Source organism: Syngnathus scovelli, chromosome 12 (genome assembly GCF_024217435.2).
Source record: "Syngnathus scovelli strain Florida chromosome 12, RoL_Ssco_1.2, whole genome shotgun sequence".
Lineage (NCBI taxonomy): Eukaryota > Metazoa > Chordata > Actinopteri > Syngnathiformes > Syngnathidae > Syngnathus > Syngnathus scovelli.
In genome coordinates this window covers 10,538,053-10,760,833 of record NC_090858.1, presented here as the reverse complement: position 1 = coordinate 10,760,833, position 222,781 = coordinate 10,538,053, and the positions used below count along the sequence as shown (strand labels likewise).

Genomic DNA, 222,781 nt, shown 5'->3' with positions numbered 1-222,781 from the left:
TGTCCCCTGTGCCCCCATCTCCTTCAAAAACAAGGTGACATCAGCAGGATTGGCCACGTAGACGATTTTCTACAATACAGTAAGCCCCGTCTCAAAATGATCATTTATTTATTTACTCATTTATTTATTTAATTCAGTGATGCATAAATGACAGGCAAAACTAAATGTTCCAGATGGCAGATAATACCTTTCAACAACAGGTCCATGATTGACAATAGATATTAGTGTAAATTCAAATAAAATGGGATTATTTCAGTATTGTTTTTGTGACATTTTTGTGTGGTTGCGTGCCCTAAGATTTGCAAAATGGAAATGTGACTTGGCTCTCTACTTTCAAGTATTCAGTATTTTGAAATGTGGGAGGAAACTGGCATTCCCAGAAAAGATCCACGTAAGCATGATGAGAATACACAAACCCCACACAGAGATTTTCCTTCAAAGATTCGAACCCATATCTCCTGACTGTGACATCATACCTTTCTCTGCTGAAATCACAAGGTTCTACTTGCTCATAGTGAGTTGCGTGATTTTGTCGTAAGTTACCAAGTATGTTTCCTGGCCTTATAAAGGAACAGGTATTGTGTAGATAGATAGCAATGGAAACAATGGAAGACACTGCCACACACACACAAAAGGATGCACAGTGTAGAAATCACCTTGATAAACATGGGGTGTTGTCACATGTGGGAAAAGGCCAGTGTGGCGGAATCGTGCAGTGAATCTCTTGTCTATTCTTGGCAAATGAAAAACAATCTTTTCATATTTAGGCATCACAGCGTATGACTTCAAAGTAAGCTAAATCTGATAGCATTGTAAGCGACTGATACCAAAAAGGAAGAAGATTTCCTATAATACTGTAAATCATGTGAGTTTTAAACACAGTATGTGTCATGTAAGGAATTCCCATGTGGGTTGTCTGATTGGCAGGATTTTGTGCAATCTAAGGATCGTTGACTTCTCACCTCTGACGACCAGGTTAAAAATTTGTTTAGATAAAAGGAACAACAAAAGTATGCACTTCTGTTATAACCTATGGAAAATTAACATTAACAGGTTAGATTTTGTCTCTTTGTTTTTGAGCAATTCCAAACTTACATCTGAGACTATTTTTCCATATGAGAAAATTTAGAGAAGCCTTTTTCACATAGCCTTTGTTCTGCTCCCATTCTGTCACTGTCCAAGTGACTTGGATTCTTACGTTCAGACAGTCACATCACAATCCAGCATGTCAGTTTTCTATTCTCTGTCTGTGGAGCAACTCCAAGATCTATCTCTTGATGAAATCTGAGATTAGCCGTTTAAATATGTGGGTTTCATCTTTGATTAGAAGTTGCTCATTCCCAAAAAGTTGAAGTTGTGTCTTTTTTTTGTACTTGACTTACTTTTCTCGGTTAAGTAGAGTTACTTAAAGATTCCACCCCAGTGGTCATAAAATAGGCTAATTTCAACACAACAGCTCATGTCGGTTGACATTATGCTTAAATTCTTTACATCTCTTTAAATTTCAGTCTTTTTAAAAGTAATTGTCTACACACAATTAATTTTACTACACACGTAGTATGTGGTGAACAACTCCTTTGTATCTCATAAAAAGCAGTTTCCAATATTTTTTTCCCATTGTTTTGCTACATGAGGGAGACAATTTTTTCTTTAAACAGTTCCCAGTATGACGTAAGGAAATTTCACACCGCTATAAACTAAAACGACAATGCTATATTATTTAAATAATGGCCATATGACTCAATTTGAAATAACGGCTGTTAATCAAGCGCTCACTGACTCCACATCTTTTAAATTGTAGATCAATTGGGAAAGATGTGGACTTGATCAGCAGTATATTTTATCAACTCGCATGCTGCTGGCTTTACGTTGACTCACTTTTAGAGTACCAAAAAAAAAAAAAAAAAAAACATACACATGAGAGAGACCTTTATGCTGTATGCTCACAAAATTATCTCCTCATCAAATTTTATTTGAGCTGAGCAAACTTCTGTTTATTCAGCAAGTGAGCGAGACTGGCTTCCATGCAGTGTAGCCCTGTAAATCATAAAGACATCGGTCTACATTAACATTGATTTAGCATTGCTTTACTACTTTAGAGTGTGTGCAGCGTTCAGCCAAGTTCCCGACGAGAAGCAAAAACAGTAAATGTTCCAAGGCTCTTGTGTGACAAGCAAGACAGCCCTTGTGGAAAATACACACACATATACAGTATATTATTTTTGCGAAAGCCCCAAAGTAGGTTGTCAAGAAGTGCACGCAACACAATCAAAATGAATGTAATGTTCATTTCCGGAATTATTATTATTTTTTATATTGTATGTTTGCTTCACCAACAGTGTTTATATAAAACACAGAGATAATTTTTATAGTGTGTTTATGAATTCATGTCTATATGGGCATGAGATGGAGAAAAACACACGACCTCATTTACCTACTTTACAGACTATATTTCAGGCATGGGTATAAAAATGTCCAAGTCATTGCAACGGACTCTTAGTCTCAAGTGGCTCATTATTTTTCATGTTTTTTTTTTTTTTCTAAATATGAGGAACACATTGGAGTCGGTATGATTTTCAAAAATCCTTCACTGACCTTAGCTCCTTTGCAGTTTTTCCAAATGAAGACAAAACCCAGTTTCACTGATCAAATACTCGAGAGCCACTTTATCCATTCATCTTTATAGACCTCAAAATATCATAGCTGTATCTTTAACTTTGCAGGCATGCAGTGTCATATTGAGCAGCGGGCTATTCCATAACATGGAGTTTGTTATTATAGCTCCGAAGGAGCTACTTTTAAACAATATGCCCAGGCAAAAAGTCTCAGCATGCACATACTATATTTCTTCTTTTGGCTGAAGACACAATTCATTGTGCAACTATATTTGAGTCTGCAGTTAGGAAACACAACTGTGGTTCAATGGGACGGCCCAAAGACATGTTTTGCACAAAGGACTTCTGTTTTGAGGAACGGATAATGTTTTCATGTCTACTTGTGGCATGCAATTTTCAGCAGTTAGCTCACTTGACTAAAATGGCTCATAAACTACAATTCCTGCCATGAAAATGTGCACAGATACTCTGTGCACAACTGATTAGCATGTTGTATCACCACAATCTTCCTGTTCTATTGTTTCACTTTGTCAGTGATGGTTAAAAATATTGCAATTTGTAATCTAAGCTGCTTCTTGCTTACTTTTAATTGTAGACATTTATCTGTCTTTCTATGTTTTTTTTCCGCCCCCATTTATAGAACTGTCCTATGAGTTTTCAATATCAACACGGTGCTGACTATCTGCACATAAGAGCCATCCATCATAGATAGAAACATACAACTGCCACATTCCCCCATTTTTTGCCTCTTTAAAAACAGAAGCTGTCAGCATATGTGCCATTTTCTCACCAGTAGCCGAACAAAAACAGCTTACTGCTCTCTCGGCTGCATATAAGAGGAACTAAAACCATTCATTAAACTGTATTTAAATGTTCATTCAAGTGGTGGTGGTGTGTGTGTGGGGGGGGGGGGGGGATGACCACATGGAAAACCTCAAAGTGACCCCTTAACACTTGCACCTGAACAGTTCAAGCTGTCCTCTGGTGTACTAATCCGCCTGAAGTCCTCCATGAGAGCTCATGTGGCCCAGAGGAGATGGACTGGAGGCAATGAGGCTGACAGCACCAACACAGCTGGCCTTTAAGGCTGAAAGTCTCCCCAACACACACACACACACACACACACACACACACACACACACACACACACACACACACACACGAAACCCCACCCATCACCCCCTTTTACAAATCTGATGCACAGAGGAGAAAAGCCCACTTGTCTTATTCAATGTCCACCATGTGCTCACCCCATGAAGAACCTCGCTTCCAGGTAGAGAGTGTTTGGTACTGAGGATATCATTTGTGTGCTCCTTTAGGACCACACAAGACTGTTGTGTACTTATTTCAATAAACATGAGAAACAACTATTGCCAGATTAATGCTTAATTTTGCCCAAACAAAACTCAGTTTGTATTCCAGATGCGAACGCTGACTGAAAAATATACACTGGAGACCAAATCATTTGTTTCTCATGCGATTTATGTCTGAGGTGAACTCACAAATAGACATTTTTGGACAATTTTCAAACCAAATTCAGTGCACTAACTGAAAACAAATGAAATGTATCTCTCCGTGAGGAGGAGCAATTATCTCAATTATGTTTCCCTCCTATCAGAAACCAAGTGTGTAGATTAGGAATGTTTGTCACAAGATAATATTGAGCAAATGTTTGCAAATTGCTCAACATCACTCCCCAGATATTTGAAGAATGAGAACTATAAACTCTCTGCTGAGGTCTTGTCTTATTCTGAGTGATCTTCTCCTTTGAGCAAGACACCTTATATAGAAGGAGCTGAAGGTCAAGCTTGGCGCCATTTATTAAATGTCAGTATAGTAAGTGGAGGCGGTGAGAACATTTCAGCCGTTTTCTGCTCCATGGGTTGAGTTTGCATGATGTTTATGGTCGGTGAGGTGGAAAAAAAAAATCAAGGCCATTCCAGTTTGACAGTGAGATCCGCAAGTGATGCTGGTTGATGTCATGTGCGGGGGCAGAGAGAGGTCTGCTGCCTTTATTGGTTATACATCTCTCCACTTGTCGTCTTTAAAGCACTTATGTAAATCCTTTGAGTATCAAGTATCAGCACAGGTATTTGAAAACATACAGCATATCGGCTTTTGGATTCAGTGTCTGATTCTTGAATTATTTATGCATATCTGTGTTTGGAGGGTAAATAATGTTTTGGATGCTGCGGCTGATGGGTGTATGTCTTGGACCCGAATGGGTGGTGAGCTGCCCGGCTTCTGGAGCCATAAGCACAGACGTGTGATAAGATAGGAACATTTCGGAGGCCTAAATAGAAAACTTGATCCCTGACATTTTCTCTCAGTGAAAAAGTTGCGAACTTCAGTGAAGGAGCAAAGGGCCAAGGTGCCATAATATAGTCCTTCTCTCCAAGGCCAGGTCTGACGCAGGGAGCCTGACGCTCAGCAGGCCGGCACAGAGCAAGTCTGTGTGGACAGCCAACAACAGAAACTCTGTCACCTTGCTATACTGCATGGAATCCCCTGTATGCTCAAGCGGACTTAGCCCATTGATGAAAACACATTGCATTTTGTTTTTTCAAGTATAAAACAAGCTAAACCTGCTCTTGATGATCAAACTGTCAATATTGTGATTATGATTTTGGATTTGATCAAGACAGATTTTGTGTTATACCATACGTATATATGAGAACATGCATTGAACTGTCTGAATCATTGTAGAAATCAATACCGTATTTTCCGCACTTTAAGGCGCACCTAAAAACCTTCAGTTTTATCAAAAGCCAACAGTGCGCCTTATAATCAGGTGTGCCTTATATTTGGACCAATATTGAGCCACTACAGCAGGAGTGTCCAAAGTCCGGCCCGCGGGCCAAATGTATATAGCTTATATATGGACAAAGTTTTATAATGGGCCATTCATTGAAAGTGCGACTTATAATCTGGTGCGCCTTATATATGGACAAAGTTTTAAAATGGGCCATTCATTGAAGGTGCGTCTTATTATCCGGTGTGCCTTATAGTGCGGAAAATACGGTAAATTCATTGCATTATTATCATCAAAATGATATTTTTTAAAACACCTGCCTAGGTCGCGGCACAGCTATATGAGCAACAACCGATAAGATTGTCCCACTATTTGTTTTGTTGAGTTGGTTACTCCTGTGAGGTCCAGCTCAAGTCAGATCCCAGATACCGGCATATACTGATTAGTTCCCGCCATTTTATGTTCCGGGGACGTGAGGAGCGAGAGGCCGTGGTATATATCTGCTAATCTGTGTCTAAACTCATCGATGTGGGTTATAGTGAAACAAACTGACTTTCCTGTTGTATTTTGAGGAGAGGATCGCACACAGACTCCTCTCACCCATACTAGCCGGCAGGATGAGTCAGTGATGTCATCATGCCATGATGCCATCATGGCTGCTCATCTCTATCAGAAGAAATAATACATTGTTTATATGATTTCAGGATTACGAACGGTCACGCTATCTTGAGAATCTACCTGTAATAATAAACAAGTACAAATTTCCAACTCATCAAGCTTAGACCGACAGAGCTTGTGAGTAAAGTGAGACATTCATTTCTCTTCACTTGTCTTGTGCTGGCTGTAAATACTGCAAATATGTCCAGCATAATTTACACATTCAAATTAATGAATAAACTGCCGTGTGGTTTAAACTCTCGCTATGTGTGTGTGTGTATTGAATGTTTGCCGAGTTGCTAAGAGAGGAGTTGTTGACTGTGTAGGACTGGCTTCACTCCAATTAAGGCACCAACTTGTTATACACGCTCTGAGGCCTGTGTCGCTGTGACATCATTACATCATTCAATTATTGATTGCACGCTAAAATATACACCACATACCGTATTTTCCGCACTATAAGGCGCACCTAAAAACCTCCAATTTTCTCAAAAGCCGACAGTGCGCCTTATAATCCGGTGCACCTTATATATGGACCAATATGGATTTGTGGATGAGGACTAACTTATTAAAGTAAACTTTACGTGTTTATTTTGTGTGTTGTGTGATATTAACGTTTGAGCAATGTTGAGTTATTGATATATTGTTATTGTTTTCACTATTTTGAGTGTTACTATATTGTGATTGCATTAACGTTTGAGCAACGTCGAGTTATTGATATATTGTTATTGTTTTCACTATTTAGAGTGTTACTATATTGTGATTGCATTAACATTTGAGCAATGTTGAGTTATTTATTTTTAGCGCCTTATAATCTGGTGCGCCTTATTTATGAACAAAGTTTTAAAATGGGCCATTCATTGAAGGTGCGCCTTATAATCCGGTGCGCTTTATAGTGCGGAAAATACGCTAATTGATTGAGTATTTAATCCAGGCACGTAACAACCAACCCCATTCAACATGTTTTGGGAAAAACTAGTAGATCAGAGTTTGTGACCCTTGTCCAACATTGGTTACTTTTGACTTCACAAATGTTCTTCTCGAACAATGGGGGAAAAATGCATCAGACATACTTGAAATTTATGTCAGAAGTCTTCCCGTGAGAACTTATGATTTTATGGTGGCAAAGATGTGACAAAATTAATATTTACAGTGGTGCCTTGAGATATGAGTGACATTGAAATCCTTATACAACTCGTTAGTGTGGCAAAACAGATAACGTGCTTGCCGACCCTCTCTCCGAGAAACTAATGAAAGAACTGTTTCCAAGATAGCACCTTTTATCTTAGATATAAACTTATCACTCTCCTCTGGCGCTGTACCTAGAGCTTGAAAGACCGCTGTTCTTCAACCTTTACTTAAAAGACCCAACTTCGACCCAGAGTAATTATAGGCTCTTGTCAAATCTCCCATTTATCTCGAAAATTTGTCAAAAAGTTGTAGCGTAACAACTTTATGATTGCATTGCTGCCGGCAATGTTTTTGAACTTTTTCAGTCTGGATTCAGGTCTGATTACTCAACTGAGACGGCCCTTGCAAAAGTGACTTATGATCTTTTACTAGCTAGGGTCTCCAACAACTCATCGATACTGTTATTACTCGATCCCAGTTCTGCCTTTGACACTGTTATACTATCAGGCCTCTTTGGAACACAATTAGATAGATGACCTTTCTCTTTGTACAGACTTACTTATCTACGGTACACCTGGCACACTTACGAGTTGAATCCAGTCAAAACCGTGGAGTCATGGGCTAGGGAAAGCTGCCCTCTGATGTGGGTGTGGCTAAAATAGTTATAAAACAAGCAAATAGTTTGGCTTGATTAGACCTTCTGCACCTGGCAGAAAAAAGCTCCTAAATCCTTGTAATATGACATACAAGGGCTAACTAATAGTATCGGCGTTGCAGTGTGAAACTGATATTCATTATTTTATTTACGTTCTTGTGCAAGGGCCGCGTACCTCAATACTACATCACGTTACACAATCAATACTCAATACCACAACTCTACGAGTACAGCTAGACTTGATTTCCTTCTTGCGCCTTTTCACTAGTTTTTCTTGGCAGTCCAAGGCAAGTTGCATCAAGCCATCAACTCCCCCTGCCAGCTGGGCGCCTCTCACTCCCCACTGTTAGTGATTGATGACCGTTGCATGAACATGACCACTGAGGAACACTCTCAACACTGCCCAACGCCAAACACTGCAGGATTTGTCTTGATAAGAAGAGACCTAATTGGACTCAATGCCCGATTGGTGAGCGATTCATAGAAGCTAAACTCACTCTTGTGAACTGAAGTTCGTAAAAACAGTTGATACTGTCAAGGCGTGTGTAGTTAAGAAACTACAGCAAAGCAAACTTCTGGCTGCTGCAGTTTTCTTTCACTTTCTAAAATCATTTACGTTAGGCTCATTAGCGGCTCTTTGTTCTATATTGAGGATACGTATTATAAATGGATGAATGGAGAAATATTTGTTTTGCTCAAATTTTGTGATTTTTTTCCTGTTCATCTCCAAATAAGATTTGTTTTCGGGAGGGTTCGAGAACATATTAATTGGTTTATCCTGGCCAGTCCACTAATATTATAAACCACTAGAATTGGTGATACTGGGTCACCAAAACGATGACATATATGTTATTCTACCTTTTAGAAGCCTGTTCATCATCCAAATGGTTTTTCAACTGTTATTGTAAGCTCAAACGTTGGACATAATAGTATGTTAAAAGATTAATTTTCCATGTGCAGCGTTCATCCCTAGCCTGGCTACAATTCAACTGTATTGCCAACTGTGGCCATTACATTTGATTTTATTGACCATAATGACAACATTACATTTATTGGATTTGGAGCAGTAAAAATATTGTTTCACTGGCTGAGCAAGTCTATGGTCCAAGGTTTTAAGAAAATACACTCACAAGTTTGTGTGTGAAAACGGTTTGCTTTCACAGCAAATATTGGTTTTAATAATGTTGGTAAATATGTTGTCATGCCGAATTATTTGCCCTGGAATTATTTGATGGAAATGCCTAAAGATGAAAAATAGAGACAGCTCCAGTGAGATAACAAAGAGGTATTGACTGTGGGAAGGTAAAACAGTGAGTGCAAGTTCGTGATGCCTGTCTGTCTGTAGACTTTTTGTATGGTGGTGGGAAACGGGGGAGATGGGGGGAATTGCAGCGCAGCATAATCTACATTGTTTGAAATCCTTCTTGGGTCTTAGCAGACGAGGCACAGGCCGGGGTGTCCATGTGGATGACTGCAAATGAAACATTCTGTCCCGGGTTCAGGACAAGGTTTGTCTTGACTCATCGTCCGTCATTGCATAAAACTCTCACTCTGCTGTGAAGCAGTCCATTCTGCTTTTTTACAGGGAGCAGCGCAGTCCACTTTCAGACTTGAAAACTCCCTCACCTCAAGTCTCCTCTTTTTCAAATCCACCTCTCGTAAATACGCACCAAGCCTTGCATGTGACTCATAAATGTGGCTAGAGTGTCTGTGTTCTCGCAGACGAACTCTTGATCGGTGGATTGCCTTGTTGGGTAATCTAAACTCCCACCTGCCTAAATCTTGCCGTTGATTTCAAATAGGCATCTTTGTGTTTTGCATGAATATGAATACATTTTGGGACACAATCTACATGTTCAGACTCCGACAAGTGGCTCTGTTTTACACAATTATTATTCCAAGGAAACGTGTTACTAAACTGCATGTTGATATTCAACGGGAGCTTGCATCACATTTGGCGTAACTAAACACATTCTCACCAGGGAATTGCGCAGTGTAAAAGCTGATGCATGCTGTGGAGCTGTGCTGTTGCCATTTTTTACTTACTGGAAATAATATCAAACACCAAATTAGGAAAAGAAAAATGAAGAAAATATCTTTACTTTTGTTCATTATGCTCTTTCCAGTCCGGTATTCATTTTAAGTGTGTAACCTTGCGCGATTCATTACATAAAAGGTCATCTTTCATATTTTCCCAATCAAAACAAAATAAAATAAAATAACTGTATGTGTGTCAGTACAATCACATAAAAAGTCTACACATCCTTGTTCAAATGCCAGGTTTTTGAGTTATAAAACAATGAGAGCAAAAGAAATAGAAATTAGCACCATTAGCGCGACTGAACCTCTTCAACACTCTGTGGATTTGAAAAATGATCTTAAACATATATAAAGTATTTAGAGACACAAGTATGTTTTGTTTTTATTAGGCTTTTTAAAAAATATTTTAATGATAAAGCCCAGTTAACAGAAAATAGAACACATTGCTATGAAGTTAAGCTGCACAGTACATACAGTATGCATGGGCTTACTATTTACATATCTGCCTGTCTTTTTCTATCCTTGGTGAAAGATGGGAAGCGAACTGCCCAAGGTCACACTTAGTACATCCGAAGGGCAACCAAATAGGAAAGCAAACAGTGATTATACGGCTTCAATTACAAGCGAAAGTGGAGTACTGCATGTTTGTGTATAAGGTGTGTGCATGTGTGTGCGTATGTGCATTGTGTTCCACAATCTGAGTCAACTTTTTTGAGAAAGTATTTTGCTGAAAGAAAGTCCTCCTTCACAAGGTGAAAGAAGATGACATGGTATCCTCAAATGAGCAAGGCCTAATTTTGAGCTGATCCACACGTTTTGCCTGGCCACAAAGGAGGAAAAAAAAAAATTGGATCATTTAAAGCAGGCCCAACATTTTCAGTATGACAAAAAGCGGTATTATATTGAGTCAGCAGAGCGGAATTAATTTGTCTCACCCCCTAAAAAGTCATTACATGCTTCACTGATTAGATAAACATTCCATTCAATATCAAATTTATTTGTTGAATATATATGCTAATAACGTACTTTTAAATATCTGCGAAGGCACCACAGCCTCATGCTGTGGTGCACCATATTCCCTCGGGGACTGAGGTTATCGCACAGAGGGGCTTTCTCTGCAGTACACGGGTCTCTTCAGCCAATGTTGATTTAGTAAATTATGTGGGATGTCAGGGCCCAACCACAATTTATCCTCAGGGGAGGAGACTTGAGGGGGACGCAGAGTGGCTTCAACTTTGAGAGCAAAAAATCATCCCAGTTAGCCATCATACAGATTTCAAATGATTTTAGAAATGAAAAATATTTGTTGTAATATACAATAAGACCAGACATGACTATTTTATGAATCAGATTATTAAGACTTTAGACAGACTCATCTTTAGAAAATAATTTAAACATTTCTCCCCTTTTCAAAGTCAAAGTCTGCTTTATTGTCAATTTCTTCACATGTCAAGACATACAAAGAGATCGAAATTGCGTTTCCTACTATCCCACGGTGGAGACAAGACATATTACACCCAATTGGTCCACAGACAAACAAAACGTTCAAGTAAACAATACAAAAAGTAAAAATAAGAAGGCACACACAACGATCAAAGTTAGCAAAAGAAACATTCTCAAATGACTGTGATATTATTTTGAGCAATTATGCTTAGCTGTGGGATGCGTTTTTACACGGAAACAGTAACAGGAGAACAATCGTAAATAAACCTGTTTAATTCGAAATTACGCCTTAGGGCAATTTGGATGTCTTGGTCATTTGCTGGAGGGTGTCATCAGATCATCAGAATGAATCTAGAATGTAAGTTTTAACAAGAAACAAATAAATGCTCATGAAAAAATTATTGACCCATGAACCTCATCCCTATGATGATGGTTCAGCTTCCTGCATGCCTCGCTGGAATAAAAATCAATCTAATGACTTATACACAGGAGGAAATTTCTTTTTGTCTGGGCTGAAATGATCCTGACCTAAAATCCGTAGAGATTAATGGAAAATGACCCCATGTGTTTTCTCTCCACGTGTTGTAACATGAGCAATTTGTAGCGTGTTAAACTAAAAAGAAAAGTTTTTTTTTTCAATGACTTGTCAGCGCTCCAGGTGGCTGGAGGAGGCCAGAGTCCTGCAGGGCAAGCGGCTGTATGGTATGCACGGCGGCTGCTTAAGGCTGTCTGTGCTGCAGCCTGTTCATAGGCAGGGGAGCAGACTGCACACCTGTGGCCCCTCTGCTTAGCTCTGTTTGCTTTGACACCTCACATGCTGTCTCCTTCAACAACAGATCTTTCAAGTACGCCATCACCTCCTCACCCCCTCGCCCAATACACCGCCCGCCACCTGTTAAGCAAACTCCTACTCCTACTCGACTTCCCCCTTTGTGTCTTTAAAACCCAGGGCAAAGTCCCAAACCTTCCCTGTCATTACTTTTTATTTTGCCTGGACCGGTTTGGCAAAGAAAACATAAGAACGTGCCTCAAAAGTATGTAACCTCAAGAAAACTGTGCTACACCCAGTTCTTGGACGCTGAGCTTGTTAAGGAGTGTGTTGAATTATGGATGACTCAGCTATTTGTTTGATTCAAACCAATAGCTCAGTTCTATCAGCGTTGTTCAAACAGAGTCATTCTCGCGCGCCAAAGAGTCTCAACAACATTTAATATGCATTTTTTTCTGAAATAAATTGTGCCTTAGCAATCCGCAAATCATTAAACCTTGACAGTGATGATAAGCTGTGGAAGCGATGGGCAGTGATCATTGATTTCAAATCTTTTCATAACCTCAGACTTCTGCATCACATTTATTTTGAACACCGATGGCCACTTGCACATATTATTATTGCAGTCTTGGTTGTAGTTTTTTGTAGAATGTGTTAGAAGGAGAGCCGTGTTTAATATTGCTGAATCCTCACATCTGGAAAACCAACACTTTTCTGGAAAACAATCAAACAAAAAACATATTTGTCGAGCCATTAACATTGCATCATCAAAGGCAGCAAACCATTTTCTTGAAACTGTTCACTATTTTGTAAAAATAACATAACAATTGCTCAAATTTGTAAGAATATTTAAATTATACAGGGCAAATAAAAATACGAGGACATTCCTTAAATCACTCTCAAGTCACACTCAACACATTCATATTGTTTTGAAAACTGTCAAAGCTTGTTTTGTTTTTGTTTGAAAGCACCTCCGCAGATCCCTGATGTTCCATCCACCTGGATTCTCCAGTGACCCTGGCATGTCACCTTCGACCTCTCATAGAGTGACTGAGCAGTGTGTTGTCCGCTGGTGTTAACCTGATGTTTAGATAGACTGCCTGCTTCTCAAAACAGGGAAAACATGACAGGGCAGGTCACCAAAGGGAGATGAAAACAAAGAGTCAGATTTCACAGAGCCTCTATCAATCAAACATCTTACAATCACACTCGCACGACCCACAGGAATCCTAGCGGCTTCAAAGACACACATGGGAGGGATTTTTCCAGCATTCACAAAATGGATTTGGTGTTTAGTGTCCTTTCTTGCTACTTGATACAACTCGAGGAGGTAACCAAGACTTTGGGGTATTAATCGTTATTGAAGTAATGCAGCAATGCAGGGGGCATTGTCTTCCTTTTCTGTAATATCATAAATCAAGCAAGGGCAGGTTCCAGGACATTCCCAGACATAAATCATGGGAAATTGATTTTGTTGAATGTAAAAGTGTCTGTAGACTGACACAGAAAGTAGGTCAGATCAGGGGTCACTAACTTTTTGGAACCTGAGAGTTCTTTCTGGGGTACTGAATAATGCCAAGTACTACCAATTTTTCACCGTTTCCTACCTTGTTAAATATTTGGTAAAAAATATTCAGCTGTAAATTTCTTCAACTGTTGACATGTTCACATATTGGTAATCATTTCTAGAATATTCCTAGGAAATCGCAATGTCCCATCTCTGATAAGATATTACTAGGACAGATCTATGGGCTACTCATGCGGTCCCTGGAGACTACCTGTCTCTTGGGCACCAGGAATTATTAGTATCATTCATCTTTTTAAAATATTTGAAGTTCGTACTTGTCTCTGATTTCATCAGCTTGTTGTGTAGGCTATACTGTAATAATATAAGGCGTTGACAGTCATAATGAAGGAAACTTTGACTATGATGTGGCCTGCAACAAAAATGAGTTTGACACCCCGGGACTAGTTCCTCAGAAAAATTGGAGATTATGACGTTAAGTTGTTTGTTGTGCAGCAAAAGTTCAACAATCCACAGTTCAAGTCTTAAATCAGCTTAGGAAGGTGTGTAAGTACTTTTAAAGCCTGGGCTGAATATTGTGAAATGGATAAAACTCTATAAGCAGTGTTCTGAATACCGCAATGTAATCATCTAACTTTTACATGGGACAACATGTTTGTATATTTGAACACCGATTGTGACAGAATTGGTTGACATGTATACGACTTTTAAGCAAATGTTCAATAGGGTTGTTTCTGGACGCAAAGGCCATTAAAGTTCAATATCACTGTCCTCAGTTGTGTTTTGCGTATTTGGAGGTTTTTCCTACTTTATAGTTATTTTACTTTGCGCAGCGCACCAGTATCACAGGAAAAAGAATGTCTGCATTTAAAAATCTTCTTACGAGCCACCATGGATCCGTTACCTATCCGTGGAGCCTTACCTCAGCTGTGCACCTGTTTCTAGCAGGCATCTGTGGGTGGGCGGGTCTTGGCTGCTAGCGAAACATTCCAGAGAAGAAGTCACCCCATTAATCCCTTGAGTTTAGACCCGACATTCATCTACCCCTCACCCTTCTTCTAGTATCTCCAATCTATCTCCTTGCTTCCCTCTCTCATCATGGCACCTTGTTCGCATCTTTCCTTTTCAGTTCCGGTCAGGCTTAGCTGGAATATTGCTAAATCCAAACTGGACATTGTGAGAAAGAGATTAAAGTATGTGACACCACGTGCACGCCTAACCTCCAGCGCAAAAGGACAGGATACTTTAATCTTCTCAAATATTCAACAATGACAGCAAATATTGTTAAGACTGAAGGCTCATTTTCAAAAAGCTAAAATCCATGAATCCATTTAATGAATGTGGTTTTCAGCATGAAGGCCATTTACACCTCACTCACTCTTAAGTTCATTGCATGTGATTTGAACCGAATCCTGATTTTTCTTCACTTTACTTTTCTTTACATTTTGTTTTAGTTTGTTCCAAAGGTGTCTAAAGGTGGTTCACATCAGAGCTCTTCCACACCAAACTCATCTAACCATGTCTTGTGGACTTTGTTTTGTGCACTGAGACACAATAAGGAGAGCAGTCAGGGATTTGGTATGCTTTTGAACCCATCACATCAATGCCAAAAATATTATTTTCTAGGGCCCCTGTCAGTCATGCGCTTTTAAAATCGACATCACTTTTCTCCCTCTTATGGTGCCCTAGGGTGCAGTCATGATGAAACAAAAATGGGTCTTCCCCAAACTGTTGCCACAAAAATGGAAGCAACATTCCCAAAAGGAGAAGAAAAATATCCCTAACGGCAGTGGTAATATGGTCCGAATTAAATAAACACAATTTTAGGGGTGCAGTAGGTGCACAGCACTTTGTGATCCCCTTCCCCTTCTTGCTTTATGTATTCTTCTAATCGAAAGAAGCCAGCTGTAAGATTCCTGACATCTCAACAGCCCAGAGAAAACTTTACAACCAAACAACTCTAAACCTTATGCCTGTAGTCATTTGACCATCTATGGATTGTTTTGTATTCACGCCAGCTCCCACTAGCACGAGAAAGTGTATGAATATGGTGGCCTTATAGGGTCAATAGCACTCCACACAAAAGTTGACACTTATTTAACACCATAAACATTTTATTGGAAGGAACAGTGCTAACCTGTTCGTTGCCTCTGTTAAAAATAGGCAAATATTGTAACACAAATCATGATGGTCACATTCAATCAAAATCACTCTCCACGCTGCTTTCTGTGATGTAATACAAGGATCCCTCGCTACTTCGCGTTTCGTTTATCGCGGCTTCACTACATCGCAGATTTTTTTTTTCCAAATTAAAAAAAACATTTAAAAGTCAAAATAAAACTTCTAAATTGAGGAAACATGTGTCTAACCTTTAGGACAATGTAGTATTGCTCCAAGTCCATTTTCGCGTGTTAGTACGATCGCAAATTAGCATCTTTCTGCTAACTCGTTAGCCTTCCCAGTACTTCTTGTTGGTGACCGTACTTCGCGGCTTTCACTTATTGCGGGTGGTTTTTGGAACCAATTATCCGCGATAAACGAGAGATTACTGTATTCTCGATTAATTTAACCCAAACACAATTTTGGTGAATTAAAGGCCAGCTATGCATAGAAGAGGATACATGACAAATGAGGACAAACTTCATAGAAAATGGATGACAGTCACTGACACTATTATTATCCACTAGAAAAACATCTTGGTGTGGTGCAATGAAACCGCATATTATTTATTATCTTTCTAACCTGCTTCAGCAAGTGCCAGTGTTCTATGACGCTTACTAGACCCCTGAATCACACCAGGTAGTCAATTTGGAGAGTAGTGAGTCCCAGGCTGTGTTGGACCACACTGTTTACCCACAGACCAGAGCCCCTCCGTGGGCCTGAGGGAATTAACAGTCAGGCCAGAGGCTATTAAAGTTCTGATGGCTTTTGACAGTAATTTCTTCATGAGTCCACAGCTCATGGGGCAGGCCAGTGGTGGGTTCGGGTGCCTGCTCTTGTCCATTAAAGCACATAAACTCTGCCCACAAATCCCACTCAATAGTATCTCTGTGCTCAGGGGGTCTGTTTGTGCTTGTGTGACGGAGAGAGGTGAGAAAAAAATGGGTCAAAGAGGTGGGGAGGGGGAGAGCTTGCCAATTGTGCGAGCCAAAAAGTATGGACAGTTTTCTTCAGGTCAGGCAAGAATCCAAGCCACATAACCATATTTTGACACCCTGCCAACTCGTAAAAGGTGTTTATGTGTATCTCAACCCAAACTGAGAAGAAATCATAAGTGACAAGACTTAAGCTTTGTGGACAAAGTAGAAGTTAACAAGAGGTTTGAGGAAAAGCTGCTGAGAGGTAATCATGAATAAACAATAAAATGGTGCAAGCACCCATAACCCAGTAACAAATGAAATGGGTGTTTGGGAAACGGCAATGTTCTGGGTATTGAGATTAACTACAAACAACATTCAAAAATATAATTGGGTTTGTCTTTTTGTGGCTGGTAAAAGTTCTAAAGAAGGCCATGGGTTATTTATAAGTAATCCCCAATCTCAAACCATTGAGTCAGATTATTTCATAGAAAGGAGACTAATTTGCTAATCATAAATTAGACGCTAAAGACGAATGAACAGGTCAGTCTGAGGTCATCGACTCACCTTCCTGTGTGAAAAGCCACGGTTTAGCACTTAGTAGCCTCACATAATCTGGCTGGAACAATGCACCACAGTGTAATATGTCATGACTGCTCCGAGCTGACTGTTATTCTCTAAGAAAGAGTCCATTCAACAACTTGCATGGAAGTAAATCTTATGAAAATACGCACATTCACACACACACACATGCTGGGTCATGCATCGTATTTTAAAATGACCAATTATTACTTTTCTGTGATTGGTGCATCCATCTAATCCTCAATTTGCATTCAAAACCTGCAGTGAGTACAGGAATGATGACCAGCCATTTGTTCCAGTTCTAAAATGTTGCCTTGGGGGGGAATTGGCAAGCTGTCGAAAAGTAGGATGATACACGACCGTTGCTATGTATGACTAACGCTTGGCTTCTTAAGACTGTCAACAAGGTGTTTTATTGAATAGAACACACATGGCAAGAAAAAAAAAACATAGCAATTATGTAACATACTACATATGTAAATAAGTCCAGAAGTCTAATTGAATTAGATTGACACAGCAACACACAAACATTACTCCATGTAATTAGCAATCAGCCAGACACACACAAAAACAAAATATGTATAAAACACTTCTTTATTTCTAATAAACAAGAATACATGGAAATCTGTAGCATGTTTCTCATGGTTAGTGTTTGAAACAAGCTGCCGTTAATGACACAGGAAAAGACACTTGGTTCCAAATGAATGGGTGTCATCTGCAAGGAAACTATCCAAACATCAGATTTATAGTCATCAACACAAGAAGAAAAAAAATCCACAAAGAAAGGGGAATGATATGAAACATCAAACAAGAAAACTTGTACAACTCAAGACACTCAAAGGACACATACATTGTATGTGTTAATAATTTTTGCTTGTCAGGACACACACAAAAAAGCTAACTACAACATTCACAGATTCAGCAGTCTGTTTAAATACCTTATTTCTACAAAGTGAATTTACATTTTCCTTAAAGTACAAAGTGCAAATACTATGGTTTTTGTTGTTGCCGAATGGTGAGGGCAGAATCTCACTTGCTGCTTTAGCCCTGTTTCTTCGAGGGGTGCTGAGGAAAGCAAACACAAGTCACATTAGTTTGACGCACACATTTTTTTGGAATAAGATATGTTTTTTTTTTCTCATCTGCCAACATATGATTGTTGTCCAATGAAAGGATTATACTGTTAATTTTAAAATGAAATACATACAAAAAACTGATTTTAGGTAAGCGCTTCCACATGATTGCAGTTAGTGAGTTAGTTAAAGAAAATTATTGTTTTTATCTAAAAAAAATAAAACCACATTCCTCACGGAAATAACATTATGGTTCTGAAGGGTAGAACATTCATCCAATCACAAGCATTTTCTTTTTTGCCTGCCCTCAGATGAATTCAAGCAATATGTAAGGACATTAAAAGAAAAAAGTATTGCAGAAGTATGTTTACAAAAATGTCTGGTGTTCATTTAGGATTGGGATTGGGGGCAAAAGCAATAGTTGACTTACAAGTCTACTGGGAGATAAGCCTTCTCCTGTTTTGGCCCCTGTAAAACAAAAAGTGATAGAACGTTTGTAAGGAGGAATTACATGGACTGAATTCACATTACAACTTCCGACAACACAAAATGCTAATTGACCCTTCACTAACCTCTAGTCCCCTTAGTTACTGTTGCTAGGCCTATAAGGCTTATCACAACAATTTGCACGGTGGTATTTCCCAGCTCACCTTCTTCCTTGGTAACCCCCAAACAGCCCATCAGCTCCTGCAGGGACAGCGCCTTGTCGTTGCTGATGTCACAATACTCCACAAACTTCTTGACACACTTCTTGGGTTTGGATTTCTTGCGCAGGAAGCGTTTGAATGGCTTGATCTCCTTCTTTCCAATGTCCCCGCTGGAGTTTTTATCCAGCTGACCAAAATACCAGTGAACCACCCTCTCCTCCAGTGTGTGGTTGGGGTCGGGCTCCACCACCCTAGAAGAGAAAATCATCAAACTGGTATACAGCATCCCTTCTCTGCCAGTCAGTTGTAATGCAGTATTTAATTATGGTGGAGAGGATTTTTATACAAATATTTACAGTCATGAATTTACCACCAAATTAGCATAGGTTAGTGATCAATTCTGGCATGTTCCCATGGACACAAATTCTGGTTACGTCACCTCCATAAGAAATTGAGGACCTTCAGGTAATAACAGTTTTAATTTTACCTTGCAAATAGAATAGTATTATTTATTTGGTAGGTTTGAAAATTAGTTGATTGGTGTCTCGGATCAGGCTGCTTTTCAACTCTTAGACCTTCCACTATTACCGTATTTTCCGGACTATAAGGCGCACCTAAAAACCTAAAGTTTTCTCAAAAGCCGGTGCGCCTTATATATGGACCAAATTCCTAAATTTAAACTGGCCCAAAGCATTGTGTCATGAAATCAATCATAAGTGGCCCGCTGAAGACTATGAATCATGAATAGAAAAGACTATGGATCATTATTTTGTGATTATAAAGTAATTTGTTGCGTCTGAAGTTGAAATGAAATGGAGAATGATTTGATTTGGATTAAAAATCTGACATGATGCATTAATGGTGTGCCTTATAGTCCGGTGCGCCTTATATATGGACAAAGTTTTAAAATGGGCCATTCATTGAAGGTGCGCCTTATAGTCCGGTGCGCCTTATGGTCCGGAAAATACGGTACTTATTTGGCTTGAGCACAAAATTATTTGGTGGTGGATTAAGACATCATACTTTCCGGCGGATGCTGGATCTGTGACAGCATGAACCATATCCGTCGACAGCGCATCAAGAACACTTGTCAGGAACTCTGTTTTCTTTGCACCAGGACAGCCTGGAAAACAAGGTCAATGGATTGAGTGTGCAAGTTTGGAAATTATGCAGTTGATATAGCTCTCTCAACTGATCCCCAACGTCAACAACATTCAAGTGTGGAATGCTGCCATCATTGGTGGCCTAATAAATGTTTGGGGTGGGACGTCACGTAACAGGCAGTGTGGTTTTAGCGTGTAAGAAGACAGCAGAAGGTAAAATAAACCCAAACATCTTTCACAGTTGTCTTTAAGTCCTCCTCATAAAGTGTCAGACCTCCCCTCATCTGGAAGAGGAATAGGATACCTGCCAATCATTTAGGAGGCCCTGAGTGGCTTTGACAGCTGGACACTGAAGATGTTCCTAAGCGTTCTATGTGTCGGTCCACCTCAGACCAAAAAGACGGACAGACTATGATGGAATCATGTCAAAATGCTAACCAACAAGGAAGTCACATACTGGCCTTCTATCAACAATAAAGACAATGCTAACTGGAGAAAAAAAAAAAAAAAACGTGAACAATTAAAATGGGCCTGAGGTGGAAAAACCTTAATGATAGTCATTATCTGCTCGGCCATACAAGAGCTGAAGGCTACAAAGGTCTGACAAATTCTTGGATTTTTCTTCTGCCTCTCTTTTTTTTTTTCTCACAGTCCGACTCTCCTCCGCTTTTCTTTGTTTTGCTACTCGTTTTACGGCTCAGGCCTGCGGGGCCAGATTCTCCCGCATTGGAGATAATAGTATGCTTTGGTCGTCTATAACAGGTGGCAACTCAGCAACACGCCTCCGCTCCACCTCTCCTAAATAGTGTGGATCCTTGGTCCGAAGTTGGATAATACACATGCCCAAACTTTTCCCTGCTCTGCTTTACACACCAAGCATATTTGCATTCAGGCTTTAGAGGAACTTCATGGGCTAAGCCCAGTATAATTTGTGACCCACCTGTTAGCCCTCCAAAATAGTGTTCTTGTAAATGAGTCTAGACACACACAATTGTACACTCAGAAAGTCATTGAAGAAGGTGAGATTTGTGGTTTGAGAGAACTTTATTCTGCATTGCTGCAGAAATAAAATGCAGATCATCATTTTGGCTCTGCCTGTATTGGCAGCAGATGCCTGGCTGCCATTACTTCAGCATCTGACTTTCAAATCAAATCTGTTTTTATGATTGTACCTTAATGCCCGTGTTTGACAGCTCAAGTCAAGAACACATCAAATTATGAGATTTCCTGCATGTGTTCCAATGCCTCCATTTATCAAGCTGCTGCGTGCTGCAAAAGGTTGGCCAATAAGTGCATTTGTGTACCCGTGTGTTGCTTTCAATGAGAAGCAATGTTATTTTATGAAACCACATGGGGCACAGCCCTGTCAGCACTCACATCAGCAGCTCCCAGTGCTTGCCTAAAAAGTATCTTATGATTCCCACTGTGGAGAGAAAGAAAGTCAAATGCACTACTTTCCACTCCAACCACTTTTGAAGCGAGTGGCTCCCTTTTCGCATCTCGCCCCATAAACCTTTCAACACTAGTGCTTTGACAGCAAGTGGACTGATGTGAAGGCGGCATTTGTAATTATGCCTGGTTTATACACTAACTGGGTTTACAGCCCTTGACGCAATAGCTCATAAAGAAAATAAAATGCAGTTTTTTTTTTTTTTTTTTTACACTACCCAGGTGTATTTTCAAATGGGATTTTGGTGCAGGTTGACTGTAGAGCAGCACAAAGTGTGTTTGTTTCATCCGACACAAATATATTATTTTATGTCCTGTTTCTCACAGTTTGGCTCATTGGGCAAACATCAACAAAGATGAGTAATAATTGCTGACATAGGCTGTGTTCATCTATGACAGCCCCGTAACACTTTGTGGTATTACAAGTCATGTGTGAGCAGAGCCAGAGTTGCTCTGCTGCTAAAATGCAGCACCTGTGACCAATGTGCCTGTCTGGAACACGGCTGCAAAAACACTTGGACTGGAGAAGAACAGTACAACCTCTGTGCATTTGCTTCTGGATTATTAACATGTTTACCAAACTATCAAAAAAAAATAGAAACCTCCCCTAAACTATAATTTGCTTGTGCGCACCTGAAATCTATACGTGCTGTACTTTGTTTATAATTTGTTATATGGTGTCTTGGAGGATACAATTAAATGTAACAAAATGCATTCCAATTTATGGGAAGGGTAGTGGAAACTGGCCAAACATGACAAATAACAATTGCAAGTGGTTAAGTGATAAAGTTATGCACACGTCCATCAGTGAGAATGGAACTAAATCCCAGCAGCACACACCTACTACGTTTTAAACGCTCTCTCTTTAGTTAAACTCTTTAGGTGAGTTTCATTCATTCATTCATTCATTCATTCATTCATTCATTCATTCATTCATTCATTCATTCATTCATTCATTTATGTATGTATGTAGTATGTATGTATTATTTATTTATTTATTTATTTATTTATTTATCCATTTATGTACTGTCTGTTTGCTTATTTATTTACATATTTACTTATCAACTATTGTATTTAAATAAAGCTAAAAGAGAGGAGGACCATTCAAGTCTACGGGTAAGGTTCATTGTAATGGGTTTTCTATTTTGCACAGTTTTTATATTCAGACTGCAAGTAAGCCACCCTGATAACTGATAAACTCTGTACACACCTTTAATTAGGTTATCTATGCTGTTGTCAAGCGGTATATCACTGCCTATTCCTTCCATTTCATGATCTATTACCTCCAACTCTGTCCCCTGCTGCTTCTCCTCATCTCCTATCTATCCTCATCCTGCTATCCTCCATCTCCACATGTCAGTGTGGATGAATCCCCACCAATCTGTCTCTGTCTCCTGGATAGCTGACCATGGAAGGGCAGTATCTGGCAATGCTCAAGCCTTTATCAAGACCTTCCTAATGATATCAGTAAACACACACACACATGGACACACACTTCCATTGTTATCACAACCTTGGAAGGGTGGCAGCAGTTGGAGGCCAATGACTGAAGAACTTCCCCTCTGAGCAAAGAAGAATAACAGAAACTGAGTCCAACTACCCGTGAGACGTACCTTGTAAATGTCTGCTTCTGTAATGGTCCTTTGGTTTTGTTGGATGGGCCCTCGCATTGCCATCACACTTTGGCTGCTCATACCTTGGGAAATACAGGAAGAAGTTAATCACGTGTCATGTCACTCAGTGTGAACTGGACCGCAAAGACAGTTTTCAACAGAGACATTTTCTATAAATCTATGAGATTAAAATACTTGTGGAAAAGCGGAGGCCTTGACACACATCCAAAATGGGGGAAATGATTTGGAGTCTGGTACGAGGACAGCAAGGGTGACAAGGAGAAATTTAGAGTGAGAAAGGCAGAAAGGGAGCGTGGGACACAAGGAAGTGTTCGGAGAGCCAGAGCCCCACTCAGGGTGCTCTGCGAGTTGGCCATAAGCCGGCCTGGGACAAGTCAAGAGAAGTGTCACAATCCATACTTTGGTGTGTGCTAATGTGCTCGCTGGCTCTTTGCCTGGATCCTTGTTAATCTGATAGCAAGCCATGGGTACTGGTACCAAATGCACATTGCCAGTCTGAATGATCTCTGTCTCAGAGATGTTACATCAACCCAGCTCAAGACAGGTTTGTTTTGTTTTCATCACTGTTGGTTTGGGTCTAAATAAGTTTGCAGGATGATGCAAACTACACAATCACAATACTTTGCGGAGGGATGTAGAAAGAACTTTTACTATTCTTAAGTCACTACGCCACCTCAGGGTCAAAATGATACAGTCCTAGTGATGAGTGGAAATTGCCTATTTACGTATGTCTTCAAAGTTCTAGCAAAAGAATTGTAGCAAGATGCCCAAGGCAAGTCCTACCTAGTGGAGGTACCAGGTATGGGCCGACCAGTGTCCACCAGAACACACCAGCAGTAACCAGTCGACGGATGGCACTGGACTGGCTTGTACAATCCGCCTTGGCCACAATCGGGAACAAACACAGCATCGTTCTTGTGTTGCTTTGCTTCTTCTTGAGCAGACTGTTGTTCCTGGTCACACGATGAGGCTGGAGAGAGCGACATCACAGAGGCATTATTGTCACACAAACACTTTTTCGTGTAATTGCAGGTTCACTTGGACGCTAAAGCATGAATTTAGTCTTACGCCTAGCCACATCTGGTTGACATAATTTTAAACATAATGTAGGAAAGTCAAACATAGAGTAGATAGCTTTCTCACTGCTACTATTGGCGGGGAGAGTCTGTGGAAGTTGAGGCGACGACTCCTCAGAGACAGAGTGCGCAGACTTCTATATCAGCCCCCTGTGGCACTGTTTACGGACATTAATGGGCTAATGACACACAAGCACGGCACCCCATGCCACAAGTTAAGTAAATATTTAAAAAGTCAGCCATCCTCCATGGATGTATATGACAGAGAGGGAAACAGACAAGACAAATACTAAAACCTTGGTCCGTTGGGCCTTCGTCTTCACACACCCACACATATTGACACCCTACTGCAGTGTTCCGTAGGAATCTTTATCTACATCAGGGGTGTCAAACTATTTTTTTTGGCGGGCCGCATTGTAGTGATAGCTTCTTTCGGAGGGCCATTATGACTGTCAACCTAAATAAATCTGAGCACCTCATATTATATACAGTAAAAGCCACAAAACAAACTGACAAATAACTCGTTTTCAAATCAGACGAGTAAAAACTGGTCAAATATTTAAAAAAAAAAAGACATTATTAAAAGTGAAGACAATTTGCAATTCTAGTAATGACACATGAATTTGATGCACTATTTGTCTTTGCGGGCCACATAAAATGATGTGGCGGGCCGTAGCTGGCCCCCGGGCCATATGTTTGACACATGTGATTTACATGAACACAATTCCAAGAGAAAATGGAGTGCCTCACTGTGTTTTATTCTCTCCTACAGAAAAGTCTGATGGGCTTCTTGCAAAGCCCCAGCAGGATCTAATCTGTTGTGGAGATATCCAAGAGATGTGTAGCATTAAACTCAGGGATGCAAGCTGATCGCCTCTGGCTAAGAAAGCTTTATTTTTTATTTTTGTTGCTAATTCTTTCAAGGATCGGAAACAACCGCAGGATTATGGATATCCCTTTTCTTTGTTTATTTTAAGAAATCTTTGAGCACACAAAAGCGACTGAATGAAACGCCTCTCTGCTTTTCTTAACGGACTCTCTTCGCTCCACTACCTCCATATGGGCTCTCTTGGTTGGGCTGTTTTTTCTTCATTCCCCACTCAATACCCCAAAGAGTACATGTTAATCAAAACCATCATTCCAGCATTTTCCATGCTTTTTTTTTTTTATTAGTTTTAAATTATGATAATGGAAGTCATGCACAAATGTACTCATGCACGCTGGCTTTTCAGCCTAGATGAATGTTTTATGCAGGAAGAAACACAAATCCCCAAAGAGACCAAAGGGTAACTGATCTGTGTGTTGAGATCAACGTGCAACGTGAGTCAAAGAAAAGCACGGATCAAGCCAAAAGAATAGAAGATCCTGTGTTTGTGCCATGTGCTGATAATTACGAATAGCTTGCAACAAAAAGAACCACAGTGAAGCGTGGTGTACTCCCAACACCAAGATGTACTGGCTTCACCAACCCCCCACCCCCTCATCTGTACTGAAGAGCAGCCACAAACTATGATTGCTCTCTAAAGTCTGCAGGAAAACACAAAGTCTGCTTTCAGTTGAGGTCTGCAAACACCCAATCATTATGAAAAAAAAGGTTCAAACTCACATGGTGCTCTTGTTCTATTGTTCTGCCGGCTGCGGACCTGCTCCGTCCACAGAGTGGGGTACTGGGAAATGATGTCTGAAAGAAATCACCATGACAGCTTTATTAGCATCAATTGAAAACGCAGTCGTATATCATCTGAGCCAAATGTAGGCCTTCCAAAACTCACAGACTGTAAAAATCACATCAAGGTTGTCAGATATCAAATACCCAAAAAGTCAACTGCATTTGACAGATATGGCTGGGAAATGGGAAAATCTGAGGTAGGTAAACTATTGACTGCTGCCTGAGAGTGTCATTAAGCTATTAGATGATTACATCATTCAAAAGTGATACTTTCTTTTGACTATGAAAAAAAAAATCAAATATAATGTTGGGACTGCAGAGATTAAAGCACAGTAGTTCCTCTGCTACTGTTTTATTTTTTTTTTATTGCTGGATTTGGAATTTCCCATTTTCAGCAATACAAATAATTCCATTTACTGTCATAATGTTGATGACATTTGCATAAGCATTTGCTATATAATGATACTAAGTATCAATGTATTGAGCCAAACACTAGTTGTTGTACATCTATAGTCATGAATAATATTAAAGGCATGTAGTGACTACCAATCACATAATGATGGACCAATGGATGGATAGAGACTTACCTTCTTCATCTGCAGGGGGTTGTGGATCCACCACTAAGCCAGTTTCATCTGCATTCAGAATGGAGAATATTTGCAAAGAGACTACAATTACAAGCGTAAACTAGATCAAAATGATACATAACTTGATGAGATTTGCACGTTGCCCGGTCAAGAAAGTTGGAGGCAGAAATAGAGGTGAAAGAGAAAAAGTTAGGGAGGAAAAGAAGATAGTGGTCATATCGTCCCATGGGGAATCGTTGTTCTGAGGTACACACCAACTGTGATGAAGTAACATCACGTGTCCAGTTGTCCTTCCTGTGCTTCTTATTCCAAGCATAAATAAAGGACACAAATGTTAAAGAATGCAATGGCCAGGTCCGAGACGAAACAAAGAACTGTGAGAGAATTCAGCTCAGTATTTGTTTGGTGTGTTTGTTTGATTTGTGGTAAGAAGAGGACGGGGACAGAGGTTTGGAGTCTCTCGGGGTGAAGCCAAGGCCGTAGGTGTGGTTAACCTCACTGCGGGTCACTTCTTCTCCAAAAGTAAAGCAGGAGTGAGGACAAATCAAAACGAGTATTAAAGGTCAATTGCTAGCACTTCCATTGAATGTAATTTTGAACACCAGCCACCCATCTTCTTGATTGGAGGATAAAACTACATTGTGAGCTGCAGCTTGTAGTCAGGGGCTGAAATAAAAATTGTTATTTATGATTTGGATTTATAACAAACCACTAATGACCTATTTTTATTTTGCGGCGTTTGACATGACTGCAACACCTCTTATTGCATCTGCCAGGAAACCCCTGAGCAATTTGTGGTCTTACAGCATTAGATTTATTGCTGTTTGCCAGTCATAAGCCGCACATATTTCCAGCATGTGAATGAGTTTGTCAAATTAAGCACCAGAGAAGAGTTTATGGTGAAGCATTTTGTGTCTTAATGATGCTTCGATGCCTTGACAATTAAAGTGCTTCATGGAATATTTCGGTACCGATGGACTTCTGCGGGATGAAACTATTACTGCCATTACTGCTATTTCCAATGGACACACACCAAATGTAGTTTACTCAGATTTTTTGACACTCACTCCCCACCCCACTTTTCTCCCAGCATCACTTGCTTTCTCAAATATTGCATTCACACTTGATATAAATTTAATTACTGGAGCAAGCTTAGATGAACACAGTACCCAAGAGACAATCGCAACAGAGACTTGTTCAATCAAGCGTGCAAACACAAACGTGCACTGACACAAACAATAAAATTGTGAATCAATTGCAAACCCTCAAATTACACTTTTTTTTTTTATCATTCAGATCATCTGTCAGACAGATGAACTTTTGAAAGTGATGAGAAAAATGTTTTGAAAGAGAACTGGAAGGGAGACTTGTGGTTGCTGGAGAGTGCTTGATGTTGAAAATTTAATTATGGTGAAGAATAAAGTGTTAACATTTTTTTTGTATGTGAATCATTCAATGAGGCAGAGTGGTACAAAGTATTTATAAATCATCAATTAGGGCTGTTGAGATGATCAACATCATGTTTGAACATAGTCATAAAAAAATCATCATTAACCTTATCTCAAAACATCTCTGCTTAAACGTTTCTCTCAGTTAACAGACTTATTTCATAACAGCCTTCAGGCCCCCTCAGCTTGATAAAGTAGCAGCAAGCCTTTACAGGCCTTCCAACCTGCACGCCACAGATACAGGTGAACAGACACATGCACAAACATGTTTTGAAGGCTGCACACATGCACATTGAGCACATAGACAGTGTACAGTCAAATGTATTCTATTTAGTGCACAAATTACACATGTGCTGCAATCACCACTGTGCATGTCTCAGCCTGATGGTGGCAGTAGCGTAACACAGAATTTAGTGACGATGTTAAGAAGAAGTCAGCAAACCAAACAAGCTACTACAACAAAACCCATTTCGAACTCATCCTATATTTCCCATTAAAGTAAAATGTACCTGAGATGGCCTGAAAGATTCTCTGTAACTTCCACTAACATCCCAGGCTAAACTTAGCTCCTCCCCCTCACAAAATGATCTTACTCTCTCAGTTGACCTACCGCATTTTCCGCACTATAAGGCGCACCGGATTATAAGGCGCACCTTCAATGAATGGCCCATTTTAAAACTTTGTCCATATATAAGGCGCACCGGATTATAAGTCGCACCTTCAATGAATGGCCCAGTTTAAAACTTTGTCCATATATAAGATATATACATTTGGCCCACGGGTCGGATTTTGGACACGCCTGCTGTAGTGGCTCAATATTGGGCCATATATAACGCACACCTGATTATAAGGCGCACTGTCGGCTTTTGAGAAAATTTTTTTTAGGTGCGCCTTATAGTGCGGAAAGTACGGTATATAATTTTTTTACACCAATAATACTTTGCTACCAGCCAGGGGCTTTTCACCATCTTGTGTTACCTAGAGTATTAGAGAAAGGTGAGATTTTCAGCAAACAGCAGAAGGTCATATAAAGAAAACATTTCTATAATTTTACCCCTCCAACACATTTTGGAAATTATAAACATTATAAACAGCCCTGAACACACATTTCTTTACAAACAATCTGAAGAAAATTATTCTCACACATGTCTATTGCCCTGTTGGTGTGTCATGTCGTGTGACTGTTTGCATGAGCTGAGGTCCGGGGGAGGCTGAGTGTGTTTATATGTTTTACACATCTCCCGCTGTTAAATAGCTGAAAAGTGCAATGATGGCTGTGGCTTTCTGTTCCCACATGTGAGGGCATTACAGGAAGTACTGAAAAATTCCTCAAAGGGCGATCACTTAAACGCATTGTAGTAGACGAACACACTTGTTGAATTTGTGAAAAGCGAACTGCCACTAAGTGTATGCTTCTGAGTATTGATGGGTGTTGTTTTATGTGTTACTTTATACTAAAGTTGCAGTTGTGATGATGATGTTTAAAATGATCGATAATATGTTGGCCTGTCTATGGCATTTCCCATTGTATACTAGCTTTAAGATAGCAGACCTATGTCAGACAATTGGAAATAGCAGTCAAGTGAAAACACAGCGAGTGACAAAAATTGACTTCTCACCTTTTCCAGGCTCTCTTGTGGTCGCTCGCTCTTGTTTTGACCCTAAAAAGCAGAATTCACATTTAATCAAATACCTCAAAACACTCTTCATAATGTCATCAATTATGACTTATACACTAGATCCACTTTTGATTCGATTGGAATAATTTGTGATGGAAGGAGACGTCTACTAGCACTGAACCACAGTAAATGATCAATAATGAAATAACAGTAGTGTCTTGTAATTGGATGTAAATGAAGAGAAGAAAGTTGCCTAAAGATTCACAAAAAAAAAACAAAAGAATAAACAAGTAGAGGAGGTGGTGGTTGAAATTAATAAGTATTTAAAAGATGCAGCGACTCCTTTACAGTATTTGACCCAGAATTGGCTGGCCATCTCTTTTTTTTTTTGGGGGGGGGGGGGGGGGGGGGTCAGGGGGGTTTGCCCACCTTGGCATCGAGGCTTTTTATTGGCTACAGCTGATCCACTGATCGGTCGGCCATTGGGAGTGACGCACCAACAGTATCCGGTGTAGCTGTGACATTGAACCTGTGAAGCAAGTTTTAGCAGTGGTATTGGAGTGATACTATATACTACATATAGTATATACACAATTCTACTGGATTTAATAAAAATGCTGAAAATGAATAAAAGCTGCATAGCATCCATCCTTCACAGCCCAAAATTAACATTTATTTAGTTACCTCACTGTATGTGCCATCGGGGTTGCATACTGGCACAAAGACCTGAGGAAAAAGCTTCTTGGCCTGCTGCTCAGTGTACTTCTTCTCTGCTACGCATCTGGACGTATCTGAGGAAAACCGCAAATCACCACAATCACGACACATCACAGAGAGCCATGATACGAGCCACAGCTCGATTACTTTCTTATGCCGCGCAGCTGCAGGCCCTGAATTGCATGCATGATGATGAAACAAAAGAACGAAATGTAAGGGTTTGGAAGAAGGGGAACTAATAATTCAAGTCATTTCGGAAGCAGCGTATCAGATGCTTGTGTGGCTGGGAATAGAACCAACACTCCTTTTAGTCTTATTAGCAGAACGCCAGGCTGGTCTGCGTGGTGCCTGATGGTAAAGCCATTACGGAAGGAGACGACTTGTGCTGCTTCTGCAGAGCATTCCAGTCAATGAAAAAAAGGGCTGACGATGCACAAGGCAAAGCTAAACCTTCCTCAGTCTGCCTCTCACCATCATCATTGTACCCAAACCAAGGACTGTAAATACCAGTAGAAATGTACATCTGTGAGCATTCACTGGTGTCTTTCACCCCAACAATATCAATATCAATATTGAAGAAACAATGATCTTATAATGATGTAGTTTTGGTTAAATGAGCTGGTTAACTTAAAAGTTAATGTCTTGCAATGTGATGACTATACAAAGAAATTTCATTCAAAGAAATGAATGTCAAATTTCAATTCCTGCCCTATAAGGGAGTTAAAGCACAAAATCTGAATAATTTATGATGCTACCTGCGATCGGCTAGTGACTAGTCCAGTTTGTGCTCAGTCAACAAGGATAGGCTCAGCTGACCCGCGACCATAATAAGAATAAGCACTAGAGAATATGGATGGATCATGCCTCCTGCATATTCAATACAAACCTTTTCCTTTATACCCAACATATCTTAGCAAACACATAGCTCAGAAAGCTAACCATGGCTTGTATATATCATTTGCAATAGGGTTGTGAGTGAGTGGGAGTTTATATCAGGTGACAAAGTGCGAGAGGTAGGCTAACCTGGACGGTTAGTCGTTCTCGCTCACATTCACATCTCATGATCGGGGTGTCAAACTCATTTGCGTCGAGGGGCCGCATCGTAGTCATAGTTTCCTTCGGAGGGCCGTTATGAGTCTCAACGCCTTATATTATATACAGTATACACTACACAAACTACACGAACTGATAAATAACTAGTTGCATTTTTTTAAATCAGAGAATAGTAAAAACTGTTAAAATATTTTCAAAAGATGAATGGTAAAAAAAAGGCCTGCAATACCTCTATTTTTAAAAGTAAAGACAATTTGTAATTTTAATATTGACACATGAAGTCGAAGCACAATTTGTCTTCACGGGCCACATAAAATGATGTGGTGGGCCATATCTGGCCCAAGGGCCTTGAGTTTGACACCGATGCTTATGACGGACAAACTCCACACAGCAAAGCCAGAAAGCGATGAGGCAGATATGCTACCCACTCAACCACCGTGCAGCCGTTTTCCAATAAACATCTGAGAATGATTGGTTGACACAGGTACAAAATGAAAGGTTTCAAATAATGAATTTAGAACAGCTATGAATTCAACTCATCTTGATGGCCAATTACACCATCTGTTTAAACTTTCAGCTACGCCTCAATGGTAACTTGCAGTGACACACAGTGCCCGTCTGTCTGGCAGGTTCATAGCTCATCAAAACAATGACTCACGCAACGCTTGAAAAATGGACCCATTTGGTCACACGACTGCAAGTTATTGAAATGAAATATGGATCATCCAATTGACGCACAAAGTAGAGTGTGCTAGTTTATCTTTCGTGTCTGCATGTGTGTCACTGCCACTGTTGAGGAAGGGCAAGGTGATGTGGGGGAAAACGGGGAATTAAGGACCTCTCTAAAGTTAGATTTACTGGAAAATCCCAAAACCATCCTCTTTCTCCGAGGGGGCTTTAACCTAAAAGGGCTGAATGGAAAAAATGACAGGACACTTGATTCATTCCAGCTCAGTTATAGAAAACAAATGTAAAAGCGTTTTCACCATCTTTGTGCTTTTAGAGCAGATGAGCCCTCTGTCTCATTTGGACTTTGATTATGAATGCAGCTCCTGCTCCTTTCACCCCTGACATCCAGCAGCAGAGGGGGGTCCAAACTCTTATAGACCCCATGTTTTTGACACATACAATACGACTTTCATGGACTTTCGGCCCTTTCAGCTTCTTAGCTGGAATCCTCTATTCTGTTTGCCGGCGCGGCCGTCTACATCCAGATGTCTGCTAAGAGATGTTGCCATAGAGACCCAGCAAGGGCATACAATTGTGCAAAATGCTTCTCTATCAAACAAGACCTTTCTTTATCTCAACAAACACTTTCACTCAAAGTCTCTCATGGTAAATGCGTTAGAAGTAAAATGCAATTAACTGTCAGGATAGTAAGGGCGACATCGTGGAGCTCCGATTCCATCCTAGCAACAATGAAGGTTTGTGTGATGCTTCCCGAGCCCACTCGTTCTCGGACTCCTTTTGTTCAGGCTCACCAGTTCTATTCATTACATCCTCAACAGTAAGACTCATACGCTTTAGAAGCTAAAAATATAAATACAGACACACGTCTTAAACTGTATTCCGCCTCCAACAAGGCTCTCACGTCTCTTCCTATTAAATTCAGGTCCAGCCTATACAGTGATGAACTGAATGATTTTAAAATGAGTGTCTGACATATCTGATATTGTTAACGTGAAATGCTTAACCCACACATGTAGGTACTCTACGTTAAATCACACAGCCAAATAATCATGTCAACATTTCTGCACTGCCAACGTGGGCGTCTGAAAGCAGGCCGTAAAGCCTCCCACACACTCTCAGCATGTCAGCCCCACTTGTCCTCCCAGCACTCAAAAAATCAATTATGCTGAAATGAATTTAACCCAGAAGTTTCTCCTGTGACCCCCTCCGCGCATTTGAGATCATCAGGCGGCGATGAAGCGTGACTCATGACCTGACCTTTGCATGGCCCTCGGATGACCTCCAGTTGGGGGTCGCGGCACTTGGCTCGAAGGAACTCGCAGCGAGATGTGAAGGTCCTGCCGTCTGAGGCGCACAAGGGTTTGCGAGGAGCTCTGCTACATTCCATGTTACACTCCTTATCCTGATCCACTCGCAGGAACTGTCGCAAGGAGAGAAAAAATACGAGACAGCATGAGGAAACAGTTGCAAGAGTTCTTATTTCTGGGAATCAGCAAACTTTACATCTAATCTTTTCCAAACTGTGAAATAAAACTTTGAAAGGATTTTAGATGTGGGCGCTTTTACAAACCGTTTAAAGTTGGATTTGTGGTTAACTTGATATATTTGGGAAATCATTACATAATTCATCTGAGCTGTCAGACAGGGGGGTTAGCTGACAGTGTATGCACCGCATTTTGCCATTCCTTTGCAAAAAAACTAATGGCTTTAATTTAAAACGAGTTGTGTTTGCTTATTTCTCCAAGCCAGGAAATATTTTATATTTATCTAAAATGGATATAAATATTCAAACCATGAAAAAGCAAGAGGAAAACACTTTGTATTTTACGTCAACGTTTGTGACATGGCGGCGTGGCGGCCAAGTGGTTAGCACGTCTCAGAGGTCGTGGGTTCAAAACCGGGCTACTGCCTTAGCATCTTCTCCCTATGGCTGCGTTTGTGTGCTGCGGGTACTCCAGTTTTCTTCCAAGTTCCAAAAACATGCATAGTAATTTAGTAGGATTGTCATCTACTGTATCTTTCTGAATTTCTGGGGGGTCACTCCCACTTTCGGATATCGAAAATACTTTTTTGATCCATAGTAAAAAGACACAAATCATCTGCTGCAATGTCAACTCTTGGAGAAAATGTAATTCCATGTCTTTGCCAACACCTGCACCTGGAGTCGCTCCCGTGGATGAGAAACATAACAACGCAGACTCTTGGCTGAACGCATCGGATCACCTGTGTCAATGCCACCATTGTATCAACCACCATGGTATGAAATCCCCTGGCCAAGCCACACAATAGGGCGGCGGTGGCGAAGGGGGTGGCAACCAACTGTGACTGCTACAATGACTGAAAAGACAGTAGATGATGGAGTGCTTCAGTCAAATACATGTCAGAGTCTTTGTGTTGCTACAGTGCGGGAGTTGGGTTTTCATAAAGTTTATGTGATTCATCTTCTCCAATGACGTGAGTTAAGGCAGGGATAAATAGCATGCAGGTGCTAGTTTCAGGCATAATACTAGCTAGATGTCTGCTTATATAAAGAAAATATTTGAGTACTATTTGATTAGTGTTTGAAATGAAAGCTGTGCGACTTGTCATTGCACAAAAAGAGGCTTTCTCATGCCTTGGATTTGTTGTGAATTTACAAAAGAGAAGGCATGGCACGCCACGGAGCTAGAGCAAATGTCACGCACACCCTGAAGAAGTGGGATGAGCAGCAATAAAACAAATTTGTTGCGTCTGACGTCTTATAAATCAAGCGAGGGATGGTGTTTGGTGGCAGCCTCCTATGTTCAGACGAGCAAGGCTGCAGGGCTGCGCTGCACCTGGAAGGGGGTTGGCAGAAAGGGAGGGGGGCAATGTCGCCTCGGGCTGGGGGTGTGGGGGATGCAGATGGGGGATGAGCCCAGCCTGTCAGCCTGGCTCATAAATCCTCCCAGAGCCAAGAGGCCCGTAGACACACATCGGAAGTAGAGTTGTTCTTGAAGTGATTTAATTATTTTTTTCTTTTTTTGGAGCCCTTCAAAAATATGATGTTTTTTCAAAGCAGCAAATTATCAAGAGGAGGAGACGATATGAGTGCTAATGAAAAAGAGCTGGGGAGCCATTTGCCTTATGAGAACTTACGCCTCAGCACTCATCTGTCATCACGCAACCAATACGAAGAGAACTAGCTTGACTTCCTTGTTAGCAATAACTTAAAAAAAGTCACCACTCTATTTCAACGGCTGAATAGAACCAACTGTGTTTTCTAATGTAAAACATATGCCTTAGTTTATTAAATATTTACACACATTTCTAATGAATTCAAATACGAGAGCTGTATCAATGACTTTGTCCTTAGCATCATCTGGATCGTTGATGTTTTATCTACACGAGTAAATAAGGAAACCAAAATAATAAATCACTTCTCACTTCCCACATTACTGAACCTACAGCAACAGCAACAACAACAATAACAACAATAAGCACATTGTTCAATGACTGTGACAATAACTATGGCAGTATACTCATCTTGAAGAAGTATTTAACCCTTGCTGTCCTTAAATATGAAAAGTAATTATGTGATAATGAAGTGAGAATCGCAATATTGCTCGCTATAGTTTAACAGAATTTCACCTTCAATACACCAATTTTTCAACTGATGCATACCTTTTTTGTGTGTGTGTGTTTAAACAGGTGATCAAACATTGCACTGCTCCACTCTCCTGACACTCACAAATACTAACAATTATTATCTGTTTGGTAGTCCACATTCATCTTGACCAACAGATAAGCCAGACAGGTTAAAAAAGAAAACCCTTCCACTCAGTCACCCCCCTCCCCCGCCCCCACCCCAAACAGAATGTTAGTTTCCAGCCCTGCAATGATGGTGGGCTACAAGCCTTTCCACAACTCCCGCTGGACACCCCATTGCCTGTACAACACCACTATTGTCATTATCTCCCCATGCCAGCCAACAGCCTGACAACCCAAACAGATTCATTCATCAAAACAGGATCCTCCTCAAGGGCCACGGAGTAGCACCCAGCAAAGCGCCAAGTGTCTGTGAGTTTATGATGAAGCTCCAAGAAAACAGCAATAAGAACCAAATGAGGCATGAAATCATTCACCCACCCAGAATGACCATCACTGTTTAAAACACTGAGATAAATATGCTCCAGAGACATTTTCCTCCAGTATAAGCTTTTCATCAAGTGGCTTTTGGATGCAAATGTTTGTGCATTTGGCCAGCGATGACGGATGGGTGAGGCAGAGCTATGCGGTTGGCTGGTTACTCATTCCATCACCTCATGCATCAATATGAGAGAGTGAAAGATCTTCTTGAAGTTAGGCAGCACAGCTTCTCATGATTCACAAGCAAATCATTAATGACATTACTTTCGTTAATTGGGATTCAACAAAGTGTGTCTAACCAATTTAGGATATTGCACAAATGATTTTCTTGTCCACATTCGTATTGATTCTTAGGTTTCGCACCAACTTGCTAGCCTCACATTTATTTTCATGATCCGTCTTACAAGTTGCCTTTTGTATTCGCTACAATAGTACCAACAGATGGTAGAATATCAAGCGAGTCAAGAAAGAGCGAGACAGGTGGAGTGTTCAAGACCAACCGGCATAAAAATCAAATCCAATTATCTCCCCCGAGGCTCCGCAGCATTGTGGTCTTGAATGGCGTACGGAGGAGGCGAGACTCCAGCAGTGAGCACATTGTAGGCCCAGAAGGGCCTTTTGGGCTCAGGGGCCCCTACTTCCAACGCCCTGCGAGGCCCCTCACACCACCGCCTCACAAGGTCAATGGGGTCCCCAGCTGAGTTTCGAGGTAAACGTGTTAAATGGCCTTGGCGGGAGTTTCCTGCGTAATCGGTTGGATGCTACGGGCATCATTAGTTTCAAGCCTAGTGGAAAGGGATGAAAGTGACAGCCTTTAACCAAGCTACTAACTCAATCAAAGGAAAAGGCTTTTAATTGCTGTGAAAGATTCTCAAAAGAAAGAGAGATGGTGAAGGAAGGCCTCTGTTCGTCACATGATTGTAAAAAAAAAGTCTCTTGGAGCAGGCCCACAATTTAATGAAATCATGGGGACCAATGGAGCCTATATGTTTGAGAACCATTTAGTTTGAAACGAGAAGAGCAGTGTTAATGTGTCCACATCCCCTCACACACCATTTCATGCCATCAACCATGGAAAATATTGTTGTCGTGAAAACCCCAGTCAAATATCCCATTGGTCTACCCTCTTGTTTGACCTCAAATATGCTGAGGGTAGCACATTGGAAACCAACCAGCCTCTCGTGTGTCATTCAAACAATCCACCATTAATTACTTGCAAAGAACAAATCCAAATGGCCATGTGCTGTTCTAATAAAAAGCAAGTGAAAACCCACAATGGGGAAGTTTGACGCAGAGCTGTCATAAAATATGTTTTAATCACATAGCAGAGCCTGGTACTCATGATAAACGATCCAACATGAACAAAATAAATAAAATTAGGAAGCGCATCTGCTCATGCAACACTTCCTCCCACATTCCACAGCTCCACTGTGTCATTGGACGAGAGGATCTCCGACTTTTCACCTACAGGTTAACAACTTGTGGTCATTTGTTTCCAACTGGCTATTAAGGCATTTTGGTGCGGAAAATAAATAATGATGCCTGGGGAGGCAACTGTTGCATCAACCTGTAAATCAGGAACGCCCCTGACTGAGCACATTCCACTCTGCTCCTGTATGTGCACTTGATAATAACCAGGATTTTTATTTCACTCTAATTGCACATAATAGAAATATAATACAACAGTAAAACAGTTTCAGGAAAAACGACCAGTGGTTTTGCTGCCCTGCTGCACATGGCTTCAAACTTTTCCAAAACGACATGAACGTCAAATTGATAAAAAAAAAGAAAATACAAGGCAAATGAGGAAATTAATTGGAATTGGTCAAGACAGATTCACAGATTAAACAGATTAATCGATTAAATAATATCGTTTTTCTTAAAACAACACACACGCATATAAAGTTTTGGAAAACAGCTCTCTAAATGGAGCAAAGGTGGTTATTGAAAATGAAAACACCATTTAGATGGTGCGTGGCAGGCAGAAAAATCTACATAGTCCAAGCAATTAAAGAGGCTGCCCGTTCTGAGATTTTACAATTTCTCCACCTCTTTATGCCATTAAAACGTATGTTGGGTTCATAAGGATTAGAGCATTAGTTCTTATGTCTATAAAACATAGAACAAATGGGTTTAATCCTGTGTTTCAGATTCCTTCAACAACCCCAAAAAGCATCAAAATTGCCTTTGGGTTAAACAGTTATTTGATATGTGCATCAATTCTGCATTAGTCGGACAAGTAAATGCATCATATGAGGTGGATTTCAAACAGGCAGTTGTTCCTACCGTGAGAGCGGAGAACTTTTGAGCGTGTGCTGCGCTCAGCAGACAGAGGAAGACCAGCAGAGGACAGACGCGCATCCTGGCGCAATGTGGCAACGCCGTTCAAATTACGCTCAGTCAAAAACACACCTGTGCAATACCAAATGAAAAAATAAAATGAAACAAAAATGAAAAAGAAACCAGCCGCTGGTTTATTATACTTGTCACCAAAGCTTCTTAATTTTCTCTGCGCCACCGTTTGTGCAAGCAACTCTCCTATAATTTCACTCGGTGTGAGACAGGTCCGTGTCCCTGACCGGTTTTTCTCCCTCAGCGTGTCTTCCACTTCTCCTTCCTCTCCTATCCGATTTTCTTTCCTCCGTGCACCCCCTCCTTCTACACGCAGCACCTCCAGTTGGGAAGGGGAACGTGGGAGGGTGGGAGAGATCAACTCTGGAGTATAGACGTCATAATTTTGCACTTCTCGTCTTGCCATTACCCTTCAAAATTAATTCAAATCAAATAAATATTTGTCATTATGAAGCATATTGGAGGATATATTTCGTGATGGAGCTTACTGACATAAGAACCTAGTGAAAACATAACTTTGTGGTGGTAAGTGTAACACATGGATACAAACTCCATTAATCGCAAAATTCTAATGATGATAGTTGTCCTATAAGAGCTGATAATACTTCCAAACCTAACCGAGAGTGACGTGAGAGTCGACACTTATTTTTGGGAACAGGTCTAGCCGTGGTTTTTGTAGTTCACAAAAAGTAAATTGTTGCAATTGCGCCACCAAGTGGCAGACCTACTAGTTCTTTACCATTTTATAAGCACATATTTTGCATTGTAAAGAGAATAAAATTTAAGTGTGGTAAATGGTACAAGAAAAGCTTTTAATTTGGCCAACTACTGGTAGCGAATTGCTTTTGTTTCTTATGTAATAAGTAATAAAATTAGTTGGGTTAAAAAAAAAAGACTTTTGATAAGATTAAATCCCCATATGCAATAACATAATTAAAGGTATTAATTAGGGCATTTGTTGTTGGATTGATGGGAATGTTGACGAATATGGGTGTTATACTGTACTTACTTATACTACGTATATAATAACGAATGCCAAAATAATACCAATGATTGATATGACAGAGAAGAGAAAACGAACTTCATTGTTTTATTTTTTGCGATAGCGGTCCGGACTACATTTCCCATAAAGCAATAAATTATATTCTCGCGAGAGTTCAATTGTACGTCATAATTTTCTTTCCGCTTCCTGCCATCAGGCAACCAGCATCTGCGTGGTTTAGCAGGGATAGCTAGCTGACCATATTTAGCAAAATTACCACCAGTAAAGAAAACATATCCATTGGATTACTTCTGGAATCATGTCGTACCACGAGGAAGAGGAAGTTAGTATACTTATTTTTTTGTGTGTGAACTTTTTTTCTTGTCAACAGATGGTAGAAACTATACCCGGTTAACTGGAGCTAGCTGTCGTACGACGAGATCATTCACCGATCCCAATAATATGTTTTGACCACAATCAACAGCTATCTGATAATTGTGTACTTTTACTGATTTCGTAACACCTGTATTAGCAGGATATCTTTATTTAAATTGATACATATTCAACGTTTATCGTAGCTGGCGTATGCATTTGCTGACATTGTTGATTGTTGCTAATGTTTTTTCTCCATTCTTTTAGTACGAAGCAATTGCGACTGAGCCGGACCTTCACACTGGTTTGTGAACATTGTTCTCATTCATTTCACCGGCATAAAGACATTTTATGTGCATGTTCCTCCAGCCTTGCGCTAGAGTCTTAGACGAGCAATTTGTTTCTCTTCGCAGGTGACCCGAAAGCCGACATGGCCTATGAGCGGCGGTATGAGCGTCAGTATGATCAGCAATATGATCAGCAGTATGATCAGCAGTATGAGCAGCAGACCTACCACGTTATCCCAGAGGTCATCAAGAATTTCCTGCAATACTTCCATAAAACGATCTCTGATTTAATTGACCAGAAGGTCTACGAGCTGCAATCCAACCGGGTGTCCAGCGAGAGTATTGAACAGAAGATCTATGAGATCCAAGATGTCTATGAAAACAGGTAACAGTGCTCCTCCAAACTTCATCTCCCGTTGACCCTTTCCAAGTGTCTTACCTGTTTTGTGATGCATTTGTTTTCAAGTTGGAACAAGCTGACTGATCGCTTTTTCAAGACATCTCCTTGGCCAGAGGTCAAGTCTATTTCATCACTTGTTGGCAACGGTGAGTGGGTTGTTCAAGGTCTTTATGAAGATAATACCAAAGAAGTGCCTTGGACGGCGGGAAATTACCAGTCATTTTCTTTGGCACTCCTGCTTCATCTCATGTTACAAAAACATGCAATTTATTGTCTATATGTGTCCTGTCATTGACTGTTGACCAGCCCATTGTGAACGCCACTCATTACAAAAAAATCAGATGGGGTCGGGTTCAGGTGACTTGCCACTCATTATGAGGAGGACAACCACCATTGAAAATGACTGGATGGATAATTCTTATGAATTGCTTAGCAACAAATGTTCTGTCTAAAGTTATTTTAGTTGACAATATATACTAACGATTGTGTAATTAAAACCCTGCCATTATATATTGAACTAAAATCAAGTAATGTAATATCACCTTTTCTCCCGGATTAAGTTAGAGTATTTGGTCAAATGCAGGGCAGACATCTATTTTATTTGTTTACATTGGATGGAGTGATGTCCATGCTTTCTGATTCTCCAGCAATCTAGAATTCAGCATTATGCCGCTCATTTTAACCTGTAATCTTTTGCCTCTGACAGATGCCGTCTTCCTCATTCTCTATAAAGAGCTCTACTACAGACACATCTACGCTAAAGTCAGCGTAAGTCACCACCACTTTGGAATCATACATTTCTTTCATGGGAACGTTAACTCACAGGGGAAACATTTCAGAGTTGCACTTTGTAAATTTAACTCATCCTTATAATGCTGTTTAGGGGGGACCCACCTTACACCAGCGGTTTGAGTCCTACTACAATTACTGCAACCTCTTCAACTACATTCTGAGTAAGTTTCAAGAATGTTTGTCTTCCTTCAGACATTGCTGGAATGCCAATAATTTGTAACTTTTTTGTTTTTTGTTTTATTATAAACAGATGCTGATGGTCCTGCTCCCTTGGAGCTACCAAACCAATGGCTGTGGGACATAATTGATGAATTTATCTATCAGGTATATTGTTCATGAGAGGTGCCAAGAAATAATATGCTGCATGATGAAGACTTAACATATTTGCAGGTAACACAATAACTTTTGACTCCTCTTCCTTTTCAGTTTCAGTCGTTCAGTCAGTACCGCTGTAAGATAGACAAGAAGCCGGAGGCCGAGATTGTGTCCCTGCAAAACAACCCAAAGATCTGGAATGTTCACAGTGTTCTAAATGTGCTCCACTCCCTTGTTGATAAAAGTAACATAAATCGCCAGCTTGAAGTCTACACTAGCGGAGGTATGAAAATCATCTTAAAATTGTGAGTGGACAACATTTACATTAACCATTCACAAGATCAACAGGAGCTACTGGTGTTTTAATATTCTGCTGGTCAAAGTGAAAATAGATTTCTCCTTTATGTTGCAGGGGACCCTGAGAGTGTGGCGGGGGAATATGGGCGCCACTCCCTTTACAAGATGTTGGGTTACTTCAGCTTGGTGGGGCTGCTGAGACTGCACTCTCTGCTTGGAGACTACTACCAGGCCATTAAAGTGTTGGAGAACATTGAGCTCAACAAAAAGGTAAAAACCTAGCAAGCCCCCGTGAAGCATTTTTATCTCAATCTGTAACTCTTTTTATTTCCCTGCAGAGCATGTACTCCCGTGTGCCTGAGTGTCAGATCACCACCTATTACTATGTAGGCTTCGCCTATCTAATGATGAGGCGTTACCAGGACGCTATTCGAGTGTTTGCAAACATCCTGCTCTACATCCAGAGGACGAGAAACATGTTCCAGAGGTCAACATATAAATATGAGATGGTAAATCCTGCTTAAGGCTTAATACAGGCGTGATATAGTGTCTAGATCAGTTCAGTGCTTAAGAAGTGCAGTTCGAATGTTGACATAATATTTTTTTCACAAAACAAAATAACGCAACAGATGTGCTTGTGCTTGCAGATCAACAAACAAAACGAGCAGATGCACGGTCTGCTGGCCATCGCGCTCACCATGTACCCGATGCGCATCGATGAGAGCATCCACACCCAGCTGAGGGACAAGTACGGAGACAAGATGCTGCGCATGCAGAAAGGGTATTTGTTTTTTATTGGTTATGACAAAGGAGTCACAAATCAAAGCCATTGTGTGTCATGTGGCTCACAAAAGGTCGCTGCATTTTACAAAACAATATTTGGGTCCCGTTGTAGAGCATATTAGGTCTGGGATGAGTCTTACAGCTTTGCGCTCCTGCCACATGGCTTATTTGTAAACAAATAGTGCACCATAAAAAAAAGAACTAAACCGTACAAACAAAACTTCCAACAACCAAAGGGAATATATTTGTATGTGTTCATAGATGCCACAAGATGGCACCACAGCATATTTATTTTTTAATAGGCAGGGTTTTTCAATTTGTGTCATCTATTTTAGGGCATTTTAGAAAGAACACAAGATAGTGAATACATGATTTTATTTTAAACAAATAACAAAACAGGATGAAACAAAATCCTTGATTTGGTGAGTTTGCGAATAGCCAATTGCTATAGCACATTTGTGGTTTCATCACAACTGATGCTATTGAGAGCAACCATATACTATAAAAAATAAGATGTTGAACATTTCTGGATTATGATCTGGATGGTATTAGTGAAGTTTACAATGCAGTGACAATGTTGTTAATCAAAGAATTTTGATTTTTATACTTCAGCGACTTGCAGGTGTTTGAGGAACTGTTCAGCTTCGCCCGCCCCAAGTTCTTGTCTCCAGTGGTGCCCAACTATGACAATGTCCCCGACAACTACCATAAGGAACCCTACGAGCAACAGCTCAAGGTCTTCATTGAGGAAGTGAAGCAGCAAGCTCAGCTCTCCACCATTCGCAGGTGCCACTGAATCACTGACTTTGCAGTGGACGCCGAACGTACACTTCAGCAGTTACCTTGCTTCGATGTCGTAAACTTAATTTCTGACTGGCTTTGTTTCATTCCAGTTTCTTAAAGCTGTACACCACAATGCCAGTGGCCAAGCTGGCAGGATTCCTTGACATGACTGAGCAGGACTTCCGGATTCAGCTGCTTGTCTTCAAGCACAAGATGAAGAACTTGGTGTGGACCAGCGGCATCTCAGCTCTGGATGGAGAATTCCAGTCAGCTTCCGAGGTCGACTTTTACATTGATAAGGTACAGTCCTAAAAGATGGAATGCTCTTAATATAAAAACGAAATGAGGTCAGTTACGAAGAGGAGGATGTGATTGTGAATTGCTTTTGAGTAATGATTTGTATTTTTCATGTTTTGTTTTTATCATCCTTGTATTAGCACATTCCAAGCATTGTTGTCCTCTTGTATAAACAGTGCTTAGCAAATTTGATAGAACACCGTTTAATGTTTTTATGCCACAACTGCTTTCAATGGACAGCAATCAGAATACCCAAAAGCTATCATGTTGCTTCAGTAGCATTTCTGTTCCTAATTTTAAAATGTTGACCTTACTCACAATGAAACTGCATTGTTCTCTGAAAAAAAAGAGTAGTGGTGGTGTAATACATTTCATAAGCACTGAAGATAAAAATGAGTTTGTGAGTCAAGTTGCTTCTCCTTTCATCTCCCCAGGACATGATCCACATAGCAGACACGAAAGTGGCTCGCCGATATGGAGACTTTTTCATCCGACAGATTCACAAGTTTGAGGAGGTGAATTTGAGCTATCCTAGTTTTGCCATTTGCTTTGTAACTGTCTTCATGAATTTCTGTCTTAAATAACTGAAAATCTGCTTTCTGTCCCCACAGTTAAATCGAACACTGAAGAAGACGCCGGCAAGTAGCACCACAACCACATCTGGGAGCGCCACAAGTCGATGAATAAGAACCTGAACAAAGAAAAGCATTGATTCCTTTACCTGTCGCTTTCAGGTCTTGAAATTTGTTCATGATTTTTTTATGTAATTTGGAAACAATAAATCCACCGATTCATGGGCTTACAACCTCATTTTGGGTTTATTGCCTTTGACCACTAGATGCCAGCATTTTCTAGCCTGTGCTGCAGCTGTCCAATTTTCCATCACTTATGTAACATAAGAATGTGACAGATGGTTGCATATTTTATTTATTATCACAGATCTCAGGGCTCGTGACAGTAACGACAAAGAAATAAAAACATACAAAAATGCACATATAAAAATTAACTGAAAACACACCACTCGAAAACAGCGTCATAGAAAAGAAAAGAAAAACACTATTGCACAGTTCACACGAATGCCCACAGACATCCAAATAAACCTACCTGTAAACAGGTATTTCTCTTTAAAAATATTATAATTCATATACTTATCTTGAAATAAAAAAATAAAGTAAACATGGCTCCATTTGAGCATGACTCTAACCCCTCATGTGGCAGTGTAAGTCTTGGGCAATTTGCCGTCTTCATATATCAATAAAATACAACATATATATATATATATAATATATTACACAAGGAGCACTAACTGTTAAAACCACCTCAATTGACTGAAAATTCTCAATTTTTGCTCCAACATCAACCTTGAGCAATTGAGGTGGTTTTAACAGTTAGTGCTCCTTGTGTAAATCACAAGCTCAGAACACGCTTAAGTCAGGGAGGTGGACCAGCATGTTCCAGCTTGGCCTGGAGTTCTGGGTGCTATTTATTTTTGATCCAACAATTTCCACTGTGCTGATGGAAAGTTTAATTCTTCAAGCATCAAGAGGTTTTTTGAGGCATTCCGGTCACACTGCATCATTACTTTTCCATAATAAGTAAAATTAAGATCCTCATTTTCCATCTTCACTGACACACTGGTTTTACACTTGCAAATGAACTCAAAGTATGAAAAGGAGTTGGAATATTCAGTCTCCCATTGAAGGCCATTCGCTGGTCTGAGTGTGTGGAGCTGTGTGTGGAGTGTGCATTTGTGCCAGTGGATGCAGGCCTTTAGCAAAAAACAAGTGAGGATGCAGAACCCTCCACTTTTGTCTCTTCCATAGTAAAGCTCCTTCGTTCTTTGGATGAAACTTGATGACACCTAAAATTTTGGTCCTTGCTGCGCCCTACTGCTCATTTTCCTTTTTTGATTTTCAGAAAAAAAAACTTCTCTAAGCAAGTTCGCCATCCACTTAAAGTTGTGAGTTTGGCCCAAGTGGGCTGTGGACTAGCACACTCGTACTCTGGTCCTTCTCGGATCTTTCCCGTACCTTCCCAACAGAGTCAGGGTGGTGGTGTGGAGACACAAGCACACGCACACACGTGAGTCATGGTTGGGCTCAGACCAGCGAGGCCTCGGCTAGTCATAACTCAGTGATTTCCAAGGGGCTCTCCGGTACCTCGCCGTCCTTGTGACGGTGCATTGGAGTCGACTTGGCCGACTCGGTGCGGGCGTTGCGCTCGGAGTAAATCCCCCCATCAGCGTTTAGAGCCTCGAGAGAACGTGCCAGTGCCCGCTGGTCATCTTCTGGCAGACTGCTGAGGTCGGAGGTGAGTAGGGTGCCTGTGCTGCCGTGCACCACGTGCACGCCCTCTGGCCCTTTCAGCTCCATGGGAAGCTTGTGTTTGAAACGCAGAGTGCCGCGACCTCCACCCATGCTCCTACGCTCTTCCTCGTCATCATCCAAATCACTCTGGATCAGCTGAGGTCAAACAGATGCAGAAAAGTGACAGGAACAATAATTAAGGCTGATGCCTACAAACAAATCCATACAAGTGAAGAGATACAGAGGAACTGAAATTTAGGAAAGAACCAGTTGTCATGAATAAACATGAAAGGAGATCATGAAAAAAAAAAAGGTATTCAATCACGAACTCAGGTGTTGCTCTTAATTCCCCTCAATATTTCACTTCTGACCGAGACCATAATGCACTACCGCCTGTATCCTATGTTGAAAAGTTGGAATAACCTGGATGAATGTGACAATTCACAGCTAAACTTCCTATTACCAATTCACATACCGTATTTTCCGCACTATAAGGCGCACCGGATTATAAGGCGCACCTTCAATGAATGGCCCATTTTAAAACTTTGTTTATATATAAGGCGCACCGGATTATAAGGCGCGTAGAATAAATAACTCAACGTTGCTCAAACGTTAATGCAATCACAATATAGTAACACTCGAAATAGTGAAAACAATAACAATATATCAATAACTCAACGTTGCTCAAACGTTAATATTCACAACACACAAAATAAACACGTAAAGCTTACTTTAATAAATTAGTCCTCATCCACAAATCCATATTGGTCCATATATAAGGCGCACCGGATTATAAGGCGCACTGTCGGCTTTTGAGAAAATTAGGTGCGCCTTATAGTGCAGAAAATACAGTAGTTATTGTTTGTGTATTCCAATGATGTAAGTACAGCTAGAATCTAGCTTAGTGGGGACGACTGCAGCGGCTATGGATGGACAACTTCAAATTGGCCATTTTATAGTATTCGTAAACAACAGATGCTTGTATACTTTAATGTGGCAAAAAAAGGGACTGACGAGACCGCTGACCTGAAGTGAACCAAATGAGGTTGTGCTACCATGTATACTCCAAAAATCAAAATCAATCCTGTGGAACCTGTGGATGAGGTGTGTAAATGTCAAATATCTGCACAGTGAAGACCACAAGACTCTCTGAAATAAATAAATAAATATTATTCAAAGCATTTAGTCTTTAGTTTATTCTCAATTGCTCTGTCTTGGTCACATTGGAAGTGTCATCGGAGAACACTAAGGTGAACTGTCCCGTAGCGATGTAATAGAGAGAGCAACACTTTTCTCCCAAGTCACCAAGATGTAAGAAAAAGCCACATCAGATGGAAAGTCAAAGGAGGCGGCGTTGTCATAAGGCAGCAGCAGCACACAGCAGTCAACCGAGCCCACCTCAGTGACTGATGAATTTTCTCCCTGGCTGGTGGAAACAGTGACGAGTCTGGCTGCAAAAAGTTTTTTCAGTCTCAGGTAGTCGTCCAGGACCACTGTGAGCAAGGAACCCTGACGGGATGGCAGTCAGGATCAAACTTACAGCACATGTATGGCCAGAGATGTTGAAAAGGAATTATTCAGGGCTGTGATGAATCAGCTGCCCAGATATTTTGCTTGCTTTCCTGTTTTCATTTCAGAACTTGCTGGAGGAGATTTTAGTTTCCACTTAAAAGGCAAATGATTTGACTCTGCATGGAAACGCATTTCAGTGTGTGTCAAACATTTCATGTCTCACCTTGATGGGCCCTTCCCTCATGATCTGGCCAAGTTTAGCAATATTGTCGTACTCCTGAATCGCTGCTCTCAAATAACGATCATCATCAGGCTTCGCTTGAGGCTCACGGCCGAATGTCCCCTGTGATAATACCAAAAATATATCAACTGCCAACTTAGAGGATGTCATCGCTTAGAACCAAAACCACAGCGTGTCCACAAATTCTACAATACATACAAAAAATGACTAAATTGATGTGATTCGTACTCAGTAGTTATCAAAATTATTTATATCTAGAAAAAGCATGTTTGTCATGATTTAATAAAACCAAATCATCCACTGCCCCAACAACAACAACAACACAATTTAACAGATTTTTCCAAATGTGTCTATTCATTTGATTATGTAATAAGTAAGCGACATTCTAAAGAGACTTTCCGAACACAATACATGATAAATGAAATCTTGCTGGTGCTAACATGAGTGCGCGCAGGGCTGTTCCACAGGTCCGTTATCTCGCTGAGGTTCTCAGGCAGGTCATCCTCATGGTCTGCTTGAGCGGCCAGCTCCAGATTGTGACAGAATGGATCCAGCCACACTGGATTAGCTCTGCAGAGAGATTTTATATGTAAAATGTAAATATTATAATTTTACCACTAAGAGTATTTTTAATCTTTATGCAGGAATTGGCCTTCTGAAATGTAGACGTACTGTTAAAGTGAATTACTGAAATCAATTGAAAATGAAAATCTCACCCCTCAAAGGAGTACTTGTTGGTGTTGGGCATGTCCAGAATATCCATTAAGCCTTGGTTCCCTGGATGATGGAGGAAATATTACGTCTACAGGAACTTGCTACTTTCGAACTGCATGCAGCTAGACAGGGACGATCACAAACCTGATGATCCCGCAACGATAGCTTTGAGCTTCCTCTGATGCCTGCAACAGTAACACAAATGTCATTATTCTGACAATCTGTAGCCACATGTTTTAAAACATGAACAAGCAGACACATAAATTCCATGAATGAGTGACATGGTGAAACACTCTTACACTCTGCGATAATGCCAGTTCATTGAGACAAACAATATTCCTGCCAGGCACAGCAGCACAGCCAGAATAATGATGACCAGCTGTGACAGATAGACAAAATAGAAATTTAACACCACAGAAGCGTAGAAGAGTTTTCTTTTTACTGGTCGAGCTGACCTGCAGGGTGGTGATGTCGTCAGGCAGTTTGTCAGTGACGGCGGGCTGAACATCCACCACGTTGTACTTTCTAAACAAATTTCTCAACTGTTCCTTGTTTTCATCAATCATCTGGATGACTCTGCAGATGAGAGTGAGCGCAAGGGAGCCATATAGGTAATAGAACATAACATTTTTATTATCATTGTATGGTGCAGATGAATTGAGAGGCAACTCTAAGTTTGTGTTTTGAAAATAAATAAATAAATACATACCGTATTTTCTGGACTATAAAATGCACCGGATTACAAGGCGCACCTTCAATGAATGGCCCATTTTAAAACTTTGTCCTTATATAAGGCACACCGGACTATAAATCGCACCATTAATGCATCATGTCAGATTTTTAATCCAAATCAAATCATTCTCCATTTTACCTTTTTTATTTCAACTTCAGATGCAACAAATTTCTTTATGATCACAAAATAATGATCCATAGTCTTTTTGATTCATGATTCATAGTCTTCAGCGGGCCACTTATGATTGATTTCATGACACAATGCTTCGGGCCAGTTTAAATTTAGAAATTTGGTCCATATATAAAGTGCACCGGACTATAAGGCGCACTGTCGGCTTTTGAGAAAATTTTAGGTTTTTAGGTGCGCCTTGGAATTTTTGGAATTCATACGATACCTTTCAACATCTTGAATGGTGTTGCTTTGATTGTTGACCATGTGTACCAGCATGTCCGTCTGAGCATAATTCACCCGGCCCTTTTTGTCAACGTGAAACTGGGCCAAAGCAAACAAAGGTCATAAGACTCTCAGATAACAGATTACACACAAATAAACAATATTTGACTTAACTGAGTCAAAATAAAAGCTCACCTGTATGTCATCCAGGTTTACGACAGCACCAGTGATGTTGGAGAGCAAGTTAATGAATTCATCTTGATTTTCACGGACCAAATCAGGGATCTCATTGAAGACTATCTTGACCCTCTGGTCATCCCGCAGGATGTAGATATTGACATTAGTGGTGGTGCTATGTCCTGCCAGGTCGCATGCCAAAATTTCTAGCTGAAAATATCCAGGACTGTAAGCAGTGAAGAGGTCATAGGTGCGGATGATACCATCAGTCAAACCTGTGGACGTCACAAAGCATCTTAATTCAGTCTCATATTATATTTTTACTTAGTATATTGTAAATCTTTCAGTAGCAGAATCAAAGCACAAATTCTAACTTAACTATAACTACATCTTTAATATAATACAGTACTGTCAATCAAAATTTAATGTATTGGAGATACTGTAACCTTTTTTAAATAGCTCATTAGATTAGGTTGTACTTGTGTATATGACGCTGTGGTCAATGAGTGCATGTTCACTAGAGCTGTCAAAATCGATCGATTAATCGACAAATAATTATCAAAATAACCATTTCAATAATCGAGTAAATGTCATTTTTAAACTTCTCTGAAAAAAATCTTCTGAGTTCAACCTCCCATCAGTAATGACCATGCCTTATTGTGATTGTGTTTTATTAAAATAAAACCTTTGTAAACATCCTTGACTTTGGCAAACAATGGGACTGAAGTAGTTTCAAGAAGTTTTGTGAGTACATCAGTCCCTCTCAAGTGTTGTTTATTTGTTTTTCACAATTTTATAGTTCTAAATTAACACCTATAATTGGTTAATAAACAGGAATTAGGAATACATGTTTCATAATACACAAAATACGGCAAGAAAAAAAAGTTCCTCCTATTAATCAATGGAATAATCAATAGAATAATTAATTCTAAGTCATGTTACATCAGCGTGTATAAAGATATGTCAAAGATGAATAATTTTACTCATGTGGGTCAAAGCTTACCAATAATGAAAATGCTCCCAACGTCCTCGCTGCCGTTGCTCTGAGATGGAAAGTAACGAATGGTAACAATGTGATACTGCACCAAGCTGTTGTTGCCGATGTCATTATCAATTGCCACCAGTTTAATGAGCTCTGAGCCCACTTTGGCATTAGCAGCCACTCCTGCCACCAAGAATAGAAAGATTTTGGACATGTTGACCGCAGACCATCAGATGCATCCAAAAAGAACGGATGAAAATTACCCGCAGTGTACTCTGCCTTGGCAAACCGCGGTTTTTGGTCATTGATGTCTTCTAATTCAATCCGCACCTCCAGCAAGCTGGGGTCTCGGGCAGGGTCCAAAGCTTTGGCCTGTGAAGCCCTTTGACCCCTGGAAGGACTCCAACTCTTGTTACTGGAGGCCTTGATGATGATGGAATAGACTGGGATCTCCTCACGATCCAGTTCCCTGTACAACTTTAGCTCTCCGTCTAGACTCAAGCCAAAGTTTCCATCGCTGTTTCCCCCTTCAGGAGGACATGGAAAGAATTGCAGTGTGATTTGTGTGTCATTTTGCATTCGACAGAAGAGAAAGAGAGGAGCTGGATCACCTGCAATAAAGTAGTAAACAATGGCATTGGGGCCTTCATCGGCGTCTACAGCCCTGGTCACATTCCCCACCACAGTCCCAGGAGGGGAGTGTTCCGGTACGGAAAGCTTCTGGTAAGGCAAGCTGCCACGCTGAGGTGCATGGCACAAAAATACAGAGCAACTCTCAACTGTGCACATGACCTCATTCAGACGAGTGCCATTCATTCCTTTAAGGCAGAGGTGTCAAACTCATTTTTGTCACAAGCCACATCGTAGTCATAGTTTCACTCGAAGGGCCAATATGATTGTCAACGTTTACTATATACAGCACAGGTGTCAAACTCAAGGCCCGGGGGCCAGATACGGCCCGCCACATCATTTTGTGTGGCCCGTGAAGACGAATTGTGCATCAAATTCGTGTCGTTACTAGATTTGCAAATTGTCTTCACTTTAAAAATAAATAAATATTTTTTTAAATATTTGACCAGTTTTTACTCGTCTGATTTGAAAACGAGTTATTTGTCAGTTTGTTTTGTAGCTTATACTATATATATTATGAGGTGCTCATACATTTATTTGGGTTGACAGTCATAATGGGCCTCCAAAAGAAGCTATGACTACAATGCGGCCTGCGAAAAAAATGAGTTTGACACCCCTAATATACAGCATAGGCTACAAAACAAACTGATGAATAAGTAGTTTTGAAATCAGAGACTTTAAGTAAAGACACAAAGTCGATGCAACATTTCGCGGGCCTCATAAAATGATATGACGGGCCGTATCTGGCCCCCGGGCCTCGGGTTTGACACCTATGCTTTAAGACGCACCAACATTGCAGTAACTCTAGCCTCATACTCACTGGTGGTTTGAGAAAGACTGGCTCATTGTCGTCAATATCCAACAGCGCCACCTGCAGAGGTTGTGTGGTTTCATAAGGCACTGGCTGGCCCATGTCACGGGCCACAATGATAAGCTGTTCGAAAAAGCATGGGAACGCAGTTAGAAACCTTAACCTGAAGTTCAGTAGGAAATTTTCACTCACACTGTGTAAGGACTGTTTCTCTCTGTCCAATTTGACTGTCGTTGTAATGACTCCGGATGTAGCATCAATATGGAAGTTTTCCCAGTCTCTGTTGCCTCCTCCAGTCTGCAGGAAGCCATAGCGCACTTCTCCGTTGACACCCTCGTCCGAGTCTGTTGCATAGACTTCATACACCGGCAGGCCTGGAGGCTGCTCCTACATCGACGCAAAAAAAAACCCAATCTTGAATGTAGAAAGAGCAAACCTTGAATATACGTCAGACATTGTATGAATATTCAATGGCTTACTATTTAAGTGATAATACAATTATGTCCTAATATCCATGTATAATTTGAGCTGTAACCATTCACCACTGGAAACAAGCTGTAATTGCTCACAAACATTACGGCTGCTATGTAGTGTGTGTAGAAGTGTGATTAAAGAGCGACACATTTTTATATCCATAAACGCTGTTTGGAGCATTTGTAATCATTTGCACCAAATGTTTAATTTGATATTGTCTGTAATTGGTGTAAGCAAAATCACTGTCTCTGTAATTGACTGCATTATTAGCATTATTTTTTTGTCACACTATTCATTGGTGTTATCTATTATGCAATAGCAATGCATTCAGAAAGATTGAATGCTATTAGGGTGTTTCAGTTCCCTTCTATTAACACACTTTTGAATTCCCCTCACAGCTGGAACAACCGGGCAACAAAACAAGAAGTAAAAATTGTAATGACAATTCTGCTATGAAAACACCTGCTGGCAGCGTTTGTGTATCAAAGTAGAACAATACAACTGACCAAGTGCTACAGTAAAAATAGCTTTAGATATAAAATAAGAAAAATAGCTATTAGAGCACAGGTGTCAAACTTAAGGCCCGGAGGCCAGATACGGCCCGCCACATCATTTTATGTGGCCTGCAAAGACAAATTGTGCCTCAAATTCATGTGTCATTACTAGAATTGCAAATTGTCTTCACTTTTAATAAGATCTTTATAATATTTTTGACCAGTTTTTACTCGTCTGATTTGAAAACGAGTTATTTGTCAGTTTTTTTTGTAGCTTTTACTGTACATAATATGAGGTGCTCATACATTTATTTGGGTTGACAGTCATAATGGCCCTCCGAAAGAAGCTATGACTACAATGCTCCCGCGAAAAAAATGAGTTTGACACCCCTGTATTAGAGGCTCAATGCAAGCAAAAAAAGGAACATGAACACTGTCATGCAGAATTATCATGAAGCTACCTCTGAGATATGGATGGTGGTTCCGTTGGTCGGTCTGACAAACACAGGCCGGTTGTCATTGACATCTATGACTGTGATGATGAGGTCAGCGGTTGTCCACAAGGGGGGACGCCCCTGGTCTGTGGCCACCACAGTCAGGTTGAAACTCTCAGACGACTGAAGCAGACGGCGAGAACGCACAAGTCCTGTGTTGGGATCCAGAGAGAAGGCATCTGGAAAGGAAGAAGCAGTTTGCTTAGGAATGGTTCATTATTTTCTTTTCAAACAGCCTTTTAAATTTCGTTTCTTGGTCAAGTCAAATATATATCAAATTCAAACCTGAATGGGGTCCCAATAGGCTGTAGAGGACTGCCCCATTCTCGCCTTCATCCAGGTCAGAAGCCTTCACTGTGATCACTGATGTTCCACTGGGCTCGTTCTCAAACACGCTGGTGGTGAATACTCTCTCAGAGAAACGTGGACGATAATCGTTGACGTCGAGAATTGTCACGAGGACCTAATGATCACCAATAAGCAGACCGATTCATTCCCTCACAGAAAATACTTCATTACAGTTCTGAATTGAAACCATACACCTGCCAACGAATGTGATATTTTGAGTTTGTGGCATCATATAAAAGAAATAAAACTCCAACAGTTTAAGGCAATGGCATTTGGCTTCATCGTTTTACTGTTTATTAGTATATACCTGGACAGAGTTCTCTCGCCTGTTATTTGAGCTCCCACCAGGGTTGTCTCGGGCAACAGCAGTTAGAGTGTAGTGGTCCTTTGTTTCTCTATCCAAGGGAGAGAGAATGTATATTTCTCCCTAAAACAGATGTGGAAGGATGACTGGGGAAGAAACTGGGAATCTGTTTCATACTTTTTGTGGATGTGGAACACAAAATTCACATACAGAATTGTCTTCATTGAATTCATTCCAAATGGATTGCACATTATATAAAATATAAACTAGAGAACTCAACTCAGACTCTCGTAAGTGTCAGGAACATATCTAAGTAAGTAAGTAGTAAACTCACAGTTTTTGGTTTGATGCCAAACTTGCCCTCTCCGTCTACTAAGCTGTACTCAACAACAGCAAAGAGACCTGAATCGGCATCTGTTGCACTGACACGAACTATGGTTGTGCCAAGGTTCACGTTTTCAAAAACAGGCTCCTATTAACAAAGATAAATAAACTTCAGAAATGAATCCTCATCAGCATTACATAATACTTTCATATATTTTGTTTTATTTCACAACCGTACAAGCCATGATCATTTCAGTACCTGATATGACGGTTGTAGAAAAACCGGGTTGTTGTCATTGACATCTACTATACGTAGAAAAACAGGCAGTTCGGCAATCCGAGGAGGACTTCCATGGTCCCTTGCGCGAATCGTAAAGTTCAGCCATTGCACTTGTTCAAAATCCACTGTCTGGTTGGCCACAATCTTACCTGAAACATTTACAAGAAACTGGCTGTCACCATCAAAAACTGGGCTAAAATTATGCCATACTTCCAATATTCTAATTCAGGGATGGGCAACTGTGGGCCGCCCACACTCAGAGTGGCCCTGAATGAATTTTTGAAACTGAAAATGATTAATGCAGTTGAACAGTTTTAGGACGTAAAAGCAGTGTTCACCACTAGATGGCAGACATCCGCTCAAGAGTCCCACTAACCACAAGATCGTGCATCTGCATTCTAGAGGAAGATTCAGTATTGATTCAATAAAAAAGACATTCTGTTCTCATTTAAAGCGGCATTTGTGTCGTAAAGCCTGTTAGGAAGTGAGTTTGGCCTTCTCCAACGTTTAAGTTGCCCATCACTGGTCTAACTGAACAGTACTAACTGAGAGAAACAGCGAGTGTGCTTTCATAGACAACATATTGACTGACAAGAATTAAAATCACCGATCAATGAACGTGTCCTCAAATACATTGCACCATATGCTGAATACAATATTAGTCTAAAGAACATTACTGTATCGTAAAATAGTTTTATTTTTTATCATAAGAGTGGGCTGTGATGTTCACCATATATCAGAATGTAAATGCTCATTTGAGTGTGGTGCTTGTTATACCGGTGGAGGGGTCTTCCAGTCTGACATAACCTCCTCGTGGTAAGTGGAGCAGCTGATAGATGACCTGGCCATTGGGGCCTTTGTCCGGGTCCACAGCTGAAACAGAGAGAAGTGTTGTGCCTGGCTGCGCTCCCTCCAAAATCTTCTCGGTGAAATTTGTCACTCCAAAGGGCCGGAAACGAGGAGCGTTGTCATTCACATCCAAAATGTTGATGGTTAGTCTTGCTAAGATGGATGAGAATGAATAAGAAATGAATTACTCCAAGGATATATTTATCTTGGCCTATAAGTGAAAATGGGCCTTACCGTTTGGGACACTGCCAGACTTGTCAATAACCTCACTGGCATTGTCATGGACAGACACGATAATCTCAAAAGTAGCTACCTGTTCTCTGTTGAGTGGGTTGCGTACAAACACTGCACCTAAAATTTCAGCAAAACACATTTCATTTGTTACAAAAATTATATGCACGTGTTCAACATAATGATATGAAACAGACTGACTGACCAGTGTGCAAATCAATCCCAAAGGACTCCTGCAGGCCATCTACAGGATTGTTCCCATCATCTTTTGCTTCCACTGATATGATATAATACTCCAGTCGTGGATGCAGGTCCGGGTCCTCAGCTGTTAACGTGGCGACCACCACCCCGGGCGGCGTGGACTCGTTGACGTTAATCATTGTCAGAGGCTCTATAAAACGCGGTCGCGAATCATTGACATCATCAAGGATGACAGTTAGCGTGGCTGTGCCGGACATGGGTGGTGTGCCGCGGTCGGTTGCCATGACAACCAGGCGATAAGACCCACGCTCTTCCCTATCCAGGGTGCTGTTGCCGACTAGAACGGCACCGGAGATCGCGTCAACCACAAAGCGATCCTGAGCGCCGCTTACTAAGCGGTACGTGAGCCAGCCGTTTGAACCGGAGTCAGCATCCATGGCGGAAAGTTGGGTCACCACGACACCTGGAGGAGACATTCAAGTGAAACAATAATATTCCTTCCCGTCACATTCATTGGGATGCTCCACAAAGCACACGCACCGGTGGGACTATTCTCGGGGAGTCGCACACTGAAACTAGAAGGGTTGAAAACGGGAGGGTTGTCATTCTGATCCAGGATTGTCACTGTGAAAGGAACACTGCTGTTTAATCCCCCGATGTCCTCCCCAACTAGGATCAACTCGATCCGAGGCTCCTGAAACGCCTCACGATCCAACTTGGCTCCCCGTTGCACACGAATAACTCCTACAAAGAGAGACCAAGACCGACCATTAAAAAATTGTCCAGGCATCATCTGTAATGCGTTGCTCAAATTTACCAGTGTCAGCATCCACAGTGAAAAGGTCCACCCTTGCTCCAAACAGACGATACTTGACGACGGCATTGCGTCCAATATCTTTATCTACGGCCAGAACGGGCCCATTCAACACTGTTACATTACTGCCTGAAGGATGGACAGAAAGCAAGGTTGGAAGTTTGAAATTTGCCATTTAAAATGTGTACATTTTTGTTTGAAAAGGGTCTAGAAGAGAGTTTCACATTCACACAGTTAGTATGATAATGCTTATATTCATAATTAAACTTGCTCAGATTAAGTAATGTGGTGTACTTGGTTGTAGGAAAATATATTCTGTAATTCTTAAAGCAGGGGTGTCAAACTCATTTTTATCGAAGGCTGTATCATAGTCATTTTTTCCTTCTGAGGGCCATTATGACTGCCTCCCATACGCATTATAGGCTACATAACAAACTAATGAAAAACTAGTTTCGGAGTCAGAGACCAGAAAGAACTGTTCAGATATTTTAAAAACTTGAATGGAAATAAAAATCGGAGAAAAGACAATTTGTAATTATAGTATTGACACATGAAGTTGAGCCACAATTTGTCTTTGCGGGCCACATTAAATGATGTGGCAGGCCGTATCTGGCCCCCGGGCCTTGTGTTTGACACCTATGTCTTAAAGTGATGCAAAGTTCAGACTTGTTTCTTTTTCACAACTTCACATATTCAACTAAAACTCGTAAAAAAAACAGGAAGTGGTGCAGAGGTGGTTCACAGGTTTTTCAGCAAGAAGCTCTCAGTATATAGCCACACAAACAGGCAAAAGACACACACACACACACATGCAGGTGCTACCTGCTGCAGAGTTCTCTGTGATCTCAGCTCTATAACTATTTCTGGTAAAGATAGGTCTGTTGTCATTCTCATCAAGTATAGTTATAACCAGGAGGTCTGAATCCTGGTGGTGTGCAACAGAAGAAAAACAGTCAATGAAGTGTATTTTTGATTACTTTGCAAATCTGCAGCACCCTAATACACATGCAAAATGTAAAATTACCCGGCGAGCAATGCGAGGGTTCTCAGGATTATCTTTGACAGTGATGGTGAGTCTGTACTCAGCCACTCGCTCTCTGTCTAGTGGCCTGTTCACTTGCACCACACCTGACTGGGAGATAAAGAAAAGATGGGTGAGAATTTCTCTTTTAGAAATGCAAAAACTTAGCCTAGCAATTGACATGCAAATGGGTAAGCTTCATTTTCCCTTGCTGTTTAAATTGTAGAAATGTAAGGGATGTGAAGGTCTCATTGTACTGTGTCTCAAGTCATGATAAGATATTTCATTGGTAAAATCTAAAGTGATTCACTTACTGTGTCATTAATGTAGAAGGCTCCATCTTGGTTGCCAGCAGTGATGTTATAGGTGAGCAACGCATTGAGTCCGCTATCCGCATCTTTCGCTCGGACTCGTGCCACAGATGTATGGATAGAGGCGCCCTCACTCACACTGGTGTTGTGAGGCAGGTTGAGGAGGATGGGGTCGTTGTCGTTGATGTCTCGAACTTGGACCCCAACTACAACCTGAGGAAAACACAAGTCCAGAGAAACCTCGGAATAAGTCTGTTGTCAGCAAAAAGGTTCTTTCTCCCTGCCACATTTGAAAAACGATATTTTTTTTTATTGCTTGCTTTGTTAGGCTGGTTACTATTTTCACACTCTGCGGTTGATGACATCTGATAACATGCATGGATGGAATGGAATGTGACAATATGCTTGCGTCATGTGCACTCACCGAGCTATTGCGTGAAGGTGTGCCCAGGTCTCGGGCTGTGACAGTGATGTTGTAAAAGGTAGTGGTCTCTCGATCCAACTCAACATCCTTTCTCACTCGAAGTTCCCCCTCCACGGGAGATATCATGAACTCATCTTGTAAAACAAGACAGAAGGTTGCTCAGTCATGCTGATAAAAACTTGAGCAACAAAGAGCACATCAACACTGTACTGCTGATTAATAACTGAGCAACACCAACTTTGATTATTTCCACCAGTGATGCTGTACTCCACTTTGCCATTCAGCCCAGAGTCTTCATCAGTGGCTTTGAGTGTCCAGACCCGAGGACCCGGCTGGCCCTCGGTCACCTCAAAGGGTCCCTCATAGGGTCTCGGGAAAGTGGGAGTCACATCATTCACATCCAGTACGTTGACCAGCACCTTGGATAGAAATGAGATTTGAAAATTTGCCAGTCAATGCAAAGTCTAAAAGAAGATGTTGAGTTGAAGTTGTAATACATTTCTCAGAACATGTGAGAGGAAAAAGGAGTCTCATTACCGTTGTGCTAGATGTCAAGCGATGAGCAGGATTTGGACTTTGATCCGTCGCTGTGACCACCAGAGCATAGTGTCCATGACTGATCTCATAGTCAAGCTCCTTCACAGCTGTGATCCTCCCCTAAACACAAATAATCATAAATATTTTTTTTTGTCAACCCACAAGGTGACACTATAATTTTCATTCCTTAAACTCACAGTATTGCTGTTGATATGAAAAGTTTGGACAAGGTTGCCATGAGTGATGGCATATCGCAAAGTGCCATTCAGATCCTCATCCGGATCAATGGCCGTTACTATAGCGATGGTGGCGCCCACTGTGTCAGGGCCCTCACTCAGCACTGTAACATACTCCTCCTCTGGAAATTCAGGGGCGTTGTCATTTTCATCCACAATGCGAACGTTGATGGTGGTGGAAGTCTGCATGAGAAAAACAACAGCAAAGCTGTTTTATTATAATTAACCTTATGCAAATTAATGTTTTTGTATTCATCGCAACAGGAAATTATTGATTGATAATATGGATTGATAGTGATTTAGCATATCAAATATGAAACACAAATCTGAAATAGGAAATATTCTATTCCTAATAGAAACACTCAAGAAAATGTATCCTTTTTAGTCTGCCCAAGTTGTTGTTTATTTTCCCCATATTTTTCAATTCTGTGGGACAGGGAAAGAAAGCAAGTACAGAGCAAACATAATTGCATGTTTTTTTCCATTGCATTTTATTTTATTGTGCACATCACAATAAACATTTTGAATCTTATTTCGGAAGAATGGATGTAAACAACATTCTTCTACACAAACATTAAGCCCAGAAAGTAAGGAGGATCAAAACATTCCACCGAAAGACTCTGGTATGTAAGTCACAAAGATCCTTATATAGAACTGAGAATAAAAGCAGCGCTTGCCATGAGAGCCATTTTCCTGAACATTTTCCTTGGGCATTGTGCTGAATGCTTTTCATGAATCACTCAATGGAAATGGTGAACATGTCCTAATAAACTAGCCAACATAATCAAACTTTGCTTAACATGAGGCAGGGGGTCTTGTGAGTGACGCAAATGATGACAAAAACTCAGCAGTGCACTCATTATCATTTGAACCTTTCTTTTAGGACAATGTAAGCAAGAATTCACATTTGGTGACTTAAGCGAATGCTCAAAGTAAGGACTCTTAAAATAGACATGCAATCATAAAAGGAAAAAAAAAACTAATAAAAAATATAAATATCCATCCTGCCACCCATCTACAGTGCTTGTTCTTTTGAGTGTGCAGCAATTTGTGGGGCACATTTCACTAGAAAATGCAAACCCAGAGTCTTAAAACAAGGCCTTCTTGACTGTGATGATAAAAATTGAAACAAGTTTTATTAGCTCAAGTCAACACCTAAGAAACAATTACATGGTAGTATTCCCAAACTACAATAACGTAACTCGATCTTTCACATTCTTATGTTCAGAATAATACATGATAAAATATAGAAAATATTTTGGATAAAGTAGTGTTAGAGTTTCGTTTGAGTCCTCATCTGTCTGGAGTGGGTGGGTCCAACGAAACCGCAGCATCACGTCACGTGACATGAGCGCAACAAACTTTCCAACCTCAGAAGCTTCACTCGCAAGAGTTGGAGCGACAACGATCAGTCAATCCTCTAATGCTAATTAGAGTGAAACTACAAGTAAATTCCACGTGAAAATAGTTTGAAAGTGTCCAGACAAGCATGGAGTCCGAACTACTTTGGAGTAAAACGATGTTGTTTTGGTGCTGTTGGCTTGTGCTGTCCTCAAGTGGAGGTGAGTTGATGGCTTTGTGACTGAGCGGGCGTGTGGCAGCTTGCGGACACTTTGCCCTTTGTCACGGCAATTTTTTACCCCCGACGTAAAATATCTATGTGCGTCTTTTTAGTGATTGGAATATGCGCGTGAGGATGTAACGTCAGAAAGGTATCATTATGTTGGCCTAATTCCTAAAATGAAATGTGTGTCTTTGTCAAGGACTTTTATCATTGCAAGTTTAGGCAGCTGACTGTTATAGAGATGAGACAGCTGTTGCCTTCAGGCGCTGGGTGCCGACACCTCACTGACCATTTTGCGCCCTAAGCATTATGCCATTAACATACTATTTAGCATATTATTTAAATGATATGATTTAGATATGAGAAGATAGTTATTATGTATGCCTACTGACTGTTGAAACTGTTGAGGCTAATTTAGAAAATGTCTCCAGGGTTGCCCTCCTCTTGTTATGTCTTACTTGTCAGGAGATTTTCCTTCCTTTAAGCCCAAACAGCTGTTTATGCTACTGTCAGTAATGGCCTTTTCCGTAAACCATGGGCTGAGACAAACAATAATCAGTGTCTCCAAGTCAAGATAAACACTTTGCTGTCTGTGCAGCACTGTGACAGTCGAGATGAGCTCCGCACAGGATGTTGACCGAGCAATCTCGTAGACCCCCACCCCCCTCCTGTTTAGCACCGCGCATGTAATGTATTGATCCTAAATAAGTCAATATTAGGGGGCGGTGATTGAAAATGGTTTCCTGGGTCAGTCTCATCAACAGGATGTGGCCTCAGGGAGTTGTTCTCCTCTGTAAGACAGGATGTCAGTTTTTTGAGTAGATGCCCTTTGTTGTTGTTTTTAGGGTGTCATATTTGTTAATGGGAGTGAAAACAGGCATCAACACGTTTTGCACTGGTTATTTTCCTTCGTATCAAGGACACAACACTGACCACCATTGACAGAACCTTGACTGCTTCAATGACAACAACAGTGTTATGCGCAGTAAACCTCACACACCAAACAGAAGATGAAACTATTTTACGAGTCGCGGGCAACAATTTATTGATTAATCAGCAACTAATCAGCAAATGAATAAAAAAAATTTCATCTCAAAGTTCTCCAAATACTCAGAATTTCAACCGCTCAACAAAAGTAAATATTCACAGATTTCTGTAGCGCTCCTGATGTTCTCTTTGTTTAATGGTAATAAGACATTTGCAAACATCTACTCTGCATCTACTTTCATTTTGGAAAACCTCAGTCAAAGCCTTTGCCTATTTCAAGGCTCAAAATAGGTTTTCCTCCTTTTTGTCTCCTTTTTAACTGTTCAAACTGAGATGAAACTTGACAGTGTACAGCAATCCCTCGTTTATCGCGGATAATTGGTTCCAAAAACCACCCGCAATAAGTGAAATCCGCGAAGTACGGTCACCAACAAAAAGTACTGGGCAGGCTAACGAGTTAGCGGAAAGATGCTAATTCGTGATCGTGCTAACACGCGAAACGGACTTCTAAAGGAATGTAAATGAACATTTGGAGCAATACTACATTGTCCTAAAGATTAGACACGTTTCCTCAATTTAGAAGTTTTATTTTGACTTTTAAATGTTTTTTTAATTTGGAAAAAAAAAATCAGCGATGTAGTGAGGCCGTGATAAACGAAATGTGAAGTAGCGAGGGATCACTGTACTTGACTACCCAAGCACTTAATTCCCTTGTTGTTTATTAAGAGCTGAAACAAAAACGTTTTTTTATACTATTTATTGATTAAAAATAAAATAGTAACTTATCTATTATTAAAATAATAATTACTTGCAACCCTAGTTTATCTTCAAACTGCATGTGTAGGAAGCAGCCACCACATGTTTCAAAATGGTTGCTGCAGATGAAGAGATGTTGTAAAATGCTTGGTGGTTATACAAGAGGAAGCAAGAAACATACACTCGTCTTGTGACAAATCCTTCAAGCCAAGTTAATTGCACCTTCATCCCCAGATACTAATAACTGACCTACCACCTACATTTTGAGCCACAAAAACACTTTCTTTTGCTTTATCTTTGTCAAGTTTATTTATATAGCCCTTAATCCCAAAAATGTCTCTTTGTTTTTGCTTCTACTCGAGGCTTCATCTAAAACCGTGTGTTGAAGGGATATTCCGGAGTCCTCCTGCTGGTTTCATTAACTCCTAATAGTCTCTAATGCATTTGCATTTGTAGGAGGTGTGAAAAGGGGTGTGTTCTTGGGGAGCCACTTGAGCAAACACAGGTAGTGAATTCACATGAGTCAAATGATACCAGCTCTACCAGTTGGTCACTTGTCTTTTGCAGAAACTAAAATAAAAACACCCATGTCCTAAATAACCTTGGAGTGCTTCGTGAAAATAAATAAGAGTACATACCAAGGCTTTCTTGTCAAACGAGAGCTGTCAGAGGCACTGCGTTTTAAACAGGTGCCATTCAGGCATATGACAAAAGGAGGACTGTTTTTGCACCCCAAGGGTGTATCAGTGTCCTGAGACCAGGTCAACTAAGATTATAAACACAGGTTGATGTGAGTTTAAACAAAAAAGGCCTAACTCCAGTTTGAGAAATACTTGAGAAAACACCACACCTACAATTTGACATCCCATACTACAATGTAGTGTGGTCAAATCGAGTTCACTGCGATGATGATGATGATTCTAAAGTGTTTTCCTTCCAGTTCCAGTTATCGCAAACAGTCACAGTATGTACATATGTAAGAAAATAATTTTCAGGAAAGAAAGCACGGAAGAGATGCCAAAAGGCAGCCAAAGAGGAAGTCAGGGTGGGTGTGAATGTGAAACAAGAGTGGACAAGGGCTTCCCCTCTTATTGTCCCTCCACAGTGGCAGGAACAGCCATGGGGGCAAGATTCACTTTAATCAACCCTCCGTGGTCTTCCTATTGCCTCCAGCGCACAATGGACGATGCAGAGTTCACCACATTTGAACATACCTCATGCAAATGCACAGCTTAACAAAACAGTGCTTTGGAGTCTTGCAGAGTTAAAACCAATGGAAGACCCAACTCAAAACAAATAACACTTGTACACTTCCTCATTTTTGTTCTCGTTCACCCACAAATCCTTCTTGCAATTGGATAGCAGTGAGAAAGATTGTTTTGAAATATGCTGAAACTGCTTTTTAATTTAGATATTTTTCCAGTCCAGTGGCTACACCAATGTCCTCAAATGGCAGCATATGGAAAACACCTACAGCATCACCTTGGCTTGAGTGTGGGTTTGCATACAACCTATTCCCAAAGAAAACCCTGCAGCTGTATTTTTGTCTTATTTGTTCATGGCGAGAAGCCAGGCGGGAAGGAGCGGAGAAGTAGAGAGTCTTATTTGAATGGCAGGACAATCCAGAAAGGATGTCCACTCCTCAAATACTGACACGCCCGTTTCTAAAATATCCATAGCAATCCTTCAATAACCCAAACCAAGTATGCATAGTTACTGCTGTCCTTGCACATACTGTTATTCTAACAGCACACTGGGCGGGTGAAGATGCTGCTTTTTCAAATGAAAGGAAACCTATTTGCCAATACAGTAATCCCTCGTTTATCGTGGATAATTGGTTCCTAAAACCACCCGCGATAAGTGAAATCCGCGAAGTACGGTCACCAACAAGAAGTACTGGGCAGGCTAACGAGTTAGCGGAAAGATGCTAATTCACGATTGTGCTAACATGCAAAAACGGCCTTCTAAAGGAATATAAACGAACATTTGGAGCAATACTACATTGTCCTAAAGATTAGACACGTTTCCTCAATTTAGAAATTTTATTTTGACTTTTAAATGTTTTTTTTAATTTGGAAAAAAAATCCGCGATGTAGTGAACCTGCGATAAACGAAACGCGAAGTAGCGAGGGATCACTGCACATATTGACGTTGGCTTCTGAATCACCACTGTTCATTGACAGACGCTGAAAGGCTGTTTTTGTTTGGGGATGTGACCTGATGCATCTGTGTATGTGTAGTATATATGTATAGAAATACCAAAAATATTTTGACAAAGTAAAAATAAAGTAATGTTTTATTTTGTGAAAAAAAGTGTTGTTTAGGACAGCAAAGTGATGGAGTAGTTGGCATGTGTGTCTCACAGTTGACAGATTTTAGGTTTGAATCTCATCTAAGGTTTTCATGAGATCCGGTGCAAAGAAGAATCGTGTGTGTTTTGTTTTTGTTTCTGGAATACACACGCATGACAATCTCGGTATGCTTTTTCACCACAGTGATTGTTTACCACACTGCCATCGTCAGCGGTGGTTGTAGAATTCGATCCCGCCCAAGCTTTATTTCAGTCAAAAATAACCCTCCGTTTAGAAAATGGAAATACGCCTAAACCACACACACGGCACTGGTTAGAAGACTTAAGAGTAGATAAAATAGAGTCAAACTACTTCTCTTAAGTATAACCACATATGACACATTCGCATTCCACACTGAACACAACTGGCAGTAAAGAAACGCTTGCTTTGGATAACACAACTCAGTTTCGTCTCGTCAACACCGCCAGAGGTCAACCGCTAGCACTGCCAGATGTAAAACACAAGTTCTGTAAGAACCTCACACGCCACAAGGGAAAGAGCAACTCATTCTCGTGCATCCCCTAATACCAGACTCATGCCTCGGGTGTGAGGACAAAATAAATGATGGCAGTCAGCGTCTGCTCCAACTATGTCTTCAAACCGCAGCCTGTGTATAGATGACTCCTATTACTTTTGAGTTACACCCAAACTTCGGATTACCAGAGTTTTTGAGTCATGTGTGTCACTGATTAATTACATGCAGATTGACAGTCAACTTAATATTTCTATTTTTACCGGTCTGCAACCTTGCCAGTAATTACAGAATAGTTTTGGGAAAATTACTGCCACCTCTGTGACATTGAGTGGTAATTCAATTGGCATTAAGGTTAGCCGCTTCGTTCCTTTTAAAGCTCGTTCACCGTGATACATTTTCCTGCCATGCATGTACAGTGAGTAAGCAAAACTCGAATGCCTTACAAGATGGTTATATTCTTATTTGACATTTAGATCAAGAATAAAAGGGTAGAATGTCGAAGACAGCCCAGCGTGATTTCCAAACCAATCAGATTTTAGATTTCTTTGTGTATGTAAATATTTTGAGGACCTGGCAACTTGAATCCCCCAGATGTTTTGTATATTCCTTTAAAGTGCTCCAAACATTTAAGAAGAGGAAGCAGACTGTTCAGACCAAATAGTCACAAAAACCAGGAAGTTTGTAATGCACTGAAATAGGAGAAAGGATGTTGTTGTGGTTTGTAAGAAGTGTACCAAGGGACTGATAGTTGGTATTGTGTTTGCATGGTACCAATGTTGTAGCAATGTTGACTGATGGTGCTTTTTTAAAATGTAAGTTTTGCTGTATTTCAGGGGTGTTAAACTCATTTTTTTCACGGGCCGCATTGTCGTCATAGCTTCTTTCGGAGGGCCATTATGACTGTTAACCCAAATAAATGCATGAGCACCTCATATTATATACAGTAAAAGCTACAAAACAAACTGACAAACAACTCGTTTTCAAATCAGGCGAGTGAAAACTGGTCAAATATATAAAAAAAAAAGATATTATTAAAAGTGAAGATAATTTGCAATTCTAGTAATTACACACGAATTTGATGCACAATTTGTTTTCGCGGGCTACATAAAAAGATGTGGCGGGCTGTATCTGGCCTTGAGTTTGACACCTGTGCTGTATTTCATGTCATGCGAAAATCCTCCAAATTGAGTTGAACTGTTAATTCCATCCCAACAGGAACCATACTTGGAACTTAATTATACCCATTTTTGCATAGAAATAAGAAGATAGTTTTTTGTGGTTCATAATATATTAATGTATTTTATGTTTTTCTTCTTTATAGTTACTGGGAAGACATCCCATGCCCCTTCCACACTGAGCATTTCTACACCTCACGTTTTCTGGACCTGTCCGGAAGGGGCAACTTTCGCACCCGACTGCGCTCAGACAGGCGCCCCCTTGGCCCCCTCTGACGTCTTAAAACACGTCTGGCTTTTCACGCCACATAGCGACCAACACTGCTCGGGACGGTTAGGCCCGCGTCACATGACGTACGGTCGTCCACATGGAAACCACAGCTTGCCACCAGGGTTCAAATTTGGATATACGAAGAGCAACCTCTGGATGGCTCTGCAGAATGTGACCATGGTTGACCAGGGTCGGTACTGCTGCATGGTCCTGGACCTTCAGCAAGACCATAAACATCCTAACCTTGTGCAGAGTTCCCACAGTCATGTTATACTCCATGTGACACCACGTAAGTAAGACAAGGCAAAGTAGAAACATGATGAATGGAAGTTTTGCAAGGAATTCAACTGGATGTCACTATTTTATACACAATCTAAAAGCACTGTTGGTTAAAAAAAATATTCATAAATCAAACTAAAATGTGTTAAATATGACAACTACTGGTAACGCACACATAAATCACAAAGATTAATTTCCTTATAATTTCAATAATTAAAGGCCTTGCACCACACAATGCATTCTGGGAACTTAAAAGTTGATTGATTGATTGATTGATTTTTAAACAATATGTTTGCATTCGACCCTCGCTAATAGCGGGTGAAAGGGACCACGTTGGCCCACGAATAGCAAAACTCAGAATATAATTGATCCCTATTGAAATGCAATGGGATACATAATTTTTTAATCAATAGGCTGATCAATCTGTAATTTGTATTTGTTTTTGCCAAATATGAACACCTAAAAAAACATATCGGTCTGGCCCTATTAATTCATAAACTACAGTATCCTCACTACCCAATGCATAGCCCTACCTAAAATGATATATTATTTTTTATTCGGAGAAAAAACGCTCACAATTTGGAGATGTTCTTTTTTTCCACAACAACATACAGCAAAGTACCTTTGAATGAATATTTTTCGTTATGATTAACTGATCCTAAAATATTATTCATTTGAAACCCATATCATTCCTTTATAGGAAGAAATGGATCTCAAGAATGTACCGTCACAGAACCTGCATTACCTGGAGGTTTGTCATCACATTTAAGCCCATTGCGTAGCTTCTTAATTATTCTGTTTATGTGGCATTTACTCTAACTGACATCCTCTCTCCTCCATCTTCAGGGGCTGTGCCAGTGGCCCTGGCCATAGCGGCCTGCATCTTGGCTCTGCTTTCGCTGCCTGTTATTCTGCTTCTCGTCTTCAGGCAGAGACAGAACAGCCATTCGAACAGACGTATGTATTTCCCATATATTTCATTATGTATGTCCGTCTGCACAAAATAATGAGATTCAGTGAAAGACCTGTATCAAAAGAAATTATTTTCAAATCTATTGTTAAGTTTTTAAGGACAAATGGTGTTAAATTAGCAACACATACGTATGTTGTACATGCGGTGTACAACAGCATTACAGGACGTGCACTTAACATTTTACTTGTGAAAGAATTGAAAAGTAGGTCCAACTCCAGCCCAAATGAGGCTAAGTGAATAACAAACAGTTTCACATCAAACGTGAATTGCCCTCAATATTTCCCTCGCTTTGCTTTGTCTGAAAACACATTTCCTGTTTGAGAGTTGAATCAACTGTACACAGAGGGAAACCTGTTCGCACACTATATAGATGCTGCCATTCTGCTTTGTTTGGCTTTACTTACAATAACCTATTTCCTATTTCCTCTGTCCCAGGTGCACAAGAACTGGTGAGGATGGACAGGTATGTTTTCCCACATTCTGCTAGGCAGCTGTTCTTACAGGACGTGTTCTGTAACACATCTGGTCTTTTAAATATCTTCCACATGGATTATTTTTAAATACCCAAAGCACTGCTGCGTTTAGTTCATCTGTAGATTCTTTTGTAGTACAATAAAGAAGCACAGTTTAATATCAAGAAGACTTCTGAGCAGATAAACATATGTTGGCAATAACTTAACCATGACACAGATTGTGTCCTCCTGTTAACTGTGTGTCTGTTTTTCTTGTTGTCTTCAGTGAAGCTCAGGGCCATGAGAACCCAGTGTTTCTTAGGGAGTCACCACGAGCGAAGACCCGGACTGTTGCTCAAATTATGACAAGGCAGTCCTCGGGGACAGGCCACCATCTGTTATCTGAACCAGGAACCCCCATGACTCCTTCTGCACATGGGGATGTTTTCTTCCCACTAGAAGGTAAGACATTTATATTTAGACTATATATATCCTGGATTTTACTACAGTCAAAAGTTTAGGTTTGGAAAAAAAAACTTGAGTCTCCAATGCTGTTGGTTTGGAGGCCTTAGAGTACAGGTGTAAAACTCAAGGCCCGGGGGCCAGATACGGCCTGCCACATCATTTTATGTGGCCCGTGAAGATAAATTGTGCATCAAATTCGTGTCATTACTAGAATTGCAAATTGTCTTCACTTTTAATAATATCTTTTTTTTTTTTTTTTTTTTATATTTGACCAGTTTTTACTTGTCTGATTTGAAAATGAGTTATTTGTCAGTTTGTTTTGTAGCTTTTACTGTATATAATATGAGGTGCTCATACATTTATTTGGGTTGACAGTCATACCGGCCCTCCGAAAGAAGCTATGACTACAATGCGGCCCGCGAAAAAAAAGAGTTTGACACCCCTGCCTTAGAGGGACAAAAATGTGACTGCTTGATAGAGCTAGACAAGGAAACTATTCTGAACTGGAGAACCGATGTTTTCTGTCATCTCTCATCAATACTAAAACTAGCTCTGCACTGTGGAATCTTTGACTGTCCTGTAAATGTCAATAGTCAAATGATTGTATTTCTTATCTACTCTTAGAAGTAACTCTTATTGCAGAAATACACAACTAGTGTTTCAAAATTACAATGAAAAATGACTCTGACGCAAAAGAAGTGTAACCGTGGTCTGAGTGTTGCAATGTTCCACATTTGCTGGAAGTGTTGTGTAAAATTGCGTGTTTTAATCGGATGGCTTGCGACAGATGTAACTAAGAAGTCCAATCTTTCTGCCCCCACACAGTAACTGAGTACTCTGGTCTTTGCCTTTTTAAAAATTATTTCACAACTCAGCAGTCTTATCATCTATATCCTTTTTCTTCTGTTGATGACTCAATCTACTATCTGAGAAAATGACACGGCAAACTGTCATTTTAACAAAAGTAAATTCCTGGAAATTTTGTCAATTTCCTCTGCCAGTATTCTTCAGTTATTTACTAGATATGTGATGCAAATTAAACAACCCAATTTAATGCTATAGTTTTTGTGTCGTATGAATAAAAGCTACACTTCAGGTTTCTTCTTCATCTTTTTCGGCCTGCTGACCTTAAACTGAGAGGAACCTACCAGGCTGGTTCCGCTTACTGTAAGCATGTCGCAACTCAGACTTTTAAACTTTTTTTCAGGCATTTTAAAGGGCTTTTAAATAAATATATTTAACAATGTATTGAGCAGTAGTCCGTAGAATACACCAAAAAAATAGTACTATTATTTTTGTTTGTTCCACGAATAGTGTTCTCATTTTAGCACAGACATGACAGATGCATTTGTAGTGCTTGTGATGGCATTTCAACAACTCTATTTTGAAATTAAAATCCACACAAAACCTGTGAAGATAACCTGTTAGCATGCATCTGCTCTTATCGGCCTGCCTTTTTGTTTTCTCTATTACAGACACCATCCCTGAGTCTCCAGACAACCTCCTGCTTTAAAGAGGGAGGAAAGAGCTTTGCAACTTTTTTGTTTTCTCCAGTGTGTCCCCAGAGCAACGTTTCCCTCGGTCTCTCTCACAATTGCTGGGAATGTCGTCTACGCACTGTTTGGTCTGTATGAGGTAACGGACAGACTGCATCTTGATTTCCAACACTGCTTGCTGCACTTGCAAAAGCTGGAGGACATAGGTAAGCCGTGATTCGGAAACTCTTGCGTTGCGGCTAGGTCAAGGGTACGTGTGCGGGCATCGAACTGACTACTGCTGTGGCAGGGTTCTACTGTTTGAGACTGTGGAGTGTTGAGGGCTTTGTGAAAGGGTTCTATGTCAGAAGGATAACAAAATGTACAAAACAAAAAAAAAAAATATTATTATTATTTTTTAACTTGCCAATTTAGTCCATGCAGGACATGAACAGTTTTCAGCAGGGAACTTGTAGTACTGGTTGGCGGTCAGTTGCTGAGGAAGGTGATTGAGAATGAAGAGTTGGTGAGAACTGATCCCACACCAAATGCATGACAGTTGTTTTTTCAACTGCTACACCTCAATGCATGTCTAGACATCGCAAGCTTTTTTTTTTTTTTCCCAGATGGATAAAAATCACACCGTGACTTGAACATAGTATTCAATTATTGGTTCATACAAAGATCATTTTGAAAGATTACACTCAGGAAGAGTATTTCTTAACTGGGATGCCAGCCGGCCATAGTAAATCTGCTGTATTTATCTAATGAGTAATAACAAAATTCACCATGGGGAGTTTAGATTTTGTTTCCTTTGCTCCTGATCAGGTGAGCCAACCTGAAAACAACATGATGTCCTAAAGCGCTGCATGCTTCCTCACAGGTCTCACTTTCATTTCAGTCAACTTTGAGCTCTGCTCTAAAAATTTACATCCTTCTCAAGTCAAAATAGTCAGCAATTTGCAGTGGATAATATATTGTGATATATCCACATTCATTTCAGCACATCCAGACCTCAGTGTTCTATTTTTTTTTTTTAAATCATGTATATAACTAGCCCAGATTCCTTATTAAAAAAACAATGTAACGCATTTAATCACTGCTGTGTTTGTACAATTTGTCTTTGGTGGTGGATTTTATTTTTGTTTTTTTATGTTGGAATTTGAGCTTTGAGTTGTTTGAAAATAGCTTGACTGTGTGGTTAAACGACAGCGGAGAGGTAATGTACCTATCGGGGCCGTAAGAAAGAGTTGGTTTCTCGTTTTTAGTGGTCAGTGGCTATTTTGCTGCAAGTTTCCTAAAACAGGGTATTGTGTATATACTGTATTGTATGTGTGTACTTTATTTTCTTTCAAATGTATGTGGCCCAAGAAGATTTTTATGCAAATTTGCCTTAGTGTGAGTGAAAACCTATTGTTCTGTATATTGTCCTCAAATTATACAGATTAAAGCTTAACTAATAATAATAATAATAAAAATGGAGCTGTACTACCTTTACTTTATGGGTTTTTAATTTGCTTACATCGTAAAAAAAATGTTCATCACTGTGGTGGAGCCCCAGACCTTCGTCCACTGCATACAATGTAACAAGGTCAGACATCACATAACAGAAAAACAAAACAGTCTGCGCTCAATATTACACACGATTTTGAGCTTGGACAAGCAACATTTTTCTTCCCCTTTTTGAGAACAGTGCTTGTGGCTTTTTTTGCAAAGGTGTTTCCTGTGTTGTCAACAACTTCTCATTTGAGTCTACTATGAGGTGTATGTGCTCTAAATCAAATTGTGTATTTTATGCTGCATCTGTTGCTCTTGTCAGTACAGGGAATTGTGATTGTAAAACCAGAATTAGTCAAAAGAGGTGGCGTAATGTAATGAGACTTAAGGAGATATAATTCTAATGTACACATTGTCACATTATCACAATACTTTCAAAGCAAGGCTCATAAAGATTTGCAAACAAGATATGCCAGCAATTGTCAATTTAATGTCCTGATAATCAATTGTCTTCATTTTTTTACCCAGACCCAGTCGTATTTTTCAAATGAGAAAATATTCCAATAAAGTGCAAACATGAAGTTCAACGGGCTAAAAGTTACACTTGAATTGAATTAATTTTGCCATCAAACATGAATTGATGTCTGTCGCTCTATATTGTAATTAAAGATGACAGAAAAGCACATCACCCAATTTCAGCTTGAGTGACAAAGTGATGGTTTTGCTAGAGTCACGTCTGATGCTTCTTTCAAGTGATGATTAGTTGTTTTTTTTGTGATCCATTTTTTTGGGGGGCGGGCTTGCAATAACCCCAAATATCTTGTTGATTTAATTATATACTTGTGTGACAGTGCAAGAACCAAATGATGACAATTTGCAAACATTTATGCAAATAGGCAGCTAAAAAATATGCTTGGTTGTTTAATTTCACACCTGATGGGTGGGCAGGCACTACTGGGACCCAGCTATTTCTATTGAAGCAATTAAAAAATAAATTTCCATTATATGTAAGTGGTAAAGGTTTTATAATGGTGTGAATTTGGCCTCTAAAAGAAATTATTGAAATTATAATCGATCACATGGGGATTTTTGTTTTGCAAGTCAACAAAATCAAAGTTCTGCATTGCAGTGAAACTTCAAGGTGCCACTTCCTTTGTGTGTGTGTGTTCATTATTCTTACCGACAGAGGAGGCATGCCATCATCCTCCACAGTCACAATGAGTCTGTACTCCTGTTGACGCTCTCGATCAGGAGGGGCGGGCCGTGTCACCATTTCTCCTGTCATGCGGTCCATGCGGAAGGTCAGGTCTTGGTTTCCGGCCGTGATGTAATAAAACAGCATGGCGTTAGGACCCGTGTCCCAGTCTGTAGCCATCACACGCAGGACTGATGTCCCTCCGCCGACATTCTACATTTAACACCATAAAAATCAAACTTTGTAGTTGCTGACTAAAGATCAAGCATTTTGACTCCAAAAGTGCTCCCACCTCGCTTATGCTGACATTGTAGCCCCTTGGACTCTCAACAATAGGTGCATTGTCATTGACATCTAGAATATTGATGGTGAGGGAGTGGTCTGTGTGTCGTGGAGGTGACCCATTGTCTGCAGCGCGCACCTGCAACATTATAAACAAATGCATCGGAATCTGAGCCACCATTCATTTCGTGCTCGACTGTCAACTTTGGTGATTTGGTGAAAAAAGTATAATTTCCCTATGTCTTTAATAATAATAATAATAATAAAATAGCACTCTATATTATTCAAGACCATTCATTTCTGACCTTGAGCAGGTAGCGATCCACAGACTCTCTGTCCAGTGGAGCATTGACGAAGACCTCCCCATATGTGTGGTTCACCGTCTTGATCTTAAACACATCTTCCATATTGCCCGCGACTAAAGTAAAGTTGACCTATGATGGCATGAGATGCAATAAAGGGAGAGACAAATAGAAGGGATGAGAAAGAGAGATGACTGAAAATATCCCTCTGCTCATCTTATGTGCTATGAAACGGATGGCAATCAATCAAACCGGAAGGGATCACAACATTTTCTTTCTCTATCTTACCAGTCCATTCAGTCCTGTATCTCGATCTCTTCCCAGAACTACGGCCACTTTCTTTCCCATGGCGGTGTTTTCCAGAATGTCCACTGAAGTATCAGATGTGATGTCAAATTCTGGACTGTTGTCATTCTCATCAAGTATGGTGATGGTCACCTGTTGAGAGAGCAAGTCAGATGCCGTGTTGATACGAAATGATACTTGTTTAGAAAGGGGAAAAATGTGCAGCTGCTACGGATGACCACAAAAATCTTACCTTCTGTTGTTCCATTAAGAGATGCAAATAATACAAAAAGGATTGTTATTAAGTTTTCCATAGCAATAAATAACATAGGTTCATTTCACTATTCACAATATGGATAAAAGCACTATTACATACTGCATTACAATTGCATCAAAAATATATGAAAATGTTGGGCAATAGAGATTTGTTAACAGCTTCTACTTTTCTTGATGGCAAAACTAAGCTTTCTCCAAACAAAACCCATTCAAACACGTCTTCAGTGCATATGCTGGAACAGAAATCCACGCTTTCAGAACTGTTCCTAAAAAGTTAGAACACAATTGTTCAGAACTAAGCGCTCTATCTTTGATGAATGAAATCAACAATTTATCAATAGGCCTTAACACCTTTGTCAATCAAGTGGAGATCAATCCAGAAACAAATGCGCATACCACAGTTGAATCTTTTTTTGGTCCTCCATCATCAGCAACAACGGTCAGTGTGTACGTGTCCTCCTTCTCTCTGTCGAGCAGTCCTGTAACTGTGATCCGGCCCTGAAACATCACCACGACGTAATGTAGCTCACCCTTCATCCAGAACCACATTTTTTTTTCTCACCGTGACGCTGTCTATCTTGAAGAGGGCGAGGGCTGCAGGTGAAGTATCTGGATCGAATCTATAAGTCAGCTGGTTCAAGTTGTCAGCAGACTGGGCTTGTACCTGAACCACCTCCGTCCCCGTGGCAATATTCTCGCGTAGGGACGCCTCATAACCGGCTGAGAAGAAGGCCACCGCCTCATCCAGTTCATTGAGTAAAGTGACATAAACCGTGCAGAAGCCCTGGTGGAACGGTGGAGCCTGGTCAGTCGCTGAGATGTTCATCAGATAGGTGGTCTTGGTTTCATAGTCCAGGTAGTCCACGGTGGTGACCAGGCCGGTGCTGACGTCCACTTCAAATTTGTGATCCGAGCCGGACACAAGGGCATAAGCGACTGCTCCACCATCACCTGACCAGAAAGAAAAAGTGTGGTTGGAGTGGTAATAAATAAATAAATTAATAAAGTATACTGTAAGTGCTAACCCCTCAAGTAAAATTTCACAGGGCTGGAACTTCCCGGAAATGTCCCTAAATTCCTACCTCATTTAACCTGCATAAAGCAGAGCTTTGTAATTTATTTAATTTATTATTGCAAACCATTGAGTGTGAGAAGGAATCTAAAGACCATAGGTACAAAATAATTTTTACCGTATTTTCCGCACTATAAGGCGCACCGGATTATAATGCGCACCTTCAATGAATGGCCCATTTTAAAACTTTGTCCATATATAAGGCGCACCGGATTATAAGGCGCACCTTCAATGAATGGCCCATTTTAAAACTTTGTTCATATATAGTAAGTCCATATATTTGGACATGCCTGCCGTAGTGGCTCAATATTGGTCCATATATAAGTCGCACCGGATTGATTATAAGGCGCACTCCCGGCTTTTGAGAAAATTTGATGTTTTTAGGTGTGCCTTATAGTGCGGAAAATACGGTACCTATGTTGAAACTGAATTTAGAATAACAGACTAGAACTACTTAGTAAGAGCAAGTGAATGCAAACAATAAAGATGACTATTTAGCAACAAGCCTTGTGTTATAATGCTATTGACGCCAACCTCACTCAATGTAGTGGCTCAAGGGTAAGTGAACACAATCGAAGTACATTACAAAAGGGGAAATAAAAAAAAAAGGAAGCATGTGATGCAGTTCCAAATGTCAAATAAAAATTTTAATGTTTTTCATTTGATCTTTCAAAGTAAATATGATTTAAAAAAAAAACTATTCAGAGTCATCAGAATAAAACGCAAAATCAAATAAATATAAATAATATAAATAAAAAATAAAAAGTGGAGAGGAGGCAATTCAACCCCTTACAGGAATATTTTTCTTTTTTCACCAGCAGTACAAAACTAATAAAATCAAGGCATAAAACCAATAAGCTGCAGTTCCTTCACTCACTTCCTACTGAACTCACCCGTGTCAGGATCTGTGGCACGAACCACTATCACTGACGTGCCAACGCCAGCAGTCTCCCGAAGGCCAAGACGGTTGTATTGCTGCTGGGTAAACACTGGCACTTCATCATTGCTATCGTCCACATACACTATTACCTGCACGAGTTGAAACAAACAAAAAGTGTATATTTACCTTCACAAATATTCATGTCATATCTCCAAAAAATAAAGTTTTCTCTTCCAGCATGGTTAAGACAGAAGGCAAATCCCAGACGTCCCACAAAACAACATTTTTATTCAGAATGCGACTGTTCTGGTTTTAAGAAACACAAAAGTAAAAGAAAGGAAATTTCATGCCACACTATCTCTATAATGCTGTATCGAAGCACAAGAATCCATTTGACACTATGTGTCAGCTCACCCTCACAGAGCTCCTCATGCTTCCCTCGTCACTATTGTAGGCTTCCACTTCTAATAGATGAGAGCTGCTTGTCTCTCTGTCCAAAGCACGAAGGCCTCTGGTCAGCAGACCTGTTTGTTTGTCAATGCTGAACAGGTTGTGACTGTTACCTGTATTAAAGCACACATGCAGCATGCACACACTTAAAAAAATACTATTATTTCACAGAGTAAATACCCCCACACCCCCAAAAAACAAAAAGTAATTCTATGCGTTCACTTTCACCTAATTGAAATACACATATGATGGGGATGTGAAAATTCAGGTTTAGTGTTGCCTTTTCACAATATTCTTTAAATTATTTGAGCTATTTATTTGCTGATTTGATCACAGAATCTGGAATGAGGCACGATGCACATTTCTGAGTGATGTACCTTAGCAAAGTGTTTCCCAACCTTTATTTAGCTAAAACATCACATTTTGTATAATAGGTTTTAATTTTTTGTTATGCTTAATTTTTTATTTTTCAAGTCAGTTCATTTTGATTCATTCGTAGAGCACCTTTGAGAGTTTTAATTTTCTTTTTCTCAAATGCTTAATTTTCGTTTAAGTTTGCTCAATTTAGTATTAGTTTTAACTTTTTTAAAAAAAAAGCAGTATTTGCTGAGTGCAAGCTAGAAAACAACAACAGGTCTCTACGTATTGTGTGTAAAAGTAAACTTCACTGGCTATAATTAATTTTAGTTAGTCTTTGACTTAGATTTAAAAAAATATATATTTTTTTCTCACGGCATCTTGGTTAGGAATCACTGCATGATAATGGAAAATGCATGGAAGAAACAAAGTAACATTCATACCAGTGACAATCCTGTAGAGCACAAGGCCATTCTCCCCTTGGTCGGCATCCGTAGCTTGTACCTGATTGAAAATAAAAACTTAGAGCGAAATCCAAATATATAGATACACCTTTCTGCAAATGTATGAATGCATATCTGCGGCAATCAAATAAAATTGTTCGTAAAATAAAATAAAATGTCTTATGACTTGGTAGATGGGTTGTAGAATAGGTGTACGTATGGATGGTGAGAATTTGGATAAAGGTTTTCATATGGACGCGTAAATAAAGTTAACATTGATAAAGAAAACAGCATCTGTCTTTTTGAAGTTTTTGCCCATTCAACCATTGTCGCAAACGTTTGAGAAATAGTTGACATCTCCCTTTTGTATCGAACCGCTTGGTAACTCGCGTCCTGTTGCCACCACAACACAACACCCCAACACAGCTCGGCATCGAGAAAGCATCTCTCTGTGTCGCAGGCAGACGTCCAGAACCAGCGAGAAGCAAAGCACAGACAGCTTGGCTCCGTGGAGCATATGCTGATAAAAAGTGGCGTACGCTTGAATGGACCATGTCATGAGACTGACTTTTGAATCTAGAGATTTGCTGGCACTGGATGAGGCCGACTTCATGGCTCAGCGTGCTCCTCTGTGGATGTGTCAAAGCCTGCAGCGGTGCTCACAAACTGCATTTTAAATTGCATTACGACGCACACCCGCGCATATTTGTTCAGGTACTACGTATGCATGTGTGGGCACACACACATACAAACACCATCTTGCTCTCTCCCTTCCTCCCTCCCTCTCTCGCTGTCCCCCTTTGCGCTCTCTACTAGCACAGTGAAGAGGGGCCCAACTTGAGTCTCATTAGCTTTATAAAAAGATGTGGAGAAAGGGGAGGGTTGGAAAAGAGAAAAAAAGAGTCTGGGGGGTCAGACTGGTGGGTGATGAATAGGGTATTACACAGTGGACCGCACCACTTAAGCCATAAAAAGGGGTGCATCAACTTTGTGAGTATACTGAAGAGCCAGATGTTGGGAGGGTAAAGGACGTGTTGCATGTCAGCAAACAGTGGTTGTCCACCATGTCTCAGTGTGGCTCAGCTGGAGGAAGGGGACTCGCTTTGCTGGGAAGGAACCAAAAATGAGACATTGTTGCACCCCATTCCTTCACTGCACCCCTCCTCGTCTTCCCCACTATTTCCCCTCTTGTCTCTGGGAAAGGAACAGTTTTTAGAGGGGGAAAAACAAGTGTGGAGCCAAGGAACAGGTCTGACCTCTGTTACAGGAACCATAAAGTGGGGCTGTGAGTAGCATGTATTTTAAAATATGTTTTGTTTGATTATACTTAATGTAATGAATATTATGTGTATTATTAAGTTAAAAATCAAATGTTAAATTTTTTTTATACATGCAAAATATATTTGGGAGACAGTGATGTATAGATGGATGGATGGATGGATGGATGGATGGATGGATGGATGGATGGATGGATGGATGGATGGATGGATGGTAGGTAGGTAGATAGATAGATAGATAGATAGATAGATAGATAGATAGATAGATAGATAGATAGATAGATAGATAGATAGATAGATAGATAGATAGATAGATAGATAGATAGATAGATAGATAGATAGATAGATAGACGATGGAATGGTATCTAAAAAAAATCAATTGCCTAGAAGGTGAAACTATAACAATAGAAATCTGTAAGAGTTGCAGTGATTGACAAAAACTTTGATCCAGTGCATGCCAAAAACTTTGTAAACAGTAGTTGTGTGTGCATATAAAAAGTAAAGTATGCGTTTAAGTCACAGGCTAATGAAGGGACTCTTCAACAAGCCTCTTGCTCCACTGGCCTATCTCACAGCTTTCCTGGCATTTAGTTTTGAAAATAATTTCACATCCCAGCGTGTTTTCGTTAAACCGATAAGCTACGCTTTGTCTCCATTGCATTAAGGACGATGACATTTACAAATGTTACAACGCTGAAGATGGGGGCGCGGCGAAAGAAAGGGGGATAATTGGAGACCTGTGTAGAAGAGGTGGGCGACTTGCATTTTACAAGGGCCTTTTTAATAAAACCAATTTGTTTTGCATTGAAGACCACCTGTCAGGCAATGGCTGTTTTTTTAACCTTGATTTAATAGCCACATAATTGCTGCAAATGCCAAACACTTGGCGAATCTGCATATCTATGCAAGCTTTAATCTTTTATTTGTGCATGTGTGTGCATATGAAGGAAAACCCTTGAGTGCATGATCCCAATCCAATCAAAACACGCTCCTAAATAAACCAACTCAGCTTGGTTCACCGTAGTTGGTGAAGCAAAACATTGCATATCAAAGAGAGCTGACACTTCAAATATTCTGACATATTTTAACATTGTTGTTGAAAATCTTACTGTATTCTTTTTAACCAGGTCAACTGCAACATGAACACCAGTCATCTGGGAACCAACTTTAGCCTTGCCTCCACCAGGGAAAACATGGTGTTCAATATGTCAACCAGCACTATCACCCCCACCATCTCCTCACATTCTGTAGATAACCATGACCCAGAATTCACTATGATGGTGGTGCTGGGTTTATCGCTGCTGCTGGCAGGGTTGGCCATCTTCTTGGCAGTGTGCCGACGCTTTAGACGAGACGGGGAGTGTGAAGCGGGCTGTGGCTCAGGAGAGACTCTGAAACATGAAAGGAGCCAGTCTAGCGAACCGCAGCTCAAAGTGTGGAAGAGGCTGGGCTCCTATCGACGCTCCTACAATATGTCCTTCAGAAGACCTCCTCATCGAAGGCCACATGAGCACGGGAACACACGTGCTTCCCATTCTCCAGGCACACGGACAGTGCAGACGGGGGTCAACACGGAGCTGCACCTTACTACGCCTTGTCTGTTTGACTACGTCACTGAGATCTAGCAAGACCACGAGCCAAGGACTGACTGAAGGACAGATACTGCTAGTCATTAAAACCAAACATGAACGTTTTTAATTCGAAATCTTTGAACGTCTTAGAAATTTCAGAAATACTTCAGAGAGCATTTTCGTGCACATTCAGTAGTTTTGTAATGAGTGAAATGAGTGCGAAACAATTTGTACAATCTGTTTTTCCAACTTAATTACCGTATTTTCCGGACTATAAGGCGCACCTTCAATGAATGGCCCATTTTAAAACGTCCTTATATAAGGCGCACCGGACTATAAGGCGTACCATTAATGCATCATGTCAGATTTTTAATCCAAATCAAATCATTCTCCATTTTATCTTTTTTATTTCAACTTCAGACGCAACAAATTACTTTATAATCACAAAGTAATGATCCATAGTCTTTTTGATGCATGATTCATAGTCTTCAGCGGGCCACTTATGATTGATTTCATGACACAATGCTTCGGGCCAGTTTAAATTTAGGAATTTGGTCCATATATAAAGCGCACCGGACTATAAAGCGCACTGTCGGCTTTTGAGAAAATTTTAGGTTTCTAGGTGCACCTTATAGTCAAGAAAATACGGTAGGTCAAAAATATTCCTGATTCCACTCGAAATAGACATTAAGCAACACTGAAATCTCAAATGCAACTTAAACCCAGTGTTGTTTTTCTTTGGTGTTGCTACGATGGACAATAAAGTAATTTTTCCTTATGGAAGTTTGTTCAAATGTTTTCACCTGGAGGATGCTAGCCCCCTTGGCCACAGTCTCCAGGATGCTGGTCTCATAGCTGTTTTGGAGGAATATGGGTCTGTTGTCATTAACATCTTGAACTTCAACAAACACAGTGGCTGTGCCTGTCCTTCTGCTGCCCGCTGGACCATTGTCTGTGAGCACAAACAGAACCATTTACGGAAAGACTCGACAATTGATATCGTAACATCACTGTACACATAACGCACAAACACACCTATAGCTTCTACGATCATTGTATACGCTGCCTGGGTTTCTCTGTCCAGGCCAACCACTGTCCGAACAATACCATCTCTGAAGCCCACGCTGAATTTACCATCCTGATTACCACCTGCAAACACAAACATTCAAATTCTCTCCTTTACAATCAACAGCTGGGAAAAAAATCACATCATACTTTACCTGCACTCACTATAGTTTACGTAACAACGAAATTAGCTGCCATACTGATGCATAGAACTTAATAACCTCCTCCAGCGTGACTTCTAACCTGTGATGAAGTAGCTAAGCTCAGCATTGAGGCCAGCGTCGTTGTCCGAGCAGCTGAGGCGTGCTACAATGTGGTCTCTTGGGACACTCTCCTTCAGAGACACATTGTATACACGAGGGTTGAAGGTGGGTGTCTCATCATTTACATCTAGGACTGACACATACACAGAAATTAGTAGTTGTGATATCACAAGGCCTATTAAGACAACAGAGTTAATTTTTAATTATTAATATGTCAGTTTAACTGTGGACATTTAGTCAGTCATCATAATGTCACGTTTTAGAACGATCAGGCGCCACCAGCAGATGGTAGCATCTCTCTCGGTGGATTCCAAAGAAATGAGATTAAGAGGCGAACCCCCTAAAGACTGTGAGAATTTACTCATCAAATGCTTCAACAGTTTCATTTGCGGGATAATATCAGGAGAGTTTAGCAAATCAAGTGCGATTCTCATTATCAGACACATTTAGATACTCACCAGTGACAGTGAGAGTTGAAGTTGAAGTGCGAGGGAACTTTCCCGCATCGTATGCTATAATCCTCAAATGGTATTGTCCAATCTGCTCGCGATCAAGCATTGCAGATGACGTGAGAATGCCAGTGGAAGTGTTCAGGTAAAAGTCCAAGCGAGGCATACCCATCTGCAACGCCATGGTAATCAAACCGTTCTTATCCTGATCTGGGTCCTCCACCTGAACCTAAAAGAGGAAAGGTGGGATGGCCACATACTATTTAGAAGCAAATATATAATCAAACATTGCCATTAAAAGAGTTGACACAGTAATTAGGCGTCTTCCCCTTTTGCAGTAGTTGTGAAGGTGGGTTAAGTAAATTCTCTTGTCACTCCCAAAACGTTTATGCCCAAATAATACCTTAAACACAGATGAACCAATAGGGAGTCCCTCTGGTACTTCAGCCACAAATGGGAGGTTGACAAAAGCTGGGTCATTGTCATTGAGATCAAGCAGGTTGACAAATACTGTTGCGCTTGCTGATGCTCGCAGGGGAGGTTGACCACCTACAGAGGGCGCCAGAGAAACATAAAGAAACAACCCATGGAATTTATCGCGCACAATAAAACGTTTCATGGTCAACATAAAACTTAAGGACTAAGGCTTGAAAATAGACACTAATCACCCAGAATTGAAAGCACTCTACTCGGTGGTATAAAGTCACTGATGCTTGCTTTACAGATGAGTCAAACAAACTAACACCACTCACGGTCAACAACAGAGATGATGATGGTTCTCATGAGCATTGTGACCCTAGGGTCGGAGCTTTCCCTGTCCAGGGTGACCCCGCTGGTGCGGATTTTCCCAGTGTTGCTGTTTATGGTGTAGAATGGGTTTTCTGTGCTGATACTGTACACCACAGTCCCATTCTGACCATTGTCAGGGTCCAGCGCCAGCACCTGGACGGAAGGATACAAATATGCTTCATTCATTGGGATCCTTAACAACAGCTTATTCCACAGGTTTAATGGTGTGTCTTAATAAAAGGTGCTTAACAAGTGACAGTTAATAGGGAAGACGACAGAAACTGACAGATGACAGGAGAGGAGGAATGATAAGTGCACTGCATTCCCCACCTCACCTTCAGAGTAACGCACACATACACACACATTCTGACTGGCGACTGCTCTCTCGAAGCACTCGGTAATAAGAAAAATGGTGACGTCTCTTTCGGTGAGCTCGGTGATGAATGCCTTGGAAGGGGAGACCGGCTAAAACATTTGCTGGATTTTAAAGAGCTGATCAATTATTCAATGCCCTGACTAAAAATGCTGGAAAATGGTTAATTGGTCATTAGAGGAACAAAGGTTTTTCAGGTATTTAATTATTAAGGCAACATGGTAAGCGGGCAAATTGGAGGCCTATTGATAAGCAACTGCAAAGAAATGAAAGTGTTGTAAGAAGCGAGCAAGTCTGCAGTTGGGGGTCGGTTGAAGTAATTATTTCTGGCCTGACCCTAGAGCTCACTGAAAGATGTTCAACTAAGTGATGTGTGTTGATATTTGAGGAAGCTCACATTCTGTGGAGATGATTTGCTTCATTTTTTTTCACTTTGAATGAAAATACTTTTAATATTTAGGAGACATATCATGGAAGAACCACTTTTATAGCTTTAAAATACATTTTATTGCACACGGAGTCGCCAGGATTGTAGAAAAAAATAATCTAATCCCTCCAGGTGCTGCAAAGATATTTTTACAATATGTTTGGGGGATACTTTTTACTCCGTTCAATTTTCTCCATTTTCTATTACATATTTTTATCTATTACATCACAGTCTTTGAGGCGGCACTACCAAACAAGGTAATGGGTGTAGCCAAACGGTTTCCCAAATCCGCCATCTTTATTAGACCCAAGGATGCCGAAATGGAGAGATCAAAATAGACATATAGATGCAAATGAATCGCCTGTATAGGTCTATTCTCCTTTGGTGCAAAATAAGATAATATTCCGCCAAAGTGTAAAATATTTATTTCATATAATTTTTTTGAGTCCATGTATCCCTTTAAATTTTAATTTTTAAGAGCCATATTTACAATTAAAATGCAAATAATTAAAAAAAACACAATTTCTGGTTATATTGATTTAAAATGTCTCTAAATATAAATATGTATCATTGGAAATGGTGGTTCATTTTTGATGTAATTGATTGCGTGTCTCAAATACAGAATTCCACTTTGTCAGTCTGCAGTAGTTTTGCAACCCAAAAAAAAAAAAAAAAAATGTAATCATGGATGAAGGATCGTAACCTGTATATGCTACTCCTAAAAAAACACCTTGTTAGACTAAATTATGGCAAAACTAAACGGTATGAAAAATGAAAAAGAAAGAAAACAATCTTGTTAGTTATGTAAACCTTTTGGAGGGAACAAACACCACCCTATTAAGGTTACAAACTGTTTGGTTTACTTAAAAAGTGTATTTTTAAGGCTGTATTTTACAGCCCTAAATTACAAGGTAAAAAGTTGGAAGGATGAACATTTTATTAAGTCAATATTTGTGTCTTTCATCACCGTTTCACCATTGGTCTCTGTGCAAGACGAGCTCTCGTTTGCCTGCCTGGCATCTGAATAATTTGCCGAGTGTATGACTGCAGGCTACATTTTAATTAGCAATCGGACTCCCTTAATTACACTCAGCGACGCCTCTTTAATTAATGAATGATCAGGGCTTAATTTCCAACAGCACGGAGCCAAAGACACCAGCAGGACAATGAGAGAGTTTAGTAGCAATATTCAAGCATTTACTTTGTGATGACCTACACAGTGAGTGCAATTTGTCTATGTAGTCTAGTGGGCACGACTATGTGTAATATACGGACTGACTGTGCATTCAGATTAAAAGAAAACACCCTCGGTTCAAATCCCTACCTGTGCCACATAAAAGACAAATATGGTACTATAATAATTAAACATTATTATGTCAGTGCAAAATGGATTTTGCATTCAGCTGAATGACAACCATAAAATATTTAATATTACAGAAATATTGAAAACATAATATTTTCAGTGTATTAACTATTAGAATATATGTAATCTATAATCTAGTAGCCAGTGTTGTTAAATTGGATGTGGCAGACTCACAGAGATGACGTCTGTGTTGATTGGGCTCATCTCCACCACATTGGCGTGATATGGCTCATCTTTCCATTGGGGGGCATTGTCATTAATGTCCAAGATGGTAATGTTCACCTATGCAAGTGGGAGACAGTAACGTGGGGGGAAGTTAACTCAATCCAAATCAAGGTCGTGACCAAGATGAAAACGTATTTAAGTTGTTATGACACTGTGTTTCAGCCTTATTCTAATTTATTTTTCCCACATACAACACCCCATAATAATGCGCAGTGATTTTTATTTCAAATTTTGCATTTAGTTTTTTACAGACAAACAACTGCAAAATCAGATTGTCATGAAGCTTACAATTGAGACTAGGTGCATCTGATTTCCACCAGGACACCTCCGGTAGCTGCTTTCTTGTCGGAAGAGATTGAGCAGGTAAGAAGGGTCTTAATCAGGAGGGTTACCAAGAACCCGATGGTCTCGCTTGAGTTTACCCAAAGCCACCAGAAGGAGTCTCAGATGACTGAGAGACCAAATTCCCCGATGAGACAAAGCTTTCACTCGTGAATCTCAGATATCATGTCAAAATAAACCCAGACACTGCTCATCACCTGGCCAATATCATCCCTATAGTGACGCATGATTGTTTTTGCATCATGCTTTGCCCTTGTTTTTCAGTAGTGGAAGTGGGAAACTAGCCAGGTTTGAGGGAAAAAAGAATTCAGCAACGTACAGAGACATCCTGGACGAAAATCTACTCTAGAGCTCAATTGACCTCAAACAGTTCATCTTTCGGCAACCCGAAGCAAACAGCCAAAATATTAAAGGGGTGACTTCAGGGAAAACTATGGTTCTTTTATTTTGACAGACAAAGTTAGATAACTAAATGAAGAGTTTGTTTAAGTGAAATGGCTCCTGAACGTATTTACCGTGGCAATGCCCGTCTTTTGTTGTGGGCCAACACCTCCATCTACAGCTCTGACGATGAGGATGTACTCTGACTTCAGCTCTCGGTCCAGCAAGGCTGTGGTTGTGATTTCTCCTGAGCCACAAACACATTTATATACACAAATATATCAAGATGTCAACAACAATTGGGGGGAGTTGATAAAAAGCAAAGAGAAATATGGACAGCAGACATGTCTAAACAAGGAACAATGGCGTGTGATCTACTAGAGAATTCTTTCTGTTCTTCCTTTGGACTGTCTAGATTCAATTTTCCAATAAAAAGGATCCACTTTGTTATAACATATGCACACGTACCAGAACGTGAGTTAAGACGAAATTGGGAGGAGCCCTCCAGGGAGTAGATGAGTGAGCCCTGGCCAAACTCTCGAGAGGCATCCAAATCAGTGGCATTGACAACCAGCACTGTAGCCCCTGCAGAGAGTTGGCAGGAATACAAGCGGAACAAAATAAAATAAACAGGAGCAACCGTCAGTGAGATAATCACTGTATAAAATTAAATAAAAATTAGGGATTTTACAATTAAAAAGACAACTTTTCTATACGTTTTTGTCAGGCTCACCTAATGGCAGCACGTCTGCTTAGTAATTGTTTATTCTTAGCTATGCTAACGCTACTATTTGTTGAAGTTGGAAGCGTTCACTGTGACTATCACGACTAAGCACTTTCACATTTGAATGCCATTCAGAGTGGCCATGAGAATCATGCTTTTGCACATTAGGATGGATTGTGGCTTTGGTCAGACACTAGCATGGGATGACAGATTAGTAAAGTGAAAGAAAAGTGAAGCTCCATTCAGATCTCCATTTTTAACACTGCAAACTCCACTTTTAGTATTCTCCCAGAGCAAAAATATCACAACCCAGTTTTGACTGATACTGTCAGAGAGACATTTAACAATATACTCTTTTTAGCACTGTTGTGAAGCCAAATTGGGATGCATTTCATAGAGAAGAGTTTCCTACGAGTAAATGCACACTGAAAATCTTAAAAAAAAAAAAGGGAAAGTAACTACAAATGCCAAGCTAGATAAAACCCACATAAGTGGCATTCTTTGCCTTAATCCACATCGCAGTTGTATGACAGTCAGTGAGTTCATGGATTAGCAGGCTATCATCTTGTTTGGCATGGGTAACTGGTACACCCCTGATCAATAAAAAGAATCCAGGCTGGTCTGAGGAACCAGAACCATAGGTCCTCAGCTCAGACCCAAGGGCTTTAGCCATAGTCCTGTAAATCTCAGCGACGGCCCAATGTGTTCCTTCAAATCATCTCTGAGACACAAAAGAAGCCTCAGTGAGAGAGAGGGAGAGAGCGAGAGAGAGAGAGAGAGAGATAGAGAGAGAGAGAGGGGGGGCAGGCAAAATATCTCATTTCCCTCTAGCAAGTGGAAGCTAATCTAATGCCTGGGATAAAACTCATCTCTGAATGCATGCATGGAAATGAATATAGCAGCCAATGATGTAGCTTTGAATAGTCAATACCCAGCATTTGGACTATTTGAACGTACAAAATCTAAACAAATGAAACAGTATAGGCTTGAAGACAATGCAAAATAGGGAAGAAAAAAAAAGCAAACCCTAAAGCACAAACAGAGGCAAGATAATGTGATTTGTACACATATAATTGTGTGTGTGTTGTATAAGCCAGGAAGTGCTTTGAAGGCACTTAGTCTAAATGTAAAGGTTTACTCACCAGCATTAATGTTCTCTGGAATCTTGACAATATAGGATGGCTTACTGAACTCGGGTGGGTTGTCATTTTCATCCTGGAAGTGGTAGAAAATATAAACATCAACAGCTGTTCAGTGAGGGGAACAATAAGAGTCCATTTATGTTGGGGAAAAACAAGCTGTATACATTCAACAGCTTTGGTAAGAACATATTTCTCCTTCAGTGGCAATACACTGCAATTTAAAAAATAAAAATATTTGTGATTCATTAAAAAAAATGCACTCTCACAAGCAGCGTCTTAATTATGTAGATTAAAAGAATTGCTTGGATTAATTTCTGGTCACTGATTTGTGCAACCATTTTTGTAAGGTAGAAAGAAATACACTTGGGAAATTACCTGAAAAGCTATATTATATCATAAACGATCTCAGAAGTGTTGGCCATATGTACTAACCACTCATGTACTGCCCGATATATGTTGAGTCATACAGATTTATTTCCAATTAAATTGCTACACTGTTGGGTAAAATAACATGCTTTTTTTTTTTCCATCAGCGCAACATCTGGTGGACTCGGAAAGGCAAGGCTCCACTATTCCTATAAAATGCTCAATGGCACCCAATACCTTGAAAATTGAGAGTTATCAACATTTATATTGTGGATCCGCATCAACCTTCATATTCACTTCCCCCACAGTAGGACTGGATTGCATTTTGTCGCACCAACCCATCTCATTGTCTAGTTATTCGTAGTGAGATTTTCTTCTGTGTGAGCTGCAAAAAAAATTTAATACTTGAGCAACAGTAACTGGCGCTGTTATCTATGCAGTCTGTTAGGGTTTTCCAGGTTATCTTGATCCTATGATTATGTTGGAACGTAACCTGTAATAATTAAACTCGCCTGTCCTGTCTTAACAAAAGTAGTAGAACAAAGTGACTAGCTGCAGAGGAAGCAATCAAAGTTGTTTAGTTCACACAACATCGTGAAGGACCCCCTGCTGTGCTTTGATCAGCCAGGGGCTTCGGCCATTTGTCTACTCTGACCCCCACTCTCACCCCCACTCTGTTTCTCTTAATAAATATGCCCTTGCAGGAAGGAGACCTTTCAGACTTCATTCCTTCAACGAGTGAACTCTCCACCTGCAGGTGTCTAAAAGAACTTGCCTTGTTTTCCGTGTGGTTCTTGCAAAATAAGTTGGAGTGAGCAAATCTCTAACATTTTGGTGCCGAAACCCGGGACCCTCATACCCATCATCTGGCTGACGGAGGACGACGCGCTGTACACCGTCGACGGGCCAGCGTCCACTAGCCGGACCTGGTAAAGAAAGACCTGGGAAGGAAATTCTTCGCTGGGCCAGCATCTTAGGTCTGCCTTCGTCTGACAGAGGTGGATTGACGGGACCCGGCAGTGCAACGAACCAGGGGACAAGTAAGTTCTTGAAATTGTGTTGTGTTGTTAAACGCGTAACACATAGAGGTGCACGGGAGATAGCTTGGGTTCAAGTCCCAGTGGAAGAAACAGGCTAAGAAAGGCAGAGCTTCTTTTTCGTTCATCGAAGAAGTGTGTAGACTCTTCTTTGTCTGTTTTTCCGAGCTGAGGGATCTGGCTTGGGTTAAAGTCCCAGTGGAAGGAACGTGCTAAGAAACACGGAGCTTCTTTTTTGTTAATCAAAGAAGGGCGTAGATTTTTCTTTGTATGTTTTTCCAAGCCAAAGAATAGCTTGGGTTCAAGCCCCAGTGGAAGAAACGGGCTAAGAAAAACAGAGCTTCTTTTTCTTAATTGAAGGAGGGCGTAGATTTTTTCTTTTGTCCGTTTTTCCAAAGCTGTTTGGGAGGGTTTTACACCCATCCCTGGATAGGCCTAAAAAAAAAGCGCTGGAGTTTGTGTGATTGAGTGTGTGACTGGTAGGATAAGTTGACTAAGAAGCAGTTCTAGCATTGATCCACGGCAATAATACAGGCTAGTGATTTGTTGGAAGGTCAATTTAAACCTGCATTGAGGATCCTCAAAGAAAAAAAAAAAATTGTAAAACCTTAAGCTACTAAAATTAAGATGGGAAATAAAAACGGTAAATCTCTGCCTCTTGACGGAGATGAGAAGTACATGGCGAGTAGATTTCTTAATTGCATGCAATATATGCCGAAGTGGAAGAAAAAGTATGGAGTAGAAGGGAAGTTGAGAGTTGAAGTGTGGAAGATAGTTGTTGATGTTTTGGAAGAGAGTGTGGATAAAAAGAAAAATGGACTGCAAAAGAAAAGAAAAGAAAGAGAATTGGATTGTGCTAAAGTGTGGTTGAAAGCTTCACAAGAGCGAAAAGAACAAATCCAAAAGACAAAAGATAGAAAGATGAAAGGTGATGAGGCTGAGACTATGTTTGTCAGGCCGGAAGACAATGAGGCCGGAGTGCGCAGGCGCACTGCCGCGGCCACGGCTCCCGCCGACGCTGAAGGCGCAGCTCGAGCAGAGGAGCAAGAGGGGCCTTCCGCTCGCACACAAAACTTGTATCCAAGCTTAACAAACCTGCAGCCCCCCCCATATAACAACAAAAGAAGTCAGGGTCACATTACTAGAAGTCCTGTACAAACAAGAAGTTTGACCACTGCTGCTAGATTTTCTCAAAATTTGGACAAGGTTGATGTGTGCCCAATGATACAGGTGCCAAACCCTAATGTAGGGGAAGGCCAACTCCCACATACATATGTTTTCCGGCCATGGACTTTGGAAGAGGCAAGAAAAGCTGTTGAAGGGGTTACCCCTGTTGCTGAAGACCCAGCTATATGGGCAGAGGACATGGCTGGAATTATACATTCCTATAGACTGAATGGACATGAGGCAGGAGAAGCTGCAATGTCCTCCTTGGGAAAAGACTGGGCAAAGGTTAGGGGAAATTATACAGGTAGAAATAATCAAGGGCCTTTTCCCTATCCCGTTGAGGGAAATCAATTGGGAGGGGAGTATGCAGCACAATGGAATGGTCTTGTGCAAAGAGTGCGAACTATATTTCAAAGACGAGCGAATTATGGTCATTTGGCAGGAATAAAACAGAAGCTTGGCGAAGATACTGATGATTTTCGTTTGAGATTTGAAAAAGAATTCAGGGTGCATAGTGGCATCCCATTCAATGATACAGCTGAGAGTGCTTATCAACAACAGCTTAAAAATGCGCTCCTCACTAATTTCCGCCCTGAAATAGGCAACTGGGTGAGGAAACATTTGGTGGAAGTGGATGTTGCAAGTGTGACAACAACTATGCAATGGGCCAGACATGCTGAAAAAGTGATCAAAAAAGGCAAAAGTTCTGATGTATTTCATCTAGATAATGATGATGATGAACTAGATGAAGATACAACAGTCTTCTTCCAAGGGTCCCAGCTAGGCAGAGGGAGAGGTAGAGGCCAACAAGGTCGCAGGCCGCCATATAATTCGAAACCCCCACGAGATTCTGACAACTGTTGGAACTGTGGGAGACGAGGACACTTCGCACGAGAGTGTCGTTCTGCAAAACAATACCAATCAAAGGGTGCAGGGAGGGGCAGAGGAAAGGCCAAATTCTCAGCATGACTAGACCCCCCCCCTTTGACCCCTGGTGCTCCTATAGAGGAAGAAATAGTAGATGTCCATACAGCGTGGGACATTCTGAGTGCATTAAAAGAAAAACCATATGTTACTCTAAACATTGGAGGCAGTGATGTCGAGTTTTTGTGTGATACTGGGGCTTGTAAAACCGTGATAAAAACTAAAGTCCCAAATCTAAAGGCCTCCCAAAATACTATTTGGGTGAAATCTGCTGATGGGCAGGTACACAAGGAGAGTATCTCTAATCCAGTTGAAGTGAGAGATAAGGAAACTGGAAGCATGGCTTCAGTTTCGATTGTCCTATCCCCAAAATGTCCCATAAACCTGTTGGGACGAGATCTGATGACTCGGTTGGGAATTGCAATAATTCCAGTAAAGGATGGCATGCGAGCATGTAGAGTGAGAGATGTGGACTCATATGCTGCACAAGCAGGTGAACAGATTTGCTGCTCCTATGCCATCCCTCCTGAACGAAATCCTAAACTCCCAAGCAGATTGCTGGGTGAAGCTCGAAAACAATTGTCCCAACCTGAATCAGAAATGACTTGTACTGAATTACATGTCACCATGAATATTCTCACTGATCCACAAGATGACTATATTGGAAGTTTTCTCAGCGACACAGAAGTAACTTTAACAATCACTGCTCTGTACACTGATCGCAGGTCATTTGCAGCTGCCGCTGTACTTTTGCCTGCTCCTCAGAAAGATAGATACAAATTGTCGGCTGTACCCCACATCTCATTGTTTAAACCTCACAGTATAACGTGGGCAGATGTGGGTTCCCGAATTAAACTTGCTGGATCTGTGACTGATTATGAGGACAAAGGTGATGGGTGGAGCTACAGTACCAGTTGTGACGTGTGGAAGCAAACAGTGTGTGAAGTGGCTGTAGGCAGAGCAGGCGCTTGTGCGCTTCCCTGACTAGTTGACACTTGTTTGAATGAAAAGGAGGAGGGGGAATTGGCTGGGCTTCCTGAAAAACTGTGGACCAAGGGCCCATCTGATGTAGGACTTTTAAAATCCATTTCCCCAGTACAGATCAAACCAAGATCAGAGTGGCGTCCAAGAGTTAAACAATATCCTTTAAAACAGGAGGCAATGAACGGGATTGCCCCTGTTATAAATGATCTTTTGACAGGAGGAATCATTAGGGAGTGTTCGGATTCTCCTTGCAACACTCCCATTTTCCCAGTCCAAAAGGCCGACAAAATTAATTGGCGAATGATACAAGATTTACGAGCAGTGAATGATGCAGTGCAAACAAGAGCACCCAATGTGCCTGACCCACACACACTTCTGAACACTTTGAAACCTAATCAGAAGTATTTCACAGTAATTGATCTCAGCAATGCATTTTTCTCAGTGCCAATTCACCCAGACTCACAGTTTTGGTTCGCTTTTACCTTTAAAGGACAAAGCTATACATACACCAGATTGCCACAAGGATTTGCTGATAGTCCAACTATTTTCGTTCAAGCTATCATGTCCTGTTTGTGTGAAACATAATCCACAAGGAAACATGAGACCTAAGAGAGGCTCATTTCCAAAACCCTCTTATCCATTTCAAATCATGCATATGGATTTTATTGAACTCACACAAAGTGGACCTTACAAATACTGCCTAGTGATAATTGATGCATTTTCAAAGTGGGTGGAAGTAGTTCCATCTAAACGCGCAGATGCCTTAACAGTGGCAAAAGCTATCTGCAAAACCATCATACCAACTCATGGCATCCCCCAAACCATTTACAGTGACAATGGTCCACACTTTGTGAACCAAGTTGTGCAGAACATGGCTGTACACCTTGGAATAACGTTAAAAAACCACTGTGCTTGGCATCCTTCGAGCGCAGGCCTGGTTGAACGGGCAAACTTTACTATCAAAAGCAGGTTGAAAAAATGCATGGAAACAACAGGCAGACCTTGGCCAGAGTGCCTCGACTTAGTGAAGCTCTATATGAGAATTACTCCCACTTCAGAAGGACTAACACCTTTTGAAATCATACATGGGAGACCATATAGACTACCAGTGTTCCCTGCAGATTTGCAAAAAGCAGATGAAGAACAGACCTTGGCAGATTATCTAATCAGGACGCTCAAACTGAAAGATGTGTCAAATGCAAATTTACTGCCGCCTGATCTCTCCCCCTCACAGGTGGACAACCCCATCAATCCAGGAGACTGGGTCTACATCAAGGTCATCAAAAGAAAGAACTGGGCCAGCCCGCGGTGGGAGGGACCGTTCCAAGTTTTGCTTGCTACTCCCACGGCGGTAAAAATCTCTCAACGGCCCAGCTGGATTCACCTCAGCCACTGCAAGTTGCAGAGAGTGCTGGACCCCTAATTCGGAGTGGTGGGGAAGGCTGACTACAAAGGGGCCCTGTCGTTTAGGGCGAGGCGTCTCAATGTTGGTGAAGAATTCATCGATCCCCACTCCGCTAGGCGAGGGGATGCCCCAGTGTCTCTGCCATCCTAGTAGCAACGGGGCTCCATATGCCAGATGGATCCTCTGCTGCGTTGTGGTTGGAGCGTGCTATGGTCTATTGACTCATCTGAACAGACCAAATGACAATGTTGCCCGTGGTAAACGATGGTCACATGATGAGAACTTTGAAGACTGGTCATGGGACCCCACAAACCCATACGAAACCAACACTTGGTACCGATATGTCAGGTTCACTGTGAGAGCTCACACACAGGAGGGATGCTATGTGTGTTCGAAACTCCCCCCTTCCTCCACGCAAGTTCGCTTGGAGGCCAGAGCAATGAATGCCACTGAAGCAAAATGTATGGCATCCATGGGAGGAGTTGGATATCAGCACCGTGCCGTCACAGTCAAAGATGCTGACCCTTACCGCCCTGGACTTGCTGACGGTGCCTGTGATCAGCTGTTCTGGACAAATCTCAATGTGACTGTTAAAGGACGAACAATACCACAAGTGGCCTACACAGAGAGACCAGCTGGAGTGAATTACACATGTTACATCCAAGGTAACAAGACCCACGTCTGCATTAAGGACGACTGCTCTCCAGGAGGAAACTGGATGGGAGCTCTGGACATCACCGATGAGTGTCAAGATAAGAGAGCCATTTCAGGTGGGGAGGGCTCTCCAACCAACATGGCTACACCATCGAATGGAACATACTTCATACAGAATGGCTGGTGGCTTTGTGGTCACAAGGTTTATCCGATGCTGCCCGCCAACTGGACAGGAGTGTGTGCACCAGTGTGGGTGACAGACCACACCTACAGGATACGACACCATTTGTTGACAGGAGCACGTAACTCTACTGGACGTCGACGCAGAGCAGTTACAACCTTTGACCCTCATGACCCTGTCTGGGGTGTGAACGTTCCAGAGGACCATAAAGTATGGTCTGCCGGAGACAAAGTTGTCCTTGCGCTCTTCCCTCAGATTGGGGTTGGGAAACTATCGCTCTTCATCGAGACACTGAACTATCGTTTTCAATCCTTTGTGAATCTCTCGCTGCAAGTCAACGATGGACAAAATAGAGAGATTCAGGCTATCAGACTGATGGTCTTGCAAAACAGGATGGTTCTGGACTTGTTGACGGCAGCACAAGGTGGTGTGTGCCACATCATTGGGACTTCCTGTTGCACATACATACCAGGAGAAAATGACACCCACATCAACGACGCCATGAATTCACTGAAGAACTTACAGCAGGCCATGTCTAATGACAAGGTCCCACATCAGTTTGATTTCTTTTCGTGGTTTTTCTCTGGCAACTGGTGGCAACTGCTGTTGAAATTGCTGTCTCCTGTGCTTGTTGTGCTGATGGTGTTGTGCTTGTTTACGACCTGCGTTATCCCATGTTTGAAGTCTGCTGTGTCGAAGTTTGTGTCCTCTACTGTAGCCCAGGTTCATATACAACTCCTTAGAAATGACGGATGTGATGACGATGATGAAACATGGATTGCGTAGATGCTGTTCTGTTGAGCATGTTTTACAGAAACTTGATGATTTGACCATCGAAAATGCTTCGCAAGTGATGGATACAATGATGTACTGTTTCTGTGTTTTTCTTTTTATTTTTTGTTATTCATAGCATTCTGGCCGCCTGTGGCGACGGGGCCGTGTAAGAATTTTCCTGCTAATAACATCTGGCCAGCAGGTTTTTCGCTTACACAATAAGTTTGATCTGGGGTATTAAGGTAATGCCTCATCTTCACTGGAAAGTGTTGCTATCATTGTTTGTTGTTTTTATTTTTACTATTCTACTTTCTTCATTATACGTATATATGTTTTTTTTTTTCCTTTTCTTGCTTGTCTTTGTTGTTTGGGGTGACATAATCATATGATAAAACAGGAGGGAGATGTTAGGGTTTTCCAGGTTATCTTGATCCTATGATTATGTTGGAACGTAACCTGTAATAATTAAACTCACCTGTCCTGTCTTAACAAAAGTAGTAGAACAAAGTGACTAGCTGCAGAGGAAGCAATCAAAGTTGTTTAGTTCACACAACATCGTGAAGGACCCCCTGCTGTGCTTTGATCAGCCAGGGGCTTCGGCCATTTGTCTACTCTGACCCCCACTCTCACCCCCACTCTGTTTCTCTTAATAAATATGCCCTTGCAGGAAGGAGACCTTTCAGACTTCATTCCTTCAACGAGTGAACTCTCCACCTGCAGGTGTCTAAAAGAACTTGCCTTGTTTTCCGTGTGGTTCTTGCAAAATAAGTTGGAGTGAGCAAATCTCTAACACAGTCTCCATGTTACGCTTGGGCATTGTGTGTGATTTTGTCATCAGTTGATAAACCACTGTGGCATGAGTCACAACATTGTGGCAAACTGACGAGGGAAATAGGAAGCAAGAAAGATATGGGCGGAATACAAAATTATGATCATCTCTCCCCGATGCCTTTTGCATTGCGGTAAATATTTGCCCCAACATCATTGCTTCCTCATGTAGGGCACAAGAAAATGCCAGTTGAATAGCAACATGTATGTTTATTTTTGATGGTTAGAAACTCTCTAGGAAGCATCAATATTATTAAATAAAACACCATATGTTGTAGGTACATCATAATATTTATTATTTTTGATCAACCCTTTGGTCCTCAGTAATTGCAATCAATCAGTGATTGAAAAACAAATATGATTCCACCAGACATTAATTTGATTTTCAATGCAAACTTTGCGCACACACTATAATGATAAATTCCCAATTTTTTCATATCAAATGGTAAACTACAAATCTTTTCAAAAATATTAGCAGCCTTTATGAAATGATGGATGGTGAATTCGCTGTCAATGTTTTAGAGGAAAGGGAAAGTGTATTTTTGCAGGTAGAAGTTGTTATTGTAGGTGAAGAGCTCACAACTTCTGTATACCTTCTGCACCTTTATATTTAGTATCATATGCATAATAGCTGTTTGAGTACTTTTACTGTTTCAAGATTAATGCTAAACTGCAAAACAAACAGTCGAAGAGCTTGTCCAGAAAACCACTTTGTAGTGTTGATAGTACTTATACTAGCAAATGTGTTTTGAAAAGGTATCATACTGGAATTATTAAACGCAATTCAAACAATTTAATTCAATTTCCATAATAGTCCTACCTTTAGTTGCATCCTCCATCAATCCAATCCAGTTGGAGAGCTTCTCCAGAAAACCACTTTGTAGTGTTGATAGTACTTGTATTAGCAAATGTTTTTTTGAGGAGGTATCATACTGGAATTATCAAACGCAATTCAAACGATTTAATTAAATTTCCATAACAGTCCTACAGTTACTTATTTTTTTTAGTTGCATCCTCCATCAATCCACCACTTGTGCCGTTTCAGGTCACAGGTGCACTGGAGTCTTTTCCAGCTGACTTTAACAAAAACCCACGTTCACAATTACGGACAATCTACTCTTTAGTTGACCTAATTTACATCTTTACATACATACATATTTGTCCAAATGTGCCCGGAAATTGTCTAGCATGTTATTTGAATAACTGTTAATGTTACGTCAGGCCCGTTCTCAGCTCCTCGTTTGTGTTTGTCATGTTAGCATACCGTATTGTTTAGCCTGTTTTTGCTGGTTCATGTCTGTACTTGGTGTTGAATTTTGTCAAATAAATTACCCCCAAAATGCGACTTAAACTCCAGTGCGACTTATATATGTTTTTTCCTCTTTATGGCCATTTTATGGCTAATGTGACTTGTACCCCAGAACGACTTCTACTCCAGAAAATACGGTAGTTTAGGGTGTATACCACTTCTACAAAGTACGCATATTGTGTGTTTTTGTACGTGTGTATTTTGTAGGGCTCTACTTACAATAACCTCGACTGTGACAGCGACAGTACTGTTGAGTGCTGGGTTTCCTCCGTCTTTGGCCATGACCGTCAGATGGATTGTTCCACTGAGAATTTTTTCGTAGTCCAGAGGCCTGGTTACGCTGATCACTTATGAAGGGAGATTATAAGAGAAGGTAAGCCTTTCCATATTGTTGAAGACCTTCAAAGAGATTCTATCTATAGGGAAATGTCCATTGATCTGATTTTACATAAGAGGTCATGTCCTTCCATACCAAACTCATCCAAGTGTTCCTTTTTGGACCTTGATTTGCGCACTGAAGCAGAGTCATGTTAATCAGAAGAGTCTACTGCAAACCTGCTCTTACTAAGATGGTTAGCCTCGAATTGTCCTACATATTGGATGAATTCAGGTGTTTGGCAATTACAAAATATAGCACACACCAAAAATGCATTCTTATTTTTTCAATGCTAAACACACCTGCATATCCTTCCACCATGATGATACTGAAGTAGTGAGGGAAAGCCGAAGCTGAAATGATGGCATATGTGATGAAGTTGTTAGGAGGAGAATCCTCATCTGTTGCCTGCGGGCAAGAGAAGGTACAGAAGAAATCTAGAGTTATAGATTTTGAGTGAGTGAGTGCAAAGGGAAACAAAAACTCAACTAGTGCCAGCTTTTTACTGCCCACGTTTAAGCCGGTTCCAGCTATTAGCCTCAGGATATCTAAACACCAACTTAGTGAAAAACTGGCCAAAAAAAAACCCATTTCCAGGTAACCCACAATAATAACAATAATGATACCACTCTGTCATTATTTTGCTTTTGGCTGGAGTTGGTCATGACTCTTCCAGATGTTTTCAGTGTACTGGCATCATTCTCTTGGGCACGTTGTCAAATCTTCTGCTTACATGAGCCCACATTTTGATTTACCGTATTTGCCGGTGTACAGGTCGACTCGGTGTATAAGTCGACCCCCTAAAATTCGACGGAAATTTACGATTTTATGATATATCCTTTGTATAAGTCGAGCTCAATTGTTGCATTATATTAAACTTCAAAATTCAATATGCGAAATTTATTGACGAAATGTGTTCAAATTCCGGGAGGCCGTGCGCATGCGGCTGTTTATAAGCACCGCGGAGGAGATCGCGGCCGGCGAGCTCGCGCACGCTGCCCGGCACCAACGGGAGGCCGGAAATAGCTCCAAGCCGAGCGGATCGGCACTTTATAAGCACCGCGGAGGAGATCGCGGCGCCTCATTCGACTTCCAGCGGCCGGCGAGCTCACGCACCCGCCCGGCACATCCGGGAGGCCGTGCGCACGCGCCAAGTGGCCGAAAATAGCCCCCGCCGAGCGGATCGGCTGTTTATAAGCACCGCGGAGGAGATCGCGGCGCCTCATTCGACTTCCAGCGGCCGGCGAGCTCGCGCACCCGCCCGGCACATCCGGGAGGCCGTGCGCACGCGCCAAGTGGCCGAAAATAGCCCCCGCCGAGCGGATCGGCTGTTTATAAGCACCGCGGGGGAGATCGCGGCGCCTCATTCGACTTCCAGCGGCCGGCGAGCTCGCGCACGCCGCCCGGCACCAACGGGAGGCCGGAAATAGCTCCAAGCCGAGCGGATCGGCACTTTATAAGCACCGCGGAGGAGATCGCGGCGCCTCATTCGACTTCCAGCGGGCCGCGCACTCGCGCACGCCGCCCGGTTCAAATTTTCTAAGTGCAACGCACAATGAGATGCATGAGAAACGGCCTTGGTTACCATCACATTTGAAGCGATGAATACGAAGTTAAATTTTATGACTCGGTGTATAAGTCAAGGTCGATTTTTTTCGGTCGATTTTGGATCGAAAAAGGTCGACCAATACACCGGCAAATACGGTAAATCCATTTGAACAAAGACAACCATAGTAAATCAAATAATTCTTTGAAAACATCAGCAAAGTCTGTCACTGTAACACTTCTGTTTACATCTGGTATTTTATTACCAACCAATTTCAACAAAACTTTGTTGCCTGGCTCTTTATGCTTGTCTAGTGGGCCATGCCAAGTCTAGCGCACGGGGTCTGCTGACCCAGCATTTGGTGACATGTGGCTTCCTCGTTCCTCTAGGGCAGCTTATTAATATCAAAAGCGTTTAAGGTTATCGTAGACTCATCAAACACAGCGAGCCAGGCGTTGAACCAAGTAATCGCTTGGAGTCCTGCAGTGTAAACACAAGCTGCCACTGTGCACTGTGGAACGGAAAACCATGGCTGGACCCTCCGTTACAAGCCATGTAATAGGCTTTCTTGAGGGCACAATCAAAAGAAGTGCTGAGCCATTAGTTACCATTGTGCCCGTGCACCTCTGGCTTTTGTGTGGCAGTGACAAATAGCAAACACAACAGGTCAGTCTGATCTCCTTGGATACAGTGCACACAAGCACAGAACTACATGACTATACAGTACAACACAGAGGAGAACAAGGTACTAGATGAATGAAAATGTCAACTGAGTATACACAGTACGTGTATTTGTATGGAAATTCAGTAAAGTATGACCAACAATTTTTTAATATACCATATTTTCCGGACTATAAGACGCACCGGACTATAAGGCGCACTTTCAATGAATGGCCCATTTTAAAACTTTGTCCTCATATAAGGTGCACCGGACTATAAGGTGCACCATTTATGCATCATGTCAGATTTCTAATCCAAATCAAATCATTCTCCATTTCATATTTTTTATTTCAACTTTAGACGCAACAAATCACTTTATAATCATAAAATAATGATCCATAGTCCTTTTTGGTTCATAATTCATAGTCTTCAGCGAGCCACTTATGATTGATTTCATGACACAATGCTTCGGGCCAGTTTAAATTTAGGAATTTGGTCCATATATAAGGCGCACTGGACTATAAGGCACACTGTCGCCTTTTGAGAAAATTTTTGGTTTTTAGGTGCGCCTTATAGTCCGGAAAATACGGTGTGTATATATATATATATATATATATATATATATATTTTTTTTGTCCATTCTTGCAAGTTTTTATCCCCTCACCCTGATTCGGGCCACTGGCTGGACAGCCTGTTCGTTCTCTCTCAACGAGCCTACGTAAACCTCCTTCTGGAAGAGTGGGGTGTTGTCGTTTATGTCCAATACGTTGACTCTGACTCTCCCGGTGGTCTCCTCTCCACCGCCGTCCCTCGCCAACACAGTCAATGTGAAGCGACGCATTAACTCGTAATCCAAACTGGACCGCAGAGTCACCCAGCCTGTCTCAGCATCTAAGGAAAACCTGCAGTACAAGACAAATAATTGGCTTGATGGTCCTGCTTGTGGAGACATGTATCATCACAATAGGCTGGATTGATTGATTCATTCATTGACTGTTTAAAAGTGGATGTTAAATTGTATGTTCACTCCAAGAAATTACATGCGGCATTGGCGTTTTATGTGATCTAATCAGATTGCGATAAATTACTAAAATCTAAATTGTGTCTTCACTCACTCCAAGATATTGTACAAGGTGATGGCAACAAGTGTGGAGGCTGCTGAATGGTTTGTACCGTGCATTGTTTGGAAGGGCAAGTTTAAAGCACACATTTAAAGTGATGGCATTGCATTAGATATGGCTCCTCTCGTTTTCCATTTTCCTTTGCCAGAGAATATAGTATATATGATACAGTGAAGTGAATTTGTAAATGAATCTTACTGGTCTGGCTCATCGCTGAAGAAGTAATGCACTATACCAAATGTGCCAAGGTCCCCATCTGTAGCCTGGATAAAAAAAAATACAAGATTGTTATGGTGTAATACATTTCTTGGAGAAATGAGTGGATACAGATACTGAAAGTCAGTCTGGGTTTAGTATATTGTGTTCATGCTTAGTTCACGACTGGACATTTTTTTACTTCGGCACAAAGAATGTACCTGCAGAAGCTGTGTGGGCTCGAGCGCAATTGGGAGTCAACAAATGGCACAAACAAGGTGGATATGGTCTGGATATACTGCAGACATGTTTTATTTTGCCATAAGTTTGGAGCAAAAATGGATGGAGAACCTACTTCCCCTAGGCTAGAGTATATGTGGCCTGTGAGAGCATAAACAACAAATAAAACCTCAGAGGAACTTTTAAAAAAAATGGCCCAAAATATTCAACCCCCAATGGCTCATAATATGAAATAATGAACATTGAAATGTCATATCATTTTTGTAAAAAAAAAACAAAAAAACAACAACCTTGGTATAGTCTATGACACTCAGAGGGCTTTATAAAAAAAGAAGAAAGAGATTGACCCTGATAGTAAAAAGTTATTTTTTTTTTTTTAATCAGATATGACTGTATAGTACTCTATAATAATAAAAATCCATCCATTCATTCATCTTCTATATCCCCTCTATGGTTGCAAGTGTGCTTGAGCCTACATTACCTGACCTTTATTGAGAGGGAGGGCACACTTTGGACTGGATGCCAGCCGATTGCCGATAAAAATAAACTTAAATTTAAAATCACTGTTCCAAGCCTTAATAAGTGGGAAGTTTCCATCACAATGGACATCCAGCATAAAATATTAATCATGTGGACTTGCTGTAATGACCCCAGATGGGGTAAGGCAAAGAAGACTTCTCAATGACCCCTATAGTCTTGTGAAAAAAGTTGTGATTATGTATCACAATTCCACGCAGAGGGCTTTATAAAAAAAGAAGAAAGAGATTGACCCTGATAGTAAAAAGTTTTTTTTTTTTTTATCAGATATGACTGTATAGTACTGTATCATAATAAAATCCATCCATTCATTCATCTTCTATATCCCCTCTATGGTTGCAAGTGTGCTTGAGCCTACATTACCTGACCTTTATTGAGAGGGAGGGCACACTCTGGACTGGATGCCGGCCGATTGCCGATTAAAATAAACTTAAATTTAAAATCACTGTTCCAAGCCTTAATAAGTGGGAAGCTTCCATCACAATGGACATCCAGCATAAAATATTAATCATGTGGACTTGCTGTAATGACCCCAGATGGGGTAAGGCAAAGAAGACTTCTCAATGACCCCTATAGTCTTGTGAAAAAAGTTGTGATTATGTATAACAATTCCAGAGATAGTATAAAGGCTGCAGCTAAATGCTTTTTTCCCTTCTTATATAAAAAAAAAAAAAAAAAAAAACTCACAGAGACCATCCTCCACATCACTGTGGATAGTAAATCAATTTCTTTTTTTTTTTTTTTAATGTCCAAATCCCTTTGTTGTCAAATGCACTGAAGCACACGCTGCAAAGAGGGACACCAAATACATACAAAGTCGTTAGAACTCCAGTCAGATTCTTTTATTAACCTCTGAGGTTTCATCTGCTGTGTCTCAGAGCTCATCCTTAAACGCAACTCATCTTCTTCTCTTCCTCTTTATTTCTGAATTTCTATTCATTCGCACTTCTCCTTTATCTTCCACACATTCCTTCTGTTTTTACCCCCTCTTTCAGCATTGCATCCCCCCACTCCGCCTCTCTCTTCCCATGCACTACATATCTCCTGTGCACACTCTTTCTCCTTGATGCTTCTGTCTCTCTTTTGCTCCCTCTTTCCCAGGTGAGTGACAGGCCCATAAGTGCTCCAATGATAGCAGTGGGGGTGTTAGCGTGACAGCTATCGAGGCAGAGACAGAAGCTCCTCCGAGGAGCTATAGTGAAAGAGAGAGAGTGAGCACGCGCTCGAGAGAGAGAGAGAGAGAGAGAGAGAGAGAGAGAGAGAGAGAGAGAGAGAGAGAGAGAGAGAGAGAGAGAGAGAGAGAGAGAGAGAAATGGGTGCGAGGTTAAGAAGTCAAAGCGATAGCCATCTTTTCTTTCCCCCCCATCAGTCATTAACTCCCATCCTCTGAACAATCAGCATGACAGTGTGGACAAGTCACTTTGCCAACTGCAAGTCAAAGACGTTCAACTTTAGATGCAAACAAGCTCAAAGGATGTGAAATCTAAACTACAACTTTACCTAACAACTGGAACCATTTGGTATTATCATTATACTGTACATTAAGTTCTCTTTCAATAAGGATTCAAAATTGGACGGTGAATTAGCAACCAATATCATGAGATAATCACAACTGACAAATTTCAGTCATGCATAAATTCAAACAAAAAACGCATATGAGCAGTGATTTTGGTTTTCTCGCTTTGGGTGATTTTTAGGTTTGCGTCAGAATGAAAATCTTACTGTCTTCATATAAATTTTTGATGCATAGTATAAATAAAGCCCAAATTGTCTATGGGAGTTATTACAGGTATATATATTTTTTATTATATATGTTACATTTGTTCTTTTCCTTTAGCTACAATGCTAGAATTATGATAAACTGCAAAAACCAAATAATGAATAGTAAAATTCCAAATTAAGTTTTGATGACAGCAGTAATGATCCTGTGCTTAAATGTGACTGTACTGTGAAAGTTAAAGGGTTAAAATATCCACTGCACCTAACTATTATCGTCAGCATTCTTTTTCAAAAAAGTTGTTAAGGAGTTGGTGCACAAAAAGTCAGTGAGCTGCTGATTGCCAATATAAAGTCTAAAAACCCCCACAGGGCCTCAGGCACTAACTACAAAAGAGAAATTAGTTTTCAGTTGACCAGTTTGGTTAAATGATGTGTTTCTTTCCATCAGAGAGGGGAGGCCAGCAGGCAAACACACTTATCGTATGTGTGTATGGCTCACAATATGAGTACCTGCGTATGTGTGGCGCTCAGTAGGATCATGTACAGTGGTCAGTAGTTTGCGATAAACTCATCATTATTTCAGGACATGTACTTTTTGGTATATCTCTAGTTTGGTTAAAGATCATTTCCTAAACTGAGATGACAGAATATAGAAAACCAATTTTCACAACGCTTATAGACGTGCACATGGACCAGAGAATGGGGCCACTACGCTTTGGTGTAGATCAATAAATTTCATTTAGCATATACTATTTTATCCTAAAGGTGATGATAAGCCTGTTGGTACTTTGGGTAACAGAAAACAACACATGTAGTTTTAACCACACTTGGCTAAATTTCTGCTTTAATAAACATCAGATTTGACTGAGGCTCTCAGATTGTAATCAAATAATATGTTTACAATTCCTAATGTAGTCTGTCAGTGTTAAACTAGACGACATTATGCTATAAGATATTTGCCTGTGTGTTCACGTGACAGTGGCAGCAGCAAAATATCCACCATTAAGTTTAGGAATCTATAATTATTCTAAGCACATGTGAAGAGGTAAAAAATAGCCTTTAACGCAGAAAAGGAGAAAAGAGGTGCAAAGAAAAAGGTGGGGGACTGTATTGGATGCAAAAACTGTGGATCCTGTTTGAGCTGCCAGTGAAAAGGCTTAAATCAGCTGGCAGCTCCGTGTTGCTGAAAGGCCTTCATCCTCCCCCTCTCTTTCTGCCTCTGTCCTCGACGATGAAGGAATGAGATTAGAGAGTTGTGACGACACTGAAGACACACGCTGAATAAAAGGAACAAAGTGGTAGCAGCAGTATCGTCGAATGATGAGGGAGCAGACTCAAGACATGACATAGTCACAATAGACATGCTTAACATGCAGCCAAAACTAGGGCAGGGATGTTCTTTTCACGCAAATGTCCCATTTAGTGACATGACTAAACCGCACATCACCCCAATTTATTTGTAATGAAATGTGTTAATGCTTGATATCTTTTCATCCATCCATCCATCCATCCATTTTCTGAACCGCTTAGTCCCCACGGGGGTCGCGGGCGTGCTGGAGCCTATCCCAGCCGTCATCGGGCAGTAGGCGGGGGACACCCTGAACTGGTTGCCAGCCAATCGCAGGGCACACAGAGACAGACAACCAATCGCACTCACACTCACACCTAGGGACAATTTGGAGTCTTCAATCGGCCTACCAAGCATGTTTTTGGAATGTGGGAGGAAACCGGAGTGCCCGGAGAAAACCCACGCGGGCCCGGGGAGAACATGCAAACTCCACACAGGGAGGGCCGGAGGTGGAATCGAACCCGCACCCTCCTAACTGTGAGGCGGACGTGCTACCCAGTGCGCCACCGAGCCGCCGATATCTTTTCACGACAAATTAAATGCAGACTAATTCAACATGTTCTTAAACTCGTTTTTAAATGAATCCCTACATCAACTCATATCCTAATGTACTGTTTGATATGTCCTCATGCTATTACTATCACTATAGGAAACCAGTTTTGTCACTGGCAGGACTCAGGCATAGGGAATATCGCTCAACCGAGCAGCCAACCGAGCAGCCAACCGAGCAGTCAACTGAGCAGCCAACCAAACAGCCATTCGACCGACTAACCCACCGACCAACACAGTGACCAACCCACTGGCCAACCCACTGACCGACCGACCGAACGACCGACCGACCGACCGACCAACCAACCAACCAACCAACCAACCAACCAGACAGTGAGACAGTGAGACAGTGAGACAGTGAGACAGTGAGACAACCAACCAACCAACCAACCAACCAACCAACCAACCAACCAACCAACCAACCAACCAACCAACCAACCAACCAACCAACCAACCAACCAACCAACCAACCAACCAACCAACCAACCAACCAACCAACCAGACAGTGAGACAGTGAGACAGTGAGACAGTGAGACAGTGAGACAGTGAGACAGTGAGACAACCAACCAACCAACCAACCAACCAACCAACCAACCAACCAACCAACCAACCAACCAACCAACCAACCAACCAACCAACCAACCAACCAACCAACCAACCAACCAACCAGACAGTGAGACAGTGAGACAGTGAGACAGTGAGACAGTGAGACAGTGAGACAGTGAGACAACCAACCAACCAACCAACCAACCAACCAACCAACCAACCAACCAACCAACCAACCAACCAACCAACCAACCAACCAACCAACCAACCAACCAACCAACCAACCAACCAACCAACCAACCAACCAACCAACCAACCAACCAGACAGTGAGACAGTGAGACAGTGAGACAGTGAGACAGTGAGACAGTGAGACAGTGAGACAACCAACCAACCAACCAACCAACCAACCAACCAACCAACCAACCAACCAACCAACCAACCAACCAACCAACCAACCAACCAACCAACCAACCAACCAACCAACCAACCAACCAACCAACCAACCAACCAACCAACCAACCAACCAACCAACCAACCAGACAGTGAGACAGTGAGACAGTGAGACAGTGAGACAGTGAGACAGTGAGACAGTGAGACAACCAACCAACCAACCAACCAACCAACCAACCAACCAACCAACCAACCAACCAACCAACCAACCAACCAACCAACCAACCAACCAACCAACCAACCAACCAACCAACCAACCAACCAACCAACCAACCAACCAACCAACCAACCAAGCCCACCCACCCAATCAACCAACTGGAAACAATTTGGGCGAGTCCTTGTCTGTGCTAATATGATCGTGTCACAGTGCACTAATCAAAATCACTCGTCATACTTGGGGGAGTTTGGTGTGAAAGAAAATCAACAGCCAAAAAGCACTCACATTCTAATTGTAAACTAATTAAAATGATAGAGGAGAGATACTCTTTGTAACCTTCCACTGCAAAATCACGTTGATTTCTACTAACATTAGCAGCTGCTAATGTCTAGAGTCTTACGAGTAAAAAAAAAAAAAAAAAAAGACACAAAGAGATGAAGTGAGAGAGGAACGGATAGAGACAAAAGAGTAAATCACAATAAATATTTATACTGATAAGTAACACTGCAAAGCATAAATATTAAACAGCTGTGTTTGTGTGTGTACTTATGTGTTGGGCGTAAGTGTCCACGGGGATGCAGGAGTGGGCACTACCAAATGCATCAGCTCCCTCTGTACATCAGCTCTGATCAGATGAGCAATGAATATTAACCTAAAACAAGCCTTTCAGCAACATTATCAGATTGCTTGTTGGGCACTTTTGAGAAGAGCTGGCAACAACATGCATAATTCCAATTAGCATAGGTATAAAGCATTGTATAAACATTACCAAGACTCCACCCTCTCTCTCTCGCACTACGACAGCTACAGAAATGAGCACAGCACACACTACTTGACAATAATAATATTTATGGCAAGGTAAAAAAGAGGAATCACTTATGACATATGACACTCATTTTATGACTCTCTTTCAACATGAATGTGTAAATTATCTACTGAGGATACTTGATCAATAGTTCCAATTTTCATGTCAACTCAAAATTCAAGATGACTTTTTTTTTTTTTTTTTTTACCAATTCAATGTATTCTCAAGCACTACCGTTAGAGGACAGTTGTAAAGTGCTAAATTATGTTGCAGTAAAGTACATAATAACAAATAATGTGCATTTAAGCTATTTTGCATAGTCATGCACTAACAAGTAGAAAGGTCATTGAAAATCTGTCTGTCAAGACTCATAATGTAGTCTTTATTATTAATTAATTGCTTTGAGAATTTAAGTATGGCTTGAAGCAGAGAAAAAACTCTGTCTCACTCGCAAACAAACTCATTCAACTGCAGACATTACATCCACTTCAAGGATTATTGCAATAATAGGCAATTTAGTTTAGCAGTAAGTCATTGTATAGATATTATATGACTGGACATGCACGCCATTAAAATGAGAAAGCCATCATTGTTTTTTTGCAATAAAAATTATCTGGCAACCTTATTTTGCCTCTCGCAGACAATTGACACCTTTGGGTCTCTCAACACATTTAGAGAAGTTTAGAGAATGAAGCCTTGGAGAACAATGAATGGCACGTTATGAAGTTGGTGACAATATACTCGCACAAGAGGTTCATTTGAGAGTAGATGCAAGACTTGCAATAACAAGTCATCTAAATCTTTTTTTTTTTAAGATAGTAAATTGATTTACTAGTAATTACTTTTATATTTTCACATTTCTATAAAAAATATTTTGCTTTGCAAGGCCTTTTTTTCCAGTTTTTTTTTTCTTTTGGCAGTGGTGGCTGGTCCCAAAAATAGAATGAAAAATGAATCATAAAATATATTTAGAACTAATATGTATATGAACATCTTTACATGGGCAGAATTTAGCCATCCAAGTGAATAGATGGATGAAAAATCCTACCTCAACTTTAAATAACTCCTCGTGACCACCACAAAGACACTGAGCGTGAACTTGTTTCATCAGACAGCAGCACGAAAATAAACTACCCGCTGCATTCATTTCATCACAAACATTGTAACTCACTGTCTAAACTACTAATGAACTAAATTATGACAGACTCACACGGGTAAACAAATCTATGAAAACACATTACCGGACAAACACACAACGCTAGATTGGAATCATGTGGGCTCACTAATTGAGCAAAGCCTGCAATGACACTGATTTTAGCCATGTGTTGACTTTGAGGGAGTTGAAGGAGATGTGTTTGTGTGAATTACTTTATTTCCGTTTCGCTCTCTCGATGAACAGCTCGCCATAAGTGGGCAACATCTGTTTAATGTTTGCATAGTTTTGTGTATTTGAGACAATGGATACCGTCATCGAATGGTGACTATGTACAGACCTCAGTGTGAGCCTTCACATCTTTTTCTCTTGGGCTTCAAACAGTACTCCATATTCTCAGGCAGGCTGCACAAGACCAACATCAGCCAGACTTATCGGTATTAGATTGCCCTGCAATGTCCATTTCATGAGCACTGGTCTATAAACACTATTGATTTTCACACAGTGGGTTTTGCACTTGAATCAAGTGGAATGCAGGTGTAGCTGCTTGTGTTGCCTGGCAATGAATAATAACATATATATATTTTTTTTACAATAAGATGAATCCTGTTTTAGATTTTTTTTTAAATTATATGAATTATTTATTATGATATTACATACCATTTCAACACCTAGCCAATGGAGTTCTCCAATGCTGATCCCATGCTCAAGTAAGTGTCATAACAAGTACACAAGTTTATTGTATCTTTTGCCATTTAGTTGGTAAGTGGTCATTCATTAAGAATTTGCCATTCAGCATTCACTCTTTGAACACTCACCAGAATACGAAGCAGTGAGGTACCGCTGGGTGTATTTTCAGGGAGGCTGATGTTATAGAGAGATTTGCTGAAGATAGGTCTGTTATCATTCTCATTGATGAGGTCAATAAAAATACGAGCAAATCCCACATGATCAGACATGGACTCATTGGCGTAGAGCTGCAAAGAAAGAAATACACATTTATACCAATAATTTCAAGATTTACATTTTAACCAGACACAAACTGTTTCAAGGTCACAGAAGATGCACATCAAAATGTGCTTGAAAGAACTCAAAGAACTTTAATTTCGAAATTTTGGAGTTCAAAAAAAGTCTTCGTTGTTGTGGAGTGGGACTTCATACAAGTGTATCACTTTTCAAACTTTTCAATCGCTTTTATGTCCATCAAGGAAATTTGGAGTCTTTGTGTCATCAAGGAAATCTTTTACACTTAACATTGAATGTTTTTAGTAGTCCATTTTCCACACCTCTTCCTTGTTTCCTTTTCAAAATTGGACTCAAACCAGAGATCTGTTATTCTGGTTGACTTAGCACATGAGTTATTAACTTACAGAAAAACTGTAGCTGCGGATGCGCTCGTAGTCTAGTGGCATGGCAACCCTAATTCTGATGTCGGCACGGCCTTGTACGGCCGTGGGGGAGATGGTAAAGTATTCAGAGTTGTTCCCTGTCAAGAACACCTGGAACATGCTGTTCACCCCCTACCACAGGAAAGATAAGAGAGAAATAACAGAACGTTATTTAACCAACAACAAACTCATCTTTTTCTGAAAACAAACCAAGAGCAAACTGTGTTTTTAGCATTTCTATGATGCAAATTAGCCTAGCTACTTAAAGCAGAGACAGAACAACAGTAAATCAAGAAGCAGACAAGAAACTATTAGTGGAGTCTAAATATTAGAAAGAGTTGTAGTTAATCTACGAACGTTTACAGGTTTACACTTTTTTTTTTTAAAGTTCAAGCAACTTTTAAAACATTGGTAGAGAGAAGATCAATGCTGGCGGCTACTTTCTGATATCACTTTCTCTGTATGGACATTTTGTTTGGACAGTCTCCAAAGGGATTTTCCAGTAATTCTTTCTACATATATCAAAGTGTAGGACTCTATTTGTTTGAATACTTTTAAGAAGTGTTTTATGAGCAGAAAGAGATGTTATGATCGTTGATGACAAGCGTGTCTATCTAGCTAAATGCAGAAACGAACATCGGGGATTTGGTTCTGGCTCACAAAATGCTGCTGACTTTATGTTGGATGATGTTTTAGTTAAAAAAAGAGGGGGCACTAGAGTTGGAACTTTACGATTATCAACTATGCCGCGGAAACACTTTTTGATCCGACATGAAATTCCAAATAACCTCTAAAAAAAAAAAAAAAAAAAAAAAGGAGCAGCTCGTGTTTTAGTCTGTCTTTCAAACACAGATAATCCCTCAAGTACAAAAGCATGAATATAAATCAAGGTGGGGTCAAAATGACACCACGACCATGAGAAGTCCGTGGCTGCCAAGAAACTATCTCTGGAGCCCCCCCCCATCCTCTTGAAAGCTGCAGGGCAGCCGGTCACAGCACCACTGTGGCAGACAGAGGAAGATGAGTGCGCTGGTCGATTGGTATTTTGCTGGCAGCTCAAATAGCCCCCTTGTTTTTGTTTTTATCTGTGAGAACCATTGTGGCTGATGGCTCCTATTTAAAAGACCATCCGATATGCAGGGATGTCACCTCAAACTGCCCGTAAATATAATTGCTCGTCCATTTACTTCAGCCTTTAGAAGCCCCTGATAAAAGTACCCTGTCAAGAGTGACATCCACAAAGTTTGTTGACAGGTTCCAGTAGAAAAAAAAAAAGTTTTTATAAATGCCAGCCACGCGGAAGAACGGATGAAAGAACTAACAGCCAAACAGAGAGTGGGAGAGAGAGGTAACTACCGCTTGTGTCATAGTCTCAAAAATAAAACATCTGCCCATAATTTCCAGGACTGCAGGAATGTAAGATTCCTGTTCAGGTGTAGCCGAGTGTGAATGAGTGTGCACATCATTACTGACATGTGGGTTTTACCAGATCACAACTGCGAATCAAAACAAAAGCAAATTACCTCTATAACATGCACGTGCAGCTGAAACGAATGCATCAACCTCTGGCATGTCTGCTATCAACGTTACAATTATTATTGCAAGGACAAACGCTTTTGGGGTTGATTTTAATCCGTCTGTCTGTCTGTCTGTCTAATTTGACTATGACTCACAGCAAGTGGCTTGGAGCAGTGGAATACTTCTTGGGAGACAGTCCAAAATTTTCTCAAGACATAAGCGTTGTGATGCATGTAACTTTAGAATTTGTGTTTTTTTTTTTTTTTTATATTATAATGCATTTTGTCAAGTTTTTACTTCACAATATGTGCCGTGATAGAAATACACCAAATAACTAAAGTGATACTAAATCTTATGAGAACTAAACTAAAATGAAGCCTTTAAAAAAAACCTATAAATACTACAAATTTACAAACCCCCTCTGAATACTGAACTAACGAAATTGAAAAAAAAAAAAAAATAATAATAAAGAAACTAAATGAAAAATTTTAAAATCCCATACTATTTTAAGCAACCATTCTGGGAAATGTGGTAACTTAATTTTATATTATTATTATTATTATCATTATTATTATTTTCTTGCTAAAGCGTTCAAAGTATTCTTATGCAGCACGATGCATGTGCACAATCAATTGAGCAAGATATTAAACACACTCGGGGTCCCCGTTAGTTTACGTATTTTTACGACCTCTCTTCTCCTCTCTTGCTTCCCTCACCAGCCACTTGACTTGCAGTTATCTGACAAATTCCACCCTGACTGCTTCTATGCCTAAATCAATCAGAGTTGACTAGCTTTCTGCTTATCTGCACCCGTGTGATTGATTTTCCTCGTTAGGCATAATTTGATGCTCTGTCCCATCTCTTCCAGAGCAAATTAAATTGTAGCAAAGTCCAATGTGCAGGTGTCGGCTGTGTGCACAAGCATGTGCGCAGAATTTTAGAACGAGACAGATAGAGTGAAAGAAGAAAGCTTATAGTGTGTGCATGTGTTGTGACTGTCTGGAAAATAGATAAGGCTAATGGGAAGTGGCAGGAACATTACATGTGCTGTTTAAAAATGTCTTAACAATTACTGTTGACGGAGAACATTATCAAGTCAACATTATGCTTAGCAGTGGCAACCATCCACCCACCTCATCCTTGTCCTCGGCTTGAATGAAAAGGGGCAGCGCAAAGCCCACCTGGGCAAGCTCAGTGATGCGGACACGGTACTCAGAACTGTTGAACTTTGGGGCATTGTCATTCTTGTCGATCAGCAGGATGGTGAAGGTGGTCCTGACCGTAGCGTCTGACGGGCTGCGATCTTCTTTCAACTCGGTGGCCTTAAGGGGAGCCAGAAAGGAAGCGACCGTTGTGTGGAGGAGACGTATGACGAGACGAAGACAAAAGACACAATACGTCACATTAAATGTAATTTCTGACGGAGCTGTCAGCACACAATCTAGACAGCCATTTACAGCTTTTCATTTATCGAATCAAAAAGAGCACAGGATGAATCAAGGGGCTCAAAGTGAGGCCAAAGGAGACCCTTCACGTGTAGACCAATACACACACAGACACAATGAGATTTAAGAGAAAATAGTTCAATTGAGAAGACCTAATTACACAATTTCTCTCTCTGGCTGTCTGAGTATTGAAGCTTCTGCAAAGAGAAAAAAAAAGGGGAGGGGCGGCGGAGAAAGCTAGAAATGGGCTTGGGCTTTCTATGGTCTGATAGTTGATAGAGGAGTGCTACAAGCAGGAGAGCATACTGCTTGTGTCCAGAAAATAAAGAAAATCCAGCCTCAATCATCCCAGTCATTTTACCTTCATAATCTCAGCATTATCTAGTCTGAAGTTGAAAAATTAGTCATATTACTCTGCCTTGCAAAAAAATCAATAGCAGCATCACCAAGGAAGCATCAGCGGAGAGAAAGTGCAGGTAGGAGGGAAAAAAAAAAATCTATATCTTATAAATACATTTTGGGGTGACAGTATTTTCACTTATTCTTTTTTTCTTCTTTAAAATTATTGATTTCAATTAAAAAGACGAACTAAGATTGGAATATGTTTGCAAGTATCACTTTTTGCATTAGACCAGAAAGCGTGAGAGAGACTAGAGGTCTCCCATTCCAAAACACAATCACGTTTTGTATGAACATGAACAGCTACTGAATGTGCAAATAGGTGAATTTTAGGGAATCATATAGTAAGCACCATTATCGTGCAACTCAAGTGCAAATGATTTGACTCAACATAACATCGAACTTTACTCTTTAACATTGCAGTCACAAAAGCTCTGTGATTGTGTATCTTTCTACTTTCAGTGGCTATTCGACATCCATTTCACGCATCCTCTTGCACACTGCAAAGCACATTGTGCACAATGGTGGCTGAAAAGAAATTACTGGAGGGTGGGGGGGCAGAAAGCAGAGGTTGAAAGTTGAGAAGATAGAGGGTGTGCAAGGCAAGCGTGATACACTTTAGGCTCAGGGCAGGGACAGAGGAATTGAGAGACAGCATCTACTTCAAAAAAGGAGGACAAAGAAGAAAAGAGAGGGATCAGCCCTGCACATGAGCATGGGTACTAAATTCTATTCCTTTATCTTATGCTACTCAGTTCCACAAACCCTCTCTGGACAGACTGCAGGCTGTTTACTGCTCACCAAACTGCAAAAGGGACATTATCAAAGGATCAAACCACAAATGCCTTAGCACATTATCAGGATGAGAATTGTGCAAGAGCACATTATCTATCAGTCTACCCGTGTTAGATGAACTCTTGAACTTGAAAGTGAATTTCTGATTCACAATGAAAAGGGCAGTACTGTGCAAAGGTGCCTTGTTTTAGCAATGTCACAAGGATCATATTTGACAATAACACTAAGTCGAGCGTAGACCTCCACTTGGGCTGTATTAATATAAGCAAAAACAAATGATTGTATTTGGGTTTCTGGGAGGGGCCAAAATTATTCTCTGGGTTTGGTGGTTCCAATGACTCACATGATAAATAATAACGGTAATAATAATAATGCACCATTATTCAGATAATTACCAACATTTATTTGGTTGTTCTATGAAACTTTTCACGACCCAATTTTGTGCATGTTGGTTTTTTATTCATTTGTGTAAAAAATAGACCTTTGCACATGAATTAGTGTGTGTGTGTGTGTGTGTGTGTGGGGGGGGGCAGTGGTAGAGTGCTGCTCTTCCAACCCAGAGGGACCATATTATAAGGCGCACCTTCAATGAATGGCCCATTTTAAAACTTTGTCCATATATAAGGCGCACCGGATTATAAGGTGCACCTAAGTCCCTCATCAAAAGTCTACAGTTAGTACAAAATGCTGCTGCGAGGCTGCTCTCACGGACAAGAAAATTTGATCACATTACCCCAATATTAGCCAACTTACATTGGCTCCCGGTCCATTTCAGATGTGACTTCAAGGTTCTTCTACTAACCTATAAATCACTGCATGGCTTAGCGCCTTCATATATCGTCGACCTAGTCGTTCCTTATGTTCCGTCTTGTAACCTTCGTTCGCAAAACGCTAATCTTTTAGTTACACCGAGGGCCAAGAAAATGTCTGCAGGTTCTAGAGCATTCTCTATTCGGGCTCCAGAGCTTTGGAATGCCCTACCAATGGATATTAGAACTACTACCTCAGTAGAAACATTTAAGACACGTTTAAAGACACATTTCTATGAGATGGCCTTTAACTAACTTGTAATGGCCGATTCGGCCGGAGTTTGTTTTGTTCTCTCTGCCCACCCCCTCCCTGGCTGGGGAGAGGGTTAGGTGGCGCAAAAGCTGATAGCGGCTGGCTGGATTCTCGGGGACCAGTTCGGGATGGGGGAGCTGCAGCTCAACCTCCTTGAAGACACTGCCAGGACAATCGAGGGCACCTCCGACATCCATTTTTTCATTGATTTTCATATTATGTATTACTTGTGCCCTCTCTGCATCCATTACAACCTGGTGATCCTGAAAGGGGGATCCTTCCATCTGTGGTCCCTTCTCAAGGTTTCTCATTTTCCCCTGGCAGGTTTTTTTTGAGTTTTTCCTTGCCCTTTTGGGAGCTTAAGATCAGGGGATGCTTTGAGAATAATTGTCAATTTTTGTCTATGTGAAGCCCTTTGAGGCTGTTTGTGATTTAGGGCTGTACAAATAAACTTGACTTGACTTGACTTGACCTTCAATGAATGGCCCATTTTAAAACTTTGTCCATATATAAGATATATACATTTGGCCCGCGGGCTGGACTTTGGACACGCCTGCTCTAGTGGCTCAATATTAGTCCATATATAAGGCGCACCTGATTATAAGGCGCACTGTCGACTTTTGAGAAAATTTTAGGTTTTTAGGTGCGCCTTATACTGCGGAAAATACGGTACTAGGTTCGATTGCCCGGCCATTGAGACCATGTCCAAGTATCCTTGAACAATATACTGAACCCATAGTTGAGTAAATGAGTGGTGTCCAATAATCCATAAATATGTTGAATGTATCAACTCCAACCCTTCCGCCCTCGTTTCTCAACTCACCTTGACAGTAAGAGTGAATCCTGCTGAGTAGAGTGGGTTTTCTCTGTCCAGCTGGCCGTTCACTGTCAGCGCACCACTTATGTAGTCCAGGGAAAAAACACTGTTGGTGTTCCCTAGTTGGAAGTACAGAAGGATGGATGGAGAGTGAGCGAGAAAAAACCCGATAAGAACGCCAGAGAGCCAAACGAGACTGTCGTTGTGCTTAATTCAACAGAACCCCTGGGATGCAGCACAGAAGCCCCTGCAAGGGGAAGGTGGTGGACTAGCAATGTGGATTTCTCTTTCATGCAATATGGATGTATCTTCTGCTGCTCTTCCTTTCTTCATTCCACCTTAGGCTGACCCACCACTTCTAACCTGTTCACACTGCATCCACTTGTTTCATCCCTCACAGTCCGAGCCCCTTGCCTGCTGCACTTTCTTTGCCAGCTTTACTTTATATATGAGAAACGTGTCATGCTTATTGCTGTACAATAACATGCAAACATAAATGTAAACAAAGGATTGATAGCTACATGAAACAGCTAATTAGATTCCAGGGGGATTACTCGAGAAATGACAACACGCACACACACACACACGCACGCACGCACGCACGCACGCACGCACGCACGCACGCACGCACGCACGCACGCACGCACGCACGCACGCACACACACACACGCGCACACGCACGCACACACACATACACCATACTATACAGTATTATTCAGAAACATTAACTGCTCTCTTGCTTTTATTGTAATCCATTTTGAGAGGCCCAGTGTGTATTTGTCAGAGAGCTGGAGAGGCCCCCTATGCAATCTGTAGATGGACACAACCATACATGTGAATGTTATCGAAAAGATCTTCTCAATAAGAAGGCAAACAATAGCACGGACAGAGCTGAATGAAATAACCCTGAAAGTCAAGTCAAGTCCAACTGGAAGTAATTCACTTACGTCCTATGTCAATATATTCTGTCCTGACCAGCTGACAGCACACAAACTCTTCTATCTCTCCGCTACATTGTGTATACGAAACAGAAGACTGCAAACATGCTCAGCAAAAACTATTCATTCGCATATGAAAACGTGGCTCATGTACGATAAAGTCAGTATGCACGGTCTTGAGTGCGGGACAACAACTTGATGGGTTGAACTGCATCAGCACTGCTATGCATTTTTTACAAAGAAAATTACAATCAAAAGTATTTGACGCAGTGCATTGCGGAATAGTATAAAAAAATCCATACTATTTTTAATATCGCCATTTATTGTACATGCAGTCGGGGTCCAAAGTTTTGGTAGTCACTCAAACTTTGCGTTTATAACTTTTTTGTATTCTCTGCTGCTCAGTAGAAGACAGCACACATGCAAACACACACACACGCACACGCATGCACACACACATGCACACACACGCACACAGAACCTATTGCAGATTAGATTTTCATCAATCGAACTAAATCTCACTGTACTGTAAACACTGTAAACAACAAAAGTGCACCATCACAATCAAACAGAATCTAATGCGAGAGCTGTAAAGAATTAAAACGGGCATAGTTGGCCATGGGATAGAACTCTACTCCATATACAGAGATGTGTTTCAAATTTTTTTTTTTTTTTTTGCTAGGTAACCAAAACATGATAAGTATGCTTCCTCCTGACATCACATCACGACAGAGTCAAATTACATGCAAGGTAGGATGATTGAAAACTAAATCTTGAAATATTGAAGTCTATGTGTCAATCTTTTGACTGAAAGGTCATTTGAGGCCATGTAGACTTCAGCTGTCCATCCCCTCACCCACAGGGATATAGATTATTGAACACAGCACTCACTGCTTTGTGAATGTATGGACAAACAATGGAATTACTTTAGTTTGGTTCACATTCTAATAAAAAGTTGCATATTTTGGTTTTCTGTTCTTTGAAATGATGTTTGTTTTTATCATTGCTGTCTTTGCTTTTCAATAAAGTTCCTGTGTGTATGTTTTCTAAAACGCCTTCAGTTTTGATGATGTATCCAATGCACCTGCAAAGCTATCATTAATATTTAATTTCAAATGTCAGGTTAGTTGCTTGGCAGCGGTGGTCAGAAGAATAAAAATGAAATACGTATATTTTTATTTTAACAAAAAAATGTCATGTCTGGTCTACAAATACTATGAAGCGCATGTGCTTGCGCATAAATAATGTGTGCGATGAATTGCTTTCTCCAATGATTCAAAGGGTTTGATGCTCGTCGTTGTCACATTTATGAATGAAAAATTATGACATTCACCACACTTGTCCACAGAGCTCAGAAACTGTCCCCAAATTATCTTTTCAGAAGGACAGAATTAACTATTCCAGGGCTATTTCAGAGCAATTCCAAAATTACGCCCCTTTATTAGTCAGTCCACAGACTTGAATAAGAAAATAATGCTACCGTACTTTCCGGACTATAAGGCGCACCCAAAACCTAACATTTTCTCAAAAGCCGACAGCGCACCTTATAGTCCGGTGCGCCTTATATATGGACCGAATTCCTAAATTTAAACTGGCCCGAAGCATTGTGTCATGAAATCAATCATAAGTGGCCCGCTGAAGACTATGAATCATAAAGACTATGGATCATTATTTTGTGATTTTAAAGTAATTTGTTGCATCTGAAGTTGAAATAAAAAAGATAAAATGGAGAATGATTTGATTTGGATTAAAAATCATGATGCATTAATGGTGCGCCTTATAGTCCGGTGCGCCTTATATAAGGAGGTACTTATATGATTACAAATTCAGTTGCTCTGTCATATCTCTTACTAAAAATTGCTTCATACTTTGCTCTTCATTTCATGTGCATTCTTATAATGAATATGATCTCTACTCTGGGGGATTAGAAATCATTCTCTTCAAATAGTTTGTAGAGAAGAAATACAGTACGCCCAGATGCTAAGTCCAAAGTGCACAACAGCTAGGATCAACAGATTAACCCATGTCTGTGTTGCTCACTCCCCATTCGCCGCTCTATTATTGCCCTGTAAATCTGAAATTGAGGGGAGGGAAGCTTCAGAAGAAAGAGCACAGGGCAAGTGTGGGGACAAAAGAAGATAGCTCCATTTGAGCCCTGAGGTAATTAACCTCAATTGAGGCCAAAAGGTGTACCGAGGGAGGGGCAATGATATAAATGTGACACAGTATTATGTCAAGCTGAATTATGTGGAGAAAGGGAGAAGAGAAATGTCTGTTTGAATATGTTTATTTGCATGTACAGTATTTTATTGTCGTAATGGTTCTGCACTTTTTTTTTGTTCTGTCAGTTTGTGCTCATTTGCACTGGACATGGAAGTTATAGACACTCAAATACATATTGTATACATCTCAAGTATAAACTGTGACAATACTGTACATATGTACTAAATGTTGCCATAATTATGATGACAAAGTGAATTTTTGTCCTATTTCATTATCTGTTATAGCATAGCTTGGCAAGCTTATACTCTTTCTAAAATATGCTGCTATTTCGTTATTTCTGCAACAAGTCTATTCTACTCTATTTTAATTACAATCCATAGGTTGAAATAACAGAATTTAAAAAAATGCAATTAATGCATGGAATGGAATGAGTCCCATGTACTTTCCCAGACACTATCACTTCAGTTCCAAAGTATATGTATGTACAGTTTTATAAACCAATAACAGCTTGTCTAAAACTTTTACCTACATTTTCATGTTCGGCATAACAAGCTGGTGTCAATTGTGATGAACCTGAAAACATAACCGTGACATTTTCAAATTTTGTGGAAAGAGATGAGTGATCAGCTCTAAGAGGTAAAATGATAAAGACTGACTCATGGCTGCTCTTGCAATAAAAGATCCAACCCTGTCAGAGTGCTCTGACCAGTAGACAAATTGAACAGGACACTACGACCACATTCTCTCTTTTTGACCCTGCAAAATCCGAAATGCTTCATATTCATACAAGGTCGGTAGCACAAACGTGTACTAATCTGCTCTACAGTTTAGTATCCACGTGCATCATCAGTATTTACCTTGCCTTCGGCAAGAATGCACGAGAGCTGCTTCAAACAATGACTGTCAATAAATACACATAGTATGTACGTATGTGTATGGGCCAACACTGTAGTAATATTTCGACTAGAATTCTGCACCCTCTCACAAAGGGTAGAAAAGATATTCATGCAAGTGAAACTGCCTGGGGCAGTAGGCAGCCAAAGTGAACCGGCTGTATTCACAAGGTCCGTATGCCATTTAATGTCCAGGCTCCTCAGCCCACTAGAGTGACATCTGTTTTAAGAACTTTTCTTGCCAAGATCGTTCCCATAGCAACACCCGTAGTCACAAAAGTTGTGTGGATTTACACTGCAATATGGATGGATCGGAATAGAAAAATCTAGTCATCCAGATAAGCAAGATATTTCTCAAGTGGATAATAAGACAAATTGCAAGCCACATAAATGATCAATAGCTGCATTCATTTTATTCCACTTATCTGGCGTTGGGTTGTGGGGGCGGCAACTTTGGCAGGGAAACCCAGACTTACCGCTCCCCAGGTCTGACACGGCAGAAAGGCTGCCACTGTTATGCTATAGTTGATCTTGGTCAGGATATTAAATTTTTCTTATTTTTGTGGTAGCAATCGAGACAAAAAGCTCTATTCTGTTTGAGACCTATGTTGATCATGATTGGTGTGTGTGTGTGTGTGTGTGTGTGCGTGTGTGTGTGTGTGTTTGATGATAGAAGTGAAGACTCTCAGTGTGGGCATTGTGCCGCTAAATTGGAAATTGGTTTGTCAGCTTCATTGACCTGACTGGAATATGAATCTACAACAACCTTTCCTTATGCAGGTCATCGGTATAAGCACCTACGTCTGTAGACATGACACCTACACTTACCGTATTTTCCGCACTATAAGGCGCACCTAAAAACCTCCAATTTTCTCAAAAGTGCGCCTTATAATCCGGTGCACCTTATTTATGGACCAATATGGATTCGTGGATGAGGACTAATTTATTAAGTTATTGAGTTATTGATATATTGTTATATTGTTATTGTTTTCACTATTTTGAGTGTTACTATAATGTGATTGTATTAACGTTTGAGCAACGTTGAGTTATTTATTCTATGTGCCTTATAATCCGGTGCGCCTTACATATGGACAAAGTTTTAAAATGGGCCATTCATTGAAGGTGCACTTTATAATCCGGTGCGCCTTATAGTGCGGAAAATACGGTAAATGTGTCATATTATAAGCCAAAACATTCTGCAAACACGTATGCATAAAAATTTGTGACTTTAACATTGTCTCCACTCAGTTGAATTTGTTGAGAGAGGCAGGCTGAAATCACACGCAGCGACTCCCAGGGACCACCAAGAAAGAGAATATAATCATATTCTAATTGCTGATAGAGAATGTTCTCCAGTGATCTGGCTGAACACTACGATTAGACACCCGTGGGGGGGAGGTGGAGAACTGCAGCACACAGACACACACCAGCAGAAGAAATTACTTTTGGAATTTGGCATTCATACTTTCAGGCTGTAATTTTGTATTTCTTGTGGGTATTTAAATGTGTTCTCAATCAGATAATCCACAGCATGTCATGAACATATTTCACTTTTGTGAGACATGTTCAAAACTAATGTAAAAAGCATTTCAACTTTTTTAAGGATCAATCTGCTGTTTTTGCATTGAACATTTAAAAAAAAATCACAAATGAATAATTAGATTTCTCCTCAATAAAAGGAGTGGTTTAAAGACACAACTTTAAAATGTGAGGAGGGTCAAATTTTTGGATGTTTGTTCATGCTTACTTATTGCTTGCACATTGGCAGGGGCTGTCATGTCATGGAAAATAAACGATACAATCATACTGTGCTTAACTTTTGAAGCATTTCCTCATCATTGCTCTGAATAATCTAAGCCTTACCAAAGTATTACAAGTTGGGAGCAAATTGTTTGTGATTTATTTATAAGGATATTTTAATTCTGAGCAAGAGATGGCGCAGAACAGATTCCTAATTGTAATTATTCCTGTCCTACTTTGTAACTAAAAATCGGCAGGGGGAACAAAATAGGAAGAGAAAATAGCAATACTAAAACCCCAAAACAGGTGTGTGTTGTTTAAAAAAACAACAACATTCAAATATGATCACAGTTTCAATCACGTGACAAGTGCATGACAATAACTTTTTCAATACAAATCAACATTTGAGGAAAGCCAAACAAGTGTAATCACCATGACTAATCCAGTGACAACTGTTTTCTCTCGTTTGCGACAACACCACGGGGGAGCTGGGACGTTTTAGTAATGCGATATGGCACGCAGCCAAAGCTCTGTGTCTTGAGGCACAGATTTTGTATGCTTTGCGAAATGTACACACATTAGTGTCACTTTTAAGGATAACACCTGCAGGCAAATCAAACTGATAATAAGGTTTGGGCTATTGTTTTTCAAACCACGCCAACATCAAATTCGTAATACCCGGTACAAACACGTTCATCTGCATGTTAACATAAGACTTGTATGCAGTGCCACAGCGTACTTGCAAACCATGAATGGAATTTGTATCCGAATTGAGAAATGAGTTTCTTGCAATTTGATGCTAACCTGGAATAAACAAATGCTAGTTTAGATTAAGCTAGTGACTAAAGTTTTACCTCTGTCTTGGAAATCCTTTAATGACTTTTGGCAATTATTTTCTGGATACTGTCATTGATGTATTTGGTTGTATGCACTTTTACTGTCGGCATTACAAAGTACTGTGTTCAGTCCTGTGTTTAATTAATTACAGTGGAATCACCAACGTTGAACAAACTGTATTCCATGACACTGGTTCTCTTCCAAGGTGTTGTAATTTTAAAGTTGATTTTACAAAGAAAATAATGTACAGTGTATTGATTTATTCTGTCTGCATCATACATTGATTGTCCAAAAAAATGCCAGCACTGGTGTCACTCACCAGAAACGTATTGTAAAAATTAAAAAGTTTTCCACATCAAAGTAACCCCCTTGGAGTCAGACACTCTTTCTCAGCCTTCTCTGTTACACATTTATGCATTCCTGGTAAGATTATCACGGGATCCTCCGCAGCTCCGTAAATGTGGAGGATCCCGTAATAATCTTACCATCAAGATAGCAAAGGGCAATCACTTGTACAAACACCAGATCCACGTGGGAACTGATGAATAACATGATTTGTGGGTTTAAAATAAAAACTACCCAAATTTGTTTTCTGCCCAACAATAACGATATACAGTTTATATTGACTTGCATAATAAATCCATTAAATGATGAATACGTTGTTAAGAACTTACACATGATCAAAAATGACCAGTAAATGGCGTCTAAATTCATAAAAAGGTAAGGCAGAAACAAAAGAAAAAGACATATTTACTCATAGAGTGTCACTGTTTTCACTTCTGAAATTAGTCTTACTGAATCAACTGGAGGGGTTTTCTGATAAAATGATGCTAATTTGTTTTGCATTTCCGATGACTACTATTTAAAAAACTTAGCTTGATATTGTGCACTACACTACTGCAGACTGCAACCACAGTATTGAACAAATTGTAAATTTAATACTCTACCTTTCTGGCAGTGTCAATCAAAACAAATCATTATTTTGTTTGAAATGGTGGACTTTTTGATGCTGCTCATGTATCGGATCCTATTACAAAATTGATCAGCTGTTTGCAGGTATACCTGATGTTGTGAATGGACATTGCTATAATTCCTACGACTCATTAAAGCAGGGAAAAAAAAAATGACTCATGCCAATGAGATCTGCACCTCAATGATGAGTACCCCACTCCACTCGAAACTCAACTAGGTTTAGGATTGTGTGGTGATCAGTGTCCCGTAGACTGTCTGTCTTGTCCGAGAGATTACAAAGCAACAAGCTGTGGAGAGCCTCAGAGCGTCTAATTGAAAAGCAGAGAAATCGTAGCATCACAGCAGTCACAAAAAGAGCTCCCTCCAGAATAACAGGTATTAGCCTTGTCCATATTACAACTTGTCTGCTGATATAAGCCTCGGTCATCGCAGAATGGAGTCAAACCATCGGGGTGTAACAGGCCAGACGAATAAAGATACTTCCGAAGAAGAAGTTCGGGGGGGAAATAATCATGTTTACGAGAGTTTATCACAGCTGGGGGACAATTTTAATCAATGGCTTCCTATGTTATAACAATGTATCTTTACTATTAGTTGTGAGTTGAACTTACAAGGTATGATCTTTAGCCTGTCAAGGTAGTGGTAAAAAAATATTTTCCAGGTGTCTTAAGGTTGCTTCAGAACAAGGATGGATGTTCAATTCAATTACCGTAGTGGTGGGAAGTATAAATACTACTTTTGTCAACAGCGGCAACATGGAGGAATAAGAACCAAGGGACAGTAGCAACCATGCTGCAATAGAGCTGAAGAAGCAGATATTTCATAGTAACTCATGATGTATTTCATTAATTAGATAGATATACAGTAATCCCTCGTTCATCGCGGATAATTGGTTACAAAAACCACCCGCGATAAGTGAAATCCGCGGTCACCAACAAGAAGTACTGGGCAGGCTAACGAGTTAGCAGAAAGATGCTAATTCGTGATCATGCTAACACGCGAAAACAGACTTCTAAAGGAATGTAAAGGAATATCTGGAGCAATACTACATTGTCCTAAAGGTTAGACACATGTTTCCTCAATTTTTATTTTGACTTTTAAATGTTTTTTTTTTATTTGGAAAAAAAATCCGCGATGTAGTGAAGCCGCGATAAACGAAACGCGAAGTAGCGAGGGATCACTGTATTAGCTAATAACTAAATAAAACTTAACTTTATTTATAGAGCACTTTAAAACAACCACCACTGCATACGAGGTGCTGTACATGGAGCAAAACTTTGTCATGTATATACAGAGTGATTTTTTTTCGCCACCGCTGACCTTTGGTGTAATGACATGAAAATGAAAGCTATCATGCTGCATCTATTTGAACAATTACTCTGCCTGGATAATTTTAAGACAAAACCCCTTGAGGTGAGTATTTGCTGCTGTTGCTCAAACAGAACAGATGAAATCCGAGAGAAGGATTGTCCAAATGTAAAGGATGGAAAAAGACTTAAGATGGGATTAGTTGTGACAAAAGAGATGGAGGCACACAAAGATGAACAAGAGGGTGATATAAAAGGCTTCGGGGATGTCCTTTCATTTATGGGGGCGGCCGGCAGATTTTTTTCACTGCTTGTTCTTATGCTATCATTACAACACAGTGGTGAAGCTACACAAACTTTACACAATAGATTAACTCTTATCCTGGCAGACAGCAAGGTCTCATGTTGTAACTTACTGTAATATAAGTCACTGAGAATTTTACTGAGCGTTAAAGGAAGAATTTATTCTTCTGCAAGAGGGTAATGCTTTTCTCGTGTCCCGTCAAAAGATTTTATACTCTTTTGATTTTACATAATTTTTTAGAAATTCTTATCATACTGTAAAATTTTGGTTGCAGGCCACGCGTTGATAAGATAACAATAAAAAAAAAGGCAACTTCAAAGAATCAATGTTTGTCTGTGACAAATTTGTGATCGAGTGTTACTATAACGCTATGTTAACTAAGTTTTGTTAGAAATTGTTGCTCATCCCATATCTATTCTGAATTTTCTCTGTTGTTGGAGGTCCCTTCTTTCTGGTTCTGTTTGTTAGCCTTATGTCAGATTATTTGCAAATGAGGAATGGGCAATTTTCCGTGATTGACTGGCAACGAGTTTAGGGTGTCCCCGCCTACTGCCCAATGACAGCTGACCCTAACCCTATGGGGTCAAGCGGTACACATAATGGATGAGCTTTTTTGTTTTTTTTGGGAGTTGCATATTCTAACATCGCTTCAACAAAACTCCTTAAGTGTCTCTTGGTTGTTTTTCCTCGGAAGCGGTGGTTTCTTAATCATTTCAGTTATGCACTATACTGTTAGATCATACTGACAGCTTTGACGGCAAAAAGTGATTCTTAAGAAAACTGCAAATACCCTTTTAAAAATCAATATTTTATGTTTAATTTTAAGGACAGCCCAATTAATACATGCAGAATATGTCTATATGCGAATATGAAAGTGGCCATGGTGTCAGGATAAGGCCTTCGGTGCTTTGGTGTGTCTTTCATTCCTGTGGGTCATTGATGTCATTCAGACGAGGCGAAACTGTCTACTTGCTTGCCTCGTTGTCTTTGGAGGCTGTTTGAAGTGGATAATGAGTGACGTGGAATTCTTTCTACTGCAGAAAAAAAAAAATCTGATAATATGAGTAGAAAGAAATGAGAGTAGCTATTAAAGTGCCTCTTATAGGGTCATTTGTTTTTATGGAGTGTGCCGTTAAATGATCCCTACTGCCTAATGTTACAAATGGTCCAACCCTTCAAAGTAAGTGTATTGTCTATCCAACGTATTTCAAATTGACAGTCAGTCTTTGTGGTGTGATTTCATTAAAATAACCCATGGCCCTGTGTAAAACATATATAGAACATATTTTGCCTGCCCTTACTTTTTGTTTTTATGACCACTGGGATGAATGGATATTTCAGAACGTAATAATAGCAAAAACCGGCGTGTTGTCTTAAGATTTATTTTCAAGAAAGTTTTAATGAGATAAAGAATTAATTTTTAATTAATGTCGTTTCCAGCAACAGAATTGTCATTTTCTGTACATAAATAAATGTATCCAATCATGTACAGTATTTAAAAAAAAAAATGTGAGAGCTTGCAGCAAATACAAATAACTATCTTATTAAACAAACTACATTATGCTAAATCATCATGCATGACTTGAATTTGGATCAGCTAAAAGTGAGCCTAAGGCTACGTTTACACTGTAGGGCACAAAGCCCAATTCTGATTTTTTAAATAATTAGGGGAGATGAGGCGACGCTCCTGAATCTCATTTAATGGAGACATCTACTGAACACTCTGAGCTGAGCTGGTTGATGTCATCGAATCTAATGTCTAAAAATCTCTGCCAGTGTTTACACTTTTAAATTAACACTTCATAGACGTTCATAGAAAATAACACCGTCCCACAACTGATGAGATATTTTTAGAACATGCCACCATGTTGAAGACCTCTGAAATAGACTGATGTCTCCCAACACGATGAGATACAAAATTCAATCTCTAGCTAATTATTAACCTTTAACGTCTTTACTTATAGATTAAGACAATTACTGCTGAATTTCGGTTGAGGTTAGTTTTGACACACTGAAAAGAACTTTATGGAGCTCTGCATTGCCAAGCCTGGAATGTCTCAAATGTTTTGTTTTTATTCGTTGAAAAAAACAACAACAACAAGTTAGAGTATGAGACATGGGAAAGATAATTCATATCAGCCATCTAATATAAAAATGAGGTAAAAAGACAGCAGGACTTAAGAATATGACTAAGATCCAAATATGGAATGCGTGACATTTAAGTTGTCATTTGAATTTTTGCTAAAAAGAAGGTGGCCTATTTCTCAGAGTAGTGGACCTTTCCTCCCTTTCATGTGCTTCCCCTTCCACCATCTTCGCACAATCATAACAAACAACTGCATCATTGCAGGAGGAATCCTCTTGCGTTCATAAATTCCCAAATATAATTTCTGATTGGATGAGGCAAAGAAAATCCATATTTTAAGCCCTACAATAATTAACATAAATCGCAACTGCAATTAAGAGCCTTTTTATCTTAATTACTGAGCTAATGAGACGAGTCCCGCAGGAACAAGCAGATCTCTTTGAGGACACGCAGTGAGGAGCAACACAATGTTTTTTTTTCAGAGTCAAGTCAGTAATCATGCATGTAGTGGAATATGAGAGTCACGAGAGATGTAATAGATATGTTGTTGTTGTTTTTTTTTTACACGTACACGATCACTCTTGTACACTTCGTATTATTTTGACAACAAAGTGGAGACAGTGACACATCGTCATCCACTCTACCCTTGCCCTTCTGCCCTTTATATGCTGCCGCTGCATCACCCTTCCACTTTCATTATCTTTCAAACTTATAATGATTTTATCAAGCCCCATAGGAGCTTAGTGCAGGGCAATAACTTATTTTTAACTGAGTGGGAATACTTTGCAGCACGTAATTAATGTCTTTTTAATGCTCTTCTCCTCTGGAGCTTGACTCGTCCCTTCAACTTTGAAACAAATATTAAGAACAAGACATCTTGCTGTTTACACAGAATCACACCGAGGATGGGGATGCGCTCAACTTCAGTTTACAATAAATTGTAAAAGAAAAAAAATGGTTGCGCACTCAACAGGAAGAATCACATGCATGCAAAAATGAAAGAACACACGAGGGCCTTGCTCTCACGTGCCACCACTCCAAAAATAATGCATGACTACACATACGCTCAAGTTCCACACATGGAGTCAAATTCCTTCATCCCACTGTCGGGTCAAGTGGTGATCAAGCAGATGGTCTGACAATGACTATCTCTATCACCCCAATTTTCTGTGGTTTGCCAGGCTTATCAAGCAATGCCAGCCCCTTTCTAGCCAGCTGGCAAAACTGGTACCACTGGCGTCCTTGCATCTCGGCCATGCTGAGATTTGTCAGGGCACTCGTGTTTGTAAAATCCCTTCGGTGTTTGTTTCCACTACACAGACAATCAGACTCACAGAGACTTCTTTGTCTTACAGCACAGGTGTCAAACTCATTTTTTTCGCGGGCCACATTGTAGTCATAGTTTCTTTCGGAGGGCCATTATAACCGTCAACTCAAATAAATGTATGAGCACCTCATATTATATACACTATAAGCTACAAAACAAACTGACAAATAACTCGTTTTCAAATCAGACTAGTAAAAACTGGTCAAATATTAAAAATAAATAAATATATTTTTAAAGTGAAGACAATTAGCAATTCTAGTAATGACACAAATTTGATGCACAATTTGTCTTCGCGGGCCACGTAAAATGATGTGGTGGGCCGTATCTGGCCCCCGGGCCTTGAGTTTCACAACTGTGTCTTACAGGATTAAATGAAAAATGAACCATGGCAGGAATAGTACAGCAGGTTTAAGATGTGGACCACAAAGCAGCTGGAGTTTTAGTTTCTATTTGGCACATCTCATGGTGGTCAATAAGGTAACACATCTTATCAAGGTATGCAGGTGAAGCTAAAGCTTAACCCAATTACGCAAATGCAGTAATAGTTATGGTTAGACCATGCTTGAGAAAAGCTAAAAACATTCAAACACAGTTTGATTTCATGCTTCCAACAGTCATTAACATTTGCGTTGATTTATTTTGGCTCAAGTTACTATAGGGATTTAGAGTCTTTTTTGTATTTTTATGTTATCTTAAAGAAGGCTAGAAAAAGAAGATGTTGGGCCAGTCCATTAGTGAGAATCCCTGCCTTGGATCAACACCAAAATCTAATATGGGCCTCCTTGTCCCAAGGTTGATCTGTCGATCAATTTTCATGGAAATCCGTTTACAAGTTGACGAGATATCCTCCTGGCAGATAGACAGAGTAACTGGCAAGCAAAAAACATCACATCCTTGGCAGAGGAATATTCACTTCAGGAATATGTAAACAGCATCGCTGCTACAGCCTTATCAGCACCATGCAAACAGCAGCTTCAAATTCTGTCACATTTACAACCTTAAGATTTCATAATGATGGATTTTAACACTGACACTTCGGATTTACCCTAACTTTTTATGCCATATATCAAATAATATAATTGAAGCAGCTTAAGTTGACAGAAACAGACCAATGTAATCACAGCATTTGTTTTGCAAAAAAAAAAAAAAAAAAAAAGAAAGAAAACAGTTATGCCAGTTTGGTTGTCCACTGCCAGGTTGAATAACAAACACTCAATGACGCCTGACTTCCTCCCACCATTCTGATTAATAAACACTCGGAGGCAAGCTTATTCTGTCATTCTGAGATGCAGCTCCCCACTGTTATTGAATGTGTTTGATGAGACTAGTCTTTTTTTTCTGTGAGATTATGATAAGAGGTGATCGATTCCACTCTCTGTGCTTTGGATGTCAAATTGATTGTGTGACTCAAGCTCAGACCTGAGATGATGGTGTAGCCGATCCCCCTGGGTCGTCCCAAATCCTGATCGATGGCAGTTATTTTGCGCACTTCGTAACCCTGCAGAGACACATACACACACTTATTCTCAAAACATACCTTGACCTCCGTCTCAGTAGCATTATTTTTCATACATATACTGTATACACTTGAGGAGCACTCAATTTACACCAATAATGTTATGAAACATTTTAGTATCATAAATAAGCAATAACAGCCATTTTATCTTTTAGGGCATTTTTAAATCCATATGAAAACACACTTGTTGCCTCTCAAGTGCATCTTAGCTAATGAGAACACCGAAAAAGTGTTATCTACTGACATGGTCCCACATTCTGATGCATTCAGTCCTAGCTAAAATCAGTTGTACCGAACCCAACATAAATGAATTTTGACAAGCACTAAGCCATATTATATTAATACGTTTTGATTATTTTGAGGGCGGCACAGTGGAGCACTGGTAAGCCTCACAGTTCAGAGGTTGTGGTGTCGAATCCATCTCAGGCATTCCCTGTGTGGAGTTTGCATGTTCTCCCCGTGCCAGTGAGAATTTTCCACGGGTATTCCGATTTCCTCCCACATCCCAAAAACATGCTTGTATGGACGCTTGAGCCCTCCAAATTGCCCGTAGGTGTGAATGGGAATGTTTTTTTGTCTCTGTGTGCCCTGGCAACCAGTTCAGGGTGTCCCCTGCCTACTGCTGGGATAGGCTCAAGCACGCCCTCATGGGGCCAATCGGTGCAGATAATGGATGAATGGATCATTTTGAGAAAAAAGGTAATTTTCCACAGTCCTGCTAATTTTGCATGCACTGATTCTATTTTGTCGATTGGCTCATATCATGACATCGTAGCACAGATTGAAATTGCACAGGTTTGTCATGAACACATAAGTTCAGCTGAGTTTTTTGGAGCCCATGTTTCTGATTTGTGTGTTTTCGAGCACACAGGTGTTCGAGTTTTTTTTCCATACAAATCGAAGTTGGCATTCCTTTATTTGAGTAATCGGGCACAAGCTGTGCTGTAAAATAGGCTAGTCTAGTTCTTTCCGACGCTGTTCATACACGCTTGCAAACAATATTTTTCTAAAATGTACTGTGAAGATGAATCATTTATCTTACCTGCATACCATTTATTTAAAGGAAAAGTCAAGTTAACCATTTTCTTTACAAGTTCTATGCCTCCCACTAGTCTAAACATGCCATTCTGATTAATATTGCATTGGTGAAATATAAATTAAGAAGCAAAATCCAGCCATTTATCTTCATCTCAGGGGGCAGACATTTTGCAACTTGCAGTCGATGGAAAATGACGTCACAGCATTTAAAAGCTCAGGATCAACCTACTGGCAAATCATTGCAGACCTTTTCATTAGAGAGTGAATTATTTGTCATTCATTGGGATATATTTGTTGATTTTTTCTCATTTCATTGATGAAAACATAATATGACAGTTGTGGTGGTGGAAAAAAAAAACAAAGAGGAGGAAAAAGCTTTTCTAAAGTCTTTGATCCACTGAGTCTTCTCAGCCTCTGTGCTTCAATCAGACATGGTGGTGATACTTAAATATCCTCATGCTACGGTGTGAGATGGAGCGGCCCTCCCTACTCCACAATTGCAGTCCCTGTCCCATCCTCTCACTCACCACACATAAACTCGCTCTCTCCCATTGATCCTGCAAATTGTGTCTGAGGTGTGTTTATGCTCCATTTCTGCCAAAGCTGCTCCTGTCATTGACCAATTACAGCAGAATCAATTACAAGCCTTTTACAGACACTGATTCACAAGCGATTAAAGGCTGAGAGGAAAACACGTACTGTACACACTCACTTCCACACACATTTTTGGATGGGAAGGGCAATAACAGAATGTAAAACTGGGTTTGTTTTCAGGATGTTTCATCCTGGGATCATCTAAAAACTTAAATACTCAAAATACCTCTAAATGCTATTTAAGTGTTTTAAAGCTGCATCTTTAATCATATCTTAAGCGTATTTAGAGTATCTTAAGCATTTATTAGAGAAAAAAAACAGATATCAATTACATGGGTGACGACATCTGGTTAGATTATGCAAACATACTCAAATCTTCCCAGTAAGTGTTAATCCGTCTGAAATGAAAGATGACAGACCTCATATGTCTGAAAGTACTTGTTTCAGATGGGACCTCATTACTGTGGCCCAGCGCTATTCATTACTGCACACACTCAGAACTAAGTCACCTGTACTAAATGTCAGCATGCCAATCTTGGTAAATTCATTCTTTTCTGAAGATAGCTGGATTAGTTTTTAAATCTGTCATCAATTGAGTTTCATATTGTAAGATGTTTTGTTAGATAATTGTCTTGGCAAAAGTTTGTTGTAATACTAAATGAGTATAACATGACAGTATCAATTTTGTTGTCTGATCCTGTCTTTATATAGCTTTTGTAATTTACGTGTCCTCTGTGAACTATGTGAAAAATAAGATATGCTGCTCTGAGTGGATTATCGAGTGTTGTTGGGGTTTATTGGAACCATGTTCCCACAAAGCAGCCGACCAAGAAAAAATACTTTGAAGTGATGCCGAAATCATACCGGCAATATTATCAAGCTGTCCACATAAGTGGACTCTGTTCACTCATGTGACACAGATACAATTTGCATTCCTGCAAACACACAGACACCCGCACATTCACTGGACCATCTCCTTCATCCTTTCATTGCAGCTCTCCAGTGCATTAGCCCTCCAAAGCTCCTTCCTTTTTTCTCCACACTGATTTGACAGCCAAAGTGTGTTTGGCCTAAAAGGGGTTTAAACGTCACTCCACGCAGCATGGATTCACTTCTAACAGATAATAACCCTGCCCTGTGGTATTTTTTTTTTTTTCCAACCCTCCGGTTTCAAAGTATTCCACAGATGACAGGTGGTGGAAGAGCAAAGAGGCAGGCACTAAGAAACAAACTGAGTGGCTGGGAGGGTGCAGAAGACGTATGCACACAAACCTCTGAGAAATGGCTGTCGATAGGAATCCCAAGTGCCTTCACCTGTCTGTGTTCTGGCCTTGAGAAGAGTTGACACTTGGTCTGTCACGTTACGCCCTCGACTTAGCGCTGGCAAACATTGCTTGAAATGACATGCCTGATAGACTGCCTCCAGAGGGCATTAAAACATGTTACAGTAGCAAGCTGGTATTATCCTATATGTACTGTATCTATTGCGAGGGCAAAGGAGCTCAGTAATATCCTCACTCCGATGTCACAATAATAGGATTACAAGCTGCCCTCGATTGTTGGAGCCAATGTCTACAATCCCTCTAAATAGTGTTACCAAGGGTCTATCTTTTTAGGTTTAATTTGAATATTTTGTGCCTCATTATTCCATATTGAATAGCGTCAAAAGAAATACTAATGTGTATTGGGAGCCATTCTCATGTTCATTTGAAAGAGCCTGCACATGATTGTCAGTAACTAACTGTCTGAGACCGATTGTCAATTAGTCACTGACTGTAAAAGAAAAAGGAAAAAAATGCTCTACACCACAGGTGTCAAACTCAAGGCCCGGGGGTCAGATACGGGCCGCCACATCATTTTATGTGGCCCGCGAAGACAAATTGTGCATCAAATTCGTGTGTCATTACTAGAATTGCAAATTGTCTTCACTTTCAATATCTTTTTTTTAAATATTTGACCGATTTTTACTTGTCTGATTTGAAAACGATTTGTTTTGTAGCTTTTACTGTATATAATATGAGGTGCTCATACATTTATTTGGGTTGACAGTCATAATGACCGTCCAAAAGAAACAATGACTACAATGTGGCCTGAGAAAAAAACGAGTTTGACATCCCTGCTCTATACGGATGGAAAGTTGCTCTAAACGTTGTGTTTACATGCAAAAATAAAGAAATAAAAAAACAGAAATCAACTGTTTTTAACCTTAAAATCCAATCATTTGGAAACTTTTTTTTTTTTTTTAATGAAAGCATGAACCTATCAAACATCACTCAATCTGTAGCACTGAAAATTTCCGCACTCCTTTCACCGGTTTCCAACTATCAATTTAACCAATTGGCTTCATCTTTCAAGCCCCTCCAGATTCCCCTCATCCCTTCATTCACCCCCCTCCACTTGTGACCTTCGCGGTGACAGTTGATGAATCAGGGAGGTGGGGAGACACCGGGCGTCGACTCCGTCACGCCCCGTTAATATGCATGCAAATGTAGCACTTGACATTTCTACTACAGTGCATGCAGGCAGGGGACGAGAGACACGTGGATGGGAATGTAAGGTTGTGGTAAGGTAGGAAAGAAACGTCGAGAGAGTTCAAGCCAATGCTGCCAAAAACAGAGGGAGAGGTGAGAGCAAAAAGATTAGGAAGGGAAGTATGCCCATGTGTGTAATTCAATCTCGACTAGTGCAAACATCAATAGCTGGACCATTAGCCACCTGGGAACCCAGTTTAGATGCCTGAGCCAGAGGAGAAAACACACATGGCATGCGGTGAAACAGACAGCTAGTACATTAGATGTCCATTAAAACCATGTGATAAAGACAAAGGTGAGGTCAGGGTGAGACCCCACTGCTTGAAACTGTTTCAGTCCCTTTATAATGAACATAGCTGCATGCACAGCATGGTGAGATAAAATAGGCCCCTGTGACCTTTGTTGGAGGCTCCACATCGCCAAAGCACACTGTAAATCTCACTCTGTAATTACAGTGTACGGCATTCACATTGCAATATGGTGGGATGTGAGTTTAGTTATGTGAGGAAAAATAAGGGATGGTCTGAAAAAAGCTTTTTAAGCCACATTTCACATTGCAAAAGTAGTTTTGTTTTACTGACCAGTGGAACATCTTCTTCTATGTTGGTACTGTAAGGAAGATTGGTGAAAATAGGGTCCATGTCCTGGACGTCAGTAATGGTGATAGCCAGGTTAGCGAGCCGAGATAGGGGTCTCGTTTTATCTTGATCCTTGGTGAAAACAAAGAAACATTTATGTCGTACAACATTACAATAATACCATTAATGGAGGTGGGATTTTTTTGTGTGGGCTGACCGTAGCGTTGACAGTGAGCTGGTAGGCTGAGGTAACCTCAAAATCCAAAGGTTTGATGACAGTAACAGTGCCTCTGGCTCCATCAATGCTGAAGAAGGGAGAAGGTGGCTGGAAGGAGAAGAGCACACTGCCTCCGGTGCCCTGGTCTGGGTCTGTAGCGTTCACCATAAAAACTAGTTTGCCCACTTGTGTATTCTGAAAGCCACAATCAAGCAGACAGCCAAAGAGTGACATTAACTGATAAAATTGGGAGGTGAAGAACAGGCCAACAGCAAGGACATTCATCAGTCAATCGATATCATTTATAAATAATAACTGGTAACAATAATATCTATGAAATTGCATAAAAGGCAAATGCACCACTATTATTGTTTTATATTATTGTGAAATTATTGGTAATTATATTACCGTATTTACCCGAATATAAGATGAGTTTTTTTTCATTGAAATATAAGTTAAAAAGAGGCAGGGTTATTTTCAAACTTGAGTCTTGAAAAAGAGGGGGTCGTCTTATAATCGGGGTTGTCTTATATTCGGGCCAATACGGTATATTATATTATATTATATTGTATTATATTATATTATATTATAATATAGCGGGTCGGTGGCGCACTGGGTAGCATGTCCGCCTCACAGTTAGGAGGGTGCGGGTTCGATTCCACCTCCGGCCCTCCCTGTGTGGAGTTTGCATGTTCTCCCCGGGCCCGCATGGGTTTTCTCTGGGCACTCCGGTTTCCTCCCACATTCCAAAAACATGCTTGGTAGGCCGATTGAAGACTCCAAATTGTCCCTAGGTGTGAGTGTGAGTGTGATTGGTTGTCTGTCTCTGTGTGCCCTGCGATTGGCTGGCAACCAGTTCAGGTTGTCCCCCGCCTACTGCCCGATGACGGCTGGGATAGGCTCCCGCACGCCCACGACCCCCGTGGGGACTAAGCGGTTCAGAAAATGGATGGATATATTATATTATTTAATTTCTTGTGAATTTGGAATAACAAACAAAGTCAAAGTCAAAAAGTCAAAGTCTCCTTTATTGTCAATTCCTCCGCATGTCAAGACACACAAAGAGATCGAAATTACGTTTCTCACTATCCCAGGGTGACAAGACAGAGTTCACAACGCACATACAAGTAAACAACACAGGAAAAATAACATAAGAAGTCAACATCAATGAACAATAAGCGTGATAGCACGCTAGCCGCTCCCGATGCACAGCAGAGTCCGGTAAGATGACAGTCAACCAGGCCACTGTGAACACGAGCACACAGCAGGCACGCACTGTCCGGTTCGTGGATCCTATCAGGCGAACGCAACCCATCTTGTCGTCCCGCGAACGAACGTACGCCAGGAGAATGGAAGGCACGGATGGGCGAGCTGGGTTGGCCGCAAGCCTAGCCCGACGTCTCCGCGCTGGCCCCTCTTCCGCTGCCTCGCAGACCCGCTGCCGACGCATCCCAACAATGCTCCAGGACGGAGCAGTCCGAGCTCAGGACGCAGTCCAACCGGGGGAGGAAGAGCAGGCCAGTCCGGCGTCGCTCCATGACGAAGCAGTCCGAGCGCTAACACCAGCAGCAAATCTCTCCACACCAAAGTCCAGAACGCCATAAAACCCACTTCCGCCGATGTTGAGCAGAACATGCCCGCCGCACTAGTAGCACGACGTATCACACGAGACGAATACACACAAAACTGCCAGACAAACACTCAGTAAACACTCACAAAACACCGAACGGAACAGAGAGTGGCCGCTGCGTGTGCACGCGCCGCCATCTTGAACAGGACACATAGTTGTTTTTTGTAAGACACTTTTGAGCTTTCCTTCAATGGTAATTTTTATGCAAGAGTGCCATTTGCACTGGGAAAAAAAGTAGAGTTCAAGAAATGTTCAATGCTTGGGTAAGAAGCAGAAATAACTGTTTTACTGTTTGTCACATTAGTTGTACAAAAAACTAGCTTTTGAAAAGGTATTTTATATACATTGTAGTGAAGCAAAGTGGTTCCCAGAATGGATGGAAGGCGTGCAGTCCATTTAACATTAGTTCTTGGTGACAGACCTTTCTACAGTCCATATCTGACACCATAGTTCACAAGCAGCACGACTCTTTGTAGTGCGTGGGGGTGCTAATGACCATCAGACATGTCGTTTCACCTTTCGCCAGGGCTCAATGACCTCACCATTCAACCATTGATTGGAGTTTTCTGATAGAGTGAGCAGGTCAATAAGAGTGACAATGTAAAAAAAGCTTGACAATGTATACCTTTGTTTGCAATAGCCTAGGAGACTCTTCTAGCAGCTCTCACAATAAAGCCAAACAATAGAGCACGATCATCAATGAATGACTGGAACTCTTGCAACATTGTGAAACATATTGTGTATCGCACTGTCACTCACATCACAAGTACAAAACTTGTAAATTACTGTATGTAGTGTGCAGTAGCTGAGTTGATTGGTTTCCTTTGGGAAACATAGTGCTTAGCAGAGGGTCACGAGAAGATAGATGCTGTGACTTCCCTGCTGCTGTGACTTCTATAGCGATTACCCTCTTCTCTTATTGAAAGGTGTGACTTCACACAGGAAAACCACACATATATGCATATACGCTAGATGTGTCATGATAATCCGTGGCAATTATTACGAATAACTCTATCAGGGGTTAGGTGTTCGGTACATGATTAAATCCAAGGGAGTAACTAGGTACACGGCAAATCAAATACATGGTTCTGTATTTTGTCTTCCTGGTTAAACAAGCCAGATTTTACCCTTGATTTTTTTTTAGTTCGTCAACCAAACAGAGGTTTTTACTACTTGCCGAAAGGGAAGTCGAACCACAACACCCGCTTAAGTGTTATGTTATTTTTCCAACCTGATCCCTCCAATTTACAGCATCTTGTTAAGTCTATTTATGGCAACTCAATTCATTTTCTTGTTAATTTGAAGAGTATGGCATGAAACATCTTTATTGAAGTCTTAGACAAAGTCCACACTCAAGAGGATTTCTACCAGTAAGATGGAAAGGTCTTGGCTTAAAACAGTGACAGTGCAACATTGTTACCGTCATTGCTTGCCTCTCCCCGTACCTCTTTAATGTTTTTCAATCCACACAGCCATTATCTGAACCATTTATTCTCACGAGGGTCAGATGGATGGCGCGACAACAAAGTTGATGTGGTCAAAGTTATCGACTCAGCTGTGTAAAACTCATTTTTGATGCACACAAAATCGTAGCTATGGTTTCCCACGGAGGGTCATTAAAGACTGTAAAAATATTGGAATGTTTATTTCCCTCATCTTATTCTTACGTAACATGGTGTTGGGCCAAAACCTCATAAGTCACATTTTGGTGAATTTTCAATTTTTTCAAAAATCTAGTACAAATCAGGTGGTACAAATTGACCAATTGAAAAAGTTGAAAATGCCTCGCTCTTTTCCATGATGTGATTCTAATGGTTGAACAAACCTGACATTTTTTGTGATGTGATGATTTTGGAGAGACAAGGATACCGTCCGACACCAGAGATAAATTCTTAAAATTAGAAGGCAACGATTGCTGACTTAGAAAATACCTGCAGTAGGTCGCCGCTCAGTGGGGTACGGGCTTTAGGCTTGAGAATGAACATCACGGTACAGCCCAGCTCCTCTCAAGAATATTGAGAGATTACATACTGGACCTGTATGAAGTAGGTCATCTAGTCCCTTCATTCTGCATCATCTTTGTTATCTAAGGAATCCATTGTGGAATAATCGCCGCAATGTGCAATGGCAAAAGTGAACTTTTATAGTTGGAACATGGGCTACATGATGAAATCTGTGATTAATGTGAGACCTTTTCAAATATTATAAGTAATGTTAAAGATATGGTGATTTACACTGATCCGAGTCTTAGATGTCTGCTGTTAACAAAGGCAGAGCTCTAACTGTTCACTACAATAGAGCTGTGATTACGCCTACACTGCTTTACAAGGTATTTCATGCCCCTCCAACTGTATGCTCTGCTTCCAACCAAGTAGGCATCTGGTGATTTTACCAGCCCTACTCTCACCCCTTTAATTTCATGCCATTCACATCAGCCCCTCCACGACTGCCTCCCACCTGTGGTGCCGTTTCACACTTCCACTGACATTTTGTGAAGTACAGTAATCCCCCCTCCATTGCGATGGTTGCGTACCCACCCACCCCACAATAAGGGAACAGCAGCAAAATAGATATAGCCACTTCTCTCTCAAACAAACGAGGGAAAAAATTTACAAACTCTATTAGAAAATATATGTACGTATGTCTTAGTCTCGACCTCTAAAAGTATCGGTCTTGTCCTAGTCTCGATACTCTCGACTACTACTACTCTACTTCTCTCTCGCAATAATGTATTGTCACTAAAATTATGAATACTGAAATCATGACTATGATGTCTTAACTTACAAATTGACTTACTCAGTCTCTACTGAAGAAATGCTGACTTGGCTGACAGTTGTTCAACCCCCACCAAAAGCCAAGCAACAAACAACCTTAAAAAAAAAAAAAAAAAAAGAGGACTACAAAAAAGGTACTCTTAAATATTAACGTTTTTTTAAAGTCATTTACTCTGCATAACCACAGCCTTTTTGTATGTTTTGAACAGAAAGCTTTCAATATCTTCAGTCACATGGCCTTTGGGTTAGAAAGTTACATTTCATCTCAAGGTAGGTTACAATTTATCCAGACAATGGGGTTGATTGTAACATGTCACTATTGAGATGACATCATACATGTTCTCTGTGTTGTGCAGGCATTTTCCATTTGTAGACACTTAATGCACCGTAGGTCAAAAGAGCTCAAGGTTAGAGACACAAATGTCAAAAAAATAAGAATTATCTGCATGCCTGCAGCAGATTGGCTCATAAAAGGCCAAAGTGTGCACAGCAGAACAATATGGTAAACAATGCACACGTAACTGGGCAGTACAAAGCCAATTAGGGGCTAGTGTTCAATAAAAACTGAGGTCAGGATTTGACAGTATGCAGACCTGGCAGAAGGACGAAGCAAAAGAACTGCTTAAATTAAACATAGAGGTGACACAAAGAGCCACACTTCACCTTTAAAATAAGTCTATCAATAATTAACACACTGAAATGCAACCATTTCCTTATCTACGTAAATCCAACATTAAATGGGAAAAAAGAGATAAAAAAGTGATTTATACTGAGGATAACCGCGACGCTGAGAGCCAATGTGTAGTTTAATTAAATCGTGTAATATATTTGTGAACATTTTTACATTGAGGCAAGTAGTCATAAATATTACGGCATTTACTTCTAAATGGCTCTCAGGCAAAACAGTTCAGAGATGCCACATGGATTTGATGTAAAATCCAGCATATTGCGTTTATTGAAACATGTTATCTCAAGATAACAAATGCCCTGGCCCAGAGGAGACAGTAAAAACTTGAAATCATATGTCAGCACAGTTGCACCTGCAAGCTGATAGACAGCCCAGCTAATAAAAAAGATTTGGGCAACATTGCAATTCCACTCACAGAGAGGGACATTTGTGACAGGGCTTCCTTCAGAGACTCTGCGTTCCCAATGGTTTGTAGATGGAGCTGTGCTACTGAAATGCAATGCCAAGCACAGAATGTATATCGCAGAGCTCTTTAACCTAAACATGCCCGGGGGTAAAAGGGACTGACTGCGCAACAAGCTGAGCGGAGCTTAAATCCTTTCCCGCACATTTAAATTGGATTCTGTGATGAGTATGATGCATTTTCATTGCTTTTTTAAGCAGTAAATGAATTTTTAATTCTGAACAAATTATATACCGCTAATACCACAACTATTTTGTCAATGCTCAAGTCTGCGGCCTGAAGTTGAAGGCAGCAAAATTAGAAACTCAAATTTTAGTTATAGTTATGTCCAAGGAAAACAGATTTCAGCAGTCTTTTACATCAAAGTATTTTCTAAATTCTAACATTGTGGTAATACCGTATTTTCCGCACTATAAGGCGCACCGGATTATAAGGCGCACCTTCAATGAATGGCCCATTTTAAAACTGTGTTCATATATAAGGCACACTGGATTATAAGGCACATAGAATAAATAACTCAACGTTGCTCAAACGTTAATGTAATCACAATATAGTAACACTCGAAATAGTGAAAACAACTACGATATATCAATAACTCAACGTTGCTCAAATGTTAATATCACACAACACACAAAATAAACATGCAACACTTACTTTAATAAATTAGTCCTCATCCACAAATCCATATTGATCCATATATAAGGCGCACCGGATTATAAGGCGCACTTTTGAGAAAATTTGAGGTTTTTAGGTGCGCCTTATAGTGCAGAAAATACGGTAAGTGTAGGTGTCATGTCTACAGACGTAGGTGCTTATACCGACGAACTGCATAAGGAAGGGTTGTTGTAGATTCGTATTCCAGTCAGGTCAATGAAGCTGGCGCACTGTCAGCTTTTGAGAACATTTGAGGTTTTTAGGTGCGCCTTGTTGTGCGGAAAATACGATAAATATAATTACAAATTGTGCCCCTAAAAATGAAGGTAATCTACATAATAGGGTTGTAATACTCAATGGTAGATGGTCTGTTAAAGTTAAAAGCAGTTAAAAGTCAACATTTCAAATCCATTTACTCTGTGAGTAATGCCGTTGAAGTAAACAGAATGATAGTTGGTTAAAAAAGTGTTTTTATTTTCCTGGTGACAAAATAAATGTAAGGTCATTACGGTGCAGATGCACCGTTTTCCTTTGAACAGCTGAATATGATTCTTGTTTGGTGGCATTGCTCCTCAGACTCTCTGAGTCAGAATTGCTTTTCTGTTTCTCACTTCTCCACTGTCATGGAACCAACTTTCAGTCTGAAAAAGGCACTTATTTTCTCCAAACTGCAATTTTGCTTGTCTCAGTTTTTCTGTTCTGAGACGCCCTGAAGTAATTCAAGAAAGTAGAATAAACTCTTATATTAAACGGTTTCAAGTAATTTATCCCCCCTTTTTGAAAGGCTTTAACAAGTCATACTACGAATTAAACATCTGTGTTTGTGTGTTACAATGATTCTAGCATTTAGCATTGTTTTTTTTTAAATAAAAAAGTCTTTACAACTAAAATGTCAAAATAAATTTGGTGAGTTTGAGGTTTAAAGTGTTACGTGGGCACCGTGTTGGGTTAGGGTTCCCGTTAGTGTTTGTATGCATAGATGGCTCCTTCCGTCAATTGAGAAAAGAGACAACACCCTTATCTTCCGATTAGTCTTCTCCCTCAAGTGTCTGACCCCAACCTTCCTGTCACAGCTCATGGGCTCACTGCGTCCAAATAGCTAAGGCTGTTTGTTTAAATGTAAAGGTAATCAAGTCCAGTGTGACCCACAGAGACCGGAAAAAAGACAGAAGAGCGGCAGATGGGTCGATCCTATGGGATGGCTGCAAGGACAGGCCGCATCAGCAAGTCTTGCAATACCTGCCTGATTCTCATGGAAAGTTATCCATCTTGACAGAGAAAATAAACGTAAGGGTAAACTGTTTTGTATTTGTCCATACTACCTTCATTAAAGGTGACACTTGGAGCTCTGCTGCTTTGCTTTTCACTGCAAATTAGGCAGAGTTGTTCAGAATAATTGCTAGTGTAATTGAACCGGCGAACGAAACACATTTTATTTGTAGTGAAAAGAAAAAGATAACCATGTTTAAATGACACAGAGTCTTCTGGCAGCTTTAAAAAGTACACCCCAATCCAATGCGAATCAAAATTTTTGCTTTTATAAGTGAGAATGCTCCGTTTTGAACATTGCCGCGTAGTGATTTCATAATCATTGCATCAACACTATTGTGCAGGCAGTTTGCTTTGATATAGAAGCCCACAATCCTGAGGAATATTTTCACTAGTTGCATTCAGTTCATGTACTGGATCTCATTTGAATTGTCCAGTGAATGTACATTATCATATGCAACATCACTGCTGGAGGCCTATTTCAGAACCGCCAAAGCTTTCTGTCAAACCAATAGGATAGACACTGAAGAGTAGCCAATAGGTTAAGAAACCCCATTAAAAAAGATTAAATGACCCTATTGGGGAGGAAAAAAAGTCCATCATGATATCATAAAATATGTGCATTTTGAATTTTTGTTTCCAAAATAGTCCAAATTATTCAACCTTATATCAAATATCTTATGATGAAACAGTTTTACCTCATCGAATTTATTTCAAATATGCAAATGAGAGTTAATCTGATTTTCATATAAACGCACGTATCCTGAGCGGCAAGACTATCTGGCTTTATGTACTTATTTTTTTTGCCAGGTTTTTCCAATTTCTCCATACAAGGCCAGACCTATTTCACACTATAAAGACAGAAGGTAGCTTAATCATCTCGGCATGTTCATTAGCATTAATTGTACATATTTCAACTAGGACCAAAATACAAGTTTGTATTTTCTCAGCCTTTTGGCCTCGCCTTCAAGCACTCCTGGAAGGATTCTTCTGGAATACTCTGCAGTACAGTCATGATATCACATCTTCAAAATGGGTCCCTTTGATGATGACCCCTTCAAATTTGCATTTTCTTCATTAAGCGGACGGAAATCTGGACAGCATGTCAACAGCATATTAGTGCCTTAATGATTGATGTACAAACATGCTACTGCTGCTATCATCATAAGGTTTCAAAAAAAGGAATACCAAATATACAGCAACAACAACTTTCCTGACTTTGCGGCTTATTTTGAGACATTCCGTTTTTCTTGTTATTGTTTTTGTGTGTGGCTATCATTCATTACTGGCAGAAGTAATGATCACACATCCTGTCGAGGCCAGTGAAGTGTACTGCTCAAATAATGATATGACAGTTGGTCATTTTACTATCACTTCAATGTGCCTAAAATTTCACTTTTGCCATCTTTGCCCTTGAGTGCAGGGCACAAAAAAGTTTGGCGACTATACTGAATAAACACAACTTTAACCTTCACCATCATACTTTCTGCTCCATGATGCAGTCACTGTTAGAAGCTGATGACCACTACATAACTTTCTCAACTATGCCAAAGTTCCACCCTTTCACAGATACACCATAAGGGATTCAATACACAACTGACTTTTTTTTCAAATGATGCCCTGTGTCTCCCTCTCTCCTTGACTCACACTCTGCACTCCTTTTCAAGTGTTTGTGCATGAATGTGTGTGTGTGTGAGTGTGTGTTTTACACCACTGTGACCTCTGGACCCCTGAATCTCCCTGTTCTACAGCTTGCTGCTATAGGTACACTTCACTCTACAGTATATCCATGTCTCTTTCTATCTGTAGTGTGGGCAATGTAGTATTGTCAGGGTAGAAAAGGGCTCTATTCCCATGCAGCTTAATGCCTGAGGTGTTTCTCAGCAAAAGAAACCCAAGCTGTGTCATAAGCAAGGTTATTATTGTAGTTAACGAAAAGCAATGAAATGGTGAAAACCAAAACTGAAAAAAAAACATTTTCATTCATGAAATAAAATAAGTGAAATAACTAAAAGGACATTTTAAATTTAGAAAATTAACAAAAAACTACCATTAATGACACAGTTTAGTCTTTGTCCATTACTCTAATAGTACCGTATTTTCTGCACTATAAGGCGCACCGGATTATAAAGCGCACCTTCAATGAATGCCCCATTTTAAAACCTTGTCCATATATAAGGCGCACTGGATTATAAGGTGCACCTTCAATGAATGGCCAATTTTAAAACTTTGTCCATATATGAGATATATACATTTGGCCCGCGGGCCGGACTTTAGACACGCCTGCTGTAGTGGCTCAATATTGGTCCATATATAAGGCGCACCTGATTATAAGGCGCACTGTCGGCTTTTGGGGAAATTTGAGGTTTTTTAGGTGCGCCTTATAGTGCGGAAAATACGGTATCTATCTTTGCCAGTGGTTGCTAAGTGTGCATTTCTGTGCTTAATTCATACTTGGAGTTGATTTTGCCAACTAAAACAAATCTCAAATTAGGGTAACGCTCGACTCTCTTGATTTCAAATGTGTAAATGTAATGACTGTAGTTTTGAGAATTCTGAGTGCAAATCCTGTAAATGTCTCATTTCACACACCACACCTCAGCCAATAACAACACATTACTGTTTGCTGTTATTCTTTATCCACATAGCGAAAAACTGAGCCAATCTGGAAGGACCAATGCTTAAAGTGAGAGTCAAGCTGACACAGGGAAATGAACAGAGAAACAAAGTGTGCTGATAAACTGTGACACTACCATTTGTAATCACTACATGTAGCTCTGCAGCAGAAAAGAGAGAGGGATGTAAAATACAAGTACACAAGGAAAGTTCAGCATGTCCAGTCAAGAGTGACACCATTACAAATAAACTAAACTCACATTGTCTGCTTAATAAGGTTGAGTACAAAGCCTATGGTGTGATGACAAATCAGTATTAAAAAAAAAAATGCTGATATTACTGACACTAAACAATACTGATGAATCTTATTCACAAATGATTATCGCTGTGACACCTCTAAGTCTCAAAGTTGTTTCATCACTTACTGATCTCAGCACAGCAGGATAGGACAAACTTGTCACTCAGATAAGCACCCAATGAAAAATATTGAGAAAATATTATACACATGCATTCGTATTTTATTGCTTAACTTGATGGTTGCAGTTGTTATAGCGACAGTGCTGAAAACCCTCTCAACAATGTTGCGTAATTAACTGAACCCATATGGCTTATGCCTTTGTTCTTTTCTCCCTGTTCCCGTTGTTCTCAATGAGGTTTAATAAGGACATGGATCGAGAGGAGAAAAATGGAGGCCAACAGCGGCCGAGCACATAACTCAATTATACATCACAGCACTCGTGTGGGGGACACCACAAATTGCACCATCACGTGTCCATCAGAGACAATACCCCTCTATTGGAAGACCGGGGTGGTGGTCCACCTTTTTACGATGAAAATAAACTACAGGGTACTCTTAATTCTAAATCTATGTCCATATAGGTGTTGGATTTGTTACCAATGAGAACTGGACTCTGCCAAAGCTGTCTTTTGTTACAGATTATATCAACAACTTTTATAAACACAATTTCTAGGCGCTGCTGAGGTGTTTGTTTTTAGTAGGTGGAAGGAAAACAATGTATCTTGAAAAAAAACAAAAAAACAAGCAAGCCTAAGTAGAACAAGATACATATTCTGCATGAGTACATATTCAAACCAGAACCTATGACTTTGAGGTAACCACTTCTCAGAGTGGGGAGAAAAAAAAAAAAAAAAAAAGAATAAAGCATTATAATGAATGCCGCTTACCCTTCTTTGAATTGTGGGAGCATGTCTTCTTGAATAGGTTTGAAAAAAACTGCAAAGGCCATAATGTTCTATTATTTGAAATTCTGGACATGTCTGGCAATTTAATGATACTTTTGGCACACGATTGTTCCCACGGACTTAGTATGAAACACACAAATGTATAAAGAAGCCATGCATCTACAAAACAGAAGAGGCTAAAAGATGCACAACTATCATCTTGTTAGTAAAACCTTGTCAGAATTCTCACTTCTGCCAAGTGAGTGTCATTGCAAAGGAGAGAGCCGAAGGCATTGTGGGGGTTAGGATGGAGGGGAGGGTCCCCACACACTTGAAAGAAAAGGGACTGACAGGTTGATTTATTCAAAGACTGAGGAGTGGGTGAATCAAACTTTAATGGCTTTTGGGAATGCAAGCCGTTCTCTCTCTCCCTTCAATCTTGCCCCACTCATGCCGTCCTTTTTTTGTCTGCCCCCACACCCTCTCCATCTCTCTCTCTCTCTCTCTCTCTCTCTCTCTCTCTCTCTCTCTCTCCTCTCTCTCTCTCTCTCTCTGTCTCTCTCGCTCCTTTTTTGACAGATAAATATGCACTTATCACAACATAGCTTGTAAATCAAGGTGCTCTTCATGCTCAGTGAGCTAAATGACAGAAAAATAAATAGAGAAAGCGGAGGTGATTTAACATCACAAGTTACGTAGTCCATGTAATGCCTCTGTAGCATTTTTAGCGTTAACAGCTGACATGCAAAAGATGCGCGGGAAAGTTGTTCTACACGCCAAACAGTCCATCTACAGTATGTTGATCTTTGCCATAAAATAATTTAAAAATGTGATTCTATTTTTAGGTTCAACTACCTTTTGAGGCATCTCTAATGTTTAACAGAGTCAGTCAAGTGAATTTATGATTTCCGTGTAGGTGATTTCCATCCATCCATCCATCCATCCATCCATCCATCCATCCATCCATCCATCCATCCATCCATCCATCCATCCATCCATCCATCCATCCATCCATCCATCCATCCATCCATCCATCCATCCATCCATCCATCCATCCATCCATCCATCCATCATCCATCCATCCATCCATCCATCCATCCATCCATCCATCCATCCATCCATCCATCCGAGGCATCTCTAACATTTAACAAAGTCAGTCAAGTGAATTTATGATTTCTGTGAAGGTGATTTCCATCCATCCATCCATCCATCCATCCATCCATCCATCCATCCATCCATCCATCCATCCATCCATCCATCCATCCATCCATCCATCCATCCATCCATCCATCCATCCATCCATCCATCCATCCATCCATCCATCCATCCATCCATCCATCCATCCATCCATCCATCCATCCATCCATCCATCCATCCATCCATCCATCCATCCATCCATCCATCCATCCATCCATCCATCCATCCATCCATCCATCCATTTGAAGAGCTTATCCTCATTATGGTCGCAGGAGAGCTGGAGCTAATCCAAGCCAACTTTGGGCAAACACAAAACACATTTGATGCTTGCTGCATAAAGATGTCTTAGCACATTATAAACGTCCGTTTGTGCAACTTACAGTAAGAAGTATATATTGGTGGAAGTACAAAATAAACGGTCTCAGCAATGCCCGACTTCAGATCATACTTGAAACCATCCCAATATCTTTCTCACTCAATCGGCAACAAAATGAACTAGTGAAGAGAGCATAATATACAGTGCTTGAAAAACTATTCTATGCTTTATGGGCACAGTATGCCTACATTTAGATTGTAGTCAGTGAAGTATTATATCATGACTTCCATATAAAAAAAAAATCAGTGGTGCATTTCCTGCTGTGTGAGCGCATCATCCTTTCCTGTGCATGACTGAGCAGTGGACCTGAACAGTTTATCAGTGGATGTGTGCTCATATTTAATTTGAACAGAAATACTAGGTATCTATCATAGTTTGATGTTGCTTTTTTGTTGTTTAGCCCCAATAGTCATTATTTATTGTTTAACATTGTATTTATTGGAAATAATCTTACCAGTAAACCTGAAAAGTATGACTTTAAATTCACTGATGTGTGGGTGTGTCTGATTTTAATCAATTGTTTGAATTGCATGCAGTTATCAAAATACAAAAATAAAAGAGATATTCTCTTTAATTACTACTGTTTTTTTCTGTTATCAAATGTGAATAATGAAATAATGAAGGCTTCCAACAGAGAGTACTGTATATATGTTGATATAAAGCTATACACTTAGTACAAGCATAAGCACAATGCATGATGGCAGAAAAAGTGTACAGAATTATTTCTGTTTGAAATATATGTGCAAACAGCTGCTTTAACAGCGCGAGTCTGAAGAGAATGTTACCATATGTATTATACCAGCTTCAAATGAATGAGTGGGATTTGAAAAGACCAGATTAGTTTGTGGAGAGGCTCGTCGTGTTTACTGCAAGTTCCGATCAGAACTGGCAGGGATAAACAAAAGAGCAGATGGATAACTGTTGTGGGAGAACCAAAGATATTAACAGGAAGACAAGTTCAGGGTTTGTCTAATGTTAATGTATACAATTGTGGATTTTATGTCCAATTTATGCGGAAATCCGGGTAATTGGTTCACATGCTTTACTTTCAACAGTAATACTTGCTTGGCCAATGCCCCAGAACAGCAAAGATGTCTGTTCTGGACCACAAGACACAGAAAACGACCTTTATCAGGACAGGCTAATATGAACCATTTGTGATCTTCTTGAAGAAGCCTTTGGTTCAAAACAATCAGGTGTGACCATTGCCTAAAACAAATATTGGAAGTAGCCCATAGAATCAGTGCAGAAAGCGATATCCTTCCTCTCACATGCCAAAGCTTTTAGCCAGAAAGTGAACATTCTATCCACAGAATCACCCACCTCCTTCAGCTCTCCACTGAATAACATTACATTTCTTGTAGGCCATTTTATACAGTCATAATAGTCTGTGTTTAAAAAGCAGGGGTAAACAACACAAATGCAGACTATGGTACAAAAAGTTGAAATAAAATAAAGCAGGTCAATTGGAGTGTTATTGGAATAGCATGCAAAGGCAGGGTCTAAATTAAATCTGATTGTGATTTTAAAATATTGAGGGAAATAGTCTGGAGACATCTGGAGGTAAGCGAAAGAAGGGTATATATAATAGAATCCAACAAAAGACCAAAGTTATAAAGAGTTGCCAGTGACGGCTAAAATACTGAGTGCCTCATTTAATCTTTTTACTTCATATGCACCCCAGCCGTTCTCCTTAAATCCCACATCTCTCCCTATAGGGGCTCAGGGTGTTAGTGTCAGGCAGAATTCTCTTTGAGACCTGATCCAGTCAACCAGTAGCCACTCAACTCCGCAGCCACAACAATTTATTACAATACAGAAGAGACAGCGAGAGCAGACACGGAGCTATAATTGGGTTGGCTAAATCCCATTCATTGTTCATATCAAGTGTACTTCGTGTGTGTGTGTGTGTGCGTGTGCGTGTGTGTGTGTGTGTGTGTGTGCGTGCGTGCGTGCGTGTGTGTGTGTTCATTACATTATTGTTTGAACCTGTCTCTGAATCAATAATATAACAAATTGATTATTGAACACTATTGCGTTATAATATACACAATGTCACTGAAAATTAATCTGCATATTTTACTTCCAAATAACCAACATATCATCTAATAAGTGATTTAAAAAAGTATGTGCTTTATCACAAGGAGAATTATATTAATGGAAAGAGGCTGAAAAACAAAAGGACAAAAACGCATGAATAAGACCTAAAGGCAATCAACTCAGACATACTAATGTAACTATATTTAATGTAATTGTTAATGGCACTAGTCAGTAAAATAATAGTTATTTTATTAATGTTGATGATTTTTATGCAGCTTTTACAGTCATTTCATTTGCGTATGAAGAGAAGAAATAGAAAACAGATATAATATAAAACAGACCAATATGCATATTCCTGGACATGGCCTTGAATAAATTTTTAACAGCCCAAGACAGTTGGATTTCTGGGTCAATTGACTTATTTAGTATTTCATATATAGAATTAAGGCATAATATTCACCACAGTAACATTATTCTTGAGGATATTTGCAGTTGTGGCATCCAGACTCTGGCGACTGAGTGTCTGGTTTGGTCTTGCAGTTCATTAACACATACAGAGAAAACACTCGGAGCCCACCTGATTCCCTTCGCCGTTTTTTATGGCTCTACAAATTAAAATGACATTAAGACACACGGTCCCCAGGGCTGTTTGACTTGCTAAACACATTGCGCTGTACAATACAGTTGTTCTACTAAAATATTATGCATGATTTATATTAATGAGAGTACTGTGGTATGTTGCAGCATGATGGAATGGTGTCATGAAGTTAATGAGTCCATGTGAAGGAGCTTCCAAAATGTGCATAGACAGCAGTTAAGGTGGAGAAATCAGTATAACAAAGGCGACACGGTGAACTCGATTCCTAAAGCGGACAATTCAATTTGAACTGCCCCTTATTCTTAACGCGATTGAACTCTTTGGGTGTGTGCTATTAGACAAGACACATTGACAAATACGTTTGGATAAGTAATAAGAGTCTAACTTGAAAGAAGAGAGAAAACAATACCAGCGAGTGGCTCAGGCTAAACGGTCCTCTTTATTTGCTTGGCTTAAAGGATTGGAGAGAGAAAACCACAGCAACTTTAAAGATTTGGTGAAAACTCTGAAAATTACGGCTTCAATATAAACAGACAATGTGTTTGTGTGTTTTGTGCGTGTGTGTCTTTGTTTGTGGCTGTGTGGATTTAGCTCCCCATTTGAAGTCCTGCACTCCAGTCTGGCAATTACTTCATATCGTGGATTAGATGAGTAGGAGGGCAAAGAGGAGAAGGATGGTAGTGAGTAGTGAGGGACCAAATCCAATGAGAGGTCAGAGAAGCACAGAAACATGCTACGGCAAAAGGGCTTGAGGTCTTGAGGGAATATTTTCTTCCCTACAATGCAGGTTGTACAGTCCCTCAAAAAAATTGCTCAAAACAAATTCCACATATCTTGAGGAGATGGCCGATGCGGTAAAATTCAAACAAAGTGATCTTCATTGTTAGTTTGACATCTGTTAGCTAAAGTCGTTAACCCAGTTTTAATTACTTTTTTGTGATTACCGTATTTTCCGGACTATGAGGCCCACCTAAAAACCTAACATTTTCTCAAAAGCCGACAGTGCGCCTTGTAGTCCGGTGCGCCTTATTTATGGACCAAATTCCTAAATTTAAACTGGCCCGAAGCATTGTGTCATGAAATCAATCATATGGGCTCGCTGAAGACTATAAATCATGAATCAAAAAGACTATGGATCATTATTTTGTGATTATAAAGTAATTTGTTGCGTCTGAAGTTGAAATAAAAAAAGATAAAATGGAGAATGATTTGGATTCAAAATCTGACATGATGCATTAATGGTGCGCTTTATAGTCTGGTGTGCCTTATATAAGGACAAAGTTTTGAAATGGGCCATTCATTGAAGGTGCACCTTATAGTCCGGTACGCCTTATAGTCCGGAAAATACGGTTGTTTTACGGGTTCTGATTTCAGTTTTCATGTGATGTAATTTTCTTTCAGAATAGCATTGCAATGGTGAACCTGTTAAATAACAGTCTAACACCGGCCAGTGACATTTTCAAAATATTAGTTGCAGGAGTGAGTAAGTTAGTCTTTAATTTTTCTTTCAGCCTTACCTCTGGGATATGAACAGTGTAAGGCTGCCCATGAAAAATTGGCGCGTTATCATTCACATCTCCAATTTGGATGTTGACAGTGTCTTTGACCACCTGAGGATGAAATATTTAAGTAAAAATATGTTCGCCACTCACAACACGTAACCTTGATTCCAGAAAAGATGACAGAATGCGTAAAAATGACTTAAAAATTGTTGTTAAAAAAAATGTTAACTGTAGGTTAATATACAATACATACCTTTAGGCTAAAGAGAAGCACAAGCATTGTATCAAACGCAAATGGAGGTCAAAGGTCACATTTGTTTATTTGCCTACAAGACTTTCTATTGAATTTTTGTCGATATACTCTCTGTCTTATAGATTCTATGCAATTGTGCATTCTGTTGTACTGCTATAAATCTCTTTCAAGTTAGTTTTGATTTGAGTTAGGACATAACAGAGGACAAAATTTTGCTTTTACCTCTTGAATGTCGCTCACATAGAATTCAACCTGCATCTCTGACTTGGTCTGAAAAATACAAATAACACATCAGTGCAAACAATTACTTCTCATTCTTTTTATTCAAACATTTCCGGACCAAAACCAAAATGGAATAAGGACCGTCGGGTGCAAGAAATCACAGTTGTGAGTGGGCTTGTGTGATCTTACCTCACGATCAAGCTGTTGTCGAAGCCACACAACACCAGTGTCTTTGTTGACTGAAAAGTACCGCATTGCCTCCTCTCCTGAAACTCCATACATAAGCGGTTCTCCTTCAGGGTCAGTTGCTTTCAGTTGAGCCACTGAAGAACCTGAAAACACAGTTGGATTCGAGCACCATCATCCACAGGTATCAGAACGGTGGTGAATTTTCCATTTTTTAAATTTGTGACAACTTAAATGCAGATGAGCTGGTCAGATCATGTACATTGTACATCAACATAATCAGGTGTCTAAAAACTTGTTACAAATTCTCAGACTTGATGCAACTTTCTCGAGCAAATCATTATCGTCCATCTCGGCCCCAAAAATCTTCAGACTATATTTTGGTTGCACAATGGCCCCTAATTTGAAACTTTATGCGCCCGCAACAACACATTAGATAAAATGCAATGTTCATTCAGAATATGCAGTGTAATTACATTGAGTAAACAATTCACACAACCAATGAGTGTCCCAAATGAGACACGCTAATCATCACATCTTACTTGCAGGTACATTATCAGTCGACGAAACGCGAAACAATATCAATCCTGTCATTTGTGAACCAAACTGCTTCACACAACAACCAATTAGGCTTCACAATTACACCCCCTTCTTGTTATATTAATACACTCTATTTTGCTATAAAAGAGTGGCTAAAATGATTAATTAATATAAGGATTTATGAACCCCTCTCATTGCATCTAATGAGATTTATGCAAATTCCGCTACTTTCAATATAATTTATAATATGGTCGAAGACGGTGCAAATTAAGCATTCTACCTCATAGTCATCAATAACTTTCCCCCCCTCCTCTGTATACGCTATATGGCTAGGCATAGTTTCAAGTGACTAATAACAAATGGTCACTCAGGACTAATGGTATGTATGAAAGCCACTTATGGAACATTAACTCCAACTTTTGGAAAACAGTGTTGAACTATAGTCAGTCTACAGGGAATAATTGATTCTGTATACTTAATATAATGATTAGACGGATACATGCTGGGCCACAAATTGTATAGAAATATGTATTTTATTTTAGTGGCATTGATACAGTTAGAATGTGAACATTCATTTAACATCCACAGCGGAGTTTAATGAGAAGCTATCCTATCCTTATCTTTTACGTTGTGGCACTAAGCCACTTTGAATGACAAATTCAAGATTCAAAAATTTTTATTCGCCATGTTTGGGCATGCCAAACAAGGAATTTGACTTCGGTACATCACAGCCTCTGTTTAACATTTAGGTGACTAACAACACTCAGGACATGTGAAAAATGACAAATATTCTCAGACATCCCCTGATCTTAAACTCCCAGAAGGGCAAGGTAAAACTCAAAACTCCAGCTAGGGGAAATGAGAAACCTTGAGAAGAGACCACAGATGGGAGGGTCCCTCTTCCAGGATGACCAGGCTGCAATGGATGCACATAGTACAAATAGTGTAGACAATTCAAAAAGGGTGTGGGGAGCAGGATGTTATTGCACGGCAGTGACTCTGAGTCACTAAGTAAATGGGCCAATTTCGCAGAAAGTGATGACACCATTACTGTTATGAATGATCAGTTCACTTGAACAATACTCTTTTTGCAAATATACTACCACCAACACACATGACTGATTGAGGAATCACTAGTCTGCTCTACTACGGACACTGGTTCTTCAGATTTGCATCTACATTTTCTACAAGTTTACTCAGACTCAGCAATTTAATAAGACAAAAGGCTCAACTGGTCCTAAATCAGTCATTGGAGGCTATCATTCCATTCTAGATCAATAGAAGTCATGTTGTAGACATGGACAAGAGAGAGAGAGAGAGTGAGAGGAGAGCTGGAGGCTAAATCCCTGTTCATTATGTCAGTGGCATCTCTCGACCTGTCATTCATCTGAGCGCTGATTCAGTGGGACAAGCACTGTCAAGACTCCAATTGTATGCCTGTTGTGAATTATACTTGTGAATCTTATGTGCACAGTGGCCTAAGTGGTATAGGGGGCGATGTTCCCTATAGGACACCTGTCATAGCAGGGACAAACAAAAAGAAAGATACCTCCAGTGAAGAAAGCAGGGAGAGGAATTTGGATATTTATCTCATGATAAATACTTGATGAAAATTGAAAAGGCAGAGCCACTGAGCTTCAGGGATCAAGTCGTACAATCAGCAGTCTGATGAGTCAGAGGGCTGCCACTCATGTTACCACGGTGTCCATCTACAGACAAAAAGAACCTTCAAACACATCAGCCATGCCAAAGTGAAGCTTGGCTAAAGCCTCGCTGGCTCACATCAATCACCTCCATCATAAATTCAAACAGGCAAATACTGACCTCAGCTCACTGGCAGCATGAGCTCATTCATACAGGCATTTTGCTTACCTTATCTTAAAGTTACTTTATGGATTATCACATTTAAATAAATGAAACTGTATCAACATCTATGATGTAATATTGATCCCCATTAGGCGTTTAAGCATGCACTTAGAACACTTGAGATTTAGTCTCTGTCCCTTCACTGTCAAACATTGATGCCAAAATTACGATGAAATTGTTTATTTTTTAATGTTAAAGTTTTGAAGTCTATAAAACAACAATAGCACTGGTTGTCACATCCACCGCACACTGTGTGGAGTTTGCATGTTCTCCACGTGCGTGCTTGGGTTTTCTCCGGACACTCCGGTTTCCTCCCACTTCCCAAAAATATGCATTGTAGGCTGGTTGAGCACTCCAAATTGCCCCTAGGTGTGAGTGCGGATGGTTTTTCGTCTCTGCGTCCCATGCGATTGGCTGGCAACCGGTTCAGGGTGTCGCCCGCCTACTGCCCGATGAAGGCTGGGATAGGCTCCAGTACGCCCGCGACCCCCATGGGGTCAAACGGTACAGAAAATGGACGGATGGATGGATAAAACAAAGCACTTTTTAGGTCATTTGGAAGTCAGATTACATCATGGGATTCCAGTGCCAATTCTGACTCATCCTTGTAAGAGCTCTTTTGGGGGTTATCTGCACTTACTAGGACAGTTACCTCCAGTCAAAACCAAAATATATTGTGCTTTTGCTATTTTCACAGAAAACACAATGGAAATGAATTCATTTCTTTCCTTTGCCTTTTGTGGTGAAGTTAATGTTAGAAGAGTTTGGGTACCTTCAGGGAGGCAATGTCGATGAAGACATAAACTTAGCAGATCTAACTCAAATTATTATTGTGGGGTGGACAGAAATGTGCTTGGACCTCGATTTCCATAGATGTGTGTGTTTAGGGGCCATCATTAATAGAAGAGAGAAGCTTGTATGCAGGCAGTCCATTTCTCCGTTTGATAAGGACATCTATGGCGAGTAGTTTCCCCAGGGAGGTCAATTAGACAACGGGCAATAAAAAGGAGAGAACGAAAGAGTCAACCGAGCGTGTTTGCAGCCTTTATGTCGATAAAATAAAACTATCAACAACCCAACTGCTGAGGTTGAAAACAAATTAGAAATGAAAAGAAAAATATATACCTGATGTGGAATTGGGATATTTTCTTTGATTTTAATGATCTTTAAATTTCAGGACAACTTAAAACAAATACACAGTTTTTTTTCATTTTTTTTTTTTTTTCCTATTTCTTCGTCCTTTTCTGGTGTGTGATTGTGTGCGTAACATCAATAACTGCAAAGGCAATGAGCTTTGAAGACAAATAGTGTCAAGAGTCTGGCTTCAAGTCACTCCTGTGTATCACAACGCAAACCACTGGAGTCCTTGGGAGGCTGTGTATTAATCCAACAGATTTATGACTGAATCTGTCACGGATGGTCGGAGAATACCCTCAACCTTTCCGATCGTTCTCGTTTAGAGAAATGCACACTCCTAAACTGGACTGTACTTGAGATCAGACAAAGAGCAGATTCAAACGGTTGAGACACTTATTGATTGATTGTACTGATTTTTCAACAGTACAAGCTACAATAGACACAATTATTTGTTTTGTTTTTTTTAACTCTTCAGTTTCTATGTTTCTGAGTTTGATCATGTGACAATTACAATCCGTGCCGTGGCTGGATGATATGTGAGACCTGAGTACAAGTGATGTGAACTTCAGTTTGTCATGGCAATTTGAAATTTTGAAAGTTAGAGGATAAATAACTATGTTATCAATTTCATTAACTGCTGAAAAACGTCTAAATAAGTAAAGTATCCCTTTAAGCATACATAAAAAACATGCATATATTTTACGTCATTGCAAAAGCGAAACGATTCCAGCAGCTCAAACAGTAGTGAAGCTGTTGGCTAATAATACATTGCACTTACAACAGCACGTATTTATTTTCACAGAGCTGTAAGTAGCACTGGCGCTGCGAGATGAACCGAATGCTGTTCAGTCTCAGCAGTTGCTAAAACCGCTCAGTTTCAACCATATTGTAGCTTCTGACCAGACGTTAAAAGGAGAAGGAGGTGGTCCATCAACAATCTCTTTAATGCACACAAAAGGGGTCACTGTTGACAGTATCCGACAACAAACCTAGCTGTCTGCTTAACCTTCTGCTCTCTTCCATGTGCAACCAGGCTGTCTCCCGCACAGCTGTCCATCCCTTACCTCGAGCCCACTCTTTTGAAAGGTTTTCTCATCTGGCCTCTGGAACCCTTAAGACAGCGCATAACTTCAGGGTCCTACAGTCTTTTTTAACTTTCAAACTTATCCTGGAGTAAAACCCTAGTTTTGGATATATGTTGGACCATGCTATAAAGAAATCTGTGTAGTATTTACATTTAGACAAATGATAATTGATTTAACAGATATGAATTTTGATGACAAAGTTGTGCAAAATAGGGAGTTGAATTAGTAAATAAGTATAGTGTAGACCAGGGGTGTCAAACTCATTTTTTTCACGGGCCGCATTGTAGTCATAGCTTCTTTCGGAGGGCCATTATTACTGTCAACCCAAATAAATGTATGAGCACCTCATATCATATATAGTAAAAGCTACAAAACAAACTGACAAATAACTCGTTTTCAAATTAGATGAGTAAAAACTGGTCAAATATTAAAAAAAAAGATATTATTAAAAGTGAAGACAATTTGCAATTCCAGTAATGACACACAAATTTGATGCACAATTTGTCTTTGCGGGCCACAAAATGATGTGGCGGGCCGTATCTGGCTCCCAGGCCTTGAGTTTGACACCTGTGGTGTAGACTATATAGTGCAGTTGATTCTGATTTGAATAACTTTGTCACCCTTTATCCAATTGGACTGATTCATGTCAGCCGTGCACATAGGAAAAATTCTCTGCTCTTGTTTTTTTCTTTTTTTTTAATGCATTCAAATAGTGCAATGATGAAAACAGTAAGTGACAAGGATATGACTAACCAATCACTTTGGGAGTCAAGTTGGACAGTAAGGGACATTATCGGACAGTCATCCCACGCGGTGCTGAAGAGAGACAGACCTGCCACTACAAATTCACATGCAACTCTGGTCCCTCTCAAATCGCACAAGTAACATGCCCCTTGTTTCTATATTAGTATTCCCTTTCACGCTCTCTCTTGTTTTTCTCATCCTCTCATCAGCCTTCATTTTGCTTGCTGAGGCTAGACAGACGGACGCAAGTGACTGATTGGACTGGATAGGTGGGTGGGTATGTGGTTCCGAGGGTCCGAGAGTGACAGCCAAACCAGTCTGCTCAGTCACTGTCATTCGACATCCATCCAAAAGCACAGCACTCCAACAAATGTCCATCAACAGTGACACATTGTGATGCTAGTCCAGCCCTCCAACTACCGTGCTCTGTTCTCAACATTCAACTTTGCTGCTCAGTTTATTATAATGTGCTTATTTGTTATTTGCCTTTTTTTTTCACATGGCGTGCATTCCGATTCTCTTGAATTGGTCCTCGGGTGACTTTAGTTGAGCTGACTATTACTTGGGACTGAGCTAAATCTTGGTCAGGTAATGGAACATGTCACCTTCACTGTGAGGCCACACACAAACACAGTCACAATGAAACAAAAGGTGCTGTGTGCCTTTTTTTTCTCTCCTGTTTACATATCATTTGGTCTGTGTTAGTGATATTGGGCTGAGGGTGTAACTATGAAATGTCCAAGTTGGACAACCACTAAAATTCCTTAACACTACACACATTTAGATAAGGATTTTCTGCGTAAGTAGAACAGTAACAGTTTTTCAGTTGAAGCATCATTTGAATCAGGGAATTTCTTGTATCCATCCATTTTCATTATCCTCCTAACAAGAAACTGAAACCTATGCCAGCCAAACTTGGAGGAGTGGCAGGGCAAACCGTAGAGTGGTTGAGTATATTTTTGTATTTTTTATTTTATTTTATTATTATTCTATTAATAATAATATTATTATTTTTATTTATTTCTGTATTTATTTCTGTATTTCTGTATTTCTGTATTTATTTATTTATTTATTTATTTATTTATTTATTTATTTATACCAAAAGTAATGCCAAATTTACTTTCTTCTGAGAACAAGATGTCAGCACAATGGACAAGCGGTTATCACATCCATCTCACAGTTCAGAGGTTGGATATTCAAATCAAGGCTCAGACCTTTCAGTGTGGAGTTTGCATGTTCTCCCCATACTTGTGTGGGTATTCTCCAGATACCAATTCATTCCAAAAACACGCACGTATAAGCCGCCTCACATCAAGCGAAGCAATCAGATGTGATTGATCTGAACAACTGTGAACCAAACTAATGGCGATGTCTGGTGTTCTTATCTGGAAGCAACGTTTTAAGGTTGCTCGTGTACGTACTGTAGAGCATTATTTATTATGATTACAACATGGAACAATTGACAAGAAAGAAGCAGATTGCCCTGGACGCTGTAGGTAATAATACAAAGACAGCAAAGGTCCCTGAGGAAAGGAGAGAGTTTGGGTATTTGATTGGCTTTTGGTCAAGATAGCTCAATTGAGCACTGCGCACGGTTTACTTTTTTTTGTGCATGGGAAATTATAAGTAGAGTTAATTAAAGTGAATTAAAATTCTGAATTACTTATTGATGTCCCTCAGGGGGAAAGTCAACTCCAGTGTATACTTTGTGTTGCGCAACAAAAATAGAACCAGATCACATATATGTGGGTATGCAAGGAGTGATTACGGGTAAAAGCGGTTCACTAAGAGTGTTACACCACTAGAGAAGGTGTCTTGGGGATGCTGCCATGCTCGAAAGCACCAGTGGCAGAGAGCAGACTAGCACCTTTACAAAAACCACCGTATTTTCCGGACTATAAGGCGCACCGGATTATAAAGTGCACCTTCAATGAATGGCCCATTTTAAAACTTTGTCCATATATAAGGCGCACCGGATTACAAGGCGCATCTTCAATGAATGGCCCATTTTAAAACTTTGTCCAAATATAAGATATATACATTTGGCCCGTGGGCCGGATTTTGGACACGCCTGCTGTAGTGGCTCAATATTGGTCCATATATAAGACGCACCCGATTATAAGGCGCACTGTCGGCTTTTGAGAAAATTTGAGGTTTTTAGGTGCGCCTTATAGTGCGGAAAATACGGTAGTTGACTTTTGCACATTTTGGTTTGTTGTGGGATTCAAGCCCATCTGCTTTGATTTCAAAGCATGTGGCCAAGCAAGGATTGAGCTACTGCTCCCCATGTTGCTGCCATGTTTACAATTCACCTAAATAATGATATTTGTTGTTCACTTGAAATTCAAATTTTGAATCACAGCAATACTCGTTGTCAGCGGTTGGTTACTCATGAAAAGCATTTGCAGCTCAGTGGCCGCATCATTTGGTCGCATCACTTGATGCGTGACGGTCCTTAGGGGGGAGAAGACCAAAATGAGAAGAGATTCCAGTAATCTACAAGTGGAAATGTGTGATGCGTATATTTGTGTTTGGAATACAGTATGTTTGTGTGCCACAGGTCCATTGAATTTTGAAGTCTGGCTACACTATTGCAGTCATTTTTTTTTTTCATTCTGTAATATGCCACACTTGTTCTATGGATTATAAATGAAGTCATTACGTGCAGTGCTCATTAGCTGCAGGTCCCAATTAGCCAAAATTGATATTGTTGCCTGTTAGAAGACAATGGCACTGGTAAATTGGCAATTGACCTCTTGGTCAATCTGTAAAGGGAGACAACAGAAGAACATGAAGAATGTGAGAAAGATGATTGGACAGTGACAGCTGCTCTAGCTCCCTACCTTCAAAACAAACGTGTGGAACTAAAAAGTTTATATGTCTTGAAAAGTTAGCTGATAAGAGCACATTTCTAGAAACCAAAGGGTATTTTGCACATCTTTACGCATGTTTGTTTAGGTAAGAAAGAGAAGCTGGAATTCTGATTAAAAACATTTGTCATCACGTTTTCTTGATCAGGGTCAAAAGTGTTTAAAGTGGTCAAAACTTTGCTAGAATGCGAGGTTTGCAGAACTCTAAATTAAATGTCCCCTATATAAAAAAGCCATGATGTATTATGTAACAGATTTTATTACAACATCGAGTGAATCTGTCAAAAATGTACCCAATTAGACATTTCCCTCTCCGTTTTTATGTAACGTGTTAGTGATCCCAGGTTTTTCATTTTCCTGTGTGAATGGGAGGCGGCTGTGTTAATTTGGTGATATCGCTCTCACACTTTTCTTTATTCGCTGGATGTTCAGTATGGCACTTTCTGCCAAAGAGCTTTCTTTACATCTAAGTAAAAAAAAGCACACAATAAAAAATGGCCTGCTATAAGAACATTGCCAACGCCTTTGAATTGAGCTGCAGCATATTGGCGAAGACCATATGGAAGAAACGTTTCAATCAGAACAAACCTCTCCAGAGTTGACAAAGAAAGTTGAGTGCCCAATTTCCTCATGATGTAAAATCAACCTCTTCAAACCAAAAATACTGATTGGTTTTCATTTGTTTCTAATTTGAAATTGTAAAAATGCGACTTACATTTGCAGAAGAAATACTTGATGAAACCTTTTTAACAATCACATCGCAGCATAGCTTCACTTGAGTCATGATAGGTACACAAAAGATGAACTAGAGTATATCAGTCACACCAACTTGTATGCAACGCATTCCCTCCACTCACACCTATAGCTGGCCTGCAGTGGAGCAAAAAGGGGTGGTTGCTGATGTGAAACATCAATTTCCAGGTTAGCTGCTCAGTGTGGCTCAGGCTGGTATCAGCTGTGACCCAGCTGGGCCAGATAAGCAGCTGCAAAAAGCTGATCTGCCATCCAGCAATGCCCCTCTTTGTAATGGAGAACGTGGTAATGCCTACACACACATAAACATGCACGCACACATACATTCAAAACAGAAAACTTGAGAGAATTAATTTAAAAAAAAAATGCTGTGCTGTTTGAAATGTGTCCAAACAGTATATAGACAGCCATATAAATGACCGCCATGAAAAGGATGCAGGGCTAATAATTTTATCGGATCTACATAACGGTGTAAGACATTAAACGCAACGATGCACTTTGAAGTCCAACAAATGTTGCTGTGCCTTGAGCACAAAACATTTGGTTACCTTAAACTTCATTCATTTTCAACTGATTCTCCTGTTCAAGGTTGCAAGATGCAGCCTATCCCAGCTCACTTTGGGTGAGAGGTACGCTTTGAATTGGTCATGAGTACAAATGTCTGAGAGCTTGCACTCTGCTAGTATCACATTGATGCAAGTCAGCTCGGTGATTGGCTCACTGGCAACACTGCTCACCCTGGTATCGCGCTGCCTTCTCTCACACGATTTCAATTAACTTTTAACACCCACAATACTATTAGACACACAGCCAGTGGCTTTTTGGCTTGCTTCTGCAGTCAGAGAAACAAACGATGAGGTCATTATACAGAAAATGTGAAACCAGAAAAGAAGCAATATGTGTGTCCATTCGAGAGAGGGGGTAGATATCTCTACATTTTGTTGTCTCTTAAACATCTTAAACCATTTGCATTCAAATTTCCACGACATGTCACAAAAAGGAGGTCAAATGGTGAAATCGTTGCGAGACACTAATATAAAGGGTGACCTGTTATAATTTTAACTAACAGCACTTTGAAAATACAAATGCAAACCAATTGTGAGAGCCAGTTGAAAATGTAGGAGAGTCATGGCTGGTCACGGTCTGCCTTTTTTTTTGTTTTGCCTCTAATTCAAAACTGAAGCGGCACATGGGAGGCATCTTTATTACAGCCATCAACGCTTCTTCCATACACAAAATGCAAAATAACGCCTATTACTTACGGAGATGTACTATTTGCACTTTTAATCAATTTCTACACAAAACGTGTTTAATTCAGAAAGGCTCACGTGGACGGTCATAAAACAAGAACAATGACTGATGAGCAGAAATAGCGATAAACAAAAATCACTACATTGAGAAATTTACAGTCCTTTATAATTTCTTAGATTTGCTGTCATATTCCTGGATTCAAAGGGTATTTGAAAGGACATTTGCCATGATGCATCACTCTCCTTCTCTTACTCCAGATGTTATATATTCCTATATAGCAACTCTACAAATCACCACCTTGTTTCTCACTTTCCCGTGTCCCAACTACTGTACCTGGCCATTATTTTTACTTTTAGCTTTAAACGCATTGTGTAGGTGTCTGACTTCTTGGCGTGACAGAGGAAGGTGATCAGATATCCATAGCCACTCAAGTTGCTAGGCAGTTTGTTTGACTCCGTGATGAGGTAACAGCATAGGGTCTAAGTCACAGGTGTCAAACTCAAGGCCCGGGGGCCAGATACGGCCCACCACATCATTTATTTGGCCCGCAAAGACAAATTCTGCATCAAATTTGTGTGTCATTACTAGAATTGCAAATTGTCTTCACTTTTAATATCATTTTTTAAAATATTTTGCCAGTTTTTACTCATCTGATTTGAAAATGAGTTATTTGTCCGTTTGTTTTGTAGCTTTTACTGTATATGAGGTGTTCATACATTTATTTGGGTTAACAGTCATTGACAGTTATTGTAATATAGCCAATAAATAAAAAAAACTAGTTGCAGTAATATGAGCAGCAGTCTCCTTTACAGTATCATCCAGTTAATTTCAAATTCCTAAGCAAATTGTTCTAGTAGTGACACAAAACTCAATTACTTCAGCAGAGGTTTTAACTCCACTAAGATAAAGTTGCAAATTTAGAAACTAAGAACTAAATCAGTTGACAATCCAATAAGATCCCAAGTCCATCAGAGATCTAAATTATAGAGTGAAAAAGTAAGAAATACAGAGTAATAATAATTACAATGTGTAAAAGGAGTGTCTTCTACAGAGACCATTTTACAGTCCTGCAAACAATTGTTTACAACTAAGAAAAATCTAAGAAATGTGGTTTCTTAGTGGGATCTAGTTCAAGGTTATTTCGATGGGATTCCTCATGTCTACGTTATGAATATAAACAGATTATTTTGTTCAGACAATAAAAGTTTTTAGTTGTTACCTTGCTGACAGTTTTGACTGCTAAGACTGGCGTAGCAGTCGAAACTGTCAGCAAGGTAACAACTAAAAACTTTTATTGTCTGAATAAAATAATCTGTTTATAAGTTCAAGGTTAGCCTTGTTAAACTAAATAATTCCTAACTTTATAGTACAAAAGTTATTTGCTACATTGTTTTGCTGGGTATTGTGCTTAGCACAAGGGCCAACAGATTAATGTCGAAGCGGTTCAATCCTGCTCTCTGAAACGTGCCTTGCGATAACTTGTCTTGTGACCTGAATGGAATATGGAGAATGCTGAGCCTCGAGATGCTTCATTATGACACTAACGAATCACGTGCTGAGAAAATCGTGCACGATGCCTGATGGATGATGTGTTTGCAGACGCTGCTGAGCTATGCGCCCCATTATTCCTGGGAAAGGAATGAATGAGCAAGGTATGGGCTAGAGATAAGAGATGATTGACTAAACTAAAACAGAGGTCCCTCATCAGTGGCAGTCAGTTGACATTAAAGTGTGGAACAGCCAAGTGACAGTAGAAAGCTGTAACAGGAAGTAAGGAGATGAGAATCCTTTTAAGTGAGGTAGGCAAGAAAAAGCAGTAGTCATTAAGAATATATGCCCAATATGTTGGGACTAAATCTCCCGCAGAGATCAGGTAGTTCAAACCTCCACAGGAATGGGTACTTGCCTTCTGCAGGTGATAGATAGGATTTGCAAAGGTAAGAAAGAGGCAGCCACTGTAATTCTCATAGCTCATCCACCAACTCAAACTCACAAACGATGGCAGAGAGAGCTGAAGCTGGCAGAAAACGTGAGGACAGACACATCTCATGCCAATTGGACTAAATGAGAGCTGAATGTGGGAGCGTAAACAGACTCCTGCACTAGCCTGCGTAGTCAGTCATCAATATCTAGAGCATGGATAGATGGCCCTGGATACTGGCCAGAATCACAGAAAAAAGTGAATCCACTCAAAACAGAAGCTTTTGCCTTCTTCTCCCAACTCCTCCTCTTTACCTTGATTACCCTTTTATTTTATCATAGCTCATTCCGTTTTATCCGCCGCTTGGTTTTATATTCATTTGAGCTTTAAATTACCTGATCTATGGAAGCAGACGGGCGGAAAAGTCTTAGGTAAAGTCTGTCTTGGGCAAAACATGCTCTCTGAGTCATTTCATATTCACACTGATTTTGATTAAACACCACTCAACATCTCGAAGAATAGAGCCAACGGACATCTTAAAATAATATTGCTTAGCATTTACTGGATAAAAGATGACTTAACAGACCATCCATCTAAGTACTTATAACGAATGGTGGAAAATATTAAGAAACCAGAAACCCCATAATTACTTTTTTCAAATCAGTTAACGACTCCTGTTACTTATGCCGACGCATGACTGTATATATATCGTGAATATACGGGGAGATTGAGCCAAACATATGGACTGCTACTTTTGGGAAAATACAATAAGTAAGCATTCTAACCAGCGCACAGCTTCTAATGACAGACGGTTGCTATGGTGATTTGTTTTCAGTGCAGAAATGCTGCACAATCAATTTATATCGAAGGAGAAAGCTGAGGAAGACCATTGGAGAGTGTTGACAAGCAATAGTTAAAATGTAGTAGGCCTTCAATAGATGTCAGCAGGGGAGTTAGCTGCAGCAAGAACAGACACATGGTAAACATGTTCCTTCCTTGGGGCTACTTGCAACTCCTTAATCATTGCTGAATTAGGAATACCACCAAAATAATTTACAATCACAATTGCAGAGTTTGAAGGAGCGGATCTGTATGGGATGTTTGCATCTTGAAACAGATCATGCAAAAGAATCATTTGCACAAGGTGTAATCTCTTTGCTATCATTCCTCTTGGGCTTCATACTTCACAAGTGAATTTCACATTCTCTATGAATTTCGATTCACTGAATAAAAGGTTCCAATTGAATCTGATTAATTTAATCATTAGAAATTGAAGTGCAATAAATACTGACCTACCACTTCACTAGTGGATTGAAGTATCTCATTTCAAACAAATCTAGTCTTGTCTCTGAAAGTTACTATAATTACTATGCTCAAAAAAGAGCCTAATCTGCTTGATCATGGCAAAAGGCAGTTAGAGATGAGAGCATTTCATCAAAGTGTTCCTAACGTCTAATTATGGAATTCAACTCCTGACATGCTAAACTGTCATCAATCTGCCATTGTATACTAGCAGATGATCAAACTGCATACACTTAATAAACTACATACATATTTGGTGGCTCTTAGTAGTACTGACAGCCAATCATTGTTTCTAAATTGACAGCAAACCCCATTGATTGAAAGTGCTTGAAGATCAGCAAGAGTGCAATTATAAAGAAGTAAACCAGAACAACTATTTCAAAGATGATACACATTGTCAGCCTCTGTGAAGAAATAATTAATTAGCAGTGCATATACATATTTCATTGAAAAAACATGCATGGATTTGACCTACTATAACCAGAGAGGATACAAATGCTTACAAAATAAGTAAACACAGCATTGTCTTTCATTTATGATGTGCAATGCCACCAAATGTAATGGTCAAAGTCAAGTATTCCCCCACCTCTGCTTATTTGGTTTTGTTATTATTAATCGGGCATCTTTATATCTAATTCTATTCTTCCACTTAGCATGTGCCTACATTTCCAAATGGGCGAGCAACCCCTGCTATTGACCTTAGTTCATCCATTCATGGTACAGATGGGTTAAAAATGATGACTTCTGGCGTACAAAACTAAAATCAGATCAAGACAGTCTATCAGCATGTAAATTTAATGTTCTTGGGAAGGATATTTCGCAACTAAGTACAATTTAGTACAACTTAGTACAACAGGGGTGTCAAACTCATTTTTTTCACAGGCCGCATTGTAGTCATAGCTTCTTTCTGAGGGCCATTATAACTGTCAACCCAAATAAATGTATGAATACCTCATATTATAAACAGTAAAAGCTACAAAACAAACTAACAAATCACTCGTTTTCAAATCAGACGAGTAAAAACTGGTCAAATATAAAAAAAAAAAAGATATTAAAGTGAAAACAATTTGCAATTCTAGTAATGACACACGAATTTGATGCAGAATTTGTCTTTGCGGGCCAACTAAAATGATGTGGTGGGCCGTATCTGGCCCCCGGGCCTTGAGTTTGACACCTGTGACTTCGACCCTATGCTGTTACCTCATCACGGAGTCAAACAAACTGCCTAGCAACTTGAGTGGCTATGGATATCTGATCACCTTCCTCTGTCACGCCAAGAAGTCAGACACATACACAATGCGTTTAAAGCTAAAAGTAAAAATAATGGCCAGGTACAGTAGTTGGGACACGGCTATTAATTGAACCACCCCCACTGTGACCTCCAATCTTTTCACTCAACTAAAAAGTGTGTTAATCTCTTCAAATCAAGCAGGAGACCAACTCTAGCCCTGAAACAACTCTCAATGCTTCTGTATTAGTTGCTGGATAGTGACTTAGGACATAATACACCCACCGCTCACATAACACGTGAAAGCAGTTGCTTGTGTGTTTGTGCAGGACCTCATGTGTTTATGTATTAGAATGCCTACCGGACGAGGACATCTGCTGAGCTAATAAACAATAATCTTGACAAACAGTCACTGTCCAATCTCTCGGCCCACCCTCATCATCACACCGCTGAAGAATCTATCACTGGCTGGGCCAGGGACATGACTGACAGAGCTTTGGACCGCTGGATTGTACTGTCCTGGAGCACAGCCCAGCTGCTAGAGGACACAATGATTCATGGTCAGAGGGCAACCCAGACAGAGCAGCTCGGGAAATGAGCAGCACCCAACAACACAACCCGAGCCTTTATTGATACACAAGCTGGAAAAAATGATGGACCTCTGCCAAAACCTGACACCGCTTTTAGGGTTATGATGATGATGATGTACTGTTGCCTCACACTGTAACTATGCCCTTCCCCGGCTACAGCAGTGAAGAGACAACTAAGATGATAATGATAAACATGATGAGAGCAAAGGTGTCCAGATTGCTTGCAATAATAATGAAGACGTGACGTCCTTCACTCATGAGTAAAGAAAAAGTCCTTCAAGTTGTTAGTGAGCAGCATATAAACAACTCGGATGATTGAAATCTGAGAAAACAGGCCTTGAGGAGCCACCCCACTGTTTTTAGGAGTGCAGAAATGTCATGGCGCACACACACACACAGTAAAACAAGAACCAAAAAAAAACCAAATGCCCTTGAGATCAATCTAATAAAAAAGATTTCCTGGCTTTTGACAAATCAGCAGATGATGAGAATCCAGCATCATCAAATTGCTCTGTCAATCTCTCCAACCACCAGGAATGACATCAAATAAATGTTATAGAGGACTCTTAGTGATGGTTTACTTAGCTACGCCACAATACTTTCACTATACGAATACTATACTGTATTAAGATCATCACCAATATCTGTATCAGTCTGAAAAATCGGATTATAGCGCTGACAGTCAAAAGTGAAATCTATTCCTGTTCTCAGTAGGTACACATAAAAACATCCAGATAGAAGACAGCTGGTTGCGATCACTCTCCCATCTTATTTTCACACCCTTTGGCTTGTTTTCTTTCTCAGTTTATGTTCACAATACTCAGAGGAGAGATGACAAAGATAGTTTTTATGGTACTTTCTTCAATGTACAGTTGTACGAGATGTAGAGCACTGTGACAGCCCGCACTGACTCACCAACAGGCATATCTTCGTAGATCAGAAGGTACGTCGAGAAGAAGTAGTTCAGGAAACGTGGAGGCTGGTTGGATCCTGTGAGGCGGGAAAGAAAAAACAGGCATTCCTATTATAGCCTCAAAACTGTTGATGTTTTTTTTTTCAACATTTTACTGCACGTTTTAGGAGTCATATTAAGTATTAGCTAATGTTATCAGCAAAATAAGAAGAATGTGCTCGTGTGAAGTGAGAAAACTCCAAAGCACCTCACAATCATTGATCGGGAGTTTGCCATGCCATTGTTATAAGCGGTTCGAGACATACAGGTTATGGGAATATTATCAGAACCATTGCAAGGAACCAGAAAAACAGTTAACGCTTTGTAACTACATTTGTTTACTTTTACTTTGAATGAAATCCTACATTAAACATCCAAACATTGATTAATTTATTATCATTCAAAACATCAAATTGTCAAACACAATGTCCATTTTGCTTTTTTAACGCAAAATATGTAATGGATCAATCTAATGTTTGTTTGTTTTTTGTTATTTATTTTGATACTTCTTCACCTTTAAAGATCAATGTAAATATGTAAAGTAACAATAACAACAATACCTCAAGTCAACTTTAGGGTGTCTTAGGGTAATAGAGATTCTAATAAATAAAATGAGCTTCATAAATAAATTATAATTCTTTTCTCATTAAAATATACAATAAGATTTCCATTGCCATTTTGGCATGCAGAAGGTGCAGAATGTGAAGTTGTTCATTGATGTGAGAGAGAAATAAAATTGAAGTCTCCACTGAATGCACTGGCTTCGACCTGAAGCTTGAAAATAAAAAAACGTTTCTTAGTTTTCCAAAACCCATTACTTTATTTAGGTGAAGAATGACAGACATATGGGCCAGGAGATATCTATCTGTATCCCCACATTTTTCTATAATTGCATATGTATTGCTGTAACATCAATGACCAACTTTTTAGTCACTGGCCGTGCGTTGAATTCTCGTACATTGAACAAAGACTAATGGTAATGAAGTTATGCGTGGCAGTCACATTATTGCCACAACCTGACCAGCTACTTTATCCTGTTTAAATGTTCTCACTGAAAAAATGTCTGTCTGATTATTAATTAGCTCTCTACGATTGTTTATACCCTCCACAGTGCATCCTCTACTACAACTCTACAAATTTGTGAAAACGGGTTTCGTGAGACCAAATGTCATGCTTGCATCACGAAATGCAGATAAATTGTTGCTGGTAAATAATTACGGAAACGATCATCTATCTAGTTTAGCAGACGAGCGAGGGCAATGTGCTAATGGATTGGTAAAGACAAGAGAAAGGTGAAGGTGATGAGGAGACAGCAACGGGGAGAAAAATGATGTCTGAACAAAACCAGCATACAAACACAAGGTGTCAGATAAGAAACGGCACAAGGGTCCAGTTATTAAAACAAACAAAAAGAAACAACAACAGAAAATCAACTCATGGCGGTTGATGGAAACATGTTGTGGCAGTCACTTAATAACGTTCTCTACTGCTTCACCGCGGCGTGTGATTGGATGTGTCTCCTGCCTGTCACTGTGAGACGTTTAGCGTGACTTTCCACTGCACTAAAGCTCCTTCACTATGTCCGACTCAGACACTCATAGGGCACACTCAGCAAGAACACAAAAAACATTCAGAAGAAGTTTGTAGGACAATCGCAGACAAGGCACATAAGGAACAAGGAGAACAGAAAGAAGAAAGGCTGGCACAAATGATGAAATGTGAAAGCAACGGCACTGTCTGAAAGCAAAATGCATCCTAAAAGGTACAAGGTAGCTTTATTTGCTGTGGCGGAAGAGAATCCTCTCGGAGTAGTTATGAGAAATTGTCCAAAAAGATGATTGATGGTAAATTGTTACACTGAACAAAAGGTTTTTACAATTAAAATGTTTTATTTGTAACAACTACTATATCTGACACAGAGATGATTTATTAAATCTAATTCAGTGACAAATTATACACATCAGTAATTCTGAATCTCACCGATATCTTTCTGGCATTAGTGAACTAATTTACTAATCTAGTCAGATCATCCAGTGTGTCGTTTAAAGGGATTTATGGTGATTAAGTTATATAGCAAAATGGATACTGCGTCTTTAGAATAGAATCTATAGTCTTTGCTGAATTCAAAATGAATATTAATGGACAGAAGAGCTCACCTTCACATGAATGTAGAATAAGGAAAGGAAGAAGGAGCTTGGCAAATGTCATCCTGCTACCAATGCCCAGACTCAATGACATCACCTGCACCTGAAAAACACACACACACACACACACAAAAAAACATTTGGTCCTTGACTTTTTCATGTATTTCATAATTCACGATTCGATATTGGTAAAGATGTGTAAAACTTCATATTCTCATACGAGTGTTTATGTTCTTTGCATTGATTGATTACCATGTAGTGTAAAGCTAAGCTTTGCCCTGTCATCTCTCCACTGTTTTGTACTTTCACTTAGTTTCTTGTTTTTTTATTTTTTTTTTATTTTCCTTCCTAATTTTAGATCCTAATACCAGCTCCCTCGTTTATACCTCATTTTGAAATTGAAAGATATTCGAGGAGATCCACGCCTGTCTTGTCTTGCCCGTTTCCCTTCACTTGGATCCATTTGCCATTTTGCCTCCACCGTACCAGTTTTTGAGAGAATGACCGAGGCCCAGCGGGAAGCACACGCCCTCTGCCTGCTCGCTCACCGTCGGCCTTCTGACAAAGCCCCCTCAGACAATAAGTCCTCATGTTCGTTCCTACCTGTGCCTCTCATCTGCGTCCAGTGTTTTTTGAGCCTCCTATGATCATTTTCAGTCCTTCCCTCCCTCCATCCTTGACTTTCACACAATCAACCTTATTCCGATTTCAAAGAGTATGGCTTGAACTTTTTAATTGCCCTCCCGATTCTGACTTTGATATTCCTTTGTGCTTTGTCTAGCTTGTCGTCATTGTTTTCTTGATCTGTGCATGCCCTCACCTAGGTATTTCTTTTCCGTCTAACCTTTACCCGTTTGGCCATTTATAAAATATCACCTGCCCAAGTAAAGGTCATTGTTGTGTTCACCAGTTTGTCCGTCACCTGTTTTGTCATCACCTTGTTCCACGCCTCTCTTTTTCTAACCTCGTCCCAAGCCTGTCACTTCATGGTGCAAGTCTGTTTACCTGCTCCAGTGCCTGCACACTCTGCTGCCCTTGTTTCTGGTAACCTCCAATTTTATTTTAAATAGACCCCAACCTAGCCTGCTTCCCTCAGTCCACTCGTCTCTGGCATTATTATTATAATCAGTGGTTTAATTCTCAGTTCTATCTAATTCTGCCAGTCTCCTCAAGCAACTGAGTAAAAGTAAACTTTCAGTCTTGTTCAAATAGTTCATTGCTCACTTGAGACATATTTTTTCACTTTTAATAATTTAACCATAATGCAAGTCTGTGCTTCCTCAATTTGAAATGCTATTCCATGTGTTGCCTCTATTAAAATGATCATTATGGCACAAAGCAGGTTGTTCTTACTTAAAATACTTTGGATAGATGAATTTGAGACACTTCAGACAGATTTTGAAGGTCTGCGAACCCTTTCATAACATCTGTCTCCATCCCCACCCCCACAAACACTCATGTTGTTCATCTTACTCTTATTTTTTCCCTCTACAATTGACCAATGTCCTTGTGCAGCCTTGCAATACTGACCAATCTTAAATGTTGGCAATTTAATTTTGAAGGGTTATCTTTCTAAATTCCTCAATTCCCAAGTGCCCTCGGTGTTTCAGATGATGGTAGCTTTTGAATGCAAAGCACATACCTCTGTGTTTCCCTCTACTTATCTGACTATAAAATAGAAGAATACAGATATGCACTCAGTAAAATATAAAATGCACATGCTCCTTTATGTTGCCGCTTTCTGTCTATTCATAGTGGTGCTTTTAGAGGTACCACGTGGGATTAAATTCTGACAAAACAAAGATTTACAAAATAATATTAAGGAGATGAAATATATTGATTATAGCAAATGCCTCTGTATGTTTGCTTTCAATTGATTTTCTCTGTCTTATTGGATTGTTTTTTCACATACTGTAACAATGCATAGAAAATATTTGCATTTGTTTATTTAAAAAAAATGCAAAAAAAAAATTCTCCTATTTAATATGGGACAAAAACAAGTACCATATTTTCCGGACTATAAGGCGCACCTAAAAACCTAAAATTTTCTCAAAAGCCGACAGTGCGCCTTATAAGTCCGGTGCGCCTTATTTATGGACCAAATTCCTAAATTTAAACTGGCCTGAAGCATTGTGTCATGAAATCAATCATAAATTGCCCGCTGAAGACTATGAATCATCAATCAAACTATGGATCATTATTTTGTGATTATAAAGTAATTTGTTGCGTCTGAAGTTGAAATAAAAAAGATAAAATGGAGAATGATTTGATTTGGATTGAAAATCTGACATGATGCATTAATGGTGCGCCTTATAGTCCTGTGCGCCTTATATAAGGACAAAGTTTTAAAATGGGCCATTCATGGAAGGTGCGCCTTATAGTCCGGTGTGCCTTATAGTCCGGAAAATACGGTACATGATGTGTGCACTGATATTAGTTAAGGCTGGGTCAAGGCTTACTCACAGAAATTGCCGATATGCTAGCCACTGTGACATGCTGCCATCAGTCCATTTCATTTCCTTCAGTTATTTTATTGATAAAAAAAAAAAGTCAATTTGTTTCTACATTTCCAAGAATTCAAGTATTTGTATGTGTAACCATTCAGGGGGCATACTGGGCAAATACTACCATTTCACCTTTAAGTGGTCTTGTTTCTATTCATGTGTATGAGTATATGGCACATCTCAGCCAACTGAGCAGGGGTGAATCCAATTAAGTGAGGCATGCACACAGGTTAGCGATTGGTGTGAAAACACTATTAGGACATGCTGGGATGTTCCTCTCACTCACTTATGGATGCGGCAATTAAACTGTGTAGGACAGGACTAAGCAGCGGGGTGAATGCTGATGCAAGCTGTTCCCCACCGTGGTACTGTGCCACTCCGCTGACTATACTGTCACAATTTATTAAGTCTTCACTTCTCTGCCAGGGTCCGCGTTCATCTTATGCTCACCTCCTTTATCCATGACAGCTTCTCACGCCAGTCCCACACTGCCTTTTTTTGTCATTTGTTTTGATCGTCTGTCACTTTCTATGTCTACTTAGCCTTTGTTCATACAGCAGGTCAATTCAAATTCTTTTGCCGCTACAGAATCTATATTGGGTTGTTTTGGGCTGAGAAGACGTAATTTCATCTGCTGTTGGTCGCATCAAATGTGGATCAAACTTGGATGGAAGGGGTTTGGGGTCAGCTGGGAAAACTCTGTGATTGGCTGAGGACCAGTGTGAGAAGGCAACCAACCCAAAATGAATTGTGCTATACACCAAATCACCAAGTATCCCAATGAGGACAAGTGAAAATGGATAGATGGAACTATTTTGGATACCGTATTTTCCGCACTATAAGGTGCACCTAAAAACCTCCAATTTTCTCAAAAGCCGACGGTGCGCCTTATAATCAGGTGCGCCTTATATATGGACCAATATTGAGCCACTACAGCAGGCGTGTCCAAAGTCCGGCCCGCGGGCCAAATGTATATATCTTGTATATGGACAAAATTTTAAAATGGGCCATTCATTGACGGTGCGCCTTATAATCCGGTGCGCCTTATATATGGACAAAGTTTTAAAATGGGCCATTCATTGAATCCAGTATCTTGTAGGTAGCCCTGAACTAAATATAGACTATTGAGAACACATATGGCCCCCACTGAGCACAGTACATCTTAATCTAGCACCACGCCTACCTAATGAGTTCTACATTATATTTAAGGGTAATCTGTGATTAAGGCTGTACAAGGTGAGTAATATGCGGATATCACCAAAGAAATTGCGCTATTTGTTCAGAATTACAGCAAATTATTGATTTCATGGCCATTATTTCTGATTGGCCTTAACCTCAAAAGCTGTCCTATTACTTGAAAAAGTACACCTCAGTTGTGGATTATCCCAGCAAATCAATGATCTTTTTCAGTCTTTCTTCTGTGCTCATGAAAAAGCTGCCAGTCATTAGCACGGTGATCAGAAAGATTAACAGACATTCGGCTTTGTCAGTTGGGATGGCGGTGCAGTGCTGCTCTGATGAGCTTGCATAATGACTTCTGTCCTACCTTCCTGATCTCTTTATCTCAAACATGACATGACACTTAAAGGCTGACTCGGCAAAGCTCATTTGAATGACATGGTGACATTTTTGACAGCAGATCATGTAGTGCTTCATGAATAAAACGATATGGTCAAACACTGTAACGGTGACTACAAAAGCCAATGAAGTTGCGTAAAACAGAATACAATGATGTGTGAATCCTTTTCGATCATTCAAATGAACACACAACAAACCCAATGCAGTATATTTCTTTTTTCAAACTGTTGGTTATTCTATGTTGTTTGGGTCTAATATTCTTTTATTTTTTTATGCCTGAGAATGCTGAGACATGGCCAAACTGTTGGAATGCTGAAGTTGAGGAATGCTCTAAAACACCAGGTAGATGTAAACATGTATTACCTTGAGTGGGAATAAAAGGAGCAACCCTGAAAGGCTCAGCTGTTCATAAGCAAGGTTGGGTTCAATAAGTTGTGAACGACTGTGTGAGCAAACCTAGTCCTGGAGAACTATTTTCCTGCACGTTTTTGATGTCTCTCTTCTCCAACACACAGTACAGTGGCCTTCAAGGACCAGAGCAGGACAAACAGTCCAACAATTTAAGAAAAACAATCAATGCCCAATTGCAAAGATTTTAACAATTTCATCATCTACGGTCAATAATGTCAATACAAGGTAAAGAAATTGTGAAAAGATTTCTACATGTCAGCAGCAAGGCCAAAAGACAAAAAAACATGAAATGCTCTTGACCTTTGACCGCTCAAGCAACACTGCATTAAAATCTGCTACCATTGTGTCAAGAAAGACATTCAATAGTGTTCAGTGCTTGATTTTTTAGTCAATCGTTTGTGGTTGTTTATCAACTACAGTCTCTTGACCATCATATTTTGCAATCAGCTTATTTGCAGCAGAGGCCTGTGTGTACAGAAGACCACAAACACAAACAGACAGTGTCAGAGGGCAGACAATGGCCTGTAGAAACTCATTCATCTCCTTTTGTTTCTCTCGACATCGGCGTGGAGTCTGAGCGCCCTTGTGACAGCTGATGGTTTTTTATCTTGTGCTATAGTCAAAACACACCATTTAGGAGCTCGTCCTCAGCCCAGATGACCTTTGCCTCTAAGCACTTCACCTCCCTTCTGCCCCTTATATTTCACCCTCACTGTCTTGGTTCACCACCTACCATTGCAATCACATTTCTGGACAGCATTCCGTGAGTGAATATAAAAATGAGAATTTGTCACACACCACCGCCATTTAAGTTGCTGCTTGCTTGTTTTATGGCAGAATTTAGTTCCACAGAAGCGTACGTATGATTCATGAAATTATATGCTGTGGGCGTACAGAGATTAAATTGTGCACAATGAAATTAATCCATCGCTCACCTTCGGATGTCCAAATGATGAATCCATCCATCCATTTTGTTCACACTTCTAATTTGGATGACGCAAAGATGAAGCCAATCACAGCTGAATTTTGGTTAGAGGCTGGGCAGAACTTAAAAGTCATTAGAATAAATAGTTACTTGGAGTCAATGCCAGACATATTAAAAATATTTTAAGAGACTTCAAAAGTATTTAAACAATCACTGTGTTGTTGTTTTTTACTGTACAGAGCAGACCTAAACAGAAACACTATGCCGTGTGACTCATTATTGAACTCTACTGCAAACTTAAAAAATACTTGTTACATTTTTCCACTTTAAATTGTTACTTTTACATCTCTCATAATGCTCATCAAGAGCACAGTTAACTTTGCAGATAGAATTTTAACAGGCATTTTTAATTGTGCAAGTGCATCCAATGATATGTTCAATAACACTATTCAAATTTAAACGCATCTGCAAATCCATAACCAACCATTCAGATACATTACAGCAATAAAGATAAAGAACATATATTTTTGGGGCCATAGTCTGATTTAATCCAATACATAGTATATATGTAAAAAACAAGTTTATATTTAGAAGTCTTCAGACTCTGGCATTGAATGCTGAGCCATCCCCAAAGGACGCAAGCTCATCACAACTTCCACATGGCAACGCAACAAGAATTATTACAGGCACCATTCCAGCAACCACCACCACAAAATAAACAAGTTTCTCCACACCGTACATCTCCTTCTCTCCCTTTCCCCACTCGACACTTTTACGCCTCTTCCAATTTGATAACACTGAAGTCCTTCCTTGAGCTCACATTGCATTGCCTCCTCCCCGGGACCTCATAATGCACAGTCCTCTCTTCCTTATATTGTGTTTCATTTGAGTCTGTCAGTCAGCATGTCAGATATGGACTCTCCATTTGAGGGTTTTTTTTTCGTATTCTGAATGAATTTCATGAGTGTGACGCTCAATGAGAGTGACACTCAGAGAGACCAAGAGTCATACGCTCACTACATAACAAATAAGAAAAAAAGCTGTAGCTTGCAGCGTATCACACTCATAAAACCTGTATTTCTTCAATTAATAACGACAATAACAATATTTCTTTTACACATTTGTTTAGAATGTAAGTCTTTTCTATTCTTAGATTTAACAGGAGTGACAACCAGCAAATAAAACCAAGACAGGCTATGTCTAGCCAGTAAGTTTCATCAACAATAAACAGAGTAGAATAACTGTAAATTAAATATAAAAAATATATAGGTTTGATTTTTTTTAGCCCTTCGTATTCTTTTTACTTCTGCTTGTATGCCCTACTTAAATAAAATTGATATGATTCTGTCCAAAGATCTAATAGAGTCTGCTGTCATCTACTGCGTCATCATTTAAAAACATACATACATCATTTTTCCAATTTGCATCAAACACGTCTTCACTAATGTTGTATTAACTTTAATAAATACTTTGGACTCAATAAAAGGGAAGTGATCTGCAAATGAATGACCCAATGAAAACAAACAAAGTAACACCACGCTTTTATCATAAAATTGCATTTAAAATGAAAAACTGTGGAGCCATCACCGAATTAAACTAAAGTCGCATCGAGTTACAGATGCATAAATAAGTAAGTGCTCACCAGCAGGCACATCTAAAGTCACTGTGCAGCTACCTGAGATAATACTGTTCACCTGACACCTCTGACCACGCATGCGCCCTATCAACCATTTACTCGCCACTTAATTACGCCCGACTCTGCATAACAGAAGTTGTAGGAAAACTTCCAATGTAGTTTGTCATCACATTGAACTGTCATGTCACTTTAAAACAATTAATATGAAGGATAATTTATAAGTATAATAAAACAAATCCAAAGTGTTAAATAAACGTGGTTTAAATTGCGCAAGAAATGTGCTATTAAGTAAATGACCCCCCCAAAAACGCGCTCCAACGCAACAGTCAAGCCCACAGGGGAGTCAACTACATACTGCGCTGATGATGATGATGATGAAGATGGTGGTAATTAGGTTAAAGTCATTCTAATCCTACCTTCCTCGTCCGGGTCCGTCTTTGGCTGACAACCTCTAGATTGGATCTCTTGTCCCGCTGTGACGCCTCACCAAGAATGTGATCCCCTCTTTTCCTCGCTCTCTCCCTCCCTGCCTCTCTACACTATCTCTCCCGCTGCCTTGACTCGAGCACCGTGCACCTCGCCCTGGTCATCACCCAATGCACACTCGCCATGTTGCAAAGGAGCCACACACAAAGCTACAAAAGCATGTACGCACTGCAAAAGCGAGCAGCTCGTTATACAACTTGATGTAACAACTGATAACGCTTTGAAACAGGTGAGTGATTGTTTCTACTCAAAATTGTGGTAAAAAAAATATATAGATCAAAAACAGTAACATGAGCACAAAGTTTGTTCCTGTATTAGGTAGTTCAGTGCTTTTGTATAAGAGCAATTCAATTTTTGGTAAAATGCGTAACACAGTAGGGACTTAAGAAAAACCATGAAAACTTTCACAGAGGCAGACCCAACGTTTAGATTTCACTTGCAGTTTGATTACCTTGAGGTGGGTGTGTCTGACAAGTGGATAGAATTGGCTCTCAATTTGTCATTATTATTATATTATTGTCATCATTATTATTATTAGTATTTATATGATGATGATGATGATGATGATGATTATGTGTTGAAAGCAGTCTCTTTTGCCACAACAATAGCACCATCTAGTGTAGGGTTATTAAACTATTTCAAAATAAACTCGCTCTTATAGTAATGTCATACATAACCATTCATATTATAGCACTGCTGATGATCAGAGGAAAGTTATGGTTGTAGTGGTGGTGATGGTGGCGTAGTAAATTACTCATTATTGAGTTCAACATAAATGAGTCATTCAGCTTTAATGTAAAGACAAACTATATTATGATCAGGAAGTGATTTTTTTCACCTAAGTTGTGCTACCCTCTAGTGGAATTTTAATGTACTGCATGTGCTCCTATTTTCAGTCAGTGGTCTATGACTGTCTCGTCTTAACCTTGCATTTTGTGCATTTAATCAAATAAGACGCGTTTAAATCGATCTTCAATACATATTTTTCAGCTCACTTTACTTGAGTTATTGAATGGTCATTCGTAAAGTGTTATGCGCATCGAATCCTAACAGTAAATTAAAATACTACAATTAAGAGTGACCAAGTTGGATAGAATTAGAAATAAGACCATCAGAGGGACAGACAGCTGAACCTGGTTTTGCAGACAGATTGGAAAGAGTGAATAATCGAGTGTACTAGTAGAATGATGGTGGTCTGGAGGATGCAGCTGCCAAAGATGTTTTTAGCTCCAATGTAATCTTAGATTTAACCGAAGAAATAAAACCCATTGCTCACTGCTGTTCATATTATTGACATGTTACCCAACTTTCAACGCTGAGCAGCTGTGTGTTTATGCACCAAGTGAAAGCCAGCCTGAGCAGTGCAGTAGGGTGCTAATGACCAAGCAGCTGTCATGGTGCCTGAGGCTGAGGACATTTTGGCCTCCTAACACTGGCACAGCTTTTTTTTTTTTTTTTTTTAGACTTAATTGCTAATTGCGCGTCAAAACATTGAATTGTGAGAGTGGCTTGATCTTGCACAGTAGCCATCGATGGATGTGTCGCTGTCCTATGCTGGAAGATTGAGGCTTGATTCCCACTTCTGTTTATTGTTTCCCATCGGCATACTTTGGTTTATTATTGTTTGTCTAATCCATCTGCCACACAGATGTTTTAGAATGGCAGAAACATATCAGAGTTTTTATTTGGCACATGTTCACATTGTGCTTATCACAGTACTATAGGTCAAACATTTCTAGCATCTTCTTTCATCCATTGCTGTACGAATTTTTATTCATATTGACGTTAACCATTGCATGACATGAAGTATTAGGTGTCCACATTTTGACCCTCAGTGCAATTGATTATCTTCGTGGTGGCAGATGGCAGAGAATAATGAAAATGAAAATGTGCTTGCACCAAAAAACTAAATCTTCAGGGCTAGCTTTGCTGCCCGTTTGGTGCACGTACTTCTTAATCTCATACACGTATGTGTACAAATAATCATAGAGTCTAGACTCACCGGTAATTTGTTGCTGCAATGACAATATTATCTCAACCGAGATTTCCTTTGTGTATTATCATATAGACTGTATTTTTCTGGGTAGCCTAAATTAAATTGTGTGTTTTATAAGTGCGTACACTGACCGGTGTTGTGCGTAATTACTGAGACGCTGATTGCAATCAATATTTTTTCAAGTGTATATTCCAAACACATTTTTCACCTGGGATACAGTTCCGATTATGATTGCGCATTTGTTTTAGTGCTGCTTCATTTTCTCTTATTTATTTTTTTTCCCTCTAGGGCCACTAGTTTATTATACCCCATAAAACTGCTTCCACAAAAAGTAGCTCAGCAACTTGCATTGAAAGGTGAAGCGATGACATTATAGCAAAGCAAATGATAAAAGACACCCCCGCATTCACAGCCACAATGTTGTTGTGCTATTGCATTGATTACAAGGTGTCAATAGTGTCATAAAATTTACAATAATCAGCAGTTTCACTGATGGCCTTAACATTGATATTCGCTTACCGCAAGTGTAATATGCTTGTTGATGTTAAAAATAACAAGTCATTATTGATGACGTAAATCTCTAATTCCAAGCGAGGTCATTAAATAATATTTTCAACGGCAAAGTAATTCTTCTGCCAAATGAATCATCAGTGCAACGTCGATCACGTATTAAATCCCTCCTATAAAACTTGGGAAGCACACATAACTTGTAGAACAGCACACGCGTCGTTTAAAGTACCGTATTTTCCAGACTATAAGGCGCACCCGACTATAAGGCGGACCTTCAATGAATGGCCCATTTGAAAACGTTGTCCTTATATATGGCGCACCGGACTATAAGGCGCACCATTAATGCATCATGTCAGATTTTGAATCCACACCAAATCATTCTCCATTTTATCTTTTTTTATTTCAACTTCAAACGCAACAAATTACTTTATAATCACAAAATAATGATCCATAGTCTCATTGATTCATGATTCATAGTCTTCAGCGGGCCACTTATGATTGATTTCATGACACAATGCGTCGGGCTAGTTTAAATTTAGGAATTTGGTCCATATAGTATAAGGCGCACCGGACTATAAGGCGCACTGTCGGCTTTTGAGAAAATTTGAGGTTTTTAGGTACGCCTTATAGTCCAGAAAATACAGTACTATGCCGTCTTCTGATTCAACTTCAACTGATTCAGGCAAGTGAGATTTGGAAAATAATAAAACAAAACAAGAAACCAACAAATTCTGCCAATTTGAATTCATTGAAATAAAATCCCAGCTGTCCAAATCTTTATTTTTATCTAGATTTAAAAATTAAGCATGCTTAAGAAATTCTCTTCAGTAACTTGCCAATGTGTAATGAACAGAAGGAGCCAATTGAACAAATCTCTCTGCTGCATGATGAGTCACTTTGTCATAGAGGAGATCCTCAACATTGTGTCGTGCATGCTCCCTGATGTGAGGACTTTGATGTGCTGTGCTGAAATATTTAATAAGAGTTCCACTGTATATCTGACTTAAATTCTGGAAGGCATGAGAGGAAGGTGTGTGGCAGGGGGGGGGGGGGGGAGGGGGTACATAAAATGATGAGTGTGATTATGTAGGTTCATAAAAGCCTCTTAAGGTTTGCAAAGTCACTGTGGATGAATCATCAGAACCATTTGTAACTTAATTATATGAGGTAAAATGCACTTAAAGCGCGCAGAACACTTAAAAATGTTAATTTCCATTGGTGTTTTCCATCATTTTCATCGTCCAGTTGTATTGTGCTTTTCTGTTCTTGTTCACATAGAGCGCGAGAAAAATATTTCAGCTATAGATGTGCAAAGAGAAAAACTGCCATCGCTAATTCAGCACTCATTGAAATGCGTTTTTAAAAGTCTGCAAACATGAGTGGTTGTTCACGCCAATGTTGGCATGGGCGGCAGGAAAACAAGTTTTATGGAGCATCAAATATTCATGCATGTCCACAAAGCGTTGGCCGCAACTCATGGCCTGCAGGTAAACTAGCAGTATTCCTTCATCAAGGTCTGGCTTTGCTGACCCGAAGGTGATAAAACGTCGGCACAACAGGCAACAGGACACTTTTGAGGGGACTTTTTCGGCCACAGTAATGTAATGTCATGTTTTACAGTGTATATGAATAATAGAATGTTTAAATTCGATGACCCATTCACCTGTACCCAATCCGGAATGAAGGAAAATAGAAATATTCCTCATAATATCTTGAATAACTGTTTCAAGTTTCACTTGTTGTTATAGCTGAGGTTTTCTTTTCTTCTTCAAAATGAATGTCAATTTAATGTTCATCAATATTATTGCCCTATATAGAGATTTTTGTGCTACATTTCAGTAATTTCTTTTGCGTCAAATACTAAACAGTACTACAAAAAATGGAAAATGTATGAGAGAGCGAGAGAGCGAGAGAGCGAGAGAGCGAGAGAGCGAGAGCGAGAGCGAGAGCGAGAGAGAGAGAGAGAGAGAGAGAGAGAGAGAGAGAGAGAGAGAGAGAGAGAGAGAGAGAGAGAGAGAGAGAGAGAGAGAGAGAGAGAGAGAGAGAGAGAGAGAGAGAGAGAGAGAGAGAGAGAGAGAGAGAGAGAGAGAGAGAGAGAGAGAGACTTTTCACAGTCTCCTCAGTTTCACTCCTCCTTCGTGTTTGTTGGCTTCATCGACTGGAAGAAGAGGAGTTGAACTTGACAAAGTGGGGGCTGTCGCGATCACAGAAGCAATTAAAAGAATCCCTGGAGTGGACATAAAGGGAACTAGTGGGAGTCGGGGGGGTTAAGAGAACGAAGAAAGGCAAAGAAAGAAGGCTCCAGGTGTCGTGATGCAAGCGCGCAGCGTGTGATTGGGGGAGCTGCTTTTCTTTTCTTCACCCCCCCTCTCAAGCGGATTACAAAAGTAAACACTGAAACGTGGACCTAGAACTGCCTTTTGTCCGTCACACTTGACGAGGAGAGTCAGCTCCATGAACATGTCATCGCCAGACAGAAGGAAAACCGTGCGTGACCTGGCTTTGGAAATTGGAATCCGAGTTATGCTCTTTGGAGTTTTTGTGTAAGTAAAGTCGGCATATGTGTCCTGTTATTTGATGATGCTACGAATCGAAACGATTTCTGGTTTTACTCAAGTTGTTGAAGGCGTCAACGGCGTGCGTTTGACTCCCCTGTGCTGTATTGATACCGTTTTGCCAGCAGGGGCCGCTCTTTATCACATCAGGACCATGGACAGAGAACTGAAAGCCGTGTGAGAAGCAAACAGGTTGCAACATCAAATCCGATATTGTACAACATATTACGAGTCATTTTCATGTATATTATTCAATATTATCTCAAAGTAGATATTAGTTTTACGACAATCATTGTGAGGAGAAGTTTTATTAAAAAAAAAAAAAAAAAGCTTAGCACTTTTTAAAGAAAGCTGGCCATCAGGCACATGATGACCTCAAACGTTGATAATGTAAAACAGTCCAAAATAAGCTCCTCTGATATGGAATCTGTGTCTGCAGTGCCTAAATGACTTGGATATATTCTCATTAAATCGTGTCCTTGGGCTAGGTGATCTGTCTGTCTTGAGTAATGAAACATGTCAGAGAGAATTCATTCTGCTATTACACTCAAGTGTCGCAATGAGCCTGTTAGATGTTCCCTCTGTGGTTTGTGATGTGCTGTGGTGTATTGTGGTTCAAACCCATATGAGGACTACATGATTACAATCTTCAAGAAGAGCTACCTGAAATCTGCCTCAAGGGTGCAGCTAAGAACTTTGTGATTGCTGTAATGAATTGAGTTTTGCAGTTAACAGTCAGTGCAATTGCAGATGGTATTTTTGGGGGCTCCAGTTATTGTAGTATCTTTTTCTGAGCAGGTGGGAGTCTTTCATCATTTTTGGCAAGAACTGATTGAGGATATTGTGGAGGCTTTATTTTAATTATTTTGTCTCATCAAAAATACCCGCCAATTTGTTTTGTGGTTTTTAAGTGAGTCAGAATTTGCTTCAATGCATTTAATTTAATTGATTAATATTTACCGCATTGATAACATTTACTCATGAGAATAACATAAAGCTGTAAATCTAATCAGTGGCTGGTGAATTTGTATGTCCAAGGATATTTGCAAAGATCAGAACGGCCAATACATTTGAAGAAAATGGGATGAAAAACCGTTATTTTGTTATGCATAGAGATTTTTTTAAGAAGTGCAAAAGAATGCTCTGTCTCCTCCACGGTTTCAAATTTACTGGAAAATTTATTGTTTGGCGGCTCGGTGGCGCACTGGGTAGCACGTCCGCCTCACAGTTAGGAAGGTGGGGGTTCGTTTCCACCTCCGGCCCTCCCTGTGTGGAGTTTGCATGTTCTCCCCGGGCCCGTGTGGGTTTTCTCTGGGCACTCCGGTTTCCTTCCACATTCCAAAAACATGCTTGGTAGGCTGAAGACTCCAAATTGTCCCTAGGTGTGAGTGTGAGTGTGAATGGTTGTCTGTCTCTGTGTGCCCTGCGATTGGCTGGCAACCGGTTCAGGGTGTCCCCCGCCTACTGCCCGATGACGGCTGGGATAGGCTCCAGCACGCCCGCGACCCCCGTGGGGACTAAGCGGTTCAGAAAATGGATGAATGGATGTATTGTTTGGTTTTTCAATGTCCTTTAATAATTCTTTTTCATTCATGTTACTTTGTGTTTCACACCTGTGTGCCCTTTGTGCTCTTTTTCCATTGATTTAAAGTTATTTTTCCACTATTTATTTTTGGTTCTGCAGCCTAATAAGAAGCCTTAGCAGAAGGCACAGCTCAAGTTTCATGGTAGGGCCCGATGAAGACATTCAGCTGAGCTTGTGGCATTTTCCACACATCTGTCCAGCTGATAACTCAGCTTGAGGCATCCTCCCATGTCTTCCATGCTGGCCCTGTGCACCAGCCCTCATTTTATCTTCCTCCTGCCCTATCCTGGTGTCCCTCCTCTCCGTGGTCATTTTAGACACAGGCTCGGTTGGTCAGTCGCAACAACCGAGGACTGTCTGCCTTATTTAGATTCTTCCCACCCTCTGGGTGCTGCAATCTATGACCTGCCTTCTGCACTTTGTCTTCGGCCCTCCATTTCCTTCCAGTTGCCACTGTGGCTATATATCAATCATTGGACTGTCGGGGGAGTCCACTTAACCCCATCACCGCTCTGGCCTTGAAGTTAAGGATAATGGATTTCAGGGGCAGACGGAACAAATTTCCACTCAAAAGGCCATTGTCGCCATAGAGAAGCAATGTTGGCCCCCAGTCATTTTGTGGATGACAGCTTTTGAGTCCACGCTGATGAGGTAACTTTGGGCAACTTACATATGAGGTGAAGTTGAATACTTTGCTCTGGTTGATTTATTCAAGGCTTTCTGAAGGATTGGTTGTACCATTTACTTTCTGGAGAGACACATTCATTCTTTTCTCCTTTCTGCTATTAGACATATCTGGACATTTTGTTGGTGATAACATATAAATGCCAGAAGATGACAACTACGCACAATTCAATGTTTATTTATTTTGTCCTGACCTTATATTAACATACATATGTCCAAGACACCACCAGAAAAAGGAAAATTCACTAGCTAATAGGTGAGTTTTTATTTTTTTAAATGGCTGTTTTGTATTATTCTCTTCCCAGCTCTGGACATCTACATTCTGATAGCATTGATTTCTAACACATTATTTACATTCCAGTTTTGTTAGAAAGAATTTTCTGGTAGGGGAATATTTCATTTTATTTGTCCTTGCTTCAGCTCCTGTCTTCAGGCAATTGTCTGACCATGCGTGATGCCTGTTTGACCCTGTTCTACCAAACGATAAATGCGGTGCAGTCGTTACATTTTGCAAACCACCTCAGAAGTCAGAAACCTCTTTAGAGCAACATAAAGTCATTCCACCCAAATGGAGATCACTCTCCTATCTGAAAGATGTGTGTAAATACTATCTAATGCAGACAACTAGATTTTACTTTACTAGCAATCTGCAGGAAAAAAACAACAAGAGTTTATATATGTTGTTTAAAGTAGCTGTGTCTTTCACTTCATGATTGATAGTCTAATAATGAAAATGAGAGAAGTGTACTTACAGATGTGGCTTCTAATAAATACTTAAATTTAAAGACATGGCAGGGCACAGAGAGAAAAGAAATGGCACAGATAAAATAGAAGTAGTTTGGGCGATCTAAGGGATTTTATATTACATAGATTAAGACTTGGGAAATGACAGCAGAAAAAAAAGGGGTCTCAACTCGGTGCAATCTAAAAGCTACTACATAGAGCAATTGTCTGAAGAAGGGAGCTGCTGATTTGAGGAGAGGTGTTCACGTTAAAATAGAATCGATCCATCTTTGCGAAAGCTAACAACAAAGAATCTATTGCCTCTTATTGCAAAGATTACAAAGATGGAGCCAGACCTTTGTCACTTACATTATATTGCTCATATACCGTATTTTCCGGACTATAAGGCGCACCTAAATACCTCAAATTTTCTCAAAAGCCGACAGTGCACCTTATAGTCCAGTGCGCCTTATATACGGAGCAAATTCTAAATTTAAACTGGCCCAAAGCATTGTGTCATAAAATCAATCATAAGTGGCCTGCTGAAGACTATGAATCATGAATCAAAAAGACTATGGATCATTATTTTGTGATTATAAAGTAATTTGTTGCGTCTGAAGTTGAAATTAAAAAGATAAATTGGAGAATGATTTGATTTGGATTAAAAATCTGACATGATGCAACCTGGCCTGTTTACTGCAGTCACAAACACCAATATCACCCTTCTTATTCATATAACAATAACAACAATAAAACATTATTAACATTATTGATATATTGTTATTGTTTTCACTATTTCAAGTTATTATATTGTGATTGCATTAATGGCGCGCATTATAGTCCGGTGCGCCTTATATATGGACAAAGTTTTAAAATGGGCCATTCATTGAAGGTGCGCCTTATAGTCCGGAAAATACGGTAATGTTAATGTCCGGGTGATTTGAACATTGTCAGAGCAAAACTTACGTCTTACTTTTCTGCGATTACGGCAATAGATGAGCAACAAGTCAAAGACAAGACATTTGCATAAACACGACATAGCTTCAGTTCTCTAAAAATTTATAATCTATATTATTGTTCAAGAGACAGACTGGTGCACATTTTCCCCATGTCGCTCTCAGGTGCACATTACACTGCTACTTATATTATTTTATTGTTTTGTTATTCTGAAATCTGAGACCCTGAATTGGAGGTCATCCAATCTGTAGTCCTCATTAGTTTGGTGTGAACAAAACATATGAGACGGCCACAAACATAAATTGACAGCGGAAAATAATCTTCCCGCAGACGAGACCCCCAGGTGGGTTCACTTATTGAGCCTTGTGTAAAACACCTATTGGATTTATGATACTGTTACATAACCAATTTAATTAGTTCAGCCTGGAGAATACCACGGACAAGAAATACAACGTAGATTGTGCCACCAATTACAGTTTTAATTATGTCGCAATTTTTAACTTCTCAATGGTGTTTGTCATAGGGAAAAACAAGTGGGTGGAGCCAACACAGAAAATTTTAGTAGTTTCTTAATTATCCCAATTCATATTTCAATGTGGTGCTTTGCCCCTGGACATAAATACATGAGAAAAAAAAATGCTCATGAATAAGTAGAGTTCTATCGTCCGCAGACTAGGGTCAATTAGTAGCGCTCACAGTTCAAAGCAAACATGGTGCATTGGCATTTAGTTGTTATGCTGCACACAAATGGAATAAGCTTCCAACAGTTAGCCCAAAGCGTAAATACTTTTCAAACCTACACTTTGTGTATCTATGATTGAGGTCTTTTAGAGCATAAAGATTTTTTTCCCAAATCATGTTTCTGTTCTTTTATTAATTTTAGTGATCTACTTTTTATTTCTCTACTTTGCTTTTGTCTTAACTGCTTCTGTTATTTAAATGTTTTATATTCTTTGAAAAATAGATTTGCTTTTAGATGTTGTTTTGTAGCAATGTGAAACACTGAGTTATTGTGTGTATAAATTGCGCTATAATGTATAAATAAAGCTGTCTTGCCTCCACTCCTACGCTCAAAATAGTGATAGTCACAGCCTATTAAAAATGTATACCGCTCTAATTTTGTCAAGCAAAGGTTAACTACAAATCTTGATACAGCTCTTTTATTGGATCATATAGCTGGATCATAATTGGTGAGTGTAGATTTAATAATATTCTTGCATGATTTGAGATGCTCCTGGTATTTACATACTAAATTATTCATTCTCTTTTTTATGAGAGCTGTAGAGAATGAGAGAAAGTACAATTGCACAATTGGTTTAATTTTATGGCTTTTTCCCTAGAGTTGGATCACTTGCAAAACAATCTGCCTTTGAATATCTTTTGTCCATCTTCTTTTACCCCAGTAATATTATTGTCAGTAAAACAGGATATTTTTAAGTATTCATAGCTTTGTGAAAAACCACATTAGCATTAACACGATAATCTTGGTCAAATATATGACGAATCCAGTTGTGCTTACAGAACCCCCCCCCCCATATACTTGCGTATGCCCTCTTCTCATCCGAACTATAAAGACATTCATGTTCGTAGCGGCATACTTGAAAGATGCCTACTCGTTTCGTAATCCTCCAGGGAGACGTCCTTGAGGAACACGCACCGAGAGCCTGCTTTGTAATATACCCTCTGCATTGAACATATGAATGTAAGGGGAAGTAACTCAACAAGGTAACAATGGATGTGTGAGTCATAAGTAGAAATGTACATTTACCAAGTCCTGTACACTCGCATAACCTCTTATAATGAATTTCGATAATGCAGGACCCCACTGAAACAAAATAATCAAACTGACAGAAGAGACAGAAACGTACTGTGTGCTGAAATGTGCCGGCTAAAATCAAGGTACAACTGGTCGATATTTGAGAAGGGCATCGTGAAGATCTTGGAGGTGACACATTTCCTGTCAAGGTAGTCAGCCTCCTCACATCAACATCAAAAAAATCATTCTTATTCTCTCTCTCTATTTTTGCCTCCTATATGGATATACAGACACATACATACCAATTTCTTTTTCCATTAAATCGCTGTCATTCTTGTCTTCGTCTCGTATCCATCACCTTGCTCTATACTCTTATCTGTGGGGGTGCGGAAAGAGACACCCTCCAATTACGCATTATCTTGACTCACAGGTTTCTCTCTCTATAACAAGCAAGTCCAAATCTCTGTGGAAACCAATTTCTTGCCTCTGAACCTTCATACAATATGTGTCTGATAACATTCCTTATGTCATGGAAATGGAAATGTCAAAGTCCTTTGGCCCACTTCAGATCCTAATGATGAACGTTTAAATCAGGGGTGGCAACCTAATTTTTTTCGCGGGCCGCATTGTAGTCATAGCTTCTTTCGAAGGGCCATTATGACTGTCAACCCAAATAAATGTATGAGCAACTCATGTGATATACAGTAAAAGGTACAAAACAAGGGCGGCTCGGTGGCGCACTGGGTAGCACGTCCGCCTCACAGTTAGGAGGGTGCGGGTTCGATTCCACCTCCGGCCCTCCCTGTGTGGAGTTTGCATGTTCTCCCCGGGCCCGCGTGGGTTTTCTCCGGGCACTCCGGTTTCCTCCCACATTCCAAAAACATGCTTAGGCCGATTGAAGACTCCAAATTGTCCCTAGGTGTGAGTGTGAGTGCGATTGGTTGTCTGTCTCTGTGTGCCCTGCGATTGGCTGGCAACCAGTTCAGGGTGTGCCCCGCCTACTGCCCGATGACGGCTGGGATAGGCTCCAGCACGCCCGCGACCCCCGTGGGGACTAAGCGGTTCAGAAAATGGATGGATGGATGAGGTACAAAACAAACTGACAAATAACTCGTTTTCAAATCATACAAGTAAAAACTGGTCAAATATTTTAAAATTGTTATTATTAAAAGTGAAGACAGTTTGCAATTCTAGTAATGACACACAAATTTGATGCACAATTTGTCTTCGTGGGCCACATAAAATGATGTGGCGGGCCATATCTGGTCCCCGGGTCTTGAGTTTGACACCTGTGATTTAAATCATTGACCTTTAAAAACATCACAGCGACATTATTAATGTATGGATAGTTGTACTTTACAATATCTTTTACTGGAGAAAAAAAAAGTTAAGTCATTCATTGTGTCTTCTTAAACCCAGGAACTACTAAAACAAATGTGTGGCCAAATAAGGGAGCTGTGTAAACTTTCATTAATTATTTTGCTTGCATCACAAGTTCAGCCTTTTATAGTATGGAATTTAAGTTGTATATATGTCATACTATGCTGGCCAGTCAAAAAAATCTTCTGTAAAATCAAGATTTATTTATTTTTATTCACAACATTGAGTAGTGACGGTGCACTTTTTCCCCTGCTAAAATTACATTTTTATCCTTTACAATATGTTTATGACATCAACATTTATTGGGGACATCACTGGAGCCATAGTGATGTGATTTTTTATTTTATTTTTTTACTTAGGTTATAGTACATATTAGATAGTGGTTTATGGATGATAAAGATGCAAAAAGCTACCTTGCAAGTCATCCAGCCTATCACGTATTCCTTAGCATGACATTGTCGCAGTATGACAGTATGTCATACTAAGGAAAGCACAATTTAGACACTTCTCGTGAAAAGATCAGCAACCCGGTGGAAAAACAGATGGTCTCACGATGCGACAACAGCTGTTTCGCAACACAATTATTAAAAACTAACTAACATCGGGATCATTTTTGGCTTGATACAAACATAAGAAAAAGAAGAATAACTAGCAACTGGAGTCTATATAGCCCACTAAAATAATCCAGAATTAAAGTGATTAAAGATATCATGATTGACATTCATGCCATACTTGGAGTGTACTCATATTGAAGAAATATCTGAAGCTCATTTTCGAGTAAAGAGTCAAATTTAGTAAACATAGCAAATGCAGAGTTAGGCACAATACATATGTGCTGTGTGAATGTGGGAGAGAAAACATTTTTTCTCTTCTGAAGCTGTCATTTTCAATGCACGATCTGGGATTTGGACGATCCAATCCTTATTGAACAAAAAGGACACCTCCAGAATTTCTTTCATGTTGCTGTCGGTGTGCCAGAATGAACAATGAGCATGACAGAATTAATAAATGTCAGCTTGCTGTGTGTCACTCACATATCGGTTTCATTCCTAGGCTAGGGACGCGGATGCGCTATTTAATAATGTCGTGTTCCCTTGGTGGGATGAGCCAAAAGTCATGAAACATTTTTTGTTGGATGATGTAATGCCAGTTTGCCTCATTAAGCTTGGGGAACACACACTATATGAAGTATCTCTAAATCCAGATTAATTACTCTTGGACATTTTTAAAAACACACTTACATCCGATGTCACTACCAGAAATTACTAGATTTGAGATTTTGATTTATTTAGATTAGATTTTGGCTCATTTAGTTTATGGTTTGTACTTGTCTGTACAAAAGAACGCACTGTACCATCTAGCTTATTCAAGTCACATGAAATAGTTTTGTGAGTTTGGCACATGGTATTCCATATACGTACAGTCAATGATGCACTTTTGATGACGACGGTCACAAGCCTACCGTATTTTCCGCACTATAAGGCACACTTAAAAGCCTCCAATTTTCTCAAAAGCCGACAGTACTCTTTATAATCACGTGCGCCTTATATATGGCCCAATATTGAACCACTACAGCAGGCGTGTCCAAAGTCCGAATGTATATATCTTATATATGGACAAAGTTTTAAAATGGGCCATTCATTGAAGGTGCACCTTATATATGGACAAAGTTTTAAAATGGGCCATTCATTGAAGGTGCGCCTTATGATCCGGTGCGCCTTATAGTGCGGAAAATACGGTACATTAAGTTGTAAAACTAATTTTGTCATCCAACATTTTCACACAGTTCATCCAAGAAAACAGTTGGATGGGAGATGTGGGTTGATGTAATAATTGTCAGGGCTCTGAGAAAATAACATTTTCAATTTGCGGCAATGACCTGGAGGAGGCCAGAGCACCTGCATTTATATGATTGGGATTGTTCAGCCATGAAATCTGACAAAATGAACCAAAAGAAGTGATAACCAGGTTCACTTCTGGGTCCAGTGTTATCTCTAATTCGATTACCTTGGAAATCTCTTCAATCTCATCTCACCAGCTCTCTGCAGTCTGATGAAATGGCTGGATTTTTAAGTAGAGAGTGACAGGACGCAGAGAAAGGTGAAAAATATTTGCCAACCTCTGTTCCAGCGAGGAAAGTCATTTCCAACTCTGATGAAACAGATGGTCTGCTTTGTTAATTTGCTTCCCAAACAGATTTTCCACCATGCGGTGTAATCAAAAGTGTCATGTAACCACATTATTGTGAGTATATCAACAGAGTGTAACCAAGATTGAACGTTCAAAGGGTGAGACGTTTGCAAAACATCTAAAGCCTTCTCAAGTGACTTTTGAACCATTCATTGCAATAGCTTTATTTCGTTCCACCTGTTAATTAAGACGAGGTGATAGAATTTCAATAGGAGCTCGAGCCTCAGCTTGCTTTCAGACAAAATGCAATCTATTCTAACTAAAGCTTCTAATGCATTGTATTGAGAAGTGGTAAGTCTGTCTTTCTAAAGGTTGTACATGAAAAATAATGATTTAGCATATTTTTGTGTTTGTGATTTGCACTTCGGGGCCATCACAGTTAACCATCCCTTTAACCTTTGCAGATGTCTCTAAAAAATTCAGATAAACTTGATGAGTTAAATTGAACAAATGTGCATCGGCCGTTGGAAGGAATGGAGAGACATAATCCTCCTGTATTGTGATTGAGCCGAATCGAAAATGAGATAATGAGGATAAACTGACCTATTTGCAGGGCTGTAATGAAGATGAACAGAAAATCCTGGAATGTTTCTGGGTGTGAAAAGGTCAGATGAACTGATTCAGCCCGTTATGGAAATCAATTAAATTTCATGCTGCTATACAGCATGAGATAGGATATGTCGGCATAAATCCCGCTCATCAATTTCAGTTCCAAAATTACTTTTGTTCACTAGCTTGTGGTAAGAAGAAGGCATTTCTGTTGTTGCCATGGCAATATCTAGCAACTTTGAGGGTGTATAATAATGGTCAATCAGGCTGGAAACCTTGTGATCAGGGTAAGGGCCAGGGTGGCTGTTTTACATGATAGATGCTCACCCTATTAAATTACCAACATATTTTATACCTAATTGGTTTCTAAAATACATTAATTGGCTTAGCTTCTCTCTTCGATGCTTTTGCATATTTCGGGGTGTCAAATTTAATTTGTCAATTTGGAATCTTTTAGGTGATACACAAATAATTCCATACTGCTGGCCACAAAAACCTAAAAGTAATAGAAATAATCTGTTCTGAACTGTCACCAAAACCTTTATTAGCTGTAAAAATATTGTGACGCTGCCCCCCCCACCCCGGAGAAGAAAAAAAAAACAACAGCTAAATGTGAATGCTTACTGGTTTAAGGTCTATATTGTTTGTTGACATCTTTTGTGTAAAATCTTTTGTCACTTTCTGAATTGTAACAGTTCAGGGCCACTCCACTTCAATGCTTAAATTTGCTGACAAAAGCTTGCGTCTAAGTTCTTTCTTTCAAACTACAAGATCTATGATGTAATGGAGCCTGCAGACGCCATTAGGCTTTCCGTTGTACACAGAGCAAACAAAAGCAGATATAACAGGACAAAGTGCTCCCCAGGTAACCAGCAGGCGGAGATGACTTAAGACCTGTTGGTGTTTATGGCCATCTTGGGGGACCATCTCTCAACTTTGTGAGGATGCCGGGTATCAGTGTAGCACTGATTAGAGAGTATCTTTTTTTACTTTGTTGCTGGGCTACATTTCACCATTTCAGTCACTTTCTACAAGGCTGCTATATATATTTTTATTTCTTGTTATCGCTGTGTAGTTAAAGTTAGTTCTCAGCTGGCCAGGCTGGCAGACTATGCTTTACCAATTAAAAGCACCATCATTAACTTTATTAATGTGATCAAAGCTCACCTTCTGCCATATTGGAAATGATGTACACCCTTCTGCTTTCGAGGCAGCCTGTAAATTAGGTGAGTTAATTTCTAATAAGGATGAGCACATATAATGAGACGCAAGGGTGAAATTGGTGCAAAAAGTCATTAAAGTGCGTGTGAAGTGTATTCAAGTCTTTATTTTAAAGTTTCTAGTTAGAGAAGAGAAAATGAGTCATGATCTAAAATTGAATCTCCAGCCAAGGAAAATCCTCTGAGGCGAGTATGGATTTGTTAGAGGATATTGGGGACAAATTCTTAGAAAGAAGACTGGATATAATAACCTGCTCAAAACGCAATTTAATTTTGCACGAATTAAAATCATCTTCACCAAGCAGTCTACTGCGGTGAAATATGTGACTTGCAAACCACAGATATATAAATGCAGAAATTTACACCTCACTACAATGATACACTCACTGGCCACAGAATTAGTTTGGCACTAATAAGATTAAATGCAATAGCTACACTTGCCCACAAAATTATTGGAACACTTACGTTATTAAATATAAGTATTTAAAAATCAGGGTCTCAACAGATATGTACTGAAAATCAAAGTGTTGCTGTATTTGTGGAGGCTCATTTTTCCAGAGGTATACCACTCATATTATTCTTTAGTTGGTTTGATGCCTTCGGTCTTGAGAACCTAAATGTCCCAAGATTGAATTGGCCAATATAAAACCTTCCACTGCTTGCTTGCTTCATGATGAATTTATTTTTGCTTTGGCATTGTGATTTGTGCTATTGATGAGGGCTCTCCCAGTTTGTTTCCAACATTCTCTAAATTGGCAGACGAAACATCTCTGTCATCCACTTCTCAGTTAATTCTGCTACTAATGTCATGTTGTCTTTAATCAATGAAGATTAATGAGCCTATCCGAGAAGAAGCCATGCAAGTCCGAGCCATGGCATTGTCAATCAATCATTCTGAGTTTAATTATAGTAGTTTTCGTACCGAAAAATAAAACAACACTTTGAATTATTAAAAATAACCAAAATAAAGATAGACTTGTTAAAAATAATAATACGTTTTTATGTCTGGATATATCGACCATGGCCCATTACTACTTCCAGTATAGAGTGCTCCCTTTGGAGGAACTCTGAAAAAGAATAAAATAACAATTTTGCTTCTTCTCTATCTTACGCCCACAACAATTGTAAAGGTAAGTAATACCTTTGTTAGAGTCTCAATCAAAACTGAGGAGTGTCATCTTCTTAATGATTAAATTCTGTCTTCTGTCTCGATAGACATCAAGATTGGTGATTTTTTTTCCCCCTTTTGGTCTACTCATTTCTTCGCACTCTACTGTTATTTCCTGTGTTCAAACATGAAGCCAAGCAAAGAGGAGATTTTATATCTAGGTGCCTCGGGGGAGCCAGTCTCAAACTCATTAAGAAGCTACCTAGTGAATTTGAGATAAGCCTTATAGAATGACAGGTGGGCTGAAGTTGCTATTTAATAACTTGAAGGGTGTGTGTTTGTGTGTGTGTGTGTGTGTGGGGGGGGATTTTGTGCTTCGTATCTGTGTTTTTAATTCTTGCACCTAAACAGCATTGCCTCCCACTAACGTCTGAACAAAGGTGCTGTAGAGAGCGTAATTTTGAAAATACAAATAATTAATGAAGCATACTATCTGCCACTAATGGAGTGACGGAACAACATAACAACAACATATGGCTTGTGTTTACAGAAATAGATACCGCACTACTATTTGTACACTTTTTGATATGTCTAACTGGACGGCAGGTTAATTGGAAACTCTAAATTGTCATTAAGTGTGAATGCTTGTTTGTCTATGTGTGACCTGTGAATGACTGGCAACCGGTTTAGGGTGTAACCTGCCTACTGACCAAAGCCAGCTGGGATAGGCTCGCAACCCTCGTGAAGGTAAGCAGTTGGATGGATGGGATACCCCTCGAAAAAGTTGGACAAAGCACCTGTGGAAAAGCAGATCCGTGCTTCACCGTTTATGCTGCTCCCTCTGCAATCCTCCGAAGAAATTGTTGCCATTTTTCACAATCAAAATAATCAATAACATTTTATCGCAAGTCTTAAAAAAAAAAAAAAAAAAGCCAATAAAATATCAAATACATGCACTTCACCAAAGAGTAAAAAAAACATTGTTAAGAGAAAACCAGTCCAAAAAGATATATTTCAGGATGTGATTTATGTGGGACATTAATGGTTTTAAAGGAAGTAACATTTCTTCAAGCTCTACAATAAATTCAAGATCCATGGAAACAAAATGTCAATACAGTTGTCACTACCGTTAACACATTCATTTCACCGGTGACAAATATTCTTGCCTAAGCTCTGTGCTGCTGCATTTATGCTCTCATCATTCCTTTCTGTAGCTTCAGCGTTGTGAAAATTTTAAGATGGCCACACCTTACAACAAGTATATCATGCATCAAATGTCGAACAGAATAAACTAGTGACTTGTTTTGAATTTAGTTCACCTAAAAATGTACTAATTCGTCCCCGTCCTGCGAGAGGAGGAGTCAGCAGGGCATTGTAGTGAAGGTGATCTGTGATCAGTGTTGTCATTACTCTAGAGCAGGGGTGTCAAACTTATTTTTGTCGCGGGCCGCATCATAGTCATGGTTTCCTTCGAAGGGCCATTGAAATTGCCAACCCAAATAAATGTCTGAATGTCTCAAATTATTTATAGTGTACGGTACTCAACAAACTAGTGAATGACTAGATGAATAACTAATTTGCAAAACAGAGACTAAGAAAAACTGTTAACATATTTTAAAAATATGAATGGTAATAAAAATTGCTAGCAATAGAGCTATTTTTTAAAAGTGAAAACAATTAATAATTTTAATATTGACATGAATTTGATGCACAATTTGTCTTCGCGGGCCACATAAAATGATGTGGTGGGTCGTATCTGGCCCCTGGGCCTTGAGTTTGACACAAGTGCTCTAGAGCCAAGACCTCCTTTTAGCCACACCAAAACAATGAAAGCACATTTTATGCACAATATTCCAATTAAAATGTTTAATCTTTGCTACAGCTTTACCGAATTCCTGGAGCCCTTCGAACGAGTCATCCAACCAGAGGAGCTGTGGCTCTACAAGAATCCGCTGGTTGAGTCCGATCATATTCCCAAAAGAGTCATGTTCGTAAGTACCTACTGTATCATTATATGCATTCTCATTTATTGCCAACTTGATAGCAGCCATATAAATGGTGATTATTTCCATGTAGCTGAACCACTTTCTTTGTATAATCTATATGCATTTGCGCAGCAGTAGAATCCTTACTTTAGGATGATTAATAGTGTAGATTCTCATGTTTTTAGTGGTTTAGCTGATTACTATTGGAGGTGTGTTAGAGCCTGGGCTTAGATGACTGTAACTAATAATATTCACGCAATGTTGAGCACGTACCGTCACGTGGACTTAACGCATTGTGGAAGATTTGGTGACAACCATGGAATTTAATTTGGATTTAATTTCACAACCAGTTACTATTTTGAGACAATACTGCAGTTGTGTGTTGAAATAAAAGATGAGATTCATCTGTCAGAGTTTATTGTGGTCATTTACTGTAATTTCCGGACTACAAAACACATCTGATAAAAAGTGGCAACAGCTAAATTTAGCTGACCCTAACTCAAATACCGTGTAGTGCCCTGATTGATAAGCTTTTTCATTTCGTAAATAATATTTTGTTAACACAATAACCAAGTGTATATCTCAACTGAAACCTTTGGCGTATGTAATTTTAAAGACAATGCATTAAAATCCACAATATGGCTTTCCTGGTGGTTTAATCTGAGATAAATTGAATTACTATTGTTACTTTTATTACTTTGGTTTTTCAATTCTGCATATATAAATCCCGATCGAGAATGTATGTCATCATCATCGCCACTCTTCTTGGAGATTAGTTTCGAATCGAGAAAATACGCTAATTTATGAGCCTCTCGCCAGAGGCTTCCTTGATTGAAAGATCAAGTTGTGATGGTGGACTGGAAACTTGAAAGTAGGTACTTAACCCACCTCACCTGAAGACAGCAGAAGAACTTTCACAAAAATATAAAGAGAACTCCCTGGGGTAAATGAGGGCAAAAATAATTGATCAGCAGGAGATGGCACTTTTGAAGAATGGGAGGGAGTGACAGGAAGCAGCGCTTACACCTTTCACTGCTGTTGTGGCACTTCAGAATTTGGCACTCGGAATACTTTTCACACCTTTCGGTGCACCATAAAATGATTTCAAGAATTGCGAGTGAAATAAAGCAGGCAAGCCCCCTCCCCCATCATTCTTGATTGCACTCTTGGGGTGGTATATTAGTAGACAGAAAACTAAACTATTCAGATTTTCGTACCCGTCACACATCGGCACGTAGGATCTGAGTGGAAGGCGGTCTCCAAGTGCCCACTTAACAGAGCTGCAATTTCCCTGTCGACAACTTTATAGCATCCCCTTGCGGCGGTCTGCTGGCTGTTGCTTATTAATGGAATCTATGCACGTCAACCTGTAATCAGTGTCTTCTTTCACCATGTCAAGGACTATCGGCATGCTGCTGGCACGTGACATTTAACGGGAATGAGAGCAGCTGCTTTGATTTCTAATAAGTTTGGAACTGTTGTGGGCATAAACAAGTGTTTTTATGCCAACAGAAGTTCAAAATACCTTCTTTGTGCCTTGTGTTCCACACAGCACCGGTTTGCATGGATCTGGGAAAATAACAGCCTGCATCTGCATATCTTCACACTGTGCCTCACACCAGGCTTGCACTGGGCACTAAAATAGAGACCCTGGTGTCACCTGTACACAGCACTTGTCAGTTCTTCGATTGCATAGTAGAAGTAAAAATAACAAAAAAAAACAAAGACACATTTCCATGCAATCACTTTGAATTTGGTCACCTTTGATGCTGTAAGTAATCAACTGACGCTCTACGATACTTTGGCATCCTTTAAAAGCTTTATAATCTCTAATGCACTTTGTGGTGGATGCTACCACATCAGCCATTCAGCAAAGATTTTTCACACTGGACAGAAATGTGATGCATTAATAAAGGTCCCAAACCTTTCTGTCCGACAATGTGCTGAAGAATGTGAAGTGCATGGAAACATCTTGCACTTCAGTGGGCATTCTCCTTGTCTGTTATTTATCCTTTTTTAAATTTGGCGCTTGTATTCTTGCACTCTTGTACGCTGCTGTGATGAGTAAATTTCCCCGCTGTGGGATGAATAAAGTTCTATCATCATCATCATCTGGATAGCAAAGCGCTTCCACATGAGATTTCCTTCCCAAGCGGCATGCTTAGTCTCCAAACGTTAATTCACCAGAAGGCTCTCTCAGGGATCTGTCTGTGGCAACCTCTAGACTTTCACTCTTGCTATTATTAAAGCTTAAGCTGAGATGCCCCTTTAAAAGCTCAAGTTAATAGAAATCTAGTTGAGGTCAACCAGAAACATTCAACTTGCCAAAGCGTCAACAACATAGTGAGAGAACAGAAATCACACGAGAACATAACAGATAATTTTGCATCAAGGAAGACAAGAAGGCAACAATTACTAAGTAATTTACCAATCTAATCTCTAAATAAAACAAAGCAAGCATAATGGGAACAAAGCTAAATTGAGTGCACTAAGTTTGTTGCTGCATTTGTGATGTGTAAGATTTGTCTTTTTTTGTGCTTTTTTCCCGACATTCTAGTTTGTTTGTTAGGTGTGTTTTTGTCTACGTGTGTATGTTTGTGTGCATGTTTTCGTATGCGTGTGCATGTTCCTTGTGGGCGATGGGAGCAAAGGCTCACTCACAGTGCAATTCAAGCTAGGATCGATCAGCAGGTCAGCCTAAAAGTCATCAGTCATACACATCAGTCATCTCAAAATGTAAGAGGGCAAACTGCAATAGTCGGTGGTGTTGGGCACTGTCAATCATTTTACCCCCCCAACCAGTTGCAGGTTCAAGCATTACAGTGTGAACAAGGTGCTCGATAGCACAGAAACGGTTTCAGTGCAGCTAGATAATAAATAAATAAATACATAAATAAATAAATAAATAAACATTTCCTCTGTGGTCAATGTGTCGACTATGCACCAGTATGTGGTAGGTGGGTTTGACACCCTGAGACGCCCTTACTGCCTTTCCAGTAACCAAAATTTGACAGTTTTATTATATTCAGAAGTTTTTTTTCAACCATTACTTATTGACCGTTCACAGAAAAGTGTATTTGTTTTCAATTTAACATTGGTTCACTGCAAGACTATGAAATTACCAGACCAAGTCTGGCATCACCTGTAATGGAAGAATGAGACAATATTTGCAGGGCGTCGAGTTCACTCTCTTTTTATCAGGCAGAGAAACAGCCTGCCTGCGTGGTACTAATTATTATTTAAAGAATGATAAATAGGTCCATTATATTGTATTTTCCCTGTGCTCCGCAATGTCCTCCCCTCTTTGCATTTACACCTGTCTGACCAGTTTATCCTGCCATAAAGTGTGATCTCCTATCTGCTGCCTTCAAGATTATTTTCAAAATGATGACTGCGTATTTCGTAATAATAAAATCAATGTTACAATAGGATGGGCCTTCTTGTATTAGTAAATCTGAGTTGTTGTTGTTTTACATGGCTGTATTTGTCCACTACTTACGTGACAACAGCATATTGAAAGAGAACGATTACTTATGATTTTTTTTTCAAGTGGAAGTTATGGCTTTAACATTCCCCCGGTAAATAGTGCCTTCTGAAACGGAGGTGAGCACAGTTATGAAAATGCATATACATGCATTCATGGATGTTAGAAAAAAGATAAATTGTTACAATAAAATTGAGAAAGATAAAGAGCCTTATTTTCATTCCCAGAACAGGTCTGGCGTAAAGTGCAGTCTAATTGTGCTTGGGGGTTGAGTTTTCATTCTTTTGGTATTTTTGTAGACGGGCGCAGTTAGAAATTGATGCCTCATTTTAGGACGGAGCACACCTTACTTGGAGCAAAGTGGCTCCCGGAAGAATATTGGACTTGCTGGGGGATCATTATGGGTACCTTTCATAAGGAACTTGCGAATGATGTAAAATTGGCCACAGCAAAGTTACCACGTTAATAAGAATAACTCTGAGAAAGGACACAACAAAAACTTCTATTGTATGAGGAAGCTGAGTTACTCGGCAAGTTTTTCAACACTGTTATTATCCAAGAAATGTTTTTTTTTCTAGTCGAGGTTAAAGTTGCTGGGATTGTCATTTCCAAATCTGACACCTCGACAGCTGGCGAGACATGTTGGAGACCCAGTCGCTTGTCAGACCTGAAAACGCCTTTTGCACCCCCTTCGAAGAGACAAAGTAGCTCGGCACAGGGACATCTTGGCCTCCATGCTTAGGCTGTTGCCCCCCTAACTTGCAACAGATAAGTGGAAGAAGATGGATGGGTCTTTTTTTTTCTTGTAAAACTTCCTTCTCCCTTTGTCTTTCAATCATTTAACAAGACTTACTGCAGATAGATAAGAAAAAAATGACAAGATCCTTGACTTTTCTGTCAGCACTGTCGTTGTGTCCTTGATCAATTAACCTAACCAAAAGGACCTGATACATTAGTGTATCTCCTAAAAATGTATGTCTCTCTTTTCCTGCATGCCTGAATCCATCCCTGTCAAAGACAATCTATCCAAGACTACCTTACCATTCACATCAAGTCAGATGGGATAGATAGACCTCAGTATGACCCCACATATAATAAGTGAAATGAAAATAATAAAGTAAGAGGTGAAACTGCTGTAATGAAGCCATTAGTTGCCTGCAACTTTTTTTTTTTCCAGCTGGAGGAAAGCCCAAAATAATGCTGAAAGCTCAAAGTAATGGTCTGTTAAAACCCTCGTAACAATGAAACAGATTGTTTTTCTGACGTGTTGAAAATTAAGTAGGTCATTCCAAATGTAATTTCATATTGGCAATACGTGACCAATGCCATGATAATAACTGTACACTGTTCATCTTGATTTCTTTATAGGCAATCTCCTTTCTTACTCCTCTGGCGGTGATATTTGTGGTGAAGATAATTCAGAGGACAGACAAGACAGAAATCAAAGAAGCATGCTTAGGTAGGTGGAGCTAATTATTACAATTGATTTTTTTTGTGATATCAATGTAATGCTTTAAGAACATAATTTTCAAACAAGTCAAATTGAATTCTGTAGCTCCTAATCAAAAAAAAAAAATCTCAAAGGGGGGCCTGTGCAATTGTGTTTGGAGGCGCACACAGCAAGTTGATGACTGAAAAAAGTGGACTTGATTATCATTTCCTTCGCCTCCTCAACTACAACAAATCTAAAATCATTCCACCCTGTTATGTACAGCACTCTGTTGTCCAAAACTAATATAGCTAGGAGGGAATGTTTGAATTAAAATGTTTTTTGTTCATGGTACCAAACGTGAATAATGACCCCAAATGATCCGAGGGTGTTTGGCCAGCTATTATATAGTGCTATAAAAACAACTTCATTGATGCCAACATGAGCCTATGAAAAGTAGACTTGCACACTGCCTCATTGGGATACTGAGTACGTATGTACACACACATTACTATCCAAATGGCAATTTGCAAACTGGGCTCCATTTGAGACAATGCAGCAGGCAAGAGTCGATCCCCATATGGGAGATCTGCCATCTTCGCATTTGCAGTTTAAGGGCCCAATGGACACGTCATGCCCCATTTGTACAATTTTTCCAGATTAGCAAGTTGTTTAGAAATATTTAGACAGTGCTCCTCTTCACAGCATAAACAGATTTAATTTCATCACATTTCATTTTTATTTCATTCCTGGCAATGTAGGGTGAATTCGATTGGCTCACCAGTCACATAAATCTTCGCGGGATTGTACCCTGGCTAATGATTAAGACCCAAGGGATGCCTTGATAGCTAATTAGGTGGATGTCCAGTACTTGCAGTAAATATCAGCCAACAGCAGTCCTCCCATTACTCAATACCCAAGTTAAAAAGAAGCAGACATGTCTTCCCAGTGAGATTATTATGAAGTTGTTGCACCTACTGAATTGTTGCTATTCTTAGCACAATGAATGGGTTGTTCTGAGACAGTGTAATGGCCTTTTGTTGGTCAATCATAACTGATTATTTCATTTTTTTTTCCAAAGTAATTAGAGCAGGGGTGTCAAACTCATTTTTTTCGCGGGCCGCATTGTAGTCATAGTTTCTTTCGCAGGGCCATTATGACTGTCAACTCAAATAAATTCATGAGCAGCTCATATTATATACATTATAAGCTACAAAACAAACTAAAAAATAACTCATTTTCAAATCAGACTAGTAAAAACTGGCCAAATATAAAAAAAAAAAAAAAAGATATTTTTAAAAGTGAAGACAATTTGCAATTCTAGTAATGACACACGAATTTGATGCACAATTTGTCTTCGCGGGCCACGTAAAATGATGTGGCGGGCCGTATCTGGGCCTTGAGTTTGACACCTGTTAATTAGAGATACCCTCGCTACAGGTGGGTCAGCCTGTTATATATACTATGATTAAGTATTAATCATATTAAAAAAATCATACATTTCTTAACGTATTGAATACTGTATTGAACAACGTTAGGCCACATGGTCAATCATTCGCGTGTGCGCACAAAATGTCAGCAGCGTCGAAGGTCAGCGTACGAGACTCACAATAACAGTTCTTGCATGCTCAGAACGCAATTTTGTACTCGTAATTTCCTTTTAAGTGCTTGTAATTATAACACAAATAATTGCCATGAGAACTTATTTGACATCTTTTTTTTGTCTCAAGCTATCACTGGTAAAGGCAGTCATCGTGTTTATTTGATAAGTAATAAATAAATAAATAAATAAATAAATAAATAAATAAATAAAGACATGAATAAAAAAATAAATAAATAAATAAATAAATAAATAAATAAACACATGGATGAATAAATAAATAAATAACTCAATAAATAAATAAATAAATAAATAAATAAATAAATAAATGAATGAGGCTAGTATTGGTCTATTGGTACTCACCCGTCCCTTGTCGGTGGCAACCAGCCTTTTTCCTGGAGGCAGGCTGAACAAGACCGTTCCCTCAGAACAATTTACTGTAATTTCAGCAAGGCTTGAACAAGAGGTTGAAAAATGGTCTATAATGCTTCACACTTTTGACAGCATTTTTAAAGTCTTGTCAAGGACATGAACACCTGCCTTTAGGTTTTGAATTGAAAAGAAAGTCAATAACGCCTTTCTATATATATATATATATATATATATATATATATAAGATATATAGAAAAAGGGTAGCTACCATTAATCAAAACTCATGTCAAAGATATTGTAAATGTGCGCGGTCAACATTGAATGACTTCTAAACCTTCAGTGCTTCATTCATGCAGTGATATTGTTTGAATTCCAATTGATCATGTCTTTTTGGCAAGACGGCAGGGGGTGATTTAGAGGCTATCACATCTTATAAATTGTGAAGCGCTTCATCATGCTGTGGCCTCCAAGAAAAGCATCAAGTGTGTGTGTGGGAGGGGGGGGTTAGAATGTTTTGTATCTTAGAAATTGAAAACCTTTTTTAACTCCATTTGTCAGTGCAATATGTTTTACTCATACTTTAGCCAAGTGTTGTTGAAATAGTGTAGCAATCTATCTCAATAAGATGTATGTTTAACTATACTTCAAGTTTTCCCTCCTGCAGCAGTGTCACTGGCTCTCGCCCTGAATGGAGTTTTCACAAACACTATCAAGTTAATTGTTGGCAGGTAAGCAAAATGATATTATATATTTCAAAACAGGTTGTAAGAATGTCGTATGCTGTACAGCACAGGTGTCAAACTCAAGGCCCGGGGGCCACATATGGCCCGCCACATCATTTTATGTGGCCCGCGAAGACAAATTCTGCATCAAATTTGTGTGTCGTTACTAGAATTGCAAATTGTCTTCACTTTTAGTAATATCTTTTTTTTAATATTTGACCAGTTTTTACTCATCTGATTTGAAAACAACTTATTAGTCAGTTTGTTTTGTAGCTTTTACTGTTTATAATATGAGGTGCTCATACATTTATTTGGGTTGACAGTCATAATGGCCCTTCGAAAGAAGCTATGACTACAATGCGGCCCGCGAAAAAAATGACTTTGACACCCATGATGTACAGAATTTACAAACATTTTCAAACAGATGTGCTGTAAGACTACCAACACTAACAGAGCAGAATATTTGGAACAGCAATACAAATTGAGCATTTACAAGAAAATACATGACAAACAATTTGAATGATTTTTTTTTGTTTGTTTGTTTAATATTTGGGACATGATTCCAGATAACATGCACCCTTGAAAATAGCTAAAAACAAATCCCCAATTTATTAAAAATCAATCAATTGAATGCTTGTGATTGGTTTGGTTGGCTCCAGTTTACCCACAAACTTAATGAGGAAAAGCACCATAGATAGATAGATAGATAGATAGATAGATAGATAGATAGATAGATAGATAGATAGATAGATAGATAGATAGATAGATAGATAGATAGATAGATAGATAGATAGATAGATAGATAGATAGATAGATAGATAGATAGATAGATAGATAGATAGATAGATAGATAGATAGATAGATAGATAGATAGATAGATAGATAGATAGATAGATAGATAAAATCAAGAAACAATGCTCCTGCTTCAGCTGTAAGTCACAATATTAATTTGGAACCTTTCTCCTGAGGTACAAACAACAGTGGCAACGTTTGTAAAGTGTCGAGCTAGACACTCGGCAAATTTAGACTAACAGAGAATTGTGTCCTCAGTGTCATGAATACTCATAACAGAAGACTCAGTGCTCATTCACTCTCAGTTCAAATTAACATATAACCCAATTTGTTGGTTGTGTTTTACTCTCAGACCGAGGCCTGATTACTTCCAGCGGTGTTTCCCAGACGGCCAAGTGAACGCAAAGATGTTGTGTACCGGGGAGCCTCATTTGGTCTCGGAAGGTCGCAAGAGTTTTCCCAGCAGTCATTCCTCTTGTAAGTAGCAGACACATCTTTCCCATCTTATGAAACATAACAGAAGACAATACACCAGAATGTACTGTAGTATTCTAAAATATTTCCACAACTTTATGGCGTGCTCTAATGTCTCATGACAGCTTGTTTTGTAACATGGCCAACATATTTGGCCATAGTCTGCTGTGCATGTCCATTGTTACAAAATATCTTTTCATCCTCTTCCCAAGCTCTTATACTTCACAAGGGTGTTTAATAATTCAAGTGTTTTCCTGTTGTCCAGCTGATTAATGTAAAGAGGCTTGCAAGCGAGGAATCTTTGCTGCTGGCCACAGCAACCGCAATGTTATGCTGCATTTTGAGATCAATACAGATGGACTAATTACACCAAGGATTTCATTTAATATGTAGCATTGAGCCATGCCTAAAAAGTTCTTTACTCATTACTCACTTTATTCATGTTCTTGCTTTACTTAAAATTACACATGAATCCTTGAGAGAAGCCAAACTTTTACCAAGCAATTATTTCGAATGAATGCTTTAGGGGAAAATATATGGGTGTCAGATGGAGCCTAAGTGAATATATCTGTAATAAACTATGTGCCTCCACATCTAATTAAGAAAATGCAAATCCAAGAGCATGCTGCAGTATGTTTTTGCATATGTGCAGAGAAACCCTTGTGAATGCATTTAAATCCCATAAAACAGCCTTTACTTCCTTACACCTTAATGAAAGACTATGATTGATAAACAAGAAGCAGCAAGGATGTAAATATTTCCAACATGGGCTCGAATATCCTGTGCATAGCTCAGTCTATAAGGACTTGACTGTGCAGACTTGGCTCGAGGGTGAAAGCACAGTTGGTTTCAATCTGCCAGTGTCTTTTTCTGCAGAGTTCTTCTAATCTTGATCTTGCCAGCTTTTCTGGTTTCCTCACATATGCTTGATTACAAACAGGTACATAATGGTCAAATAATTGGCTGCTCTACTGAACAATATGTGTTTTCACTGCAGAGTGAATTTGAGGGTATTTATAGCCATAAATCAACAGTGCAGGAAAAAGTGGGAGGCACATTAGTAACTGTTGTAAAGTTCCTCTGAAAAGTGATGGGATGATTGGCTGCTCTGATGTTTCAAGGTCAGGTGGACATGTATGGCTGCCAATAGGACTGTTTCACTTGTATACTTTATTGATAATGTAGCAGTAGGGGGAATTCTGAAATGCTTCGAAATATATTACCTGCTCCTCCTCAGCCAAATGTTTCAGAATTCATTGGAGGGTGCTTCACAGTGCCGTGGTCAATAACCCAAAGCATACGACTAACCCAACTTGCTTTTTAAAGGCAATGAAGTGGAATGCTATACAATCGCCAAGTCAGTTCCCAGACCTGAATCCACTGGATGAAAACCAAACCAAATGGAAAATATCTCAAGAAGAAGCGGGGACGGAAGATGGTGTCAGTAAAAGCCTGGCAGCGAGTCACCATGGATTAAATTCAGGGTTACTTGTAGTCCTATAAAAAGTGGGCAAAGGCACAAAGCTTGCGTGCAGAAAAATTCCAATTAAAAATGAGACTTGTTCACACCGCCCCTTTTAAAGTGCATAAGTCCACCTGGGTTCTTTTATTCTAACGGCTATTAAATCGGTCTGGGAGTCTCAAGGACAGTTTACAGTTTAATAGAAACAGGAGTAGATAGAAACAGTTGCAATGCCAGCGCTAGGGAGAATATCGGCAGTCACAAGTCTAGTAACCTCAGAACATTCTCTCTGGGTACCTCCTACTTATATATTACTATCTTTGTCAATCTGGCACTGTCAGCATAAAAGCAGAAAGTACAGAAGGTATAAATCATAAAACTATGTGTTGGTATGTAACATAAAACTATGTGTTGTGTGTGTGCCGATAAGAAAACAGGAGGTTCGTAGAATGTGATGTCCTTGGAATGGACAGAACAAAACATGAACTTTGAAGTGGTGTTGAATGCCAAAATGATAAGGGTGTCCATGTCCCAAAACTATTTGGACCTTACTGTACAGTATGTTCGTTGAAAACTAAAACTTATGAGTGTGAATGGTTGTCTTTCTGTAATGTGTCAGCATTTATCAATACCAAGTCTAGTCAATTCTGTTTCCAAGTGAAAAAGAAGAGAAACAGCGATTTGGGCCATTCAACTTTAAAACATTTTCTTCTTGTTTCTAGCTAATGAAGTCAAAATGAATGAAGTCAATTCTTTACAATCCAAGGATTATTTGAAAGGAATGTTTTTGTTCAAAAAAATGAATCAGCTTCTCAGAATATTGGCAGACGTGTTCCAAAAGAAGTGACATAGAATTTACAGGCACTATGTGCAGAATTAATCACAGCAACACTAATAACCTTGTGTTTTTGCAGAGTATGAATATGTGCAATTGAGAGAACTCTGAGATGAAATTATGAGAAGCATTCATATTATATCACATCTGGAGTAATGGGAGAATCAGATCTAGCCTGTGTCCATTCTCGTCATAACTAAAAATATTTCAAAGCTTTTTGTGGGACAAATTGGCGACCATCCAGATTAGTGATAAGTATCTTCAAACTGAAGTGAAATCTGGATTCAACCAAGTATCATTTCTGGCTGGTTTGATATCTAAGAGGGGTGTTGATGGGCCTTTGTAGATATGAACTACACCAACAAAAATCCCTTTTAAATGCACTTTATCTGTAAGATGCTTATCATATGTAGTATTGAAGATTTTCTGTGATTAGATTTCCCTTAATAATTTGGTCAAAGAAAGATAAGTACAGATGCCAATAAACACAGTCATAATAAAAAAGAAAGCTGCTCTCCCTATTCATAATCCCCTTAAAAACTGTTAAACATCCATCGTAGAAATTTGGTGCTTACAGCAGGATAGAACTGATGGAGGAGCAATAATAAAGAGTCAGTTAAAATAGCATCAGTGTCAAAGTGGACAGTTAATATGTGCTGCTGTGGACTGATTTTCGAGGATAAAAGAGAGTTTTGTACAAATTTTGCTGTGGTGGACAATTCTCACACCAGCATCTTCACTCTCATTTTGCTTTTTTGTCTGTTTCCAAAATGACTGCCAACCAATATAATTGTTATTGTTGCGGGAGTGAGAGGGGACATACTACACTTTTAAATCCACCAGCTGCTCTCAATGGCTACTTTTGCACTGACAGCAGTATTTTGTTACGTGTCTCATAAAAGCAATACTCAGCATATGGCACTGGCAAAGGATGGCAATTCAAACTCTAAATAATATCAAATGTGAACACCCTGAGGGCTATAAACTCCAAATAGGCCAACATTTGGACTACTATGAGCATTGCAGGCTTGAGTCAGGTTTGAAGTTAGTCTTGAAGAAAGCAATTGTGGGCAAGAAAGGATATTTTAAAAGGCAAAGGTAGCCTTCCTCCTCCATTTGTCACACCAGGTGGCTACAGTGAAGAACTCCTAGCAAAACATCTCCTGGAATGAAACTCAGAATTTCATTACGAACCTGCAAATGTATTCTCCTTGAAAAGTTGTTTCTTTTTTTGAAAGATGACATTCCTCATCGCGGGTGTCAACCTTAGGATCCATCCCACCACATCCTTTCTAAACGATTTCTCTATTTTGAGCATTTAAAGTCAAAACATTTACCCTTTCTAACGTTTCTAAACTCTGACACCACTTCCATCTACACAACAGTCAAAGTTGCAAAATGTCCCAGTCTTCTTCACATCTTTAAAGAAACAACTTTCTCTTTGATGATCAATGGTTTTGTCCCAATGGATTTACTATCTACCAAGGCTTCTCAGAGGCATGAAGCAAATTCACTTCGGTAATGTTCCCTTTCGATCTCTCTAAGTCTTTCCATGGCCATCTGCTGCTGCCTCTTTGTTTCTGGTTATACCTACAAAATTCCCTTGTTTAACCTCTCTGCTCAGAATGAATAAACAAATTATTCTTGGCAGCAGGGAAACCCCTCCACAAATGTAATATGCATTTTTAAATTCACCAGATTCTAACTCCAGCCTATTTCACTCTTCAAGGTTTCAGCCCTGTTTTCTACACTCCGCCAGCTTTCCGGAGCTTAACGACAAAGCCCTTGATCGGAATCTAATGAGTCCTCTGTGTGAACTGTTTAAACAGAAAAGAGGAAAAGCTTCAATTCAGGTCTTCAATATGGGTTTATATCAACATTGTTCGTTTCACAGTAAGATAAAGATGACATTCCTTTACGTTGATTATTGTTGGTTTTTTGGTCGTGGGCTTCTCATGACACATCAAGAAACAAAACAACCATAAATGTTTACAAAATAACAGAAGTTTTGTCAAGCGTGTTCTCCAAAATACAAGCAAATCTTCAATGGGCAGAAAGTAGATGCAGTAAATAAAAATAAATCTTATTGTTTAGTTTAAATCGGATAGCTATAAAATGTTGCTGCTGCCCTCTGATCAACCTTTAAATCATCTGAAAATGGTCCAATAGAAAATGTGATTCAGTCACTGATAGGCTGTGAATGGGTAAATCATGCTTAAGCGTTTTTGTCAAAAATATGAGCAAACACATTTATCTTTTGCGCTATAATTTGTATACGAGTCAGGGCTGCAAAAAAATGTATTTTGTAGGTTATTGAAAAATATCTCTTTGACGGATATTGGGTTTTTCAAACAAGTGAGTAAGGTTCCAATGATAAGGACAGAAACAGTTTCCGAACAACAATACCTAATGGGCATATTTACTGCACAAAAAAAGGAAAATGATAAGTGTTGTTTGGAAAAAATGTCATAGCTGCCGGGTAAACTCTTTTCCAGTCTTTTCTGTTTTGGCAGTTATTTTCCTGAACTATTCCAGGATGTGATTAATTATTTAAAATTCTAGATGCTCCATTCGGACCAGTCCTTTTATAGAGTACCTATTAACTAAAAATAAGGACAAAAGAGCTCATCTGCAGTATTTTTCCTTAGATTAGAACTCCGATCAGTCTCTGGAATACTTTACAGTCCTTCACATGACCCTGAACAAATCAATGTCGTGTTCTGAGTAAAATCATATTTAATATAGATAACTGAGGTACATTTTGTTTGTCAGTCAAGTAAGAAAATCATGATGCTGCAGAAATAGAATAATCAATCTGTGTGTGGGTGGCCAACGCATGCATGTCAAGTGTTTTGACCACTCAACTCGTATGCCGACAGGGCTTCCTCGGTTTCTTCCACCAGTCCACACTGACCTGAACAGTTCACAGTGTATCACAAAGTAAAAAGTTCATATTTTTCTGGAGGCATCTAGAGGTTTCTCTATTGCATCGTAGTTAATGGTGTCCTTTGGAGGGTCACGAGACCTGAAACCTGTGCTCTATTGAGTCTGGAAGAATTGGCATTGACGTTGAAATTATATTCTATGTGGCTTAAAGATGAATAGAGAACTGTGATCTAATAACTTCAAAATTGCTCATCATTTATTTTTGGTCTATCTAATAAAGTTCTGGCTTCAGGTAAATCATGGTGTTTGATTATAAAATGAATTAAATTGCTTGTACACACAGTTCATTAAAATGGATTGTATTTTTTTGGGCAAAGATGAATCATTTGCAAAAGCTCAAACTAATAAAAAGTCAAATGTAGGAGAAAAATGTGCATATTTATATCCATCCCTCCATTTACAATACTATTTGTCTTTTTGCGGCGAAAGGCAGACTATTGATTTTCCGTCATTCGTAATGCGGATAAAGACAAACATTCAGAATTGCATTTGGGCCATCACGGTCGACCATTCCAGAAAAAAAAATTATATATATATATATATATATATATATATATATATATATATATATATATATATATATATATATATATATATATATAATCCATTTTCTATACCGCTTGTCCCCACAGGGGTCGTGAGCATACATTGAAAATGGTAAATATGCAAATACACGGATTGTAATAGTATCACCATTTACCTTTAGATGACAGATATGTCTGTTTGCAAACAAAGTGAATGTTAATTTTACATTTTTTTTCCACAAACATTTGTAAACCTCCACTCAGAAAGCTACCCACCGACACTTAAACTTGGTCTTATACATATTGCCAAATATATCAATGTGAGTTGGCCTAATATTCATTGTGGATTTATGGAATGATCTGCAGGACAAAAATAGTACCTCAATAATATTAAAATTTCATGAATTGTTTTTTGTTAACAAAATGTGTTTTTTCACTTAATGTTGGTTTCTTGTGCAGCATTTTTTTTTTGCCATCGTTTCTTAAGAGCAGTTTGTACTGAAAAAATACAGTATGTGTTTTTTGTTGTTGTTTGATTCAACCACTGTTCTTGGGATAGAATAGTGGATCTTTCATGTGTGCATTAAAAATGTATTATCAAAAATAAAATCAGGTCCTTCTTTAAGTTTTCTATGCAAAATGCCCTTCAAGCAGGTTTATTTTGCCATGTTCAAAATTCTGCAGACGGTAGGCGTCAAAGGTCGTCTTGGTTATTTTTCATCTCTGCCTGTTCTCCTGCTGTGTTTTTTTCAGTTGAAGGAGCTTTTAGAATAGCAGGACTATCTGCAATTTGTAAAAACAAACATGTATCACCATTTCCATGTTTTTATCCACTTTGGGAAAATAATGTAGTTCCTCCATACAAACATAAAACCGAGAAAAGGTGATAATGAGGAATTGAAATTTACCTAGGTTGGGATCAAGAAGTTCACTTTATTACGTGTTCCATAATTTATGCTGCAAAACAGAGAAAGTGATGAATGGTAATTGTTTTTCACTTATTTCTCCTCTGCCAATTTGATGTTGACTTCTTTAAACGTCATCTTTATTTTGAATATTTTCAAGTAGTTGACACTTACACTGATTGGTTATAATAGAAAATTGTGTGCAAGTACCGTAATTTCCGGACTATAAGCCGCGGCTTTTTTCCAAAATTTTGAACCCTGCGGCTTATAGTCAGGTGCGGCTTATATAAGATTTTTTTTGTGATTTTTGTGATGACTTGATCACTTTTATACACTCGTAAAAAGGCTGTGGACCACTGTTGTGCGGTATCTTGAAGAAAAAAACAACAAAAATACTATTTTAAAACACTACTATGGCTGCTGCTTATTCTGGCTGTGTTGTTTGTGACTATTATGAGCTTTAGTAGGAATGCACACTAGGTTACCTGCGTCAAAGGGCTCTAAACCCTTTCTCTTACTCTGCCATTGTATTGAAGCCCAATCAATCAGCATTTAAATTCAATTCTTCTGAAATTTTGTTCACCAAAAACAAGTTGTAATGAATGTGAACTTTTAATGCATTTCATTCAGAAGGTTACTTTGAACCCTGAGGCTTAAATGGCGGCGCGGCATATTTATGGATTTTTACGGCTTTCTGTGTACTGTCTTTCTTTGTAAAAAAACTCATGTGCACGTGCGGCTTATAGTCCGGTGCGGCTTATGTAAGAAAAAAACTAAAACATCCCTGAATTTTAGCTGGTGCGGCTTATAGTCCGGTGCGGCTTATAGTCCAGAAATTACGGTAATCTCTTTGTTCTTCCCTGTGACATTCTTTTCTCATTCCAGTTCAGCTCTACTAAGGCTTTTTAAACTATCATCATGCTGTGTCTCGACAGATCTGTGGTGTTAGACGACACACTCCTGACCCACCTTTTTGCTATTCTCATTCATACAGTTGCAATTCTGTCTCTGTTTCGCCATTAATAAAACATTACGTCTCATACAGAAGAGGAAGGAAACTGATGGAAAATTCATGACTTTTACTATTTGTGTGACATTTTGGGACTGAGAGATTTGAACGTTGGCCACTTTATTTTTGTGTTCTCTTAATTAGTTGCATTCTCTGGGCTTGGATTCACTTCCTTCTACCTGGCGGGCAAGCTGCAGTGCTTTACGGATCAAGGTCGAGGTCGTAGCTGGCGCCTCTGTGCCATGGTGCTGCCCCTCTACAGCGCAATGATGATCGCTTTGTCCAGAACCTGTGACTACAAGCACCATTGGCAAGGTCAGAACACTGTGATGTGTATTTTTGGTTATGTTCAGACTACAGCCACTCCATCCAAAATAAATTTTGTCCTGGATTAATCAAGCTCAGGAAAGGTGATCATCTATTCCAACCTTGCAATTCATCCCCTAACTTTCTTTCTTTCTCTCGTTCTCTCTTTTTCTCTGTCTTTCTTTCTTTCCTTCTTTAGGATTTTTTAGTCAGCAAAAATTGAATGAAGTGCCATATTTTTACTTTCGAGTGTGCCACCCTAAAAGCCAAGCTTAACGCATTTCTAATCAATGTGTACATCACAAACAGCAATAATGCCTTTCTGTCAAGATGATGCATAGTATTACAGGAATTAAAATGACATGAGGAAGAACCAAAATCTTCCAGACAGTTTTGTCATATTTATATGACTCCATGCATTTTTAACACAGCAGCATAGATAATTGCTTCAGAGTATGAGTAGGAATTTGATTTAGCACCCTTTGAAAATTTAATGTGACCTGCCTAGAAAGATGGGAAGATGGGAAGATTACATTCCATATATATGGGAGAGATAATGATGACAATTAATAATAAATATACTTTGTGTTGACAGCATTGTCATGTGGTATTTATCAGTTTTATTGAGCTACAATCATCTTGTGTTGATGAAAAATTTGAAGTCCGAGATTAGGGTTTCGCTTGAAAATATGACACAATCTATCAATTTTAAGCCATTCAGAATTTTATTGGCGCCACAACATGACATCAACATCTTCATTCGTTACGCACCCCTAACCCATGGACCGGGCTGCATTCAGCATTCTAGTATTAAAGTTTTTTTACCCTTGGGGTTTACCATATTTCTCGCTCTTCTTTTGCACTGCAGAAGTGAGCCACATAAGTCATGGGGGAAATAAAGAAACGACCCCCCCCCCCACACACACACACACACACCCCAATAAAAGGCCACTCTGAGCCCCGTCATCATTTGTTTGTTCTCCCCAAATGTTGTCCCCTTCCCCTCCCAGCAGAGTGTCAGCAAATGCAGCAATAGCACAGCCCATTAAACAACCTAAGGGGGCTCTCAGTGTAAACACAAGCTGGGAAACACCATTAGCCTGGCATTCAGTGGCGTTCTTGATAAATACTAATAGTCCCATCATCCCTCAGCACTTGGTCTTCTGTGGCTTAGCTTTGCATCCCAATCACTGTCACTGTGAGGCCGTCATACTAATTGATTGCATGAGGTCTCAGACTGTTAAATGTATTTGACAGGAGTCAATGAAACATTCATAGAGTAGGCTCATGCATTATACAATTCCTGAATGGTGGAAATTTGCGTTATATTCCATTTCAGGCAGAAGGAGAAAGAAATATAGATTTTAATAAGACCTAAGAGCATACACAAATTGTATAGTGTGGAAGTTTCAGAATGTGTAGCCAGAGGCTGAGGGCTAAGGTCTTTTTATATCCCCCAAGCTTGTATGATAGGATTTGGATGGATAGTTACAATATGTTGCAGAAGCCTTTTCGTATCCACTTGAGACCAATGCAGATTATTTGCTTTGCATTTCAGTTAATATTCATTAACCTTTACAGAATATACACACTGAGGCAGTATAACATTGGGTTTTACGAAATTAATTGTTGGATTCGTAGCAGTTGTTAGGCTAAAATTAACGATGGCGACATACTTGTAAATATATGCCCTTCTGTGACTATACAGATGCCTTTGTTGGAGGAGTGATCGGGCTATTGTTTGCCTACATCTGCTACCGCCAACACTACCCCCCCTTTCTGCACACGGACTGTCACCTTGCCTACGCCAGCCTGGCTGCCATTGCACACACATCCTTGCATCCTCAGGAGGATCAGCGGCCCACTGACAATGCTACTAACCTCCCCCTGGAAGGCTTGACTGAAGCACCACTATGACTAGTGGCCACCTCTGAGACGACGCTCAACACGCCCAGCCAGCCAATGAACACACCTCCACATTCCCACTGACGAAATGGCTCTTGGGTACATTCCAGTGGACAGCAAGCCACTCCCCTCCATTCTTTTATTTTCACGTTTCCATGACAACTACTTTTTCGTGTCTTTTATACTGTTTTTGCTTAGCAGCTGTGAAAGTCTAGATCAGGGGTGTCAAACTCATTTTTTTTCGCAGGCCGCATTGCAGTTCTAGCTTCTTTCGGAGGGCCATTATGACTGTCAACCCAAATAAATGTCACATTATATACAGTAAAAGCTACAAAACAAACTGACAAATAACTCGTTTTCAAATCAGACTAGTAAAAACTGGTTAAATATATCAATGAGTTGTTCTCAGACAGCGTAGTGGCCTTTTGCTCGTCAATCACAACTGATTGCTTCAATTTATTTTCAAAGTAATTAGAGCAGGGGTGTCAAACTCATTTTTTCGCAGGCCGCATTGTAGTCAGAGTTTCTTTCGGAGGGCCATTATGACTGTTTGTAATAAATGTATGAGCACCTCATATTATGTACATTACAAGCTACAAAACAAACGGAAAAATAACTCGTTTTCAAATATTAAAAAATAAGATATTTTTAAAAGTGAAGACAATTTGCAATTCCAGTAATGACACACGAATTTGATGCACAATTTGTCTTCGCGGGTCACATAAAATGATGTGGCGGGCCGTATCTGGCCCCCGGGCCTTGAGTTTGACACCTGTGGTCTAGCTGTTGATGTAATAGGAAGTTAAAAAACTAAAGCATGACTATTGCAAGGCGGAAACAAAAAAAAAAAAAAGATGAGAAAAGCTAAGGGAGTGGTCTGGGTAAAGGCGTCGAAATGGCTTGTTTTCAATGTCATTTGAAAGTGCTTATTCGGAAATGTATACGCCAAGAAGCAGTCGAGGGCATCTTAGCTGTACTTTGTAACTACTTGAGGGTGTTTTACATCACTTCACTTTTTGAAAAGCAGTAGCTCTGACTTGGGTGTATGCTTTTATTGTGTCCATGGTGTTGGATGTAACACATAAATCCCAAAGCAAGTAGCATCCCTTAAACAACGTTTTCCCCTAAAGGGAGCGTGATAAAAAGCTCCTAGACACTTTAGCACACAGGTGTCAAACTCAGATATAAGTTTGCCACTACTGTTTCTTGACTTGGCAATGATAACGGGTGTAATGGTAATTATATTGAAAATCTGATTTTTGGGTTAGGGGAAATATTAGGTAAGGGACATAAATTATAAGTTCCTTGCACCCCGACTACACAACTACTTTGGAAGAAGCTGGACGTCTGGCGTCATGACTACTGTTATGATTTTGGCAGTACTGTTTGAATGGAATCAGTACTCATTTGAATGGAATCAGTACATCATGAAAAAAAATAAGAGCAAATGGACTGAGAACTACTTAGTACTGTTCTTAAAAGATGTGAAAAAATAAGTAATGTGCGAACCAAAGTTATTTTTGCCACTAGAGATCATAGATTCACATAATTTTACAGATAAGCAACTGTGATGGCAAGTTTGACAGCCCTGCTTAGGATCCCAACCAGCTGCATTCATTTCAATGAACCCAAATTTCTCTGACACCACAACCCACACATTTCTTTTTATTTGAATGTCAAAGATGAGATTGTACAAACCGCTGTAGTGAAAGAGTGCTTTAGAAGTGGAGTGGATTTTAATTTTAACACTCACCCTTGATGGTGTTTCGAAAATTTGAGGGAATGTGTTGTATGGATAGCTACTCTGAACTCTCACGCGACAATATTGATGAAGTCACCATAGCAACACAAGGATGAATGTCGAACCAAATCTAACTTTGAGGGCAGTCTAGTCAACATATGACTCAAATCTACTAATCTGGCATATTGTCATTGTTCATTTTTGTACTGTTGTTGGTTGGCCCCTTTCGGCTTTCCCCCGAAGGGGTCGCCACAGCGAAACACCATTTTTTGTCCAGATGATTCACATAAGAATGTTTTGTGCATATGGTTCCCTGACCGGGAATCGAACCCAGGCGGTGAAAGCCCCGCATCCTAACCACTGGACCATCAGGGACATTTCTGTACTATTGTCATATTTAAAAATTGCAATCTTGTGTCTCACCTTATTTGCTGACTTCTTCCCACATTCCCTCAACTCCCATTCAGCCGTGTCTCATCATCCAACTTTATTTAGGATTCTTCATTTAACACGTCCCCAGTGGTTACACTAGTCCACACATGGTTGCTCAATAATAACTGAAATCAGTGAGGCACGGGTGGGAATGGCAAGCTGGAAGTTGGTCTTAAAAAAGGCACAAGCTGCTCCAGCATTAATCCTCATTAAGTTGGGGTCACTGCAACTGCTGCTTAATGAGGGCATCTCCAATAAAGTGTACAAGGAGTAGCTGAGAATTGCAAATCAGCATATAGACTTGAAGCACATGAATAAATATACAATCATAAGATAATATATCCCAAAACAGCTTCCATGGTACCTCAATAGAACCCAGAGAATGTTAAAATGTTACTTAGGAAATCACCTTCTTCACCTTCTGTCTCTGGCATTCTTCCTTGGGTGCAATGGTTTCTTCAAAAAAAGAATAAATTAAAAAAAAGTAACCCCCCCCCTCCTTTTAAAAGCGTGCTATACAAACCCATTTTCCATACCCAGCTATTGAAACTGTGTTAGCGCCGTATCATTCAAATTTCTTTCAAACATCATTTCGCCTTTACCTCAAACACCTTTTCTAAACCTGTGTGTGTGTACATGTGTATGCATGCGTGTGAGTGGTTATTAAACCTCACACAAGTGCAATAGCAAAAGAGCCTTGAAGAGGAATTCATTTATCATGTCGGTAACAGGATGGTTTGAGCCTTGAGAATGTTGATTTGTAACTGTGAACTTTAAAATAAGTAATTAAATTGCTTGATTTGGTGGCATGATATTTGTACATTGGCGATTTATTTTCTCAAGTGTGTTTGCATTGTTTAAAAAGAAAACATAACTTCATGTTTTAATTTGGTATCATACACATGATTATAGAAAATTACAGAAACGTCCATTTTTAAAACAATGCATGACAAAACGCCACTAGTTTTGTACAGAGAGGGATAACTTCTGTTCTTGAAATGTAATACTTATATACGACTTGTTCCCTGACCACTTCACTACCCAGTGGACTCAAGGGAAAAAGGAAGGTAATTAAAGTTCAATGAGTTGTGTTATATTGAAAAAAATGTCTGAAGAATAAATGTGTGTAATGATTTAGGAGTTGTCGTTCATGGCATGCTAGTTGCGTTTGTAAGAAGATACAAGTGTACATTTATTTTTAAAGAAAGCGTGTCTTAACATGACAGCTCCCTGAACTACGTATATAGACAATAAAAAATTGCAGGATTTGTGTAACATGTCTGCAATGGTGATTTTAATTGTTTTTACTACTAGCAGGAGAAAACAGGATGTGATGTTTCAGTATGTTTATGTAATGACAATAAAGTCGTATTATATTTATATTATCCATCTATCTGTCAATTTTCTATGAGCTCTGTTAGATGAAGTTCAAGTGTGCAGGGCTGTCTCAGAAAATTAGAATATCATGATAAAGTTCTTTATTTTCTGTAATGGAATTAAAAAGACAAAAATGAAATCAATAAAAGGCTTGCAATAGTTCAGCTGATTTGTAATGAATCCAGACTGTATGACATTTTTGTTATTTTTAATTGCATTACAGAAAATAAAAAACTTTATCACAATATTCTAATTTTCTGAGATAGTCCTGTATAACTATTGTTTCAAATGCATCTCTCTCTTGAGAAAAGGTGGAATATTTGCTGGGGGATTTAAACCCTGGTCAAATAAATAGGAAGCATCGTCAGATTGTCCCAATTAGGTGGCTGAACCGCTTCAAGGTGAGTCCCTTGATGTGAAAGTTGCTGAACTATTATAATATCCTCCCAAAGGCAGCCAACTTGTTGAGGCAAATATTCAGCACAACCTCATTTTCTCAGCCATTACCCAAAGCTCAGGACCATGGTAGAGCTGTAGTCTAAATTTACTGCTAAATTAAGAGATCAGTTTCTCCTCTGTAGCTGTTATTGTACTGATACCTCTCACCCAGGCTTTCTTTTTGTCACTTGGACGACAATTCCATAATTAATCCCATTCACAGTGAGTGACTCGGGATAGTCCGGGGTTTTGTCCACAATAAATGGAAGAATGGATGAAGACGTAATCACCACAAATCAACATTGATTGATTCACAGGCATTGACTTTTGTCATTTTCAAACGGTTTCCATGTGGAATTTTATTTGTAAAGATCTTTCTCTCAAAGTGAATTTTTCAAGGTCTTTTTAATACTGGATCTGATCATTTCATCAGACAGGAGACATATCAATACACTGGTATTTTTTTATGTTAATCAAATGTGTTACACTAATTTCGATCACTGAAGGGAAATTCCGTTTTGACTCTTGTTCTTGTTCCATTAACCCGCAGAATTTTTTTGGGGAAAAAATTACATTATATGTTGTTTTTATTAATGTTATGCACTCCATAAAAAATTGGAGGACTTATACACCTGGGATAATGCATCATTCTCTTCCAGTCTGTTTTAGAACCATTACAGTGGAAGATTCTAATAATAAATTCCTTCCGGCCAGCATTGTTTTTAATTAATAAACCAAGACTCTTTGGAAAGAAAAATTAGCGACCATAATGGATCATAATTAAAATAGCAGTCAATAAATGTATTAGATTTCTGCAGACTTGTTGCTAATACTTTAGAGTTAGTTAGTTAAAATTAGAGTTTGAAAGTGGATTGCCGAGATGGATAAGCTGTCCTCTGAATATGTCAGAATACATTACTCACCTTGCAGCAAACATGAAATTGTGTTATTAGCGGCTTTCATTCAAGCCGGTCTCAGCGAAAAGGTGGATTGGACCATAGAGAAGCATCTTTCCAAGATAATGTATGGGTCCCCCCCTCCCCCATGCCTCATTCAGATGTGGGGATAGTCGCTCATCTGTGAGGAATTGGGCTTTGGAACCAGAGGGCATTGCTTTGACTCCCGCTGTGGGAAAAACAATGTCACAATGGCATCTAGTTGTTAGAGTGAAGCAATTCTACAACCGAGAGCTCTTCTTGTTCTGTGTGGTGTGGAACATCAAATATATAGCAGAGGTAACGTTGAATTTTCCCTTGAGGAATTAGACGAGGAGTATGATAATTTCATATTAAATATTACATGCTCGGTTATTAGATCATATCCAAAGTCCCATGTTCATTTTTTTTTCTTTCTGTGACTTTACTGTCCACTTACAGCACAGTCACACTAGCCCGAGAGCCATGCCGAATCAAATCTCTTTGTTGAAAT

General features: G+C 39.8%; 7 protein-coding genes across 12 annotated transcripts; 4 read left to right on the top strand and 3 right to left on the bottom strand.

Moving 5' to 3' along the window:
* Positions 1–17,822: 17,822 nt before the first annotated feature.
* smoc2 (SPARC related modular calcium binding 2) lies at positions 17,823–38,794 on the bottom strand. 2 transcript variants are annotated; one of them, XM_049736344.2, is made up of 13 exons: positions 38,405–38,794; positions 33,269–33,431; positions 30,236–30,342; positions 29,981–30,080; positions 29,552–29,593; positions 26,485–26,565; positions 25,835–25,909; positions 23,936–24,122; positions 23,132–23,214; positions 19,990–20,089; positions 18,970–19,217; positions 18,750–18,787; positions 17,823–18,311 (listed from the first exon to the last, which is right to left on the bottom strand). In XM_049736344.2, exons 1-13 carry the CDS (start codon positions 38,477–38,479, stop codon positions 18,288–18,290), a joined length of 1,323 nt encoding a protein of 440 aa, XP_049592301.1. In that variant the 5' UTR covers positions 38,480–38,794; the 3' UTR covers positions 17,823–18,287. The 2 variants fall into 2 exon arrangements, with proteins under 2 accessions (XP_049592301.1, XP_049592302.1); XM_049736345.2 differs by having other exon boundaries at positions 26,485–26,532; positions 38,405–38,793.
* Positions 38,795–39,644: 850 nt separating this feature from the next.
* eif3s6ip (eukaryotic translation initiation factor 3, subunit 6 interacting protein) lies at positions 39,645–44,588 on the top strand. The gene is made up of 15 exons (XM_049736328.1): positions 39,645–39,795; positions 40,092–40,128; positions 40,238–40,496; positions 40,578–40,657; positions 41,218–41,279; positions 41,395–41,464; positions 41,554–41,627; positions 41,730–41,901; positions 42,031–42,185; positions 42,254–42,424; positions 42,563–42,696; positions 43,311–43,484; positions 43,592–43,781; positions 44,213–44,293; positions 44,390–44,588. Exons 1-15 carry the CDS (start codon positions 39,772–39,774, stop codon positions 44,459–44,461), a joined length of 1,755 nt encoding a protein of 584 aa, XP_049592285.1. The 5' UTR covers positions 39,645–39,771; the 3' UTR covers positions 44,462–44,588.
* Positions 44,589–44,682: 94 nt separating this feature from the next.
* On the bottom strand, positions 44,683–74,792 carry LOC125978697 (cadherin-23). 2 transcript variants are annotated; one of them, XM_049736272.1, is made up of 37 exons: positions 74,657–74,792; positions 74,407–74,556; positions 74,122–74,250; positions 73,827–73,955; positions 73,520–73,747; positions 59,581–59,802; positions 59,384–59,503; positions 59,085–59,265; positions 58,847–58,980; positions 58,426–58,635; positions 58,115–58,222; positions 57,913–58,015; positions 57,094–57,219; positions 56,817–57,020; positions 56,281–56,739; positions 56,079–56,195; positions 55,773–55,997; positions 54,975–55,144; positions 54,726–54,863; positions 54,395–54,514; positions 54,025–54,202; positions 53,707–53,918; positions 52,470–52,664; positions 52,287–52,400; positions 51,448–51,577; positions 51,100–51,363; positions 50,858–51,019; positions 49,873–50,129; positions 49,679–49,776; positions 49,007–49,127; positions 48,851–48,930; positions 48,696–48,736; positions 48,554–48,614; positions 48,278–48,407; positions 47,820–47,939; positions 47,483–47,593; positions 44,683–46,240 (listed from the first exon to the last, which is right to left on the bottom strand). In XM_049736272.1, the coding sequence occupies exons 1-37, from the start codon at positions 74,669–74,671 to the stop codon at positions 45,902–45,904; spliced, it is 5,901 nt and encodes a 1,966-aa protein (XP_049592229.1). In that variant the 5' UTR covers positions 74,672–74,792; the 3' UTR covers positions 44,683–45,901. The 2 variants fall into 2 exon arrangements, with proteins under 2 accessions (XP_049592229.1, XP_049592230.1); XM_049736273.1 differs by lacking the exon at positions 47,483–47,593.
* On the top strand, positions 60,979–72,339 carry vsir (V-set immunoregulatory receptor). Its single transcript, XM_049736347.2, has 7 exons — positions 60,979–61,181; positions 67,074–67,487; positions 68,178–68,228; positions 68,324–68,434; positions 68,886–68,913; positions 69,189–69,364; positions 70,843–72,339. The coding sequence occupies exons 1-7, from the start codon at positions 61,109–61,111 to the stop codon at positions 70,878–70,880; spliced, it is 891 nt and encodes a 296-aa protein (XP_049592304.1). The 5' UTR covers positions 60,979–61,108; the 3' UTR covers positions 70,881–72,339.
* Positions 74,793–74,811: 19 nt separating the features above from the next.
* Positions 74,812–179,590, bottom strand: LOC125978698 (cadherin-23-like). 4 transcript variants are annotated; one of them, XM_049736276.2, is made up of 33 exons: positions 179,333–179,585; positions 171,875–171,965; positions 169,682–169,756; positions 153,483–153,625; positions 153,294–153,341; positions 152,834–152,926; positions 135,830–136,024; positions 135,616–135,744; positions 130,775–130,853; positions 116,735–116,847; positions 113,344–113,532; positions 110,675–110,824; positions 110,123–110,281; positions 101,803–101,867; positions 101,148–101,385; positions 98,580–98,685; positions 98,121–98,248; positions 88,273–88,345; positions 86,875–86,991; positions 86,541–86,653; positions 85,633–85,740; positions 83,259–83,448; positions 82,910–83,055; positions 82,516–82,735; positions 82,038–82,190; positions 81,765–81,878; positions 81,533–81,681; positions 77,882–77,942; positions 77,046–77,194; positions 76,645–76,780; positions 75,242–75,630; positions 75,076–75,177; positions 74,812–74,945 (listed from the first exon to the last, which is right to left on the bottom strand). In XM_049736276.2, exons 2-33 carry the CDS (start codon positions 171,954–171,956, stop codon positions 74,934–74,936), a joined length of 4,224 nt encoding a protein of 1,407 aa, XP_049592233.1. In that variant the 5' UTR covers positions 171,957–171,965; positions 179,333–179,585; the 3' UTR covers positions 74,812–74,933. The 4 variants fall into 4 exon arrangements, 3 of the variants coding, with proteins under 3 accessions (XP_049592233.1, XP_049592231.1, XP_049592232.1); XM_049736274.2 differs by having other exon boundaries at positions 74,823–74,945; positions 75,031–75,177; XM_049736275.2 differs by lacking the exon at positions 74,812–74,945 and having other exon boundaries at positions 74,960–75,177.
* LOC125978733 (uncharacterized protein C10orf105-like) lies at positions 78,745–81,512 on the top strand. Its single transcript, XM_049736357.2, has 2 exons — positions 78,745–79,166; positions 80,286–81,512. Exon 2 carries the CDS (start codon positions 80,298–80,300, stop codon positions 80,781–80,783), a length of 486 nt encoding a protein of 161 aa, XP_049592314.1. The 5' UTR covers positions 78,745–79,166; positions 80,286–80,297; the 3' UTR covers positions 80,784–81,512.
* Positions 179,591–184,022: 4,432 nt separating the features above from the next.
* plpp4 (phospholipid phosphatase 4) lies at positions 184,023–220,918 on the top strand. The gene is made up of 7 exons (XM_049736348.2): positions 184,023–184,451; positions 198,498–198,606; positions 203,453–203,543; positions 206,150–206,213; positions 207,352–207,476; positions 215,299–215,469; positions 217,169–220,918. The coding sequence occupies exons 1-7, from the start codon at positions 184,363–184,365 to the stop codon at positions 217,375–217,377; spliced, it is 858 nt and encodes a 285-aa protein (XP_049592305.1). The 5' UTR covers positions 184,023–184,362; the 3' UTR covers positions 217,378–220,918.
* Positions 220,919–222,781: the final 1,863 nt, after the last annotated feature.

Excerpts from the sequence above, each read along its gene's own strand:
- smoc2 (XM_049736344.2), bottom strand. The coding sequence starts at position 38,479 with ATGCGCGTCTGTCCTCTGCTGGTCTTCCTCTGTCTGCTGAGCGCAGCA. Across the intron at positions 25,910-26,484 it reads ACCCCCTGCAGATGAAGAAG|ACATCATTTCCCAGTACCCC; the intron begins GTAAGTCTCTAT and ends GATTTCTTTCAG. Across the intron at positions 24,123-25,834 it reads CAATAGAACAAGAGCACCAT|CCTCATCGTGTGACCAGGAA; the intron begins GTGAGTTTGAAC and ends CGCTCTCTCCAG.
- eif3s6ip (XM_049736328.1), top strand. The coding sequence starts at position 39,772 with ATGTCGTACCACGAGGAAGAGGAA. Across the intron at positions 40,658-41,217 it reads TTCATCACTTGTTGGCAACG|ATGCCGTCTTCCTCATTCTC; the intron begins GTGAGTGGGTTG and ends TGCCTCTGACAG. Across the intron at positions 43,782-44,212 it reads TCGACTTTTACATTGATAAG|GACATGATCCACATAGCAGA; the intron begins GTACAGTCCTAA and ends TCATCTCCCCAG.
- vsir (XM_049736347.2), top strand. The coding sequence starts at position 61,109 with ATGGAGTCCGAACTACTTTGGAGTAAAACGATGTTGTTTTGGTGCTGT. Across the intron at positions 68,229-68,323 it reads AGAACCTGCATTACCTGGAG|GGGCTGTGCCAGTGGCCCTG; the intron begins GTTTGTCATCAC and ends CTCCATCTTCAG. Across the intron at positions 68,914-69,188 it reads GAACTGGTGAGGATGGACAG|TGAAGCTCAGGGCCATGAGA; the intron begins GTATGTTTTCCC and ends TGTTGTCTTCAG.
- LOC125978697 (XM_049736272.1), bottom strand. Across the intron at positions 48,615-48,695 it reads TATCGTTGCGGGATCATCAG|GGAACCAAGGCTTAATGGAT; the intron begins GTTTGTGATCGT and ends TCCATCATCCAG. Across the intron at positions 48,408-48,553 it reads AACAAGTACTCCTTTGAGGG|AGCTAATCCAGTGTGGCTGG; the intron begins GTGAGATTTTCA and ends ATCTCTCTGCAG.
- LOC125978733 (XM_049736357.2), top strand. The coding sequence starts at position 80,298 with ATGAACACCAGTCATCTGGGAACCAACTTTAGCCTTGCCTCCACCAGG.
- LOC125978698 (XM_049736274.2), bottom strand. The coding sequence starts at position 171,956 with ATGTCATTGAGTCTGGGCATTGGTAGCAGGATGACATTTGCCAAGCTC. Across the intron at positions 110,825-113,343 it reads AAGCCGAGGACAAGGATGAG|GGGGTGAACAGCATGTTCCA; the intron begins GTGGGTGGATGG and ends TTCCTGTGGTAG. Across the intron at positions 88,346-98,120 it reads CTGTCACAGTCGAGGTTATT|GATGAAAATGACAACCCACC; the intron begins GTAAGTAGAGCC and ends TACCACTTCCAG.
- plpp4 (XM_049736348.2), top strand. The coding sequence starts at position 184,363 with ATGAACATGTCATCGCCAGACAGAAGGAAAACCGTGCGTGACCTGGCT. Across the intron at positions 198,607-203,452 it reads TTCCCAAAAGAGTCATGTTC|GCAATCTCCTTTCTTACTCC; the intron begins GTAAGTACCTAC and ends ATTTCTTTATAG. Across the intron at positions 215,470-217,168 it reads CTACAAGCACCATTGGCAAG|ATGCCTTTGTTGGAGGAGTG; the intron begins GTCAGAACACTG and ends GTGACTATACAG.